General features: G+C 39.1%; 8 protein-coding genes and 2 long non-coding RNA genes across 17 annotated transcripts; 5 read left to right on the top strand and 5 right to left on the bottom strand.

Moving 5' to 3' along the window:
* Positions 1-9,907: 9,907 nt before the first annotated feature.
* Positions 9,908-23,631, bottom strand: LOC122996191 (sodium- and chloride-dependent GABA transporter 2-like). The gene is made up of 14 exons (XM_044371787.1): positions 23,186-23,631; positions 22,883-23,017; positions 22,322-22,462; positions 21,839-21,926; positions 21,418-21,550; positions 17,248-17,382; positions 17,054-17,157; positions 16,628-16,752; positions 15,723-15,835; positions 15,480-15,617; positions 13,901-14,003; positions 13,637-13,737; positions 13,022-13,192; positions 9,908-11,060 (listed from the first exon to the last, which is right to left on the bottom strand). The coding sequence occupies exons 1-14, from the start codon at positions 23,373-23,375 to the stop codon at positions 10,926-10,928; spliced, it is 1,812 nt and encodes a 603-aa protein (XP_044227722.1). The 5' UTR covers positions 23,376-23,631; the 3' UTR covers positions 9,908-10,925.
* Positions 23,632-26,623: 2,992 nt separating this feature from the next.
* Positions 26,624-55,254, top strand: jakmip2 (janus kinase and microtubule interacting protein 2). The gene is given in 24 exon segments (XM_044371558.1): positions 26,624-26,892; positions 38,889-39,136; positions 39,972-40,226; positions 40,362-40,604; positions 41,380-41,589; positions 41,895-41,993; positions 42,170-42,316; positions 42,418-42,558; positions 43,510-43,566; positions 44,074-44,196; positions 44,436-44,564; positions 45,547-45,630; positions 45,938-46,000; positions 46,094-46,192; positions 48,006-48,107; positions 48,466-48,519; positions 48,608-48,673; positions 48,782-48,850; positions 49,613-49,690; positions 50,040-50,090; positions 50,490-50,642; positions 50,793-50,858; positions 52,887-52,931; positions 52,934-55,254. Coding segments are annotated over 23 exon segments (2,613 nt in total). The 5' UTR covers positions 26,624-26,892; positions 38,889-39,007; the 3' UTR covers positions 53,084-55,254.
* Positions 55,255-60,503: 5,249 nt separating this feature from the next.
* dpysl3 (dihydropyrimidinase like 3) lies at positions 60,504-102,037 on the top strand. 3 transcript variants are annotated; one of them, XM_044370183.1, is made up of 15 exons: positions 60,504-60,520; positions 60,866-61,219; positions 80,170-80,258; positions 81,864-82,048; positions 83,607-83,771; positions 84,390-84,451; positions 85,152-85,232; positions 86,623-86,691; positions 87,900-88,020; positions 90,277-90,433; positions 91,435-91,576; positions 92,431-92,601; positions 96,053-96,232; positions 97,262-97,433; positions 100,187-102,037. In XM_044370183.1, the coding sequence occupies exons 2-15, from the start codon at positions 60,875-60,877 to the stop codon at positions 100,279-100,281; spliced, it is 2,034 nt and encodes a 677-aa protein (XP_044226118.1). In that variant the 5' UTR covers positions 60,504-60,520; positions 60,866-60,874; the 3' UTR covers positions 100,282-102,037. The 3 variants fall into 3 exon arrangements, with proteins under 3 accessions (XP_044226118.1, XP_044226120.1, XP_044226121.1); XM_044370185.1 differs by lacking the exon at positions 60,504-60,520 and having other exon boundaries at positions 60,809-61,219; positions 97,262-97,415; XM_044370186.1 differs by lacking the exons at positions 60,504-60,520; positions 60,866-61,219 and adding an exon at positions 68,569-68,762.
* On the bottom strand, positions 97,923-100,231 carry LOC122995164. Its single transcript, XR_006406743.1, has 2 exons — positions 100,022-100,231; positions 97,923-99,977 (listed from the first exon to the last, which is right to left on the bottom strand). It is a non-coding gene; the product is annotated as an uncharacterized LOC122995164 (long non-coding RNA).
* A 2,093-nt stretch (positions 102,038-104,130) lies between the features above and the next one.
* On the top strand, positions 104,131-166,748 carry LOC122995035. The gene is made up of 3 exons (XR_006406706.1): positions 104,131-104,168; positions 104,821-104,920; positions 163,903-166,748. It is a non-coding gene; the product is annotated as an uncharacterized LOC122995035 (long non-coding RNA).
* Positions 106,054-184,105, bottom strand: stk32a (serine/threonine kinase 32A). 3 transcript variants are annotated; one of them, XM_044369958.1, is made up of 15 exons: positions 183,988-184,105; positions 181,049-181,120; positions 176,303-176,409; positions 173,248-173,775; positions 166,894-166,949; positions 163,340-163,491; positions 149,281-149,454; positions 134,287-134,324; positions 127,718-127,807; positions 126,429-126,532; positions 123,976-124,092; positions 121,825-121,950; positions 119,641-119,769; positions 111,469-111,533; positions 106,054-108,722 (listed from the first exon to the last, which is right to left on the bottom strand). In XM_044369958.1, exons 4-15 carry the CDS (start codon positions 173,297-173,299, stop codon positions 108,605-108,607), a joined length of 1,221 nt encoding a protein of 406 aa, XP_044225893.1. In that variant the 5' UTR covers positions 173,300-173,775; positions 176,303-176,409; positions 181,049-181,120; positions 183,988-184,105; the 3' UTR covers positions 106,054-108,604. The 3 variants fall into 3 exon arrangements, with proteins under 3 accessions (XP_044225893.1, XP_044225894.1, XP_044225895.1); XM_044369960.1 differs by lacking the exons at positions 106,054-108,722; positions 111,469-111,533 and adding an exon at positions 113,361-113,744; XM_044369959.1 differs by lacking the exons at positions 176,303-176,409; positions 181,049-181,120; positions 183,988-184,105 and adding an exon at positions 174,922-176,289.
* Positions 177,456-181,150, top strand: zmp:0000001268 (CYTL1 domain-containing protein). Its single transcript, XM_044369962.1, has 4 exons — positions 177,456-178,519; positions 178,863-178,907; positions 179,178-179,324; positions 181,065-181,150. The coding sequence occupies exons 1-4, from the start codon at positions 178,286-178,288 to the stop codon at positions 181,107-181,109; spliced, it is 471 nt and encodes a 156-aa protein (XP_044225897.1). The 5' UTR covers positions 177,456-178,285; the 3' UTR covers positions 181,110-181,150.
* Positions 184,106-184,211: 106 nt separating the features above from the next.
* stk10 (serine/threonine kinase 10) lies at positions 184,212-227,898 on the top strand. The gene is made up of 20 exons (XM_044369957.1): positions 184,212-184,703; positions 198,232-198,396; positions 204,594-204,642; positions 205,399-205,548; positions 209,130-209,202; positions 210,471-210,665; positions 211,303-211,384; positions 216,143-216,277; positions 218,578-218,916; positions 219,155-219,583; positions 221,959-222,083; positions 223,480-223,603; positions 223,955-224,134; positions 224,252-224,344; positions 224,565-224,694; positions 224,875-224,999; positions 225,113-225,301; positions 225,385-225,510; positions 225,635-225,748; positions 226,028-227,898. Exons 1-20 carry the CDS (start codon positions 184,545-184,547, stop codon positions 226,166-226,168), a joined length of 3,123 nt encoding a protein of 1,040 aa, XP_044225892.1. The 5' UTR covers positions 184,212-184,544; the 3' UTR covers positions 226,169-227,898.
* A 669-nt stretch (positions 227,899-228,567) lies between these two features.
* sh3pxd2b (SH3 and PX domains 2B) lies at positions 228,568-271,870 on the bottom strand. Of its 4 annotated transcripts, XM_044370269.1 has the most exons (15): positions 270,541-271,870; positions 267,437-267,517; positions 255,052-255,127; positions 249,215-249,291; positions 244,041-244,132; positions 238,476-238,501; positions 237,977-238,012; positions 236,381-236,512; positions 235,983-236,084; positions 234,588-234,671; positions 233,632-233,749; positions 232,727-232,935; positions 232,401-232,447; positions 232,130-232,255; positions 228,568-231,957 (listed from the first exon to the last, which is right to left on the bottom strand). In XM_044370269.1, the coding sequence occupies exons 1-15, from the start codon at positions 270,610-270,612 to the stop codon at positions 230,428-230,430; spliced, it is 2,808 nt and encodes a 935-aa protein (XP_044226204.1). In that variant the 5' UTR covers positions 270,613-271,870; the 3' UTR covers positions 228,568-230,427. The 4 variants fall into 4 exon arrangements, with proteins under 4 accessions (XP_044226204.1, XP_044226206.1, XP_044226205.1 ...); XM_044370271.1 differs by lacking the exon at positions 234,588-234,671; XM_044370270.1 differs by lacking the exon at positions 237,977-238,012.
* A 1,412-nt stretch (positions 271,871-273,282) lies between these two features.
* LOC122995937 (leukocyte cell-derived chemotaxin-2-like) lies at positions 273,283-280,935 on the bottom strand. The gene is made up of 6 exons (XM_044371357.1): positions 280,659-280,935; positions 280,316-280,394; positions 277,471-277,788; positions 276,912-277,002; positions 275,815-275,960; positions 273,283-273,998 (listed from the first exon to the last, which is right to left on the bottom strand). Exons 2-6 carry the CDS (start codon positions 280,362-280,364, stop codon positions 273,832-273,834), a joined length of 771 nt encoding a protein of 256 aa, XP_044227292.1. The 5' UTR covers positions 280,365-280,394; positions 280,659-280,935; the 3' UTR covers positions 273,283-273,831.
* Between the last annotated feature and the right edge of the window lie 7,423 nt (positions 280,936-288,358).

Below are 288,358 nucleotides of genomic sequence, written 5' to 3'. Positions count from 1 at the left end.
TCTCAGGTGTACACAATAACAAGTCTTGTTCCCTGAGATCTGATGTGAATTGGGAGTCAGCACTCACTGCTTTTTCACCGAGAAAATCATGACAATCATCTACAATAAACAGTAACACTTTATAATACAGCCCGTGTTTTACAGTGTATTTTCCCATCACTTACCATGTAATTTCCCGGAACTTACGGTGTAACTTCCTTGTATGAATCCGTACATATAAAATACTTTCCAGTTCTTACTGGTACTTAAATGTAGGTACAGCAGAAGAAAACGAAACAACGAGAAACAAGGGAGTAACAATTGGGGTTTTAAAGTGTAACTTCCCAACATTTGTGTAACTTCCTGGAACTTATGGTGTAATTTTCTCGTATGAATCAGTACGTTACATGTGTATATGTGTAATAAAATTAAACGTTTTTGCTCGTGGCAGTTATGACAATCATTTTTTATGCCTGTGTGTTTGACAGGCAAGCTTCACCCACACTCAAGAGATTTATTATGCTTATGTCTTCTACTTCATTGTATGAATTTCAATAGAACAAGTCGAGAAATGGGTCTATACTTTTGAAAATTGGCTCCTAGCAGCCCTGTTGGTCCAGCACTGCAGCAGCTCATAACAGGCAATCTTACCTCTCTCCAGTGCAAAGCTATGAAAGGCTTGTACTGTCATCCGAGGATGAAAAAATAACAATACAGTAATGTAATAATATACATACAATAATAAGGTACGCAGGAAGTTATGATAAATGATTTTATTCTTTAATTACACATAGACCACAACATATGTGCTGTATTCCCAGTCTTACTCTGTAGGTACAGACTAGTTACCCTATAAGTACATGGTAACAACAGGGAGCGGTCTGTATTATTAAGTTCACACTGTTCCCCAGTCCTTATTCTGTAGGTACAGACTAGTTACCTTATAAGTACATGGTAACAACAGGGAGCGGTCTGTATTATTAAGTTCACACTGTTCCCCAGTCCTTATTCTGTAGGTACAGACTAGTTACCCTATAAGTACATGGTAACAACAGGGAGCAGGCTGTATTATTAAGTTAACACTGTTCCCCAGTCCTTACTCTGTAGGTACAGGCTAGTTACCCTATACGTACATGGTAACAACAGGGAGCAGGCTGGATTATGTTCTCCTGTCCTTACTTAGCTGTTTGGTTCTGTTACCTTTCATGTCACAATCTAACAATATGCAACGTGTCATTAACAACACACCTGACCAACATTTTGAGCAGACAATGAGAAAACATTATTGAACATGATTAAATAGAACATGTTTCATTTATAACTTCTTAACTATATAAACTACTATTGTACAATATAAATATTCTATATAAATTGTACAATATATAACTTAACAAAAACTATATATAAAACTATATACAAAACTTAAACAACAAAATAACTCTTAACTAATCTATCTATCTTAACTAATCTATCAAAAAGTAGTTATAAAATGATTAATTTTAGTTTAAAAAAAAACAAGAACAAAACAGGAAAGTCTGTTTAAATTGTAAATGTAACAGACCAACAACAACAACAAAAACAATTTTCATGTACTTTGTTCTTATGTTTATAGGATTTGTGGATTCCTGCCCTGAGCTGAAGAACAAAATAAAAAAGACTGCAAAGAAATGATGAACTCCTCCCACTAAAGTGGCGATGTAGAATATAAGAACAAAGTACCTGAAAATTGTTTTTGTTGTTGGTGTTGGTCAACAACGAAGTCCGGTGTGTTGTTAATGAAACAATGACATATACTATGTATATTATTACATTACTGTATTGTTATTTTTTCATCCTCAGATGACAATACAAGCCTTTCATAGCTGTGCACTGGAGAGAGGTAAGATTGCCTGTTATGAGCTGCTGCAGTGCTGGACCAACATGGCTGCTAGGAGCCAATTTTCAAAAGTATAGACCCATTTCTCGACTTGTTCTATTGAAATTCATACAATGAAGTAGAAGACATAAGCATAATAAATCTCTTGAGTGTGGGTGAAGCTTGCCTGTCAAACACACAGGCATAAAAAATGATTGTCATAACTGCCACAAGCAAAAACATTTGATTTTAGTACACATATACACATGTAACGTACTGATTCATACAAGAAAATTACACCATAAGTTTCGGGAAGTTACATGGTAAATGTTGGGAAGTTACACTTTAAAACCCCAATTGTTACTCCCTTGTTTCTCATTGTTTCGTTTTCTTCTGCTGTACCTACATTTAAGTACCAGTAAGAACTGGAAAGTATTTTATATGTACGGATTCATACGAGGAAATTGCACCGAAATTACATGGTAAGTGATGGGAAGTTACACTGTAAAACGCGGGCTGTATTATAAAATGTTACCCAATAAACCTACAGTTAATTTTGATGCACACTTTTCAATGACATATTGCCCCAGAGCCACATCAGGAATAAAGCTTAATGTCTTTAATTGATCATTTAGAGCTCAGTTGTCTGATAATTTTTTATTGCATTTATCTCATAAACATAAACATTATATAGGTGCAGCAAGGTAGTATATATATATATATATATATATATATATATATATATATATATATATATATATATATATATATATATATATATATATATATATATATATGACATATGCAGTCCACACAGTAAGAATTTGGAGAATTACACATTATTTTTCCTTTAGGCTCAGTGCTGCAGAACATTCAATTTGAAATACAGTAATGGATACTGCATTAAAGTACCATGTCTCAGCTTTAATTTGAGTAGGTTTACGTCAGTATTGAAAGAACTGTGTGGGAGATATCACCCTTTTAACACATAGGGTTTCAAATGTAATGGGATAATGGGAATGTTTCTTGGGCAGCTGTGTGTTGTTTTAACGTTAGTTCATGCACAAGAGAGCTCACACGTAGCTAAGAGCTAATTGAGAGTTGCCATTTAGATTGATGTGGAGTTTTCTGCCAATAGGAGGTGTAAAGAGGTGACTATGCAAGTGAAAAAGATAACGATAAAAATGAGTCAGATTGCCAAAATCAATTAAAAAAGCAGGTGTGCACAGGAAAACTAGAAAAAGGCAAACAAGCTGGTAGACAGAGGAGCACAAGTTTTGTGGATGACCGGAAATTAATTTGCATGGTGAAGAAACCCCCTTTGTGACTGCACAGCAAGACAAGAATGCTCTCCAGGATGTAGGTGCACGTTTCCTTGTCAAGAGAAGACTTCATGACCATAACCTCAGGGGATTCACCGCAAGATGCAGCCCCACACCCCAAAGATTGTAAAACAGACTCAAAGTAAATGGAGATTAACTAGATTTTCACTATATTAACTACAGAAGTCAACATGTTGGAAGCATTTTGCTTTGTCCCATACATTCCTCTTGTTGATATTTCCATACAAAATATATCAAGAAAAGTATAGAGCCATCAGATATGGTCACGAGAATGATCAGTTTTTTTGAGCAGTCAAACCAGCAAATGAAATACATTGTTATTGGGTTGATAAAGACAAAGAAGAACCATCATTCAATAGTCGTAGTTTGGGGGTGCAATGTATTTATTATTATTGTTGTTGCCTTGGTGCTTGTGAAGTTGGAATTTAAACCACTGGGCTGTTGTCATAAAATCTCTAGGTCTTCAATGGGCTGAAGTTGTTAAGGTCACATGGCAGCCCAATATTTAGAACATGTGCCAAGTCATGAAACTCCAGTTGGTTGTACAGATATCAAAGGATAAAGGAGATGAAATCAAAACTGACTTTTGCACTGACTCTCGAATTAGTGCAATAGCCCGACAAGATTAAGAATAGCTCCAGGGGATAATCAAGAGAGATTGTATGAGACAACAGGGGGAAAAGGGTGTGTGTGGGGACTAAAAGTAAAAGGGGCCTGAAACATACCTGGGATTTTCTGACAGAGCTGTTGTTAGGAGGCCTAATGTTCCAAGAGTAATGGACATTTCCATCAGATTGTTCCATTTTAATTCCCATTGTACGATCAGGATTAATTAACACTATGCTTATACGCTATGTGAGGTTGAGTTAAAAAAAGACTGTCTGTATCTTGTGATGGGTTAGGGTATAATGTAAAAATAAATGTTTGTATAATAAAACTTTGTGCACTTAAAATTCACATATTTTGTTAAATCTTCTATTTTCTGTGTGGCTTTTTGGCTAAAGATTTGCATTAAAATGACAATTAATCAATGTGCTCAGCTCCACTCTGGTGCTGAATCCTCAAAAACCCAAGATCCACAAGACAACTCGTTGACAGTTTGCCTGCTGAGGAACAACATTTGCCCAAAACATCTGTGCAATAACAAATCATGTAATGAGAGTGCTATTCTGCTCATGAGTTTTACAAATCAGCATCACAAAAGCAAGAATGTAATCTGTTGTGGAGCTTATAAACATGTTGGAGCCCTACCTCTGCATCTCGTGACATGAATAAAACATTTCACTAGCCAAGACCATGCCTAGAAAAATATGGATTTTGATAGTTTAATTGAGATAATGAAAGAGAGCTGAGATGTTGATGGATCGGTTTGAGAATCCTGATGAAGGGATTAGGGATGGAGGGATGAAGTCATGGGGGGAGGAAAGGATGAGGGTCGAGGGATGAGGGGTGAGAGTCAAGGAACATGGGATGGAGGGTTGAGGAGATGAGGGTCAAGGGTTGACGATGGATGTATGGTATTTTGTCAACTAGATGATGATGGCTGATGGTGGGAAGGTAGGAGGGAACAAGGGGAAAGGTTGAGATTGAGTGGGGGAGCTGTTTTGTCAGTCCATCAGCTGGACAGAGCCCCCAAAAGAACTTCATGCGCAGAGGCGTTCATGGACATTTCTCATGTTGTCCGGGTTGTGGCAGGTGTAGGTTAGGTAAGCAGGGAAAGACCAGCGGTCTAGAATTTTTACGGGTGATCGGAGATTCCTAGTCTTGAAGTGGTTGAAGTGGCTCTGATGCGGAATGAGTGGCTGGAGTATGGTTCGGGAGAAATGGCTGACTGACCAGGAATGCGTAGCAACTCTGCCTGATTCCGCGGTGAAGAGCGGGTCTTGTGGAGATGCGTGATGGGCTAGTTTCTGGTTTATGTAGGTTTGAATGGTTCTGAAGGCTCAGATACGAGTTTAAGTGAAGAGAAATGCAGGGCAAGAAAGGCCAAGCTGGTCAGTTTGCTTTGCTTAAGGTTAAATATGGGGGTGTCTGGGAGTGGCGTCTTTGTCTCAGAAGAATGAATGGAAATATCAGACATTGTTGCATATCGCGATGGATTGTGGTTGGGAGAAGAGGCAGTGAATTTTGAGCAGCGCAGAAGGTTGTAGAATGTCTGTAGAAACATAGATTCTAAGACTTTGTCAGTGTTGGGACGCAGGTAGCCTGTGCGGAGAATTCCGATGTAGCGGCTTAAGACAGGGTTCAGCCTTACTGACCTTTGGATAACATACTGAAGTGTGGAGCAAGGCTAGATGCGGTGCCCTTGGGGATTTCTTGTTTATTATGGTCAATGACGATGTAGTTGTATGAACAAGGATGTTTTAGACCTCTCATGCCCCCAAAGAAGGGCTTCGATGATGACATGGTATGGTTCAGGGGAGGGAGGGTGGGGACAGTTGAGGTGGCCGAATGGAGGTGAACCACCTACGACTGCTGTAACCCTGAAAACAGAAGGAGGAGCTGAGTTGGAGTGCAGCTGTACGTCACGAGATCGGGCAATGCAGTTGTCTCAGCTCTTGGGAGCGTCCAAACAGGTACAAGAAAATGGATGATTTGGCAGTCTGGATGGTTCTTCAGGGCTAATAGTAATTGGCGCTTTGGGATGTAGTGATGTCATGAACCATGCTTGGTGGAGTTGTGAGGGCCACTGCGCCTGACATGGGCACCACTGCAGGAGAGATACAATGGCCATTGGAAGTGAGAAGAGAAGTGCATAGCCTGCAATAGACTTTAGTAGCCTGTGATAAAGACTTGAGACCGTCGAAGATCTAAGAAGCCTGTGGTATGAAGGGAGTCAAAGAAAGGGAGAACAAAGGGGGAAGGAGTTGAGTGTGAGGACTGAGTGCGAACTGTGGGATGACCATGTATGAGAAAACAGATGGTCTGGCTGGTTCTTCGGAGCTAACTGAAATGGAGTGGGTCAGAAGGAGGAAATTCCGTGGCTTGCTGATGGTATGAAAGTAGTGATGGGGTAAACAAAGCTGACTGAAACGCTGAATCGATAAAGAATGATTGCATTGAAGATGGTTGGTTGACAGCGATGAAAAATGATGCCTCAAGATTCAAATAAAGGTTGAATGGATGAAAAAGAAGCAGACGGAGTTGAGTGAGCCATATCAGCTGTGGCTGGAGGAAGCGAAGACAAAGGGATGCTGTTTTAATGGATAATATGGGAGGATAAAAGCCGGGATGATATAGGAGGAAACGGTTGAGGGTCCGGAGGGAGGCATGGGGGATGAAGGGATGAGGGTAGAAAGGATGATGGATGCAGGATGAAAGGGTGAGGGTTGAGGGATGAAAGGGGTGAGGGTCGAGGGATGAAGGGGTGAGGGCCGAGTGTGTGAATGTGGGCGGGAGGTATGCATTTGTAATGCAAGTCTGTCACAGGTCGCTCGCAAACTGAGACAAGAGGGGAGAGGAACGGATAAGGTGTGCCTAAATACTCTGTTGTGTGGAAGTGGGATGTGTACAAGGCGTGGTCTTTGTTCCCGAACTTTGTTTATAAATCTATAAACTTCATTTGTAATGGAGGTGATGGAGGTTGGGAGTTTGGAGTGTAAAGTGGGAGGTATGGGATGCTGAATTCATGAATCAAGGCTGCAGAGGTAAAGATCAGCCCTTTAAGATTAACACAATACAATAAATCCACTACACCTGTGTCTTTACTCACAGCTGTGTGCATCTGTGCCAGTGATTCAGTGTGTACATGTGGACTTGTGCATACTTACCACTGAGTGTGTTACAGTCATGTTCCTCCTTTTCTCTGCTCTTATTAACCTGAAAATTACATACTATAAATATTGAATGGAAACAGACACACAAGAGAGATAATGATACATGTGGAAGAAAGAAACAAGTCACATATCAGTGACTGAACCTGTAGAAACAGATGAAGGGAATAATGCAACGCAATAATTTGTTGTTAGGTATGGTGTGCCTGTGTTGTTGCCTACAGCAATATCAAGGCCAGTTCTGGGTCAGTTATACTTGAGATAAATTGTTTTACCTCTTCAACATGTACAGATTAAGATTAAGAGATTAGTTTTCTCTGGTGATGTAGATTGATAGAAGATTTTACAAGTTCAGTATCAATTTAATTCCTTAACATGGTTCTAGTTTGAGCCTCTGTTTAATATGCTTGCAAATTAGTTTCAGACATAATTAGATATAAGATGAATATTGGGGGAAGACTACTATTGTGTGGTTTGTGCAGAGCAGTTAAAAACAAAATCAGTACACACTACTGAAACATCTATAATGACAGCATTAGAGAAAAGATGATTTGACTTGACTGATTTTTATGTGTTAGCGATAAAGATATGAAATAAGATACTGAAGAAGTGAAGGAGACACACTTCAAGTTGTGAACAGCCTTGCTAGGAACTCTGTCTTTATTTCCCCTGAGTTGATTCCCCTGAGAGCTCTGATTTGAAACACCTGTCCTAGTCACTATAAACTTCAGTCAGGTGACTGTTGGGTTTTATGCTGAAGAAGCCAGTGAAACTTCAATCTTTGATCTGTGAACTTATCAAATAAGATAGTGACATGATCATGTGCCAGTTGGGATTTTTCACATATATTATTAAAAAAAACAATTATAATATTAGTAAAAATACAGGGCTGAATGAGATTTGCTCATAGTAGTTTAAAATGTATCTAGAGGCATTGCTGATTGTTGACTGAAATGTGAATTGTTATCCCATATGGATCCGCAATCCTGCTCAAGACTGGGGTTAATTATCAACACTGCTTGGCTTTTGAAAGGGTGAACTCAACCATGATGCAATCTTTTCACATGTGAGCTGTTACCTGTACCTTTTACGTGACATAATAACACGATTACATTAACTTACACCTAATGATTTCCCCCCAAAATCAAATCAAGAATGTACAGCCATACTAAGAGCTCTGCAAGGTTGTAATCATGCACAGCAGTGCTTTCAGCTAAGTACAAATGTCAGCATGCTAACATGCTCATAATGGCAATACTAACCTTCTAATGTTTAGCAGGTATAATGTTTACCATGTTCACCATTTTAGTTCTAGTTTGGAAAGAGATCCTAGTTTAAGTCCCCCTCCCCTCAAAAGTGTGTTTTTCTTCTTGTTCCTTCAGTTGGATGTTTGACTTTCACTGTGCAGAGTTTGACACTAGAAGGCTGTTTTCATGTTCATCTGTTGAAAGTTTCTCTGTGCTCACTGAAAATCTGGGTGAAATTATGAGCATGATTTGTGACATCACGACTACTCTGGAATATATGTGCAAATTTTCATCTTAGTCCATCCAAAGGTTGTTGAGATATTTCAGTGTGGATCAAAGAGGTGGACTAATGACCGCCAGAGCAACACCACTAGCATGGCTAAAATCTGCAGTGACCAAGATGACATTGAAACACTAATCTTATTGGTGTACCCACAGATTGCATACAGGGGGTAGACAAAACACAAAATGCTAAATAACATTTGAGAAACACATGACAGAGTATCAAAGTCTTGCGTAAATGGTGATGAAACATATTTATTCTTGACCAATATTCCATCATGAATGACTAAGCATGGGCTGTACCCATGGTCAATATCCTATGCTGCAGTTGCACAAACACACCTCTTCAATCAACACTCCAACTACCGTAGTGATTGTTGATTGATGTTGTAGTAAGGCACTTACCATAGTTTAAGAGGTACATTATATAAAGAGGTACAGTATATAGCACTATACAGGGTGTACAAATTCCAAACATGATATTTAATTACAAATATACTGCATCACTACACAGGGCAGTGAATGTTTAAAAAACATAGCCAGTGAATGCTTTGAAATACAAAATGAGCTAATGTATCATGCACAATGAAACAACATAACATTTTTATCAACAGTTTGCTTGAGTTACAAAAACAGGAGAGAAATGATTAAAAAAACACACACACACACACATACAGAATGCAACATGTCAGATAGTGATCAACAAACTGACATTTTTGATCTTAGCATGTGTAAGCTTTAAATGTTCATATACTGTGTCTCAGAATAGATTTAGAATCCTTACACAAGCCTGGAGCAACAAATAAAATCCATATTTACCAAATGAGACGATTTCATTGTCCCTGCAAAATAATAATATTATAAAATATTATTTTGCAGTAAAAGTTGAAGCTATGATATGTAACTATTCCGTATTAAAATGTCGACAACTAGACCTATGTTAGATATTTTGGTGGGTTGTGATAATCATCTTGTGCGCATGCGTCTGCATTGTGGTTGTCCGCCACAATGGCATCTACCAAAGTGTATACGCATACAAGATAATATGTTGGCGTTGTGATTGTCTGCCAGAAACTGTCATAAATTGACTTTGATTCAGTTTTTAGCCACATTTTTTACAATAAACTTTTTAGGTCTTGGTCGTTTTTATGTATATCTTTTAAACGGATGAAGGATTTTAGTCATTGGACGTCTGGATCTTAAGTTATCAGAGAAACAAGCGGAGCAAACGTTAGCAGCAGCTCGGCTAGCAGCCCCTCCGGACGTCCTGTGTCAGCCGAACAGCGTTGGAGAAGAACTGATTTTTTACGTGAAACTGCATTATTCAGTGTTTTTACCATTTTTAATTGCCATGTACGTTTGTTCTGGAGAGGAGGAGGCCTCTACAGATAATTTGGCTCCCAGTAAAAACCTCCTGAACGTCTGGATCTTAAGTTGTCAGAGACACAAGCTAAACAAACGTTAGCAGCAGCTCAGCTAGCAGCCCAGCTAGCAGCCCCTCTGGACATCCTGTGTCCGCCGAACAGCATCGGAGAAACGCTGATTTTTAACGTGAAACTGTTTTATTTACTGTTTTTACCGGTTTTAATCACCAGGTTTGTTTGTTCTGTAGAGGAGGAGAACTCTCATTTACGCTCCTTGTAAAACCTCCTGAACGATGAACACTGAAGGAATCCTAACCAGATGAAGCTGGTTCTTTAACAATGAAGACAACAACTCCCATGATCCCATACTACTTCGCAATGTCATCAAACTCCATCTTTTGTTATTGTTTTGATTGAGAGATCCCTAGCAGCAGAAATTACATATTGTGTGTTTAAATATTATTTTGCTGTAAAAGTTAAACCAACAACTGTGTAACGGTGACGAGGACGGGCCCCATATTTGTCAGACTAAGAGTGAAATTTTGGGCTTAGATGGAAGATAAAAGTAAAATTTCTCCACTTTTATTCCTACTCATAAACTAAAGCTGTTTATCACATTTCTAGAGAACTCCAGCGGTCTCAGAAGTAGGTTCAGAGTAGCCTGTCAGGGTTTCAGATGTAGTACAGAGACAGAGGTGGGAATGAACCCTCTGAGACATGTTTTGGAATGATTTTACAATATAGAATTGTTCATGATAAATAATATTTTATTTGAAGCAATATGAGTATTTGAGAATAGGGTAGTTAGCGGCAGCTTCTTTCTTGTCAATTGTTATCTTCAAATGCACATTTTATATAGTAGGTTCAGTTGCCCCTTCATGTACTAGATGACCCTTGTTGTTTGTTTTCTCTTATGAACCTCCTCTACCAACAGCAGACTTTCCTCCCTGCCTCAATTTGATTTTCAACTGGCTCTTCAGAGCATTCTTATGACTCTTATGACATTTGATAAATACAGGCCCAGAGTACCACAGACTAATTTATAGTACACCTCTCAGCTGGACAACTCACTCAGTTTATGTTCACTGAGTGAGTTCCCCAGTGTGGGACAGAGGTTTGAGCTCTGTGTTTGGTGGGGTGCCATTGGCTCCAAGTGCAGGAAGATATTTTTGATCCAAGAGGAGGTCGTCCACAGGCTGGCAGAGTAAAATGAAACGCTGAGGAAAAAAGAGATACAAGAGTGAGCTGAAATTCACCAAGTGGGAGAAGATAAGCAGTCTTAATTACTTTGTGCATACCAGAAGTAAATTGTCTTTATTTGCAACTATTTCCCTGCATGTCTGTATGGACGACTGTATGCTGACAGTGTACAGTAACATTATCATGTTTTTTCAAACAGTTTAGCATGTGATAGTTTTTTTGCTTTTGATATGTAACTTTAGTTATTACAATTGTCTTCCGTTTTCTTTTTTTAGTAAGTTGCACTGGACTGACATGGCTATGTTCACAAACATGATGACAGTACAAGTTAATTGAATTGAAGTGAATTCTACCTTGAATCAGAAAAATGTTCTTTGTGTAAAACAGGAGAGAAATTTTTTACCAACAATGAAATAAATGTAAAAAAACTATACAACCAACCAGCAATAATCTGATTACCGTTTTTATATGTCTGCCTTGTGTGTGTATGTGTGCAGTCATTTTCTTTAGCGTCTTTTTTTTTTCATGTCAAGTAGTCTCCAGTCTCCTAGGCTCCTCTCCATTTCCCGGTCGGTCTTAGCGGTGCAGTGGCCCCTGTTGTGTGTTGATATCTCTTGTGAGACTTGTACGAAGCGCCCGCTGTTTAAATGTGCTTCTCGTTGATGTAGACGTCAGTTGTTGTGAAACTAGTATGAGGTACCTGCTTGTTTCTTGGGGACTGGGCCAGGTGTAGTTCTATGTGCCACTGATTACTCACACTTTCCTTAGTTGTTTCTTTGCTAGCCTCACCAGGAGCAGGGGTGCTGTTCTTATTGTGTTTATGTTTTCTAAACCACTGAAGACTAGGGCTAGAGAGTGAGGTATTATTTTTATTGTTTTCTTTGTGTTATTTAGTTTTAGCTCTGATTTAGGAGTCCTCTTTTGGTTATATTGATTTTTTTTTATTTGAACAGCATCCACAGGCCCCTCTTCCTCGGTCAGTTGTTTGCCTCTTGTGTATGTGTTTTCTTTAAATTACCTGCCTTCCCAGTAATAAGTAACTGTTTAACCAAAAACATATGGTTTTATATTGCTTCTCTTTCAGCTAGTGAGCTGGGTTGTAACAATGTGGATTAAAGGATAAGGCTGGCAATGTTTTATATTTTTGTTACTGTCAACAAATCCCTTGATAAGACCCAAACCAGCAATGAATCAGTGCATCTCTCAAAACCTTCTACAACCTTTCTGTGACATTCTGCCCCAAACCCACTGATACCCACTAAATACATAAATCTTTAAAAACAGCACACAGAAATATAATTTGGTTTTGATCTTTTCATGGAATTTGCTGACAAACCTATCACCAGACTTATCCTTTAAGCAAGGAATACTTCCTACATTACAGAAATATAATTTGGTTTTGGTCTTTTCATGGAATTTGCTGACAAATCTAACATATCACCAGACTTATCCTTTAAGCAAGGAATACTTCCTACATTCAAAAGTGAAAAGTTCAAATGTCCCTCTAGTAATATCATCCTAGGGGTGTTTTTTGCAAACGGGAAGATATTCTGAGAAATCCTGCTGAGAAATCTTGGATAAAGGCCAGGAATCTTATTGTATACAAGGCCAAGCCAGACTGTAGAACAAGCCCTACACATACCCAGAATCAAACAGTCTTCTGTCCAGTTGTGACAGCCAAGATTTGAATGAAGCCAACACAAATACCTTCAGCTGTGTCATTCATCCAGCCCACAGAACTCTTTATGAATGGTGGAGAACTTACCCAAATGCCATCTTAACAAATCTAAACATGATTTACAAAAATCCGGTTTACTCAGTGAATGTACGATTTCTCACATCAGCACAGAGTATGATTTGAACTGCAAACAAGCACAAAATGATCTACTTCAGCAAGTCATTGGCTAAATGCTGAGCTTTCTAGTTTACCAATCTAACTCTCTCCTTTTTTCAATACAGGGAGAAACAACACGCTCACCTGTCGAAGAGTGCCTTTTCCCTGCATCATTTTATATAACACAAACAGCGGGATGAGGGAGAGGGAGACAGTGGCAATGAACCAGCCCATGATGTTGGCCCAGAGTGGATAAACATAAGTGTTGCTGAACTTCAACGGGGAGTATTTGACCAAAGAGAAGATGAAGGTGCCCTGTGATGAGAGGAGACAAAGTGGATGTTTAATGTTACAGTCTGCAGATACAGAACCACTGGAAGGGAATATAAATAGAATATAAATATAACTTGAATATTAACTTGTGATGGCAGCAGTTGAGGTTGGGAGTTTGGGTTGTAATTTTGTGGGATTGCAAGTTAACTTCAAGAGTCAAAGGGGGTAGAGGTGAAGATGAGTGCTATACTGTTATCACAACACAGTAAATCCACTATCTATGTGTTTGTTTACAGCTGTGTACATCTGTGCCTGTGATTCATCTGCACATACAGTAATCCTCACTGGGTTGGTCCACCTTTTCTCTTATGAATGTACACATTAGATATTAATACATCAGGCAGAAACAGACCCCAGAGAGATAGTGACACATGTGAAAGAGATGAATAAGTCACATGACAGTGAATTAAATTACTGGATCCTTACAAAACAGATGAAGGGAGTGATGTAACGCCAGCAGTACATCATCAACGGGTGTGGACGATAACCGATCATGTCTGTGATGTTGCCACAGAAACGGTCAGCACCTTTAAGGAAAAGGAAAGATATTAAAAATTTGAGATGAAGTGTTTTCAAGTTTTTTGAGAATATTTGTAACTCAAGTGTCTCATTGTCTGAAAAAAGAGCTGTGTCTGTTTTGTTAACAGGGACGTAGTCTTTACTTGGTTAGTGTTATTGTCTGTGACTTACCATACACCCAGGCAATGCTGACAGACTCGCAGAGGGAGAGCAAGAGTACGGTGGTGCCGCTGCAGACATGATGGTCCAACAGCTGGAGCAGGTACATCCCTCCCTAACAAGGAGAGTAATAACAATTATTACAATTATAAGACCAAGACTTTGTTTTTTGGATCAATTCCCCCCCAATAAACAGCCATGATCATATTACCCTTTTTATGTAGTAATGGCATTAATCAGCAATAGCACATTATGTACAAAGGTTTGATTACAAAAGATAGCAGCTAATCCTCTAATCTAATCCTCCATTTAAAATGGTGCATTTAGCAATGGCGTCAATCCAGACTAAGTTGGATCAATGTGTATTTTTATTGTTTAATGTGAGCAGAAAATACCTGTTACACTTGTCTGAGATGACAGCTCTGCAACTTGTTTTTGTTAATGATTCATGTAGTTTAATTATGCCTTTGGCTTTTGTACTAAAGATTCAGATTTCTAAAGTGTGAGAATGTAATTTGTGTTACACTTTAATGGAAAACTGGCATGAATCCTGCTTGAGGATTAGGTAGGCTCTCCTTCATGCCCTCTAGGAGAACAACAGAAGAAGGTTGGAATGTATCTGAGGCCAATTTTTTTTTCTGGTGTGCATTAGCTTGTGTGCTTCTGCTGGCAGAAACATGTTTTCCTGTTCTTAATGTCTTAAGACTTACCGCTACTGAAAGTACACTATTCATTGTGTTTGGCCAAGAAACTGATGTCTGATGTTGACTCACCTCAGTGAACAAAAAGAGCTTAACATGTAAAACATGCTTGTCTTCATGTGATTGAATGAGGCCAGGAACCTGTCAATTAGGCAGTACTGCAATTTGTTTTGGTCAATATCCCAGTCTAATAAAATCGATCAATAAAGCCTTTAATTTCACAGTTGTCTTGTGGACTGTGACTGTGCATTCAGACTGCAACTGAAATAGAGTCATTAAAAGTTTTATGGGTCTCTACAATTTTTATTCAAAAGATCCAGGATCCAAAATCTCTTCAAAATGTTTAAACTTGTTTAAGTTTAAACTTAAGTTCAAACTAATTTAAACTTAAAATGAAATTAAGAGAAATGTATTATTTAAATATACTTTGTAATATTGTAGCTACAGAACACTGGAGTCATGCTAGCAGAAACAGCTGCTGTTTTCACAATGAGAGAAATTGCAGCATTTAGCAGTTTAAATTTTCTATTCAACTTGAGCTGGATACTTAAAGGAATCAAGAAATGAAAATATTTAGGAAAAAAAATACAGATTTATAGGAACATCTCAGCATTTCAGCATTTAATTTTTAGGTCAGCACAGAAGATTGATACCTGTTTTATAAACTGTTTCCCTCCTTTTACAGTCATTGTGTTAAAATAAGCTAACCAGCTGCTTGTCCAGCTTGAAATTGAATGGACAGTCTTTAGAGTGGGATAGTGAATTAAACATATTTCCCCAAATGCTGAACAATTCCTTTTACAATAATACAGTACAATAATAAAATAATACATCCCTATAATTATTCCAAGAAGGGATTTTGCTAACTGCTCAGTGTGTACTGTACGAACCTCGGTGACCAGGGAGAGTCCCAGCACACAGCAGGTGCAACAGATAACCAGTAGAACCAGCTCACGTCTGAAGCCTTGACGCAGGTAAATTGGAAACAGATCAACCAGTGACGTCATCAGACACTCCAGACCAACAAACTGGAAGAAGCAAGTAGGAGGAAGGTGAGTCGGGACAGTAAAATATTTTGTGCCATTTATACATTCAATCATTAATTTATTCATTCAGAGGGGGTTTACTGGTACCTGACTGTCCAAGCCAAGCAGAATGATCATGATGAAAAAACACACCGACCACACCTGAGGCATGGGCATCATGGCTACAGCACGTGGGTAAACAATGAATGCTAAACCTGGACCTAAAAAACAAACAAGTAGAGTAGTGGAGTAAAATGTACAGTGTGGTAAAACATACCACACTGTACACAGTATAGGCAACAAACAAAGATGTCACTTGTGTGTCCATAAAACTGATTGATTGTCAGTTTTCTGTCACAGTCATATGAAAAGAGGCAATGATTGAAATGTTTGAACACAATCACCATTATATACTGTATCTGCAGGGATTTTACAGTGTTGTTGGTCAATTACTTCCTCTAGTGCTGATGGCCTTAAAAATTCACTTAATGGCTAGTTGTAGACATTTGAAGCTTTTGGTTTTTGGGGGGTTATTTCTGCTGCTGCATGTTAGAGGCACCTGAGACTTGTTGAGGCACTAGCTCTGATTGCTAAAAAAAAAGTCAATGCAACTCAGAAATTACTTAATGATTTCTAAAATGTAGATCGTGATTGATGTCAACCGTGACTTTTTTTTTGTCTTCAGATCTGTATTCCTACTGCTTGCTGGTTAGCAGTAATCATGCTCACGTGAACTGAGCTGCATGCTTCAAGTAAAATATCAAAAGAAAACAAGTGACAGAAGAAGGTATCAGGTCTGCCAGAAAGCCTCTTAGGCTGGAAAGATGAAGGGATAAGGATGAAGAAACATCACATGATTTGGCACAGTTTCCACAAAGAGTGCAGCATTATGGTCTGTGCAGGGTGCTGGATCTTACTATTATACCATAAACTCTCCCAACAAGCCTCACAGGAAGTGTAAGTTTGTCACTCTAATGCTCACTAAAGTTGAACTTAACAGGATCAGTACTTGCCTGATTGGGCAACCTCAGAAATATCCACTCCTTGTTCGTAGGTCATGAAACCCAAAACAGAGAAAATGGCGAAGCCTGCCACAATGCTGGTGGCACTGTTCAGCAAACACAAGTAGAAACAGTCCCTGAAAGAAAAATGAATCCAATTCTAGAAATGTGTAAGCAGTTTAGGAGAGGATGGAGAGGATACAAAGTGTTGTAGAAGTGAATGCTCATTATATTTGCTAGGAGAAGAATTTGCATTATACAGAAACATAATAGAAGTATTAACTCCATGGGTTAACCGCATTGTGTCCACACACAGCAACAATCTAAGGCTGCAGAGATATTGTGTAAAAAACAAAAAAACATTTTCCTTTAAGTATCCAGCTCAAGTTAAAATTAATATCCAGCAGGATAGCTTTGACAGATTAGTACTGCGCTTACTTGTAACAATCATTGTTGTAAGTGTTGTAACTCCCAAGGGAGGTTAGGAACCCAAGAGAAATGGCATAAGAGAAGAAGATCTGAGTGCCAGCATCCATCCACACCTGAAAATGTCAAAGAAATACATGCATGTGTATGTTCATGTGTAGAGAAAATAATGTAGAGGTTCAAGTGTAGAGACTTTGTGTTTTTACCTGAGGATCTGAAAGGCGAGAGAGGTCAGGGTAGAGGTAGTAAATGATCCCCTTCATTGCCCCTGGTAGGGTGACACCACGCACGAGCAAAACCAACAGCATGATGAAGGGGAAGGTCGCTGTAAAGAAGGCTGCCTGAAATCAAAGAGGAAACAGAGAAAGTCAGAGGAATTTTACAGATTACTGTGGACCATCGGTTAATTTTCAAAAATCAAATCTACTCTTTTGCTCATTTTTATGCCAAGTTCCAATTTTCATCCATTTAATCTTCCTGGAAAGCATTCTACAGTGATTACATGAAGAAAGGACCTTTTTTACTCGTGAGGACACTTAATGACGTAATGCAGAGGGAGCCGAAGGAAACCTCCATCTTACAATCACAAATAAAACAACTGTGACTATTGCCAATACTAACTTTCGGTCTGGGACTGAAACACTTTTAGTTACACTATAACTAGAGCAAATAGGTGAATATAACAGCCATTGGATGATAATAAAAATCAGAATCAGAATCTGTTAATTAGCCAAGTATGCAAGCATATAAAGAATGTGTCTTGGCGTTTGCTCCCCAAAACAGTTCTGCTGCAGGTTCAACAGACCCCTCTGCCCCATTCCACCTCCACTCCTTCCCATACCTCCTTTGGTCCCCTACCCCCTCCGAAAGACTCATCCTGTCCCATCTAAATTCAATGACTTTAGCTTTTAACACAATTTAACACAATTGTGCCAGATGTCCTCCACACCAAACTCTCCCAGCTGACTGCGTGAGCCTCTCTTGTCTGTGGATCACTGTCTTCCTGACAGACAGGAACCAATGTGTGAGGGTGGGAAAGCACATGTCCACCCTTCTGACCATCAGCACTGGAGCAACACAGGGTTGCGTGCTCTCCCCTGTCCTCTACTGTCTGTATACAAATGACTGCGCCTCCACAAGCTCTTCCATAAAGCTCCTCAAGTTCACAGATGACACAACCATCATTGGTCTGATCCAGGATGGGAACGTGGCATGGCTAACATCCTGGTGCAGCTATAACAGCCTGGAGCTAAAAATGCTCAAGACCTTACCATCAACAACAAAACAGTAGCAGCCGTGGAGTCATTTAAGTTGCTTTGCACCACTATATACAAGGATCTTAAATGGGACACCAACATAAGCTGCATAACCAAGAAGGTCCAACAGAGGATGTTCTTCCTGAGGCAGCTGAAGAAGCTCAACCTGCCACAGGCAGTGTTGATCCAGTTCTACACTGCCATTGTCGAGTCCATCCTCACATCATCCATCACTGTTTGGTACAGTGCAGCAACCAAACAGGACATTCAGGCTGCAGCGCATTATTCACTCAGTCGAGAAGATCCTCGGCTTCAAACTGCCCCCCATTGATCAGCTGTACTCCACCAGGGCCAGGTGGTGTGGAAGCAAGATCATCTCCGACCCATCCCACCCTCAACACAGACTCTTTGAACTTCTACCCTCAGGAAAAAGACTGAGATCCATAAAAACCTCCACCAGCAGAAACAGGAACAACTTCTTTCCAGAAGCTACTATTATCAAACTGGACTTTACATTTCACATCCCTCATTTAATCCCTACACTTGTCATCTTCATATATTTCATCAAACTGGACTTAACATTGTTCATTGCATTCAACCTACATTGTTACAAAATTAAATTATTTATTGCACATGTCAAATTTTTGCACTTGTCACCTGCATATATTTCATACACTTAATTTCTTTGTTTTATAACCCATTTGAAAACTATTTTATTCCATTCTGTAAATAGATTTACATTTTTTAAATTTAATTCTAAATTTACTTTATTAATTTATTATTACCCTACTTTTGCTTTGCTTTACTTTTATTCTTCTATGTTGCGTTTGTCGGAGCCAAGAAGTACTCTTTCTATTGTTTTGTATTGTTGTATGTTTGGCTAAAAACAGGTTCTGATTCTGATTCTGATCAGCACTCTAGACGGCTGCTGTCTTGAGTGGCTGTTTTGCAACTCAAAATATCAGATCTGATCTAAATACCTGCAGCTTAAAGGTTCTATATGTAGAATTGTGAAGCAATTCATATGTATTAGTTGTTTTTTATTGCTAACGAGTTAACAGGTAGTAATGTAACATAAAAATTTTCTAGGCAAATCCAGTGGAAGTGACGTTTTTGAGCGCTCCTGAGTGCCTTGCCTCTCTCCCACTAACGTCAACAAACGACCGGCATAATGACACAACAACACAACAAAAACGGTGCTATCCTACTAGAAACACCCTGCAGATATTAGCTCTCCAGCTAATGAAACAGCTAGCTGCCTCCGTCAACCACAACACATTTAACAATTAAACATCCTCGCAATGACAAGTCACCCACTCCTGAGCACACACACAGCTAAAGCAACATTATTTCCTCAACAAAGGAGCAGAAAACAAGCTCCAGAGTGATAGCAGAACATAGCTTACCCCTTTTGTTTTTCCTGTTAGTAGTCCAAAGGTCGTAATAAGCAAATATTTCACGACAAAACCACAGCATGTTGCTGCCTGGCCACAGCATGTTGCTCCCTGATCACAGCATGTTGCTCCCTGACCACAGCGCATTGCTGCCTAGCTCACTGAGCCACAAACTGGCGGTTTGTGGGTCAGGTCAGGTTTGAGTGGTTGATTAACGCATATTTGTGCAAGTTGGGTGTTGCAGATTGGCTCTCACCAGCCAGCAGCCACAGCACAGCAGGAGCCTCTGTGTGTTTGTGTGTGAGCGTGTGAGGCAAGCACAAGTAGGGGGATGGGGGCTGACTGACTGGGAGTGAGAGATGCTTTGCTGAAACATGGTATAAAACACAAAGTTCGAGATCTTTTATGTAATTATGAGAAGTGTAAACGAGGAAAAAGACATCACCTGCAATAGTCTTGTGCCGCTAGCATGCACGAGCACCAGGATGTTGACTGCAGCTCATTTAACAGCCACAGATGTCACTAATGAGAAGGAATTTCTGATTCCTACAGATAGGACCTATAAGACCAAAACCTAGCTGATATGGTACCATTCGTCATATGGTTCTTATCCAAGGAATATGGTTAGCAAGCAATTCTGATGATCATATCTGACAATTTCTTAACTGTGTTCTGAGGTACATGCTATTTTAGGATTACCTGCAATCTTTGAATGCTATTTTGGCTAAATATATTCAGTTTGACAATTTTCTTTATTGGTTGTAACTCTTATATTAACTGCAGAGCCAAAATATGATATGATCAACCACAAACCATGAATTGCAGAATCTCTCCCAAACAATGCCAGCCTTTATTCATTTTGTGGATCTATAATAACTTTGAAGTGTGGGCCCAGATGACATCAGCTCGAACTGGAAGTGTTTTGGAGTGAACCCTGAATGTGCATGGTAGGGTGTTGCTCCCAAAGCATTGGAGCCATGTAAATTTCTACAGTGATGAAATTTGAAATTAATGGAAAATACATTCATTCTTTCCAAGACACTTACGTCAAGGAACTAACTATTTATTTCAGATTGTCAGATCTAGCAGGAAAGACTCTTTAAAGGAACTCTCAAAAACAAACTATTCCTCTTCAGAGTTAAGACATACTGTATCTACAAATGTTCATTAAAATTTGATTTCAACCATGTGAAGAAGTGGATAATGTAATATATTTTTGCATATAATGTAATGCATTTGGGGTGCATTCTAAACATTTATTGGAGAAATGTTTTATACATTTTTCAACTTTGTGTACTACAACAATGACAAACATCCCAACAATTGTGGATTTTGTACACCAAAAGCTTTGGCAGTGTCCATATGGCCCACCACTGCAGAGACCTGGGTTTAGTTTCTGGGAGCAGGGTCTCAAACTTGGCCAGACATTGTAACCAACACAACTAGCATGGTAATTGGTAAGAAGCCAGTGAGGGATAATGCTCTGTTTTTTTTGCCCCAGGGACCCCAATTCTTTGGGGGAATTGTGAGCTAATGTTAAAAAGTTTCCTTTTTTCTAAATATATTTACAGTTGTATAAGCAGTTTGTATCTACAATAAATATCTTGTCTGGAACCGAATGCATAGATGTCCGACTTAATCAAAAAATTTTCATCAGCATTTTGGGAATATTTTTATACAACAGGTAAAACATTCATGAATTCCATTCAGTGTTAAATCAGCTAACCTTTCCTGTGGACTTGATACCCTTCCAAACACAAAAGTAGCAGATGACCCAGGTTAGGATGAGACACAAGACCAGTTCCCACCTCAAGCTGCCCACCTCCTCGATACCACCAGATATTTTCAGAACTCTGCGCCTGGACAGAGGAGGGGAGCAATGGTGGAGGGAGACCAAAATGAATTATGGGTGAAAGTGAAAAAAACTGACTTATAGTCAGAAAGGAATACAGGGAGTCAAAGAGTGACAGGGAGGGAGACACTAGCTAAAACAATGGGTGGGTGGGAGAGGAGGAGAGGAAGAGAGGATCTGGTGTGACACGAAGTGTTGTGAAAAGAAAAGGGAGTGGGAGAGAGAAAAAGAGAGGGCAGGGATTGAAAGAAAAATTAGCATTCAGTTTAACTTTTTAGAGTTGACTAGTGCTTACTGCCAGAACTCCACAACAGGAAGAGTAGTGTTCACTCTGGATGTTATGCTGTGGCTCATATTCGGATGGCTTAAGTCCAAGCATGAGTCTAATGCAAGAAGATAAAATACTGGGAATGAAAAAAAGCTCATTGTCAAAGTAAATGTTGTACTACGTGGATATCATATATTACAAGTATTAGAAACTATTTAAAACATATATTAACATGCAAATTATCAGCAAAAACAAAGACTAACTGATCTATATTCTATCTTTCTTTCTATTTCATATCATCTCAAGAGTTACACATAAAATCCCCAGCATTGGTCATAACACCCACAGGTTTTTCAACAATATTGCAGTGAAACTACAGTGATCAACTCCATACTTACTACATCTCAGCTAAAAGGGAAACTCGTCATGCTCACTTCTGGCTATTTTATTAACAACACTTTACATCTACAGGCTTCTGAAATCCTCACCAAAAGCTGCAGGACTGCCTACCTGTGTTCCAGTAGTTTCCACATGTGGCCCAAGGCAAATCCGCACTAAAGGATGAGAACAGGTAAAAGAATGCCCATGCAATGATGATAATATAGGAGGTGGCACTGAACGCAATGATTAAATGACTGGCATAGCCCAAGCCTGCAAAAGAAGAAGAAGAAGAAGAAGAAGAAGACAGACAGACAGACAGAGAGAGAGAGAGAGAGAGAGAGAGAGAGAGAGAGAGAGAGAGAGAGAGAATAAAAATACAAGATGAGTGAAGGCCATATTAGGCGAAGATATTATTTTGTTGATGCACTTGCAAGACTGTTTGTTGAGTAAAGAGTGTCCTGTGCAAAAGTGGGTTATTTGGAACATTATCATTATGCTGTGATTTTAAAAAGTACGAGATATCTGCTCCTAACCAATCGGATGACAAACGGCGATATGGTCAGAACGATAGATTCCGTGCGTAATTACGCACAAAGTGTCCGGTGAAACAGACAAGTATGACGACGCATTAAGTATGTTATCATTAATATTTTCAAAAGAAGTTAAAGGCAAATGAGCCATTTTATGTACCTTGAAAAAGAGGGCAAATCTTTCTCCAGCACGTAATTCCTCCCTGGCTGGTGTACTGTCCTAAAGCAGTTTCAAGGAAAAATAAGGGGATCCCGCAGGTAAACATAAACAAGATGTATGGGATGAAGAACACACCTGCAAGAAAAAGAGGAGTTTACTTCTAAATGCTCCAAAAAAAACCGATATTGTACAGATAAAAAAAAAAAATTAAAAATCCCTGTAATTGTCTTAGAGGATCATTTCAGAAACATGCGCTTGACAAACTGAAAACAACAATTTCAATTTTTGTGGAAAGTCACTGACCTCCGCCGTTTCTGTAGCACAGGTAGGGGAACCTCCATACGTTCCCAGGTCCGATGATCGCACCCATCACTGTCAGGATGAATTCGGCTTTGGTCCCCCAGTATCCCCGTCCCTCCATCTCTTTAGGCTTCTGAGGGTATCCGTTTGGCACAGAAACTGTGTAGGTGCCATTCTTTCCGTTCACAACCATTTCCTCTCTTCAAATCACTTAAACCTACAGTTTCAGAAAAACACTTTTTTTATATAAATGCAACTGTAATCTGCATCCACATAAGATTGAGTGCGCACTGATCACGACCTCAAACACTTGTGTTTCAATCCTCAAGTTGAGGATGTGTTGAGAATTGCCGTAAGCAAAGTGTAGATGATAGCAGCAGTGATAGCAGCTCTGATAGTCTTGTTACTGAGAATGATGTTGGTAACTATTTAAATTGTGGATGCGTGTGATGGAGGGGCTGGGGGAGTGTGTCATTGAGTTAAAGAGGCTTGGAGACAGAGCATGAGGGGCGGTACAGATCGTCTGTTCCACCTTAATTCATCAGACACCTAAGCGAAACAATAATGTCTGGTGGAATCAAGGACTTAATTGTGCAAAATAACCCAGTGTTTTGTTATGTGTTTGCATGTGTGTACACATATGGACACAAAGGAAGTCATATGTTTCATTCTCACGAGTGGCAGCACGCGTCACTCACTGGAGGAACGCGCACACAAAACGTGATCTGCAGCCTTAAACCAGAAAAGGCAACATCTGTAACAGATTAAACAGTAGGTCGGCTCCCGTCACTTGTGAATGGAAACACACAACTTGTTTCTCAACTTCCAAAGTTAAACAAGGAGAAAATGCAAAACTATCTTTCCAGCGGCAGCATTTCCATTCCAATGTGTTGCCAGGATTTAACTAAATAAAATAAATACCACACATGTGCCTTTTCAGCAACAGTTAGGTGGAGATTGGCCACATCCGATACTGAATCGAATACATTTACATTGTGTTTCTATGAAGAGTCTACTTTTCCTCCAACTTCGTTCTCGTGTGTCACACCCTGAGGAAGGCTGTTTGTACTGCTACGTTTTAACATGCACAAGTATTGTCCATGTTTTTAAGAATTTCACCATGAAATAGCCATCTGAATAAAGGCTTATAAACTTTATGCCAGAAGAGTACCTTGGACCTTTCTTTCTTTCTTTCTTTCTTTTAACTTTTGTGTTTCCTACCAAAGAGCATCTTCATCACATTTGTTTGAACTTCTGAGCACTCCGGAGCTTTTCTTTTTGTTCATCCGTGTGTGGTCTGAAGTGTTGCAGTTAGTCAGAGTTTGAACTCTACAGGCTGACTGGAATCCACGACTCCTGCATCTGTAAGTATCAGGTGAACATCCTATTAAAGTTTATTATAGTATTCATACATTCATTTCCTCTCCTCCTGCATCCAGAGAAAACTGAGGTAATCCACCAAATGGGTCTGGCAATTACGCACAGTTCTGGGAGCGACCTTTGGGTGGCACTACCTCTCAGTCAATTTTTACTGCATCATCCATGCAGCTCACAGAGGGATTTTTTCCCCCAGACTAGCCTTTAAAATAAAAGACATATTTTGTTCATTTTGATTCATCTAAACGTTTTGCAGTGATACAAATCATGAGTATCAGAGGTTTTTGAAATGGTGGTTGATGTTGATTCTGAAATGGATTCATTAAACCTGTTGGCTATAAAGGTTATAGAGTCTGTTTAAGAGTTCAAGGCAAAGCTGCATCAGTTTAACTTTGCCGTTCTGTATTTACCACAGTTTGCTCTTTTACACAGACAGCAAACATCAGATATATCATGTACAGTAACTGAATATACAAAGTTGCATAATCCTGTCCCATACTGTATCATTACCCTCTGCTTCAGTAACTGTGCAAACTATGTTGCAGCTCTTATCACTTAGGTAATCTTGTTAGTGTTGCTACATGTGTTTGCAAATACATGTTGAATTGAATTTAGGTTTCTTAAACACTGAAAACACATAAAAACCAGTTTCAAACACTGATCAATCACACAAACTGACAGGCTAAATTGTTTGCTCTTCTTACTCTTCACTCCAAATTCTCACCTTTTCCTAACCTGATTTTTGACACAACACAACATGAGGGGAGCTGTAAAAATATGCACTAAATGACTTTTTAAGGATACATAACAAAGGTTGCGAGAATCATCAATCAGTTTGTTAATGTTCAGTATAAGTTGTAGTTCTCCAAGGAAGTGGATGTGACCCGTCCTGAAAACATTTTCAGACTGTTGCATTGTAAATGTTCGCCTGGTGTTAACACATTCTTTACTGGCATGGCAAAATATTAGCAAAGCAGGTACAATGGACAATGTAAGTATAATAATTCAAAAAGTAAATGCACCAAATGGTCTGTAGTTTACACATACACTATACAGCATAAATTATACAACATTATATTCTGTAACTATACTGTCAATTTAGAGATGTGCCTCCTGCTGTTGCAGAGTGGATTCATTACAGTAATGATGGTGGTGTTATCCCCATTGTTGATGAGTGGATTACTCCATTTGGACAAATATGATTTAAAATTAGAGATGCAACTATATTGATACTGATATTGGATATTGGTCCAATACTGACTCAAATAGCTGGATCGGTATAGGTGACAATGGGCCAATCTGGTATTGGATACCATTATTTTGATAAATAACAATTCAGTAAATTTATATCTATATCACATATTAGGACGCCTATATCATTTATATGTATTTATTTGTTACATTTTATTTTACAAAGTTAGGAAAGCAATGTTTAAATCAAGCCTGATTCTGCGTTACACATAAAGGAATGATCCCAGTCTCTTCCACACAGTTTATTAATTAAACACTGGTATTGGATCGGTACTCGGTGTCAGCCGATACCTAAAGCCTAGGTTATTGTGCTACATGGCAAAAATGAGAATTGTTATCTAAAGGGGCTCATTAATGGTAACCAATTTGATCCAAGAGTATCCTTCTTTTATTATGTTTTTTATTAGAAATTTTTTTTTAAATCCCTTTTTTATTAGATCTTTTTTTAGAAATCCTTTTTATTAGAAATCTGTTTATTTAAATTAGAAAATTTTACTTTCTAATTTGTGCATAAAATAAAATACACAGCTCAACATAATGTTGTATGGACGTCTTCCAAAGAACAATGTGCTATCCGTCCTGTTGACTACAGTCAGGAGGAACCATATATAGCCTACTGTGTGATATTGCAGGGACATTATTTATTTATTTATTTATTTATTATAATTCGAAACGTTACAATTGAAACGTTTCCCCTTAACATTTTGGGTACTTGTATGAAACCTTATGAGGACAGTTACAAGACCATCAAGGCCGGTTAAACGACCCGTTTCCTGCGGTGTAGGGGATGGAAGTAGGTCTGTGCTGTTCGCTGGTGGACTGCGGCGGCACTGGAGGCGTCTGAGCTGGAAACCAGTGAGCTCATTCTGGCTGCATGGAGAGGAGGGCGGGGCTCCCAGCATCATCATCACCACCGGCCATCACTGCTTCATTGTACGGGGCTGCTGCTGATGCTGAGATCATAGCGGAGGGGGGCGATTTTTTTTTTTTAAATTTGTTGATTTTCACAAAAACAAAAGGAGCATGCCATGGACACGGTTTCACACATATTAGGACGCCACACGGTGAGAATGGATCACGAGGTAAGGCGATGTTGTGAGGTTGAACAACGTCTAAACTGGGAGTCAGTGGGACTAGCGGGCCTGCTGGTTGGTTGGAGTCAGGTTGATCATCTCAGCAGCGGTGCGAGATGCATATCGGATTCGTTTTTATTCCACTGCTGCTGATCCAAAACGGCAACATTAAAACAATAAATGTCATTATCGTGTACAATGACATACAATCGGGCAACTTGTCTTATTTGGGCGTGTAGCATTGGCATAGCCTGCCTGTCGGAAGTGGCACAGCCTGGCCTACACTAGCAAGCCCCTTCATAGATGACGGGGATAGAGCTTGTGTGGGATTTTCATCGGCTTACAGGGCCGTTTTACACGACGGATACTCATGCTGCATCGTCTGTCTGTGTATTCCCACGGCTGGTAGATCTTTGGTTGCTGGTTGGTTGCTTGTTGTGCAGTGAAGCTTCCAGCTGTTGATGCATGAGCCTCAGGTAAAGCCAGATGCGCATTGTGGCTTCTATCCCCCATGTATTGTGGTGTGTAGTATGTGCATTTTTCTGCTTGACAGGTCATCACACATTACTGTCCTCAAAGGATGGTGCAGTGATGTTGCAAGAGGATGCTAGTCCACAGTGGGCTGGCAGGGCCTCCAGACTGAGGCACAGGGTCTGGTTAGCGTGCATCTGCCTTAGGGTGTTACACTACACTGGCCTGATTTAACACACATCACCCCTGCTGGGAGGGCATTTGTCACTATTGTTTTAGGGTCAGCACAGATGTAGGGTAACGACTGCCCACAAGTTAATAGTTTATAGATTAAATTGCAAAGGAAGAGCAAGTCAATAGCACATATTGATGGAGCAAGTGGATAAAAGTTAGATAAATCAGTTTAAAAATGATTGGAATTTGAGCCTAGATCAGAACTGATACAATCAGGCAGTATGATTAACCTGTGGCAGTGATGTTTTTCTGCTTTTATGTTGGCTTGGTCATATTAATGAACACATTTGTTAAAGTTTGATTATATTTAGGAACATGAGATTTATCTTGAAGTGTTTATCTGTGATATTCAGCCAGCTGAGCAGAGGTGACAATGATATTCATTTCCGTATCTAACTGCCATCAAGTTGCATTATATTGTCATATTACTTAATAGATAAAGCCTCCACATGTTACTGTTAATCTAACATCATTGGAAAATCTCACTCATGTAATCAGTTGTCACATGAAGCATTAAGTTGGATTGCAGCTGTACTACCCAACAACTTAATACGTAAATTTGACTTTTAATGAAGGTCAAAATGTGAAACTTACTGTACAGGACTAAAAGATCACAACACTGGATTGGCATCGGATAGTCAGGTTACATAAACAGTGATGTAAACACAACACTGATGAACAGTATTTGGTAATAGCAACTAATGCTGTGAATTTTCATTATATTTTATGTTTACTTTACAAACACCAATTAAATTAATAATCTGAGACATGCAAACCATGGAGCAGATGTGAACCATTTTGATGCACAGAGCTCTACTAATGCTTCACTATTTCCAGCATTAGTGGAGCTCTGTTCATACACTGGGTTGGTATTTTGACCTTAGCCAGATAGATTAGAAGTCATTTTTTGGCCTGAACTAAGAAGCAGACAAAATGCAATCCAAAAAACAAACAGGAGAGTGGTGCTTGACTCCATTGAACCAACTTACATCATAACCACATCCCACCCCGATTGAACTTAAGTTGCTCATTGACATTGGGGCCACGCTGGCATCAGTCTGACTAACTTTTGCTGACTTGATTGCATAACCCGGATTAGCAAAAAGAAAATAGCCTAGAAATGTAAGAGACAGAAATGTAAGATAGATTAAGCCAAAAGTGCCTGTTGGTTGAGTGGATACAAATACATGGACATGAAATCACTAAAGAGATCTGTCTGTCTGTGTCTGGTGTTGGGCTAAGTTCGGATCCCTAAACACGAGAACGGGCAATTGTAGATGGCACCCTCTTTGTATTTTATCATTACATTGTACACTTTTTGGTAAAACTTTATTTCAATAGTTGGTTTAGATATTCTTGATTTTGACACTTTGCAATTTGCAACAGTGATGGGTGATCTGTGAGATTGTATCAGAAACTAAACAAGCAACAATATTGATGTAAATTATAATTTCCTTGTGGGCCTACTACAGTATGATACAGTATAATTCGTCATTAAATATAGCTCTATATGCATGCATCACATAGAGTCTTGCAAATACAGTGGGTTTCATTATCCAAATACAATATGCAATATCTATACAAAATTTAATATCTAAAATGCATCAGTCACAACCAGATTACATATTTGGAGATGTTCAGCCTTTGGGCATGTAATTCTTATTTAATTTGACCCGGCAAAATCAAACCCTCACTTTTGTAAACAGTTTTCGCAGCCAAATTTACTGTACATTCATTGTGAATAGTCTTTTGTAACCTAGTTCACAATGAGGCAAGGGACTTATTGTTAAGTGTTAGTGTATTTGTGTGCTTGAACACGATCTTGTCAGCATTTGCTGTCAATGTACTGTATGGAAGATATGTATGTGTCCTTAAGATTTACCAGCCGCTGTATTTTTTAATTGTTTTTTTTCCTGCCAAATAATTTTCAACAAAATATGATCTACTGCTTCGCTACAGAGCTGCGTGCACAGTCCTGGAGGGCTAATAGAAACTCCAAATATGAACCCTCAAAAGCAGCCAAATCTTATTTTATTCCCTAAATGTATGGTTTGTATAGTAGTTTGACTGGATAGTGGATGACAGATGTTTGGTACTGATATAGAAAATGTTGGCTCCATATTGAAATATTTATTTTGGAAATGGGAAAAACTACAGAAATCAATAGCCTCCTTAGCTCCACCTCCTGTTTATGAGCAGAGATAAAGATGGCCACTTCCAGTATGTCTAATGTCAGCTCTTTTGTGAGCCCACATTTTTGTACCATGAATGACACAGTAGCTGGCTTTTCATTTCTTTTATGGCATATGAAATTGAATGGCACATTTGGCTAAACTGATGTGAAATATTGTTAAATGCAGCCTTGGCATTTATCACATCTTATCATTAAATAGATTGAAAATCTTATAAAAAAGAGCAAAAATATGTCCTGAAAACTCATCAACCACTGATAATTTCTACATAGCTTTTACCATAAGGACAGTACTGTCAGACTAAAGCAGCAGTAAGGCTTTTGTTTCTGTTGGTATCCTGGTGGACTGTCTGGAAAATCCAGCGCTAACACCCAAATTTGATGTCTGAGGAGCCAAAAGTGGGTCATGGTGCCAATGTGCTTCATGTTGTAGTATTCAATGCACACAAGCTCACATCGATACACGAACACTGTGGTACACGTACACACGCTCACAGTCAAAGTACAGAGAGAAAATGGGCCATTCTGCTCACCGGAGTCTGTCTGCTTTATCTCTTTCCTCACTGTTTGTTGAGCCTCTCTCCCAGTCTGTTCAGACATAGGCAGATATACTATATACCTTTTTCTCCTAACAGATTCTCTGAGCATGCATGGTCTCTTTTTCACCACCTACCATCAGTACCTCCTATCATACAGATACTCACATTCACCCTGAGTGGGTGCCCTCATTCTGTGCAACTATAGTGTTCTGCTGTTCGATGCTAAGCATCTCTACTTGAACATTTTGTTTTCTAATGCTTTGAATGTCCTGACAGTGTAATGGGAAAAGTGCAGCTCACAGTCAATAAAACCAAGAGAATTATCGCCTGACTCTGCAGCTCCACAGTGGCTTCAAAATCCAGTGTTTCCCCTATAATTGTACAGGCCTGGCGGGCCTCCAGGACAAGAGAACCCCCGCCAGGCCAAAAAAAATCTTTTTTTTAATGCCAAAAATAACGCCAAATATCCATTCATTTGGAAATCAATAGCATTTGGGAGCCTCTGTGCAGTGCCGTTCAGCAATGTGAGTCAACCTCTGTGTTGTTGCCTGGGAAACTCTTGGTAGCGTAACTCCTTTAAGGAATAAAGCAGTGTGTAATGTGTGTGTGTAGTGAGTGAGTGGTTGAGCAAGCTGCAGAAAAGTGACGGTGAACGTGAGCGGAGCAAAGAAAAAGGTTAGCAGTAAGTTGTCAGTATGGCAGTAAATGTACAGTGTTTCAATTAATTAAAGCTGCAGCTTCTCAAGACAAAGAAAAGTCTCGTCTTTTGTTTCCCTAACTGATGGAAAAGTGAAGGGGGTTAGCCCCAAAGTTAGCCACAATGGGTTAGCCTAACCTGACCAGGCTCACTTAAGGTGGATTGACCTTTAAGGTGGACCAGCTGTTCTCATTTTAGTGTCAGTCTCAGCCACCCCTAAACAGAGAATGGAGAAATGTGTTGCTGCTGAGTCTCTCCCAAGTTTTGCTCAGCGCACAACCCCCACCCATCCCCCCACCCCAGGCAACCACCGCTACCACCACCCCAAAGTAGTCGACCCAGGGGAAGCACTGATATCAATGTTTTGGTTTTAAATTTATTGTACAGTTCGGTTTCAGTGCTCTAATCAAGCTTGTCTACAGGTGTAGTAGGCAGCTGTTTTATTGAAAAAGCCAATACCTGCCCAGCACCAAATGGCAGATAACGTAGAAGGAAAGTCGAACATGTTGCAGAGAAGACCTAAATGTTTTTGGTCAGGAGTAATGTAGACTAAATCAGTGCTAAAAGGTGAATATTGGACTTATATTTGTCAGGTGGCTACAAACATGACTCCAAATGGATACTAAAGTTGCTCAGCAACTAGCTGGTGAACATTTATCTGCTAAAGAGACAGATATTTTTCTCAAGAGTGGGTGTAAACCAAAACAGAGCTAAAAGGTGAATGAATGTTGGACTTACATTTGTCAGGCGGACAGAAACACAACTTCAAATGAATGCTAACGTTGTCCTTCGTTTGCTGGATGTGAAAGTAGGCTGTTTGCCTTGCATCTTTCAATATATCAGCTTTGTAAGGGGATATGTCAATGTTGTGTTTACAGCTTGTCCCCCTGCCCCTAAGTCAAACAATGAATGTAGAAACCGTGGTTGTATAACTGCAGGTATATGTCGTTGGCCACCATAGCTTTGCTCACATCATGCACACATTGTAGAGGTTATGACAGAACAAATCCTGTGTTTAGATCTTAATAGTTATAACACCTTTGACTGAGTGAAGGAATCACTTGCAAGGTAATGAATGCATTTTGTGGCACAACTCTCCACTTTATGGTAATTTAAATAATAATTTATGGCATGACAGTGTGATGGATCTGTGAACTGCTTGACCTACTTGCTAGTTCTTAAAGGAATACCATAAACAGCTTTTATAAGATCCAGTCCTTTAAACCCTTTCTGGCATGACAGTAGCAATTTCATTAACTTGTTTGAGTCTCTTGAGATTTCCTGGGAGTCCCTATAAAATGGTTCTCAGTTTTGTCAGATGGTGACATTTCATGTCGGAGGAGGTACCACACACTGTAACAGCAGCTACCAGGAGTGTTGTGTAAGGTGCTGATACATTTTTATTCTATTTTATAGTTTTTTAGGCTCCCATTGAGGTTGTTTTGCTTAAGAGAGATGTCGGTGGTTAGTGTTGTTTTAACTAGCTCTAAAATGCCATTGTGTTTTCACGCTTCAAGTTAGGATTATAGCATTTTTCTCAAACAAATTTGCATCTTTGCAATCAGTAATTCACACTCATGTTTGATACACTCAGAGTTTATGTTTTGCTGTTAAGGGATTGAAATCAGTCTGCAAAGTTGATAAGGAGTTCTTAGTTTTTCTTCTTGTCTTCTGCAAGCATTGAATTCGTCATTGTTTTCCTCACATTATATGAGGATTTCCTCACTTCTATTTACAGCAGTACATGGAACAGCTTGCAACCAATATTTCAAAACTATATAAGAAGATGCTATATGTATGTTTTATGCATAAGGACCATGCTGTCTGTGGGATGAGTTTGCAGTGTCATGAAGATGCCTCTAAGGTTGATCGCCCTCAGTTTGAGGTTGGTTAAATAGTGTGTTACCTGCTGTGTAATGAACTAGTTGCCTTGAAGGAGCAGTTGCTGAGAAAACTCTTCAAACAAGAGAAATTTGCTGCTATAACTTCCTGTGTTCAAATATTAAAGCTGTTCCCATGCCGTGTGAAAAGAGGAGAGTGCTGAGTAAGAATATTGCGTGGATACTCCAAGAGGAAATAGAAATCACAGGAGATGTGAGAGTCAAGAGGGATTCCTGCTATTTGTTCATCTCAGCAGCAAGGCTACAACACGGTAAAATTAACCTTAATCCTAACCCTGAAATCATTTATGTTTCCACAGATGCATTTAAAAATAGAAATGGAAGTCAAAATAGGTTAGACAGTTGAGCCTACATCCGGTGCATGGCCCAGTATTACCCATCATGCATGCCTGTGGGTGTGTTGTGCTCATTCGACTAGCCAGTGGATTATTTCCTAGTAGAGTCTGAAAATGGAATATGACAGTAATCAGATTGCTTTGGACACACAGCAAACTCATATTTAGTCTAACCCTTCAGAGCAGTATCTGGCTGCTGTGGATGGTTTGTAGGTTAATACAGTATTAACAGCCACGGTGAGTTGTGGTCGGCTTTGCATGAAGGTGGTTCATTCAGCTGGGCCAAGATGTTGATGAATCATCATGATGGCCACTGTAATGTTTTTGTTTTTTCCTTGTCAGTACTGCTTTTTGTACATATTGTTGCTTATCTTGACCAAAAATGAAAATACAATAATAACCGAATATAATGTACCACTCTCTAATATGGGACCTTTAATAATGGGTTTATAAGCTGTAACTAATGGCTTTATCAATGGTAAATAAATCATTCATCAAAGCTTTTTAGATGTTGATGATACATTTACTGTATAAGCCATTAATAAGAACAAATTTTGGGTTGTCAGGTTGTGAAAAAATCCCTTTGTTTGACCATTTACGACCAACAACCAGTTGTTAATCGATTACCAACCAATTTATAACAGCATTATTATCATATAGAAAGTATAAACACCAGCCAAAGGGATTTCTCACAACCTGACAACCTAAAATATATGTTTATTAAGGGTTTATAACTGATGTGTAAAGCATTTGTAGATTATTTATTAACCATTTAAAAAAGTTACAACTTTTAAACTCTTTATAAATGGTGCCCTGTTAGAACATGGTACCAATATAATGATTAATAACAATAATCAATGTATTTTTAAAAAAGTTCAAGTTATAAGATCTAAAACATTGTCTAAACTGAATCATGGTACTACATCACACTGCACAAATGACTGGGACAGTAGCTGACATAACCAGCCTGTATGAGAGAGAGTTGGGAAGTATGTAGTGTTACAAACCTCAACAAGGCCTGTTGAGGTCTGCTAAAATGTTTTGGGTAGGACGAAAAAGCTCCGTTCTCCGTCCATCATCTGCTAAGAATAGCACACTAAAAAGGCAGTTATTAGGTAAACCTACCCTTTATGCAGAGGAATCTGCTGCTGTAGCTGTGTCTGTTAAAATATTAAACCAACTCTACATGCACAGCCTGTCAGGTAAAGAAGGGAGTGCTGAGTAAGGATAACAGCCTGTCTGGGAGGAGATATCCCGGTCCAGTATCCTGCGACCAAGAGTGGTGTAATGTTACGGTGCAAAACAAAGTACAAATAAATTATGCCATGATTTTTCCCTTTGCAAGTGGAGATAGATACCCCTTTCCTGAGACTTGAGTATCCTTCCTAGAGTTTCCTGTATTCCCTTACCCCAATTACAGATCAGATCTACTGCAGCATCGGGAAAAATATTAAGCGTAAAGTTTCAGGCAATCTAATGCAGGCAACCGTGTCATTGATTATTTTTATGAGGGCGATTCAAACTAATTCTTGAGCTGAATTTCATTATATTTCTGTCCCACCATACTGTATAATCCTATAATATCTAATCATTTCCTTGCACTAGATAGATTTTCTACTCAGTTTGATCATGATTTTGACTTCAGGCTCACTGTGAGTTCAGAGAAAAGTCTCAGAGCAGTGTGGTGCCATTAACAGTATACCAAGATTGTAAATCTCACATCAAGGCACAAATTTATATTGGGAAAGTTAGTTCAACATGTTCTTGCAAACATGTTTGATAAGGCTCCCTTAATTTTGTTTTTGTGATTAGAAATGTACTGAGTCAGGACATACCATCCTATTCTTGTCATTACTCTCTTGTGGACAAACTGTAGAATGGTGACACTGTTTCAAAACATGTATTACATAACATGTACTTCAATTTCTTGTCATTTATTGGCTGACATATACACCGATACCAGTATATCTGCAATAAGCTAATATTGGCTGATCAATGGGTCGGGCTTTAGTGTGCACAGTCGGTGATTGATTGACGTCTCCCTCACTTTCCTGTTAACTTGGTTGTACCTGTTCAAGTCGGACAATAACAGTTACGCATTTATCCTAATTATTAGAACACAAAGTACGTCAGTGTCCCGTAATTCCCAGTGTAGCTCCGCTCACCTTCAACCTGAGCGGAGGTCCAATCAGACACAATAATTGTGTGGGTGTTCAGGACCTTTTACATGGCAAACATCCAAAAACTAACCTACTCTACTCTACTTTGTCTGACTTCTGGATTTGTTAACATTCTCTATACTTACATAAGCTGTGTAAATGTACATTTTGTACAGATACTTTATCTGCTCCTCCACTAGCCCTACATAGATAGATACACTGGAGTAAACAGGACCTAAAAATGTAGGTCAAGAGACCCAGGCAAGGTTAGGGTTAGATGGGAAAACAACTTTTTTCCTTTTACAAAATATGCCTTTTTCACAGCTGCCATTTTAACTTATTAGGAAAAGCACAGGTGTTACTAGTAACAGTAACGATGGCTCTGTTCTATACAAGTGTCACGAGCCAGCATGCACAATACAATGTAGCCATCATTAATTTTAATATTTACACATGATTTTCATTCTATGACATGTCAAAATGTCTTAAGCGAAAAAGGCTTATGTGATATATGTTAGGTCTGAAACAGCTGGTTAATAAATCTATTGGTCAACAGAAAATAAATGAATGACAATTTTATAGACTGTAATTGTTTATGAAGGACAAATGCCAAAACATTTGCTGGCAGCAACTGCTTGAGCTGCAAAAATTTCTGTTTTAACATTGTACATTTAATATCTTTTGAGTTTTTTGAGAAAATATTCAAAAACATATATCCCTCCCCTTCTAAATTAATCATGTTTTTGTATGAAAATGGAAAAAGACATAAAAACGGGGACTACTGGGTGCCCTTTACACAGTGACATTAGGTAACAAACACAAAGTCAAAGAAACTGAAGTTCCCTCTGCAAAACATCTCATATTCATCATTAATTATTGATTACAAGTTAACTCTGGGCGAGCCCTGGTAACCTACTGGTTAAGACGCACGCCACATAATTGCAACATCCACGGTCAAACTCCAGCAGCAGACCTTTGTCACATGTCAACTCCATCTCTCTCCTCTTCGTTTCCTGTCAACTCTCTTCACTGTCTATGATAAAGGCATAAAAATGCCCTAAAAATATATATTAAAAAAAATTTAAAAAGAAAATGTCACTTAGCCCTTTTTTCAGTGCGATGTGCTGACTACACAGTACTTCATGTACAGCTACTGATCTAGGCAGTGGTTTTCATGAGTGTTTCCTTGGACAACATCCATAAGTGATACTTAAAAAGAGCAGCAGCACTTTTAAAAGGCCCCATAACACTGCAGAGTGAAAATCCCACGTGGACTAAACGTGATAATGACAACTGCTTCATCTCTAATCTGCATCTCAAAATCTTTTAAGCGATGTTATGTCATCGCTCCTCAGATTATGACGGACACCATGCAACTCATCCTGAGTCATCATGGTGTGTGCACATGCACTGACATGCATTTTCACTTTTGCGGGTACACTAGTTACTCAAAAGTGTACAATAATGAAAATAAACATACATGAGACACTGCTAAAAGATCCCTTAAAAGAAGCAATTTAGCAACCTTTTGGAAAAACACTATATATTATAATAGATTAGCATGCACATAATTTCTGTATCATTTCATAACATCAGATTTTCAATATAGCAATAACATAAAAATAACTTTTAGATTTAGAGTTAATAAATCTAAATAACATAATTTTCAAATTGAAATATAGGACACATTATGCAGACAATCAAATAAGCATCTGCAATTAATAAGCACACAATGTGTTTGTCTGTAGATTCTTCAAATACTCCTAAAAAAGTGTTTCAAGTGGTTGAATGTAGACAGTTGTACCACAGGTTAAGTCAAGATATGACCTTTAGACAGTCTGCCAGCACTTCACAGCATCACAGTCATTATGTGAATTTAATCAATTGACTGACCCTAATCACAGCTTAATACATAATGTGTCATGAGCAAAAAGTGCGGTGTGCAAGTGTCATATTCACAGTCTTACAGTGATTTTTTTAAGTGGTATGATGTGTAGTAATTATTTTTTTACGTGTTCCATAATTTATTAGTAGTTTCTCAGGACATTTCTTGGAAAGACCTATGCAATTTGGTAGGGAAAATGTGATGTTTGAGACAGTACACTTAGTAAGTAGCCACATATTTATTTGACTTTTCAAGAAATAATCAGGAATTCATTATATCATATAGTTTCATAGCTGGGTAGAGTTTATAAGCAGTTTTTGATTTCCAAAGGATTTTCTTTGAAAGAAATCATAATCACCAGATCCTATGCACCCCCCAAATAGGTACTACAGGGTATTATTTTTTAATTATTTTTTTTAGGAAATTAGAAAACTATGGGACATGTAAAATAAAGAGTTACTGTGACCAGATTTTTATTGTTTATAAGTTGAAAATTGTTCCATAATATTTGTTCTGTAAATCTGTTAACAGATCAGGAGAGGAGCCACAACTTATAATCGATAGATGATTAGAATCTATGTCGATAATATGTGCTGATTGGTACCATCGGAAGTGGTAAAACCTAATTTTGATGTCAAGTGTCAGTAGAGATTGACTTGTCATTTTGTAACTAATCAATACTGCATAGTCACATTGTGTCTAACCACATTAGGTTAGCCAACCAGTAACCAAAGGATTTCTGGTCTGATCCATAACACTGATAACAAAGTGTTCCAACTGCAGGCTGGCTAATTGTTAATCTGTAGTGACATCCATTTCACTGCAAAGTGCCCTTGAGCGAGGCACTAACTAAAGCCTTGTTTGCAGCCAATTCACCAATTGTACATTAGCTGTAAGCTAGCTAGCAACAGACACAGCGACTGTGCCAGTGTGTTTGTGTTCAGCTCAGCCTCTGACTGAACTCTGGTTCTTTATGTTTTTTCCTCGAGTCTCTCTCCTGTATCCTCTAGTCTCTGTACATTTCTGAAGCAGATTCATAAAGTCCCGGCATTGACAGATTTTTCACTCAAGTTGAAACATGTTCAATTCGCAAACGCTTTTGTGTCTGATCACCTCTTTCCATTAACTTTGTATGCTAAAATTCACTTTTGCGTTCAGTCTGAGCACAAAGTTATAACCCACTATGACAGATCCTGCAGTCTTGACATCACAAAAGAAAAACATACACTGCATATAGGGACTGCTGTATTTGTAGGTAAGGAGGGATATGGAAAACAGACAAACTTCAGTTGCCTGTGAGACAACAACAAAATGTATGTTATATGAATTCCCGTGGCACACATACCACAGAAACCTTTCCTTTTCTGCCCGTATTGCAGTTTAAACTCAGCTTTGACCTTCTTTATAACTGTTGAAGTATATAAGAGTTGCCACTTCTCAAGTCATCCTGCTCACACACACATACACATCGAAGCGCAAGCTAGTCTGCACATAAATCAAGTCTTAATTATGTCACCTCTGAACTGCTCTCTCTGTACTATGTCTACTATGTCTCAAACTGTTTGTTTTTTCTCTTCTCCTTGACCCCCCAAGCCCCTTTGTCTAATAGGAGAATGAGGAAGAGGAGGAACTGGAAACGTTGGGAGCGCCTTGGAAAGTTTCTGTGAAGTCTCAATGAAAGCATTAGAAGAGCCTCTCTAGTATTTGACTAAATGGCGAAGAAAGGGCGTCCGAAGGGCGAGAAGCCCGAAGCGCTCATCTCTGCCCTGCAGGCAGCCAACGAAGATCTCAGGTCCAAGCTGACTGACATTCAGATAGAGCTACACCAAGAAAAATGCAAGGTACAATATCCAAAGGCAGAAGTTTTTGAGATCATATTATTGCTCATTTTCAATGTATACTTAGTAGATTTAAACCTTACTTTCATAAAGTATTAAGTCATTTTGGCTTCTTAATTTTTTGAATGCCAGTCTGTAAGTTAAGGTCCCAAAACTATGAAATTTTAAATGGAAGCTTTACAGCAACCTTTGGACTCAACCAGTTGCACACATCTAAACAACGTCTCAAAGGTACAAGTGCATCTTGTGACATGATACCCTAAATAACACATTTACCTAGATTTTCTGCTTGTGTTCAGTTAATGGTAAAGCGCTGTACATGCTACTGGTGAAAAATTGTACTCTGTGTATTTCTACACTATAACATATTACCACATGGGTTAATGCACAGCTTACATCATAAGGCCTTGTAATGAAGCCATTGTAATGATGCCTTGTTGCAATGCACTTGTTAATATACATCTTTATGCCCTCTGCAGTTGGCTGATCAGGTTAAATATTAATGTTGACAGTACATGTTGTACAGAACAGCATGTTTTACTTAAGTAAGCTTTGTCTTACATGTACACATTTTCACACTTCTTCCATGCATTTTCAACTCTCTTTCAATCTTCTTACATGAGATCATCATAATTGTGATTTTATTAATGAACGATACAATGTGGGAGAAATGTCATTCCGATCCCCAAGGGAAACCCAACTAAAGTAAAAATAGAGGTAAACCAGAGTCAATTGAAAATTACTGACTGACATCTCCTTGGAGTACAGTAATAGGTATGTTAGATGTGTAAAATAACCTCATTCCTCTCTCCTCTCTCCTCTTTCTCTGTTGAACAAGGTGAGCAAGCTGGAACGGGACAAGGTGCAGGAGGTAAAGCGAGTGCGAGAGCAGGAGCAGCACCGTCACACTGCCATGTTAACAGAGCAGCGGGCCAAGTGGCACGAGGAAAAGCAAAAGGAGCTCCAGGCTCTCAGGGAAAACCTGACACGGCAGCATGAGCAGGAGCTGGCTCGCCATGCCAAAATCAAAGACCAGGAGAACCAGAGGCTCAAGGCCGCTTTGAACGCCATGCGTGATGGCAGTGGGGAGAAGGTGAGGTTAAGCCAGGAGAGTGAAGCCTGTGTTTAATTTGAGACAGGGACAGAAGAGCTTGGCACAGGACAGGTTATTTTACAATTCTGCCAAGCAACATTAACACCCTTCCTGTTTCTCACCCTGATTCTTCAGGTGCGCACAGCACTGACCCTGGAAGCCAAGGAGGAGGCACGTCGCTTCTTTGACCAAGAGAGAGTGAAGCTCCTGCAGGAGATAGTAGAGCTGAAGTCCTCTAAGAAGCAGACCGATGAGGCTCTCAGTAACATGATCCAGGCTGACAAGATGAAAGCTGGCGACCTGCGAGTGGAGCACCAGCAGCACCAGGAGCAGATCTCCAAGATCAAGTGGGACTGTGAGAGGGACATCCGCAGACTGGTACACACGAAATACTTAACAAATGATTTATACTGGATATGATGAGTTGCCTCTGTTAATGGTACATCGGATACGTACACAGCGTGGGAATTGGGATGGAGCACAGTGTGGTAGATTTTATACCACCTACATTTCTGTTACATATAAACTGTGTGCAAGTTTGTTGTAGAGCTACAGGGCAACCTGGCCAACCTTTTTGTGGCTTTTGAAGTATAATTTCAAAGCTTGGGTTTCTATGTAAAAGGTTTTAAAAAAATAAGGATGCAAATACCCATATAAAAGTAGGGGTCTGCTGCACAGAGATTTATGAGGTGTAGGTGGCTACATGTGTGGAATTTAGGGCTACAACTATTGATTAATTTTTTTTCTTGCAGTCAAATTAATTCATTGAATACTTTTTACAATAAAAATCAATTAATCTTTAAGTCCATAACATGTATAAAAATAACATTTCAATTGCTTATTTTGACTGGCAAACAGTAAAAATGACCAACAATCAAAAAAAATCCCAAAGGTATTTGATTTACAATAATGTAAAGTCAAGAAAGGAGGCAAATTGTCACATTTGAGAAGCTGGAAACAGAGAATATTCGATATTTTTTATGTCAGTTTATTCTCAAAACAATAACTGTCCTTGTCTTTGTACTTTTGATGGTTACTTTTGAAAGTCCGCTACAGCAGAGTGGCATTGGCAATAAAAGTACCACACCTGGAATAAAGGCAAGTGATGTATCAGCAATTTCTTTACTATGTCTATTTCCTTCTCCTTCACTAGGTGGATGAAATCAAATCTAAAGACCGCACCATCTTTGCTCTGGAGAAGGAACTGGAGTCAACAGCAGGTTTCCTACAGAAGTTGCAGCTTCAGAAAGACGCTCTGGATGAGCAACTATTCCTTGTCAAGGAGGCCGAGTGCGGCCTGGGAAGCCCGAAAAGAGAGATTCCAGGCCGAGCTGGAGATGGAGCAGAGCACTGTGGCAGCCCGGTAAGTGATATGGATAGCAAGGAGAAGTTTTATGCTCTGGTCATTCATATCAAACACTAATATCAACCTATTCACATGAGAGAAACTTCCTCTTTGATTTGGGCCTTGTATACCACTACATAATTAAAGTGCCAATATGCCAGGTTTGGTTTCAAGGACAAGATGTTTCTTCTCACAGACAAGGCTTATATTTAGAAAATCATCATGCTATGTACATTCTGGCATTACAGTCAAATAATCTAAAGTTCTGTTTTCTATGACATTCTTTAAATAATAATTTATTGTTTTTTGTTTGTGTGTGTCAGGACCTGAGGAGAAACCAGAGGCGCATTGCTGAACTCAACTCAACTATACGTAAATTGGAGGACCGCAATTCGCTGCTGGTCGATGAGAGGAATGAATTGGTATGATCAAATACTTAATTTAAAAGTGAAAGTCCTCCTTCTCTCTCTTCCTTCTGTCACTTACCTTCATCTTTCTACCTTTCCTTCTTCAGATCTTCCAGTTTCTGTCTCTTGCTGTCCACCTTCCTCATGTCAGTCGCAATTTAATGTATCCTTGTGTCCCTTTCTCCCACCAGCTGAAGCGAGTTCGAGAGTCGGAGAAGCAGTGCAAGCCCCTGCTGGACAAGAACAAGCTGCTGAGTAAGAGGAATGATGATTTGACCCAGACTATCCAGAAGCTGGAAGATAAACTCAAGAGCCTGGCCAAGGAGAACCTTGAGATGGTCAGCATCATATGTACAGTACATTTAGTATTTTTTAGGTAAGAGGGTAAGCAGGTGCTTTGATCTTAAAGGACTTTTGTCTCTCTGTTATGTGGCTGCAGAGGGAGAAAATCAGTTCCCATCCTCCACTAAAGAAGCTGAAGTCTCTGAATGACTTGGACCAAGCCCATGATGACCAGGAAATAGCCTTTCTCAAGCTTCAAGTCCTGGAACAACAAAGCATGATTGACGAACTGACAAGAGTATGTTTTTTTTTCTACATCCCAAGGATGAAAATTTGCATCTGTGTTTGAGGTTTCTTTTGATGTTTTCAGTATTTTGCAGAGTAGGCAGTTGAGGGTCATTAGGGTCAATCCTCAGCTCATGTGGACACCAGATGTCCTTTTACCCTTATTATGAAGAGGCAGCAAACATACACAGTATACAGTGTATGAGACACCTCCTTTTTACATGTTTTGTATAAGATTTTCAGATCATTAACGTCAAATTGTTCATCACTTATAAAATCATTGCTTATCTGGGTTATATTTAAATAGCAGCTATAATGCTGTGGTCACCTGTATACTGTTGTCTTTTAAGAACAACCTGACATATAGATTACCATCAGTATTGCTGCATAAATTAAATGTTCTCATAACCAGGTCATCTGTGCAGCTTATTTTACAAATATAATAAAGTAATAATCTTAATGATCAGACCACAGATCCTGAGCTGAGGTTTGCTAACCACATTATCACCATTCAACTACTTTATTCTCTGGCTGCTGTGATAACCAGAGAATACATTTGTGATCACTGGAAAGGAATGAAAACATGCAAGGATGGAGCAGGATGAAGAAATAACGCATCATACTGCATGTCACACTTTTCAAATAAAAGTGACCACAAGTCAGGATCAGTGAATCATGTGCTTGATAAATAATCATTCAATATGATGTATTCAAGTAGATATCCCATGTTAAACTCTTAACTTAAACATAAAAATACTCTGTTCCTAAAATAACTTAATTCCATCAACATGATAACTGCTGTCTTCTTGTTAGAATCATAGCTTGTTTCAGTGTTATGAATAAATTGATTCCTTGGTTTGTTTTTTTTCTTCAAATTTAATTTTAAAAGAGAAAAAAAGTAGGATATGTGTAATAGTACAGTGGTGTGTTAACTATTTTTCTTTCCGTTTGTCTGTTTTTCCAGGACCGAGAGAAACTACTAAGAAAGAAAAGGCATAAAAGAAGTTCCAGGCCAATTAAGGTAGAAAGAATCGAATTTGTGGCTATTTATGTTTAAGTTCACATAGTTTTGTTTCCAGTATATAAAAGCAATAGGCAGATGGAGTATTCTTTGAAAACAAGACAAAATCTTGCAACACTTGCAAAGTGGTACTTAGTGTTTATTAAAAAAATCCAATATTTATCAAAAAGGCTAACCATTTCTACATTAATGGCTTTGTACGTAGTTAAGCAAGTCACTGAGTCTTGAGGAAGTAGAATCCCTTGAAAGTCTAAAAAACTTAACTCTTTACAGTTTAAACCAATTTCAAACTAGCACTCACATGTTGCCGATGGTAATGATAATGCCACAAAAGGTGTATTCTGCTATGTACAACAATATAAAAATAAAATTATCTGGGAAACCCAACATTGCAGACCAAAAGTTGTCACTTTAAACTGAGATGTTATCAGCCAGGCATAAAAATCCTTGGACACTGACCATCAGTGGTTGTTAGATCTGTACATCTTTCAACTTTTTTCTCTGCAGAGGCACATCGTAGTAGACACCTTCTTTGGGTATGATGAAGAATCTATGGACTCCGAAACGTCCTCAGTGGCTTCATTCCGGATGGACAGGACCCCTGCTACTCCTGATGAAGACCTGGATGAGGTGAGAAGTTGCCTTGTAATCATCGTATCACGAAGAACGTTTACCTTCCATTCTTTAGTGTATCACTGTCACCACATTTACATTCACATCAATATCCTGAAATTATTCTATGTCAGACTATCTGTTTTAACTCCTCGACTTCCAGCATTGCCACCAAATCCATTCAGTTGCATCTAAATAGGGATATCAGTCCAATGCAACCACAGACTTTAACCTCTAATATGTTTGTGTCAAACAAGGGTCTAGCCAATGAGGAGTCTGAGCTGCGTTTCCGTCAGCTGACCAGGGAGTATCAGGCCTTACAGCGAGCCTATGCCCTGCTGCAGGAACAGAAAGGAGGCATACTGGACGCTGAGATGGAAGCCAAGGTACATATACACAGTGAGAAAATCACTTTCATTTTGGGTTTAAATAAATATAAATAATAATAAATAAAATACCCTTGTCAATAAGGCGTTTTGATCACCATCCAGTGAAAACAAACATCCAAATAGTCCTGTAATTTCCCTCATTAGTTATGTCTGAGGTAGGTTGAAGTAGGGTACAGACATTTGAGACTTCGTGTCAAATGGTTGTGGGAATTGAGTTACACATAATTTGATTATCTCTAGATTGAAATTATATCCTAACACATGATTTTGAAAACAGCTTTATTATATAAGACTGGTCATTTCAGGACCATGTTTCATCTGTACTGCTCAGTATAACATTAAAGAGTAAGCAATAGACAAAAAACAAAAGCCAGCTTGGATTTCAATACAGTAGGTTGCCCTCTAGTGTAGTGGTCCTTAACATCTTTTGAGTACTGGACCACTTGTAATGAGCTGACATGCTTCAAGAACCCTTTCCTGAGAGAAACTATTGGCAACTCCCCCAGCTGCACACTTGTGACTCTTACAAAGCCACATTCAGATGAAGCCAGTTGTGGTTCTTCAGTTTTCCTGCTCAGAGATGAATTACAACTATTCCCTTGATAATTTGCTCATTTATAAAATATTTTAAGCGGTTTTCTTTCTAGGTGTGAATATTTAATTCTAATGTGACATAGAGAAAGAAAGAAGTGGTTCAGTAACAGGGATATTTGCAGCCCAAATGCAAATACGTAATGTAGGCCAGGTAATGGACCATGTTTTACAAGGACACAAAGCTTCATTTAAGGCTTCAGGGTTTTTTTTTCTTTTGACTTTTGGACATAACTATATTGTGTATTGGGCTGAGAGTACTGACACCACTTTTGATGGTGCATAGCAGTTGCACCAGTGTTACAGTGACAAAAGAATGAAGCTGACGTGCTTTCGTGACACAGTGACAGATCAAAAATGACTGAATCGCTGTTTTGCTATGTTTCAGGCGCAGGAGCAGCTCCAAGCAGACATTCTCAGGTATAAGGCCAAAATAGAGGACTTGGAGAAGGAACTGACCCTGAAGGGACAGGTAGGACATACGCACACACATAAATGAAGCCACATGCATGTATGCATGGGTGTGGATTGGACATGAAATATGCTGTATATGCTGTTTTTCATTTTAAGAAGCCTATCGATTACACACAAAAATACAACAAAAAATAAATTAAAAGATATCCAGTGAATATCTTAATTCTTGAACCAATAACTTAACTCTATCTACATCTTAGGATCTTAACAGGGGATATCTCTTGAGACAAGATAAAGCAAATTATATTTTGTCTTTGTTAAAATAGCTGTGATTTAAAGCATCAACTGCCTCTTTTCTCCATCAGGACTCCAAATGGGTGGAGGAGAAGCAACTCTTCTTACGAAGGAATCAGGAGCTATTAGAGAAGGTTGCGCTTTTAAAACTTTCATCCAAGGTATCTGAATAAATTTGTGATCAAGTACTTCTTCCTATCTTCTTATTAATTCTTTCTGATGTCCAGGTGGAAAAGATGGACTCAGAGTGCAGTCGGCTGCAGCAAGAACTCCAAGACTCCAAAGACCAGAATGAGCTGTTAGAGTTCAGGATACTGGAGTTAGAGGTGAGGCACAAAGATAAACAAGCTTGACAAATGTTCCTGTGAGATGAGTCCAAAGCTCTTCCAAAATGTTTGTAATCTAATAAATGTGTCTTGTGAGGCAAACTGATCAGGCTGTAAGATCAAATATCATTTTACTAGCCAGGTTACTGGTCCAACAGTGTGAACCATTTTATTGGTGTTTTACTGAAATCCAGAAAAACATTTTAGTATGCTGAGAACACATCCTGACATCATTTTACAGGGACTCTGTTAGGTTACAAAACCAATGTTAGTCTTTCCAAAAGCTCCTGTCCGCATATCCATCACAGAAATAACCCCTTGATGATTAAAGGGAAGTCTCACATTTTACCGGTGTTTATTGCCATCCAAATTGTTTTTCATGCTATTATTTATGTCTGTTATGTAATAACAAAGTACAGTATAAAATAAATTAAGCCAAGATTTGATATTCCGTTGCAAATCAGATCTTGGCCACTTTTTGACGGAAAAAAAACAGCTGTTGTTGCAGTTTTGACAGAGCTATTCCCTGGCTACAGTGATCTCATAGTCTGGTTTCCTGGAGATCAGTCTCTCAGAAATAATATATTTTTGTAAAGGTACAGATGCTGAGCCATGACATAAAGTTGGAAGATGTAAAGACTATTGAGATTTAAAAAACTATACAGTGTGGCACTTGTTTTGCTGTTTTAATAAATCAATTTCCACTTCAAATGAAGGTCAGAGGAACTAAACTAAACTCAGTGTGCTAACTGATGAATCACTAAAGGACAGATTTCTATGTTAATCTTGCCTGTCAAGTCATCCACTCAGCTGTAAAGACAGGCAGCCCACTAGCCTGTCAGTCATGATGATAACTAGCTGACAGTGGTCTTTGTGTTCTGGCTGTGCTGCAGTGCAGATACTAACACATGCTTGTGAGGGCCAAAGCTGCCACCTAGTGAGTACAAAGGAGAAGGCATCACTTTACTGTCGATGTACTCATCAAAGTACTAAGGTGTACTTTTAAAACATTACAGTGATTTAACCTTAATTTAAATTATTTTATTTCTCACATAGAAATCAAATACATTCCCTAAATGACAGTAGTGAAATGTTTTCTGTTGCATACAAGCTTGAGGTTTTTTAAAGTGGACACAGATCAAGGTGCATGTATTTGTGCAAATACTGTTAAAAAAGAGTCTGTGCAATTGTACAGAGGTATAATTATCCTCATTCAGTACTCTTCAGGCTGCTTGGGGGAAAAAAAAAATCAGTGTCTGACCTCAGTGGTAAAAGGCTGTGACCAGGGTGGTATCTGTACTTGGTGATGCCATTTGTCTAGAATAGTGGTTGGCATTTTCGTGGCTAAACAAAGCAAAGAGCACCAATGACTGACACTAAATCATCATCAATGAAAAAAATAAAAAAGTGACATCAGTGGAAACAATGATGGACTGAATCAGAGAATTTTGGGACTAGTTTAACAGCAGTAATGTGAAGGATTATCAGCAGTTAGTGGTTGTTGAAAAAGAGTCGAAGGGTCAATACAGCAAGAGCTAAATGAGGTTAATGTCAGAAGAAGAGAATCTCAGGTTGATATTTCATTTCATTTCATCAGCGCTAAAGTAGTTTTTTTGGTAACCTATAAGAGTGTCATGAAAAATCTGAATATAAATATTCATTTATGCAGTTTGATAAAAAAAAAATGTAATTTTTCTGCAGATAACAGTCTAAAACAAGTACAGTTTCATCCAGGTCTGATTTGAATACAGAAGCAAAACAGACAGTTACACATGTTTTTGGCATAATGAAATGTGTATTTCTGTTGTTGTAGGAGCGTGAGAGGAAGTCTCCTCCATTCAACCACCTGAGGATACATCCCTTCTCCGAGGGAGTCAGTGCACTGCAGATTTACTGTATGAAGGAGGGTGTCAAGGTATGCAGAAGAATAAAGTCTCTGTTTTATCATTTTATTAAAAAATTACTCATAAAGTATCTTTTCTGGCCAGGTATCCCAGTACAGTGCAGTACATGTGCCATAAATTGAGATGTTGCATGTTTCTATATCCCTTTTACACGTTTTTCATTTTAACGACCTTTATCTTTATATCACTCTTAAAAGAATAACACCACCTGCCATCTTCGTATGAGATGACTGCATGTGGAGTTCCAATCACAAGATTGCAAACTCATAACATGTAATAAGTGGAAAAGAATATTGATTAAAAGTAAAAGCAGAAGGTAAATGGTTTATGTGATGCTCCTGACAGGTTTTTATTCTGTTTTCTTGACAGGATGTGTGCATACCAGATCTCATCAAACTTCTAGATATCCTGGGAGACAACGGGGTAACTCATGTGTAATTCGACATATCAACATATGATGCTTAATACAGGAACATTATTCATGAAAGTATTTTTTTTTCCTTTTGTATAGAACTTAAGGAATGAGGAGCAAGTGGCCATTATTCAGGCTAGCACTGTTTTGTCACTAGCAGAAAAGGTAAGTTTGGAGACTACATCATGGTTCCTTGGATAACAGTCATATCAACTGACATACAGACTTGTTTGTGCTGCACAGATTCATGTTTTGCTGTTTGTTGCCCTCTAGTGGATTCAACAGATTGAAGGGACAGAGGCAGCTCTTCACCAGAAGATGATGGATCTTGAAATAGAGATGGTGAGTGACATCAGTCTTTCACAGGAAAAAACATGTTTTAAAGGTTGTGAAACGGTAAATGTTAGCTTAGGTCAGGGGAGACATTATGTGATAGGACAAAAGAGCTACAGATTATGCTGGAAATCAGGCACACTACCATAGAGTGTTTCATCCAGTTTTAAGTTTACGATGTAATAAAAAAGGCCACATTGCACAAACAAAAACAAAAAGGTCCTTGTTGGTAACTCACTTTTTATAGTTATTACCTGTATAATACTTAGTCCTAAATAGTGAATCATCATAATAAATTAATCTCTCTAAATACAAGAACAATAAAATAGAATAAAAAACATTCCATTCAGTATTTTTGTCATTGGTGGTTAAAGGATAAGGTTGGCGATATTCTCTTGATGTCCCATGAAAAGCACTAAGCAACAACGTGTTAGTCCAACTCACAAACTTTTCTGTCCTGAGCCCATTGATTCCTACTGAAGACATAAAACTTTAAAATGGGTCACAAATGTATACTTTTTTAAAAGGCTAAATGATATCCTAAAACAGCTGGCCACTGTAGTTTTTAGAAAATGTTGCTGAAATCGGAGTTAATAGTGCATTTACAGGGTCATGGATTATCTATATTATTTAAATAAATCCATATCTATACTGTAGGCTTAATCACATGGGCTTAAATGTTGGTTTGAATTAAGTATTATGTTGTAACTGAGTAGCTAAAAAAACCTTTTTCTTCCTCCTCATGGACCCTGCCCTATACAATCTGTACAGGAAATGTTCTGTAAACAAAAAGGATATCTAGAAGAGGAGCTGGACTACAGAAAACAAGCCCTGGACCAGGCCTACATGGTAAGTGTGTGTTTGTTTGCCATGTATACATCGAGTTGTGGAGCCAAAATCTGTTCACCATCACAATGTTGAGAGTCGTCTCCCATCTGGAGACAAATATGTGGGTCCACACAAGGTTTATCATTAACTTTCAGGTTAAAACTTGGTTTTAGGGTTGTGGTTAGAATCATGAAAAGATTAGGCTAAGAGTTGGGTTTAGGTATGCAGTAGTTATAGATAGGGTTATGTTTAAGCCTTCAGGGGATGAAGGTAAGTCAATACAGAGTCCTCATAAGTATAGTACAGTAGTACTGTGTGTGTTTGTATGACATTAAAAGTAATAACAACTCCTCTTTTCTCCCCTCGACAGCAAATCCAGGAGTTGGAAGCAACGTTATACAACGCCCTGCAGCAGGACAAGGTTCTTACATATTATAGCCATAATATTATCATTATTATTATTATTCATAAAAAATGATTATGAATTTGCTTTCAAAATGAATTCTCATGATCGTGCAAATCCCACTAATCTGAAACATCTGCACTATCTACACGGAGTCTTAATGACCTGTTTACATGATTTCTGGCAAATTAAATGTTATGACTGTGGCGTCTTTAAAATTATGAACATGAATTAAGAAAAGACAGGCCTCTAGGAAACAGAAGATTTCTAGAAGGCTTCAATGAATCTTATTCCAAGAAAGCTCTACAGATAGAAAAAGAATTTGCGTTAGAACAATAAGACAAGAAATATTACCATGGGTTTTAAAAAAAACCTTCATGGTATCTACTCTGTCTGGTGCCTGTCTCCTTCCTGCAGGTGATAAAGTATGGTGAGCCTCTAGATGAGCTTCAGAAGGACGAGCTGCGGACGGCAGTGGAGAAGCTGAGGAGGCAGATGCTGAGGAAGAGTCGAGAGTACGACTGCCAGATCCTCCAGGAGAGGATGGAACTGCTGCACCAGGCGCACCAGGTCCGTCCATGTCTGTGAATCTGATAATAGAACTTTGTGTGAAAATAGGTTTGCATGTGAGAAACCTCTGTTGGCTGGAGATTTAACCCCTCTCTTTCAAAAGTAAATGGCATTTGTCCTAATCACCATTTTCTCTCTGAATGTTTGCAGAGAATTCGAGACCTTGAAGACAAGACAGAAATCCAGAGGAGGCAAATTAAAGACCTGGAGGAAAAGGTAGGCCATGTTTAATGTCTTTCTGTCGTGACCACATCCGTCAATTACATGAAACTCATGATGAAATGATACCAAGTTTATAAGACTTTAAGGCTGTTGCTGACAGGCAGCCGTAATTAAGAGGATTTTTTCAGCTGAAAGCCTATGAACACATAAGTAATATTCCGTATGGTTTCATTATTGATACTGTATGTGTTTCCTTGTACGGTGAACCTGTGTGTTTCTGCTGTTACTAACACGCTGTATGTCAAGTGTTCCTCTAATTCTCTCACTTTCTTTGTCCCTTCTTCATGTCTTTCTTTCTTTCCAGTTTTTGTTTCTGTTCTTGTTCTTTTCTCTCGCCTTTATCCTTTGGCCTTGAAGTCTTTGGCGTGTCCCGTAGCAGAGGTGAGTCCTGCGGGCTTTGAGTAGAACGCTCAAACCAGCACCCTCTCTCTTGTCGACCTCGGTCAAATATGTTCCTAGTAAAACAGAAACTGCACACTAAGTGTTTTGGCGTAGTGCAGCAGCCAAAGTAAAAACTGGGAATACTCTGGGAACATAGCCTGGATTGGCCTTGACAAGCGCTCAGTCAAGATGCATTTCTCTAGTAACATTAATACTATCTGATAAGGGTTTCTGGCCTTTAAAATAAAAGTTTAGATTTTTTAATCATTTTAAATTAATGTAATTTCATTCATCATACCCGTTAAATGAAAACAAATAAGAACAGATAGAAAATAAACTGTCGTAATTGAACTGTAGAAGCTGCATTGATATAAAATGAAAAAGACACTCTGCAATTCGTCTTTATGGTTAATACACAAAATATACTGTATGTCCAAATACTACTGTACTTAATGCTCACTTGACATTACTACAGCTGGTAAAAAACTACAGACCCTCAACTGTACAATGGTGACATTTTGAGATGTTTCTCTACCTTTTGACCACAAGGGGGCTCAGTCCTTTCTAGAAGCAACAGTTATTTGACCCTGGTCTGCTCACCCTCTCTCCTACACATTTACTGGCTTCACCTTGCCTTCACTTAGAAATATTCAACTGTCATTCCTTCTTTCTCTTTACACTCTCAAAATCTTTCTACTTAATCATCCTTCAACATTTTCTTCAATATCACATAACTATATCATTTGTGCTTATTGAAAGGTTTCCAGGTACAGTAGCTGATATCTCAGGAAGCAAACAGTGCCGTCAACATCACCACCTCTTCCCCTTCTTGTATATGTTGTTTGTTGTCACCTCTGAGCTCATAACCCATGTTTCTATGTGTCTCTGTTTTTTAAATCATGAAAACAGTAAACAGTCTTGCAGGAAAATTAAAATGTTGTTACAACTTAGGTGTTATATCAGCAATGACCTTTAAACCTGCATTGATAGATTTTAGATTTTTTAGCAACTTGGGGGCAGCACAACAAGCTGCAAAAACAACATTGACATATTATCACCTAATAAAGTTGTTATGGCTAAACTGTTAGCAGGAGGCACAGAGCAACATTGCCATTTATTTGATGTCATATTTCTGGCCCCTGGAGAATGCAAGTCCAGTATTCACTCTCCTTTTAACTCTCCACCAACTCCTAATATCTGGCTCTTTAGCTGCTGTTTGGTGCAGAGTAAGTAGCGTGCAGAGCTTTTTCCCACTGAAAACAGCTGTCTGCCTCGGCAGGAAGTGACGTCGATCAGAGAGTTGAACTCAGACTGTAAAGATCTTGGCTGTAAAACCAAAGCGACAAGACCCTGAAATACCCCACAAATCTGAGAGGAAGTGCAGAGTTGGGTGATAATTCTCTGTGGGGATTACACATAAGCAACAAAAAAGAGAAATAAAAAAGGATTAGGTCACGTCAACATTTAGGGGGAATGCACTGTAATGATAGACTTGCTGAAACACTGCTAAATACAAACATAAAGATAAAAAAGATGATATCTTAAGATTAAGATATAAAAAAGATATAACAAAATGTTCAGTGCATGTCGAATTTTGTTCTAATTCTCTATGACTCCTGTCTCTCTGTGTTTCTCTCTCAGGTGGTGTGTCAGCTTGGAGATCTTGTTTGTGACTGCAGTGTTATTTATTTTCTGGACAAGTGTGGAACAATGTGCATAGCAGTGGCTGCAAATGTCATAACATCAGTGACTGCTGTCAGTATAGATGGACGTGTCGTTTGTTGGTCATGGACGTTCACACTTCAGATCTTATTCTTTTTGTTTTTGTGTTTTTTTAAATGGGGGTAGGGTTCTCAGGATGCTGCCCAGGATGATATTTTTTAGAGCGGTGTTGGACATTAAACGTCTCTCCAAACAGCTGCAACAACGACACACATTTAGAAAGACGCTCACAATAGACGCAGACACACACACCTATACAGTATGTACTTACATACAGTTTACCGACACGCATGCATACACAGATGCTTTGACAAATCCAAACCAAAGCCTGGGAAATGTTCTCTCTGCCATGCAGGGTAATAATATGTCATTCACCACCATTTAGCCACAGTGGGAATATAAACAGACAGAAAAACACATAGACAAAGAGGCAAACAAACCGCCAGACCACAGCTTCTCTTCTTTTTCTCTTCTTTCCTTTCCAAACCTGAAAGGACGTTCTTTGCGAATGCAACCTCTCGGTGAATAGAAGCGAGCCAACTCAGGACCCATGAGAGCGGAGGCCATTTGAACAGACTGGTCTCAGGTCAGATTATAATAAGGAACACTCAGGACATGGTGTCTTACAGGCTGGCCTGCCCTCGCTGTTCCCAGAATGGTGCTTACACAGACTGCTAGGACTCTCCTGGAAAAAAGACCTGAACTACACTGCAGAGACTAGTGTGTACAGACACTATAGCTGAACCGGGGATACAGGACGCAACTTCACCGGACACTGATAACAGACTTGAGTGAAGAGAGATAAAAAGAAGAAGAAAAGATCAAGTGTGAAATGAAGCTCTCTGATCCAGCTCCACTCAGTCTGGATCTCCACAGAAAAACCTACGGATTTTCAAACCGCTTCTTAATTTTTCTCAAAAGCCAGCAGACTGTAAGAGCTTTACTCTCTGGTTTTCTTGGTTTTTTTTTCTTCCTTTGTTTCTTTTTTACAGCTCCCACCACTCAGATACTGTGTCCCAAGATTTCCACTGAGAAAACATCCTAATTCTGTACTGTAATATATACACATTTGTTGATATGTACATGTGTCTGAATTATTTCATGTAGTCTCCCCCTTATATTTCTGTGAATAGTTGCCGTTTTCTTTTAACTCTCTGAAGCAGCTCGAACAGTTGATGTACTTGGCAGTTTATGGATGACTCAAATGGGGTATAAATTGCTCTGATATATTGTAGTGACAGCTGCAAAGATGAACTTTATTTCCTTGGAAATTATAACTGAAAAATCATTGGAATATGAATGTGGAATAACAGAATATTTGCCTCCCCTTCCTCTGTCTGCCCTCCTTATCACCTACAGTATGTTCCTTATTCTTTCTGTTGAAAATGTATTGCTCTGGTTGACCAGCAGGGGGTGCTGGTTTCACCTGAACAAGTTTCGACTACTCACCCTTTAAAGTTACATGAACTTTTAACAAAACTGTAAATATTTTCAGACTACCTTGCAAAGTCTACCTGGTTGGTTTCAATTCAGATCTAACAGTTATGTCATCAGTAATTTCTTATCACACAAAAAATGGGCAAAAGCTAAATTCATATGACTGAAAAGACAGAAAAAAAACAACTTCCCCCATTTCTCTCTCAAGAATACTGTAGGTTCTCTCTCTACCCTTCTTTTGTACTAACCAAAACTTCTTTGATACTAACGGCCCTCTTTTACTAAACACTATTTAGGCTATTACTTCCACCAAATGAAACAGGAGAAAGTTAATGGAACACTACACCTACTCTACGTCTCTCCTGTCAAGCTAACTCTGCCCAGCCCCTGCAATATTTACTAGCTGACCGTGCTTGTTCCCTGTGTACCTGAGCTAATGTATCTGCCATCAGACCATCCCTCTGGCTCCATTCACAGGTCTAGCCTCTCTCCAGCGTCACATTACATAGCCAACAGTAACTACGACCCACTTCATTCACTTTAACTTACCGAGGGGAATGACTGAGACTATTTTTGTGCAAACTCAGCTAACTAGCAGTTGCCTTAAATGCACTTTCCCCCTTTTTTCGCTTGTATGTTCCTTTTTAACAATTATTTTTTCAGGCGGTTGATATTATCATGTAATGTAATGTATATTTTTTTTGTTTTTATTTCACAGAGGATCTTTTTTTTTATCTTTACCCCCGTCTGTCTTCCAACGAGAATTTAACCCCTCCTACTTTCGTCTAGATTATTAAATAAACAGAAAAACGAGTAATGCTGTAAAAAATAAAAATTTCATGGCCTTTGACCTTGAAGGATAAATTGTCTTCTTTTCACATCTTTTGATAAGGGGTTTTTATGTTGAAGGTGAGCATTTTAAAGCGTCTGATAGTTTCTTCAATGTTAATTTTCTTCCAAATCTCCCACTCCTTTCTACATCCCAACTCCACAGTAAGTTCACACAGTTTTCAATTCCATAATTCCAAATTCAATAAATTTCAGTCTTCTCTGCATTCAAAGTTAAAGAGTAATGGCTGCCTCAAGACATTTTCAGAGATTTTTTTCTGATATCTTTCTTTGTCATATGTACAATTTACTCTTTAAAGAATTATATTTCAGAGAATTATATTTCAAAATATCCATTTTGACTGACTTTAAAACATTTTGTTTAAAATTAGTAAGATACAATATGAAGAAATTTCGTTTATACTTATTACTTGAGTCCTATTTGTTATCTTTTTGTTTTGACAAACAACTCACCACACAATCCGTTTAGTAGTTGTTCTGGAGCTCTCAGTCAATATAAAGTGCTCAGAGAAATGGATTTGTTTTGTCAGCTGCTGTTTCCATCATTCTTATGGTTTCTTTGACAGTTGACAACATATTCATTTTCCTGGAGCTTTCAGTTGATTTACAGTGCTGCTGAAGAAGATCATGTGATACAATTAAAATATGCAGGATAGCTACTCAATGGACATTGTGGTGAGATTATTTTGTCTACCACTGTTTTCAAGGTCAAGAATGATCTTTCATTCATTCACCACTGTTATTTAATCTGGCTTTTTTCTCTGTGTATCTAGTTTAATGCTGACTTTAGTCAGCAGCTGTCATGAGTTGTCCTGCCTGATGCAGTTCTAATCGAGCATGTTAACTTATTGCTCTGCTTGCTGTTCATGTCACAGAGAGGGAAATAGGCTTTGAGCTGTGGCTGGTGTTGCTCTGCACATGTTTCACTCCATAATCAATGGACAAATATATCAGGGGTAGCTAGTGTACACCCTGTGCTGTTACAGGTCAATAATATTCTTCAAGAACCACATACAGTATGTTTATTGCAAAAGACATTATTTATCTGTGATATTTAACCGTTTTTCATAAATTTGCTTGGTGTTATGAACCAGTTTTAAGACTTGTAGTATATTACCAGAATGATACTATAAAACTTCTCTGCACTGAAGCAATGAAAGTTACAGTTGTCTCATAAGCTTGTTAAACACTGGGCTTTCCCACAGTTTTTTTTTTTTTTACCAGCTGTAAAGAACACAGAACAGAGTCAGTCCAGGATAACAGTCTGTCTTTTCACTTAAGTTGTGACTGTCCCTGCCAAGCCAGACAAGAACAGGAGTTCAAGCCAGGTTTTGCTTCATTTTAGACCAGCTCTGCCAAAGGATGTCTGTCATAAACGCACTCTTATCTGTTCTCCTCTCACCACTTACATAGAGGTCACTGTCAAAGGTTAGTGCACTGCCTTCTAAAACTGATCATTTATAGGGGAAATAAAGTTTTAAATGGAACAAAAGCTGCATGAAAGGAGTTAGTATATGTTATTTTTTCTTTCTTGACAATCTACAGTTAATTCTGCATATTTCTTGATTCCTGAACACATAATCCTTGATGACATACAGTATTTCTTGTGTGGAAACAGAAACAGCTTACTCTGCAGAAAATGTACTGGTGAGGCTTTTCCAGCAAAAAACTATTTGAACTCAGAAAAGAGTGGACGGTTGAAAGCCCATATTTTAATTATGGGCCATTCTGGATGACTTGAAGCCCCCTCTAAGAGATACAAGATTGAAATGCCTGACAGTACATCCTCTTAGGCTCTTTAACCTTATTTCAGCAGCAGCTGGTCAGCAGGCAAACCAGCTCAGGCGGATGCAGCTGCCCAGTCTGCTGTGTTCAGCTGCTTAGCAACACTGACTTCATGGCTCATACTCCTATTAAACAGAGACTGGTAATTGATTTGTTGGTTTTCATCTCCAGTGAAAGTGAAGATTCACTTTGACAACTAGTCAGCAAAGGATTCAAGGAATTTACAAAATTGCCAAATTGCAATGCACAGTGTTCAAGTCCTTTTAAAAGAGCAAAACTGATTCAATGACTTATTAAGAATTAAATCTATGACTAGTAAGAAAGTGCATTACATAGGGCATTGTGAGGTATAGTGCAAAGCTGAGGTGTGTTAGCATTGTAGCTTTGTCCTCAGTTTGTCATTCCTTGCTTATGTAGCTACATCAGGCAGATGGGCATTCACATAAGTATCCAAATGTAGGTCTTACACATAAACCTTTGTCTTTTTTTTTTTCTGCTGATCATCCTTTGCATGTTGCCAAAAAGTCGACTGCTGCTGGTGACTGTGGGCTACCGCTCTGTTGCGCCATGTTGCTGTAATGAAGGGAGTTTGTAGTTGGCAAATTCTAGAAATATACAATAAAAGTACATTTTTTTACAGGTGGCAGTGTAGAGAGAAAAATTTAAAAAGGTGAGAGATAAAGGGGCATGACATGCAACAAAGTCTCTTGGTCACAATCAAACCTGTCATGTTGCAGTTTTTTATGTATTTAGTTTCTTGAATCAAGGTGAGCCAATGCAGAACCCACTTGTCAGACCTCATGTGGTTATAGTTTGCTGTTTGAATTAACTCCTATTGACTTGCCTGTGGAACGGTGGCCCACTTACCCACTTCTTTAAAGTGCCTCATTTGCTGTAAGGCCTTTTGTGCCAAATCCATGAAGACCACTGGGCATGAATTTGCCAAACTCTGTCCTACCAACCAAACATCCCTCCATCATGCCTGAATGAACATGCAATTACAGTAAGCCAGTGGCAACGTGAGAGCTATTGTTTTAAGGGGGACATACATTTTACTAGCTGGCCTACCTTACATCCATTTTAATACTAAGATGGAGGATAGTCTCCTGCTTTGTTCCAGTATTACTGTTGTCATTGCTTTAAAAACCTCATTACGTCAGAGCAATATCCTGTTAGTCATCTTCTTGACCAAGTGCCAGGCTGGGATTTGTGCTTATCACTGAATTGAGTACGTTATTCAAAAACTGAAATGCCAAGTTTTATGTTACTGTGTGGTGTATTTGTTGGAAAATATTATCGATTTAAATAAAAATTTATGTCATCAGAGAGTTTTCACTTTGACACTGAAGCATGGAAAAATAGTGCTGCACCCAAATGGAATAAACAACTTGTTTTGTTATTTTGGTTTGCAGCTATCCTGACATTACTGACATTGCAAGCCAGACAGTGTGAGCTGATGGCTACACTGCCTCCCAGTCAGTCTGCTCTGTCTCGACCACAGTAAAACAGGGTACAGTTTAAGACAAACATCTCCGCCTTTGAGCACTGTCCTTGTTTGCTTACATAATATTTAATTCTTTTCAGGTCATCAGAACCGGTTGGTGTCAGCATGTAAACGTGTGGTCAGCCAAAACACAAAGCCATTGCATGGCTGAAAATCTAAAGAATGCTGTCAGTTTTATTTAGTTTTGTCCCCCTTCTCTCAGCATTATTTACAGTCTAAAGAAGTAACATACTGGAGAGACAGAAAATAGGGCAGGACAGACAGAGACACTCGGAGTAAGCCACCATAGAATTACTGAAGCAAGAAATATTAGTTGGCTCCTGGCATCTCCACAAACCTTGATGCTTTAATCACATTCATGTGAGGGGAAATTTCTGCTGGCCTGACAAGTTGCTGTGCTCCATGCCAACAGAGCCACAGGAACTGCGACAGTGGTATTCAGCCAGGAATGTGTGGAAATAGAGCTACTTATCATATTTTACTTAGCTTCAGTCCCCTGAAAAAATCTCCACTAAGCCATCTTTTTAGAATATAGTGCTTGACCATTCTTTCCCCCTCCCATACATGTTAACTTATGGCTTTCTCCAAGTGCCAGTGAAAAAGGTTCTGCAAATATAGGTGATGTCAGCTGTTGTTAAAGAAAAAAACACATGTACGGTTAGATACAGCTGTCTGATTTTCAGTTTTGTAATCTGCACAATACTACATTTATTTCTAGCATTACAATTTCCATCATGCTTGCACATATTGTATGTATTTGCAGTTTAAAAGGGATGTTCAAATGTTGCATGTTGCTGGTTACATTTTCTATTCTGCAGGCTTATAAATATATTTTTAAATCTTCATCATCAGGCTCAATCATTTACAAATTTAAGTTTGGTTGCAAAACTTCCGCAAGAGTGTGCACTGTAGGAAAACACTGGAAGCTGACATGAGTGCAGTGCCCCCATGAAGTGGCTTGACAACCAGCCAAGGTGTCATTTCAGTGATGACAACCTGTCAGATGAGACCTGAACATGTGCCCTGTTTGATTTCACTGTAGCCTACAGTGTAACTGACCTTGGGGGCTCTGTCTCAGTCTCTGTATGCTCTTCCTCTTTCTTTCTCATATGCTTAGCACTTCAATGGGATTTTTGAGGCAGCCGTGTTATTTCTAATCCAGTTGATGAAGCCTTTCACCTCACAGTGATATCAAAGCCATCCTTACACAGTACCAGTGCCAGTACCAGTACTGTTACAGGACTGAACTGTCATTATTCTTTCCACTTTTAATGAATATCAATAGTGGATAAAACAGGCGATGAATAAGAATTTAATTCTGAATTTTGAGACTCATTTGTGGATATTCTGGTTGATTTAAACAGGGGTGAAATTAAGTGCCATGCCACATTTCTTCCCTTGCTTTTAGTTTTGTCAGTGCTGTCTGAAAAGTTAGTATAGTAACTTTTTGGAGGAAAAAAGAAGAGGACAAGGCCTACAAAACCGATTTTGACCTGACCCCTACTTTAACTTTTGAAACAAGCTGATATATGTGGACGTTACATAATTGCATTCCTGCCATCTCGACTCAGCATTCTCTCAGTTTGAGGACCTGCTGCCTGAAAGCTGCTTTGCTGCTGACACGATCCTGTCTCATTTGTGCTGGCGCAAGTAATCACCCCGGGGTGTCGGCGGTTGAAGGCAAAGCAGACAGGCACTTGAGGCAACATCAGCTTTAGACTATACTTTGAGTCCGAATGTTTCAGCCTAGCCAAGGGGTATGAATGGAGAGCGCAGGTGTACATACATTATCAAGTGTCTTAAGTGGTGCTGAAAGGACAGCGACAGAGTGGACAGCTCCTGCCTCCTGCTGAAAGCACACCTGTGGCCAAAATATTAGTGCGCCGACTACTGAAACTGCTGAATATCGACATCTTCAAGTGTCAACATACCTATTTTGAGTCTTAGCTCATTTAAAAATTCAGCTTCAGAAAGAAAGGTAGGTAAACAGCGAAAATATGTAAGTTTACATAAATAGAGACTGGTACCCTTTAACCAAATATTTCCAAATGAAATTTACGGGTTCATTGATCCCTCTACTGCAGTGGATTTTTGTTTTCAATGACTAATTAAAACCACAAACTCAAGCACTCATGATCTGTGTGTAAATTATATGCTACCTGGCCGTGTATCAGGCACCACTACAGTGCCACCTCTGGCTTTAACTGAACTCTTGCCTGCCTGTCTGCTCTGGCAGCCCCACAGTGCCACACACTCACACACACACAAACAGGCACACACCACTTCAGCACTAGTTTCACTTCTTCCTCGGTCACTCTTGCAGGGCTCCACCATGGCAGAGCGCAGGGGAAACTGGGACATGGCAGAAGACGACTTGCCGGTTTATCTCGCCCGACCCGGCACAGCCGACCAGGTGCCCAGGCAGAAATACGGCGGCTTGTTTTGCAACGTGGAGGGCGCATTTGAAAGTAAAACCATAGACTTTGATGCCCTGAGCGTCGGGCAGAGGGGCTCCCGCACCCCGAGGACAGCCAAACGGGAGACCGGTTTTGATGCGAGGAACCCGGCGTATGACAACAAGAGCTGCTCCGGAGAGAAAAGAGGTCTAGACTCACCTCAGCTGGAGATCAGAGCCAGCGGCGGTAAAGAAGTGTTGCAAAACATGCGAGACGTGAAGGTAAGGTAACTTTTGTGTGACTGACAATGTGAGCTGCAGCATGTGTGAATGACAGGAGTGTTTCCCACGATGTGTGTCACTACTTTCACCTTTTTTTTACTTCTTGTATCCACTTTGTTTTTTGAAGGAGCTAAATATTCAATTATTATTGTAAGACAACAATATTTGATCATGAAATAAGCTTTGTGAGATGTAGAGGCAAACTATACAGGCTTATAACCTTTTGAAATTGTAAACAATGAGTACAGTCAACTGACTCCTGAATGCCCACATTGACAATGGTGCTGTCAAGCTGTGGGCCACACCTGAATAAAATTTAAAAGCTGCCCTTCATCTACCCATTCAAAGCTCAGAGAGGCTGGATTTATGCCAAGTGCATTTGGGAGCTGAAAATGTGGATGAGACTCTAAATTGCTGATTTTATGCGTCATTCTGTTACATTCCTATATAAAATAACTGGAAGAAATCAACTAAAGAAATTGCAGAGAGAATTTAAAAGCATTGCAGAATAGATACTTTAACTTAACATATATTCAGTATATTGTGCAGTCATAGAACCCCAAAGCAAATAATGAGTAGCCATGAATGGAGTTAGGATTTTATTGGCAAATTTGATTTTGCAACAAATAAAATTAGTCTTAAAAGCATATGTGGAGAAAATACACCAACAGAGTACCTGTTAAAAAAGCCGGGGAAATGAGGCGGACTTACCATACACAGCAAACATTTACGAACATTTGTTTGGCTAGTATAATTCTTAAACCTTTGAGGAATACTGCAGGAAAACAAGACAATGTGTCAAGACAATAAAATTTGAAAAAAGGCACAAGCAAACATGGCCACAGGGCATGTCTTAAGACTGGACAAATGAAAAGTTCTTTCATTGCTTCAGGTCTGGGCGACTGAAGACCTGACTCCTGATTAAATGAAACCACAGACCATGCCCACACATTTAGTAACAAATTGATCTGCTATTTTTTGTGTATAGTTCATCAAAACAAGCCAAAATACAAGTCAGTGATATACTGTATATTAGTCAGAAAGTACTGAGAGGTATTATAATAGTATGACAAGGTTAGTGATATTATCTTAAACCACAGAGATTAGAAATGGAATACACATCAAATGAAACTCAGAAAAAAAACTGCAGTATATTTACACCAAAAAGTAAACGTCTATATGTGCTCTTCTGTTGCAGAACTCCTCTTTTTCTTGTTTCCTAGTATAGCACACTTAGTTTTAATGGCATAAAAGTTTGTAGAAGACTCAGCTTGATGGATGAATAAGAGGTTGCTACCATATTCAGGGTGGTTGCTAGGGTGCTCTGAGTGGTTGCTATGGAAGTACTAGGTGGTTGATAGAGTGCTCTGGATTTGCGCATTACTGAGTGGTTGTGTAGTGGTTTCTATGGTGTACTGAGTGAGTGTTTTTGATAGTTTCTAGAGATTTTGTATGGTTGCTACCTAGTTACCATTGCGCATGAGCTCATTGTTATAGTGGTTGTGGCTGTACAGAGGGAACAGCATGGTTGCTAGGGTGTGCTACTTATAGTGCAAACAGTGGAAGCAACACTAGTTTTAGTAGTATCAGAGGCCCATTATCTAAACCAACAAAGTTCATTGTGGTCCATTAAAGTGTGGTGACCTGTTCAAGACTTTGAGAGTAGGGGTTTCTGGCACAACTTCACCTTCTTCCAAGGTGCATGGAGAAGGGAAGAAGTTTGAAGGGGTCAAAACTCCAGCAAAACTTTATTACACTTATGACTTCAAAAAAGAAAGGGTTTGAGCATTCCTCCCAAACCTTTTTTCATTATTCTCAATGTGCACAGCAAACATCAGGAAAGCTTTGTTGTCATAGGTGTCCTCAAAGAGCAACATGTGGCACCATTTAGACAGAGAGAAACAGAGAGAATGGGTTTGAAAGTTTCTGCACCATGGAAACAGAGCAAAATGAAACACATGTTTAGTCTATGTCATCTTCCAACAACCAAATGCTGACATTAGAACAGCAATGACAAAGGCAAAAACTGTATGATTTATCCTGAATTCTATTTCCTTATTCCTGGAAAAGACATGTTTTTCAGTCTTTTATAAATAAAATCAAGAGTGATTTTGATTTTTTGGATATGGAACAGGAAGAATAATATGCAAGGAAGATACTATTTCCATGTCTTACCAATAAGGCACACTAACTAAAATTTTTATGGTACCTACCTTATGTCTGAGTACAAAGAACTTTAAGTTTCTCACATACCTGCTGCAAAATTGTAGTGTAGACTGTATTGCATTATTGTTTTTTAATCTGAATTATAACCTGCTCCATGTTCCCATGTTTTTTCTTTATCAGTAATATGATTATTATTATTATTATTATTTGCTACATCCACTGTTAAATGACTCTTTTTTTTCAGCAGTAAAACTTGGTTCTTGTAATGCCAGACTGAGATCACTCTCTGGGCAACAAAAACGATGATTCATATCCCTCCCTCTCTCTGGATCACACACACACACACACACACACACACACACAGACACAATTTTGGCTCAGAGAAGAAAGAAGCCATTAGACAAAGGGAGGATGATTACTAGTTAACCATTTCAGGACTGATGATGTATTTGCATACACAGACATACTCACACAATGCAGGAATGGAGCAAATTGATTTTTATGAGTAGCAGGAAGGGGTTAAGCATTATTTAATGATATGATGTAATACAATATGTCATAGATTACAGTCAAATAGAATCCAATAAAATTTAATTGCCTACTTAAAGGCATAAAACTTCATCAACCTGACGTCAACTCTGGTTTAGATTCAGCAGCATCAGTGATTGTGTTGCTGTAGTCAAGTTTAGAATGTTACAAAATGGATTGTTCTCTTTTAGAGGATACTACACTGTCTAGTAACTAGGGTCATATATTTAATGGGGTAATCATCAAAATTGGATTGTTGGATCACTTTTATTAGGATTTTATTAGGAAACAACAACATCGTCTTTGGAAAGCAACACTTACTTTGTACTACTCTTGAGAAACCTGCTCAGCACTGCCATGGATATGAGCTTTTATGATTTTGGCAGCAAAATCTACTGTCTCCAACTGACAGAAGTCATATATTTGTGTGAGGTGAGGGAAGTCATATACTTTATTAAATTCTTGTCTAAACTCGTGTGCACCCCTAAAAACAAGCACACAGAGAGGGCCAGTAAAAACGGATATGTTTCGATGGTCCACCGGCCCAAAAACATATTTTTTGACAGCCCACTGGCCCACCGGGATTTGTCCCAGAACGTCAGATGGCCAGTGGCCATAACCTACTGCTGCGGCTGTAAAACAGTGGATAAACTTTTTGGAGTTTCATACAACCTCTGTGAAATGACTCGTTTCACCATCAGAATTTGATCCATTTAGTCCTATAACATTTTGAAAGTTTAGAAGAGCCGCACAATTAATGGCCAAACGGCCATTGTGGGAATGTCGTGCCAGACATGAGTTTTAAAAACTCTCTATACTGTGAAATACAGAGTTATCTGCTGGTGATAGGTTTAATCAGCATTGTGTGACCTTGTTTGGCACGGGCTTGAATGTAATGGACGTTCATTTATAAATAAAAGTTCCGCACTGCAGGTTTATTTTTTTTCCAAATATTGCGTGATCTAAGTCCACTCACATGGCTAAAACCTAAGACTGTCTGTTCCTGCTGGGGGGGCAAATTGTCTTTCTCCCTTGTCTCCCATCATTAATTCATTGGAGACTCAGCAGCAGCAGAAGGGTGACAGACCTGATGTCAGAATAATGCTACTGGACTGGACTGACTGAAACCATAAAGTGCTGTTTTGTTTTTTGGGGTTTTTTTTGTCCTTATCACTAACACCTCAGTAATCCCTGTGCTGTTATTGATTCACAGTCTGACTGCTGCACGCACTAACTAACCTATCTGTATTTGAATCCATACAGTACACATCATTCCAATAATATATTTAACTTATCTCTTCTGAATTCTAAATGTTAATTGTAATACTTTTACCATCACAGTGTTGTATACAATAAAGTGTTTCCTCTATGCATGTACATATGTGGACAATGTGGGCATCTTCAGTACAGCAGACAGCCAGTTTTCCCCCTTTTGGCCTGAGACTGAACTGCAACACTGCACCTCCTGAATGACCAGATGATTCAGCAGAAATCAAGGGAGTAGGCTGTGTGTGTGTGTGTGTGTGTGTGTGTGTGTGTGTGTGTGTGTATGTGTGTGTGTGTGTGTGTGTGTGTGTGTGTGTGTGTGTGTGTGTGTGTGTGTGTGTGTGTGTGTGCGTATGTGTGTGTGTGTATGTGTTTGCTTTGTTTGTAAGCTGTTTGAAGAAATCAGACTGACAGCACAGACAGAACATACTTACTCTTCCGACATTGTCTAGTACATTGCGGATGCTAGTGTAGCCTAACATGAACCTTCTTATGCAAGCAGATGATAAATGTTAAAGTTAAAATCATTGTCATAATCCTTTCATTATCATGATTATGGTAAAATAATCACAATATTCAATAAGAAAAAACATGGTATTTTTGCACTGAGATGCCCTCAACCCTTCAGGTTGTGTTGATGTTGTAGTAATAAAAACAATATTGATCATAATTATAGGTTTGATTGGTTCTCTCCTGTCTGGTGAAAATTAGTGCAATCAGATGCTGTAGTGGAGTGAAGAATGGGGAGTGGTTAACCAGATGTCCAGGGGAGCTGGTTTGGGAAGGACCACCCTCTTTGTTATCCTGCAGGGTGGCAGTCAGACTGGGAGAAGCACTTTATACACTTACCCACACATACATTATATGCCCACATATACATCATCACATTTACTCTTGTCCATATGCACATATCTATGTGAAGTGTATGCATGTAGGCCACAAGTATACGTAAATTGTTTTTTTTTATATAATTCAGATTCATAGAATGACACTCAAAGAGAAAAAAAAGCACCAATGCCTGGAAATTAAAGGGGTATTTCACCAACTGTACACATAAAGGTCAGTTTACTTGTTGTGGTTAGTACTACTCAGCACATGAAATCAGTTGTATATCTATTTATTCAGATAAAACGAAAAACTAAATATATAATGTCAAATAAATAAATATATATGGGCTGAGAAAAACATTCTCAGCTTGGTCTTGGAGACTGCCAAACATGGGCTGTCCAAAGGCTTGCATTATGGGATATGGTAGATCCAGTGTTTTTGGTGCTAAAAGTCAGGATATCTCGGCCTCTGCGGCTTTGATTTTTACTGTTCTTTTTCAAATCTGTCTCTTGCAAGTCACCCAACTTTACCAAAGTGCTCTCCAGTTCTTGTGTCAGGTGTGTGTGTTCCATTTTTCACCCAAAGAAATTGAATTAAATCCCTTAAGTACATATTTTTGCAGTTACCCCTCTTTGTCATTTGGGGACCACCAAGGTGCCAAGTCTGCTGGTGCAGCTTTGATGGCGTGACAGAGTCCTTTCTGCATCCTTGATCTGTCTTCCCCTGGTTTGTCTGTCAGTGTCGGCTGGTTAATGTGGACTGCAGAGGTTGCAGGCCTGCAATCTTGAAGTGTGTTGTTGATGCATTCTCTAAGGCCGGGGAATGCTGAGGTAATGCCTTCCTGCCTCACTGCCATGAAAGGACATGTCAGCATGCAGACGCTGTGTCCTCTAGATGCCAAAAGCAGGAGAAAAACAATCAGTAGTTACTAATTTATACCCAAAATATGAATCATTAAAGTGTGTGCCCTCCTGATATATACAATTTATGACTGCAGATTAAAACACCAAGCAAAATACTACATTTCTTTTTGTTTTATGGGGCTTAAAAGATCTAAACAAAATCTACATATTGCATGATGAGATATTCCTCAAATTATATTAATCACAATTATTTTTTTTGTTAAATATACAGTAACTTACAAATATTCTAAAACTAAACTAATAAGAGAGATAGGGTACCACCATTTTGTCATAAAACCTTTAAACATTACACTTCACATCTTGCATGCGATAAATCAATATCTTCCTTGAAAACTATGAAAAATATGTACCGAATGAAAGTACAATTTTACAGTTTATAATAGTAGTATAGACGCACATAAACAGGCACACCCTCAGTCACGTGCCTGCTCTCACATGCATGTCATTCTCAAAGCCTCATTATGGGTGCATTAGTGCTGAGGAGGGAGTGGTGGAGGAAAACGACTAGTGGAGTGGAGGGGGATCCACTTTAGGTCCGAACAATAGAGACACATGGCTGGGTGGGGACATGCAGAGAGAGGGAGAGGGTCTCTCTGCATGTGTGTGTATGTGTGTGTGTGTGTGTGGGATGAGTAGACATGTGGGGTGTGTAATGTGGTGGACAGGCTCTGTGACAGCTGCTACTCCATTTTGCCCCCCTCCTCTGTGCTCAGAAAAACAAAATATCAAATCTGTAGGTAATCATTAGTGAAGATTTACACTTGGATGTAATGTTTCGACATAATGTTTTAATTTAAACCAAATATTTGATCCTGAATTTATCCAGGATCACATGTATGTACATTTTATCTAGTTAGATTTACTTGCACTTAGAAAATAAGCCATTTGAAGGTGTTTAAAATGGCTGAAATTACTTATTTTTTCATTCAACACTTGAAATTTTGAAGAAACTTGCAAATGACATGATTATAGAAAATGTAACCCATAGGCCTACTTTGGTGTTTCATTGTGTATTACAGTGTTTTTGAAAATTAAACTTTACAACTTCACACTAGTTTGCCAGTAAGTTAATTTTGTAATTAGGCAAAATGTTCAAAGTCAGTATGTACCTGAGAATTAGGATTTTAGCAGAGAGAATTCCATCTCCTCTGAATAAATGTCAGTACCTAATTGTAATAATAATAATGACAATAATGAGTTTAATGATGGTGATTTCTATCCTGTAGGGATTAAAGGGAGTGTTATATCTTCTCTTTCAATAAATATATCAATCAGTCAGTCATTGCTGGCCCTCTACTTTCACCAATTAATCTCCTATGTGACTTTGTGATACTCTGTAATAGAATAAACTACAGACAGGTGAATTTTAAGACAGCTAGTTTAGAGTAAGTTGTTATATATATGAGGCAATACAATCTGATCTGAGGTCAACAGTGACGACTGTACATCTGATATATGTTGTTTATGTGCAAGAAAAAATGTCTGACAGCTCAGTAATGCAGACAACTGGATGATAACTGGGGGGCTGCAGTCTGCTCCCCAGCTGCTCCACTGCGCCCTCCGGTGGAAAGATTGCGACACTGTTTCTTTCCAATTGAGCCTATTGAGGGAGGGGCCGGTCGGGTGACTGGACCATTGACGCTCCTATAACAGTCTGCGAGGCACTATACATCGCACTGACAGAGGGGCGACCATTCCCTGAAGCTCCCATCCAGGCGAGGGCCGCTGCAGCATCCAGTAAAGAGGGAATACCGTTTCTTAAATCGTGATTTAAAGGTGGAATCGAACGAAAAATGTCTTATCAAGGAAAAAAGAATATCCCAAAGATCACAGTGAGTAAAAGAGTTATTTACGCTTCATTGGATGTGGGAACTCTTGATGCCTGCTTTTGCGAAATCACTGCTTTATTAGTGTTTTTTTTGCGCTGACTCGGCTGTGGATCCTCAACGAGCACCAGTAGGGATTATAATTCTTATGTCTATTTTCAGACTTCATCCTGCAGGAAGCCGCTGGAAAAAATACGCACGATGAAATGGCATGACACAGTGACAGTCAGACAGGGAGATAAGGCGTTTTCTTAAAGGTGTCCCGCATCTTCTTTGTTGAGGGGATCCATGCGTGTGACGAGCCGGCTCGCCCATATAATAATCACTGTAATGTTTCTGCTGTCTGATGTGCATATCTTTTAGTTTATGGTTTAAGATCGTACTTAAAGATTCATTTTTAATTCTTTTTGATAGCAAATCGTTATATTATTGCATGAATGTGCATTACAGGCCATTAATTGCCCGTGCATTTTCCCTGTATTTGAAAAAAAAGAATTTTTCCAATTCATTTGAAGCCATTAAAATCATGTTTTAGCCATTTTGACAGGAATCTTCTCAACCCTTTCTCTCTCATGGAGATTATTTCGGGCCTAATTGATCACTCAAATGGCAGGCTATTGAAAACCGATGTTAATCCCCTACTCAGTGAGCTTTTTGTGCCATTTTGATGCACAGTGTTTTAGTGACATTACTATACTATATCCTTATCACATTGTCCTGAGACTCTTCTTTGGCAAATAATTGCACAAAAGTAAGTATGGCGTAAAATAATTCACTATTCTTGCACATAAGCTAATTTTTTCCACAAAAGGGTTTATTCATTTTACTGTTAAAAATGAAAGCTGTCCCCTGCAGACATGGGCCACTGCACTGTTCATGTTGCAGGCTGGTGCAGAGGAGAGTGAGAGGAGGAAAGGAGAGGGGGGGGGGAATACACGCCCATTTGTGATGAGCTGTGATAAACCGGCCTTGTGAAGGGGTGCCTCTTTTTCTGCATCACAAGAAGGAGAAAGATTCAGACTCCGTTAGAGGTTGAATTCAGGGCAGGCTGGTGTTACACAGTGAGCCAGCTGGGTGCTGGTGTGTGTTACAACTGCAGATAAAACTAGCAGCCCACTCCCTCTCCCTCTCTCCCCCTCTCTCGCTCTCTGTCTGTATGTGTGTGTGAGTCTGAAATGCCTGCCAGTTTTCATTGTTGCAGCTCGGGCTGCAGTCAGGGGTGTGTTGCTCGGCTGTGGGAGACACAGCCTTTGTCTCGTCTCCTCAGTTGCTATTACAACCACAGGGGTGAAGACTGTGGTAGCTTTGGCCTGTAAAGATCTTGTATTCTGCATCCATAATTTTGGTCTCTTAATGTCATTACTCTTTAAAGTAGGGCATGTTTCTATAATATGCTAAAGTAGGCCATGATTTTCCAATGCATATTTCGCAGTCATTATAGGGATGGAAATTTTAATTTAACGATCCCCTTTTTCCTTTTTTGGTCTGCTTTTATATGAGATTTTTGGGGTGTTAGATCTTCAGAAGGCATGATTTTATGTGTCTAATAACGCCCATCTCCTCAGGCCAAATTAGTGGGTGATGCTACAACTGAGAGCATTAGACTCACCAAGATACAATCTTTCACCTTCTAGTAGTTTGACACGGAGGCAAGATATCTCCCTGGAAAGATTGGTAACACGAGTGACAAACTCATTAATCATTAAGATTTCATCCTTGGTTAATGTCGTGACACCTTTGCCTACTCGTGGTTGTGGCAAGTGTGTTTTAGGGCGTTTTCAAACCTATGTTAAATTAGCGGTTAAGTTGGTAAACTTTTTACGTTTTCTACATGGTTTGGTTTCTTTTCACACAGGTATAAATTCAAGCTAACCAAAATGTATTACTAAAAGCCATGTGAGCACGTTCACTCTACTCATTGGTTAGATGTGTCTTGGGCAGGAGTGAAAACGTAAATACAGTAAGAAGGTCCTGAAGCAGGTCCTATATGCCCAAATATCAATCAAGGCAACACACTTTGTTGCTAGTCCAGGTCAGGCCAAGATTCATTCTCCGGCTAGTTGCTAGAAAGTGATGATTATCGCTCATCTGCATCAAAGTATGCAAAGCGTTCCTGGCTACGGGAGCCATTTAGCTCAAACTTGCAGAGTACGCTTTGTAGTTGGGTCAGATTAAGGTCGTTTTCTCTTCAGGGTCTCACACCTGAGTATGATTGCTGGGTTCAGATATGCTCAAACAAATCGTAACAAGGGGGAAACCGAACCACAGTCTGATTCAACTAGATAGACCAATGCAGGTTTGAAAATGCCCTTAATTATAAAGGTCTGTGTTCCGTTTGAAATTATGCTTGTATCAACCACTGGGGGCAGCAAACACACCTTTAATGGCTACTCAGAAATACAACAGAGGAACACACGCATCTGTTAATAGTGCAACCAAACAAACTGAGAAAATTCAACATGTCACGTTGTTTTAAAGAACACAGTCAACAGTGTCATTAGTAATACAGAACTTATGATTCAATTACAAAAACACAGGATATCGACTTCCTTATCATGTCCAGTCAGCATGAATTGTTCCATGTAAATGTCGTCAAAACACAATTTGAATCCAACGCGGGAGAGGTGGACTCTGCCAGTAATAATGAAAACTACTATATACAGAGGTAATTGCAGAATACAGATCTTAAGGATTATAAATTAACAGAATGGAAACTCTATTTCTGTATTTCTACACACCATCATTAGTCATATAATGGTGATGGAAATGGCCTCATGCTATCATCAATATATCATCAATTTTTTTTCTTCTGAGCATCAAATGCTCACTGCCTGTTGGTTTAAAAAGTGTTCTTCAACAAGTTTTTACTTTGAGAACACTCATATGGCAAGGTGCAGACCAGTGCAAATCCGTCCAGATTAAAACACGTCGCCCATTTCTTCTCCAGTTCCACCATGCTTTATTCACCAAATGTTTCTGGCTATTTTGCTTTCATCAGGGTGGAAGTTTAAAAGAGGATTCAAAAGCGGTTTTTGACAAATAACTCTCCATGAAGTGCTGCGGCCATAAAATCTTGTGTTAAGACACATACTGACACACAAGGACCTTAAATACTGTATTTATAACAATCCTCTCCTTCCCAGACTTTCCTACTGTATTTCCATGCATGTCCACTCTATTCCAGCTGTTTCCTTACATCTGCTCTCTGCCAGAGTGGCTCTGTCAGATTTTTAGGTGTGGTTCTTCCCTTCCCTCATACTCGTTCACAGCAGCCTCAGTGTTCTTCCAGGCTGGTACATGTCATCAGTAATCCCCTCCAGCTGGAATGAACATCTGTGGGCATGAAACAGGGCCGGCAGACAGCGGCTCTGCCCGGGAAATTAAACCCGTTCCCCCTGTTGACACACCACAAAACAGGGCTCCGCCACACCAGACTGTACCATCGCCACGCAGGCTGCAGCGTAGCGGGCTTGAGTGCAAACAAAACACCCTGTGGCCACCCAGACGTTGCCGTGCAACTCACCATGGCGACCAGCATACAGTTGTGATGGCAGGAAAATACAACTCCTGTTTGCTTTCTTATGTGGGGATACGATCTGACACACTTAAATGAGCAGTCATACTCACTTACAAACCCTTCTCAAACTCCAGATTGTTTCTTTTTTTTTTTTTTTTGTCACCATGGTTTTAAATGGTTATGCTACTCCAGCCTATCACAAGATCCACATTCCAGACAAGCAGGATCTCTCTGTGATCTCAGTTGGCAGGACTCTCCACAATTAATTTAGATTGATAAGTCTCATTGTTTTCATTTTCCAGAATGTGAAAAAAAACCCAGTGCAGTTTTGGGTGAAGAGTAAATATTTTTGCTCGCTAGGCAACAAGGCTGAAGCAGAGGCACTGGTGCACATTCAGGATGACTTCCCTCTTCCATTGGTCCCTGCCTGCCTCCCTGCTGCTCTCTCCACCCACACAAAGGTCTCTGTCACATCAAATGGAGGTCTCCACTAATATCCTCACAGCCCCTTTGGCCTGTTTTGTAGCTGTGGTGTTTTCCAGGACTATTCCCACTTAAGCACCGAGGAGTGGCTATTAGAAATTTTCGGCCCAGTTTATGAGCACTTCCCCCCTCCAGTCTGGTGGAAGTGGAAAAAAGTTGTCACTGGATATCAGCGTAGTAGTACAAGAGCAACATCCTGCCGTCTATTTTTGATTACTGCTGGCTTGTGTAACAGAAAATGACAGTTTCCTGCGCTGTGAGAGGTGCTTTATTTTCGGTGCTTTGTTTTTTTTTTTCAGAGTTGAATGACAAGATATTTTTCCAACCTGGACTTTACTTGACTTCGCTGTCAGAAATGTATCAAACGAACTTGTCAGAACTAGAAGTAAGATGCAGTTGAGGCAGGTAAAAAAGTTTTAATGATTTTTTCTTGTAAGACTTCCAACCTTTAAATGCATGAAAAGAGCCAGAACACACAGTTTTATAAGCCCTGCTGATTTCTTATGTTTCAAATCGGGACAGACTTTTGACAGAGCTTTGTAGTTGATCTCAGGCAGTTGTGATCCTGCGTGATGTTTGTGTTAAAGCTAATCCTCCTTCAACTGTTTTAATTTGTCGACTCCAGGACTGTTGATAAAATCCTGCCCTCTGTGACTTACAGTAGATAAACACCAAATCCTCTACTCTTTAACCAGCGCCAAAATTTCACCCGCACACACGTAAGCAAGTACACATATGGAAGTAAAGATGAGTAAGAAACATTTGTCACACTGGGAATCATAAACACCCCCACTAACAATTAAATGTTGGCATTGTTTCCAGCTAAACACAGTCACAGTCACAGTCAAAGCGTTGTATCTGTTATCCACAAAACAATCCAAGAAGCTCACAAAAAAAAACATTGATGACCTTTCAAGCTGTCAGTGCTGCAATTATTTTCCATGTTTCCATCATTCCATGTTTCCATCATTTAGACCAACTGAAAAAAGTTTGACTGGACTTCATTGGATCTTTTATAGAGATGCGCAGTGTGTTTTGTTTTTATAGGCTAGTAACAGCTAAGCCTACTGCCTACTAATCTTAGCATTAATTTAACAGGGCATTAACACGTTCCGTTAACATTCTGTGAGCATGCTACAGTTCATTATTGTTAGTGACTACTGACTGGGTGCAGCTCATCCAGTGAGACTTTTTCCCCTTCCAAAAACTGGATGCATTAACAGTGACATGATTGACAAACGAGGACATGGTTAGTGACCCTGGAAGGTCAGAACAAATCAGGATCAACATCATCATTGATGTCTGTGTCTGTGAATGTTCTAACCCGCCATCAAATCATGCACTTAAACAGGAATAGTATTTTTTTCTAGCATTTTAAACTAATATAAATCTCTAAACATAAATGTTTTACCTAATTTAAATTAAAGAAAAAAAAAATCTCCAAAATAAATATGTTACCAAGTCACTTTCTGGATATGAGCAAATGACAACGGATGTGATTCAGACACCTGTGACGTGTCATGGTTTTATATTGTTGCATTTTGATATGAGATTAACAGAATCTAAGCATAGAACAAACAAATTGTAGCAAATACTTCACTTTGTTGTATTTTCTTGAACATTTGGGCGGGACTTTTAGACAGATAGGATGTTCAGCATGGTTGTACATGCTGTCCCTCACCACTGTACAGTAGCTGCTTATTCTGGGAAACCAAAAGAATCACAGTTTTCAGTCTGTCTGGTCAGTTAGTTGGCTCTTCCAGTCCAAATCTGAATGATTGAAACTCTGATTGGATCAAGAATTTTTTTGCAGTCCCCTGCATGGGTGTAGGGCAGAGTTGTGTAAAATTTGGGGATTCTTTTACTTTGATTACTTCAAAATCCATGAACAGAGATGCATTGTTCCCTAAAGTTCCATGAAAATCCAGTGACTGGCATAATATTATATGATATACAGACAAACTTTCTAGTCCCAAACTGCAGCCAGTCAGTACATTTTCAAAATGCTAGAATGAAAGGACCACATGCATCATTCCGGGAAACTTTATGAAATTCTGACCAGTGGCATCTGAGATACTTGTGTCTTGAACAGTGTTTGTATATCCCCTTTCCTGGTTTTTATTGTGGGGGGCAGACACCAAGAAAAACACTGAGGCTTTAAAACAAGGTAGGGAATATGAGCTAGTTTGTCCAACAAGGATTCCAGGGGAAGTGTGGGCAAGAATCGACTGATATTGATGCCTGGTATCTGTGGTCAGATCATATGTTCACCACAACATGTGTGAAAACAGACACCTTTCCCAAACAAAGTCACTACAAAGAGGTGATTGCAATGTAATAACAGCACAATAAGGCTTTATATGCAGCCCTTGCTCTTGTTTCTCTTCAAGGCCTGTCAGATAAAAGCCTGTCATTGGTTGCACATCACTAATACGTTCACTATGATATTGTATTTACCTGAATCCACCATCTTGAAGCAGTGGTGATTATACAGTCCCATCTCAGAGTCAGGATTTGGTCATGTGAATACCAGTAGAGCCACATCATGCCATTAAATCATCCAAATACCACAGAACATTGGTATGTTCTGTGGTATTTGTTCATTATGTGGATGGTGCTGTTTCGTTAATGTTTGAACAAATGGTTAGATTTGTTCCCATAACCAAATCGTAGCACAGACAGTTTAACTCTAGCAGTATCACTATGGCACTGTCACAAGAGTTTGTGTTTTGTTATATTGAGAAGAAAAGTGTTGTAATGTGACATTGCAAAAACTTTGGTGGCATGATTGACCAAGGTACCCGTACACGATATCCCCACCTACTGTACAATAAAATCAAATTTTGCCCCACGTTGTATCCCTCTTTTTTTTTTTAAATAGTCAAAAAAGGCAGATATGCTTACAAATCCCTTCAATTTCTCCAAATTGATGGAAACCCTGAATAAATTCTGAAACATAAACAGTCTTTTGGCACACATTAACTACATAACTGTGGCAACATTGGGAAACATCATGCTGTCACTTGTTATATTTTCTATGAAACGTTGAATTGTAACATATTGCTGCTTGTGGTCAGATGACATGAGCGCTGGCAAACGTGACAATTCAAGCTGTTTGTCATAGATTCCAGTAAAAGCCACAAAGGATGTTGTGTCTGCATTTCGATTTATGAAATGCAGTCTATGAGTGTTAATGACAAAACTCCTGTGTCAGATAATGTGTCTTTGAAAAGTCTTGACAGTTCGGTCTGCATTGCCTTGCCAAACGCTACTTAGATTTAAGTTTCTCTATGTGTCCCTGAAATTCTGTGACAGTTTGGACATGCTTGTTGCCATTCAAATGATCTGTACTGTTATATTTTTGAAAAATGATTTAAGTTGTTGACGTTATGCATTTTAACACATTTTATGTCACTGGCAAATGCACCAATGAGGAAATCGCCAGACTGAGAGTTGCTGGGTTGTAATGGAAATGGAGAGCCATTGATTTTTAAATGATTTTGGTCTCTTGCATGCTTTTATAGACTAGTGGGGAGAGTGGGCAGAAATTGCCCGAGACAAATATGTGTGTGTGCGAGAGAGCAAGAGAGACTGTTAAAGCACTGCAGTGTTGTAAATCACATTAAAAGTCTACTTGTCTGGTGCAGCTGATGACAGCAGGTCTGTATTGCTGAGTGGAACTCCATTATTATTGTATAAGGGCTGGAACTGCTGATTATTTTCATTTTCATCAATTCTTTTTTTATTAATGAAGAAATTGTTAAGGAAAAAAATAAATGGTTGTGTCTTTAAATTGCTTGTTTTGTCTTACCAACTATCCAAAACCCAGTGCTATTGAGTTTACAATGATACCAAACAGCAGAATTTCACACTTTCGATTTAATCAATGACTTAAACAATTAATTGATAATCATAATAATAAATGTTATGCATGGAAACTACTGTTTGATTGTGCAGTATTCTCATTTTAAACTTCCAGTGAATGCTAGAAGTTTGCAATTCATTTCCTTCCATCCATGTGTTTATTCAAAAGGACAATGCACTTTAATTAACATTTCTGTAAATGTGCCAGTGTTAGCCAGCTGGCTAATTTTTAACTGCAATCCTTTGGCAAGATGTTCTGAAACCAATGAAGTGGTTAGAAATTACAGACAGAAGACAACTGGTTTGAAATTACAGACAGAAGACAACAAGATGTCGTCAAGACAATAGCAAGAAAATAAGCATTCTCAAGACAGTCTACAAACCATGCAGAGCAATTGGAAACATTAGTACAACAATACAGCAACAATATCCACTATTTGGTACATGTAGCCATGCAAATTTGTCAATTGTTTTTTTTGTTTTGTTGTTGCATATTTCCTACAGCCTGCAAAGATATTCAATTTACAATGATAGAAACTGAGAAAAGCAGCGAATCTGAGAGGCTGGAACCAGCGAATGTTTTTGCTTGATAAAAAACTGAAACAATGAATCACATGTCAGAATAGCTGTCAATTCACTTTTTGCTGATTAACTAATGAAGTAATCCATGAATTGTGTCATGTTATATACTCTTCTATTCAGTTTTGGGTCATTTCTACTATGGAACAAGTAATTGTCACAGTTAATGGATTTAAAGGGTCTGAGTTTGATTATATCCAAAGTATCTTTTTATTCACATCAGACCTGGAATCATATTACAGTACTCCTGTTAAAGAGGTTAAGGAAGCTATGAGTATATGAACACTGTCTTCAAGTTCATAATAAGATACTGCAGGGCGGTGAAGCAGTGGAAGAGTGTTCTGCTTTGGAAGGATCTCTGAGCTAATGAGCGATAGTTTTAGGGCAGCGTGCTCTACAGTATGATGTATGCTGGTGCTGTTCCAGTCACTGATGACTGTGTGTAATGTGTTCAGGGTGTGGTTGCCTGGGAAGGATCTGGGCTCTGCTTCACACTACTCCATCACATCAAACGCAAAGACACAAGAATATACACATTGTGTGTGTTCGGAGCACAGCAGGTATTGGGCTTGTGCTATTTGAGCTATATACAAAACTGTATTATGTTTTTTTTTCTTTCCTTTTTATCTGAGGTGTGAAGGAGTAGCTGCAGTTCATCCCAGTGATGAAACACTGGGTCCACAGCCAGGGGTGTTAAATCACTGCGCACATGTGCTGATGAGAGATTATGGAAGTCTGTCTTTCTTTGCATGGCTGGGAACTGAGCCCTGTCATTTTACAGAGTGTGAATTTACAACCAAGAATATGTTTGTTTAGGGTACAATCTAATATTATATTTATTCCATAAAAGTAGCTATGTCATAAACGTGGACCTAAATATAATATAAAGACATTTGTTGTACCAGAATGATGCATGGTTTACTTTGGTTACCATTTAATTTATCTGTCATTTAATATATGCAATGTCACAAAAAAAACAGAACAATGTACTGCACAAATTCCCAGAGCCAAAGGTGACATCATGAAATGGCTTGATTTGTTCCAAAAACAGCCTGAATCCCAAAAGCATTTTCCTTATAATGCCATAATATAACAGAGAATTGAAACAAATCTTGATTACCAGAATTGTGGTTGAATAAAATTGATAAATTTCAGTCAGGGACACACATTTCAAGGAACTGACCTTTTATAGCAGATGGTTATACGGTTAGAATTGGCAGAAAAAAAGGCTCTACTCTTTGAAGAAGCTTCAAAGAATCTCATCCAATCCTACGCTGCACACCAGCATGTTTTTTGGACGTTACTAGGGCTGCAACCAACAATTATTTTCATTATTGATAAATCTGCTTAATCACATGGTCTATAAAATAAAATTAAAAAAAAAATACAAAGCCCAAGGTGAAAAACAGTCCAAAACCCAAAGAAAGTCAATCATATAAGACAAAGAAAAACATTCTCATTTAAGAAGTTGTAACTAAAATCTTTTTTAGCATTCATCATATCGCCAGTCAATTAACCAGCATCTTAAACAGTTTGTCCATATATCACCCAGTCAACCCACCAACAACTCCCCTTTATCCATGCAGCCCTCCACCCTGTTCGACAGCCAGTTGCTCACTCATCCAGCTCTCCAACAAGTCAGCAAAACCAGGCGCCCAGTCTCCTCTCCAGTCTCTCTCCCTGCAGTCAGCCCGTTGCCATGGCAACGGCCTGCCAGAGTCAGTCCGTGGTGCAGTGGCAGCAGCAGATTTCATGTCTGACTGTGTGGCGTCATGGCAACGCCCAGATCAGACCACATTACGGGATGTGAAGTTGAAGGCTCCTCAGATGCGCTTCATTTTCCTGCACCAAAGCAGGATGCATGCATTACATTCAGTGATAAGGATCGTTATTTTCTCATGTAGAATACAGAAATCCTGCCTCATGAAATGGTCGATAATCAATATTTTTGCAATTGCAGAAGGTCTGGATAATTGCATTCTACTGAGAAAATAACATCCACAGTTAGTTTTGTTGCATAACAAAATCTGGATGTACATGGTTAAGATGTTAATCCAAGATCAGGCCTTAAAAGCTGCTTCCAACAGCAAACTTGTCAACCACCCAAATGTTATCAGCATGACTGGTTCAGGTCATTTTAAAGGACACCATGCTGAGTACAGGCTTCAGCGAATTCTGTATTCTTATCTACCTTTAGGATTATTTTATTATCCTTGTATTTTATGATTCCATTTCTAGTTTTTACTTGCATTTGTGTGCTTTTTCCTTTTCCTTTGTAAAGAGAAGGGCTACACAAATAGAGTTTTATTATGATTATTATTAATGAATAGCTTTTCCTTAACCTATATTTACAGTAATATTCATAATTTTGTGATTTAACTGCTACATACTGAGGACTCTGTGAGCCTCATTTCTGTATTCAATTAACTTAATCTTATAAAGCCTATGTTTACATAACAGAAATTTAATCCTGAATAATTTTGTGCTAGTCAAAGGGCAGAATGAGCATCAGAGCAGTGCGGGTAACTTAACTTATACTATTTGATGGACACATTTGTCCAAGAAATTGAGAAAATGTCCCGACAAAAGCCAGGCAAAAACATTGAGACCTGGGCAGACAGACCAACAGGGTGGTCCATAGGTAAACTGTGTCTGGTGTATTTACATAGGACAAGAGTTACAAACATGCCTCGTCTCTTCCCTGCTGTGAATGAATGACTGAATGAAGGAGACATTGTTCATCTTTTCTGGGTGGAAAAAGATGGATATAATCTAACTACAGTACAGAGATATAGAGAAGCTTTGGGGCAGTTCTAAATATAGAACAGATTGGCTCTGGCATAGTAGATATTCATCCAATTGGGCTTTTCTCGACAGTATTTCAAGCCAAACTGGGTCTTTGTTAAACAAATCATAACATTTTTCCTTCTCTGTCCTGTCCCTCCATCCCCCCATCTTTTTTCTCTACAGAGCGACAGGCTTCTGATCAAAGGTGGGCGGATTGTGAACGATGACCAGTCCTTCCATGCCGATATCTACATGGAGGATGGCCTCATTAAGTAAGTCCTCCACTGTCCCCCTTTCTGCTCTGCTCTTATCCATTCCCTTTTGCTTTCATTCCTCCACTCGCAGGCTCATCATCCATTTACTATCTTTTAGTCCAGTTTATTCATCTGTTCTCTTTCCTTTCTCATATTTAACAGCATCTTTCTGCAGATTGCTGTTACAGAAATGTAAAGTGCAAAATGCTCAGAGAGATATTCTGACCTTCCATTGCATGAATTTATGTAAAGGTTAAAGGAAAATATTGGTTCCCCTTGTTATATTTTTGATGTTTTTTTAAAGAAAACTTTTGAGAACTTTTTGGCCTTCACTTCAAGTCCAAATATTGCCCTCGATATCAACCCTAACTAAATATAACAGCATATTAACTCTTCCTCCAGAATCAAGTTTAAGGAGACTAAATAGAAACGATCGATCGATCATGTACATTGTGTCCTATTTGTCCAAATGAACCAAAAATGGGCCTTCTTTCTGGTGATCACTTACACCATATCTGGGTAATGGTTAGGGTGATAACAACCACTCTAGTCCCAATGTTATGTGCTACTAAGAGCATGTCCCCAACCCAATCAGATGAGGCCAGGGTAGTTCGGGTGAATTCCCCTGTCTGTCCTCTCTCTCACTCGTCCCCCCCTGTCCTGCTCACTTGATTTTCTAGTGGAGGCCTTTTGTCCCCTCTGCCCTTCAGTGAGGCAGCACAGAGAGAGGTACCCTGGCCTGGAGTTGCATAATAAACGCCTAAATGCCTGGTGGACCATTAGGCTGTTGGCAAACTCACAGAGACATTGGCTTCTGCCTGCCTGTGTGTCTGTCTGGCTTGTCTCCTTTATAAAATCTGGCCAGCAGTGTTTTTTGTTTTTTTTTAACAGGGGTGAAACGTTGATGTGTTGACATGGGGGCAATGTGCTGCTTCAAACTCGGCTGACTTTGTTTTGCTGTGACTTTAAAGTCAAGAACTTTATTTTGGTCGTTTGGTTTGTATTATGCTGGAAATAGTGTCAAAATAAAAGCTAGGACACAAACACAAATATGAATTTTTGTCAAACCTCTTATTTTCATGATTCATTAATCTTAATTATTTTCTTGTAATCAAAAAATACCCAACACAATATCCCAGAAGTCAAAGTGACATATTCAAATAGCTTGTTTTATCTGATCAATAGTTCAAAACCCAAAGCCATTCAATATACAATTCTACAAAAAGAGAAATTTGACAAATACTCACAGTTGCTGAAAGAGAAGCTGAAACAAGGTACTGTTTGGTATTTGTGCTTGAAAAATGATGATTAATCAGTTATCACAGTAGGTGCTGAGTAATTTCCTGTGAATGGACTTTAAACTAATCAAATAATCAATAATTGTTTCCACTCAAATCATTCCAATATCGTATTCATCAAATAATATGCTTATTAGGGTTGACAGAGAAATTGACCACATCCTGGACAATTTTTACTCAATTGAAAATACATCAAGGTCATTTGAATATATGGATCATCTCAGTACATTGTAGAAGTCCTATTATGCCTAGGAATTGCTGTCAAAATATCTTCAGTAGTAATATTTCATACTGTGTGTCTGACGGCATCATCTGCACTTGACAGGCAGATCGGCGACAACCTGATCGTGCCCGGTGGGGTGAAGACCATCGAGGCCAATGGGAAGATGGTGATCCCCGGTGGCATTGACATCCACACCCACTTCCAGATGCCGTACCGTGGAACAACAACCGTGGATGACTTTGCTCAGGGATCAAAGGCTGCTCTTGCCGGGGGCACAACCATGATCGGTAAGGGCCGAAAAGAAAAAGTTCACACAGTGAGGCTGAGTGAGGGCAAAGCTTGTTTCAGATAGAGGAGGGAAAAAAAGCGAAAAAGATGGGATAAAAAGAAGAGGAGGGATGGACAAGACCCCAACAAAGGAAAAGAGAAAGGAGGGAGAAGCGATTTTGGTCTATTATGGGCAGCTCTCCAAAATAGGACCATACAAAAGACTCAGTGTAGGGGGGGGGTGGGATTGGGGAAAGGGGGCCAAAGAGTGAAAGATTGCTCCCACGGAAATAGAGCAGCAGTGTGTCTGTGTACAGTAAAGGTTTATAAGTGTGTGTTTGTGTGGTTAATGCCGCTCAGAGACCAGACGCTATCACAGCCAACAGCTGGTAGATACCAAAGTCTCATTAATACCATTAACTTCTTTTGAGCTGGCTGCTACTTTGCTGCTTGTGTGCCAGTGTGGCTCTGTGTTCAAGCACACACATTCACTAACAGGCGTGCTACTGTAGTGAGCCCTATTCATCGGCTCCATTCATAGAGGGATTATATTCCAGTGGGTGATGTGTGAGTGAGAAAGTGAAAACATGTACTGTGGGTTGTATCTGCCTGTGTGTATTGTATACTGTATATGTCTTTCTACGCTAACAGATGATGTTGTGTTTGTGTCACGGCAAAAAAAAAAGTAGTTTAGACGGTTGGCGTTGTAAACAAAAGTGTCTTTTTATGTGATTGCCGTTGCCAGCTCTATCCCATTAACATGCAAAGAACAGCATAAGCAGATTGGGTCGTCTTTAATGAGATAAAGAAGCTAGTCAGGTGGCAAGCCAGCAGGCGGCCTTATTTTGTTAGAGCTGAGTAAGATGGGGCAGGATATTCTGTGTATGGTGATACTGTTGTGTACAATGAGGATTTACTTTGTCCATGAATAATTTCAGTGAAAAGAGAGTCTTCACCTTACAGGCATGCACACAGAAAAACATGTACTCTTTGTTCTCAAATATACACAGTAAATTATGCAAATGAATATGTCAGAACCCATGTCTATATTATATTTGTAATTTTAGTGTGCATGTATTGTTGAAAGATATGTTTCAGCAGAGAGGCTTGATTTTACTGCCAATATTTCCAATATTATGTTTCTTTACTCTTTCCAAATTCCATTATGAAAAATCCATTGCTCTTTAGTGCTGGACTCAAAGCTATGAGATTGATTGTGGTGACATAACAAAAACCAAAAGTCTGACATCCACTGCTGAAGTGGCCCCAAATTTTTCAAAGACACCCATACCCCAGACAAAGTCGTACAAATTCACTGTGACATCTGACAAAGTTGGTCCCCACTGGCTGAGCAGAAACACAGACAGACAGCTGATTATGCAAGATAAAGTACACAGGGAGAAAGTAGAAACACCAGCAGACAAATCCTGTCATCACCCTGTCTTCATCTCCCCATGTGTGACTGTCCCCGCCCGGCTCTGTCTCCTCTCCTAAAACCCTTTTCTCCCTCCAAACTTTCATCCTCCCCTCATCCCTTCATCCCTCTCTGCTCTCTCTTCTACCATTCATCTCCTCCAGTGGACCATGTGATCCCGGAGGCAGGCAGCAGCCTGATGGAGGCCTATGACCAGTGGAGGCAGTGGGCTGATGAAAAGACCTGCTGCGACTACTCCCTCCATGTGGATATCACCCACTGGAACGATAGCGTAAAGCAGGAGGTGGATAACCTCATCAAGGATAAAGGTAGGCTGTGATGGCGTCACATTACAACTACTTAAGGGAGTGATTGTCTGTAGTTCTTTTAATTTGAGAATGAAATATATATATATATAGTACTTTTTAAAAAAAAAAAAAAAAAGTATTTTTAAAGTTGTTTTGGTTTTTATGTTTGTTGAAAGATAAAGACAGAGTGTAGTTAGTGTTTTTAGGATACAGAAAAATGGTGAATCAAAGATTAGAGGGAGCAATACATGAAATTAAAGTGATATACAACAACAAAAATGATTCCTTTTTTATTGTTGTTCAAGATGTTAGTATTGTATTTGCAGTAGTTAAAAATAAGTAGCTCAAGATCACAGGTGATGATAACCTACAACAGTAAAAGGTCATGACAAATTTGAATGTAGTTTCCTTGGTGCTGTAAAATGTAACCACAGGAGCATTTACTGTATAACTAATTAATAAAAGTCATGTGTTCTGGCAGGAAAATAAGCAAACCTCCTTCCCAAAAAATCTGATAATGTTGCAAGATTAGACTCAAATTATACCTTATAATGACTACATTCTGGTTATTTGCCCTTTTAGGGGGACATAAGTAGCATTTTTTTTACATACTTTCTTCCTAATGTTGTTTTTTTACAGGAGTGAACTCTTTCCAGGTCTACATGGCTTACAAGGACTACTACCAGATGAGCAACAGTGAGGTACAATAACTTTAATGTGGTGCACACTAGAAAAATCCCAAACATGTAGCTACAGAGGTGGAATTATCTTGATTTCACTGAATTAGTCACTGCTGACCTGCTGTTAAACTGGATCTTTAATAAGCACAAACATTTGGCAATAGCTTAGCAGTGATTCAGTGTTTAAAAAAGTGATTAAATTATGACCTTCAGTTGGTGTTCACCATAATATGTAAGAACCCTAGCTTTAAGTATAGTTTCAGAAAAACATTCATCTATTTTTATCTCCCTTTAAATACCTTGTCCTTATGTAACTTGTAGCCTGTGATGTATAGCAAGAGTTCATAAGTCCTAGCAGAAAAAGTGTAAGTCCAGACGGTGTAAGGCAGGACTCTCCGTGTTTCTCATGCAGCTGTAACTAATTCGTTTGGTCAAAGGAACACATGAGGCAACTGAAATAGTGCAGCTTGAAAAACTGATGTCATGCAGCTCGCTGAGGAACTGTGGTGCAGCAAACTAACAACTACTGCGGCTCATCCCACATGAGTTTAACTGTTTCTGGAGACCACACACAATAATTGCAGTGTGTGTGTCGTAGTAGACATCATGTAAATTGTGGGCTTCTTTTAAATTGTGGCTCAAGGGTGACCCCTAGGATAAAAACGAGAGTCTGATTCTTGAAGACTAAAAATGTAATTTCACTGTCTTTTTCTTTATCCAGCTCTATGAAGTCTTTACCTTCTTGGCAGAGAGGGGAGGCATCGCTCAGGTCCATGCTGAGAATGGCGAGATCATCGCTGAGGTAAAAATTACCATAAATAAACCGACAGATACCACTCTTAAACATTTTTTTCTTCCTCCTCTTCTCTTGTCTCCTCCTTCTGTCCTAGTCTGTCTTTAATTACTTGTCTCATGTCCAAGTGTGTGATCTCTTTTAGCTTTAGTGTGATTTATCTCAGTTTAGTTCACCTTTATAGTAGGGCCCTATCGCAGTGCATCTCTACTACCTACAGACTAAACACACTGTCACTGATGAGAGGGAGAATATGTTTCCTGTAGGACACTAATGCGTGGGTGTAGTTTATACAGGGCTGTGACGTATTGTGGACAAATGAAAGTGAATGGACCGTAATAGTTGGTGGATTAAGAGGGTTGGTATTAGTCAGAGCTCTAGACCATGCCTGGATCCTGTCACTGAGTGTTGGACTTTGAAGGAGTCTGATTTCCATCATCTTTTAAACCAAAAATGTCTAAATTCCTAGATTATGTCATGGCTTGAATTTACTTAAAAGCTGCTGAGACAGAGAGGCCTTAGATTTGTTTGTGATAAATGCTGTTAGTGCTGGTACAGAGGACATGTTGTAACAGGCCACATGTTGTGACAACCACCATGGATAAGTGCTGAAACCGCTGCAACTAAGTGCCTTAAGCTGCAGTTCCTCTAATGGCCACCAGATGCTTACTTAAGGAAACCTCAGACTTCCAACTTCATTTTCTCCCCAGAAATACAATACATTGCATTTCCCCACAAAGGTCGGGCCTTAGTAGTGATTTTGTGTGTCTTAACAGCAGTTTTGAAAGATATTTTCCTATCAAGGATACATAGGGTTAGGAAGATTTGAGTATTTTACCCATCACCTCTGCTGTAGAGATTCAGGCAAATGACATATATGGGAGCAAGCAACACGAGCCTCCTAAAGCTTATGATCTCAAATGCTTGTCTCTGAGTCCAACTTAAAAATAATCATTAGCCCAGTGCATTAGCTTTTGTAGCAAATTGCATAGGGATCTACTACCAGAGCAACTTTCTAGCTAACCAAACTGTCAGAAATTTTGAGAGGTGAGTCTACCTGTGTTCAGAGACCCTCGAAATCCTTTAGATTCCCACGATCCTCTGTGTGTGGCCTGACCCAGATGATAAAGCTGCTGCTCACGTCCTTACACACTCCTCACACAGGCAGAAAGAAACAGAAGCAGAACATCATTTCAGAGTGTGACTAAAACCTCACATCAGCCTGAGCATTCACACCTGGTCAACTTTCCAGTTTAATTTAAAAAAAAAAAAAAAAAAAATGACTTCACTGTTGGGAATTATGTCTTTGGTTGTGTGTGTATGCATATACTATAGGTCTGCATGTATCTATGAACTAAGCAGCTGCTAACAGGGTACTTGCTGTATGTTTGTTCAACAGGAGCAGGCCCGTATGCTGCAGATGGGTATCACTGGACCAGAGGGACATGTGCTGAGCAGGCCAGAAGAGGTAAAACACACATACTGCACCTATACACTAATTATTTTGTTTGTGTAAAGACTGATGTGTGCAAGTATGATTATTTTTTGTACACGCCTTTAGTTTTTTTATTGAGATATTGTGTTTTAAAGTCTTTTAGATATCTGTCCTCTGTATGATCTTCCTACTTCAGTGAATGTCAACTCTGTGTTGGCATGTGTAGCATAAATGTGCTGCCAGTTTTGTTAGGAGAATTCAATCTCAAGAGACAATAAGTAAAATAAATAAAATGTACAAGCAGCTTTTTGCAGTGTAAACATGGCCACATATAAGCAGGGTCAAATTGTTGTGATGACGTTCCTGAACTTGTCTTCACACACAGATTGTTCCTGTTACACACATGTGGTTTCAGACACATTAGAGGCGTTGGGTGAAAACTCTCTGGTTTCCCCCAATTGTTGCTGCTATTGTTTTCTCAACAAACAACAAAATGAAAGCCATGCTCTCAACTCAGCAACTTGTCTGCCTTTAGCCTGACAGGGATTTTCCGCTCTCTGGTGCAGTTAGAGTGAAGCTGTCTCACACAGTCTCATAGTGTCATGCAGTTAAGCAGAGTCTTAAGAATCAAAAGCTTGGTAACATGATTTAATTGATCAGAGGCCAAGTTGGATTAGTGTTTTATCAATGTCCGGTGTCCTTTATGGTTTTAATTTATTGCTTATTGGAGCCAGGTTGAGCTTGTGGACTAGAACACAATAATTGTCTGAAGTGTTTACATCACCTTGCAAACCACAAAACACATGTAGGAGACAGTCGTCACATCTGGAGTTATGCTTGGCCTTCTTCTCGCAACGTTATTTTTTACCATTTCTTCGTGGAAGTTGATTGTTTGTTTGCTCACTGACTCTTATGAATTGACTTTCACAACTGACTTTCAGAAATGTAACTGTAATCACAATTAAATGACAGGTGCCAGCATTTTTTTTTTCTTGCCTCATTAAAATTACTTTTAACTACCTTATGAACTAAATGTAATATAATAAATCCCTAACCTCACCGGTTTATGATGTTAAAATTATAAGCTTCCACTTCTCGTTTTGGTTAAAAATGAATTATTCAAATAATACATTCCAAAAATACATAATTTTGCTGTGGTTAAGATATTTGAAGTTTATTTGAGAAGCTCCTAATGGGAAAAACATTTCCAAGTCAGCCACAATGTCCTGTCCCTTCTCTAGCTGGAGGCAGAGGCGGTGTTTCGTGCCATCACCATTGCCAGCCAAACCAACTGTCCTCTCTACGTGACCAGGGTCATGAGCAAGAGTGCTGCTGACATCATCTCACTGGCTAGGAAGAAAGGTAAAGAGCAGCATTTAGACTTCACTGCTAAATGTAGAAGATTGTAAACTATGTGTGTGATGAGTAGTGGGTTCAGTTTAGTGTAATTTAATGCTATGTTGTACACTCCAGCAGCAATCACAGGTTGTAAGGGAAAGCCGGCATGAAAGTAACACGGGATGAAAGTAACAAAACATGAAAGTAAAGGATATAATATGTCTGCAATTACATATTAATAAGGACATTGTCACAGCAAAGCCTCTGTATGGTAAAAGTGAGAATCTGAGGATAGTATGGCAAAAGGACATGGACATTGAGCTTGAACAAGAGGTTTAGGAGAATACTGTCCATCACATGGGTTGGTCAGTAAGGGATAGTAAGAGCAAATTTGTACATTATAAAATAATAGATATTATTGGACTCCAGTCAGACTTAAAAAGCTTGGTCTTATTCAAAGCGATGAATGCTGGAAATAAGAGTTCCATGGGTACCTTTCTACACCTCATTTGGGACTGTCCACTGGTTTCCCCATTTTGAGCATGAGTGGTTGGGGAAATTGAGGAGTGGTTGGACCAGCCCTTGCCAAGCTCGCCATGTCTTTGCCTTCTTGGAGACAAATCTGTTTTACCAGCTGGACTTACAAAGGCATAGTTTAGGTTAGTCCTTGCAGGCTTCCTCAATGCAGCCTGAAAGAACTGGAAAAATACAAGCAAACCGTGTTATAAGGACTTGATTGAACTCATGACGGTCACAGCCTTCTGTTCAAAGTCAAATTATACCAAAGTCATTCCACATTTGAACAAAATAGCACCTAGTATTGATAGATCACACATGTGAATTGTTGATCACAATGAAAATTAGTTTTTGTCTGTAACGTCATCTTTTAAAATGACCTGTATCTGAAAAGTGTTACTTACATCCCGGTTTTCCACTATTGTACATGATATTTACATGAAGATTGTGTGAAACTTCTCTCCCACCAATGAATAACAGCATCACCAACAGCAGATTCTACAACACAAAAAAGGAACTTAGATTAAAAGGAGTGCATTTTATCTTTGAAAGAAATGCTAAAAGCACTTTGAATTGCCTTGTTGTTGAAATGTGCTATACAAATAAACTTGCCTTGCCTTGCTATTAGTTCAGATACGCTACATTGCTTGAGATTAGAAGATTTATCTAATTTCAGAGTAAAGCATGCAGTGATTTAGATATTGCGTATAATGAGTAGAGTACAAGCAATCTTTGACATGATGTTTATTCCACTTTAAAGTATTTTTTACGGCATTTCCATGTATTTCTCATTGACATGTTGGTACTCAAATCAGTATAAACCATCAAGACTTTAAAATAATGTATAATCTGGCAAAAGAGCACCACATTTGAATTGAGAAATTACTGCTTTAGAAATTTGCTTCAGTTTTGTCCTCTCTAAATATTTCTTTGGTTATTCAGCTCTGTTCATTGGTTGACGTGTTTCTGTCTGATTTCTGAGACGTTAGGAATGCACACACCAGTATCACTGCACCTACACATATGCCCTTATAAGATCATTGTACTCTCTTCCCTGAACCTGCATATGTTCACAGACTTTGGATATTGTCAGAGGAATCTTCAGCTTTGTCATATGGATCTTTTCTGTGGTTCAGCTTTCACACAGACGATTCCTCACAACCCCAGGAAAGAGCGGAGGTGGGGGCTCCCTGGCTGTGATGGACTGTAAAATATACAATTTTTGAGAATAGAAGGGGAAAACGGGGGAGGGCAGAGAAGAAGAATGTGTGTTTGGATGTCTTTGGTTGAAGCGCCAAGTGAGGTTTGAACAGGCAGACCTCAGATGGCCTTCTTCTTGCAGTCACACACACACCCATTAAGAGCCTTTATGGACTTGACACCTTTGCTTGGAGCTATTCCCAAACCCTTAAACTAGGAAACACATGAGACAGTGAGGTGTGAGAGCAGAGCAGCATGAAGAGACACAAGAGCAGGCAAGTGTTAGTGACATGAATCAAACCCCGGCCCATCATGCATGGAAGAACAGGCTAAACGACAGTTGAGCCAAAGTGAAATTTGCACATTGCCAAGGGTGGTGTTTGGATTTTCAGAGATTAGTCATGGTTCCTCTCCTGCAAACACTTGAATTACCAAGGCTTTTAGTGAGATTAAACTGTTGATAAAATAATCAGGCTTGATTAATGCAACTAATGATTTTGAGAATGCCAAGAATCACTCAAATAAATCGGTTTGATGCATTTTTTACAAATATTTCTTCCTCAGGAAATGTTGTGTTTGGGGAGCCAATCACAGCCAGCCTGGGGACTGATGGGACACATTATTGGAGCAAGAATTGGGCCAAGGCTGCTTCTTTTGTAACATCACCTCCTCTCAGCCCTGATCCTACCACTCCAGACTACCTGAACACACTGCTGTCCAGGTACTTATCACAGTGCCTCTTTCTAGTTAGGTTGTTGGCATGTTTTATCTTTTTTATGTTTGGCTGAGACGTGATGTAACACATCATGCATTTATATCACGTATGTCACATCATGTTGTATCATCTTATATTACTGTTGTGTGCAAAGATGACATAATACAAGGCAAAACACAATAGAGTACATTTAAGCGGGGTAGTCACTTGTCTCACACTATTTCAAACATACATTTCTATCCAAACTACACTCAGCCTGTCAGTGAACGACATTTAAAGACCCAACTTGAATGTGCACTAGTTAGTTTCTGCAAGTACTATAGACACACAGAAATTACAAGATTAGACTAACAAGATCCATGGTTAACATACTGTATGTAGTGGCACAGTGGCAAATAAAGCATGACTGATTTAATCACAATGCTTTGCTGAAATACTAGTCTTCACATTCTTGAGGGCATTCACCAGGCCATTATTAGGAGGCAAGAAGAAAAATAAGTCAAAAATTAGCTCCCACACACAGGCACAATTCCTAATGAATGTCCTTGGATAGAAATGCGTGTTGACAGCTATTTATTGATTTTGGCATTGTTTAAGTGTCCTTTAATACATCTTTTGTCTGTGTGGACGTGTCCAAAGCTTATCTCTGAAAAATCCACCCTGCTGTATTAAGTAAGAGTTAAATTAATGCATTCAACTGAAACTCTGAGTTTCTCTCCTTTCTTATGATAAAAAAAGTTCAGCAGTTGTTACACAACTGCTGAACTTTGTCTGGTAAGTGAGTTAGAACGTCATATGGAAACAGGAAACATTAGTAACGGTTTGCACTGGGAGAACAAACTCTGGCATGAGGCATATTTCAATTGCTCCCATTCCTTGTTCTGTTTTGTTGTGCCTTTCCTGCTTAAGTAAATAAACATATTTCCTTGTGATTGCAATACACAGAGTGTGCCGTGTTGGTGTAATTCCATCTTAACCCTGTATTTCCATGTCTCTTCATCTCCCAGTGGAGACCTGAGTGTGACTGGCAGTGCTCACTGTACCTTCAGCGTGGCTCAGAAGGCCATTGGCAAGGATGACTTCACTCAGATCCCGGAGGGTGTCAACGGGGTGGAGGAGAGGATGTCCCTCATCTGGGATAAAGCTGTGGTGAGGACTATGTTTTTCTTCCTCCATTTTTAAACTTTGGAAGACAGACAGGGACAAAATTCACTTTCTGTTCACAGATTCATTTTCTACCCTTTTCTTTTAAGGCAAATCATAATTTTCTAAGCTTTAGCTTTGTTTTAAACCTCTCACCTTCAGTATCTCTTCTATTTTGTGAGTTTTAGTCTGTGCTGTTTGCTCTGTAGTCAAATCTGCATCTTTCTCATCTTTCTGTGGTTTCTATTTTTTGTTTGTTTTATAAGGATGCTCTTGTTCTCTGTCTCTGTTCTTTCATCTGGCTTTTGCTAGTTTGCCTACATTGCTCAGCTATTGGTCTATCTCCCTCCCTCTCTCCAGCTTTATTTTACCATCTTGTTGTCTCTGTCTTGCTTTATACTTGCCTTTTCTATCTCCACGTCTGTCCTCTCCTTCACCCTTGGATGCAGCACTCTGCCCTCATTTTTTTCCTCTTTGTTGTTATCGCTGCATCAGAGTATGGCTAACAGACACAGAACCTTGCAGCTTCAGACAGCTGTGGAGCGCCGTGCTGCCTGTAAAATGGACAAGAAAACTGAATATAAGTCCCTAGGGCAGTAACTTAAAATCCAAGCTCACACCAAACTTGGACTGAATGCAGCTTTAGAGGTGCTGACTACTGTTATCTAAATGTAATCCAGCTAGAGCTACATACAGTGCCAGTCAAAAGTTTGGACACACTTTCCTTTTCACTTGAATGAGAAAGTGAAGGATGTCAGAAAGTGAAAAGGTTATCATTGTGGCATCTAGTGACCAGTCATCCTTTTTGACAAATACTAATTATGCCACCCTGGTTTTTCTTGGCTTATTTTCCGTTCCAGACTACAGGTAAGATGGATGAGAACATGTTTGTGGCGGTCACCAGCACCAATTCAGCTAAGATCCTGAACCTGTACCCTCGTAAGGGTCGGATCGCCGTGGGCTCTGATGCTGACCTGGTCATCTGGGATACAGACTCTATCCGCACCATCACTGCAAAGACGCAACAATCGGTACGTACAGTGTGCACAGGTCAAAGTTTGTATTTGTGTTTGTTTCAAGTTTCAGTGAAATTCCAGCTCACAACTCATGGCATTTTTTGCAGTTTTACTTTTGTCCTCTCCTTTCACTCAGCTTTTAAGTAGAGCTGAAAAGATTTTAGCAAAAATTTCAGTGTTTAAACTACTGAAACTGTAGAAGCTATATTGTTTCACAGCTTCTCAAACAATGTAACTTGCGTGCTAGTGGCATTATCAATCCATTTTTTGTGCAGATGATCTATTGTTGGCTAAATATAAGAGCTGTGTTGAAAAAAAAAAGCATTGTGAGACAGAGGAAATAAGGGAGAAATAAAAGCATGCTTTTAAAAGAGGTCAGATTTTTTAGGGAAAGAGTTAAGCAGAATGTAGGATATGAGATAAGAACAGTGTCTGCGTCTGTGTGTGTATGTGTGCAAGAGATAGAGAGAAAAAAAAGATATAGAGCGAGGGTTAGAGAGAGAGGGAGCGCATTTTTGATCAGCTTCCAGAGAGCTCTCAGTTCCTCTGAACGGAAATGAGGTCTCAGTGGATGTTAACTACTAATACGACTCGCACCGTACTCACCACATGAGCGGCTCTCAATGTAAATTTCAGGCTCACTAAATCCAAAAACCCTCAGCAATTACGAAAATACTGATTTGGTTCAAATACACAGGATTATCCAAATACAAAAAACATTCTGTATATGTCAATGACATATACATCATTTTCCAAAATGCCCTGTACAGTCCAACTACAGCTAACCAACAATCAAGTGGTATCTCCGTCCTCTATATCCTCTATATCCACTATATCCTCTATATCACATTCACTTATCATCCAAAATATTCTTGTGATTAGTGGGTTTAAATTATGTCATTCATTGCATAGGATTAAGCTACAGTAAGTACTGATATTTCAAATACTTTCACAAACCCCAGAGATTTGGGACATCTGTACACATTTCTTGTTGGAAAACAACTGATCTCATAACTGGAAAACAGTTTTAGTCAAAGACATTTGATTTCACGGGAAACATCTGACTTAACATGCAATCTGAATCAGAATTGGTAGTGCTGTGTGACAATTACGCCATCCTCCTCCTCTGCAATCCACTTTCTTTAACTCAAAACGTGTGCATTGATTTTTAATCATTGTATTCTATTATGTATTTAAGTTGGAAGATTATACATTGTTTGGGAAAATCTATTAACTAAACTAAGTTAGCAGCAATTTAACAACATCATAAACATATAAGCTACATATTGCCTGCTGGTGCTGATCTCCTCATAGTGAAATTATATGAATCCTTTTGAAGTGTTACTTTTTCCTGTGTTTATCCAGCTGTGTTATATATGTGATAAGATAGATTTTCATTAATGATAGTTTGGACCATTAATTGCAACAAAACACCAGGGTTTGAAGTTATTTATAGAAAATGTTGTCACTTGTTTCATATAAAATATGTGTAAAATTGTCAGTAACTGTCAGTGATTCAATGACTCATGATGACAGTACATTGTGAAATCAAGAGAATTTTTTTTGTCATGTATTCAAAATTAAAAAAATAAATATTGAAACAAATGAAACTGTACAGTCCAACTACAGCTAACATTTGAATCTTTATAATGTGAGACTCTCATTAAGCCAGCAAAAAATGTCCTCATTTTCTATAAATATCCGCACTCTCAAGGCCTAAGACTAGAGCTTCACAAAGATAGAAGTACATGAGCACACACACACACACACACACACACACACACACACACACACACACACACACACACACACACTTCTTGTGCACACTGTGTGCAGTATGTGTCCTTATGTCCTTACCACTACACTGACATTAGAGGAGCCCAAACAGGCCACTAGGCAGCAGAGGAAGTGTCTTCACAGGAAATGAAGGCTTTACCAGCCTACTGCATTTCATGCTTTTACAGAAATACACCAGTGAGGAAGAATACATTAAACTTGGGATTGCAGCTGCTAGAGCATGTCACTGCTTCCATCGTGAACATGCACCGTGTATTCGTCAACTTACTGCTAGCTAACAATTTATGTAGGTTGGTGAAGCTTGTGCATTTTAATTTGCCTTGCTCACCGACGATCAAGTTATGGCTTTTGTTTAGTAGAAGAGAAAGAACGCTGCTCTGTCTCCAGATGGAAGAACGGAAAGAGAGAACTGGACTAATAATATGCCTTCTCCAAATGTGGAGTACATCCACTGAGGATCCATGGGTTCTTACATAATGATGTCACCCTTTCATTTCCTGCTGGTCGTCCTTCCAGATAAAATAACAGAAGAGAGCAGAAGACCAGAGCACGGCAGCTCCCAGCTTCAATAAATCTACCTTAATGGATAGTCTGATGCCAGGCCAAACAGGAGCGGTCCTGTTTACCAGCACACTGAGCAGGGGAAAGCCTTCCTCTGTAGATAAATATGACTTACACTGTGCTGTGCCCTAGTTTGTTATCAGTAAGCCCACATCTGGTCTGGATTGCTTGTTGCTGTCAACATAAACATACATAGATGAATGTAAGGATATTCTGACACATAGACAAAACTGAGCAGCAACATACTCTGAGACACACACAGCTTAGTCATGACATCATGTTGGCATGCAGTAAGTCTTAGTTATGTCCTGTTCTGGCCTGAATTTGGACGGCAGCAGAAAACAGGGCCGTGTGCAAAGGAAGTAAGCAACAATGGAATGAGGGGAGGGGACCATCACAGATCACAAACATGTCGAGAAAAGAAAGTTGGCTGAAGGGAAATTGGAAGAGGATGAATAGTGAACAAGGTTGGAAAAAAAAATGCAAGGGATTTAGTAAATCAAGCAAGAACGGGTTAGGGAGAGAAAGGCATAGGTTGAGAAAAGAGAGGTAGAAAGAGAGATAAATGAACAACTGGAAAGCTAGCAATGTGAAGAGAGCGAGAGATCGAGACAGAGAGCGAGTAGAACTATCAGACACCAGCTGGATGATGGCAGCTGTTTGTACATGCTGAACAGAAGAAACAAGGTGATGAATGATAAAGAATGTGAGAAAGATAGAGTGAGGGATTAAAATAGAGTAAAATGAGGAAGAGAGTTTATGTTTCCACTTCTAGTCTCTACACCCATCCTCCCACAACTCCCTCTGTTGTTGTCTTCTTCATTTCATCCATCCCTTATTTAATCTGGAAGATTTGGGAAGTTTTTCTCAGTTGTTTTTGTTCTTTCTCTAATCAAATTTTATTTAATTTTCAAAACCATGATCAGAAAGAACTTTTATCATAAAACCACATGACAAATTGAAAACATCCCTCTGCCAATTCTTACTTTTAGTGGAATTATTTGTTCAAAGGTTTGCGTCAGTGTGGCATTTATTGAGCACCACGATTGTGTATTTACAATTATGTTACTTTGGCTGTATCTGTTGTAATTTAATATTTGTGCTTTAGGCTGCTGAGTACAATGTCTTTGAGGGCATGGAGCTGCGCGGAGCCCCACTAGTGGTGATTTGCCAGGGGAAGATTGTCCTGGAAGATGGGAACCTGCACGTCACCCCCGGCGTGGGCCGCTTCATTCCCTGCTCACCCTTCCCTGACTTTGCCTACAAGCGTGTTAAAGCCAGGAAGCAGGTAAATGAAGGTTTACCACTGTCCAGCGTGCTACTTACACTAAGCAGATATCATTTTGGTGAGGCAGCTATCGAATCCTCAAACAGTATGTAGTATCCTATTGGAAAAATGAGCTCTGATTGTACAGTACAAAGCTACCATTACTATTTTTAAATACAATATTTAGTTTGAAATCAAAATGAGCTGCTGAGCAGATGAAGATAAAATGACAAACAGACATTTAATGCAAAAAGCCATCACAGGATCCACCACACTGTTGGATTGCGAATGATCTCTTAGTACCAAAGATGTAAGGCTGTTGTATTAATTGAAAAGCTAGCATCAAACCTTAAAGAATTAAAATTTATAGATGACTGGATAAAACATTTTATATTGCACTCAGATATTCATGTTAATTGCACTCTTAAAAATCCTTTTGAGAGTACTTACCGGTGGCATCCACACACAGAGCTAGGTTTACTGTCAAAAAAAATGAATGCAAAAGCACTTTCCTATCTCCTCCAAAGCATTAAGAGTTAATTGAAAATGTATAAAAACATCCCATTTAACCATTTACAATGGCTTAAACTGAAAGCAGACCCTGCTTTCTGCTCTCTTGCCGCCTTTCTTATGTGCCAAAAATCTCATTGTTCAACAATTTCCTAATTCGCAGCTGGCTGATGATGAGAAAATGGAGCTGTAGTAACAGTGCACTGTTTATCTTGGTAGCAGTCACTATTATGCTTTCTTCATTCACAGATGTCTCTTTTTAACTCTTGACAGAGATTTGAAGATTCCACTGAGTCACGCCACTGACAGACAGATAGACAATGGCTTTTTCACTGACAACGTAGAGTTTCAACTTGTATGTGGTGCCTTCATATGAGTGTGTGCGTGTGGATGTGTAAATCTGAAATTGGTTCTCAGCAGGAAAAATGCATAAATAATTCGGGCACAAGGAGTTACACAACCATATAAAGCTTAATCACTATAATGTCTCTCTTTGTTCTTACCCATCTTCTCCTCTTCTACCTCTTGTCCATCCTGTAGCTGGCGGTCCTGAGGGCAGTACCCAGGGGAATGTATGACGGACCTGTGTCTGAATTCTCAATGTCCCGTGGCGGTACCCCCTCGGCCTCGGCACGCACCTCTCCCACCAAACAGCCCGTCAGAAACCTGCACCAGTCTGGATTTAGTCTAGCAGGTAACCCTGCACCATGTGGTGAGCTCATTTTCTTAATACAACATCAACCCCTCTATCACCCTGTCCTTCCTTTCGTCTGTTTTTGGTCTACATTGATTTACACTGTACAGTATGTAGATACATCAAAGAAGCATGTGCATCTGTCTATCTCCCATCATGCCCCTGTTTTATCTCAACTCAACTTCATGCTGTGAAGTACAACAGTCATGTGATCTTGGCATGTAGTTGCTCTCCATGAATGATGCATTCAGACATCATAAGCCTGTAGAAAAAAAACCTAATAATCTCTCATTATCCTGTTTCATACTTTATGATGTGCACCGTATGGTATGCATTTGTCTGCAGTGCATCATGGGTCTATACAGTGTTTATATGACAATTTGGGTGTTTATGCATGTCGCTAACTTAGCCGCATAGCTCCTTTGAGTTTGAGCCACAATGCAGACAACATCAAGTTAAATGTATCTACACAGTTAGAGATGGCTGTTTGTTGTTTTTGCCTCAGTGTGGTTTGACATGACGTCAGCATTACCTCAAAATGAAACCTCATGAACTGTACTTTTGCCCCACACTCATCTCTGATGTAAACTATATTTTAGCATTCAAGTTTGGAGCTTAGTATTTAAGTCTGTTTCTCTATTATACATGTTGCACTAAGCAAATGATGGTTTATATTATCCTGCATTCTTGCTCATAAATTTTATCATACTTTTTCTAACGAACTCAGATGGGTCATTCTCACATTGTGATTCATCTGTAAAAAATGCATCTTGAATCCCTCTCTCCTGCTGAATGATAAGCTCTCTTACAGTATTCCACACCTCTCAAATAAAATATTTTGGAGGGCTTTTTAGGACATTGCGCTACAACTACAACCTCCCTGTAACATTAAGCTACAGTAGGGAATGAAGTTTTCTCCACAGTTACACTTATTGTAAGTCATGCTGGATGAGTGTTGGCTCAAGGCCTGAAACATACAGTGTACAAGATTTCAGTCCAGGCATCTGGACATGGTCTGTTAAAAAAAAGCCTATCTAATGTGAGAGATTATAACACGATGTCTTCACATTAGACATCTGTTCTATTATGCAGAGCTGCTGAGTGACAGTCTGATTGTGCCTATTTGTAATGTCAGCAATGGATTAACTTTGATTTAGAAAAAACAAACACAAGAAATTGTCTTTTTCAGGCTACCAAACAATGAAATCACAAACCAGAGAGTCAGCGTTTCCACTGTTTTATAATCAAACAGAGCAACCGTATAGCTATTAGCTAGTCACTCTGTCCTCCCTGACAGACTAAATGTGTCCATATGTAACCTTAAATCCAAGAGAGCAACGCCTTTCAATCTGGACAGAGCACAGCTGTACTCAACATGATCCTTGTGACTACATGTACTATTTTTAATGGTTGATATGTGATTTTGAAAAAAAAAAGTCTACAGAATGGTGGTTAGCCTTTGGCAGTATTAAGCAACCTGCCTTTACAAGCATAGCTGATGTGTGATACCTCATTGATGAAAAAAGAAGGTGACCTCCGCTGGAAAGAATTTCCACATTTGAGTACATGCATTTAGAAGAGAGTTTGGCTGCTCCTGGTTTCCCAGGCTTTGTAATGGTTATGTGTGTTTAAGATGGTGTGTATTCTTGTATGTGTGCATATGTGTGTGTACTCTCAGGGTGAGTCAGTCTCATGTCTATTTAAGTTTTTCCAGGTCCACCACCTGCAGAGTTGATTTATTTGTCTGGAGGGAGATGGGAAAAATTGTTTGCTTAGATGCAGTGTATCATAGTCTGACATCATTCTACTTTCCATTTAGTCTATATATACTTGCCGATAATTTGTTGCAGCAGAAACCCTGGCTCATCTTTTGGAAACACTGCGCGTTATGTCAAACTGTAGCCTCTTTTGTTAGTGCTCATACAGCACATGGTCCGCTGAAATTTGCATTCCCCTGTCATCTCAGTGACACATACCATATATCATAGACAATAATAATATGTCTTGCAAAACCTCTAGTGCCTGGAAAGTAATAATGTTACTGTATGACAACAATTATTTGTGTGCTATGACAGCATAAAAGCTGTTCTGTGTAGAGTAAGTCTTAAAGGACTGACAAAAGAAGCTTTAGATTTTGGATTTGAAGTATAGAGAGAAGAGCAGAGAAAGTAAATCTCATCATCTGTATCTGTTTAATCCAATAGGTCTTATATAGGCTTTACAAAATCTGTTTTGTGCTGACGTTCCATAGCAAATGTCCCTCCTTTGTTCCAGGAAGTGACAGTATACCACAATCTTGTTTCATTAGAAATTCAGCTGAGTTCATGTAAAATGTAACATTTACTCTACTACTGTATATGTTTTCTGTAATATAATATTTGAAAACATTTGTTTAGGGCTCACACGTGAGTGTTCTGCATTGCACCACTAGCTAATTAGCATGTGGGTAGGGATGTCAATACATAATCAAAGACTGGTGTTTTGACAAAATAGTTTATATGGAAATGTAGTGCAAAGAAAAATTATTCCAGTTTCTAACATTTACTTGAATTTCAAATCATCCTGTTACAGTTTTGACATTTCTCAGTGTTTATTTCTCCTCAGACCAGCATGACAACAGTCTTTAAAATGCATGTCTTTATATTTTTCTTTGCCCTTTATTTTGATTTTGGTGTTCTTTTTCTTTCCCTCACGTGTCCTCCGTACTGCCTTGTGTTATCTTGTTTTTTTCTATGTAATCCTTATCTTTATCTCCATCTCTCTCCCTTTAGGTCCCCCCACCCCAGATGACATCCCCATCAGGCCTGCTGGCCGGCGTATTGTAGTGCCCCCTGGTGGTCGTTCCAACATCACTTCCCTCAGTTAAATGGCAGGAGGACAGAAAATGACAACAGAGTGCAGGAGTGAGAGTGTGTAGGGAGGGGGGAACGGGGCGGGAGGGAAAGAGGGAGGGAGGGAGGAGGAGATGCAGAGGACCATGATTAGTTAAAAAAAAAATAAAAGAGCAAAACACTGAATCCTCATGCCTTACCTGTCACAATGCTACGTTGCTCAGACGAGAACAGCATCCCTTTTCCTTGGGAATTTGGACACGAATGGATAAACTTAGCACCAAATCACAATACACATGACCAGTTGTAGCCTCACTTCTTCTCAGTAAAGAATCCACTACAAATACAGTGAAAACATGTTCACTTTGTGCTCTGGTAATGGGAAACTATATATGTAAACCTTCACATTCAACCAAGAAAGAAACACAAACTGTGTTCTCAAAGGAAAATGGATACCGCTTTTCTCAGAATGATGCTATGGTTCTTTCATCCTGTTTGGCTTTCAATGTCACCCTCTTTTCAGTAGCCTGCTCGCTCCATAGTCCGCAAAACATAACACTAGATCCCACATTAGCCATGTAATATCATGCAGTACCATTGATTAGCTCTAGGTGGCATTGTATATACAGTAGATGTAATGTAGCTTTGTGAATGATGTTGTTGCAGCCTGTTTGGGTTTATTGGACCAAGTAAAAGGTATTCATCAAATCTGAGAGCAGGAGTGCTGTTGGACGTGGAGCTGCATGGGCCACATTGACATTGGTGACGTGATTCATGATCCTTTTGCCCTCCTCTTCTGAGGTACTTGATGAATACCATCCCCATGATGTATTGATTGCGTGACTATTAATGTTAAAAAAGGAAGATTGACACATTTGCTAAAGAAACGATTTTGTGAAGGCAATGGAGTGGAAAAAAATAAATATAAGAAAGGGTTTTACTATTCTTTATCCCCAAAAGGTTAATGTCTGTTTATTTCCTGCACTTCATCATGGCTGTATAAAAAGAGAACATTGTAAGAAACCGTCCTTTGCATTTGCTTCTAGCATATTGCCTATTCCTGTCATCATCTTGAGAAGGAGAACAGAGCAAAAAAAGATAAAAAACCTGTTCACAAGAAGTATGAATAAACTCAACTGTCCCTCGTAGCTTCACCATAACTTGTATTGAGCTTTGCAATTGAGGGCGATTACAGAAAAAAAACAAAAACAGAAAAACAGATGCAATAAAATGATTAAGTGACAAAAACCTGCTTTCAGATAATAGCACTTCAACTCTGGCTTTACTTTTTCATTCCTGACAAACTGGGCTCTCATTTAAAGGTAAAAGAAAGACCATTACCTCTCCATCCCAACGGCCCTCTAATTAAATCCTGACCAATTCTTGACTAATTCAACATCAGCCTGACAAACTGTGGGTCCAACACAGTTTATCTTAAATACTCTGATTGTGTCGGGGGGCTTTAGAGCTCTTTTTATGTCTCTGCTATTTTCTGATAAGGCAGAGGATTGCGGTGCAGTAAGGGAAGATTTTATTTTGTCGCTGTTCCACTGTGGGGGAGGGAGAAGGAAGGAGGTGGTGTTTTTTTTTTTTTTTTGGCAGTGGTCTGGCAGACTCTGAGGCAGGCACAAGTGGTGGTTTGTTGTATTTATGTTAGTTTGACGACCTTTGTTATTGTTTTTATGTTGTTTCTTTTTTACTGTTGTATCAAAACCCAGAGATGGCAGGTCAAAAATAAGGTGTGTTGTGGAGGTATGATTTGTTTCCTGAATAAACATGAGTTGCAACTGACTGACTGAGAGTTCTTTTTTATATTGTTATTCAGCTTAACAAGACATATGCACCAAAGATTATTTATCATTTGTTTTTAGAGTCTAAGAGTAGGATACAAATGTTTTTTCTGATATGACAATAAGCATGATAAATGGCTTCTTAGGAATTAACTTTGCATAACACACACCATGTTTTCTTGACACCATTCTGGCAGATGAAGTTTACATGTCATCACATCTCTCCTACAAGTTGAATAAAACCTCATTACTTTAGCAAACCAGAACTACTTGAAACATTGCAGCACTACATCTCTGTGTCAACATGTTTTATGGATGTACGTGTTTAAAACACCTAGTTTCCACTTTATTGGGTGGCCTGTCTCTCTGTTTATATATTATACAAACAGCTTGTTTCTCTAGACAGTGAGTCATATGGCTGTGGCTGACTGTGTGAAACACTCTAACAGACTTTAGAGGTCTAAGTGATGAGCAACGCTGGATGAGGGTGGATTGTTGACATCAAAGTGAAGCATCAGTCCAGCACCTCTGACAAACTAACCTCTGCAGAGATTACCAATGGTGATAAGTCCGCCAGACATATCAGATGTTAGAACTGTACCAAATCTAAAAAGAAAAAAAAATCAAGATAAATGAACATACTTTCCCACAACTCGATCAACAACTCAAGTCAACAGTGGAAACAGTCTATGGAACTATTTTGATGCAATATATTTTGCGGCCACCAGAGGCAGCGGAGTAGTGCATCAGAGTTGGTGGAAGAAGTACGTTGATCCTTTACTTATGTAAAAGTACCAATACAGCAAAATACTCCATGACAAGTAAAAGTCCTGCATGAAAAATCCTACTTAAATAAAAGCACATAAGTATTAGCAGCAAAATTTACTCAAACTATTAAAGTAAAATGCTCATTCTGCAATAACTGATATATTGTTATACTGTATATGAGATTATTACATCATTGATACCGAAGCATCAGTGTGTAAGCAGCATGTTACTGTTGTAGCTGCTGGAGGTGGAGCTAGTTTGATCTGCTTTATATACAGTTAACTAGTTTAGTCCAGTGGTTCCCAAACCTAGGGGTCGGGCCCCATCCAAAGGATCACCTGATAAAACTGATTAATGGGAGAGGAAAGAAGAAAAACAAAGTTCTGATACACAAATCTGTTTTCAATTTTTGGACTCTTTCTGTAATCTTTGATATTAGGTGAAATATTCAATCATATGAACATATAAACCATGTGAGAAGTTTAGAGCGAAAAATCACTATTTGGTGGAGCTGTTAACAACTCAGACATCTAAATGTGACCCCGACTGCACATTGCTTTCTGTAAGATGTCAAAAGCCAAAATGGTTGGAAACCACTGGTTTCATCCTTAACAATGTGTTGTATTTTAAAAGCTTGTAATATCATCCATTGTGCCAAATCTTCACTTGAAAAGTAACTAGAGCTGTCAAATAAATGTAGTGGAGTAGAGAGTACAATATTTCCCTCTGAAGCGTAGTGTAGTGGAAGTACAAAGTGGCATAAAATGTAAACAAGTACAAGTACCTCAAAATTGTACTTAAGTACAGTACTTAGTATAGTACTTAGTTACTTTCCACCACTGATGAGAGTAAGCATTTATACCAAGCGGGAAGCTCCTATGGATGTATTATAAGTTCCGGGTCTGAAAAATGAAGCCAATGCGGAAGTGCCTTAAACCTGCTTTATTTCTAATGGCCAGCAGGGGGCGACCCCACTGGTTGCAAAAAGAAGTGCGATTGTATGGAAGTCTATGAGAAAATGACCCTACTTCTCATTTGATTTATTACCTCAGTAAATGTTTTACTGAGTTTATGGTCTCAATCGCTAGTTTCAAGTCTTCTTCAATACAGCATAATGTTAATTTTGTAAATGATGGTGTAAGTGATTGACAAATCGCTCCCACGGCAACAACGTCGATGACGTAACGTAACCTTGGCTGAACCCCAGATTCACAGAGTACAGGCGTATGCGTAACGGCCACCATTTCACAGCATGTTTTCAGTTTATAAAAGTTAACTGTAACATTTTGGTCGCCTAAAAAGTCTTGTTCAGCGTTTGGTTGCAGTAGAAGACTCTCTGAGGAGTCGGCTGTTCAGTTTTTGTGGTAAGTACATTTTGTTTAAATGGTTTTAGGCCTGTTTTCACAAGCGACAATTAGCATTAGCATGAGCATTATCACAGTGAACCACAGACTAAATGCACCGTGCTAACCAAGCTAACAGCTAGCGCCAGCAAAGAACTTAGACAAATGCTGCTGCTTGGTGATGACAACTACTTGACTACTGATGATAGTGGTTCTATACTCTTTGGCGCAAGGGTCAACTCCACCCTCTCACCAAGGAGTCAAAAGTCAAAATGGCTCCAAAAGTCAAAGACGGCAACGGTCAAATTCAAGATGGCGATGGTCAACTTGCTGAACTTGAGGCTGTCCACAAACCCATCTATGCGCAAACCAATGGGTGATGTCAGGGTGACTATGTCCATATTTTTTTTTAAGTCTATGGTTACACCCATGTTTACTCCACACATACATAACTTCAAAGTTCCAACATTCATTCAGTAAGCAACTTTATTAATGCCAAAGACCTGTCATGGGGGTTTCATTTAACCCTCCAGGATTGTGACGACAATCCTGAAAAAAAGCTAGCTATTTTGCTAATGTTTGCCAACCTTTCAGGGTGCAGTGTGTAGGATTGAGTTGCAGTGAGGTTGCTGCAAAAATGTGTGAAGTTGAAAACCTTTTGTCAATATTGCAGGGAGGAATGGTAAGAGAAGAAATAAGAAGAGAACATATTAGATGAAGCAGTGCCTGTAGCAGACTCTTATTGCACTTTAGGTGAACATCAAAACTCCAAGGTAAGTCTGACCTTTCCTTAGTCCTATGGAAAATCATTAGCGCTGCTGCTATATCGCTAACTCTGATCATATTTCTCTTGTGCCTTACTGGTTGGGGTTACACACACTCACACTCATTGTGAGGTCCAGCAGTAAAACTGTTGCAAGGTCCCATGTGTATTGTTTAATGGTGAGTAAATGTCTCATGACATCACAGTAATGTCAGGCGGCAGAGATGATGATTGTAAAGTTCAGTGTAGGCCTGGACAGAGAGATGAGTCAGCAGCCCCAACACTAACAGTGGTGTGGTGGTTTAGCTCAAATCTTTCTGTGTGTGCACAGTGAGCAAGTAAGTTAACAGTAAAAGTGACATTTCTGGTATAAACAGAAGTTTGCTTTTTTAAATCTGTGGTGATTCAACAGGCTCAAATCTGAAAGCTGTGTTTGCGAGACAGAGAATACAAAAAACATAGATGCATTTCAGGTGCTTATGATGCATTATTAGGGCTACGCAAAAGAGAGTAAAACACAGGCATGTGAAGATATAAGTTTATGTAACTTTCACCATGTCAGCAACACCCAATGTACTGATTGTGTATGGTTGTTTGGACTGTTTAGTTGGTCTGCTCCTTGCAATTCCATTTTATTTAGGGGTACAAACACTTAAAAAAAACAAAAAAACATGGCCCCTGAAGTTGAGGAATTGTTTTTGTTTTCACTTCTCCTTTTGTTTGACTCATATTTAAATTGACTCATATTGACTGATATTTTTGCATGTTCACCTGTAGGTATTCATACTGTACCAAATGTCTCCATCCCTCTGCAGGTCACTGACTGTACTACTAGTCTTTTAACACTGGGGGGCAGCATTGTATTTAGAGTAGTGGAGAGCAATCAGCTGCTCCTTAGATACAGTAGATACTGTATGTCCAAGTTTAGTAAAGGGAAAAGATGCAGTTCCAATTTTTTAGCATGATAAACACACTTCCTCCTTTTTAGTTCCTTTCACTATTCTTGATTTTTATATAAAAAAAAAGCTATTACTGGTACCATTCGTTGTCCCATTTTACTTATAATCTTATAATATTATTTAATAAAGTACATTAATTCAGAGAAAACATTAAAAATGAAATGAAGGACAAGACATAGTCAGATTGGTTCAGAAAAAGAAAGTCATTATTTAAGGCACACCTTTATAGTTTGCAACTCCATCACAGTTGAATACAATAAACACACAGTGACAACTGAAGGACAACAAAACCTTAATAGGGATGAAAATTCACAGGTGTGGAACAAGTCTGTTCCCAGACTAAATATATATTTTTTTAGACAGACGTTTGCTGAAAACTATATTACTTTTCAAATACTATTTGTCAATGATTATTTTATACCTTCACTTTTTGGAGGAGTTGAGACTACCACATCAGATGAATACCAACCTGATACAGTAAACCTCACCCATCTGGTATTCCTATTATATTTTAAGACATAAAGATAATCATTCACAAATATTATATACTCCAGGTATACGCAGGATCAGTCCATCTGTTTAACTATCCCACATTATCTTACAACTTATACAGGAAACCACCTTTGGATCTGTAAAATTACATCAATAACAACAACAACACAAAGATAAGTCAAAACATTGTACCAATTTTCAATAGAAAAGTGCCAACAGTAATGAATTTAATAGAGTGAAATATGTTTTAAATATACTTACAAGTATCATAGACTTGAAAGGATTGAGTTGTATTGCAGGAAGATAAGATCAAGGTCAATAGAATGACTAGGTAGAAATCACATTTACTTACTGATGGTGAAAAAGCTCAGGTTTTTACTACCCACATATATAATAGGGAACCATCTGTGTGCCATCTCTATGGTATAAGGCATCCCTCTGCAAACTTCAGAGGCAGGTATAGTTTCTGAAACATGTTTTTTGTCAAGTCTTACAGTATGAATGAGGGTTTGTCTGGTTTTCTTTATTGTTTACTTGATAACAAATTTGTACCAGAAGGAAAGTGAAAATCAATATAAGGAAGGTTTTTTTCCACTGTTATCCAGCTGGTGCTGAATTTTAGAGTACTGTTTAATACAATCTGCACAAGAATGTTGTTGCAGAGGCAGATTGCAAATGTGTTCCTTCTTGTTTTGGAGCAATTAATTGAAAATACAAATTTACAGACTTATCTGGTGTTACATATGTAATTGGTTGTATCCAACACAAAAGAGGAAGGACAATAATTTGACAAAAAACAAATTTCAATGCAGACAGATACTGAAAATGAATCTTATCTAGGACTAAGCTTAATCCTTGTCTATAAAACCATCCCTCCTATGGGAGTAAAGTATTCACTCACAGCTTTAGAATTTTTTTGTCTCTCTGTGAATAAATGCTACAGTTGATGAAGAAGCATGTGCAAAGCAAGGTTCAGTGCAGAACATATAACATCTACCATCTGACTTTCTCATAGCTATAAACCTTTATTTTAAGTCCCAACTGGTCATGTATAGATTGAGGCAAAGGTTACTTTCAAGGTCCAATAATTTCTGAAGCTTTGAGCCACATCTCATGGCTTTCATCAGCAGATGGAGTTGGTCAGTTAACTAACTGAGCAAGTCCATATAAACTGTCTTTTCTGAGATCAAGAGTTTTGAGAATTTTAAGAATTTTAAGCTATTTTTTCTTATTATATTTCAAACTACTGTATTGCCACAACAGTAACTTAAAGCATACACAGTAGAAGAAAACTTTCAGCATGTTTTGCCTGTTTCTGCAGCTGATGGAGCTGGGACGTTGAACCAAATGATGTAATCCTACCATCTTTGTCAGCTTGACTAGTAAAGCTAAGCATAATGACCACTACAACCATGTATCTGCTGCTATGATAAAGTGAGCCATTCACACTCAAGCTTATGGTTCAGCTATTAATATTCTATCTTAGTAGAGGAATCTGTGGTTGCTGTCTTAAAAACAAAGGCCTCATTTTCCCTTATTAACCTCTTCATGTGAATGTTTTATACTCTTATTGTCATGCTCAAATCTCAAGTCAAGTCAATCCATCCAGTTGTAAGCATCACATTGGGCAAAGCCATCCACCTAAGTGTTTGGTTTTCAATATAAGCTGCCAACCCAACTCTCTATACCAAGCATTGTTGTTTTTAAATAATTGTATGTAACCAGTTAATGGCTCACAGAGATTACAAATCGGAGAGTCCCGGCCAAGACAGCAGCAGCAGCAGCAGTATTTCACCACATCAGGCTTCATTTCCTGTAACAGCCGAGCAGATGTGGCATTGTCAGGGGAGTGACTCCCTTTTCACTTCAGCACACTGCCCAGAGGAGAGGTTGAGCAGATATGAGAGCACCTGAGTGATGTTAGGGAGCATGATATGAGTTACACTCTACTAAGAGTCATTCTTCTGGGTGACAGGAAAGCGAAAAGCCTGCTCTGGCATTGGTTGCTGCTTGAGAAGTTCATTTCACTCAGTCTCTTGATAATGTGGTCTTTGTGATTGAACAGTGATGCACATGTGCATACAGTGCTGAGTCTGTGTTTTTATAGGCAATGTAGTGGTGCAGGAACATCGAGGATATGAGTGCTTGTGCTGACAGAACGATAGGTGTCTGGGTGTAAGTTGCTGATCTACAAGCTGTGGGCGGGTGCAAGTGATAAGGGAGGAAGTGGGGAGTCATAAGATCTATCCTGATAAGTAGGAGGCTGGCTCAACATTGTTATTCTGTCCATCCTCTATTGCTTTATTCTTCTCACTCATGGACAGCTCAGAGGACTCTGAATCCACCTCTGCTTTCTTTGACCTGTTGAGTAAAGAACATCTATTATTAATACAGAATAGATGCCAGTACGTAAAGAAACATAACAGAACTGCTCTATAAGAAACAGAAGAGAAGTAAAAATCAAAGAAAAATTCAGACTGTATACATTTGTATTTTCCCATTTATTTGACTACTTGCATAGTCTCTAGACATATGATGTCCAAAATGATGGCTTTTATCATTTTGTCTTTGCCTTAGTCTTGTAACGCCAACTTCTACTGATATTTTATCATTTTATGTTAATGATCACCCTGTGGTGGCCAAAGTTAGCAGCTAATGTTACTCATAATTTATTATTCAACTTAATCTTGTGACGGTGTAGCTAATGTTACTTTATCATTTGTACATTACATTGATTTGTCTAATGATTTTTAACCTGATTTTTTTTAAGCATTTAACCTTTACCATAACCTTGTAGTGGTTAAAGTTAGCAGCTATTTTATCATTTACCTTTTACCACATCCATGTGATAGCCAAATTTAACAGTTTTTACTGATATTTTACATTTAAAGCCTCTATAAGATGGCATTTAACTCTTTGAAGATGATGTATTACATCTTAAAACATGTACTGCTTTGCACTGATGATTTTGATAAGTTGTTAACATTTTTCTACTTTGGGTTTCCTGTTCATTGGTTTGTTAGTTTAGCTAGCTAGTTAGGTTAGGCTTTCTTATCTCTGTGACCTATTCTTTAGTGTGTTGATCATCATACCTTTTTCACTCAAAAGGTTTTTAAATCACATTGTATATTAAAAGTTCTGATTTCAATTGTATTGATTCTTCTGAAGGCGATAGGGGTGTAAAGATGAACCGATAAGTATCAGAAAACCGATACAAGAGTCAGATATTCAGCCCATGACACAGAGGCTGAGGTAAACAATACAGTCAGCAGCATTTTAGTAAAAAAAATGCCTTGGCTACAAAGTTATCCAGTGTATCTCTTCCCATGTTTACTACTGTTCATGTGGCAGAGGACATACTTTTCTGGAGTGTATATGATTTAGTGTTTGACATAAGAGATAAAGAAGTAATTATGTGTTTATTTGTAATGTTTATTTTAATCACACTTATTATTCAAAAAGTAAAAATATAAATTCCTAATCACAGCTGAATCAAATCGTATCATATTTGTATGGCATTGTATCATTGGAATTTATCTGTATCGTGTTTGTATTGGATGGTGGACGATGTATCTAGATACATTTCAAATCAGAGGAGGAGAGATACACACCCCTAGAAGGCAACTATGCTCAGTACTGTACTTTTAAATTTCCAAAGCTCCAGAAAGTCTGATCTTTAAGACATTTATCATCTCTGTAGCCTTTTAGAAGAAGAGGTCCCATCTCAAACTTGTTTCCTCAAAATCTTAAGCTTCCTCAAAGCGTTTTATAAGTAATGTCTGTTTGGTTTCTCTTTGTGAATTCTCCGGGGAAGGCAAAGATTGATGAATGATTTAGACAGATTACGAGAGACTACAACTGACCTCATTGTGGTAGCATCTTAGCAGCATTTTCTGTTCTTATAAAATTGTATTCTGTCTCATTATTTAGTTCTGCCAGTCTTGGCTCTCCCTTGCATGAATCAACATGGCACCTGTTTAAACACTGACTTATGCAAATCAGTGGTGAATATTTTTTCTTGACTTGCCTTTAAATTAGTCAGTTTAGCATTTACTTCCAGAAACATCTAATTTTCATATATATATAGTCAAAATGGGGGGGACTTTCCTTGCCAGTTTAAGTGTTTCTGCCTTAATCACACACCCACATATTTGGACCAGATCTTCTGCCACAAATAGCCACATTACTGTCCCTTCACACCATCCTACATGCTTTCACCAGCCAGCAAGGAAAACAGTTTTTTTTTCACTTGTCTGGCTCCAGTCATCAAACTACAGAGTTAACCATACATACAGTCAACCTACTGTAACAGAGCATTCATTGAAACTGTGTATACTACAGTATCAGACATTATTTGTTTTACTGAAAACAACTTTAAATATCTTATTATCTTTGGTGACTTATTAGTTTTGAAAAAGAGGTGTTATTTCTCAAACATTATTAGTTTCACAATGCTGACAGCTATGGTGTTTCTACCATGCCAATTACTCCACAACAAGATGCACTGTATTTGTAGTGGATAGGGGTGCAACGGATCACAAAACTCGCAATTCGGATTGCATTATGGATTTGAGTCACGGACCGGATCGTTTTTTGGATCAGCAAAAAAATTAATAATAAGGGGGAGACAAATAAAACTTTGTTTTCTATATATTCTGTAAAACACAGCAAGGAACTTTTGCCCATGGTCTTAAATGAAAACAACATTCAAGATGTCCAATGTTTAAATAAAATCTTAAAATATATATCTTAAATATAAAATACTCAATGCTCAATTGTTAAATTAAATTGCAATATAGGGCATGATCAGCTGCAGCACATTAAACAGCTTGTAAATATACCTGCAGATGTCACTTCGGACCTGTTAGATGCTGGATTGGTCGTTTCTCTTCAAAATCCCTGTTAGCAACGCATTGTCTGTCCATGACTTGTACTTACAACAGTTTGTTTACTTTGTCTTAAATGAGACATTAAATTTTGCAATTAATCCACAGTTCACATGCGCGCTGAATCGTGGGGGGCGATCCGTACGGATCATGGATCAACTACGATCCGTTACACCCCTAGTAGAGGAGAATGTGTAGGACAGGTATTGGAGGTTTCTTACTTTTCTCTGTTGAAGACAATGAAGTCTCTCTGGACGTTATCCAAACGCTGCTGCAACTGACCATTCTGGAGGAGAGACAAACACAGAACAACATCAGCAACTCAATCAAAGCAACAACAAAACCAGGGCAAATCATTTGGTATATTTTGCACATACAACCTCACAAATTGTTCCACACACAGTAGACAGCTTTACTGTTATCAGTTTCTTCTCCTTTAGTAAGATGCCAGTAGAGGAAATTCACCTAACTTTAGAGGACACTTATGCTCTGATGCCTCCAACTGCTCCATGTACTCATACATATTTGGCCCACTTAATCATGTGAGAACATCCGGCTCTGTCATGCCAGGCTGTCCTCACACTCCTGTAGTGCCAAGACAAGTAGACAGGTGCTTTCTCACTCTCCCAAGGAGGCAGTCAGGAGAGAGATCATAGAGATAAATCATCATCATGACACTGTACTCTGTGTGTGTTTTTCTCTGTGTGTGTGCGTGTGTGTGTGTGTGTGCGAGACACAAACTAGCAGATAGAGACCCAAGAACACAAGATAGAGAAGATGTAAAAACTTGAGATGTGTGTGTTCATTTGCTTGTGCAGATTGTGTAACATATGAGAATCATAAATCCAAATGTCAAAATTAACCCCCAATTAAAGAATTCAGTCCAAGCTGGCCCCTTGGGACCTCCACAAAGTCCTCACCTTAGATGATTTTCCTTAACCTTTTAATGTCAGGGCATGCAAGGGCACGCAGTCCACAATCTCAACAGAAAAAAGGATGACTCATGATGACAAACACACACAAGCATGTACTACTTCCCCTCACACCCCTCCAGTCATATTTGCCCTCAAAGCTCCAAACTGAGGGTCCAGGAAGCCTCTTTACTGCTCCCAGCCCAGACCTGTTAGTCACACAGACCAGCAGATAGACCCTGAACAGGTGCTGTCACAGTGGGAGAGCAGCCACTTGCAGAACAAAAGCCATCAACCAAATTAGGGCAGTGTTTGAGTACCCAGATTACTTTTTTGTTGTAATGAGTAACGAGTAACGAAATGCGTTACTAGTTAGTTTTGCAATTCAAGTAATCAGTTACCTAGTTTTTTTCAAATAAACATCCATTAATTATGTTACATTATTGTAGCAAATAACACTTATTTGACATACAACACAAGGAACAGGAACTCAGAAACACAGTAGCAAAATACAGCTGTGGTCAAGAAATGAAACAGCCACCTCCTTTACAAAGCATGTCTCTGTTTGCTCTTGTCACTCTTTTTAATCTTGATTCAAAGAACCAGAACAAGACTTTGTTATCTACAGCACTGGCATTGGTCATCAGTTGCAGGAAGAAGGGACTGTAAATACAAACCTCACTGCTGAAATGCTTGCAATGGAGCCTCTCCCTTTTGCGGTCCGGGTACTCCACAGGGAACCTTTTAATACACTTTCATTTACACTTAGCCACAAATATGCGTCATTGGCCAGTTCACAAATCTGATGGCATCTGTCTTGGTTACTGCAAGGTACATGCAACTCAAGTTAGACCCCACCAGAGGGTGCACCTGAAACTGTTTGGTAACTGCCAAAAACAATAACAGTTTAGCTAGGTTGCTAAGAACTATGGATGACTGGCATGGATTTAATACGCGTGAGACACAGCTTTTATCACCCTCATGGGCTTTCCACTCACGCCTACAGTGGTTTCACTGACGCTTTAATGAAACAGGGAAATGTGGCTGATTTCAGTGTTACTTCAGCTGCCTGATGGGACGGATTCTGTCTTGAGGTTAATTCCACAGTTCAACTGATGTACTTCCTCTTGGGGGGAGTAAAGCTTATGCATATGTCTCTCCAAGACACATAAACTTGCCTAAAATGCATCTCAAAACACCTGTGGACCACCTCACCACGTTGGTTCAAGCAATTCAATTTCAATCTGTCTCTAAATCTTCTTGGTTGTATTTACATTTGCCTTTTTTTATACCTGATTGCTCTGCTAACTGCCCAAGACACATTAAGTGGCTAAGTGTAAATATGGTCTAATCTAAAATCTGTAGATCTGTCAAATTGTCACTTTGCTCTTATCTCTGCTACCTTAGCAAAGTTGTTCAGTCATGCCAGATTCTTAATTAGGTTTATGTAATCACAATTTGGCTTTCTCCAGGCTTTGGCATCTGTAGTCACTGAATTTATGCGTTGTGCATCTCCTTGCTGCTCTCTGTCTTTGTAATGGAGGATCTGGAGTCTGTAATTAATTTCTCTCCATCTCTGTCTTGCTCTGGAAGAAAGCAATTACTGTTGGTTTCTATTAATTTACAGTATGAATCAAGTGTCTAGAAAAATAACGGGAAATAAACTGTAGATTTTGCTGAAGGATTTCTAATCATCTTTGTCTAAAAACACAAACTAGTCCGTTACATCATGTTTGTGAACGGGTGATTTTAGGTGGAGCTTGTCGATTCCCCCCCCTTAGGATCTTAGTAAGGGATGTATGGATGATTGAGATAGGAACTGAAGGTTGGAAAGGAAGCTTGCTGGAAACTGCATCCATGTATGATGCCAAAAGAAGCCTCTGGCCTTGCCAAAGATGGACAACAATAATGCTTTAACTGTAGACAGTTCAGCAGTTGTTTCTCTCTCTCCGTCTCTCCCACTCTCTCTTTACTTGATGTCTTTAAAAAGACAGTTCAGAGGCTAATTGTTCCAACTGCAAGATTAAACTTTCCATTTAATGAAACATATCGACAGGGAGTGCTCTGCTGGACAAGAGCCCAACAGGGACATTTCTCAACGTCCTTGTCTGGGCTTACTGTGTTTCCGTCTGAAGATGGGGCCAGCTTTTGTTTGTAATGTGACTGTTGATGTATACAGTGATTGAAATAGTAATTACATGACATTAAAATGATGTATGATAGAATAAATAATACCCCAGTAACTGAAATTAATCCCAATTACCACCACACACATACTGTATATGACATCAAACCTGTGCTATGGACTTTAGAAGAGCAAACTGGAATATATTTTTCACAAAAATATGTGAAAAGTGCAACTTTTTTCGTATCTTTCTCATTGAGAATAATGAATCATTTAGGAGGAAAATGCTCAGACCATAATTTGAACAGTACAGACACATATTTTATTCCAACATTTTCAGCTGAGCCTGCTGTTGTTCCATTTAAAAATCTATGAAACAAGTTCTAGTTTTTGAACTACAAACTGATTCTGATGATATTCCTGCATTCAGAACTAAACTGAAGACAAGATATAACTGCACTTTTAATTACTACTGTAGCTGTATCCCCAGATATACATGCAGCTCTGTGTCTCTTTCCACTGACTACTTTATCGCTAATGCTGATTTTCCATTACTTCTATTAGCAGCAAGCATGCATTTTCATCAAATTTAATTTTTTCTTGAAGAGAATGATGGGAAAAAAATGGGAATAATGCTGAGCTACAAACTTAATTCAGTCTTTTAATATTTCCCCTCACTTTGAATGTTACTACTCTTTTTATTTATTTTATTGAGTTTTCCTCTTTTCAGTTTGGAAAAACAAAAACAAACATAACATTTATATATATATATATATTTTTTTTTATCACATCCTCTGTGGACTACTTAACGTCACTTACTTGCAGGTGCAATAAAACAGAGAGGCTTGATATAACCATAATTACTCCTCTAATGCATTTTGCCACTGGATGGTGTGAGAGAAAATATTCAAACTCTTTGTGTCTCTTTCCATGGAACCAAAACATTTAAACCCAGTTTCTCTCTATATCTCTCTCTCCACTGTGCAAATCTACAACACACACAGTTCATCATAACAATCATGCAGCACTCTGCAGCACTCATGCAGAACAGACACCCAAACACCCTAGAAATCACCTAGCAATATCCTGGCAACCACATAAAACATTCAGCATGATAATGCCCCTAAGCAACCCCATTTTAGCTATTATGTGGAACACCCTGGCTGCAACCTATGTACCACGTGGAAACACAGTAACAATGAAAGTCTAGCAACCATCTAACCACACCCTACCGAAATGCACCATAGCAACAACCTAAGGTGACACTATAGCAACCTTTCCAAACACTGAGAAAGTGTTGAGCAACACTCTAGCAGCTATGAAGCAACCCCTGAGCAGACGACACCCTACCAAACATTTAGCAACATTCTAGCAAAAACCTTGTCTAAGCAAGTTTTGCTTGTGCTGCAAATGATAAGAGTTGAAAAAGCTCATGCTAATTGGAAATGATAATTGTAATACAGTTTACTGTTGTTGTACTACTTAATTTTACTATTCTAAACTGGTTTTAAATTAAATTCTGTATACCAATGAAAAGTTTGCTGCTAACTTAATTCAAATAGCACAAATTCTGTGATTAAAACACTCCATCATCCACATCATCTTCACTCTGGCATTACAATGATTACAGATGTGTCCTTAAAATGGCTATAATGTATTCTGAATTCCATCCAGACACCCATGTACATGCACACGTACACACATATGCACAGTAACCCTTCTGCACTTTCTTGCACTGTACTGTTTTTATTTTGAATGGACCCCGGTGTAAATTTTGTAAGACGGTGTATATACATATTCAGTTAATAATAATCTTGAATGAAATCTCTGATTAGAGAGAGATGTGGGTGTGTGTGTGACGAGAGTGTGCCAATTTATTTTGTTCTCACAGCATGCGTCCAGATTTCTGCTGTATATTATCAGTAATTTAATTGAGCTAATTTTGTGCTACATTATGAGCGTGGCAGCGACAGGGAGGGAGAGGCAGAGAGATAAAAGAGGAGTTAGAAAAATGAATGAGGAAGGGGACTTATACTGTATCGGAGAGTGAGGGTGACATGTAGACAGCATTGTGGTAGGGGTCTGAGGACAAGGGATGGCAAAGAAGGTTGGAAAGGAGAGCAGGGAAAGATGAGTAGAGGAGGAATATGCAAATAGAATTCAGAGCAGTCAAGTAATGAAAAGGAAGCTGTCTGGAACAGGCATTAGGGCAGCTAACTGTCTTAATTCAATATTGATCTGCTGTGCTTCAGAAACTCTGCACAAACTCCCTCTCTCCTTCTCATACACACGCCAAACACTCACTTTCTTTCTTAGTCTCTCTCTCATATGCATTCATGACAAGTGGCCCCACAGGGCCTTTGTAAATGGATATGGTAAAGCATTGCACTAATACAAACTGATATTTATAGACAGTTAAGCAAGCATTCTCCTTTGCAGACAGACAGATCAGCACATGCTGCAAAATATGACTACTTGAAATGAATAATAGATAACACAGCAAACTAATCATTTTGAAATAAAGGTGAAAAGTTTTAATATTGTTCTTTACAGTGTATATTTGACTTTGACAATTTGATAATTCCTCTTAAAAGCATTTTTGGACCCAAAGACTTCTTTGGCTGCGAGGAGTGAAGGAGTGGTATTAAGGTGATTAGCTGGATGCCATTCACTTTTGAAAATATTGGATACACTTCCAAGGTTTCACCTACACCTTGGCCAGAGTCATTTAAACATACAAACCAGTATGTAAAAAAAAAAAATCTTTACAAAACAGCAGAGTACAAAAAGGACAAAAAGCTCAGAGATAAACCCAGAAGCAGCACCATCAATAGAAGGAAGGAAGGATATTGAAGTCAGTTCAATAACAAGCCAGGAACTAATGCAAATATGCCAGCACATGATCAGCATGCTGAACAAGCTACAGACAAAGGCAAGTTTGTGCAAGACTAATAGATCATCTCCAAATAAGTTGGGGAGATCTGAAGTTGGGCATTCATTATTGTATATTACTCTACATAACCACCTACTATATAGTAACATGTCACTTATTTATCTCAGCACTCCTTGCACTCTTCACTTCTTTGCACTATTTGTATCATGTTTATAGTTCACAGAAACCGTTTCACCTGTTTATAGACATTCCTTGTATATCTTTCTGAAGATTGTTGTGTTGTGTGTGTCAATACATAAAGAGCCACTAAACTGGAGTCAAACTCCTTGTATGCGTTAACATACTTGGCCAATAAAGATGATTCTGATTCTGATTTTGAATGTCTCTCTCCAGGTTGACCAGGCAAAAAAAGACTATTCTTTATCGAGAGCTGGATTATTTTTTGAACAAACTAATAAATGAAAAACACCTTTACAGTGCCACTGAGGTATTTGATAAGTTGTTTAAAAGAGGATGACAAATGCCCCAGACTCTGCTTGCTGATGTTACTGTATTGCGCTAAAATGTTAATGCTTTAGAAAGGGACTTAAACAAGGCTTTAAATTTCTTCCTATAATGTTCTGCTTTTGATCTCCTCAAGAAAGTTCAGCAAATCTTAACCACTGTTACTATTTACCACTAATAAACCTCACTGATATGCATAAAAACTCTCACATACTGAGGGAGACTAAATCATCCAAGAATTCACAACAACCTCAGTTTTTCTTTTAATACATGATACTAATAGTCAAATGTTGAAGATATTTTTAGAAAGCTTTGGAGTGGCCTTCTTCCTGTTCATGTAAAATACCTGTCAAGCAAATATGTCAATTTTTAATAACCGTGTGTGCACTATGAACTTTTGTCTTAGGCTGAACATTATTAGTTCTGTTCTTAGACTTTAGGCCTTTCTGGCTTTTCACCTAGTCTTAACTTAAACTCAACTAGACATCTTGGATTCAACTTGGACTGAACAGAAAGAATTTGATTACAGTCCTACATTTTGAATGAGGTGATTTAATAAGGAAATCTATGCCACAAGAGTACAAATCCATTTCATTCACTTAATGTCAGTTTCCCCTATTCTAACCGCACACTGTTTGTTCATCTATCTCCATAAAATAAAACATGTTTTCCTGGAAGTCTGCTATTTAATTAGAATCGGGGACCTTCTCTTTGTCTGAATAGTACAAGGGATGACAAATATTGCCTGGCTGCATAGTGAGATATCACTGCAGGCAGGTCTCCACAAGCAGCCGTCAGCTTACATAAAACATGGCACACTTTGGGCCAGCGTTGACTTCTCATTGCAAGCTGGCAGGGTATGTGCTCTAAAGTCCTGACCACACAAACTGCTTCACTTCTATTAGACTAGAGTCCCATAAACTGTTCTAATGTGCCAAAGATTTGGAGAAGGTCCAAACGTATTCACTGTCTAATAGCTTGTGTGTGTGCGCACTGCATGTGTAAAGGCAGTTTTTTATGGTGTGGTGCAATGTTGTAGGATAGCAACCTGACCCAACACACACTATTGCATTATTGCTGGTAAAAGTATACAAACTAAAATCATGCTTTAGGGTTGGACGTAAGATGCAAGTAAACGCAAATGACTTGAGGTACTTTTGAGCTACAGTTAGTCTTGAAAAAATTAAGACAGCACTGATCAGCTCGCAATGCTGCCTATCTACTTTCACCATTAGTGTTTTCAGGTGTGTGGTGTGTTTATATGTGTGTGTTCCTCCAATGTTTCACTTGACCGGACGATCCAATTAACCTTTCGGTGCTTCCCTCTCTGTTTTGTATAAACACCCAGAGGACAACAGCTGATTTATGAGGACGGAGTGAAAGACTGGAAATAAAATTTAAAAAAGAGCTAGGTGATTGCATTCTTTGCCTTCCCCATACACACGGCAGGCAGTCGGCCCATTTATTCTGATGAAGGTGAAGGAGGACAGAGCTCTGAAATGCGTCCTTGACATTCATAATAGCACTCCAGACATATTTAAAAGACAAACTAAAGAGCAAGTTATCACCTGTAACTGGGCCAAATGGAACCACCAGTCAGATTTCTTTAATGAATAATGATGAGCACTGAGGGGGAGAGATACCTATTAAGAGGTATATGTGATCCATTGAAACAGGAGAAACCAACCTAAAATTGAGTTTGAATTCATATTTAAACATAGTTGGGGTTTTTTCGTTTTTTTTAAACACTGGTAGTAAAAAAAACATCTGAAGTGCATAGTGCCTAAATTATAAATGATCTGGTCTGTAAAAGTGATTTGAGCAAATCAAACCTCAGTTAAGTTTTCCACTGTCTCTTGAACAATATTCGTTTGCTACTGCTTTTATTGGATAGGTGTCTCATTTTGGAACAAAACCTTTTCATGTATAATTACTGTATTTAATGTTTCTAATGCCTCACCTGTGGAGACCCATCAGATCCCTGGTCCTTGGTCTTTCTAGCAAGCCTTTTCTTCTTCTTATGAAGCGGTTTGGACTCCAGGATCATTTCCTCCAACTCAAATGTAGGATCACAGTTTAGTCTCCGCCTCTGTGAAGTCACATACACATACAGGCATTCATGTAAAAAAAAAAACAGGGTTAAATATTGAATCAAGTCGATGAAAAATTTAGAGACCTGCCACAACATATAAGTACACTGAATGCCAAGTCTACACTTGAAGTAGTAATCTCTGAGATTCTCATGGTTTTGATTTTGGCAACACTTTTGATCATAGTCAATTATTGTTGAGATGTTTCTTCACTACACTAAGTCAGTATAGACTATTCTAAAGCTAAAATACAATACAAAGTTGAAAATACAAAGTTTTTAACATTTGTATGTGCCACATAACTTTTTGTTGGAAGGGCCTTTGACAGAAGCATGTAAGGGCAGTAAGGGCTTCATGAACTGTGTATCAGTTATGTGTTATAGTGGTGCATACAAAACATGATGATGTATGTGTCAATGTTGGAATTATTACTTAAAGATAAAACATGAAGAGCAACAATTAGCATCTAGCATCACTGAACAACTGGCATTTGCATCCCATAAAAGGATGTGCAATGATTAAACTTGAAGTTTTATACAGTATGATATGATACAATACAGGATTACATAATTTACGTCTTTATACTACAGGAAGGATCAAGACTCAAATGAGAGCAAATCATTAAATACACTGAGTGCTTGGAAGTTAGGAAACAAAACATAAGGGCTGAGTTCTCCCTTCATGTTCAAACATTAATAGTCTGTAGGGGACTAAAGAAAGGAAAGGCCTGTAATTAGATAGAGAGACACTGTCAATTCCCCATCGATCCTCTGTGTTTTTCCTCTGCTGTGCCAGCCTTGCCGCTGGGGACACCCGCTGCTCTGCAGTCGCTGTGGACTTTTACTGGAATTAGATAAAGTCATTTAGTCATCTATTCACTTAGAGCAGTCATTATTCTGCATTCATTCAGCTCTGGTACAAAGCAGTGACTGTTACTGTCAGCTTGCCACTAAAACAATACAGGATAGTTTTTGTATTGCTTAATCGTTGCATCGTTGTGAGTGACAAGTCAAGAGACAGCTATGGTTATTATATCTGTCATTACTGTACCTCAATCAATCTATCATGCCTGTAAAAGCTAACAGATTAACTCCATTGTTACAGTATTTTCAGAAGAATTATAGATCCAGTTTGATTAAAATACTCCAATGACAGCTCCTTGCAGTTGTACGGGACTGAGTCAAGTTAACTGTTAGGAAGCATGTAGACTCTTGAGCGTGGTAGGTTCTCTTTTCTCCTGTAGAGTTTCCATATTTGAAACTTGGGACAGTACATCAGTGCAGCTTCTGTAACAACCTGACACCACAGAGAGAGCACAGTTCACCAGCTTGCCAACCAAAAAGCTGGAATTGCTGCCTAATATTATTACATGCAACCACTCTCTCCATTCAACTCATCATAATCATCCAGAGACCACCTGTAGAGCTGCAGGTAGACATGCAGAGGCTTTCTTTGCCTTTGTCTACATGTAAGAGGCATGCACAAGTGTGTGCTACTTTGTCCTACTCTACATCTGTACAGTCTGACTGGGTGTCCACACACTCAGTGGGAGATCCAGCTCAGCCCAGCAGGGGGCGATGTCTACAGCTTTACAAGAAAGGATTAGATGAAGAGTGGGTTGTTCTGGCTACATCTTTTCCCTTGAATGTTTTCCCCATAGGGGAAATACTGGTGTGGGAAAAGGTATGGGGAAGCGACAGAGGGAAGAAGAGGTTTCAGGGATGGACAGTTTTTTTTATTCTGGAGTGTTTAAAAGGACCAAATTCATGTTATTATACTCTCTTACCATACTCATGGTAATGCTGTAAGGTAGTTTGGATTAAAGCATCCACAGATGGCTTTATCATCATATGGCATACTTTCTTTTTTTTTATTAACTATCATTTTGTTTATAAAACATTAGACATTGTGGTGGATCACAGAAAGTGTGGTGGATCTGATTAGCGACACAATAAAACAGGACAATGTCAGGAAAAACATTTTCTTCTATTCAGATATGAACATTTTGTTGGTTAGTATACTGAGGCAGTGCTCAGTTTATTTCTGATACTCACATTGGGAATAAAGCCTGGAGGAAGCTGTTTGCTGAGCACAGCATCCCAGTTGACGTCTGACATGTAGTCCAGATCCTGTAGTTCTGCTAGACAGGAAATGCGCTTCTGGACATCTATGCACAGCAACTGAAGGGGACAAAATGATTAGAGTAAGAAAAATTGTCCATTTGGAGGCATGGTTGAAAAGTTGGAAGCAGAGTCCTACTGAGAGACGAGCACATTTACTTTTAAAGGTCTGTCTATAAATGAGGATATAGGGACAAAGTAGTTGGAGTTAGGAGATATTGAGGAAAGGGTCAGGAGAGGATGGAGGGAGAAGGAGATAAAGAGTGACAGAAAGAGGGGACAGAAGGAGAGGTAAAGAAAATGAGATGCATATAGGTGATGAGGAGAATTCAGCGGGTTGTGAAGTGTGAAGGATAAAGGACGAATATATTGAGCTTGGATTTCTCCCCTAACATTCTCTTTACATCTTTCACTCTCTCTTGCTCACACACACACGCCACACACACACTCCCTTTCACTCCCTCACACATACAGATTTACACATGCGACTGGAATGCCAATGAGGTACAAAGAGTCTGAGCACGAAGCAATGCAACAGTTTGACTGCAGTGGATCGCTGCCAAGACAAAACCCAAATGCTACAGCAACAGTGTATCTATTGGCTTTGCAAGAGGCTTAATAGCACATAGAGGAATAGACTTCTTGTGACAGTTAATTATGGATTGACTTTTGAGATTAAAGAATATGCCAGTTACATTAAATGTCAAAAATGTACATCTTAATTATAGTAATTGAGAAATGTTATGAGTAGTCTTAATTTTTCAATACCAAGCTCTTTGTTCTTGCACTTTGTGAGATCCTGTTGACTTTGTACCTTACATATTTTTATGTAGCAGTGTAACAGTTAATGATTCACTGTTCTTCACTAACAACACAAGTTTCTGTTTTTGAATATTGATTGTACGTGAATATGATTATAATTCTAAAGCTGCACTACATGCTACAAGATTTTCAGGTACAAATAAACTCCTTGTATACAAATTAGGGCTGTAAGAATGAAAGTCACCCCCTAATTAAGATTCTTTAGATGCACCCTATTTAGCCAAATGAAGTGCTGGTGTCAATCATGAATAATTGTCTGCCCACAGGAAATATTGAATTCAAACCTAACAGAACAATGCAAACTATCTCCTACAAAATAGCAAGTGGTCCATCAAGAAAAGCTAGCCTTGCCAACATTAGATCTTTTGCCTGCCTTGTCTGATATATATTAATAACATTTCATATTACATTGGAGAATTGGGGTTTTGAAGTTAAATTTTGCCATCAGGCAGTTGGCAAGTGCAGGTGGAAATAAATGACTTCTACAGTACATTCGGGAGGTGTGGTGGACCTAATTCAAAAAAAAAAAAAAAACATCTGTTGTACAAGGTGACACTCAACCACCCACATTTGAGAAAGGTTTGGCATGCATTCAAATCTCGCAGCAGAGTTACTTCAGATCCTTAGCACTGGTAAGTGCTACTGTTAGATGGAATGCACATTATGCCACTGTACATGAATGATACCATGCTCACTACACAGCAGCCTATATGAAACAGTGTGCTTCTGCCACTGAGCATTCACATGAGGCAAAACATCCAAAACACTGCCAAGATTTCTAAACAAAGAGTAGCTGGTGAAATTAATTGCCAAAATAGAACAAGAGACAATTAAAGCACAAGTCTCCTTTTACAGACCCTTGAAAGATAAAGAGAAGAGAAGCAACATGAAGCAATACTTTTTGGGGACTGTGTAACATTAACTAACCAAGCACACAGAAGCATGTAATGAAATGAAAATAAAAAATTCAAATCTGTGCAAGAAATGAGGGCAGATGTACCGTTTTTATGTTACCCCCTCAGGCTTAGTTCAGAGTAGCGTTAACATCCTAGATGTCAAGCTATACACATATACGTGTCTCAGGAACCTCTGTTTTGGCACATAATGTAATTCAAAGACCAGTAGTTGTATGGATCTTGGTTTCTGATGACAGTATTTCATCATTACCTGTTTATGGTGGGCATGGTTCGTTTTGCCACTCAGTAGTGTTGTACCATGTGAAAAAGGTGACATAAATGCATTATGCCTGTGCATCTCCTTTACCTTTCTGAGAAGAGACTTCATTTCCAAAGACCAGGCTGCTGGGTAGCTTGGATGGACCTTGTGAAACGTCTGAAGGATCTCATTAGCCGGAGTACTGGATCTCATCACATATGGTCTCTGAAACAGGGAGATGAGAAGAGTGTTACAGGAAATTTGTATTCACAGTCATGCACTGCCTGGAGGAGTTTTTTTGATAAAGTATGTGTCTTAAAGTATGTTCCGCAATTGGCCTTCTCCACTGTCTCTCTTCCTCTTGTGCTTACCTTCTGTGACCCCATTATCTGCACTGATGGGGACCAATGATAGAGGAAACAAAGAATAAGGGACTATTCTCAAAACACAACTTCGACTCTCTGAGACACACACTGAGAGGGCTTTCTCTGGGTCAGAAAACAAAGCAAAGCCTGTTGAGAGTTCTTCACACCTGTCTGTCTCCATCCTCTGGGGTGGAGAAACTTCTTTCATTTCAGATGGAGACTGGCACAGCGACAAGACACAGACAGATCAGGGTGGTTGGACGTGGACAGTCCTTGTTTGCCCTGTTTCTCCCAGATCATTTGTTTATGGAAGGCATAAATGGGCAAATATTCTCTTTTTGACTAATACTTTCAATGTCATTTTTGCTTTGTCTGCTGGTTTGCAGCGAAAAGAAATGGGTAAAATGAAAGAGAAATGGGAGCGACATGCAACCTAGATGGATGCCTCGCCATTCTTCATTTTAGTCTCTCTCAGATGCATGATAGCAATTATATTCCAATTCTGCAGATGTTACCCATACAGGGCGCTCACAAGGTGTCAGATAACCACTGATATATTGTTTTGGAGTCAGATGTTCAAAAGTCAGATGGTGGGTAAGGCAGAAATTGGCTCGTTTATTGCAATATGTTTACATTATTTTGTAGATTTGCCATGAAGTCTCTGTTTGCCTTCTCCAGGGTTGTTTCCTTTAATTTAGAAAAATGGAGGCTAGAGGAACAGAAACTAAGTTAGAGTGATTGATTTGTGATTCTGGAGAGATGCTGAGTTGCCTGGACCTGCATCTGCAACCAGTGGTTAGGCCCAGCAGGAAAGCATGGCTAGTGAGAAAGGAGTTTAACAGTCTGAGAGTAAAGCATGAATGAAATAAGATGTGGTCGGAGCCTAAGAGGGCGATACGATTAAGTAAAAGCTGAGAAGGGATCGAAAGGTGCCTGGAGCTGGATAATAGTGAGCTAGCTCTCCATTTTCAACAGCAAAATAATTCTGCACACCCAACAGGCCAGTTTTCAATGCCCTGAGACTGGTTTATGCTTTATAGATGGTCTTGAAATGTGGCTGTCACAGAATAGTGTAGGAGAAAGCCCCCGGGAGACAGAGGGATGAAGTGAAAATGAATTGTCTGGGAGAAGGTGAGGGTGGTGTGCAGAGAGACGGGTGAAAGAAAGTCTTGGAGAGGGTTTACATACTGTCAATGACAGGGATTATAGAGGAATTTCCAAAAAAGAGAGAAATGGGGCTAACTTCTTTGTCACTTACACACCAATTTCTTGGTGTGTAAATGTGTGCTCAGCAATCTTCTCCTGAATGAGTGAAGGTTAAGGAGTACTTGAAAAGCACAGGGCACACTTTTGAGGTAAGAGAGAAGATTTAAGGCATTTTGGTACAGGTAAGATGTCGATTTGATGTCAGAAAGATGACAAAACATTTCAGGTTTTGAGGGGAAAATAAAGCTTGAGAGTGGACTTAAGATATTTCAGTTTGCGTAAGTTGGGTCAGAAAAAGGACAAAATGCATTTAAATGCATTTAAATAATGATGTCACAGTTTATGGAGAAGTGTGAGAGGGAGTGCATGGAAATGTCTAAAAAGAGGAAAGGATTTCAGGAACAAATTATGACAGCTCCAGATCAGTTTCAGGTGTTCTGGGTCCTTGTCAGTATAGACAGTTATTGTAGTTTGTGTATTCATCATCCTGAAATATGAGAGGAAATTCTACAGCTGCAGCCAAGAGGCTGCTGTCAGCTCAGACACAGCCAGATATATTAAGGAGATTGAGTGAAAACATTACGTCCTGTGTTTATTTCCATGACATCAGAAATAAACTCCTCCAGATGGGACCAGCAAAAAATTAAATAAATAATATTTTAGAAAATCTATTTCAATTATATGGCTCTCGAAATAACTGAATTATATTTTCTTATTCTCCTCCAGCGATTTGTCTCACACCGTGACTAAACATTTAAACATCTTCCCCAGTAAGGTCATCTTAAATGTAAAATTCAATTATAGCTTCAGCCTCCTTTTGTTTTTTGGAGGCTGAGGACTTGCTGTATTTCTGCTTTCCTACTGACAGTAGTTCTAGCACACTCTTGTTGGTGTCATATGTATTATTCACTGCAATAAAGTGTGCCAGGCCATGCTAAAGCGAGCTGAGATGTGGACATGGTGATGGTGCTCTGTGTGTGCCTACATTACCTGTCCTCTTAGTAGCTCGTAGGCTGTGATACCCAGCGACCACCAGTCAACAGAGAAGGAGTAGCCAGGGTGGGACCCCTCGAAGATCTGAAAAAGCTCAGGAGCTGACAGACAGAAAAATAAGTACAACAAAATTAAAAGTGTGGTGCCTAGGTTAGAAACAGACTTTTTTTTGGTGTGTTAGTATATTTTCATCTCTTGAATTCATGGTTCTCATCTTTTTTGTTTTGGGGACAGTTTCTCTCAAGTATAACCCTTTTCAGACATGGAAAATATAGCTTGCTTCATCCAACTGTTAAAGGAGACTGCACCCTCTTCTTACAGTGAAACCCTTTATAAGTTTTCTCATTTATTAGATGGCAAATTCTGCTGCCTATTTCCATTCATTCAGCATGGATAAAACTGAAATTGTAGGGAAAGAGACTAGATGTTGGAAGTGTCACAGAAATGTTACAAGGTCCCACTCAGTCAGATTGCTGTTGCAACTTTACGTTAAAGGTTATTCAGGTATGAGAACAACATGTAAAATCTCACAAAAGGGGCTTGTGAAACACTGTACGAGCTGCTTATACATTTCAAATTTGTTGTTACGTCTTCCGAATTGTGAGAAACTGGCAATAGGCTTTACTGAAAAGGATTGTATCATTTTCCACATTGAGCCCATAACCAGCCCAGTTTCACACTTAACTGCCAAGTTTTTGTTGTTGCTTCTGTGATGAAAAGCATTTCACACACATACACACACACACACTCACACACACGCACTCCTCTCCTTTGTGGCAGGTTTGCGCTGCCTTTTCACTAAGGAAGAAAAGTGCAGTTTATCTACTGAAGCTTCTGAGAGAGGGTTTTTTTTCTTTTTCCCAGAAGACCAATGAGTTTCTGTTACACCACAGAGTATTTGCCAGAAAACTTGTCACACATGAACATGATCGCGCATCTTATAATGACAGAAACAGGCACACACACACACACACACACAAACACAGGCTGCCTTGTCATTCATATTCCCCAGAAATCCTGTTAGTTCCTATCAGATCTCTAAGGAACTGAATCTACATGGATCTGTACTGGATCGCTACTGTAATAATGAGTCATGAGGAGGACACTTGCAGCTGTGCTGAAAAGGATAAATGTTGGTTTCTAAATGCAGTATTACTGTAAGTTATGTCACAAAATTTCTGTGAATTAAAGCTCCTAGTTTCAAAATGGTTTTCTCTAGATGCTATTTGAGATCCCCAGCATTAAAGTTGCCTTGTGAAATACTGGTCAAAAATGTATTTTCTTACCCATGTATGGCTTGGTCCCAGCAATGGACGTTGCTTTTAGGTCTTCCTTTACAATGGCTGCGATGTTGAAGTCCGTTAGATGAACGTGTCCTGTAGAATAGAGATTATTTTGTTTATAATACACGTTTACTGTGTATCACTTGTGTGAAACCTAAGCTCTGTTTAAAACATCAGTCTTAACTGTTTCCCCTTAAAGTTTAAGCTTTTGGAATTAAATTAAATCAGCCTACAGATAGCAGATATCCTACTTTGTATGCTGCTTAAAGTATGTAAATGTTGGATATGCAAATATGAGGGATTTAAATATACAGTGTAACTGAAACACTGAAATAATGCTCTCTAATAATGTAATCATAATGCTCTTACATTTCAATTATTAAAAGGTATCAAAAGCTAATTAACTGAGGCTTCATTGATTGAATTTTATGTTATTAAATTGTGATTGAGCTAGAAGAGCTTCCTGGGTATTTTAGCGGCAATCTCGCTGGTTTCCAATGTCAAACCATTGACCTGTTTCTCACTGTGCCGCAAGATGGCCGAGAGTCTTTGCCATGCACACTGAGCACACGCTAATGAGCTGATGGTACAGTATATGTGTGTGCCTGTGTGTGACATACAGACAGACAGAGCAAGACAGAGCAAGAGAGTATTTGTCGCATGAATGAATGTCCCCTGTAAACCTAGAAGCGCATACAGTAAGATCACACATGCACAAACGCACATAGCCATACTGTACAGACATAAAATAAAAAGGTAGAATATTTTATCACACACAGAGATAACTGTGTGAATATAAAGGAGGCAGGAGCTGGCCAGTCAAAGACAATTTATTTACACAAAGACATTGGTCCTTAAAGATAAGAGAACTGCCAGAAATAATCTGTCCATGTAAGAAAAAAAAACAAACTACCATCTCGCTTGTTCTCCTTTTACTGGTTTTTCTTTACCTTCTCTATCGCTGCAGTACTCTCCTCTTTCAGTTTTTTTTATTCTGTCTGCCTTTTTATTATCCCCCTCTCTTCTCTTTTGCTTTTTGCCTCTTGTATCTTCCTCTATCCTCTTCTCATTATTCAAGTTTTACTTTTCTTCTTCCTCAAAAAAAGCCCCCATCTTTTTACTATTTTATGCTCTGGCTTCTCTAGCTCTCTATGTCCTTTGCTGTTTGAAATGTGCTCACATACTATGTTCAAAGCCGTGGTGCATGAGTGTAGATGTGTAGTGATGCAGAGGGGGGAGATCGGGCGGTGCTTTGCCCATATACAAGGACCGATTGTTAATGCAGTCTGATGACTGTGACAGAGGTGCAGCAGGACTGACTCAGACTTTAAGTGGAGCTTGAGTAAGAGTGGAGCTCCTTTCATTGTTTTTTTTTTTTCATATTTAATGATGCCTCCTGCCTCTGTCACATACTTATCTCTCTTCTATCTTTTCTGTCTTCATCTCTCTTAGCTTTGCAGAAGACAGATTTAGGACAGGAGTTTTATGGTAGCCAGCGGGAAGAAACAGACAGCCATTATCAAAATGTTGGGCTGCTGGGCCAATAGTCCCTAGAAGCAAAAAATAGATCTTGAATAGACATGCTTTGAACACTCAGATTGAAACCTCTTTGGTGTACTGAGTGTAAGGAGTAGTGCAGCCTCTTGGGGCAAATAGCAAAGGCTTTTACACTGATGGGTTTGCTTCAGTATTAGTAATTGTTCATTTTTCAATTTGAAATATTCAGAGTTGACAAGTGTTGTTGGGACATTTGTTTGTTCAGTCGCAGAGCAGATATGCCACTGAGTCAGCTGTCAAAAGACACAAACATGAGTTGAGTCTTAGTCAGAGAGAGATTAATTTAAAATCAATGTTTTTTTCCGAAAATGTACATACGTTGCTTTTGGGTAACAAAGTTTTTTCACCACACTGGTGTCTTTTATTTTAAAGTAGCATTTCCTGGTGTAGACGATAAGCAGGAGTCTGCTGTGGCAGAATATAATAAAATGTCTGAACATTAGCTAGCTGATGCACCTTTTAAGTATTTTTTTTTCCTTTTCAGCAAAGTCATTTTTAATGCCCTGTTCCTGTTCCTTGCTTAGCATGTTGACATGTTACGCTGTAGATAAAAGAAGTTTTTTTAAGCCCAAATATGCCTGAATTAACTCTGTTGCAATGCTTTTAATATAATTGTTTTTTTTAAAGCTTTAATTATGGTTTCTCGTAGCATGTTCTTGTTTCGGGTTAAGCTGCTATTGCACTGTTTTTGAAATGGCCACTTCGCCCACTCTGATCATGTGTTTGCACTCATTGAAGGGAAAATTACAGTTTGTTAAAATAATACATGTAGTTCAGAGTGATACCATTCCTTTAAATTCAAATAAAATCTCTTGATCTAAAATCTGTAGTCAGTCAGTGAAATTAACCCCCATTTGTCTCCAGTCAAACTATTCCCTACCTGTGTGAGTGTTAAAATCTGCAGTGGCTGAACAATGGTTCAGCAGGTGGCTTAGTTATCTAATGTGTTTTGTTTGGATTAGCTGCACAACTGTTGAGATTTGATCCTTACGTTATATCACGCTGCTGCATATCTCTTCTATTTTTAATTTCTCTTTGCTTGCTGCGGCCTCAAAACAACCCCACCACCGATGAGAACTACATAACACATACAGTACTGTACAGACAGAAATGAATTTGCCAGTGGTCCCCTTATGGATTTCTGTGGGCCACTTTAAGTATCCACATTTAGGCTTTTGAGCACTTCTACATGAACTTTATGTATAATATTTATGTAATATCACTCAAACTAAACTGGCCTGTTTCACAAAGCAAGAGTAATGTAACCACAGATGTTCTCCTTGACACAATTTACAAACTCCTGTTAAGAGTCAGAATTAATGCATAATTCCATATCCAATCAATTGTTTTCTCTGGGTTCCCTCTCTGTTTCTCCATGGTAACCCCATCCTTTAACCAGAGGTCTACCAATAAATTTGATTTGATAGAACATCATGTGAATGTGACAGCGTTCTTTGTAATTGTTAGTTGACAATTAAGATGTGTATGAAATTGAAATGTTTACAGCTGCTCATCATCATATCATAATACATTTTCAGTATATCTCAACACTTCTCCTTCTCTGTAGCACTACCAGCATCCAGGACCTCATCTGTCTCAGCAATGGTGGTCACAACCTATTTTCAATATATAAACTCACTTATAACATTAAAAAATGTTTGAGCCACGGCAGGGCTTTACGCTAGATTATCATATATTAGAAATAATAAAGTAATTAATATGTATCATCTCATTGTTGAATTAATCCCCATGAAAACTGGAACATGAACATTAGTAACAAGAGCCAATTTGACATAGTGGACAAACCGTGGAATTACAATGTCACGTCAATGTGACGTCTGTAAATCAGCAGATACGTTTTTTTGAGCGTTACAACCCCCACGAAATGACTTATTTCGCTATCAGAATTTAATCCATTTGGTCCAATCACATTTCTAAAGTCTAGTAGAGCCATGCAGTTGAATTGTTTTATCCCCATTCAAGTTAGCCAGAGGGCTAAACCGTAAGTTAGCAGTCTCGGCTGGCAGAAGTCTCTAGTGAGCATGCTCCATGGGCACATTGGGCCCATAGAGTGTGCACCATGGATGTATAAAGAAAACTGGATACAGCATCGAAGGCGGGGCCCCGTTCATTCCTATGAAAGTTGCTCAGTGGCGCATGAAGCCAAAAAAGTTTGACTTCTGTATATAAAATTACCCGGGATTATTGGGCCCATAGAGCAAGCGCACTAGTGACTTTCGCCAGCCAAGCCGGCTACTTCTGGTTTAGCCCTCCGGCTAACTTGGATGGGGATAAAACAATTCAATCGTGCGGCTCTTTTAGGCTTTCGAAATGTGATTGGACTGAATGGATCAAATTCTGATAGTGAGACGAGTCATTTTGCGGGTGTTGTGATGCTCAAAAAAATGTATTTTTGGGCCCAATAGCGTCACGTGACGTTGTAATTACACGGTTTGGCCGCTATGTCAAATTGGCTTCACAGCCCGGCGCTGTTCCTGGGGGCTTGGTGTGCACAGTATGTTTTCAAGAAGTGGCTTTTTTGGCTTCATGCGCCACTGAGCAACTTTCATAGGAATTAACAGGGCGTCACCCCTGATGCTGTATCCAGTTCTCTTTATACATCCACGGCCTAAACACTATTTTATTTGATTTAAAACCCATAATACCATAATGAACAAGAGGCACTTGACAAATCATAATGATGAATTAAGCATCATAAAAGTTTAAGTATTTCCAATCATGCCAATTTGATCATCAATTAAGTTAATGAATACTGTACTTAGCCAATTTTTCTATGGGGTCATGCTTGTCTACACACAACACATCAATTGATATCATTTCTGCATCTCAAAACTGTAAGCACTTAACGTAGCTACACTCACATCCGTTTCCCTCATTAAGGAGAATGAATGATGCAAACTTGTGCAACAAGATACACCAAAACCAAAATCTGTTGTGTAAACTTTAAGCTTCTATAATTGTGATATCTTCTCTTTTTTTTAAGGCAAGATTGCTTGTTGGCACAGACAGAAAGACAAACAGACACACAGACACCAACATGACAACATAATGACATGTACAACAGGACAGGAAATAACATTTAATGCACTGTCAATACCATTAGCTTGCATGTGTATATTGACTTTATAAGTTTTTAATATGAACTTAATGATTCTGTTTCCCTGAAAACTCAAACTGGTTTAACTTATCAAGAAAGTACCTACTTAAAGTCCCATGAGTATTGATGTGGCATGTATATGCTCCAGTGCTTTTTTGTGTTTGGGAGAGGAGGAGAGACCTGTGGTTTCTCTCACACTATGCCTTTAATGTACTGTCTGCTTTCATTGCATGTTTGCGTCTTCACAATAATATAGGCAACAGCCTTCTTAGAGCTCCTCTCAATATCCTGAGGCTATGCTGTTTAACAAAGTGACAGCACACATGCATGAGTAAATTGTTTTTCTCTATATGAAGCAGCTCCCAGAGGAACACAGGAGAAACAGGTCGGTTCCAGCTTGCAAAATTGACGTGGTGTGCAAAAATCAAACAGCCCTCTGCCCCCTTCTGATACCTCATGTTGTGTTAGACTTCAGTGGAGAGTTAAACTACCGGTCTGCACTGAAAAACAGTGTGAGTAGAATGCATGAGGGAGAGAGAAGATGGGAGGGAGAGAGATTGAATTTGAAAGGACACACACGCTGCTGCCTCTTTCTTTCTCCTCCCTCAATCTCTCCTTTTATCCCTCTCATTTTTATCTCTCTTCTTCCCATGTCATCTTCTCTCTTTGCCTACCCAATTTTTCTGCCTCTGACAAATCTTTCTTTTCCAGAAATGTTTGCTCATCACTTTCCTCCTTTATGTCTTATCCTCGTAGCTCTCCCTGTTTGTCTCTTTCGTCCTCTTGATTGTCTCTCTCTTAACTCTTTCTCTCTCTCTTTCTCTCTCTCTCTTTGTCTGCTTCCAGTGTGTAGCGACAGCAGGGCTGCCATCCCACATATCCCCTTAGCTCCCTTGAGCAGCTGCCCGGTGCCCTCTGAGATCTCAGTTTTGTGGTTTTGTGTGCGTTTATGTATGTGTGCACATTATATGGCCAAAAGTATGTGGACATTTTTAAGCTCATTTGAGTTGTGCTCAAGCTTTACTCGGATCTTGTGAGCCTGACGAAATCTGTATTATGTCTACTGTTTGTACAGCAGATGAACAGTTAAATCAGGGTGCAGGTCACAATTTGAGGTTGCATATGTACCATACTGCAGCATCATGTTTATTTGAGAATGTTTGTGTGTCTCTGTGTATCATGAAGTACATTAATATTCCTCTTGATTAACATATTGATGAAAACATTACAGTCTTGTGTCTACTTGATTTATAATTCTCCTCCTCCCTCTGACATATACACACACAATGCTCTCTCTCCCTCTTTCCTCTTCGTATGTGTGTACATGTGTGTATGCCAATTTGTGTGAAACTGAAACTGACACTAAAGCCTATAATGAGACTTAATCAGTCATTCCGAAGAGGATTTTCCTGTACAGCATCAGATCCCTCTGTTTTATTTCATCCCATAGTTCAGAGAAGAAAAACAAAGAAACACATCATGTACATATCACAGTGCTTCAACTGACTCTGGCGATGTGGACTGAAAATAAAATGCACTTGTGCACTCACTCTCTATGCTGCATTTGTTAAAATAAATTAAGGTATGAGGTATTTTTCTTCTTTTTGCTCTAAAGCCTATCTAGGCAACAACTGTGAAACCTGCCTCTCGGTACTGCAACTCCTTTGATCTGTGCAGAAGTGATCCCAGAGGTTGGAGGTTTGGTTAAACCCCAAGTCAGAAGCAATTAACGTCTTGAATTTGGCACATTATGTCAAGTCAGGTCAACATGTGAGTCAACTGTCATGAACATACAGTATGTAAACAAAAGGGACTTTGAATTCCACCGCCACCTCGCTTCAATATAAATCAATTCTATATGAATGGATTAAAAATCTAATCAGAAAATGGATCTTACCATGTTCATCCAGTAGTATGTTGTCAGGTTTGATGTCTCTGGAAGGGGAAACACAAACACAGTACAGTGAGATTAGTATGTGTTGTTGTGTGTATGTGTTTGCGTGTATAGTGATTGGGGGGGAGGAGTGGGTCAAATCAGGATCAGATAGTATTTGAATGTAATTTCTGTCCAAATATTAAAAATTCTAATTCACAGCATTGTTTGCAGGACAAGGAGAAGTGGGATTTGCAAAATCTGGCAGAGATTTTTGATGGTCATAGTAAAACAAAATCTGTAAAGTAAGAATGTAAAAAAGCCAGTTTAGTATAATTTGTTATTACCTTAAACTACCTGTGTCCCTGATATTGTGAGCTTAAACATTTGGTAATCCAATCCCCAAGAAGCCCAGTGTAGTCATGGTTTGTGTGTGTGCAGCTGAGTGTGACAGAACAGACAGTGAACAGACAGAATCTGGGCTGCTGTACTGACCTTCACTCTGCTTGCTTCTGATCAGCTCTACTCATTTTTATGAAGACATTTTCTCATGACTCCAAACAGATTTTTACTAACTAATTAGTATGAGACTACATCACAGTGTTGTGTCTGCGGTGTGAAATAACAGGATTGGTAATTTGTTGAACAACTAGTTTATAAAATGTTTGCAGTCCATATGGTCAAAGTAGGAGGTAGGAGATGAGAGGTTTCAGTTGCCTAAAGTTAACTATAAGTTAGTTCATTTGGAATGATGTAACATTTTGTATCATACCTCCAACTTTTATCCAAATTAGACTGGTTGTGTAAAAAGCACAAACATTTATCAAAATCAGACCAGTCAGTGTCAGACTGAGATGACATGATGTCACATTCAGAACAAACATTTGCATAAGTTTTTGCCATAGGACAGAGTCCTTTAAAAATATGCTTCAAAGTAATAATCTACAAGTTACTTGATTTAAGTTGGTTGTTCTGATTTTGAAAACTTCTTTAGTAATGAGCACAAATGGCTTTGCTGTCTGTGCATTGCACTTCCCACAGTTCACCTGTAAATAAAACAGTGTGGGTAGTATTCCGATGTCTTATTTACTGCTGATGACGTTTGCGTTTCTGTAGGTGGCACTCTCCTCTTTGTCTGTTCTGCCATTGAGGTTACATTGCTCATATTAATTACCCAGTTCTCCTTCTACTTATTCTAAACAAACCACAGAGCATTTGTTTCAGGAAATGACCTACGCAAGACTAGATGAATAGATAAAAGATTTCTGAAACTGATTATAGGTCGACTTACTATTGTGTTCAACAATTTCGCCTCAGTGAAGGACAAAAATGGACATACAACACCTCCGACTGAAACTTTAAAATGGCACTCTGTCACACCAGTGTATGCCAGGTGTGTGATGAAAACAAATGAATGTCAAATACATTTGAGGGGGAGGAAGGGACAGCAGGTTAAGCTGTGGGAGTAGCTGAGACACCTGAGAAGAGGAACAGGTGTAGACTGAGGCTCTTCCCAAACTCACTGCTCCTGCTTGTTAGTCATCTTCCTTTGCATTTTCTGTTTTACTACAATTTTCAAGCAGATGTTTATTCCGCTGCACCTATTTTTCTATTTTTTATGCCATGTAAATCCAAATGACACATTGTTTTGGAAGACGCATCTGTTGTTGGAAGCAGTAAACTACCTGTACACTAAAAGATGTGTTGGATCGGGTCTTAAGACTTCAAAGATTTAAAAGATTTTATGAGGAAATGTAGTACAAAATTATAAAATGATTCCTATATATTACATTTTATTGAATACAGTGAAAACTGGCCATATTTTTTCTGTAAATGCAATTTTACACTTTCATGGAAATTTCTGTAATTTATTTTTTCTTTTTGGTAGAAAACAGTACTCAACAAAGTTAACTACTGAAGTATTTTGATGTTGATGAAAATGAGCCACATTCAGCCACTCATGCCTTCTTTGTTGTTGCGATTACACACATGATAAATGCACACTTCCAAATCACTTCACTTCTCATGAGTGTAAAGAACTCGGGATGAATAAATACTCATCACCATAGAAAGTGAATGTTATGGAGAGGAGAATGGACTTTAACAACAGATTTCAGTCTATACAATCCCAAATTGTTACACAGTGACATAAAGGCACCAGTAAAAATACCAAGGTCCCTGATGACAGTCAGATACTTCAAAGAACAGTTCAGTGACCGATGATGTCCCTCCTGGCCATTTTTTTAAATTCAAAGCCAAATTATTCTCTTCTCTTCTTTCATTTTCACTGATCTTTATCTGTCCTTGAAACTGTCACCTCTCTTTCTTTCATAACACAACATTATCAGACCTCCAAATATCATATGTGCTTATACATTTTTTGCATTTGACCTTTTTGGTCCCTACCACTGCCTACCAATACACACAGAAACATAGCCTCTCTACACACAGACAAGGCATGCGCAACCACACAAACTTGCAGTCTTTGACGGTGTCAGATTTAGATAATTACCATTCTCTCTTAAGATGTGCAAGTTCTTTTTTTTTCATCTCAACAGTCCATTTTCTTTATGCATGTGTGTGGCTGCAGACCTAAAGAGTGGAAGGGTACAGTGTGTTCTCAGCATCTCTCTGTTCTCGTCTCTGGAACGGCAAGACGATATTCAATATTCAGTGCCCTTCTCAAATGTTCCAGCACTTCATTTTCAGGGTTACCACATCCTCAAATTGACATAAACATTACAGAATGAAGACATTTAAGAAGTACCTATTGTGTGTACGTTAGCGGGGATGGCGAAATCAAGATGCTATTCTTAAGTGGACTCAAATGTGTGTTTTTGATTGCAGAGGTTACAATGAATGACTCCAATTACACCTACAACATTTGACCAGGGGTCCAGGAGCGAGGGATTGTTGCATTTTCAATGACCTGTTGTTAGAGACTTCTGTTGGAACAAAATCACACACCCATACAGGTTTTCAGTGAACAAAATGGACAATTGTAGCAGCACGTGAAACTTTCATGGCAGGACATTAATGTATTTTGGTGAATTACACCAAAATTGAGACTGTAACACACATATCATGTTTGCAGCAGTCTCAGCTGACAGTCAGCTCATTGTGCATCCGACAGCGAGCGTCTCCTCTAATTAAGTCTACTGCCCTGTAGGAACCCAGCATGTTTAGCATATCAAAGGCAAAGTTGACTTGTATTTTGTGTGTGCGTATGTGCATGTGTGTGTGCTCCTGTGGCACATTCAACCTGTAGCATGAAGCGTGGCTCTTTGGTGCTCTGGCAGACCGCCAGGTGCGGGTGAGAAAGGTCGACCATGTTACCCTTAATTAGCTGACATTTGCCTCAAAGGCTGGCATTAGGGGAGAGAGGAGGGGCATGTGTTGCAGCTAAAAAAGCAGTCTGTAAGTGAGAACAAGGAAGCTTCTTTTATGGCTAAAGGCCACGCTGCCATTGTGAAGCCACAGGACAAGGAGGGGCCGAGACAACTGGCTCAAGAGATAAAGCAAAGCAGTAAGGCTCATTAGGAGGTTGCACGTGGTAAAAGCCAAGCTGTAGAGGTGGTGGTGATGATGAGGGCCAAGACCGAACTGTTCCTCTGACAGTGTACATCCAAGAGCAACTTGACACCCTTTTTAGCTTGAACATGCCCCTGTCACATTTTTCAGCCTGGAGCTGTAAAGAAGTGAATTAATTGTGATATTGAATTAAGGTAATATCACCTAGTCCTGGCTAAAATTACCAAGTGACAGGATAGCTGATGTATCTTGAGTGCAAGCATGCAGATTTTTCCAAAATTTTTCCCAAAACAACACTATAGGTTGTAAATTCAGTTATCAAAAACAACCTATAGTTACGTTTGAGTGACAGACACCATCTAGTGGCCATAGTAATTATGACCCGGGGAAGTGACGCTGTTCAGATGATGCCAATATGAGGTGACTTCCTTGGGGAAGTGGGTTGGGTCGATGTCTAAATAGTTAGTTAGATGGCAAAAAGTGGCAAAAGATGCTGAAGACCACTGTTCGCTTCCCGTTTCCAACTGTGAGTGTCATGTTTTCAACTGCGAGTTGGGACATTTAAAAAAAAAAATTGTAACGTGTTGTTTACTGTTGCCAAGACAACGACTGTTGCCACGTTTAACCACGTTTCAAATGATCATTTTAGCCAAAACCATGATCTTTCCCTAACCCTAACCAAAGGGTTAGGGTCAACGTTGCCACACCACAGAACATAATTATTTTTTATCAGTGATTTGTAACGGTTTTGGAAAGCAGCATATTACGCTCCTATTTTGTTAAGCGACATAATATGGTTGTTAAATTTGGAGGACTTGTTGGTTGTTACATGACGCTGCCATGTACTTTGGAGCATGGAGTACAGTGCTATGTCACAGACATCTCACTTTTTTTTTCTTTTTAATTGCAACAGCATATAATTTCCATGTTAATAGATTTAATTAATAGTATAATGAAGTAAATATATGGTAATACTAACTCAAAAAGTGTATTTAGTGTTACATTGCTAAGTAAATAAATGAATAAATAAGCATCATGTTACAGGATGCAAAATAATGAGATTTATTTAAAACAAATGTAACAAATAGAAGAATAGATTCAGACACCGTCAATGGGCTCCGGCCTATATAAATAGGAGTTTTGCACTACAATAGTCAATAATTTATAAACCTCAGAGACTTATGAAGCCTATTCTAACAGTCACAATCAATACTCACAGTTTCTCAGTTACATTTAGATTAACAATCCATGAATTAAATTATATTTTCCTTTTATGGATGCTGACATAAAAGAATTACCAGGCAACTACTAACTAAAGTCTCTCTATCACAAATAAAGTCTTAATGGAAGTAGGTCAGACAGTTCTGTAATGATGATGTCTGGGGAAAAAGCAGTGTTAATATTCACAGGATCTTTTTTTTTTCTTGAGTCGGCATTGAAAACAAACTTCAGTGTTTTTCACCTATGGCTGTTTTTTTAATGACCTCATCGTTGCAACTACAGGAAGGTTCTGATTATGTATTTTAAAAACATCAGAAAACTGTTAAAGTTTTTTTAAACAATGTTTCACTTTTGTCCATGTTATGTATATTAGGATGTAGTGAGTTTTTGGTGGTGCTGTTTTGTCTGTTTGTCTTTTTTATTTGTATCTGTGTTGTTTCTATTACACTGCGGCCAAAAGAATCAAGTGAATTAACCCGCATAACAGTATCATCTATTTCTACAAAACAGTAAGAGAGAACACTTGAGTAAGCACGCTTACTTGACACCCACTTATTGCAACTGGTAGTCTGTCTCCTGTGTATTAGCCTTGATAACTGCTATGCAGCATCTATTAGTGCTGAGAAACAGATGGGTCTGTTGCAGCCCCGGTCACACCAATGCTGTGAAGATGGGACTGTTTGGCTAGGTGACATGTCAACCATCTGTAAGCGTTTACCACTTTGAACGGGATGCTTTCAGGGGTGACACAACAAATAGGCGTATGAGATGACACGGTTACACTGTTCTGTCATTTGGTTCAGATAAAATGTGGCCACAAAAAAAAAAAAAGTTAGGAAACAGTGTTTCCCTTAGGTTGAGTGGTTTGGCCTGGCTGGGGCGGGGGGGGGGGGCTGTTCTCTATTCTCTGTTTAGCGTCGTCAGGTTAGGCTAACTCATTGTTGCTAATTCGGAGCTAACCCCCTTCAGTTTCCAGCAGTTGGGGAAACAACAGACAAGACTTTTCTTGGTCTTGACAAGCTGCAGCATTTATTAACTGACACACTGTAGTCTGCATATTTACTGTCAGATTGACAACTTACTAACTAACAACAACTAATGTTGAAAGTAAAGTTAGGCTTTGCTGTCCGCTTCCTGACTCATTTTTAAAGAGAGAGAGAGCACCAGTGAGAGAGAGAAAGTGAGAGCAAGAGCAGCAGTGGTCGAGCGAGCTAGAGAGTGAATGAAGAGAGGGAGTGCTGGTAGAGAATGCCGGTGAATCAGATCAATAAAACGTTATTTTCTGATTGTTTCACAGAGGTTACGTTCCGGAGGACAAATAAACACACCCACACCCCCACACACCTCCGCTCAACCCTGCCACTGAACGCTGCGCCGCCTGATTTAGTCTGAATACGGCCTTACTGCTGACCTTTTCCTCTGCTCTGCTCACATTCACTGTCACTTTTCTGACACTCGCTCTCTTGCTTAACCACTCACTCGCTTACATACTGCCCTATTCCTTAAAAGGAGTTACGCTACCTGGAGTTTCCCAGGCAACGACACATATGTTGACTCGTGTTTCGAAACAGCACTGCTCAGAGGCTCCCAGGCGCTATTGATTTCCGAATGAATGGATATTTGGCATTATTTTTGGCATTTAAAAAATTTTTTTGGCCTGGCGGGGGTTTTTGTTGGCCTGGTGGCCTGACAGGCCTGTACAATTATAGGAGAAACACTGAAACACTTAAATCAGTAAACCTCATTAGTAGTATCTGTCATTCTCATTGTCTTGTCACTGCAGTAGTAAATGAAATTGTAGCTCTTTTAGCTGCACGTTTTCCAGTCTGATTCTCAGATTTTCTGATTTATTTTTTTCCTCACCTTTTTCACGTAAGAGTAAAAAGTGAAGAAAACATGATAATCCACAGCAATTTAAACATTAATTGACAACTCTGCATGAATCATTTTGCCAAAAAAAGAAGAGAGGCAGAGAGACAGGGAAGGGGGGAGATATAAAGTTGATGTATAAAATTTATAAAGATAAACTTAGAGGGAGAGAGGAGAAAGGGTAAAAGGGATGATGTGAGGCAGAAAGGAGGAGAGGAGACAGCTTTGTCTAAGCAGAAACTGGAGGGAAGGCAGACAGCAGCTGGGATGAATTGGGAGAAACCGTTTGATACAGGACTGAGAGGGAGGAGGTAAAACTAAGCTAGTGAGCAAGACAGCTATTCATTTATTGAGTGAGAGAGATAAAGAGCTATATGAATACACTGGGGGGGGCGGTTGAAAGAAGAAAGAATATACAATGCTATACTGTACTGTAGGGACACTTTGAGAAAATGAAGTTGAGAGACGATGAGATGGCTTGGGCCAGAAAAGGGAGATTTAGAGAGCTAAGGCTAAATTAAAGGTAGAGAGTACAAAGTAGGGTAAAAAGGGATGACGTGATCAAAAGAAAAAGGAGGTAAAAAAATTGGGGATCTTTTGAGTAAGGAGTGAGAGGAAGGGCTGGGAGAGCTCAGTGCAAGCTGATCCCCTCAGCTTTTCTCTCGGTTGACTTGCCCTACAAGCTATTAGCAGGATCTAATGGCCTCATTACAGCCTGCTATCAAAGGTAGAGGGGTAACTGAAACCTGTACCTGGTCATAGGATACTGCGCTGATACTAGAGTGGGCCAACACACCTGAGAACGAAGGCTTATACACACACACAGGTCACGCAACCACACTTAGATAATTCAAATAGCTCATGAAAGCATACAGGCTCACGGGCATCCACCACAGAGGCCAATACGAACACACACACAACAAAGTAAGACACAGTTCCCTTCCATTAGATGTGAACTGCGAGGCAGTAAGAACACTCAGGGGATTTTCTGATAATACTGCCAGATATTCAATCACCATATGAGGATAAAAACACCAAGACACATTCTGTCTGTCTACAAATCAGTGTCCCAGTTGTCGTCTGTGAAGCGAATCCAGATATCTTTTTACTTAGGATTTTATTTTCTGCAAAACAGCCATAGTTGTCAAATTTTGTCTAAACATAAACAGCTGAATAAAATCCATCCTATCTAAGAATATTTAAACAAGATTACAAATCTTACCATATTTGATGCCAGCTTTTGAGGCTTGATAGTTTTCAATACTCTTTCAGATAGGACTGAGATTTGATACCCAGCCCTTGTTTATTCTTTGTCTGGCTTTTGTGTTTTCTAGCTTTGGGCAAAAATGAAAAATGGATGGATCTTTAATTTAGAGGTTTTCCACTCTAATTCCATTAAAAAAAATCCATAGCTGCCACAGTGAAAATGGTGTTATTGGTTTTCTGGGCGTAGATTGCAGGCAGTTTAATCAGAGGCTTTTTCATGGCTCTACTTGCTTTAGTAGCTCTCTTCTCTACTCCAGAATAAAAGCAGAGAGAGCTGTTACAGAGGAGAGTAGAGGAGCTCTGGAAGCCCCAGAAAGCCCACAGCTCAGCTGCACCACACACTCAAAACAAGCAGCACACACATAAACACACATGAACACAGATATGCGGTCGCACAGTGCATAGAAATATGCATGCACAGTGGAGATGCACACAGTGTCAGAATCCCTCAGTTCTAAGTGCCCACGCCCACCAGCCATCCAAGAGCAAGTCAGACAGCCGCTTCCTTTGAACGTGAATTGAAAGCCCAACTAGACCCACAGAGGCTAACAGCTCCACTCCACAAAAACTGCTGCATCTCTCCTCACCCTTTCTTCTTTCTGTTGACGAAAAGCATCTCTGACCAGTGTGAGAATGGCACAGGTGTACACGTGTTTGTCGCTGTGTTGTGTCGCATATGGGTAAACACTCTGTGTGTCTATTAGTGTGTGCAGTAGGACAGTAGCAACTCTTTGAGCTGAGAGATGTTCATTACTTATTCTTTAACACATATTGAGTGTAGCTGGTTGATCAAGTCGGGTTTGACAAGTCTGAAGTCTCATTTGGAGACGGCTTTTGGGAGACAGAGTGCGCCGAGCACACGCTGAAAGCAGCCAGTCGGCACTAAAAATCCAAGGCCAAAACTCACATCACAATTACAAGTGATGAATAATTCACTGAGTCAGAAACATTCAAGGAGTGTTACAAAAAATGTCAGCTCTCTCCACCCTCTTTGCCTGCCTCTTTGACTCTGTATCTCTACCTTTATCTCTTTCTTTCTGTCTCTTAGTTTTCCTTTCAGACTGCCAAAGTCTCTCTTTCTATCTTCTACAGGCAGACACGTGAGTTAGATACACAAGTAGGCAATTAGTGGCCTTTTTGGAGCAGACTTGCTGGTAAACACTCTATCATGTTCAGAGCACAAACCTCCTCCCATTGGCTAATCTGCTGTTGTGAGCTGGGTTGAGCTGAGGGAGATTTTCGTCAACGATAATGCTCAATTCACCATTTTGTGGTTGAAATCAGAAAGCTGGCAGCAGCTGGCACCTTAATCTGCATTTATGAAATATGAGCGTATAATTTCCCCCTCCCTCCTTCCTGGTTCTTCTTTTTCTTCTTCTGCTGAAATAAAACATTAACACACTCCATGAATAAAGAATACTTCACTTGAAGTCATGACAGATGCTCCCCATTTCCAGCAGCTGATGGAAAGTAAGAGTAACGACTTAGTCTTACTCCATATATGCAATTTGCAGTACTGTATGCTATCTTTTCATTTTAAGAGCTATCCATGATAAGATCCACTAAGACAGTTTTTGTGTTTTCATTCACCTTCAATTAAGAATGGTGAATCAAGACCACATTCCCTTTTGGCAGCTTGGCTAAAGGCCTCTGGAGAAGAAGGGCAAAAAGGAGCAAATAAATTATTTGAAGCCCAGCTATGCTTTGTGCCACTCCCTCAGAGAAAAAGACAGACGGAAAAAACCTTGCACAACCGAGACCAAGAAATGAGGATAAGGGAAAGAAGAGCATGGGAAAGAAATTCAAGTACAGTAGGTAGAGAAAATAGCACAAGATAGGAATAAGGGGGAGCAATAATGAGAGGGATTATGAGAGAAAAGTACTGTACACACTCTGCGTATGTGTGTGTGTGTGAGAGAGAGAGAGAGAGAGGAAGGGAGACCAGATGTGGAGTAGAGATCAGAGCTTGCAAAAGAGACTCCTTGGCTGAGATGCTTCACTTCATTTGATATGAAATAGGAATTTGAATAAACAGACCTGAACGTTAAAAAAAGCATTATTTGTGTGCTGTTTTCAATTATAAATTAATCAAAGAATAAGGCTGGTGTTATCCTATATCGTTCTAATGGTTAACAAATTTTATAGGAAGACCAGAACACTCAATGCGTTAGTCAGTCTCTCAGGACTTTCCCCAGCCAGTTTGTGGCAGTCAGCCCCAAGCCCATTTGTTCCCACTGAATGCGAAAATCTTTAAAAATGGGTCACAAATATATAGTTTTATATTTGACTAGTGCTAAGTAGATTGAGCTGGGGACTGTAGTTTTTAGCAAAATGTTACTCAAACAGGAGGAAAATAGTGCATTTGTTGAGGATTATTTTCAGCTGTGGATTAATACACATTTTCTGCTCATTTACAGCAGGACAGATATGTGGGATTGACGCAAATTACACTACACTGGCCATGTTCAAGGTTATGAAGGAAAAATGTTACCCAGTGCAAAGACTAGATCACTGGAGCATTTTCAGTAGTTTTTGGACAACAATGGAGCATTATGGTACTGAGAAATAAGCAACACAGACAATACTTTTTAGTAGGATCAGTTTATTATTGGCTTTGGTCTTTTCATTGACCATCGAAAAAGTTTGAACTTTTCCAGCCTTATGTTTTTTTATTAAACTGCTACTGTACTTGAAACCGTCAACACATTATGAAAAATAACAATTGTTCATTGCTTAAATTACTGCTTTTCAAATTTGTGTAGATACAAAATAAAAATAGAAATTGCATAGCACAGGAAAAGCTACTATACTTTCTATAAAAACTCATAAAAGCCCACACATTGCAATAGCAACAAAGTATTATACTATCTTCTTAAAGTATCTTATAAATGATTAGTTTTATTCAATTAGTGTCCATTTTCAATGGATTGTTTAACTGTTTTAAAGACTGTCTGAACTTTGTGCAACACATTGATGCTTCAAACCAGTGTACTACTACATGAACGTTTGGAGTGTACATGCTTCTCTGTGAGATTCCTCACCACAGTTAGGATTCGCAAAATGAACTTCCACTTTAACTGGAAAGTGAGGTCCGTCCGCAGGATCTCTATCCATCTCTGTCAATATGATAAGAGCTAACCAATTGGTCCCTTAACGACTTTCATGGGCAGCATGTTTGATAAATGAAACTGAGGCATATTAACTTGTTAAGAGCATCTGCTCGCTGGCAACATGCAAGTCGTCTGAGGATCCCAAGAGGCACCCAGATGCATCGGAGGATTCATCCAGATTTAAGTGTTGTTGATGTCATAGAGGCTGCGCACAATCCTTACAACTCAGACACAAAAACACACATATACATATGCCTTTCCATGTCACACACACCTGCCATTTATCTTTCCACTTGTTTGGAGAGACTCATCAAGTCTCTGAAGATGCCATCTAACTGACACTCAGTCTGTTGTTAATAATTCAAACTCCTCAGAGGCTTTAGTGTTAAAAACACTCACTAACCAACTCTAAATTACAGTAAGTTGAAGCAGATATATGACACCTCTTAGGTTGATCATGTTCTGAGCCTGATGTGTCAAAATGCAAATACATGTTTAAGTTGAGAAAATATTTTTTCCCACCACAAAAGAATTATATAGAGGAGACGAGACTAGCAGTAGTATAACAGTAGTAGTATTACATATCATATATGGTGGAATGTAATGTAATAAATGTATATGTGACTATGAAAACATGGGTTAAATTTTCATGGTGGTATGGTAGGAAGTTTTACACTGTGAGTGAAGATTATTCATTTCTGGTTTTAGCATGATGAAAACAAGAAGGCATAATTGTAGTTATTATAGCATGGACCTAATATATAGTTTTGGACATAACTTCAATGGTTAATAATAATATTGTACTCACTAGGTTAATTGCTGAGATCTTGGAACAGAGCAGAATGCCTTAAAAGAAATCTATGAAGGCATAAAACATTGGCTGTCAAACAATTGCACAGCATTTCTAGATTTCAACAATTACTTGGAAGAGTGCAATATATCATAACCAATTCAGAAGATGGACACAAGCATGAAAATAAGACCCAAATTGTAATAAACCAAAATTATAAATAATATTTGTGTATCTCTAACATTAAGCATCAAATGACAAATGCAAACACATAGTATTGTTTAAAGATGAATATAATCACTTCTAAGACATTTTCCCACGTTTTAGTTTTCAAATAAAATCCATTTCCACTTAATAACACAGTAGAATTAAATTAAATTCCACCTTGCATCATACTTCATGCTCAGAGGCTTCTCTATGTCCCATGATGACGCTACCCTATCTTTTATTTTCCATCCAGGCTCTGTCAAGATGAGCCAAACTGCTGTTGTTAACCTCATTGCTGCTCTGTCTCTACTCTCCTGAGATTGTTCATACTTGCCATACAGTGGCATACAGTGCAAGAGCTCATTATTGAAAATAATTAGCAATACTAAAAACAGAGATGTCTGTTGTCATCACTGCTGTTGTTGTGTTATTATGGATTCCAATATAGACACAGATTTCTCTCCAAGATCTTTACCTTTTTCTCAACTACACCAATCGTCATATCTGAACTTAATGATTTCCAAGCTAATAAAGTGACATACCTAAAATGAACCTATGTGTTTATCAAAAATCCCAGTGTTTCTGCCCAGAACCCAGGTGGGATCCACAGACTCTAGCCATGTAATTTTTTATGCTGATGATACCAAATAATTTAAAGCTTGTTCTATACTCTACTCTACTATACTAAAAGACAACATAACAGCACAAACCTTTGGTGTTCCTACTCTGATTCATTAAAGTTCCACTTACTAATAATTTTAATAACATTTGTGATGGTTTAAACTTTAAAGAAACATTCCAATTTAGTACTTGTAAATATGTAATTTGTTCTCAGGCATGTCTCTCAAAGACTTTTTTTTAATCTTAGTGAGACTATTTGAATAATTAAAGCTACTGTTGCCATTTAGCCATAATGCTGAACCAAACTACTTAGTCATGATCAAACTCGTAACTAACATAATTACTGTATCATCTTGTTGCATGCAATTAATGTCATTATCATCATTGCTAACCTCATTATCATCAAGATCATCAAAGACCAACGGAAGGAGAGTGCATACATCCTGCATATACACACGTATACACAGGTGCATACTTACACAAACATAAATGCTTTCTGAAGGCGTTAAGTGCATTCACTTGCCCTACCGAAGTCTGCACGTCCACATCTGAGGGAGGAAATTATATATTCAATTTCCATAGAGATGAGCTGAGAGTTACTTTCAGCCTCTCTTCCTATTTGAAGCTAATGAATGCAGATTGAAAAGATGTTGATTCTGTCTAAACAAACGCCCCCAACACCTGCACATCAACTGGCAAGTCTGTCCTCTCCAGCACTAAAATAGAAAACATAATTTAAATATTCATATCCCTCAATGGACTGAATGAATAAGCAAATTAATAATCCATTCCATTTATTTCCCCCTCTCTGTCCTACGGAGGTTTAAATGCGTGGACAAGAGCAAGTAGTCTGCTTTACGTTAAATGGCGTAATTTGTTATCTGGGGGTGTGATGAATTAGTGTTCTCTATTGCAGTGATGTTTCTTATTAGTCATGATCTGGAACGGCCTCTCTCTATGGTTATCTCTTTGCTCAGTCACCAGAGTGGAGGAGTAAGTTAAAGCAGTGGCTGGAACATGGCCACCACAGTGCCTCAGATATTGGAGCAAAGCACTATTTATATCAGCGTGACATGTTTGATTCCCACTGAGGTCGTGCATAATAAAAATGTATGCACTAACAGTTCTTTAAGGGTCATTAAAAGACAGAAAGTATACAGTATGTTGTGTGATGGTACTGGTTTATGCATATATCTGTTAATGTTAAGTAACCTTTGTGTCATAAAAATTACACTCTCACTAGGAAATGTAATCCTGCCCAGATTCAATTTTTTATTGACATCAGCAAATGTTGATTTTGAGTGAATTTTCAAAATGCTCATGAATGTAGAGTCAGGAAGTGTAACCATTTGAAATATTTAATCAAAACCACAGTCATTCCCTAACCATAACAGAGTAGTTCAGTAGCCCAAAACTACTGTGTATTTTCATATAAAAGCCAGTGTTCAAATAATAGCTGTGGCCAGCACATACAAATAAGAACCAGTTGCTAAGAAAAGCCAGACAAAAAAACAAACACTGAGAGGGGTAGAATTACCAGTAGCCTACTTCAGTGGCTCAAATGGTAAATTTAGCATAATGTACATTTCCACAGCACTAATTCCATTGATACAAGTCATGTTACAAAGTTCAGGAACTGAAGATGTTTTCCTACAAAATGTATTTGGCAAATCAAATTAGATGAATAAACTTAAAAATACTTCTAAATCTGCATTATGAGAGATAATATGAATAAGATTTGTTGCAAGTAAGGAAGTCTCACCTCGTTAGGGCCTCCGGAAAAGCGAACAGTTTTTAATTTTTTGCTCACTCATAGTATTTTGGCAGTATAATTGGATATCACATGCTCATTTCAACAACTTAAAATAATAACATTGGGTTGTAGCCATATCTTTCTTGGCCACGCACGTCTGTTTCTTTGCAGTAGCAGCAGATATTTCTGCCTAAAAAGCACTTAACCTGCATTTTACAAATTAAATAAGGCATCGACACAGCAGCATAGACAGAACTGGTGCATTTTATGATGGCCATAGTCTGCAGCTCAGGGTAAACTGTTGTGTCAGGTGTGACCTTCATGTCAAGACAGGTTGACCTTTCTGCCCAGTGATGGAGCAGTTGTATTAGAAAATAATATGAAAATAGACAGCCAAGGAGAAAAGAACACCAGGATACTTGATGCTCAAACTCTATGATGGTGAAAAGTAAGGGAGGGACAGACAGAGGGAGGACATTTACTGTGGCGGGAATAGAAATAATGGGACAATGAGACAAAGACTATTTGTATAGAAAGAAGTGGCAGCAAACCTTTTTCTGCATTATTAAAGGTTATTAAATAACCTACTATATATTAAACCACAGAAAAATGGGTTTAGAGGAAGGAACTCATGAGAAAAAACATCTCACCTGTGTATGATGCGCTTGGTGCAGAGGTATCCCAGAGCCAAGGCCAATTCACAGACGTAGAGTTTGACAGTACTCTCCGAGAAGTGGACGTTCTGCTGGAGGTGATAGCGCAGGTCTCCTCCCAGGAGCAAGTCCACTACCATAAACATGTCCTCCTCATCCTGGAAGGAGTACCTGTAGGGGAAGATGGACAGGAGTGAAGATTGACAATGCCAGATGGATGGCAAGTAGTGGTGAGGAACATATGGTGCAGATAAAAGAGATTTGGCAAAGAGAATGAAGAGGAGTGGCGAAGATATGGACATACAAGGGAGGAAGAGGGAAGAGAGAGACATTTAATCAGAACAGAGGGGGAGAAGAAATCAGAAATGGATATGAAAATGACAGTGGTGACAGAAAGAATGAGAAATGAGGAAAAACAAAGTCAAGCAGCGGAGGGGGAGGTTTGAAGGGAAAGTAAATATGGAGATGTGGATGTTGCAGGAGAAGAAGAGGAGGAGGAGGGAAGTAAGAGGAAGCAGAAGATTGTGATGAGAGGAGAGGAAGAAGCAGAATGACAATGAAAGTTAGAAGATGGTCACAAATAAGAATCAAATATTCAACAGTAAACAGTCCAGAAAAGGGTTTTGAGTTGTGGGAACCCATGCTAGGGGAATGTGAACTGTCTAACTCAGTAGAAGGTTGTTTTTCTAAATTTTTTCCATCCTAACTTTTTGGATAGCTGCAACGTTGAAGATACAACAGTTTTACTGAACAGAAATGAAAGAGGATGACAAGTGCAAATTGAACTCATGTCAGCCTTGTGCTCCTCAGGCAAATCAACCTTATAAAACAGCATGCAAGACCTCAGTACAAAAGATTTGACAAGAACAAATGGTTCAACAAAATTACCCATCAGTGTTTCAACCCCATGATCTCAGAAAACACAACCTCAGGAGCCTCCCAGGGTCTCCGAGGGTTGATGCTGCTCTGCTTTGTATGACTTACAAGCAGAAGAAAAACACTCATCACACTCTTTCACATTGCAGAGGGAGCACATATATATTGGCTGAGTCATGCCTCAGGCAATGCTCATTATTCTGTCTTCAAGGCTAACAAGTTAAGAAAATCCTTTATCACTTTGTACTGAAGTGGCTGTGGTCGTTAGGAGACAGATGAGACAGGCAACACAGTGTTACAATTTGAACATGTTTTTGACAGCTTAAAAAGACACCTGCATTTTGACAGGATGGAGACTTTGTAAACTATGTAAAAACCTATTTATTCTACATCATCTTCTGTCTCTTCATCTTTATCTGGATTGTTTGGATTGGATTTATTAATGCAAATTATGAAGGGAAGAAAAAAAGCTGTACACTCAAATATTCCATGATGCTAACGAGCTTGATGTAGGAAAACAAAAGTCAATATATCATCTGCAAATTTTAAAATACCAAAGATAATCATCACAGCTGGTTTCCACGACAAAAAACAAGGACAGTCAAAACAGAGAAAATATCATCTGTTGTGATTACATTAGTGATCAACAGATTATCCACGTTTATTTATTTATTTTTTTACATTACATGAAGTGATGTGCACTGTGTTATTCAGCATTTATATGTCCTCTATCCCTCCAGCATTGCTGGAGGGATAGAGGACGATTCTAGCTTGATAACTGAGCACAGTTCTGCATCTACTCAGCAACATTGTCTGCTCAGATGGCTCCCTGCCCTGATTCTATCTCTCTTTAGGGTAAGCGGGTTTTCCATCAGTCTGGCAAGTGTCTTGCCATTTCATTAAAGCAGACCAGTACATCTATTAAATATTCTTTGTGCCAGTGTGTGGTCCAAAAATCTGGCAAGGAAAACTTAACTGCCTCCTTAGGTGTCTCCAACAGGGAAAGTGGCAGAAAATGTCACTACTTTTTTCATGAATTAAATAACATCTGTATTAATTAACTTTAAAAAAATTTTCAGTGCTGAATATTGAATTTTGTATTAGGTTGATTTCAGTGCATACTGTATTGTAGCCTGTATTTGCGTGTGTGTGCCTCAATCCCCAATCCCCTATTAGTGTGTGAGGGAATGTCTGGGTGGCAACGCTACTTGTGTTCATCCATCAATCAGGCACTGGCATGCACAGCAAGCCTGTATCAGCATGCAGCCCACTACTTCCCCATTTGAGAAGCTATTGCACAAACCGCCATTGATTTTACATACCAAGTTTTCCACCGGGGCCAAACTCCCCCCTCCCAACCAAAGGATGAGCCAATTAGTCTTTCCCACAAGAAACAAATTTATGCAAAAAATAATATTTAAAAAATTGCACCAGCCAACATTTCGTGGCTTGCCTAAAGTGTTGCTCTGTGAATTATAGTCTGCAACACAACGTCCTACATCTGCAAGTTCTGATCTTCTCTAAAATTGGAGAACACTACCGACACACTTCCAATATAGGTTTCTATGTTGACTAGTGCATTTTTCTTTCTGCACAGGATCCTCAGGGGTTTCTACTGGCAAATATGTCTCTGTGCAGACTATCATCTTGGCTCAAACTCAATGCTCAATGACCAAGGGAGGTTTTTTGCCACACTGGTGAACTCTCTTCCTGGAGGCCCTTGTCCACTAAATTGTAGGTGGTGCTTTTCAGCACTGGATGGATGGGGATTGATTTAGCTGACTCCAAACTGTCTGCTAAGGCTCAGATAATGCTGAGACCACTTAACATCTGATTGCCACTGGCCTCAGAGTGTGGAAAGACTATCTATGAGATGTCCATCCTGAAGACGCATACACATTCACAATGAGGAGCATTATAGGGAAAATGTCAGTATTTTTCAACCTGGACCGTATTTTCCCATCTTATTGTGTCTAAGTGACTAATGGGGACAACAATTTTTGAAACTGGTCCAGTATTGAGCGAGAGTGCTGCAGCCAGCAGCTGCGAAACAGGTTGCAATGTAATCCAATGGGGTAATTGCGCACCGTTAATGTACGTCCACTAAAAGTGCTTGTTTTTGCCACTGACAGGCTCAGATTGTTATTATAAATGTCTGATAACATTATGGAGAGGACCGTACAGAGAAGTAAAACTTTTTTCTTTACCTTTCGCTTGATCCAGTTTGTTTGTTATTGTGTCTCACCAAGTCTCGCTCAAGGAAAAGTCTCACTCTGAAATCTTGCAAGAGTTGTTGTAGAAATCAGCTAAATATTCAGCCATGACTTTGAAAATCTTTTGGATAACATTAAGCTACACTTTCTGTTCTCCAACATGACAAACTCCTCCTGGTACTCCTCTCCAGCTCTGTCATGGCTGAATATTTAGCTGGTTTTGACAACAACTCAATTCTCGCAAGATTTCAGAACTGAACTTCTCCTTGAGCGAGCCGGCTGCAGTGCTCTCGCTCAGTACTGGACCAGTTTCAAAAACTTTTGTCCCCTTTAGTCACATGGACACAAAAAGATGGGAAAATAAAATCCAGGTTGAAAAAGACCAAGATTTCCCTTTAAGATACACAAGAGCATACACACACATATGGTACAGTTTTCCTTCCTTCTAAACTCCATGTTAAAATTATAACATGCATGCATTATTAAACATTATTATGAAATAACTTAAACCAGAGGGAATACATGACATCTTAAATTTGAATGAGTTACTCTATCTGAATCACACAGATGCACAGGCATACACAAGCACAAACAGCACATAAACAAGCTATTCTATACCTAAGAATATCAGTTTTAAGGACAAAAGAAATGAAGAGGGTGGCCCTGTCCACTTAAAAGTGCACTATACTATAGAGCTGAATGGATGGGACCAGCTGCAATATTATCAATCATACAAGCAGCAATGCCTATGCCACACCTAACCTCAGGTTCTCAGTTATTCTATGTGGGTGTGCCACAAGAAAGGGACAGTGTAACGGGATGATACAAATGGTTTTTAATGTTCTGGAAAGAATTTAAATAGCATTCTGAATATAGTTACTGTACAAAGCTAAGCTAAGATCTGTTAAATCAGAATGTGTTGTATCTTCAATTATTATTCTATATAGAGGCTTAAGGAAAATGCATATAAAACCCATACAAACCCAGTTTTCATATTACAGAGAACCATATTAATTATCACCAAATTCCATGATAAAATTGATAACGTTAAAATGTAATGATCTGATTGATTATAGCATTGCATGATACAAGCCATGTATAAAGCATATAAAAATATACTACCACCAAATAAGTGAGAGAAATAAGTATTATCTTAAAGGAATTTCAAAACAATGTCAACAATAAGCTTCAATCTGTGCTGTTTGCTTTTGAGATGTTGTGCTTCAAAGTCTTTGGCTCCTGCATGGCAAGAATAATATCCTGTCGAGGGACAATTTTCTCTTTTTGGACAAAATGACTGACATCTATTAAAATCTTATCAAATTTTTAAAAGTTTTTTTTTTTTTTCTAGAACTTTGATTGCCAATACACCCTTGTAATGCTTCTAATACCATCTAAAAGTCAATACATACATGGAACTGCAAGGTTACATGTTCCTTTCACTTCATTTCATCATATTAAATTTGCATAGTCATCGTTAAAATTGAATATTAAAAATTATACCATCATCAGTTTTGAAATGTATAAAAATTCTGAAATGATCTGCTGTTTCATCATATGCTCAGCTCATCCACCCGGCAATGAACAGTGAATTGAAACAGTAAACGAGCAGTTCTTGATTGGTACTCCTGTGTTTATTCTAAGCACTAATTGGATCACAAGTGGAACCTTATGGAACAGTCAGACAGTAAGATTTGGAGACTGAACCTATTCTTTTATTTTCAATTGTGCCTTTAACATGTAAGATTAATAATAACTCCTCAGAAAATGTTAATACATTTTAAATGACTAGTAATGTGGTGATATGGGAATTATTGCATGTTGTATTTTTAGCGAAAATGACAAAATTGCTTAAAAGCCTCATATTCTGAGAAGAGGGGACATGAATCTGAAAAAATAAAAAAAATCAAAGTTACAGCTGCTACCATTAGATGTAAGGGAGAGATAACAGAAGCGATAGAGTGGATTAATGTGTGTGTTTGTGTGTTTGTGTGTGTGCATGCATATGAGAGAGAGGGAAAGTGCTGGAAAATGATGTGACACTTTAGTCTGGCATAGAGAGACGAAACACAGATCAAATAGGCATCATATTAACATCACATTCTCTTAAATATCAAAGCAATGCTTCACTTTGATGCAGGATTTGTAGTTTCTGAGACCAACATGTCTCTGACTGAGTTCACAGAAGGTCAAAACATCCCTCCCAAATTACCCACAATGCTCCCACTCTGTATTCTGTGTGCGTGCATGGATATGTGAAGGACGAAACAAGCACAAATTCTGAAATGCTGGAATTTCTCTGAAGAGTTTGGGAGACTCGTTATTAGTTTGAAGCTTTCATTTTAAAACAGAAATAACATTGACTGTAAAATCGACGTGCTTTTACGGCCATTAGAGAGAATATTCTGGGGGAGAAAAAAAAATCAAAGCTTTGAGAGAAATCCATGACCTAAAATTTGATAGCCAAGGCTAAAAACAAGACTAGCAGAAAACTGTAAACCAAGACAGGAAAAACAAGCTTTCATGTGATTTAAACTGTGAGCTAGGCAGCAGTCTGTGTTTGCTGGATGGACTCCATTTTACTCTCTATGAATCACCTGATTAACTCTCTTTATCGCTCTCTTTCTCCTTCTCTTTCCCGGCCTGTTTCTCTCCCGCCTTCAGTCTACCTCAGTGTCTCTCTACCTCACACACGCACACACATATAGAGAGTGTAAATACCTTCAACCGAGCAGAGTTAGTTAAGGTGAAAATTAATATAAGAGGCTGCTGTCACAAGTATTTAGGAGACACAAATGAGACTCTTAATTGCTCTTTTCTTGGCAGAGGAACACTGGCTTCTACCAGTAAAACTGTTTATTTATTTATGTGCTATAGTATATACACTGTACAGTGAGAGATGATCTTCTACTGTCGTAATCTTCAATTTTATCAGCTGTAATTTAATCCTTAAATATGATTTAACCTTTACACTTTAACGCTTTGGAAATCCCATCTGTTACTGATGTTTAAGAGAAGAAAATCTGATATAACAGTTTCCATCAACTGGTTATAATATCAGTTGACAGAAAAATCCAAAACAAATATCAATATGTGGTATTTTAACATATGTAATTTCTGGATGAATATTCACAATTGGTGAGGAGGTTGGGTTTGTGTTAAGGACAGACAGCAAGTCCATCAAGGCGATCGATAGTACGCTTGAATCCTCTTTGAAACCAGTTTAATCGAGTAGAAAACCAGCTCTCATGCTTGGCTGAGGTTTCCATGTTTTCTGTCCCACAGGTCCTTCTATCAGAAAGCCAAGGTGGTAAAAAGTGAAAGGACTTGGACATTCTCGTTGGGGGGAAGTTGTTCTGACTTTTAAGCAAACAAGACTGACTGACTCACTGCAATCGCTTACATGGTTGCTCAGAAAAAAAGCCACCATTAAGAAGTTTGACAGCCTGGCACAGTAATACACATAGTGAAACACCTACAGTACACATACAAATGTATACCTAGAAATAGCTAGTTACAGCCACCCAGCAGCCTGCTGTGTGAGCCAGCTATTTATTTAAGATCCAGTGAAAGCAACTGAAAGTTTGTTTTTGAAATTCCTCAATAGATCCTATACACCCACAGACAAAGGCCTAGGCAAGCAGACATGTAAACAAATAAAAACACACACACACATACAGTACATACTTGAAATTTGTATTCTGTAGACACATACACAAAGTCATCAACTAAGTTCTTTTTCTCAGTTTCAGCAGTTCACTATCTGAGCGTAAGTGTCACATTAGTGCACTTATTAAAAATTTCTTGTGCTATACATACAGTATGTTAGTGTTTGGTATTATGGGTGCAAATCAACAACCTCCCTTTGGGACTGGCTGACCAGGTGCTAACTGAGCTTTCTATTTTATGCTTTTTCAGCAACATCTCCACTCTACTTAGAGTGTAAATTGGTCTCCTTTGACAATAAAAGGCCGATATCTGATAAAATATGAGTCTGCTCTCTTGCTCTCCCTCTCTGACATGCGGACACAGTATTTAAAAGGTGTCTGAATATGAATGAAGTCTCCAGTGGCCTGCTGCCACCGCTGTCAAAGTGAATTACAAATGGTACTCATTAAGCTGTTCATCACAAGTAAGCACTGGGTTACAAAAGTTAGCCGTTACCGTTAATATGACAACATATATGACTACAGTTAGAGGAGCCCGCTCGATGTTGATGATGTTCATAGGTGGTTCTTAGTTCTATGTAGAAAATACAAAAAGCAATCTTTTGCAGTAGTTAAGAACTAACCTCTCCCCTGCTACTGTTGAATCTGATGCTCTGTAACAAGTTGATGTGAGAGAGGTGATGTAGAAAAATAGTGCCATCACAGTCACCAAGTATTCCAATTTACACTTCTATCCATGTTATTCACTTTTCTTTTAACACATATCATAACTGTTAAGTATTATCCAATTAAAAATTGACACCCAGATTAATAACATATGATAGCATGTAATTTGCACAACTAAACTAAACTAAATAAAACATGAAAGTGTATGAGGTTACATTTCTTAGTGTTCAGAATTCACTTGTGAGGTTTTGTGAGGATTTTATGGGCTGTTTTACAATGATAGTAGCATTGTAAAACACTCATTTCCATGAACCTTATAACTAACATAACAAACAATATAACATGCAAAAAATAATGATCATAAAAAATAAGAAAGAACGAAAGACATGGCAACAGATGTACACGTTCGGAGTGGAAAATAATCATCCTGCTATTGAGGTTTTTTTTTCTTCTTTTTTCACTTTGACAATAGTCTCATTTTTATTTTTCAGATGCAAGGGGCCGTGAAGAGACATACAGCAACAGAACAGAAAGAACAAGTTCTTGAGCATCCATTAGCAGCTGTTGCTTGATGCCTCAACCAGCATTTTGGGTAGAGAGTAGGGAACACCAGTCAGACTGTAGATTAGCACCTGTACATTTTGTTGAAATGGTGTAGACTTTTCATTAGCCTCCCTGACATCAAGCCTGATTTTTCTGTAGCTTGCTTGTTCTCTTTTGTCCTTTCTCTCAGTTCTTCTTGTCCTCTAGCTGTCCCCCTTGCTCTGTTTCATTATGTCTCTCTTTCAGTATCTGTCCCTGCTCTGCTACACATGCATTTCAATGTGACCTCTTTGTGGCCTCCAGGCAGTCAGTCTGGTGGGAGAGCATCCTGCATGGAGCTTTTAGAGGCAGAAGCCCCCAGGCCACTTTCAGTAATGGAAGTCTCCAGGACCCACAGGGGCTCAGAAGCTAATGGCTAACATGTCCTTACAAAAAGACTTCTCTCCTCACTGTCAAAAGTAATAGATATGATATATAAGGCCCTGCGGTCCATCAAAATAATACTACAGCTGCTGCAATTTCCAAATTGCAATAAGTTTCTGTTTCTTACAGAAATAAAATATTTCAGACACAAAAATTATTCCTGTTTTAAGAAGCTATTTAAAGAAGCAAGACAGATGTTATTGCAATATTCTGCAAAAAATGTACACATTTTCACTACATTATAGTACAGTACGTGCTTAAATAAAGACTTGTTTCTCTGTGTAAAGGCAGTGACAATATTGGCAATATTCCTAGACTTATCCCCTCTCAGGAAAAAGAATATCACTTGAGCCCATTCACTAAATGAAATAATGTCAGACTCCTTATATGAAGGACTTGTTTATCCCTCACAGTAACCCATCATTCATAACCTGAACACCTTTTGTGATGTCAGTCTAAACTGTAGATGTCACACCCTGCCTGGACTTTGTGTGTTTTTTGGTCTCTTTGTGTTTTTGTGTTCTTTGGGGTTTCCTGGTTTGCACTTCTGTTTAGTCCCTCTGGTCATGTGGGTTTTCTTGTTGTATTTGGGTGGTGGGTTTGGACTGACTTTTGTTGTTTGGCCTGGCGTGTTGTGTACTTGGGTTTGGGTTCATGGTGGTTGGTGTGGGTTGTATTTGAAGTTTTGTGTTTTCTGGGTTTTGGTTTTGTTACTGTGTTTCCCTTGTGTGTTCATGTGCTCCTCCTCATCTGCCCTGCATCACCCTCGTTAGCCTTGCTCTGTGTCTTCCCCACACCTGCCCTGTATCAGTCTCCTCAGCCTTGCCCTGCTTCCTGTGTTTCCCTCAGCCAATCACTCCCAGCCTGCCCTTGTGTCTCATCACCTGTTCTCATTCCCTGATTACTTTAGTCTATATTTAAGGTCTGGTTGTGAGTTGAGCCTTTGTTGGATCGTTTGTTTTGTTCAGCTTGTTCTGTTTTGCCCTGTCCTGTCCTGTCCACCTCAATATTAAAGGTTTTCGTCTATCCTGCAATCTCTGCATGCTGGTCTCTGCAATTGCGTCCTGCTGCTCAACCTGACAGTAGAATGATTTCTGTTCATTTACATCAATCTATGTAATGTCCAGAGCAGAAAATCCACATTAGTGAATCCTGGTATTTAATGGCTAATCAAGACTTCATTGTTCAGCACAAGGTAATGCAGTCTCAGTGATTTATCATACATACTACCCACACATACACACACACACACTCACATTTCCACACATATCCACCAACTGACCACAGCCTCTTGCTGAAACCGACATGGCTGGCCAACCACTCAGACTGTGACATGTTGGATCGATGCCAACAGCCCTCCGACCTTCCTTGTACCCCATCTCCCAACACCCTCTTTGAATGACAGCTCCCATCAGTGGGTGTCTGACGCTTCCTGAGCACACATACATGGAAGCAAACACGTGCAAAAATGCATTCACTCATCCCTTACGAAACAGCTTACGAGAAATTAATAATCTTACATGTAGAATACAGTAAAACTCCATATATCTAAGTCTTATTTCTGTACTTTAGAGTAGGTCTTTCCACTTACATTTTCACTTCTACCAAAGTAACATTTAGACTTTATAGCAGTACTTGATCATGTTGTTTTCTTGTTCTTATTTCACCATTTCACCTTGACACAATGTCAAATGCTTCACATGCTGACATGCTGCTTTCTAGTGTTTGGCTATGCCTGCAGTGTTAAAGGTAAAATGAAGTTGTAATCTGCACATTTTGCAGATACAGTTTGTACCTTCGGCACAAGCAGATCCTACTATTGCTTACTTGTAATATTGGAGTCAGGCATTAAGCTTATCTTAGCTTATTCCATTCATTCAGAATGTATCCTGAACCCACGCAGACTGTCACTAAGGCTGATCAGTGTCTGTATGATACATTGTACTGTATCTGGTGTATTCAACCTTTTATTTCTGGATGCTTGGAGGAATACTTCTCTTGGATTCTTTTTTATTTTTTTAATTTTAGAATGGCATTGCTTTTGTGGGACGTTATGTCATTTGTTTGGTTTTCTGAAGAAAAATGCACTTGAAAGGGGAATAACACTGAATGATGTCTTGCTCTGCATAGAAATGCAAAGCATTAGTAAGATTACATAATAACAGAGCAAGAGGGACTCCCTCAAGCAAATGATGCTTTTACTCCACAATGTATCAGACTTTTGTTACTGTACTTCTTGTCCTTGATAGTTACGCAATTACTTACAATAGCATATTACATCATAGCAGTATTTGTCATATGTGATGTCATGTAATGCAGTGTGCTATAAACTTTGTCAAAAGCAGGTTTATTTGTGAAGTCAATATATACCTTGTACTGTTCCTTCATACTCCCATACATTACCTGCTGTGTGGAAGTGTGGGGTAACACATACAAAACAAACACAGATCCAATCTTCATCCTTCAAAAAAGAGCCATAAGATTCATAAAGAAAACCACTTACAGAGAACCAACAAACCCACTCTTCATCAAACTAAATGCACTAAAATTTAAGGACCTGGTTGACTTCAAAACTATTCAGATCATGTACAGAGTAAAAAATCAGCAGTTACCAAACAGTATCCAAAGTTTGTTTCAAATGAGAGAAGGTAAATATGTTTTCAGAGGAATATGTATGTTAAAAAAACAATTATTGAGGACAAATGCAAAACTTCATTGTATCACTACAAAGGGAGTTAATCTGTGGAACAACTGTAGGGAAGAAATGAAAATATGTAGAACATTAAGTAAGTTTAAACAAATCTTTAAAAATTAGTTAGTTAAATAAGTTCTTTACTTCATCCTTTCCCTTTTTGAACATTGAGAGGTTATTTGTGTTGCTCACTGAAAGTTTGCTGTTATTTTTGTTTTTTGTTTTGTTTTATTTTGTTATTTTAACATGTTTGAAATAAATAAGAGAGTAACAGGAAACAATAGGTCTGGGGTACTCACAACATTCGACATATAATTGCAATTTCACAATTTATCTGTTAACATGGAAATGCATGAAAATATAGTTGTTTCCCTCAAAACAGTTCTTTCTTAGATGCCATTCTAATAACAGTTCTGGAATATAAAAATTAGTCAACAACTCAAGAGTGCAGTGTGGTAAAATAATACTGCACTACTGTTAGCTCTCTGCTTGACACACTAGACAAATGTGTTGCTCACAGAGAACGCATTACACATCCTGTGCTCAACATTCGTCACACCAAACAACCAGCAGAGTTTCAAGGAGTTCTTCCTCTGTGACATTTCCTCCATCAACAAACAAATCAACTGCAGAATCCACAGTTAAAGAGGCAGCAAGACTGAAAGCTGATTTCAGCTGCATCTGATACTGGTTGCCATCTCTCCCTCCATCTGTCTGATACAGTATGAGTGTATCTCCGGCCTTTGTGTCAAAGCAGTGCAGTGCCAATAAGGGCTCCAGTTACACAGTGGAACTTGGTGCAACGCAGGCACAATGGGCTGCCCCTCTGGTGCTGGCACATCAATAAACTGACCATACCATATATTTAATGCCAGAGGTTATGAGTTTTCAAAATCTATGTTCTGTAATAAGACTATGCATGGAGGGAATATGACTTGTTTAGAAGTATAAAAGCTGAGATACTTTTTTTCTTCGCTCCTGTCTTCTAAGTGTATTATTGCTTGGCTGCATGCGGTGCACAGACACCTGAGGTCATGCCCACTCGTAAGTGCAGTGACAGCGAGAGGAGAAAAAAAGGGAGTGAAGCAGGTGGTGGAGAGGAGGGGTTGAAAAAATTGGAATGCGAGAGAAGATGCGGAGGAGGTGAATAAAACGAGGACAAAGGATGATAATGAGAGGACAGGCCAGGGGACAGAGAAAAATAAAGCCTACTTTTCTGCATGTGGCTGGCTCAGTGCAGTTCATATGCCTGCAGATAATCTCTCTCCGTCCCCGACCTTGAGCGCTAACCTCAGGACAATCATAACTTGCGCCAACTCAACACAGCAAGAGAGACAGAGCAGGAGAGAGAGTGGGCGAGTGGGCACAGCGCTGACCCAAGCACATCTCTAGAGGAAATCACCCCCACCCGGGGGGGTTTAAGCTGCCAAAAGCATTAACTTCCAACCTTTTTTCTTTGTCCAACACAGCATGCAATCAAGCAAGAAAGCAAGCACTGGCATTGATTGTCTGATGAGTCTGTACACTGCACTTCTCTCTGTTCCTGTTCCTACCTCCTCTGTTGTTTTACTTCTCTTCCTCCTCCCTCTCTCTACTCTGTGGCTATTCTCCCTTCTCCCTTCTCCCTGCACCTTACTTACTGTCCTTTCCTCTCTTGTACTGCGCTGTAGTCCCTTCTCATTCATTCCCACCATGGGAGGACTTACGCTTTGTTTCTGTCAAATTAGTAATTAAAAGACAGCTATTCATTCTGCCAAGTAGTGGGGTGCTTTCGAAAAGATGTGGAATTGAAATGGGAGAAAAGGGAAGGGGGTGAAGAAAGGAAAAGTGGGACAGAGAACAAAAGGTGAAAGGAAAAAAAGCTACCTGGAGAGCGATGGTGACACAATACTCAAATTATGTACTTAAAGTGTTCAGAATATCACTTCAAACTGAGTTTAAATATTGTGTGTTTTAGATGGAACTGCCTAAGTACTAAACCTGTAAATCAGGAGTAATAAATAATAATAGAAATAAAGTTCCTTGATTTTGAAAACTGGACTGCAGGGACTGTGGCAGTTATTGCCTTTGGTCAGATATGCCAGTCCTCCCCTCTTCTCTGCATTTCTGCATGACAGAAATCAGGGTGGCTTCCTCTCAAAAATCGCAGAGTGGGAGTGCTTATCAAGAATTAATGATGCCTTTCAGACAGAAACTTAACAAGCCAAGCAACTCAAAGTATAATTCCTGGTGCTCAATAAGCTCCGACTTTCAAATTATGATGAATGAGTTGCTTAAAAGTACCTGACGAGTCATCTTAGATTAGCACTCACAGTTGGAATGGGCTTATACAGTGTTGAGGGAAAGACTTCCTCAACCCCATATGCGATGAGCCAAAGGAGATGCTGCCAAGAGAGTCATACCCATAAAAGTTGAGCATGGATCAGTGAGCAAACTACATTTTCCTTTTAGCAACTTCACTGGGTGAGACAACATGATTGGAGGCTTGTGAGTGTTCTTCAGTGGTCAACACCTTTCTGCATAAGCCTGCAGACTCAGTTGAGGACTGTTCGGAAGGCTTTTTTAATGGGTGATGCTCTCTCTCTGTGTCCATGCATTCGCTGATTTAATGGATAGGATACAATCACTGTAAAAATCAACTGGGTGACACAGAATGCACTACAAAATCATTCAAATGGTTCTTATGGCTGATGGTAATGACGAGTATGAAAGACAAGCCTTTGTGGAGATGACTTGCTGAAGTCAAATCAATGGAATCATTCATCATGTACTCAAGAAGATTTCACACAGTAGCGTGTTGTACATGCATTACTCAACATTTAATTTAACATTGAGTACATTCAAAATCAAAAAGTATTCAGAAGCATTTTCTAAAAACTCTACAATAAGTAACCCAAGGTTATTCAAATGAAACTTTACAGATGTAACTGATACAACTACACATGCAAATACTTCTCTAAAGACTGTTGGCTTACCAGAAGTTGACCAGGAAAGGATGCTCAAGGTTCTGCATGATCTGCAGCTCTTTCAAGACATTCCTTACTTCGTTCCGCTCCACGCATTTTAGCTTGTTCATGTACTTCATGGCATACATCTTCTTAGTGTCCTTCTTCTGCACAATGCAGACCTGAGAAGATCACAGAAGGGTAAATTCATTCACTGCTATGGTCAAAACAATCTGAATGTATTTGTTGGTGTGTATGTTATAGTACTTGCAAGGCTTTACAAAAATGACTCTGCAAAGTTTAAACAGGTAACTTATCGTCCATACAAATTAAGTAATTCTCAGTGCCAATATCATAAAGAGCATGATATTGTCATCCCTCTTGGGCAGCATCCTGTAATTTTGAATCATCATTCATAATGTTTTGTTCAATATGGTTATTGGTTAGTTATGTTGCATGACATATGGCAAAAACTGTGTAGTGTCCCCTTATCAGATGCTAATCATTTAACTTTTAAAAATGCCTCAACAAAGTTGTGAGATGTATCGTTTCACCATATTTAAAAAAAAAACATCTGTATCTGTTTGACACAGTGAAACACTGAGGTCTCCCAGGCTGGCATTGAGGTGAGGACTGGAAGGAAGTGAAGGGTACGTGAGGTAGTGGACCAGGCAAATCTCGGCTGTATCACAGAGTGCTGGTGGGATCTGTGGCAGTTGGCCAAGCAGGTTTAGGCAGCATTCCAACAACCAACTACAACAAAGCCAAGGGCAAAGAGAGGTGGGATTTGGTCCAGAAGGAAGTGAGAGCCAGGTTTGTGGAGCTGTGTGCAAGCCAGATGGTGGGGATGCGGCAGTAGGGTGCATGGACAAGATGGGAACAGGCGATGGACTGCAAGATCTCATGGTCTTGGTTGTGGAAGGCTGAACCTTCCACATCAATTCTCTCATCCAGTCTGTGTACAATGGTCTGCCCAGCAGCACCATCAATACATAACATAAAGCATCTCCAACTACCAAGACACCGAATCACATTTGTGAGAACAGGAGAACTCTCAAATCCCCAATCAAAAGCCCAGGCAGGCCTCCTTGGAATAGCACATGACTAGCAGATGAGGGTGGACCTGGGAAAGCAACTCAGCGGCATCTTTAGGAAGAAACGTATGACTCTCTGTGGAGCAGAGTGGCACAAGAAGCAGACTAAAGAGAGAACCAGGAAACACACTGCTTTCCAAGCAAATCCCTTTGGGTTTACTAAACAAGTGTTTGGCCAGAAGTGTAGAAGCCACCTTGCATGCTCAAAAGAGGATATAGACAACCATCAGAAGGGGACCTGGCAGTACAATGGCTGGACCAATGCATATGGTTCCATACCCCATAAACTAGTGGATGGTATTGGAATGGTATCATGTCCCAAGTAACATCAAGGACCTCATCTTGGATTACTATGATAACATTAATCTTAGGTTCACTTCTGGGCCAATCACATGTGAGTGGCACTGACTGGAGAAAGAGATCATCACTGGATGCACCTGACAGTAACAACAATGTTAGTCCCAGGAAGCAGATAGATCCTTTCAGGCTTGAAGAGGCTAATTACTTGGGCTCAGATGTGTTTCAAGCCAGCAAAATCCAGGTCCTTAGTACTGAAGAGAGGGAAGGTGATTGACCGGTTCCACTTCTCTCTTGAAGGTAGCCGAATCCCATTGGTTACAAAGAAACCCATAAAGAGTCTCAGAAAAACCTTCTACCACACTCTACAGGATGCTGCTTTTATGTGACAAACCAAGAACTGGAGGAATGGTTAACAGCTGTCAACAAATTAGGACTAACGGGCAAATTCAATCAACAGCCTGGAATACAAGGAGTCCAACATTTTGTACACTATGTACAAGATAACCATTTTGTACATATGTACAAGATGTTGCAATACAGTAGTGCATGTTCCACCATTCGTACATATTTCCCTAAAGCTTTATTATGTGTGACACATGGACACATGGTGTATTAGCAGCTTCACTGCAATAGCCAAAAATGTTGTCTATCTCAGAAGGTTGGAAAGGAAACTAGGGCTTCTCTTTAATCACTGTGATCATGAATTTAATCCTCTCTTAAGACGTTAGACTTTTCACACCAGTATGTTTTGCAGTTTAGAGATGGGAAACATTGTGTTAGCATTCATTAGAATTGTGGGTACGTCAGCAGGGAATGTAGATGTTTCCTTCAAAATTGAATGAAAATGCTTCCAAACTGCATTGTCTGTGTACTTAGATCAGTGGGAATAAATAGCTTTATTTGATGCAGCGAAATGCAGAATATAACACCTGGTGCAGTCTGGGTAGCTGTCATTTCATGTATATATCAAACTGTGTGTGATTACCACCTTTTTGACAATGTGTCAAAGTATAGACAATATTTTCAATATGCATCGGTGTAATACCCCATATTTATTTGTAGTTGTGCTTGTCTGTGCTACAAGCACAGTGATTACTGCTATCTAAGAGAGTGATCTGTAGACCAGCTGGCACAGTTAATCAGCCAAACCCTGATCGCATCACTCCTCCCATTGAACAGCTTGCCATCTACTGTGATTAGACTGCTTATCTGTTGTTGGACAGAATGTTGATGCTGTGTGCTCACGTGTTGTGTGTATACATGTGCACATAAGTTTCTCTATATGTGTTTGCATGTACTGTAAATGCTGATGTGAATTACTTTGCACTGTATGACTTAAAAGCAAGAGGGAGCATGACTGCTACCACCGCTGATTTGTTTCTGGAGAGCTGCTGGTTGATCTTGAGCAAATTAAACAGGAAGGCTTTAGTAGACTGCAGATCATAATACTCTACTGACAGAGAGAGAGGAGAGGTGGGATGTTATTTATATTGATGTGTTGTGCCTAATGTTAACAGCCCTATTCAAGGAAATAAAGGGGGATCACATAGAGCTGAAACGATTGTTCAATTCATGAATTTGTCGATCGATAGAAAAATAATCTGCAGCTAAGTTATTTTTCAAGCAGAATTGCCAAATTTTCCCTAGATCCATCTTTTACATTGTAAGGATTTACTGCTTTTTATTGTATAATGTGATAGAAAACTGAATATCTTTAGGTTTTGGAGAGTTGGTCAGACAAAGCAAACAATGTGAAGATAATACCTTGGGCTTTTAAAGGTTTTGTTTAATATATATTTCCTATTTTTAATGGTCTAATTTTTAGGTGCTTCTCTAATAATTTAACTTTTATTAGTGGATCAATTGTACACACATTTTTTGTCCTTTAACTTACTAGCTACTGTTGGCGTCCTCCTGATCGACACTACTCTTGGAGTATGTGTTAGTGTGTCAGTGCTAGTATTGTAGTGTTAGTATGTCTTTTATATGTCTCCTTTGTTGTGACTGTTTGACTTTCTTTGTTATATATTTGTTTGTGTGGGAAAATAAACTTGCTTCCCCTCTTGGGATTAATAAAGTTATCTATCATGAAGCTGAAATATACTGGAACATTATTCCAATTTAGCATGGGTACATCTTTTTTTCCTCCAATCTGAATACACACAAACACTCTGGGAAACATGGACTTACTTTTCCAAAGCTTCCTTTTCCTATTGCCCTCAGGATCTGGAAGTGGTCAAAATTGACTGTGGGAAAGAAGAGAAGAAAATCTCAGTAAAATTATATGAGATACAAAACAGAAATTAAAACCCAAAATCCATTTTTTAAAAATTAGATTGTTGTTATTATAATAAAATACCAAGATACTAGATGCTCTGTCACATAATCTGTCGTAGAAAAGTTATTGGTTTCAGCTTTGAACTTCATGAACTGTATGTGCTTGCTACTATAGAGGGAAACATACACCTTATGAAAATACATTACAAGTAGATACACACTTATATTGAAATCAAATTACATTTGTTTTTAAAATGGTGAAACTACATCAAACTACAAACCGACACACATTCATCATTAGAGATGGAAAGAGATGAATGTTCAGTGTCAGTGCAGCTACAGTAGCTTTACTGTGACGATTGTTTTGAGCTCATTTGAACAATGTGACTGTCAAGCTGAAGCAGATGGAGGTCTCCAGGGCAACCAGTGGTCACTGACATTATATGGCGGAGAACTGAAATAAGCTTTCGCACTAAGATGTACTTTTTGAACGTTGCATGTTTTTCCACTAAAAATAGGACACACTGTATTTTTTGTTTTGAGTCTCAGTATCCTCCCAACCTTTCTATCATCCTCCCCTCTGCACACCACTTACTGAATATGGTCTCACTCAACACACACATGACCTGAACCAGAGCTTAACTCCCTATCTCACTCTCATCCATTTACCAGCAACATTTATCGCCAATTGGAACCGGATGGGGCTGTTTGTTTCTTGCTGCCATGACAACCAGGGTAGAAGGTTTCCCCTCTCTGCTGTTTCCCAGAGGATGGAACAGCTGCTGCCCACTCTCCCACCTCATCTGACCACACACACACACACACACACACACACACACACACATATATTCCCAATACATTTACCATCTTTTTCAAACATACACACGTATATCTGACATATAGTGCTGACTTAAAAGATTACCTGCTTGTCTTGCAACAGCACAGCATGTGCGTGCACACACACACGCACACACTCTCTGCCTTCAGTCTCTGGATGTATTGGATGTGACAGTTAATGTTATGCTCTGTTAGTCACGTATCACTGCCACTTCCTCCTCACACACTATCTGTGTTGGAGTGTTTACACAATCTACTTTGATAGGGACCATATGAGGCCCACATTTACACAAACATACAGTCGCTTCTGTGTAAAGATCCCCCCCAGACATACAAAGATGACAATACAATACAAAAATACTCTGCTTGAAACAATAATGTGTGTCTGATATGTTTTTTTCTATAAAAAAAAGTATAACTACCACAATTAAATCCATAAAAGGACTTCTACTCCTTTTTCCTCATTAAAAATTCCAGATCTATAAATATGTAAATATATTTAATCTCAGAAGTTTAACAGCTGGACACAAAATGTCTCTTTGTTCACTGAAAAGTCCATTCTCAGTGTGCACTGGAGGCTTCAAGTTTCCACATCACATTTGTGTGAATTGAATACTGGACTAAGATTGACTTCAAAACTAGTTGTGATGTCACAAATCATACTCGTAGACCTACCCCTTAAAATCGGACTTTCAATGAGCACAAAGAAATTTCCGCTTTCAGCAGCTGAATGTAAAAACAGCCTTCTAGTGTCAAACTCTGCACATACATCATTCAGCACAGTAAAGCTCAAACATTCAACTGCAGGAACAAGAAGAAAAACATATTTTTGGAGTGGAGGGGGACTTCAACATACACACAGACACACACTGCAGATAAACATAGTCATTTTCCTGCTAAGCCACTTGGAGATTCTACTCTGATGGGTTTTTCAGAGAGACAGCTGTGGTCGTGGGTGGGAGGGGCCGAGCTCTGTAATCGCAGGGAGAGAGTCATACAAAGGGAGAGAGAGTGGGAAAGAGAGAGACATAACAGCTCCGAATGAGAGAATTGCATGGAGATGGAGACTGTCATATTACACCAGCAGAACTTTGAATGGTTTAATGTGCTGCTGTGTTAAATGATGGACACATAAGTAACAGAGCGTGTAATGATTGAAATCTGTACATGAGGGGAATTGACACATTCATAGCCCTTTCCACAGCTTAAACTCACTGAGAAAATCATCTGACTGAGCAACTCGTCTGCTCTATTTGAATTTGACTGGCGCATGTTAATCAGTTTGGATTGAAGTAATCACACTTGTTCAGTTTTGAGTCTCTCATGCTCTCTGTGTCACTGTACTATACCGTCTGTTTGCCTTTTTTTTCTGTCTGCCACAAGTTGTCTGTCTGAGTATGTCCAAACTAAGCCGGCTAAATTTTAATAATGCATATTTTTCTCTTTGTTCCAGCCCACTGTTCACACTGAAGGCCTTCATATACTGGTTCCATTTGTACTACATTAGTGGACGTCTTCACACGTGTGTTTGTGTGGCAGTAAAGTTAAGAAGACAACTTTCTGTTGCCTCTAATCCTCTTATTTTAAATGTCAATAAAGCCGATCACACAGTGGAGATGTTATCATTAACCTGTATTTATGCTGATTTTGACATACAACCTCATGATCATAAAATAGTGATTTGATTGATGTCTGAAGGCGCCTTTATAATGTGTAACAACAATCGTTTATTGCATGACACATTGTGCAAGATGCTTATGCAATCTGTGTCAAACTGCACAATACTAATATGAGGCATGTCATCAGCTCACATCATCCATCTGCGCTGCTCTGAAGTTTTTTTCATTTTACCTCCATCGTTTTTTGCTTTTGTGTGCTATGAATGTATTATGAAGAACAAATATGTTATGCCCCTAAACTTCATTCAAAAACTACACTTACAAAATGTCATGCCGGCCAGTGTATTCTGTGTCATTTAATGTCGTATTCTGATTGGTTTTGTTTGTAGACGTGGGTCGTAGCGGCAGTCACATTGTGAGACTTTGGTCTTAAATTTCTTACACTGTCAGAATTTTGCCTCAGGGTATCTTTGGTCACCAAAGCGCCACAGCAGTCGTTGGTGCACGTGTCTCACAGTGCAATCTAGGACCGCTGTTTTGGATTGCTGACCAAAGAAATTACCGCGTTTCTCTCGTGAATGCCAACTTTCGTCTCAAGCAGTCCAAAACAGCCCAGTGTAAAGGGGCCTTTACTTGATGGAGCAATGTGTTTGCCTGGTTAACAAGTAGCATTTATGATTCACAGTCAAATCACTGTTTATAGTGATTCCATTGTCTGCCAATAGAAGAAAAAAAATGTGTAAATGAGAACAACAAAATCATAAGCTTGGCTGTATCAAAATGTAGCGTAGGTGATAACTGAGAGCAGGAGGGAACTAAACCGAGTTGAGAGGTTGTCTTTCTCACTCTGATTAAGAGTTTTGTGTGTAGAATGAAGAAGAGGAGATTTAACTGTTTTACTGTTATTTAGGTTTTCAGTGTGAAAAAACATAAATGGTGCTTTCAAATTTTGCAGAGACACAGTCTCTCACTCTGGCTCGCACTCTGACTCTCTTCCTCTCACTCCTGCCTCTCACACGGAAGCCTGTAAATTACTTAAATACCCACCGACGAACATCAGCGCTCACGCTGTTGCTCTGACAACTGAAACAGAACCCATGGGTCCATGTGCCACTGTGATGTGAATAAAGCATGATCAGCAGTAAACAGGGCCTGTCCATTAAGCAGACTCTCCTGGTTACACAAAGTGGAAAACGTATGTGGCACATAAGGGACGCTTTTGTTATACACATCATTCTCAGAGGAGATAAACATGTCTTGACAGGGTTCACCTTCATTAACACAACTCTAAGTAAATCAACTAATATGGCTTCAGGGTGAAATGTAAAATATGCATCTGTATAAGCACTGATGCCAGCAAGGAAAACATTCTGTAAGTTTATTCTTCAAATAAATTGAGATTCTCAGTATTAATTTTAAACAAAATTATAATTTGTTGTCTTTATTTCGACAACTTTTGACAGGTATTTTATGTCTTGGTTGGTTTGTATCTATAGGTTAAGTTGCTATTATTTTATTGTACATACATTGATTGTAAAGACTATAAAAATGGATTGTAATATATATCAAAATGTAGCTGTAACTATATAAGAGGAGCTCTTTGCCAGAGCAGATAATAAAATATGGGAGAGAGACATTTTTTTTCAAGCCTGGCCTGATTGTGGTGCTATGGTGTGTAACCACAATCTAAATTGGAAATAACTTAAAAGGCTCAAAGACATCCAAATTTATGAACAAGTGAAATGTTCTTCAGAGCTTTACTACCAACTATATTTAAAGCTATCAGGTAGTTTCTAGCAGCACAGGAACTATATGAAAATGAATTGGCTAACCTCAGAGCACTTACATACATTGATGGTATATTTTTTGAAATAGTCACTATTAAATAAAAACATAAAATCCACCTCCATGGCCATCATCACCTTGAAGCAACCTTTTGCACTTCAGCTTCCTAAGCGTAAAGAGAAAACTCAAAACTCAATTTGCATCTTTATTGCTATTCAAAGTGAGTGCATGATGCATACTCAACATGCGGTGACCACTGACCCATGTCACAAGATTAAAATCGGAGATGCTCGGTCTATCAGGAGATGCTGTAACATCAGGAGCAACCGTTTCCATATCAATGATCCATGTTAAAAATAACAATAGAACGGTTTGAGCTCCTCTTTTCGATTTCATCTAATTTTTTTTTCATTTCTTCGCTTGCAGTCGGGTTTTTTCTTAAGATGGTTGTAACCATGTGAAGTGCAAATCAGCACTCTTCTGCTTTTTCACTTTTGTGTCCATAGCTCCAATTAGTTCTCCTCATCCTCCCTCCTTTTTCCCTCTCTCTATGCTCCAATCATGCACTGTGATTCCTGTGTATCTTAGGAGTGTGTATGGGGTAGTGAGGGAATATAATGGCCACGCTGCAGTGTTAAGCAATAACAAAAAAGTCAAGGAGCACCCGTCTGCTTACTTCAACCTCAAAGGGAGAACCCTGCCTGTCTCTGACATGAGTTTCATCAGCGAGGGGATTACCTTATTTCCAGTGAGCAGGGCTTCTTCTAATTCAAAACAATGTGTGTCTGTGTTTATTATTCCCCTGCTCTTGGTGAAACACCCACGCTGTTTTGTGAGAGAAGTCAGAGATGGAGCACTGTTGCATTAACTCGGGGTTCAAAGAAGCCCTGTTATGAGTGACATTTCCAGAACAGCACGCTAGATGACTAAGCAGCAAGGTTAGCTATGAATAATGATTTCCTCTTTGATAGAGGTTGCCTCTAGTGAAAAAGAGAAAGCCACAGATTTGGATTTCATTAGAGGGTGTGATACCGTAATTTGACACAGTCATGGTGAAAATAAATCATGGTTTGTCGCACAAAAATAAAATTTCTATCTCAGCAAACAAATTAAGGAAATTCTGATGATAATTAATGGAATATTATTTCTCATGATATATTTTAACCTGTTTAGTTAAACTGAAAAGAAATGTTACATCCTTAGTTTGCAACTTCATGCGGAGAAACAAATGCATGAGATCATCTATGACACCAGATACAGAGAAAATAAACAATTTACTCGACAGTCAGGAAAAACATGGGAGAGCCTCTTCACTTCTAACTAAATCACTGACTCATGTAAAACTGATTTATTTGAAGTCCTTAGGGTATAGCCAGAGTGGAATTAATTTCAGAGACTGACTTAGATCAATAAATTCACATTGTACTATCTTACTCAGGCCACAGAGAAAAAGGGAAATAAATTCCAACTAAGATGTTTTCCAATCAAAGTAATAACTTATTTTGATGCTGACCTTGATGGTATTTACTTTTGGAGATTTTAAGGTAATAGCCTGGCAAAATTCAAGCACTTTTCAATAATCATAAAAATCCCCATCAAAGCTAAAAATGAGAAAAAAAAAAGGTCCAGAAGAGCTCTCCTGTTATTTTTATTGCATCTGAGCATGGATATGCATTGCTGTGGCCATATTCAAAGGCAAACTCAAACTGTGAGGGGGTATCCCTCTTTCCTGTTGCTGTGGAAGACTAAGGGCAGACCTAATCATCACTACATCCGTCTAACCACTTAATGTAAGTGCACTTGATTTCGTTAGGTAGTAATAACAACACACGGATAAGGCTGCAGAAAAAAAAAAGTGTGCACCTTGGGATAAAGATTGGATTTCGCTGGATTGGATTTTGCTCTACTTTTGTGGCTCAAGATTTGAGCCACAAAAGTAGAGCGACAACATCAACAACAACAACAACAACACAAAAAAAAGAGAAGAAAAGTCTTAAAAGATCTTAAAAGCGTCACTGGTACTCACCCTCATCTGTGTCATCGGTGACCGGAGCCTTGCTGGACTGTCCGAGCCCCATGGCTGCTCCTCTCTTTCAGATTCTCCTCTTCTGCTCCCTTAGCTCAACTCAGCATTGAACGGCTCTCCCTCTGAGACGCACTCATAGCCTGGCCAATATTAGCCCCTCACACACACACACACAAACACACTTTCACGTGCTGGACTGCTCAACCCTGACACACACATACACAGCAGCTGCCTCAGTTTTGCTGACTTGAAGAGGTCCCGTCTTCCTCTTATCTCTCCACCTTGACAGAATCACATATCATTACACACACACACACACACACAAAAGAGGGCTTGGGGGAACACTAAAGGCACTGAAGCGCTGACACACACACACAGGCAGCACCACTACAGCGTAAGTTTCCTGTCAGTCTTCACTGCTGTTCAGATGAATGCAGGCAGACGGATGACTCTTCCAAGCCAGGAGGAGGACGAGGATGGTGAGTGATGTGTCTGTGGCTGTGACCCTCTGTTGACTGAGAGTCTAACCTGTGAGGGGAGGCAGGAAAACATGACACCGCCAGCAGAGTGAAGGAAGGAGGGACAGAGGGAGGGAGGGAAAAAGAAGAGAGGTAGAGCTTCTGAGACATGAACAGCATCCAATGATCAACAGAATTTTCTTAGATGTTAAGAATTTAAGATAAAACGCTTACAAACTTAAATAACCTGCAACAACTGCAGGACAGCAGTACCATTCATGTTAACTTGATTAAAAATCAATTTGGCTAATGAAGAGAGGAGGAAAAAATGACTTTCATCACTAATATATAACCACATTTCCTTCCTTCCTTTGCTTTCTTCCTTCCTTCCTTCGTCAGTCATTTCTCAATAATTGAATTCATTTTAATCAGATCATCATCCCACAGAAGCACAGTCTTGAGTATACTCTATGTGATTAATGGTGTGATCTGTTTTCCTATTAAGAGCACAAAATTGGAGGCTTCTGATTTATAGTTTGCTGATGTTATGTACTATAAATGGAATCCCTCAGGCTGCCCTCTTCCGGACGTGTGATTTCATGAGTTACTACATGTTGTAGTAGACAACAAAAGAAGACAAAAAAAAAGACAAACCGCTGCCTGGTGAAACATGTAAGCTTGGGATGTGAACTAATTAAATAACATGTTAGTTTATCATGTGTGCATGTTACAAGATATTCCTGCAATGACTTCATCCTATAAGGAGTTTGAGCATTAAAAACTAAGTTTATTTTAAGTTATTTAGTATCATATGATGGTTTGCTATGGTGTCCTTTTAAAATGACTAATAGCCTGTCCCATAATACCTTAAAAGGAGACTGAATGACAGAGCTGAGTTACTGTATAAGATGCATTCGTGGGATAAATAGGCAAACTTGAAGTCACCGTGGCAACATTCAATCCACTAGGGGAAACCCTTCTCATGAATGTCATTCCCAGGCTGCATGATAAGGTCACCACAGCACATCTGAATATCCCTTTTGGCTTCAATGAAATATTCAAAAACTAGTGCGGGAAGCCGCATTGCTGAGCTCCCCGTAGAGGACATTGTGCTCGGAGCCCGTATCTGATCATGAGAGGGGGGTTGGGGGGGCATGCGCTGAATAGAAAGTAACCCCCCTCTCTGCATCCATGCAGGGCAGCTGTGGGCACCTACCTCTGAATGCCGCCGGCTTGTGGAGCATCGGACCATTTCCAGCCCGGTTTACTGCAGAGAAGAGGAGCGACTGGAGAGCAACAGTGCGGCTCAAAGGCATCACTTGTCCGGTGTTCGGACGCGACGACGCACCGGGACACCTGCCGCCCGAAAAACGGAACCGCACAGCGAGACGTGACTTGCGGGATGCGCCGACGGAGTGCAATGCGAAATCCCTCGTTTCGTTTCTGGAGGATAGAGGACACTGGGAGCAAAACTCAAGAATGAAACTGCTGCTCGGCACGCTGCGCTGATGAGCGACTGACCTCCACATCGCCGCCTGTGTATAATGGGCTCGCCAACACCGTGCGTCTGGAGAGGCACGTCTCATACGCTGCCAGGCTGATCTGCTGTAGCTGAGGGGATGAGGTCTCCCCCCGTTGTTCATGCACTCATTAAAAAAAAATAATAATAAAAGTTGTGTCCCATAATGCATTTTAGCAAGATAAACAGATCACATCTTAAAATCTTTACTGAAGTATTTAGAAATATGAGAGAGAGGCTGTTGTGCAATCATCACAATCACGGTTAAGCACCACAGAATCCTTTTATAACCTCTGTAGTTTTTCCTTTTCTGTCTTTTTAAGGGTTTTTATCTTAAATGATGAGGTTGTTGTCATCTTATCAATGGCCTGATTACTACATATTAGTTGCCTATTAGTTGCTTGCCTCTAGGATTAAAAATGCTGATCTTTTCATTTAAAGTGTCACCATAAAACTGCCTCATCATACTGTATTCAATGTTTGTCTGCGGGGAGCGCATATTTATCTCTCTTGTAACCACCGTGGAGTCAGAGTTCATGTATAGAATAGCGCCCCCCAGAACTGATATTGGTTTGCTACCTTGCTTAAAGGTACTTCAGCAATGCATAATGTCGACAATGCTGTTTCAGCCTGGAGACCCCCAGGTGAGGAACAGTCTCTTTATAGACTAGCTGAGCCTGCTACCTCATAATAGCCTTTAATGTTATATGGAAATAGTAATTATACACCGAGAACAATAGATAGTAATGTCTCTCTGGTGGTCAATTGTGAGTCTGTAATGAGCTTATTGTGCTTTATTGCATTTCTTTTTTTTTTTATCTCCTTGGGTTTAGTGTAATACTTTGTAATCCTTACGATAGAATGTCATGATATTATCCAGACTATCTCACAAAGATTTGGATAATATCATTATAATGTCAATTTCTATAAAGTTGTTATTAAAATAATGTAGTAACCCTCAAATACAAGATTAGTCATACATGTGATGATAAACTTACACAGCAAGTGGTTCAAATGTCTGGAAAAGCTGAAAAAATATGGGTTGGGGAAGTGAATGAATGGCACTTTCCTCACTTACCTCAACAACTACTGTTACTGTTGGGGTCCTGTTGAGCAAGGCACTTCACTCTCAACAGCTCCAGCATAGTTGCTCATGGGCTTGCGATAATGGTTGTACTGGACATCCTGCAAAAAGCTGAATGTGAGGTGAGCAAGATTCAGTTGTTCCCTAGACAATTATATTTTAAAGAGACGTGCCTCCACATTATTTATAGCGGTTCTATGATTCATGTGATGGATATCTGGGCTTTTAAACCAGAATGTGCTTGCTGTATTTGAATTTGCCTTTTGGGCAGATTGTCCAATCTCTCATCATACATCAACTTCTGCAGCCATTAACTACTAACTGTAAAACACGTCTATCCATTACAAGGAGTGCGTGGTCACCACTGTCCCCTGTTAATTGAGCAAGCCAAGGTCGAGAGGAGAATGGCTGAGTGGGGGGACTAGGGGATGTGAGATATGCTTACAGTGCACACTGCACATTTTCTTCCTCTTTATGCCTCTCCGTCATGCCAAGATACACTCAGTGTGGGCCATCCATCTTCATATGGAAACTAGGGACAGATCTCCAACTCTCAACGCACCCTCTGAGAGGTGACGAGCATCAGTCAAAACCAGGCCAGTCTCTTACCGCATCAGGAAGAAGGCTGCTCTTTTAGATGAGATGAGTGATGACATTGTCACATCACACCTGGCTGGACAGGTGAGTAAAGCTACTTAGGGTGCAGGTGGCCTCAGCAGGTGCCACCATTGTCCCAGTTTTGTAAGTGTAAATATTTTTTTCCCTGTAATGAGAATCAGTCATATTAGGTCATATTAGGAGTTTTTGTAAAATGTCAACATGATGCATATAAGGAAGCTGGACTTTGAGAATGAAGGTGTGAGAAAATGTAAATCTGTTAAATTAGCCCCATCTAGTGGATAGAAAAACATAACATAATATGGGATGGTGACAACCAGTATAATACTGTATCAGCACTGACAGGGTCTTATGGGAATATTATCTTGTAAATCTCACATTAATGATAAGTATTCCAGTTGAAGTATTAGTTCTACTCCTCAATGTAAAAACACTTCATTATGCGAAACATATATTAATATACAGGCTTTAAAAGTTTTGGTTTTTTTTTAATTCAAAATGTTCAAATTTTTTGAGCATAATGTTGCTACAGAAAATGTAAAGCTACAACAAAAAAAAAATCATGAAAATATTTAGGGTTACTTGCTGAAATGTTCTTGGATTCGTAAACCCAACTGTATCCAACTGGCTGGTAACATTAAGATAAGCAGGACAAACATAATGTTCAAATTTGAAATATTGCTCTGGTAGCCCGCATCAATTCTTTGCTGTAATTGATGGGTGTGTTTTGCTTTCATATCTTTTTCATTGCTTCTTAGATTGATGTAATAACAATACACAATGGCAAGATACTTGCACCAATGCAATAAAGCTCCAAATACCTTCTATGTCATATTAAAGTCAAATACTGAATTCATCTCGTTCCTTCTCGGTCTCTTGACTGTCTAGATTAGTCAAAGCAAGGCAGTTTTATTAATATAGCACATTTCATTTCCTCAACAAGTAACATGTATGATATAATATAATATACTAAAAACATGCATCAATTTCATTTCAAAGGTGCTATATATTGAGTTGGGATCTTTGGACAGAGTGCAGGCTATTGGAGTAAAGAAAGTTACTTTCATGTTGTGTAAATCATCCACTGATGATCATGCTGAATGTATGTAGGCTATCAGAAAATACTCAATTGATACTAAGAGATGAAATGTATGGAAAGAAATCTGATTTAAGAAGAACAGTACTGAATTCCCTCCTGACTAACTCAGCAGTATACTAATTTTCTGACAATAAATCTAATCTCTTGATGCTGTTTTGATTCTTCTGTAAAGACTTGACACAATGGGTTATTTCCTGTCATTCTTCTGCAATTGCATAATTATTATGGAGTAAACAAAGGGTGTGTTATGGTCCATCCACATGCATACGTGGCTGCATGTGTGCATTGGCGACACAAACAAACAGAGGCTCTGTCAGTACAATAGGTGTCAGAGAGTCATGGCGATCTTTAACCACTTGTTGCTTGTTTCGTTGCTGCTGTCGCCGCTGGTGCTGAGCTACCCTTTTTACCCACCGACATGCTACACCAAGGTGCTGAGCATGGCACGAGAGCTCACCCAGTGGGCAGCGGATTTAAAGAGGGACCCTGAAACTGTGAGTCAACTGCTGTGCTCCTCACTCATACTCTCTTTTACCTTTTTACTTGTTTGTGCTCATTTGCTATTCTCATGTTTTACTAAGGACCACAGTAGAAATATTAGTTATTTTTTAAGTTCAGTATTTATCTGTATATAATCATGCATGTTAACTTTAGTTCAATCACATTAGATCCAAGTATTGTAGGATTGTAGGATATATATAAATTAAATAATTGGGTGTAATTTTGTAATGCGAGAAAAATGCAATTTTTCTCAGAGAAGGTGGTGGGATGTTTAAAGGTGCATGAGATGCTCCTGCCAATGTTATATTTTATAATGCTCATATTCTTTCCATCCAGGGCTTCTGCATGGCACACATGCCAGATCTCTACCTTGATGTCCATGTAAGTATAACTGCTGCCAAATTTGCCATGATAGTAACCAAATCTATTTATTTTGCATCAGAATGTTACTAAATGGCATCAATTTTTGTGTCTAATTGGCATAATCTGAAAGTTAACCAAAGTTGAAATATGTACTGTTGTTTTTATCTCTGACACTGAGAAATCTGGCTGTCCGGGAATTTTCTACACTAACTTCTGTGGTATTTTGACTAAAACCTTCAGCTGCTGTAAATCATGCACAGGGACACTAATTGCTACTCATGCCTTCAGAATGCTTGTGTGATGTACAAAATGAGGACCTACATCTCCCTGGTGGAAGGCCTGCGACAGCGCCGCTGCGCTTACACTAGAGACGTGAGGAAGCTGGGTGTCACTCTGAGACAGCTCTTCATCATCATGGCAGAGAAATGTCACGGGGTAAGACCAGACAAATGGTCTAAATTAGTGACTAAACACAATGAGTGTCTGTAGAGGTTACAAGTTCATATGTACTGCCTCATTTTAATTTGAGACATTCTACCAATGTCTCAAAAAACACATGTTAAAGGTTGATCAGTGTAAAAAAAAAACTACCTGTAACTCAAGTTACTTTGCACAGAAAACAATACTGATATTATCAATACCTTTCTGTATCTTAAAGATCCCCTACAGACTTGTTTTTAAGACATAACAAGTTATAGTTTGTATCTGATATGGTTTCCCCCCAAAATAGTTAAAATGCCTTTTTAGAAAGTCTTAAAAGCTCATCTACTCACTCTCCCTCATTTGAAAAACCTTAAAAACATGGTGTCTTCATCTCTACCTTCAAAGCAGTCTAGAAGTCCAACAGTGTAACAAATCCTCATAATCTTTAGGTCTAGATTTATTAGGTGGCTTTTTAGGTGGATCACAAAACAGTGATTGACAAAAACTCACTAGTACTTTTAATAAAACAAAGTGCACTTTTACTGTCTCCTTTGTGAATAAAAAAAAGTCAAGATGTGCTTACAAAACAGTCCTGCAGTAATTAATTGTCCTGCACAATAACATTATTCCTAGAGACTCCTTCACAACTGTAATATATTCCCAAGGGACTTTTCTGTGATGCTGTGATGTAAAATCTTCATTATCACTACCTTTATGCTTTTCCTGTGTCACAGCAGCTTTGTGATTGGCAGATAATAAGATGTGTTAACTATTAAAGCCCGCTCTTATGACAAAGGCCAATGACAGTACACCTGTTGTTGGGTGACAACTACAAACAATTTTTCATTGAGATATGTAAATAACGTTTCATAGATCACTTCTCCTGTTTTGCAGTAAATTAATCTCATCTATGATTCAACACTGTTATCAACTGTCTTGAGGATCATTCTCAGTTGTTTTCATTCTCAAATATTTGAACTACAGATCATTTATTGGCACATTTACATGAAAAATACAGCTGTTGTCCAGCACTGAATTAGGGTTCCCTCACTCTGTCTGAGTCTGCAACTCAATTTCCATTATGGATTCTGAGATAAACTAAAGAACTGTTCATTTAATGTTAATTTCTATTTGAAGTCACCTATAACCAAACACATTTCTACAGTATATCCATTGAGCCAAACTCTGAGTCACTGTTGTGCAGCCCAACATGAAACAGAAAAGGGAAAACAGACTAAAACTGATGAAATGCATTCAAACTGACTGCCGTTTAATGGGTCACTCAGTGGGTCAATTCACAGGATTAAACAGGGTTTATGATGCAGATTATGAAAAACGCTGAGTGCTCTGTGCATGTTTGATCCTCCTCACCTGAATTGTGAGTCAGACACATTTGGATGTGCGGTTGGTTTCAGTATGCCAACAGACTGACATGACCTGTCTGTGCAGACCAGAACACCATGTCCGGGCAAAGGTTTAGAGTTAAATCACTTTCATTACGGTCATTTCATTTAGCTTCAGTTACAGGAAAAGGGGGAGATCTAATTAAGGTCAGTTTTTGACTGGAAATTTGGGTGTGAGCATACAGGTGTCATTAGTCACCTTCTTCTGAGGGTTTTTATTTATATTTAATGTATTAATATGAAGGCAGGTGGAATTACAACATATCTTGTCATGATTCCCGAATAACGAACTTATCCAACCCCACACATTTCACCCAAAGACTTTTATTTTACCTTTCTGTTTTTATAGGACTTGGTGTTCACGATCTATGACTGTGCTGCACTGGAGCGCTAACACACTGGATCCTGAAATGACAATATCACTGTCAAAGAAAGGAGGAGAGACAGCAAAACAGTGCTTGTGTTTACATTGTTCAAGCCTCTGCAATGATAAAAAAAATGGAAGACAAAAGACTTATTTTTTTGGTTAAACTGTATGGTTGTGTTACTTAAACATGTACCTTAAATCATCTGTTTTCTGACTATAATGGCAACATATAATTTTTAAACTATAGAAGAAACATTTAAGACAACACACTTCATTAAAATGTCTTTTGTTATTGTCAATTAACATAATTTGGAGGAACACTGCAATATGTTGCAGTCTGGGTTAAATTCTCCTCCACTTTGTGTCAGAATTGACATATTCAACATTTAAGATCATTGCTCCTCATTAAAATATTTCCACCAGTTATATATCTTAATTTCTCTAATAGTTTTTATTCACTTGTTCTAATTACTACACCGGTTATATAAGATGCAGTGATTAGGGTCAGTGAGTTCACACACCTGGTACAAAAAAAAAATGAATACATGTTATATATGAGGTGAATCAAGTTAAAATCTATTTTCTGTTAAAGATTGTTTGGCCTTGAGGCATTTCAACCACAGAATGTGCACAAAGATTTTGCCATCAATATGTGAAAATAAAAGCTGAACTGTCCGCTCTTCTCCTTCAAGGTGCCTCCTCAGTAGTTCCAGCACAGTGTGTTTGATAATTTCTATCTTTCATGGACCTTACACTGATAATGAGATGTTGAAATCATCCACTTTGAACTTCAAGGTTTTTGGAGGTAGATAAAAATGCATCAAGTTAACTAACATGCTGGATCTTTCTAAATGAGTTGGACAATTTTGTTGTCATAGGAACTCCAGTAAGTACACACATGCAATGGTGACATGACTTTAGCGTGATGGGATTAGCAGAAACCTCTGTAGGCTTGCATTGACTTGCATCAGCTTGTCTCTTTACTGTAGGCTATTGTTCTTTAGGGATTTACTGAAGCTGAGACTCTCACAATGTATAGAGAATGCAAAGTGATATCAGAGAAAGCTTATCAAAGCGGTTGGTTTGTATGAAGTTTGAACCAATATGCTCCTAAAATGGAGAAAACATGAGGTAAAGCCACATCTCATAAAAGTGAAAAACAGTGTGAAACAGTAGAGCTGCTGTTGTAACCAAAGACCAAATGATGTTTTCCAACCCATTTAAACAGGCCAGTGCCTAACTGATGAGCAAGCAAAGCATTGCATCACCCCACTGCCTGCAATCCTCCTGTCCATAATTGGTAATTCAGCAGTTAATTGTTTGGCTAATCTTTCCACAGAATTCAGGGAGAAAATGAGTTGTGCATATGAGATAGTAAATGAAGGTCAGTGAGTTTGATTCTGGATTGCTCTATGTGCTCTGAAGGGAAATGTAAACTGAAGTTCATTGCCTAATATTTCAAAATTACCAGTGCTTACATCTCCCATAAATGTTAGTATTGTGTTAAGTCATAAATCAGACCTGAGTTTTTTATGTTAATGGGAACAGTCTTTTTTTTTTTTTTTTACAGAGAACAAATCTCTCATTTTAAAATTGTCAGACATAACCTTACTCTTTCTATTAACACTTACATTTTCAACCAAGGCCAGTTTCTATCTATGAATCCACCTGAAGTAACACAGTGTTTGATAGATGTGTTGTTCAAAAATCTCTGTCTGTGTCTTATTTCATAACTTTTGATGATGTTTGGAAAGTTCCTGAGATTCTCAGCTTGAAGGCCAAAAGATAAAAATCAGACATGCAGTTCCTCTGCATAAAGTCACAGAATAGGTAACAATTTTGATATTTAGTGCTAAGGGAAAGAAGATAAATCATCCAACAATAGTCATATTTTTCACCTAGCACTTTGTGTTCATCTTTTATTTAAACAGGGAAAAAAATATTGTATAAAAGCATTAGACAGACAAACACACAATTATTTGTCAGTAAGCTGATGTCATAATATACAGATATTCAATTGCAGTGAACTCACAACTAAATAGCTGAAAACAGAGAATGTTTGGCATTTTTAGTTGATAAATGACTGAAATTTATTCAGCTATCAAACTTTCTGTCAGATATTTTTCAGCCAATCAACTGATTGATTAATGACAAATTATTTCAACACTAATAATATATGTTGTTGCACTTCTTTATGCTTTGGTCCATTTCATGCTCGACAGGTACAAGTTCATTGAGCTGAAAGTGCCGCTAGAGGGCACTACAGCGCTGCCAAGTTGGTTCAGCCAGTCTGCAGCTGTTTTCAAGTCTGTCTTAAAACAATATTCACATGCTCATATATATATATATTATAGAAAGAGTTATTGGTCACTGTAATTGTTCCTCTTGTCCACACTGGCCGTGAAGAAATCATATATATACATACATACATACATGCATACATATATATATGTGAGGCTTCAGCAGTCTGAGTCAGACAAAATAAATGGATATCTAACTATGTTACTTTAGTAGAAATTTCCTCTTTGAAACACTGTCATCAGGAACAAAATTGGAAAATATGTACTTTATTTGACTAACTCAGACTCATATTAGCTTCAGCTGCACATCAGAGTACATTTTTGCATATGAGGACTGAGGATTTTGTCTCTCATCTCTTACATTAGAGTCACATTTGGAAGGATTCAGTATGAAAAGAAGGACTGATTCCAGCAAGTAGTGACTTGCTGAGATGTTTAGGCCTACAATGTGCACAAAAAAGGACAATGCAGACATTTTCAATAAACTAAACTGTACCTCTGTGTCTCACTTGTGTTGTTCTTTAACATAAAGAAAACCTATATAAAGCTACAGTATTGCACACCAAAGTAATGCATCAAGACATATGAGAAGAATAAATTCACACCTGCACTTCATTGAGCTCCTACAGCGCTTCAGTCGTTAGGTTTTGTTAATGTCACAGCTGTTTGGGACACGCCCAGCACCGACCCGGACATGAAGTCCTTTCACCTCATCGGCGCAATGATGACGACGACTTTTTCTTTCAAAGAAACTACATTTCCGTGAGGGCGGGCAGTGGGAGGGCTGTGGAGTAACAAGGTGGGGCTTTTTCGCAGAGTTTGAAGCAACAAGTTGCCCAAGCAGGCAGGCAGCTACTCCATCGTGTTTCTAACGGCAGGTGGTCACCGCGCGTCCGGCACCTCACCGCAGCTTGTGAATGGGAGTATGAGATGTTTTAACCTCAGAGCCTACAGAGCACAGGTTGAAATGGACGGAGTAGAATAAGTTCTTTGAAGCTTTGAAGTAGTTTGGCTTTTTCCAAAAGAAGCGGAAAGTGAAGCCTGTAAATTAGTAGATACTGTTTTTGACGGGCTGCGCGTTACCGCGTGCGTAATGCTCTCTGAGTAGAGATCCGAGCCTTTTGATAGTTATTTGAAGTTGAATGTTGTTGTATTGCAAATAATGGCGCTCGCAAGATTCAGCAAGATACTTCGTCTGCCCACTATTGAAATAAAGAAGAAAGCCAAGCAGTATGAGCACGTCCACCGAGACGTCAATCCTAACGACATATGGGAAATTATTGGCGAGCTGGGCGATGGCGCGTTTGGAAAAGTCTACAAGGTAAGTGTTATTTCAGAGACACGAGACAGTGCAGACTGACCAGATAAGTGTGGTGACAAACAATTTTTGTTCATTGTTTGTAGCAAATTTTAATTGATGAAATACCACTTTGTGTTGTCACCTGTTGTCTGTCATTTTAAATTTGGCACCAGTAACATTCTGTCATGTTAGAAAAGTTTCATCCTCAAATTTAAACTTATGTTCTGTCATCTCTCTCCAAACGCTAACTCTCCCTTAAAGACATGAAGTTTGTCTGTACTTCTTCATGATTTAAAGATGATCAATTACAATGCAGTACCCTCTTTCTTAGAATATAGCCTACATGCCAGGTTATGGGTGTGAACTACTTCTAATCACCTGCGAGTGCTTCACCATCCCCGCATTTGTTTGAGATTCCTGACTAATATCTCAACTATGTCGCTGGTCCAAGCTGAAATAGTCATCATACTGTAGCTCTGGGTGTCATGGAAAAGTTTTGCCACATCCAACATCTAATGGATGAAGGAGTGTACCTGTTCAAGAAAATAAGCATTTGTTGTGCTCTTACAATGCCAGTCTAAGATCCCTGCTGAGATATATATTCACCCTCAGTTTATTATTTGTTTGTTTTGTAACTTGTTTTGTCTTTCCTCAAGTTTGACAGTATTAAACCATCATAGTTTAACTGCAGCATGTGTAAAAGAGGCCACATTTTTTTCTGAAAACTGCAGTACAGAAGGTTTAGCGAATTCCTCAAACACCCATCCAACCTTCCGCCTCTCCCCCCCACTCCTTGCTGTGAAGCCAGCCACAGGGACAGTGAAAGCACTCTTCATTAGTTGTGTCCATTCCTCCCAAACCTCAGCAGCAGCAGCAGCAGCACTTTTGGCTCAGAGGAGCTATTTAATCTGGATCTGTTCGCTGGTCTGTCCCCTCTGTGAAGCATGGCACAAGCCCTCTGTGTGTGCACTGCCCAGTGGAGCACAGTGAAAGTCTTTGACACATCAGGGGCCTCAGTGGAAGAAGTGATGCCTTACCGGAGGCCTGCATTCAACACAAAATGCAGCCTTTATAGAGCGCTCCGCCTTATTTAGCTATTTTGTTTTTATTGGACAGTATAGATACGTTGGAGAAATTGAATAGGAGGAGAGGCAGTAGACAGGTATAACGCAGGGTGGGAATTGGATACATGACATGACTGGTAAATACATTTCCACCGGGGCATTCAGGCCTCCATGTCATCCCAAATCTTACCTCCATATCTAAGGTCCGAATTTCAGTGTAAGAGAGGCATTTGAGTAATGAAATGAAAAGAAAAGTGTTAAACTCTTGCTGTGTATTAAACATTACGTCAGTTGTCCTACCGTATAATGTATCTTTTGAGCAGAGCGAGCATGTGAGACATCCGGTGGATATAGTCTGTTGATAACACATAGTATAGTATACCATGGAAACAAACAATGCTTTTAGTTTGCTTCTGAGAAACTGAGGGACTGACTGAACACGAGGTGCATTAAGTTTGAAGAGGTCTTTAAAAGTTAGTAGAAATTCAACAAATTCCTGTGCGTTTACAATCTGATTGCTGAGGCACTCACGCAGTAAAATTCAGCTCCAAGTTTAGTAGAGTAAAGGCATAAAAGTACATAAATTGTGAACAAGTGCATCCTTCCATTTGAATAACTGGCCAGTCGTCTGAAATATAATGTGTCCCTTCTATGTTTGCTATTTCTAATACAAATATCAAGCTTTCCTGTCCTTGAGTGGGTTGGAGGAGGACAGCTCCACACCTGCAGCTGTCAGATTGAGGGGAGGGAGGCAGGCAGGCAGAGTGGGAGCAGATCATGGCCAAGAGAGGAAATCGTGGGACTGCATCAGGGGACGATTTCCTCTCACAGCTCCTAAACTTCCGAATAATCAGTTTGTCTGTGGGAGGGAAAGGCCTCAAGTGGTGAATCTCACATGTTTTTCCGTTGTTATAGTCGTTGATAGCAGGCGTGAGGGGAGGAGACCAAGTGTCTGTCACAAGTGAAATAAGCTGCTTATCAGCCTTGTTAGGGGCAGGAGTCAAATAAAAAAGCTGGAGTTGGACGTGTGACAGGCAAATTGTCTCTTCATGAAAAGACAGTTTTAATCCTCGTCATTTGCACATGGCAAGGACCCCTGCTTAGGAAGCTTCTTTTGTTGCCAACATCTGTCTTAAAGATTAAGCACAGACCTCTTCAATCATACAGCGTTGGTTGAGAGCACAGAGTGCTCCTGTCAAACTGACTCTCTAAAGGTTAATGACACCATTGGGGGAATAACAACTCACTTTGTTGCTTAAGGGGAGTGTTGAGGACAAATCGAGCTCTGTGTGTTTATATAGCGCAGGAACACTGTGAGAGAAGGATCTCATAAAATACAATGTACTCCCTGCGTTATCAAATATGTACTGCAGTCGTACGCTGTAGGTGCAACTGTGCTTTTCTTTTGTTGACAGCTGTTCCCAAAGTGAAGGACAGGAGTCGAAGAGGTCACATGATTTTTTTATTTGCATGAAGAGTGAAACAAATGCAAATTAAATTTTAAAAAAGTTTAATAAAAGTTTGTTGGGCATAATTTGGCACATAATTAAGTGCAGATTGTGGCTGAATATTGAATATTCACTGGGAATTCAAATGTAAAGTTTGTGTAATGCAATTGATGGTTGATATTAGTAACTTAATTTAAAAAAAGTATTGCTACAAATAATTTTAAGTAAGCGCCTGAGCTCACAGTTTGACAAAATGACCAAACCATGTGCATAGTATTCATTTTTTAAACATGGTTTCATAGTGTAACACCACATGTTACACTACATGACATGTATACAAACAAGCTGCTGTTGACATTCTCAGGTTTTCTGTGTCAGAGGGTTAGAGTATCTCTGTCTGCCATCAGTGTGACAGTGAAATACAGCAGTGAAACTGTCAAATATATACTGTAGAAACAGTATCCTCACCCTATAGGATCAAGTTTAATGAAAGTATTTAGCACTTTTACAAGTGATTTTGAGTTTTGACCAAACTTCACATTACAGGAGGCTACAGGAATCAGGCTACAAGTAAACATGTAAAGGATTTACAGTCTAATCAGTGTGTGTGCTACTTTCAGATTAAAAATGTAGTTTAGTTCAATCACATTTGTCGTATATGATAGGCGTTTTGGTGCTTGTAGGTCCTTGTCAAGCTGAAAATGTTGTGCACACCCCTCCAAATATGTAATTATACTAAAATACTGTGGTGATTCTTAAAATTCTCCCCACATACTTCTGTCTCCCTCATCCTCACCATAAACGCCTAAGTCCCATTCATGCTCCCAGTCATGACAGGATGATATCTCAGTTCCTGTCCGTCCAGTGTGTCATCCAATGCTTTCTTTGTTTTGCACGAGTCTATGCATGCTTGCACTTGTTGGAAAGAGTTTTTGTGCATGTACATGTGTGGAGGTGTGTGGCTGCAACTGAAGCATGAAACAGAGGAGTTGTATGGTTCCTCTCACTAATTAATGGGCCACGTGCCGCTGAGCACATTGCCCTGCTGCCGCTGCGGAAGTGTTTCCATAGACACGCGCAGGCTGTAACGTTCCACTCCGTCTAATTCCCATGGTGGGATGAAAAAAAAAGGCATCTTATCCCTGATGATCTGTAAAGACAGTGTGCTAAACCCGGACTTAAACTGTGCTGGGAGGAGTTGTTTGGTAGTTTGTAATTCTTGATCAAGATGGCTCTAAACGCAAGTGTTTAGAATACAGTTTCAGTTGAATCAGACACTTTCTTGGACAACAATGTGACTTGTGAACACAATGTCAAAAATGAGGATTTTAATCTTTAATTTATACAATGTCTTTTGGTTTTTGTGTTATTGGAGTCAAGAGTGTGAACTATGAATGGTGTGGCATTGTGAAAAGAGAAATTGGCAAGTGGAAACAGACTTTTGATACATTGTTGTGAAAGGAAAAGACAGTGGATTAGATGGCCAAGATATTGCGCAACAATGGGTCTAGGGTACAGTGTGTTTTTCTTTTTGTAGTATATTATTAAGTACAGCCTAATGGGTCTGATTGTTCTCCAGTCAAGGCCGGAACAGGTCTAATTGTCCCTGGGTCCAATTTGGAAAGGGTGTACTCCTCAGGTCCATTTTGGAAACAATATTTGTCCTATTTGAGAATGTATTTATGCAGATTAGAATAATGGGTTAATTTCAAAGCAAGTCCAGTGTCTTATGAAGATATCTTATGGAAGATGTTGCGGGAAACATGGAGCACAAAATAGGAAACGTGTTTAGTTCCACAGTGCCTTCAAACAGGATTATCCTCCTCAGTGAAGTGAAAGAGAAACATACTGGGTGTCATCAGTGAGGGTGAGGGTGCACAGGTTGCAACAACCTCTTTGCAAAAGAAAACCACAGACAACAGACAGCAGACAGTCAGGGTTGGCAACCACAGATTAAAATCCATCTCGGTGAGCACAGGTTCACCCCAGCGCTGCGTCCTGAGCCCGCTGCTGTTCACCCCGCTAACACATGACTGTACTGCCAGATTCAACAACAATCTCATCGTCAAGTTTGCCGATGATGCAGCGGTAGTGAGTGTCGTCAGCAATAATGATGAATCTGCATACAGGATGGAGGTTGAGCAGCTAATGGCCTGGTCCCACAATCTCTCCCTTAATGTCAACAAAACAAAGGTTATTGACTTCAGGAGGGACGGCAGGCAACATCATACGCTGCTGACCATTGATGGTGCAGCTGTGTAGAGGGTTAGTAACATCAAGCTCCTTGGAGTGCACCTGGCGGACGACCTGAACTCAACCAATAACACCTCGGCCATTGTGAAAAAAGCACAACAGCTGCTCTATCCCCTTCAGAGACTTAAAAAGGCAAGTCTCCTTCTACAGAGGCACCATTGAAAGCATTCTAACCTTCCGAACTCACTTCCTGGTTCAGAAACTGTAAAGTGTCCGAACAACATCATCTGAACAGGATAGTGAAGACAGCTAGCAAGATCATTGGTGCCCCACTCCCCTTCCTGTTGGAGATTTACCATCAACACTGTGTTCGCAGAGCCTCCAGCATCATCAAGGATCCCCACCACCCTTCTCATAGTCTGCTTTCCCTCCTGTTGTCTGGGAAGAGGTACAGGAGCATCTGTGCCAAATCTAGCAGAATGCTAAACAGCTTTTACCCACAAGCAGTCAGGATCATAAACAGACTGTGCCCCCTACAAACATGGCCCCGCCCCCCACCTACCCTCTAACCCCGTCATCAGTGCTGGTCCCTTGACATGCACCAGCTGTCAACATCGAACTGAGACATGCACTTTCTCTCCAAATGCACTTTAATGCACTGCGCTGCTAACTGTTCATTCTTCTTTTGTTTTTGTTTTTATTTTCTTTGGGATTTACATGTTGGTTTTTTTAAAATGGTTTATAAGGGAATTTTTAGATGTCTGTCTTTATCCTTTCTGTTGTTGCACTGCTGTGGGCCAGGAGGAACAGAATTTCTTTTTTTTGTGTATGCAAGTACACAAGAAAATGTCAATAAACTAAATCTTGACATCTTATGTAAGATGCTATACAGTAGTTTTATTCATAATACAGCAATGCCACTAAGATGTATGTTGAAGTGCCTTTAATGACACTGTCGTCAGTGCTGCTGGGTCTTTCTGTGTCTAATCTCGGGGGGCCAGCTGGAACCACAGTCACTGATAAGAGTCCTGCTAGGTGGGCGTGGGCTCAGCATGCTGGGAGTCCCCTCCAACCTCGTAATGACGTTGTTAATGGCACTTCAAGAAAGCGTCTTCTGTGTTTCTACACCCCATATACTGCTGGTCGTTATGGGGCTTTGACAAGCTGGATGCCGGGGGCTTTCATTAGAATTTACAATACTGATTTTCAGTCTTGTAAAGCCAGAGTCCATTCTGAGACGAGGATCGATAAAGGACTGATTAAAAGAAGCAGAATTACAAACATTCAGCAGCTGTTTTCTTTTGTTTGCTTTCAGACACTTGCATATACATTTTGGTTTTTGTCTTGACATCTTTGTTTTGCTTTTCTTTCTTGGATTTTCTCTCCCTTTTTAATTTACCATTGAAGCACATTGTCACTGTGCCATTCAAAGTTATTTCAGATGATTTCTAGATAGATACTTGGAATAATCTGGCATCTTGTAATACTTGTTTGAACTTGGTTTTAGCAGCACACTCTAAACATGAGTGAGTGAGCCCTCCGATCTGTTGTTTCTTGTATTGTGTAGGCCATAGTCAGGAAGTTTATCTCATCTGTCATGAGATTCATGCGTTTGTAATATTGTACAAGTCCTTGCAAGAATATGAATGATTTAAGAAAGACGTGTATGAGTTTCAAGGCTCTCTGTAGCTCATCATGATTTCCTGCCTCACTGACCTGCTTTGTACGTGTGACTTAAAGTTTTGAATGTGGGACATTTTGCCACCTCAATCAAAACTTTCACATCCTGAAAAGACTCCATCTTAGGGTGTCTAAGTTTAAGCTCTGCTCTGTTTTGTACTTCACGCCCAGTTACATTCTGTAAATGCATAAAATCTTGCTTTCAGTCAGTCAGCAGGTTATGCAAGAGAGGAACAATCTTGATGCTGAGAATAGGAAAAATAGAAAAAAATATGCCACGTTCTATTTTGAACGTCAGTTTCAACACCCTTCCTCTTGCAGAGCTATTTGCATTACGTTCAGTTTATAGAGTTCACATGTCTAATTAAGGTGTTAGCTGAAAGTAAGTTTCAGTTTTTCATTTTTGAAATGGCTACAACTTTTCAGTCACTTTCCTGTATAATAAGTTGTAAATAAATCAAGAACCCTCTCTCTTAAAATGACTAAACTCTTTAGTTTGGTTTGGTAGCAGTGACAAATTTAACCCTAACCCTTAAAATATAACAGACCACTGATCAAGCTTATGTTTGATTAATATATTGGTAGCATAACATAGTGACTGCACAGTCTAAACCAGTGGTTCTCAAACATTTTCATGTCAAGGAGCACTAAACTGACACAAATTAGACCATGGACCATGGCCCTCTGATAACATCTTTGCTTTTAGATATTTTATTACAGAAAGTGTATGAAACCCATGACCAAAATACTCATATATTCTGTCATTGTTACTTATGGATGGAAATATAGTGAAAATAAATGATTCACCCTTTTTGCTGGGACCCCCTGGAAACCCCTTAAGGAGCCCTGGAGGTCCCCGGACCCCACTTTGAGAACCACTGGTCTAAACAATATGGCCCTAATGTGGTTGTATCTTATTAACCAAATTAATGCTTGTTAGGTCAAGTTAATTTTGCCTCTGTCTTGCCCCACTCATATACAGTATTCTAGCTGGTGTCTCAGACTAGACAGAAAAATCAAAGCTTCTTTTACTCCCTGAAGAAATGTCAGCCTCCATGCTGCTGTGGTTTACATGAAAAAATAGTAGAGATGACAGGCATCGTACTCCAGCAATTTTCCTTGCTGCTGGTACTCTGCTTTTTCATGATAGACTTTACGTTGTATCATTGGTATTTTCCGAATCATGAGCAAAACAGTGGCATTCCATACAAAATGATTCGAGGCATAAGCACATGAAGTAAATTTGTCTTAGCTGTAGCTGTAGAAAACATGCTTATCTTTGTCTAATTAACAAGACTAGGTCAAAACCTAGTATATGGCTAGGGGTCTTTAAATTTGAAATGATTGATACAGGAAGTGGCATCACTTGGCTGACTGAGTTGACCAATGGTGTAACTTCAACACTCAGTTAGTCAAGGACAGACTTTTGCGTTTATAGGGCTGGCCCGCTGCGATCCAGCCAAAAAGTGTAGTCTTGATATAAAGAACTGAAACTTGACAAAGAATTTACCCCAAAAAGTCACAATATAAAATCATTTTTGCGATGGCTTTCAATATTGCCCAAATTCTGACAATGGCACCTATCTTACACAAATAAAAAAAGTTTTTAGATACCGTATCCAACTTGTGCTCTAAAACAAATCAAAAACTTATATGTAGCTTAGACTTGTTTTCCTTGTGCACCTTCTGAATCTGAATGAGAGATCCTCACTTCCACTGACGTCTGCTGTCAGAGGTGAGGTTTTACTGGCTGCTGTCATTATGTAGGAGCTGACAACTACATTCCTGTTCACGGACACATGGGGAGAGTCTACAGAGGAGGAGAGCGGGTTGTTTACAGATTTATGGTGGGGCAAAGGTCTAATATACATGCATTCTCTTGAAGGGAGTTGTGTGTGTGTGTGTGTGTGTGTGTGTGTGTGTGTTCAGTTGAGACTGTAACACAGCATACACGTCAGCATGTGGTATGTTCATTTAACCTGGAGGTGACTGACCCCAGGGAAAGTTCTCTCTTTCCAGTTGCATTAGGTCATCTGGCCCACTGACAAAATGATTAATTATTCTTTATTCTTTTCAGCCCGGCATTAATTGTGTTATGAAAGTAAAAAAAAAAAAAAGGATGTTAAGAGCTATTTCAGGTTATTTTTAGTTTGTTTTTGAGGGTGATTCAGTGCTTTGCTTTTAAAGCAACACACTCAAAGTAATCTTTGATAGTCAACACATGCAGTATTAAATGTTGTTATTATTATTATTATTATTATTTTTAGCTGGATGCATTTTGAAAAGACTGCGTCTGAATACTACATGTGACACACATGAGGCTGGGAGATTTTATGTTTGTGTTTACTTAGTCCACCAATATGTACAGTATGTTTTTTATGCTAACACGTGGTTAAGTAACATCTGCTTTTACAGCTCTACCCTCTCTAAAGCTTTTGTTGAACTGCAGTGTGGATGTGCTTCTCAGTCATGGACTGCGGCCTTCAGACGGACAGTTACTGAAGACAGATGGATAGATATACATGACAGATGGAGAGAGAGATAGATGGGCAGAGATGACAGACAAATTTGAAGAGGGAGAGATGGAGACAAAACACGGTACAGACGGCAGACAATGAATGAGGCCGGATGGTTGAGAGGCCATACATATGCTACAATAAGAGGATTTAAAACAGGAAAATAACATGTGAGATGTAAACAAAAGTGAGATGATACATGGGAAGACGGATAGATTGAAAGACAGAGAAAATGGGAAACAGATTTGCAAGTCACTCATGAGACTTTGTGCTCTCAAGGGATTTGGGAGGGGTTGCCTAGCACGAGAACTGTAATTATCCTTCCAGTTTTCCATTGTATCCTTTCAGTTTTCCTTTGTGTTTATTTAGATGTTAAGTATTTCCTCCTTTCACGCTGCAAGATGAAAAAATATCTCTATATGGTGGAAGTAAGGGACTCTCTAAAAACTTATATCTCCCAGGGCGGTGCCTTACATCCTGTGGTACACACAGTGTTGTGTGCCTGATGCGCATTCTCGTCGGCTCACATTGGGTCATTTTGTCACTTTTTGGATAAGCTAGCAAAACCGTAACCTAAAAAGTTGTTTATAAACCTAATCTTTGCCTTAACCCCAAGATTAGACCTACAGGAGACCCCATGCCTAATTGTAACTTCAAACAGAGATATTTTTTTATTTTTTGTGATCATTGATTTACGAAGATTGATCATTGATTTAACTAGATTTCCCCGCAAATTTTAACTGACTTTTACCTGACTGTTCATAAATTCTCTAATTTTTTTCACAGTCTCTAAAATTTTAATAGTCTGCAGGTCTTTAACTCAGTGAACTGTGCACAGTTTACATGCAGAGTAATTTGCTAAAGCCAAATTGAAAACAGACTTCTACAGATAACTGAAAAGCACAATGTCAATTTAACATTTTGGTCGTTTTAGGCAATTTGTTAAAACCCTAGAAGAGTGTAAATGCATCTCCTTTTCTGCCAGGTTGGGTCTCGTAGATAATCCTTTTGCACTTAGCCTACATGAAAGCTGAGTCACTAATGAACAGGAACAGCCAAGCAGAGATCTAGTGAGAAGAGCTGCAAGATGGAGCAGAAACAAGTTCCTCTGATCTCCATGGAAACCAGACCCCAAACAAAGCCACAGGAAGAGAGTTGGAGAGAGTGAAGAGTTAGTGGTTTAGAAACAGTGAAGTATTGTTTGAAGTGTTGGGATGGCTACAGCAGCTACAGTATGCAGTCAAGTGTATTCTTCCTCCTTCAGTCTTGTGCTTGTGCACTGTTATGATGTAATAATTCAGTGTTTTCTGTCTTACTTTGTTCAGAAGAGGAAGCCTTTGCTGTGACGCTCTGACATCCGGCATCTATATGTGCTTTTTTTTCTCGTTTTCTTGTCACTTGATTCTGTTAAATGACATCATTCTATTAACCACATAATTCCTCCCATCTATTATTAAAATATGACATCAAGCTTAAGTGTAAAAACTTTAAAGCCCCCTCCACTCAAAAATGTGTTTTTCCTCTTGTTCCTTCAGTTGGTTGTTTGAGCTTCAATGTGCAGAGTTTGACACTCAAAGGCTGTTTTTACAATTATGTGCTGAAAGAGGAACGTTTCTCTGTACTCACTGAAAATCTGAGTTTAAGGCCTCTACCTGCAAGCATGATTTGTGAGGTCACAACTGCTTTGGAGCTAATAACGGGCCAGTGTTCAACTTACAAAAGTGATGTGGGAACCTGAAGCCTCCAGTGCACAAACACTGAGAATGAACTTTCCAGTGAAGCAGGAGACATCTTGTGCCTAGCAGTTAAATGAGTGTCTGTAGGAATTAACACTACGTATCTTCAAGATGCAATAAGCGCATGAACGGTTGAGGTAGTATATCAGGATGTAAAGTAAGTAGAAGACATCGATCCTTGTTTCTCTCTTTGTGTGTTCCTACCAAATCATGCACAAACATCCACACACACACTTGTGCATTGATGTCATGCTAACTTGTAGGAAGCGAGAGGGTCCCATGTGAGACACAATGAGGCGTTGCAGTGTAATTTCCTCTCTGTGCAGTGTATACAGTTGGTAAGGTGCACATATAAACACGTTTGCATTCTTTACTTGTAAGGACCCTCATTGACGTAATACATTCCCACCGTCACACAAAAGGCACCACATAACTGCGTGATGCTCATTTCTCTCAGTCTACCCACTTCGCCCACTCCCCCAACCATCTGAAGGCACATTCCCCAGCCCTGTTCCCACTGAGATGTAAAGGTGTGTGTGTGTGTGAATGCCTTTGTGAAGCTGGGTAATGGAGCTTTTGAAAGGTCAACACTACACAACAGCAGAAAAAAAAACAGATTTGCAACTACCTTATGTCTTGGTTACTTGTCGGTGTATATCTGTGCGCAATTCATGTTGTTTTTTTTAGCATGACAAAAAGTTTGTAGCATTTTCCACCTCTGCACATAGTTGTGAAGAAACGATTTGACTAATTTTATCTTTTTGATGTGGTGGGAGCCACTCATATCTGCATTCTGTGAGACCACTGTTGCAGGGGAAAATATGGGCAGGTAATCCCCCTCATCAACTAAACGCTGCATCCTCCTACTGGTTCAGATACACATGAGGTCAGCCATCATTCTCATTCTCTCTTATCATGTTGCAGATTTACAGACCAAAAAAACAAGGAAATGGTGCTGAGTGTATTTGATTTAGGGAGGTGTAATGAATCAGTCTTGTTGCAGTAACTTGAATTCTTCCTTAATCAATATTTTTGCTTTTATCAGATGTGAGCTATGTGCTAAAATTAGAATGCATGTCCAGATAGGATGTCAGTCAATGCAATTGATTTGAAAAATGTCATTACATTACTAGGACTGCAACTAACCATTTACATTATTGATGTATCTATTAAAACCCATTTAATACTCATTTTGCTTATAAAACAGCAGAAAATAGTGTAAAATACTCATCACAATTTCCCAGAGCCCAAATTGATGTAATGAAATTGCTTATTTTGTCACACCAGTAGTCCAGAACACAAAGATATTCAATTTACACTCATATAAAACAAAAGAAAGGAGCAAATCCTCAGATTTTTAGAAGCTGTATGTGTGAGAATGTTTAGTGTTTTTTGCTCGATGATAGACTTAAACAATTTATCAGTAGTCAAATAGTTGATACATTTTCCGTTGATTCACTAATTGTTTCAACCATTTGTGTTTCAACACTTGGCATTACAATAAAGAAAAGAGGCAGCGTACAGACTAACACTGCCATTTCATGAACACAGATGCATATGTCAGTAGGTTTTTGAACTCAGAGCCCAGGCAGCGAGTTTGTCGAGGCTGATCGTTGGGGTGCAGGAGGGGAGCGAGTAGCAGAGAGCTGAGATGTTAGCAGAGAGGTGAAAGCGTCTGGTGTCTTAGTGTTTACTGTCAAGGCTTGTTAACAGACTGACTGATGGTTTGACGGCAAGAGGAGACGTCCTGTTGACTCACACTGTGGGTTACCCTGGTCGGGGTAGTTCGGCTTCTCTGGTTCTCTGTTTGACAAACACGTACTCGCACACACACACACACACAAACATGGTATACTGAGATGAGTTCAGGAGTGTGTGTGTTGCTGTGAGTCTGTTCTGTTTATTCAGATGTTTTCCCACAGCCTCTGTAAAGCGTGGAGGCATCAGACCCCACCAGGCTGTTTAGTCTGTTGAGTTGCAGGTCACCGGGTGGACGCAGAAATACACACATGAACAATGGTGTCTCCTCCATCATTAATGCACTGACTTTTACACTCTCACACAGTCTGTAGGCCTAACATTCCTCTAAATCACCAACACCATGATGATTTCCATCCTCTTATTACCTTAAGGCAGTGGTTCTTTACAATATTTAACTCTTTGTTTTTGACTCAGATTGTTTTGACTATAAATCTTTGCTCGTCTGCGGTTGGGCTCTTGTGATTCTCTTCGCACTGAACATGTGATTCTGACTGCCGGGGCACATTAATGTTGTGTTTACCCACAAAAGCCCATCAGTCAGCATTCACAACATTCATTCTGTTACATAAGGACGAACAACAAGTGTTTGGCGCCATATGCTTTACTCTGAGTCACTCCATGGTTTGGGTGTTTTTGATGTGTTCGCGCAGTATTCAGAGCTACCAGGAATACTATGTACATTGTATCTGTGTGTGTCTTAGTTTAGCCATACTGACACTTGATGGGTTTTGTGGTTCCTCTTTTTTTCACCAGTTGCTCAGTGAGGGTGTGGAGTTTTCTTTCCTGTTTTGTCTCTAAATGTTAGTTAGTCAACAGTTCAATGGCTGAGTTTCTTGACACTTCAGATTCCTTTTGGTTACAACAGGGGTAGAAGAGTCAGGCCAGCACAATAGCACGATAAACTGATCTTTGAAACAAAATATGCCTGTTGTATCGCACAGCCGCACCCTTTATTTCCCCTACTATTGATTTTCTGTGGAGGTTTAAGTGTTACAAATTGCTCTCTCTGGAGAAGTGAAATTCTGAGTTCATAGGATTAGTTACGTTGAAAAAAGTGTCTTTTATTTAATTTTGTGGTTAGAGAGGTTTCACCTAAAAGAGACGAAGTAAATTGCAAGAATCTAATGTTGATATATTTCTCTCACTTTCAGGCCCAGAACAAGGAGACAGGAGCTCTGGCTGCAGCCAAAGTGATTGAGACAAAATGTGAAGAGGAGCTGGAGGACTACATGGTTGAGATTGACATCCTGGCTAAATGTGACCACCGTTTCATTGTCAAGCTGCTCGATGCATTTTACCATGACAACAACTTGTGGGTAGGTAACACAAGCATCAAACAACTGGTCAAGTTAATCATCTTCAAGTGGAAACCACACACTTGTCACCCCACCTAGCTTCCTGTTTCATCTTCTTTGTGCTGAACACTCTTGAACAAGTGTGCCATCAAGATATTAAACGGTGATATCATTGTGTTTACATATTTTAGCTCTTATACTGAACAAGAAACAAAACCAGAGTAATGTAAAACTACATATTTTTTAGTTAAGCCAGAAATTGTACTACAACTGTAGTTGTCCAGCAATGAATATGACTAAAAAAGTTGAGAGCTGACACAGTTTATTTAAATGAACAGGCAGTCAGGGTGGCAGTTGTATAAGACTGGTGCATTATGTACCAAAGGGACCTTATCTGATGTCTACACTGTGAACTTCCTCACAAGATGTATTGTTTTTACTGTGCTGAGCAGTTTCTGTGTCCGTCCACCAAGTTTCCTTTGCAACATTTCCATACAGAGCCACAACACATGATCAGCTGGGAAGTGGAAAAACACTTTCACCGTTTATGAAAACATGTGTCATCTACAGTGTATTTCTCCAACATATGAAAGCTCTATTGAAAAAGAAAGTAGTAATAGTAAGAGGTGGATTGCCCTAAAGGGAATGACAGAAAATCCCTCGGGTGACATGATGCATCAGAAATGACCCAACCCTCACCCCAATGTTACTGCAAGAATGAAGATCAGTTTCAGTTTAGTGTATTCTGCTCTTGAGTTATTTTTCCTCTCCACACTCGCTCACTGGGTCAAATGTAAACTCCCTCTGTAATCTCTGAGTCTATCTGGCCAAGGAAAATAGTAGTGACCTCATGTTGGGCCACGACCTTGAATATCTAAGGAATTACAAGGCAGCATTAAGACTAAAGATAGTTGCGTTAGTCATTTTTTTTAACCCCTATAACTCTCATGCTATGTTAAACATAGCATTTAGAGTTCAGATTTAACTTGTGTGTGTTTTATACTGTACAGAAATGTGTGAGAGAAGAATTTGCAAATTCAGTCATTACTGAAAAGTGAATTAACAGTTATTTTACTTTTTTTTTTTAATGGTAAAATGGTAAAAAAGTATGGTCCAAGATCGTGAGCATAACACAAATGTCATATACCTCAAAGCTGAAAAACCACTCATCACTAGAAGACCTCTATCTGCCTCTACATACACACACACACAGCTGTGTCACAGCCCTGGAGCTAGTCACAGTTGTGTTGGCCATAGTTGGAATTCCTGAGCGTGGAAGGTGAACGTCCCCCCATTAGTCAAAGCTGGACTCTGCAAGACTGAGTTAGTTTGTGCTGATAAGTCAAATATACGGACATCCCTGTCTGAAGCTTTCAAACCACATGCTTCCTGTGGGCGTGTGTGTGTCTGTGTGTGTGTGTGCTTTTGCTTTTGCTCATTTCCAAGCTGTGTTCAAATACTAATGTATTCTCCACCTTTAGATCTCAATCTCTCCATAGTCTGTATTGTAAGTGCAACCACGCTTTTCTTTGTTGGTGTAAAAACTTGCAGACAAAATGGCCATACGAGCATGACAGGAAGTAGAAGAATTATATACAACATGACAAAGTGCAACAAGCATTGCACATCACTGTTGAGAGTGTGTGTGCAAGCCTCAGGATCTTAACAATTAGCCCAGTGGTTGGTGGTCAGGCCTCAGTAACCTCCGGTTGGGTGGACTGGGCAGGGGTGAGATGATGCATTCCAGTGCCGACCCACCCGTTCTGCTTTCTACCGAGTAAGAGGGGGAAAGAGGAAGAAAAAAAGACAGAGACAGTGAGAGAAGGGCTGTTTGTTCCCTTTTCAGGAACAATCTGGTCTTGAGGCTATAGCGAGGCAGCCAGGCCCACAGCGTGAGAAAAAGGGGGCCTTTAACATGGGGGTGGCACTGCTGACATCAGCACGCAGAGACGAACCAACAGAAAGAGAGAGGGAAAGAGAAGAGGATGTTTAAACAGACAGTAACGAAGAGAGAACTTAGTCACATCATTTAGAAGCATAGTTAAGGCTGCCTTTTTAAAACTCTGGTTCACCCACATGACAAAAAAACACATTTTCTGACTCGCCTGTAGTGGTATCTAATCATGCATGTTTTCTGTCACTGTTGACAGTGAAGTCTATTGATTGTCCAGAGTAATGGGGACATTGTTTCTAAGATACATTTAAGATACCACCACAGCTAAATGAGTAAAATGTTTTTCTTTTTTTTAAAGCCTTTTAGAGATTGTAAAGGCTGATGGAACTCTTTCTTAAGGGCACATTAAGCACCTTTATCAATCGCTGCCAGTGTGCAGCAGCAATTAAATCGACATCAGTAGAACTTGTTTTCAACTAAAGATGTGTCTAACACAGGCTTAAAACTCACACTGATTGTTGTGTTGTTATTTTGTGTAAGAACATTGAGAGCCACTAAACCAGAGCCAAATTCCTTGTTTGCATAAACATACTTGGCCAGTAAAGATGATTCAGATTCTCATACTGATATGGTGGCCTGTGAGTGACATCCAGTAACTGATACTAATGCCTATAGTTGGTAATTTGAGTAGAAATCCAGCAGAAATGTCAAAAGAAGAGGTAATGTACAGTATCACAAATGTTTGTAGGTTTTAGCAGCTAACATTTGTTTTGAAAGTCCACTTGTTCTGGTGTTTTTGCTCTAATTTAGAGTTCTGAAGAAAATCATCATCTGTCAAAAGCAGCCATTGAAACTGATCAACAGTCTCAGAACCCATCGGCTATCTGTGCGCCAGTCAGCCATAGATATATGCATATGAGTGTAGATAAATTTTTTTTAAAAAAAAGCTAATAAAAAGCCAAATCATTGTCAGACGATAGCCGATGGGTTCATTTTGGCCAATGCATTCTGCCTCTTGCTCTACACATGGACTGTTTACCTGCATGCAACCACAGCCAGCTCAAACATGATTGGTCAATACTACTTGGACTACAAATGTACTACAAATGGAAACCAGAAAGCTTCTGGTACCAAAATCTTGTCCTGTTGCCTACAGATTCTACATTCACATGCAGATATCTGTTTATAGAGATTATGTAAGTATTGACTAAAAGAAATAACAAGAATTTATCTACGTAAAAATTATGATTATAGACCGAATCTAGATTTAATATAAGATCTTGTGGTTTAACCCATTAAAGCACTGAGATCTTGCAGAGGAGACAACAAGTCAAAAGGTGACCTAAGCCCTCAGCTAGCTGGGTTCTCACTGTGATTTTAGGTACTGAAGTGCGAGGACAATAATCGTTTTTTTTGTTGTATATATTTACCATTATTTGCATACAGTTAGGGTCTATATAATGGCACCAGCTATGGTTGCAAGAAGACTTTAATGACACTGCAAAGTCTCAATAGAAGTCGGTATGTTATGTCCTTGTTGGCACTCCCTTATATACACCAGAGAGAAAATGCAGATCACTGAAGCATTAGTCATGTCCATAGAGTGAGAAGGTATAACAGTGTGTCTGTGTGATGGTTGTATTTCTTTCTTTATTTGGGATTGCAGCAGGTCTTTGTTGGCGAACAGCCTCTTACATTCTTTAGACACCCCTGACAAAATGAGGTGGGAAATCACTGTGAAAGTACAGAGCTGTGATTCGGAGGAACACTACAGCATCAGCGCAGCCTGCTCTGTTTATTTTAAGGCTCTTTAGATTTTAAGGACTGTGTCTAACTTGTTTCAGCTTGACTCAAAAGGAAAAAAGAAGAGGCACTCAAATATGGTGATGTTATTTATTATAAGCCTTTGCGCAACACCAGCTTTGCTATGTCTAGTGACACTGATATTAAATCAGATTAATCTCTTAAGTGAAAAATTAAATTAATCTGCATAAATAGAATTAGTAGATAATTCTAATACTGTCCATTAAAACAGAAACACTGGCATCTCTAAACAACAGGCTGTTTCTTTGGCTGAATTTTGAGCCCAAGTCGTCTTGTATGTGTGTGTGTGTGACAGAAACAGAGAGAAAAGCCTGTGTCTGTATGAGTGTTCAGCCCATAGCGGGTATGCTTTGCATGTAGCTTGACCAGTCGGGGCACATTCTTCACCGCAGCACAACATGTCATCCAGAATTCTTTCAGGCCGGGAGAACAAATCTGGCTGCAGAGACGCTGACAAAAACACTAACCAGTTGCCTCTGAAACTGGAGTGTGATGTACAGCTGTTTAGGTTGGGCAGTACAGTATGTTACCACTGAATCACACTTCATTTAATTTAAGAGGAAGGTTTTTTATAGCCTGGCCAATACTGATGTACTTGGGAGTATAAAAAAATCGGATGATATATCGGCCGATAGTTAGATTTTTTTTTTTTTTTTTAAATTGTGACCAAGCTACATACTAAACGGGGCATTTTACATTTGAAAAATTAACTTTTCAGCACTCTCTGGTCTCCAAGAGTGTCATCAAACCCCAACTTTAAAGCTAGTTTGGTCTTTCTGTGCAGCAATTTCTGTACACCTGTAATGATATACTATGTCTGAATTAAGCTAATACTGCCAGACATCAGTTTTTAATCAGAAGAGAATATCATAATGTTGGTTTGGTCAGAAGAGAGCAGGAATAGGGAAGTGGTTTGTACTGAAATAAATGTCACTTTGATTTTACATTATTTAGACACACATATTCAGTGTTACACAAATACTTAGGTTTCAGATTCTTTAACAGAACTTAAGTCATCATGTCTGTGTCTCCAGGAACAAAGATTATAAAGAGCGAGCAGATCTTTGTGATACAGTAAAGAGAGATACAAGTTGGAAGCAGTCGAGCGTGTAACACGCAGGCTAGACTGTCTCTCCGCTGTCTGTCACTTAGAATAAAGATAAGATGTGACACTTTCTTTTTTAAAAGAGATAATGACAAATCGAAATATCCTTGATAATACATGACAAAACCCAAACTGATTGGGTTTGTCAATCCAAATATTACAAAAGAACATTGTTCCACCTTGAGCTGCATGCCAAGATTGACATTCCTCATCATTTGGCTTTCCACAAAGTGTCTTCATGTGACTGTGTGCATGGAGGTATGCATACTTACTCATATTCATTGTTCCTTGTATGTGTCTGTGTGTGTGCACCTTTTGTACTTCTCTGCATGGCTTTGTCTGGACTGAAACTCCACGCCTTGTCCAGTACCAGGTTAATGCTTGGACAGTGTTGTCACGGCAAGCAGGACTCCATGATTAAATGTCAATGACATCACACAGCAAGTATGCTGCAAACCGCCTAGGGCTGATCTTTGATCATTTGGAAACAGGGGGCCATCACTGACTTCTTATGTGTGTGTCAGACAATTCTACATTTACACATTGTACACATGTAAACACACAGTTTTGCAAACACAACTTCTCTGCACAGGATTATCAAGAAATCCTATATCCTCTCTTTATTTTGTTTGGTACCACTTCATTTGAATAAAACATTTAGGGGTTTTTCTGACAGTTGTGTATGTGCTTGCTTATGTGTGAGACTGACTATGTAAGGCTAGGAAATGAAAGTTGTTGTTGGAAGTTGCTGTTGGCCAACAAGACACCATTTAGGGAGAGTGCTCTGTTTTTTTTTCCTCTCCTCTCTCTTTCTCTCTTCCTCTTTCTCTCTGTTTTTACTTTACTGCTGAACTGGTATTATATATTTGGCAACGAATCCCAGGGAGTGTGTAGAGTTAACGGCCTGACAGTCTATCACACACTTTAGTCTGAATCCAGCTGTCTACTTTGCAAAGTGTTTGTATTCTAGTACTTTCACCACAGATGTCAAAGAGTGTTTGACTGATGAAGGGCAGGCTGAGCTCTGCAGGTAGTGATGACATAACATTAACAGTCAACAGTGTTGCCTCATAACACATGAAGACAGAGATACTCAGTTACATTTATAGACCATCTGATGAAATCTTTTTTTTTTTTCCCACTTGCGTAAAAACTTGAATGCTAATGAAAGCTGTTAGTTGAGATACAGATATCGGTATATTAGAGAAGTACAAGAGAATCTGTTGATGATGTCCATTAAATAGTAGTTGTACATGTGCTGATGTAGGATAAAAGTGATGTCTTCTTCTTGTTGCTACATATCAATTCCTGAAAAACTAAATTGCAGCTGTCAATTGTATGTTTATACTGTCAAGTTGAATCTCACCCTTTTCTCTCCTCCCCTTCTTTCCCCAGATCATGATCGAGTTCTGCCCTGGAGGTGCTGTGGATGCCACGATGCTAGGTAGGGCCCTCTTTTTGCTCTCCTGTGTATTTTTACAAGCGCTCCACCTTCCTCCTCCCTGTCACGAGAATCGAGTTCCACACCTACGGCTATTCTGTGAAATTACACCTGTCTGTTCAGCAGTGGCTTTGAGGAAATGTAGAGACGTGATACGAGGCCAAAGATGTGCTGTCAAGCTATGATATCATTTGAAAGTTCAAGTTTATTTTCTCTTGGAAAAATCTCACTTTGCTCGGACGATCATCATGCACTGCAGCTTCACTAATCTGGCCTTGGATGCTCTAGAAAGCAGTCAGACATAGTGGAGTCCTCCGGTGTGGGAAATCCCCCTGGTCTGTTTTCACTGGATAATCCACATCCTCATAACTGTCTGTACCCCCACTGCAGCTAACCAAACACAGACACAGTAGAATAAAGTCTGCAGGGCAGGACTAGCTTCGATGTGTGAAAGCTTTTCTGATCTGGGATTACTTATCCAGCAACACTATCTGAGAGGCTTGATATCTCAGGTTTACCTTTAAATGTTTTCTCTCGAGGAGTTCACACACTACATCAGTCGTCAAGACTTTGTTTTGCTATGATTGTATGTGCACTAAATATGGAATGTGCAGGATGTGCATTTTTTTTTCTTTTGAACCTCCTCCAACCTCCGCTCTTCTCTCTCCTGACCCACCTTCAACCTCACCCCTCTCCCATACGCTGTATTTAATCTCTCCATCTCCTGTCTCCTTCCTCCGCCTCTCCCGCACTTATCAGAGTTGGATCGTGGACTGACAGAGCCGCAGATTAAGGTGGTTTGTCGGCAGATGCTGGAGGCTCTGGACTACCTCCACAGCATGAAGATCATTCACAGAGACCTGAAGGCTGGTAACATCCTCCTCATGCTGGATGGGGACATCAAACTAGGTGAGGCTTTAGATATTTATGCTTAAAAATATTGCTAGTTTTTGATGCCGTGGTATACAAAAGTGCCATTTTGTCCATGCACACACAAATAGATCTACAAAGTCAGAAACATGCTGTATGTGTAGGAGGTAATCTAATTGGAGTTTAGTTCAATAAACACCATATTTTCCTTATTGTATTTGTGCAGACTATACAGTCTAATGCAAAATCTTGTTTGTGCTTTAGTTGTTGGAAACACTTAGTGGTGTTATGTGTGCACAATCCCACATTTTTAGAAATCCTAACTGGTGGTTAACATTTTGAGGGTTTAAACAGTACCACTTTTCTTGGAAACATGGAAGTGATGCTTGTATAGTTGAAGAAATAAAAGATACCATATTATTCTTCAAGTGTTGTTGTTACGTAGTGTCAGGACATGCACTGAATGTAAAAAGAAGCAAAAACATTTGACCAAACCAAAGTAAACAGGAATACTTTCATGCATGCTGACACACATGTGAGCACACACACAGTTAGAGGCCCTGTACCCCTCCTGTGGCGCTGTAAGAGGGTCACAAGTGAGCATTATGTGGGAAAACTGCATTCTGGGAAGTTGAGCATATTTTCATTTATTGGCTTTTTGAAGAGTCCTCCACATTCTTCACATTGCACAGCTGAAGTTGTGGATCCAACCCAGTGGCCAGTATGTTTTGGATTAAAGCATAGCTTTCCAGAATAGGGGAAATGGTTTCTTACTGTTACCCCCTACTGTTATCATGTTTTATGTAAGTGTCAATTAAGAACGTGCTGGTTTTTCTAAGTAGCTGCCCAACATATGAATCCTCAGATGTAAAACTTTAAACTGCATTAAGCTATTTTTCCGACACAGCACTGGACCTTCATATACTATTGTCTGATTACCTAATGTAACTAACACATTCAGCATGAAACATTGGCATCATATTGGCAAAGAGAAATTAAAGATTTGCAAACTCCTGATTAAAAAATCTGGCTCTCTTTTCCTTGCATGACAATTCACTTCCTTTACTCTCTTTGGCTCTCTGTCATTTTGCATTGGGCTGGGCAGTGCCCATTTGGCTTGTGTGAGCTTGTGTGTTTGGAGTCGCTGCCAATGGTTGTGTATGGGGTGGCTGGTAAGAGCTGGAATGACTCAGTCATGACCTGCAAATTAAAAACAGTGAGTAATTCTAAGCTGCATAGAGCTTCATACTCAGGTGCTCAGTCTTTGGAACTGTCAGCTCAATCCTTTCCCATGACAATTTGATATGGTGTCATCATGTTTTATCACAAACATCACTTGATGGAGCCCCAAAATTAACTGAGCTAACCTATTAAGTCATAAGTCTATTATAGTTAGGTCACACTTTGTTTGGTGTAATTTTATCCTAAATGGTTTGTAAGTTCATCATTTTATCACTGTGGTTTCCTTTTTTCTTTTTATTCTAATGACAGTTTGTCAGCCACTTCATTCACTGAGCTGGACTTCTTGTTAGAGACCTTTTCCATTGCCTTACGTTCTTCCACAACATCGTTATATATAATCACTGGGAGTTTCCCCTTTTAAAATCATTAAGTCATGACACTGACTCATTTACAGTCTCCATCTTACTACATGCAAATTCAAACATTCAACATTCAAACGCAACATTTAACTGTCGTTCAGGGTCATCCAAATATTACATCCGCCTATGATACATGGCATGAGAAATTAATGCTGCACAGCCAGCAGTAAACTTCTTGGGATCATGTTTATAAATCTCTTTAGAGACTGTTGATCTCTAGGTATGCTCTGCAATGGGACCAATTTTGAGAGCACATCCTGCATACAAGCCTTATTAAGGTAATGATCATGCAACAAAGCTGTATTGTTATTAATGCTTATAATTTGTTAGATTATCTGTATTTTTCCACTTAAAGGGGACCTATTTTGCTTTTCCTTATTTTCAGTCATATATATATATAATGTAACTTAACTATGTCAGATGTTCATATTAAACATAGGCAAAGTTTCAAATAGTAAGGTAAATGTATGTAGAAGTAATCCCTGTTAGCTAAAAGCACCGGCTTCATACTGCTCTGAACCCTCAGTTTCCAACCGTTTTTTCTACTTTCAGCTCAAGCTGACGTCAGCTCGTTAAGCATTTCTATATATGGTCATCTGCTCCACACACAGTGCGCAAGTTCACTGCTCTTCTCCACTAACATTATAGCATTTTTCCATGGGTGTAGTCATGCCAAGCCATAACTTGAGTTCCATTACACAGCATGGCAAAGTAACATAAGCAGTTTACCTTTTGGAGGTGTGCTGGTCGTCTGCAGCTCTTCATCAAAAATCATCATCATTGTGTTTGTTTCTGCTCGTATTATTCCTCCCTGCATTATTGCTAACTGATCTGCTGAACAAAGAACTCCAATTGTCTCCATGTGTTGTTATGTAGAACTGTTTTTAGTGAAGAATAGCGGCCGTTAACGAAGCTCCACCAATGCAGTGATGAACACGTTTCATTTCCTATAAATTGTTCACAATAAAAGTCTCTCGTTATTTAGTCATTTAAAAGCTTTCAATATGACGCAATAAAAGCAAGAAATGTTGGGTTTTCATGAGCAGTAACCTAACACGACTCCGATATGTGCTCCCCCATGCAAGGCTTCCAGAAGCTGGCCAATCAGAACAGAGTGGGCTTATCAGGAAGGGGACCTTGAAGAGACAGGAGCTAAGACTGCCTGTTTCAGACAGAAGCTGAACTGAGGGGCTGCATAAAGGGCCAGTATAAGATAAATAAGGAGGTTTTTTTGGACTGTGAATCAATCTTGAGAAACGCACCCTTTTGTGATTCTTGTGATTCTTCCAGGGAACATGCAGTACTGTAGGTTAAACCCAGCAGATTTTAGAGAAGTACAGAAGCATACTCGACTTCTGCATTCGTTGGGTCAACCTGTATTGGCGTGCTTTTACCAGAATATCCTTTTAATATCCTTCAGGACATTGATGTGTAAACTCTCATGTGATGTACAATAAAAGCAGTAGTACTCTTTATTGTCTTCGTCGGAAGTAAAAATTCTTTCTGCAGAGGTTTAGACTGCAGCAGCCCAAATGATATGTTTGACTGGGAAGTTGAGGATTGTAGTCTACAAAACCAAGACAGTCACTTATATCCCTATAATAGAACATGCCAGTTTGTAATTGAAGCAGTTAGTCTGTTGCCTTGCGAGTAAAAATCCTACAGCCTTTGCCAAACACCTCTCAACCCTGGGCATGCCTCTTGAAATATTATTACTCACAGAGAAAAGCCTTCAGCCAAAATGAAAACAACACCCCTGTAATCTGAGGGTCACGTCAGGAAATGGGGGAGCTTGTTTGGGAAGCAGGACTGCTATAAATTCACAGATTCTGACTTTTTTGTCTCTGCCCATCACAATGTCGTGACATTTTTACAAGGTACAAACTATGTATCTACTTAAAGGGAAAAAAAGATGGAAGGTTTTGAACTGGGTTCACTCCTTTTTTTACTGAGAAATGCTGCTGGGGAATGTCTTCCAGCTGTTTAACGTCATCCTTTTGTCTCTCTTCATTTCTTTAGCTGATTTTGGTGTGTCGGCAAAAAACAACAAGACCCTACAAAGAAGAGATTCTTTCATTGGTACACCATACTGGTGAGTAAGACACGCACTCTATACTTGGTCAACTAATCGATCAATTGACTAATCGTTGCAGCTCTATTTGGACCATTTATTTAGTTTGGTATAAATTATATAGAAAAATTGATAGCTGTACACAGTTCAACCGCCCCTACATGTGCTATAAATACAAGCTTATTGCTTGTTGAAGACAGATTTCCTGCTACCCACAATAGTTCCATGATACTTGAAAGAGCATGATGTTGTGTACACACACACACACACACACACACACACACACACACACACACACACACACACACACACACAACTCAACTCAATACCTCAACTCAGTGCTTTATTCTTCCATTGTTGTCACAACAGTGCAGTTCTCTCCTCTATACCTGTAAAAATAGGATATCTTCTTGGTGAACCTTGTTCCATAGTGGTATCCCTTATGTGATTATGGTTGGACCCAGTTAACCATTGACTAGAACAGGTTAACATCCATCAGGCATTCCCCTCCAAGCTTAATGAAAACACGGCTGTGCCCTCATGTTGCACAATACTGATAAGTCCTCAAGAGAATATTACAGAAAGTGGTGTATACCTTTCCTTTGAACGTGCCGATTACCAAAGTCAACAGGAAACAGGGTGTAAACATAACTTTCTTTGCACTGTAAATCCAAGAGCTCAGATTTGCGTTTCAGGTTATGAGAGCCGTTTTGCAAATTGTCAGTAAACACAGGCCGACAGGAGAAGTGTGCTTGATGTTGACACATGCAAAAATGATGAGTAGCAGAGAAGAGAAACACTCTTTATCCCCTTGCAGTCACCATCAGTCAGTCGTCTGGCTGACGCTGATCAGAGATGATGTAGGTGTCTCTTTATTATATCAGATCAGATTTTTTTTTATTTTTTATCAGATCACAAGTTTTTATTCAGGGTCAGGCTATTATGACACTTTCACCTAAAATATGAAAATACTTGAAGGATTTTAAAAACTTGATCTCGGATTTAAGGTGCATTGGTTGTACAGTATGTGGCCAGAAACATGAGCTGCGTTTTACATTCAGTACATAATCCCAAATCGTCATTTTAGGATTATGATTCTACCACAGGATGGCCGTGATTTTAAAAACAGCTTTCTCTTTCTATTTATATCAAAGATCATATACTCTTATCTTCTCTCTCCTGAAAGTTAAATACTATGCTGCACATTCCATACATTCCAGCATTTACACAAAATAGTTAGTTATATACTAAATAGCAATTGTTTAACCTTTGTTTTATTTCACTCTCAGGATGGCTCCAGAGGTGGTAATGTGTGAAACAATGAAGGATGCTCCGTATGACTACAAGGCTGACATCTGGTCTCTGGGAATCACTCTGATTGAGCTCGCCCAGATTGAACCTCCACACCACGAGCTCAACCCCATGAGGGTGCTGCTGAAGATTGCCAAGTCAGAGCCCCCCAACCTGGAGCAGCCACACAAATGGTGAGAGCTACTTTGTGTTTAAAATAAACCAGAATTCAGCTGATGCTATTGGTCAATAAATGTATCAAGTAACGTGCAAATTGAGAGAGAAAGTGGAAAGTTTGAGTAAATGGAGATAAAAACCTGGTCCATCTTCATTTATTTTGTAGTATTAATGTAGATTCATTAGTTTTGGCACTGGATATGACAGGTGGAGTCAACAGGGGATTGTATCTTTCCATCTACATTGCATTAGGTCATTTAAATTTCGATTTCCAAATTTTTGCACACTCACTGTCCTGTAATCTACTGTAGACACTTCATGTATCTCATCGTCCTCCCCCCTCCACCTGAACACCATTTTGGCCCTTCTGAAACTACAGCAACAACTCAGCAGAGAGACACTTCAGCAAGTGCCAGACTATGACTGTTCCCAATCAAATGAGTCCAAATGTTTCATAGCAGCAAATTTAGTGCTGCAAAAACTGCATTTATCAGTTGTTGACAGGAGACTTGGGGATGTGGCGCATACTCACCATTCCTGTTGAAAGCTTTGTTTATGAAGCACAGCTGTGCACAAAGATGATCCACATGTACCAACATGCACCTTAATTTCTCTTCTTTTTGATTTAATGCTTTTTTCTACTTTTTCCCCAAGGTCACAGGGGTTTAAAGATTTCCTGAGGAAAGCTTTGGATAAAAACCCAGAGACCCGTCCGACTGCAGCACAGCTCATGGAGGTAGGCCCTGATGCAATGTGCAATTATAACCTAGCGAATAATATTATATTATACAGCACTGCACTTTGATATATGACGGAACATTGTCCTCACTCTGTCCTTATCTCGCACCAACACACATATATGGAGCCTTTTAATCTTCTATTTTAAGACCTGAAAGGAGTGATCTATTCCAAGGGAGTGAGTGGTGCCCATTGGAGGGCATGTGAGTCGGGGAGGAAAAGAAAAAGTACATGAGTGGGCAAGAAATGGAGCAGGCAGGAGTATAAAAAGTGAAAAATTTAAGTGACTTTTATTCACTTTTGAAACACATTCAAAAAATGTTCATCTTACGGACAACACAGTTTTGGGGGGGGTTTTTTGTCAAAAAATTTGAATCATCACTTTCAGTATCTCACAAATAGTTCTTGTTTCTTATTATTACAGTCCCATTTGTTCTCCAACAACAGTAAATACACAGAAATCCAGGTTGTTGGCTCTAGTAGGAAAGGACTCACTAATATCTGAGGATGAGCTTTGATAAATGTTTCACAAAATCCAGAATCTCAAGCAAGAAGAGGAGGAAAAGTGAACAGGGTGTGGATTAAAAGCACGAGAGCAGTGTCTATTAAAATTCAGAGCCACAGTTTCCTGTCTGTTTCCCACAGCTGAGGGAATGCCAGCTATTTACATTCCCACTCTCAGCCAATAGTATGTCTGGATCACCCTGAGCTCGCCACCTCTGGCCAATTAGAGAGAGGCAGAGATGAAAATCCTAGAACCGGGCCCGCTGGGAATTCTGCATGTGCTCTCCAGTGGGGGGAAAAGAGACGGGCGCGGTCCGGTTTTTGGTGCCGTGCTGGAGGTTTTAGATGTTTATCATGCCTGCTGATCCAAACGGCTGTCAGATAACATTTACTGGAGATAGTTGTGCAATGATGAGATGAATTCTGCTGTACATTAGATGATGGATGATGTCTGTTGGTGTATGTGGCAAGTTTTAAGGCAGATTTTGTAATGCAGTTATTCATTGGGAGCATATGGATGTAGAAAACAGATGTAGTGCAGTAAATTAACAGGGAGATAATGACGAATCATAGATAAGAGGGTCTGGAGTGTGGGTGCTGAACTGTATGAGATGTGTGTGACTGTATTAGTGTATATATATGTATATTTATAGATTTGGTGGAGATAACAAAAGCACAAAACTTCACAAAGCCATAGCTTTTCCAAGAGTAGAGTGAGGTGGTGTTAGTGTGGAACATCTTTAAACCTCTTTCTCTCTGTGCTTTGCCTTCTGTCTGCCCCACATGTGTGCTTGTAAGGAATGTATACAAAACAACATGACACAGTATCAGTCACTTTGGCTGTGTGGCTGGCGGGAGACTATCTGGAGGACTTGTATACTGAATATAGCTTCTCCTCCCACATAGTTTCTCATGGTCAGGATTTTTTTCGGTGTTTTTTTGGCGAAGCTCCCATTCATGTTTCTGCTTTTTCAGTTTTTGATCATAGCATGCTTGGTTGTTGAGTGATTTTGCCATGGGATTATTTGGCTAGCTTTTCTCGGAACCAGAGCTTTGTAGTTGATTTGCAACATTTACATGTACACACACACAACTCTGTATTCCCAAGTGAACCCTAACCTTAGTCATCATGACTAATGCCTAAATCCATCTCTCACCCAAGCCTTAATCTAAGCCTAATTATAGCATCAATGGGGAAATTCACCCAAATCACAAGAAAACATATTTTCTCATGTCTCTGGTGGTATCTAACCATGCATGATTGTTTTGGTATAAATGTCCCGGTTCTGAGATATTCATCTCTGAGATTTCTTCCATCATCTGAAGGAGGTTGAATTTTACCCATGGAGCTTACAGCACTGGAAAAAATACATAAAAAATTATGTAAAGGGCAACATCTCCTTCCAGAAACTGTATCCTAGTTATTCTGGATAAACCACAGAACAAGCTATTGACTATTTTTCAAGAAATAAAAGTTTCACTTGAATTATTTAAATGTAACTTCTCAATGCTGTGAGAAGTTTGAGGGAAGTAAATGGCAAAACTTGGACAAATAAAAGTCAAGTCAGTTTTATTTATGTAGCCAAAAATGACTACATGCTTAACCCTAACTCTTTCCCGAAACTTAACATAAACCTAATTACAACCTCAACCCTAAAAACAAGTCATAACCTCCAAACCACCCTTTTGAAGAAGTGAGGACTGACCAAAAAAAAACCCTCTAAAACTCAAATTAAGCTCTCACAAAGACACAAGGCACTGTCATTGCTACAAAGGTATCTCTGCCGTCATGCATCCCCTTGCTCTGGTTGCCTAATGGGCCATTCTGTTCACATTTAACCTTTTCACACCTGGCCATGAATGTAAGACGTGAAAATCTCCAGCCTCACTGAGTCTGAAGCAATTTGAAACCTAAAAGAAAGGACATAAGCTCCACTGATCCACATCTTGATCCATTATGGCAGTAAAACAACATGACCAGATTTAACAGGGCAGGAACTCTACACTGATTGCCCTTTTTTCCCTTTGATTTGCCTCAGAGAAACTGAATTCAGCTCGAGTATGGGAGGTCTGAGTTCACTTATAACAATAAATAGCTTGAGGTTAAAATTGCAGATGTTAACTACTGTGCTGTTGGTTTTTTAATTGTGCCTGAAGGGAAAGAAGAAGAGACACACAGATAATGTTTTGCTTCAAATCCAGTGTTTAATTTTACTTACTGTGTAGGCTTATATCTTAAGTGGTAAATGGACAAAATAATCCAGAGAACATATTACTATTCTAGATATTACTATTCTCACCTTATTTTGACTCTACCTAAATTTCTTCTTAATCTTTGTAACTCTTTTAATGGAGCTTTTCTCATCTGATGGTTCTGCTTGATTCAGTTTAAACTCCCTTTGGCTTTAATTTAAACCTTTCAAAATATTTCTAAAATTCAAATCCATTATTAAGTAAGAACGTCTATAAAGTAGCCATTTTCTTGTGGATCTAGTGGAAGAGTAGATGTGGTTATTTATTTACTGCCCACTACAACACTGGCACATGTGCCACACCCCCGTCTAAGCATCACAGACTCAGAAGGAATTTTTCAAGTATATCTGGAACATTCAACGTAGCTGCAAATCAAAGTCCAACTATTTGCTCATCGCAGTGAGCACCACATGTTTGTATGGTTTTTACAAGCTCATGGCTGATCTCTCAGCCTGTTAGTGTGTACTCAGGAAGTGGCAGTGTGGTTGTCAGAGCAATTTCAGTTACACTTGTGTGGCCTTCCTCTGCACCAGTTGCTGAGCTTGAGTTGAAATCATAAAACAATTGTGATGTATCAAAGTGAATAATAATAATATGCAAATTTTAGATTAGCCTATTAGAATAGGCTAATCTAAAATGTTTCATAAATCTTAAAAATCTGTTTCCGTGCTGTTTTTGTGGAGGAATCATTTTGTAACTGTGCCATGTTTTTCAGGACATTTTCACCGTAAGATACTATTAGATGGGACTGAATATGTAACAATGTCCCTATCTAGCCAATACATTACCAATACTAAGACTCTGCTATGATCAGCTGTGTGTGTGTGTGTGTGTGTGTGTGAGTGTGAGGCGTTTAAAAAAAAAAAAAAAAGCCTAATGTTTTTCATTCACTTATTCATCTTTTAAATGTGATGTTCAGTAATAAACGATTAGATGGTACTCAGCACATACACAACCAGACCCATTAGGCAATAGCTGACTGTCACTGGAGAAATTAAAATCTGAAGCCTAATGTAATCCTCAAGGACAAGACCATGCACACAAACAACTGTGATCACACGCAACAAATGTGCACACACACATACACACTGACTTATACACACTTCACGGTCCAGCCCCACTTGTAGCCTTTCCCTTTGTCAGCTGTTCCAATTAAATTACACAGCAGTGCAAAGCATCTGAATAATAGATGGTTGGTCTTTTACCCCCGCTGCACTCAACTTATAATTTAGCTTTTTATTCTCTTTGCACTCAGCTTATTAACGCCTTGTTTGCACTCTGGTAAAACACATTTTATCTTGGGAAAATGTAGAGCTAAAGATGACTTGCTATTTTAAGGGTATGATGTTATATTCAATGTTGTTACATCAGTGCGCCATTAACGGGGAGAGTTGTATTGTACTGTATCGAGCCACTTTTGTTGTAGCAGTTCAGGAACTGGCAGGTGGCAGATAGAGTTTCCTCAGCAGTGAAAGTCCCTCGTTGCCTTGCTGGTGTGCTTCTTGTCTCTCGCTGCCTCACAGGCAATCTAATGTACTTGACTGCAAATGAATGTTTTCCACCAGAATTTAATTTTATTATGTAGCCTGCCTTCATCTCACTGATGTCTCTATGTTTTGTATTGTCAGCTTTTAAGCCCAAAACCGCTAACATACCAAAACGTATCTCTTTGTCTTCATCCCCAGTCCAGTACTTGCAGCATCCCTCAAGCAACAGTGTCATGGTTGTTTCATGGTTGTCTAATGATACTCAGATTCATAGATAATGTGCTCTGTTTCCTTCCAGTAAATATTGTTTTTAGTTGTTATCCTGTGGTCACATAAAGTCTTTGTCCCTCTTTGTACAGGGTTAGGGTTACAGCCAATTTATTTTTAATGCTCAGGATATGATTTTTTTAAAATTAAAAACGGGGAAAAAAAGTTTCTCTTCTTTGTGAGATATGTGTCTTGCCTTAGTTAATCTCAACATCCATCTCTCTTCTTGTTTCTTGTGTCCACAGCACCCTTTTGTGAGCTCAGTGACGTCTAACCGTCCGCTACGGGAGCTGGTGGCCGAGGCCAAAGCTGAGGTCATGGAGGAAATAGAGGACAATAGAGAGGAAGGAGAGGAAGACGACGCCATGGAGCTCACTGTGGTACCAAACCTGGATCTTCTCTTTTCTGTCCTTTCATTTTCTTCTCTGTCTGAGTGGGCAGTCTTTGTTCTTCCAGTAGCTTTTCTGAAAGGTCTGGTGGCTGTAAGACGGTGGGTTGTAAGAGCTCACATTCAGAAGGTTCAGGACAGTAATGGGACCGTGATCGTAATCTACTTTGAAATGTAAAAGTAAAACCACTAGATTACATTTTTCGTCATACATGTGACATTTTACTGAAAAGTGAAAGCTGTATGTCATTTTCTGACCTCACTGTGCTGTTTGAAGCTGAATTGGGCAGGTTAAATTTGGAAATGAGCTTCTTTTGTATCACAAGATGATATAATTAAGTTGAAGCACACACACATAATAATACACAAGCATGTACTTACCATGTCCATGCTTGTTGATCCCTTTTGAACAGCATTTTTTGGTAAACACAGCCTTTCTGCTGAAGGATCGGAGGTCCATTATGCAGAAACCATTCATAAATCCATAGAGAGCATAAGATTAGAAAGTGACATAGCATGAAAGTGCAGTTTTCCACCCATAGCACAAACAAAGGAACAGAAACCGGAATACTGGCATTCACCCACACCCACACATGGTTAAATATAGGTGCTGCCTTCGGCCTCGATCCTGTAGAGAAACACCGTCGCCTCACAACCCCTGATGGAGTAAATTATTTAAGGTCGTACATTGTTCTGCTGCTATACTCTGACCCTTAAATAAACACAGACGGTTTACCATACGCCAGCGGCCCACAACTATAGAGGATCCTAGAAATACTCTTGCTAACAGGAAGCTGTGACGAGACAAACGTGTGGAGCTTGTGTGGATGTTTTTCTCTTTATGAAGATGGATGTTTGCCCACATTTTTCTTCCTCCTCTAACATCAACAAGTTAGTGTGATGACTTCCCAGTTTACTGAGGTGAATAACTTGGCTCCAGTGTAGTGACAATGTAGTTTGAAAGTTCATACATCCTTGAATTTTTTGTTAGCCTTTTAAGTCCACAGCCGTCATCGCTGTGGTGTTTTTTGCGCTGCCCTTTCCAGACATTTTATGAATCAAACATTATAGGTCTTTGGATTAAGTTTAAGTTTCTGTAAATTATGTTCTGTTCATTTTCTAGTTTGGCTTTATCCTGCTCTGTTAAGGAGACTGAGGTTTTTTATACCTGACACAGAAAATGCTCTCAGACAATGAGATTTTTAAACATAAAATATTAAATTTATGTCCTCAGTCCTTGGCTAACTATGAATCATTGCAGTTGTTTCCTTGTCTCTTTCAGCAAGGGCGCAGAGCAACATTTTGACACATACAGTACAGCTATAAGACCCTGGAGGCCGGCCAAGCAGTTACCCGACCGTTTATCTCTTCCTATATATCGTACACAGCCAGACAGAGATGTTTGCTGAGACATTAGAAAAGCTAGAAGCTGCACCTGATCATAAAGATGTTTGATGGTTTTGTTTACCTGTGGTGGGAGACAGAGGAGTATGTATTTCAAGAGGCAGAATTGCTCAGTTTGACAGATAGCTGTGCAAATAGTCCCGAAATGACATTTTCAGTGGTGTTTATAATTACAGACGAAAGAACTGTCATGTCTGGAACCTTCTGCAATTAGATTGAAGACTGAGAAAATGGGCTTTTTCTGTGAAGTTACAGTATATAATTGCTGCAGAGATTCTTTCTCTTCTGGTTTCTAATGTTTTACATTATTCAAATTGGCAGTTTTATCTAGAGTTTTAAAAATGCATTTTTGTTTAAATCTGACCTTGTGACATTATTTTGTGTTATCTGTTTTATGTTTGTATCTCACTGGACAAATCGCTTGTTTTCTTTTGTTTAATTAAGGTTAATGTAATAAATAAAATGCACATGATTTATTTTGCAAAACGCTTATCAAGAATCATATAAAATTATTGGTTATAATGCCAATAGAAACTCTCTGTCCTTGGTTGTCAGCCATGATTTACACAGACTTTTCACCTCTGTCATTATTAGTACACTTATTACTGATTAGATAGCCATCTTGGCCACAATGAAAATGTTTGTAGTGCGAGGAATGATTGCATTCCTGCTAAACCAAAGGTTAAGTTTACTTCACTGAAGGTGGAAAGCCTGAAGGACTTTGTCCATTAGCATTTGGGCTAAAACCAAATTTCAGGAAGGTTGAAAACATTAACATTTGGGAGAACACCAGTAACTTAAAACCTGAAAACCGCAAATGTTTTGTCACATCAGTGCATAACAATACTCTTCTCTCTCCTTCCTCCTTCATCTCCCTTATTCCTTTAGTCTCCCAGTAAGGAGCCATGCCAGACCAGTCAGACCAGTTTGGAAGGAGACCAGTCTGTGGACACCCCAAGCCCCACCACTCCCTCCCCGACCATACCAACACCTTCACCTAGGAAGAGTGCAGAGGCAGAGGAGCAGCCAGAACCTGTCATGGTGGTCCCTGTTCCCCTACCGCGACAGAATCTCCCTCCAAAAGACCAGGTGGAGCTGGGGGACAAACTGCCTGATGACGTCATTCTTGATTCAGAGAAATCTGATAGCGAGGCCTTAACCAAGACGTCCAGCTCAGACTCGGGCATTGAGGATGGGAAGAGTACCCCCACATCGGAGGAGGAAAAGGTATTTTGAATTTTTAGATTCTTTGTCTGTTGCGTAATAAACCTTTGTTCAGTGACCTTTGACCAGTTTGTATTTTCATTTATTAGGCTGACTGAGAGTTTCTTGTTGAGTTATTTAAGCTTTGAGAAAATGAAAACATTCTATCTGTTGGTGGATATTCCTAAAGTTTGATTGTGGTGTACCCAAAGATTTTATAATAATAATAATAATAATAATAGCACTAAAATGAATTTTTCAGGTTTCTATGGAGACCCCGGAGACAGAACAGCCACCATCTCTCCCCCAACCCGAGACATCTGAGGAAGGTATTGACATCATCATGGTCTCGACAGACCCAGAGGTGCCCAAGATCCAGATCGCTGAGGAGAAGAGCAGCGTTATGACTAACGGAGACCTACCTACTCCAAGCCAGAGTGATACTGTCACTCCTACACCCACTCCCGAGACATCTTCTGCTCCGACCCCAGTACCTACACCCCGTTCTGGGCTGAATGACAGCATGACCAAGGGTACCCCACAGCGGTCATCGACAGGAGGAACCGCTGAGACTGTCTCACCTTATATCAATGGAGGGATAATCAACAAACGGTACTCTTATTCAGGCAGCATGGCGTCAGAGAGCATGGACATGTCTAACAACAGGGAAAACATCTCAATGCCTTCAAGGGTGAGTCAACATGAAGCAAAACTTTCTCTTCCCAGTACTTTCTCTTCCTGTTACCTAGAAAGCACCCTGATCTGTCCTATATAAACATCCATTCAGTCTTCTTACTTAAATGCCAAGTAGAAGGTGGCTTTACATAATGGGATATTGATACAGGGAAGATGAATGAACTCAGAATATTGACATATTCCTCTTTCACTGAAATGTTTCAGCAGAACACGTCTATAAGGTGAAATAGAGCAGTACTGAAGTGTCAAAGAGGTACAGAGGCAGCTCTCTGCTCTGTAGGAAAACACCGCCTTAGAAAAACTATTTCTCGGCCCCCACAGAGGAACTGAAACTGCATTGTGTTGTGTTTTGGGGTGTGGGTGTTCACCATCTGAAATGGAGGATTCTGCTTTCCCCACGCATTACACTGAATGTAACGGTTTATTACTGTTTATGCTTTTAAGCGATATGAACATGTTGAGTTTATTTCCTTTTTAACTGGTTAGGATTGAAGCAGACCATCACACTGAGCATTGAAGGTATTTGAAAAGTAAAAGGTGGCAATTATTTATATCCAAGTTGTCTAATTGTGAAAGAAGAGCAGCATTGTTTGAAAGTTTTGGCAATGCAATTTACAGATAATTCAGTTGGTTTGAAAAGGAGCATTTAGCTCTCTGAAAAATCAGCAAATTTGTACTTTTTTTGACAATCCCAGTGAGGAAGAGGAGACACAAACCATTTAAATCATTAGACACCAAGCCTTTCTGAAGCAAAATATGTGACATTTTCCATTCATCAGGACCAATGTGGCCTTTGTGTGGGCACAGTTCAGTATTCACCACTGTGAATGGAAGTTTCTATGCAGCTCATTGTCACTCAGTTGCTTCTGGAGGCTTATGGACTGACCATGATTGAAATCCTATTGACTGTGTGTGGAGTGTTTGTGGTATGTTAAGTTTTTCCAGAACAGATTATTCAGCAAGCGACTGAGAGAGTGAGAGTGAATGGGCTATCTTTGTTTTTTATTTTGCGTTAGAGGACAGGCAGGCATATTAACAGTCTTTCACTCTCTCTGCATTTGTGAGTGTGTTTCTGCACAAGTGTATGATTAAGAGCATCTGTGTTTGTGTGTACAAGAGAGCTGTGTATGTGTGTGATTTTGTGAATGACAAGTGCTGAGCTACAGAATGACCCAAACGTCCCCTGAACACAGTGACAGAGCGTGCTTAATAACACACTAAAACACACAAGTACATTGATTTATTGCTACTGTAAACAATTTGGTCGGGCACAAAGGGAATCAACAGTGCACAACAGCGCAAAAGTAGCATCCAGCAGCTGTCATCCCTGGCGGTAGCCTCACACTGTCTCATATGGAGTCTGTTTGCTCAGCTGTAGTGGCTTCATAAGGAAGCTTTTTCGGAGTGGACAGCAGTTTGCACAAACTAAAGCCCTGCTCTGCCTTGAGAGGAGCTTACCTTTAGTCTTTACTAGTGTTTCTCCTCTCCTCCCCTCTCCTTTATAACGAAACTATTTATAAACCAGGAAATGACGACATCCAGGGTTTGAGCCACCCAGTGTTTGCCAAGTAAACCCTGCCCTATCAGTTTTGTAAATATTGTCAATGGAAGCTGATTTAGATAGGGGACATTGGAAATGGAAACAATTTTGTCATTCAACTATAAGGTGGGATAACGCACTGACTCATATTAAATATTTGATCTATTACATATATTATGAAGTCCCTAGACTCGGTTTGGCTGGTCCATGCTGTCTTCCTCATAACTCAGAAATAAAATTCAAATTAATTTAAAAAAAGGTCATGGGCCTGTTCTAGTCAGAAATAGACTGCTCTTGTTGTGACCATTTCAGGAACTGGCAACATGTGTCGTTGTTCGACAGGGTTACTTCCTGCACGGTGCTCCCCATTACAGTGACATAATGTCTTGCTGCTGGTTACAGTGAAACCAGATTGACAAGAATATTAATGCCTTTGTCAACATACACACACACACACACACACACACACACACACACATATACACACAGCTGCCTCTCCTTCTGCTAGATAATAAAGTTGACTTTGGGAATCTCACACGTATGTTAACTATAAAAAAAACTATAAAAAAAATATGTAAAACATAAATATAGGATATCTTTGTGACACAATTAACTGTCATGTTTCATTTCCCAGCTCCATTTTCATACTCTTAAGCCCCCAACATGTCTCTCTGACTACTTGAACAATTTCCTGGCAGAGTTTCAATGTTTACTCTCAAGCACAGACAATACTGTGACGCGTGTGCGCAAGTGCAATCATAGATTTTACTTGTGCCTAAGGTCTGAATTAATCTATCACCCTTTTTTGTCCCTCTCTGTCCTCCCCTCAGGACTTCTCAAGTAAGACTCTGAAGAGAACCAGGAAGTTTGTTATTGACGGCGTGCAGGTGAGCGTGACCACCTCCAAGATCATCAGGGATGACGAGAAGAAGGATGAGGAGATGAGATTCCTGAGGTATGTCTCTACAGAACACACATTCAGTGCACATACACATAAATATATATTCACCACACAGCATCTAGGTAAACAGAGTTTAGAGACGTGCACGCTCTCCATCTCTTGTTCCTTCTTTTCCAGGATAAATTTATCTGTTTTCCATTCTCTGTAAAGGAGGGCTATGAACTCAGGGGCCTGTTGCATGTTGATTTTACTTCAAATACTATTTAAGGCATCCTGCTCTTTTAGGCTTAAGCCTCTTGAGATTAGAGTCAAATATCCAAACTCTTATTGAAAAAGATGCCTTTGATTTATGGTTTGAAAGAAAAATAACATTTCAGACCAGGGTGAAAATTAGGTTAGCTGTATTTTTTTGGCATAGGAGGACCAGATGTTCTGGATCCCTACAGTATTATTTTTGTTGCCTGATGACAGAAATTACTTAATAGGCCTAATATGCTTTAAAATAAACAATTTGTATAGCTATGGCAGTATTACATACACTGCACTGCTGTTGAAGCTCAAGGGAATTCCTGGTGCATAACTCATGCCATCTAGTGGCAGAAGAAGACATTGCATCTATGACTAGACTTTGGTCTAATTTTTTACAAATAACTACAGTTATTTCAGTGTAGTAAGTCCAACTAAAATTCAATTTCACTGCATGATTTTTTTCTGCTATAGCTTACATATCTGCCATATTTTTTATTTTTTTTGTTTCATTATTTGGTTTCATTCTGCCATATTTGTTTGTTTCATTATTTGGTTTCATTCATTTGCATTAAACAGTCAGGATACTGTTAGTTCTCTAAGTAAAGTGAAGAACTTTTCCTACAGCCAATCAAATTGTTTTAAACTTAAAACTAAAAATGCAGTTGCATAAAGCAATAACGTCACACTGATGTTGAGACAGCAGCCTGCTACACAACTCAAGAGTCACAAACTTCAAATAAAACACATTAGTTTCCCCTCTAATGTCATCTGCCTACCTAACTTACAAACAAGGTCACATGTCTTGTCTTGCACCTTTAAACAAACATGCTGACCACCAAGGAATATTGCACTGCCAATGTCTGTTTGCTGGCTAAACATGTGTAAATGTCATTTTGGTCGGTTTAGATGCTGGTCTAGTTCCTATTCTTCAACAGCACTGCTACCAAAACACTGTTTACCCATAAGTTGTTTCTGTGTCCTCCTGCTGACTGAGAGGAAAAAGACCATTTCCCCAAATACCATTTTTCTTCCAAAATTGTGATTTCAGTTAGACTTGATGATTGAGTTAATACATAGTAACCGTATTAACTTTTTAGTATTAAATGTTAGTATAAACTATATAACTTTGTTTAAGAAGTTGTTAAACTAAAGTTGAATATATGTTAATACTAATGACGTACATGTTTGTGTGTGTGTTTAGACGTCAGGAGCTACGTGAGCTCCGTCTGCTGCAGAAGGAAGAGCACCGTGCTCAGGCTGTTCTAAACACCAAACTGGAGTCTCAGAGAGAACAAATGCAGAGACGTTTCGACCAGGAGATGAATGTGAGTCACAGCTGTTCACACAATGAGTTGCCACTCAATTTCGGTACATATAATGTGATGCAATACAACAGCTCTGTGATAAATTCTACAGTTATGAAGATATTGTCTTTGTTGAGAACAAAGTTGTTGCCTTCACTCTATGATCATTTTAAAACCTGCAGTATCTGATGCTGTTTTCTTTAGTTTATTGTATTTAATTTTTTGGTGACAGGAGACTTGTGATAATTTGTTTTTTTCTAACTTTTCTGATACACATTAAGTATTTTTTTCTCATGAAAAGAGTTGTGATCATATGGAAGTGTTTTGTTTATCACACCTCTGAAGCTCACAGCGTGTGTTGTTTCATCCTAGGCCAAGAAGAAGCACTACGATGTGGAGCTGGAAAACCTGGAGAAGCACCAGAAGCAGACTATTGAGAAGATGGAGACGGACCACAATATTAAACTCAAGGATGAGACAAAACGCATCAAAGCACAGCAGGAACGTGACCACCACAAGTTCCAGGATCAGATAAAACACAAGAAAAAGGAGGTACACTTGAGATAACATAGAAATGATAATAGGTCTTTGCTTGCTTACCTGTTTGTCTACTTTTTAAGTTGTGTGTCACTGATTATAGTTACAATGTGCCTTCTTATCTTTATTCAGGTAAAACAATCTGTTGATAAGCTGCCCAGAAGTCAGCGTAAAGAATCCTTGAAGCAAGGGATGTATAATTTCCAAGAAATGAAGATAAGAGAGGTAAGTTGTTTGGTCAACATCATGTGGGCTTACGGTATTTCAGCGCATACTTATGTTGAGCCGGGTAGAAAAACAACATATTTTCTTCTGCTTACTGTTAAGGCTCATTAACCATTATCGTGATATGAAAAAAAAAAAAAAAAAAAAGAGCTCATTTCTTCCCATCTTGCTTATGTTATCCTCCAGTAGCCTCCACGTCTTTCTCTTTTCCTTGTTTTAGGAGGAGAAATTCTTGGCAGCTCAGAAGAACTACCTTGACACCACGCTGCAGAGAATCACTTCCAACAACAAAAGAGAGATCGCAGAGATGGAGAGGAATTGTCTTGACAAGAAGCACCACTTAATCCGAGGTACATATATCAAACCAAACACAGAACGTGATCAAATGACCTCAAAGTCCTGTTGTTCTGAGCCCACCCTTGGTTTGGTGGGATGTTGAATTTGTACAGTGTTGACATATATTGTGTTTCAGACAAATCTTTTAATAACTCTTGATCATTTTTTGTCTGCACCCTCCTTTCTTTGATTAGAGCGTGAAGCTACAGTATGGGACATGGAGGAGAAAAACCTTTATGAGAGACACCAGTTATTGAAGCAGCAGCTGAAAGACCAGTACTTCCTCCAGAGGCATCAGCTTCTCAAGAAACACGACAAGGTAAATAAATCAGTGGATCACAATGCCCTGCACCCACCATTTAACTTTTATTCATATTCCTTGGCTAAATATGACATGAGTGTGACATTTTGTATATTTTCTCTGTTCTACAGGAGAAAGAACAGATGCAGTGCTACAACCAGCGGATGATTGAGATTCTGAAAGCCCGGCAGCAGCAGGAGAAGAACCGGCTGCCTAAGATCCAGCGCGGTGAGGCAAAGACCCGCATGGCCATGTTTAAGAAGAGCCTCCGCATCAACTCTTCAGGCAGCGCTTCAGAGGACAGAGAGAAGATAAAACAAGTAGGGGGGGGAGTTTTCTTTACGCCATATTTAAGCATTCAGTTCATTATTTAGTTATTAATTCCCTTTGTTTCTCTCTCCAGTTTTCTCAGCAGGAGGAGAAGAGGCAGAAGGCAGAGAGGCTGCATCAGCAGCAGAAACACGAGAACCAGATGAGAGAGATGATCGGTCAGTGTGAAAGCAATATCAGAGAACTGCAGCAGCTACAGGTGACTATCCTGCATGTCATTGTATATGTCTGTGTCTGTCATTTTTCCACTGGGATGTTTGTAGCCAATATGAGTAGAATAAATAGCCTGTAGTTGTTAAAAATGGCCGGATGTTGTGTTTCAGAATGAAAAGTGCCACCTGCTGGTTGAGAATGAGACCCAGAGGCTCAAGCAGTTGGATGAACAACACAACCAGCTGATGAAGGACTGGAGGGATCAGCTGAAACCCAGGAAGAAGGTACATGTTTCTTGTCGCAATGCTATTACAATTTGTTATACAATTTTCCTACTGTCTACTTACTAATCTCCCCCTTAATATTTTTAGATTTTCTATCAAATATGTACTAAAATAATTAAAATGCTGGTACCAGACTCTAAGTGACGAGAAAGGCTTGAGGTTTATGTGAAATAGCCGTACAAAAACCTGCCTACCAGTTTCCATACCTCTATGTAAGCTTGTAATCTTATACATATTTTGGTCCCGTTCCCCAACCCCCTTCTCCATTTACCCTCCTAGGCCCTTGAAGATGAGCTAAACATGAAGAAAAGGGAGCAGGAGGCTTTCTTCAGGATGACCGAGATCTCTGATTGCCCAAACCCCAGTTCTCCCAACAAACTCTCCAAGTTTGTGCCTTATCCAGACTCTTCTACCACATAAAAAAAAAAAAAAACTGCCGCTGTGATGTTGTACAATTTCACCAGGCCACTGTTAGCACCCAACACATAACCATATACACACTCACAAAAAAATAGGTGTTACAATTGCCTGCTGTCTCGGTTTTTAGTTGCATTGCCTGTAATGGAAGCATACCTTTCCCTCCATTAGATTCCTTTAATGTTTTAGTGAATATTTATGTTTTAACTTGTGTTCTAAGGATTTTTTCTTTGAAAAAAAATGTATTATTTGATGGATTTAAAACACATCATGTGCTTCACGTTACAAGTGCATAGTATCTGCTCCCATACAGTGTTTTAATTTCTTTTCTTTTCTGTTCAAGTCCACATTATATTGCTCTTACACCAAATTTATCTGTTGTTCAAAGCATCCAGCGAGGGAATTTCCTTTTGCATGCAGAGGAAGAACGATGGTTGTATGAATGCCAGTGAGCCAGTGACTAAGCACTTTTTGTTTACCCTAAATTTTTCAGTGCCGTCTTCCGAATATGACCAAAAGTGCATCCAAAATGTAGTAATTTACTGACCTTTTTCCCATTTCTGTATGCCTTGACTCATTGACCAGTTTTGTCCTTGAGTCAGACGCATGTCAGAGCTGCCAAAGTCTGTCGTTATTTATTTCTGCTGGGAAATAATAACCTAAAGTGAAAATCCAGATTCATCACTGTAAATGTTAATTTAATTTTAATTTTTTTTTTACCAAAACCAATGGTATGAAGGATGCTCTTATTATTTTGTATATTTGAAATGATGGGGGATGCGGCTAAATTACGTTACCAGAATTTAATAATTTCTTTTAAATAATTATTTAGAAATTAGATTTTAACAGACAAGGGAAGAGTAATTGTTAATCACATATTATGGCTTTTTTTTTTTTATTCTGTTGTATTTTTACTGTAAAATCAGTCACACTGGATGGGAACTGACAAAGCCAAAGCAAAATACTGTTGTGTTCTTTTGAAGGATGTTAGATAGGGGATTTAAATCTGAATTTAAAAAAAAAATGTACTAAGTGTATAATTGTTTTACTATGTGCAGTGAAGGGACTGCCTGCTAACCAAAGTGCAATATTACATGTATGTATTTGCTAAGCTTAAAGAGGTTTATTTTTTTCTTAAACTTTGCCTTCTTTTGCACTGAGAGGGGGAATAATATGAAGAGTTTAATTCCAGAGTGCCTGAAAGTTAGTTTCATACTTTGATTAAGCAAAGAACTTTGGAATATATGTTTTTTGTCAGCAATAATTTAGGCGTTTCATTTATAATTGATGATCTGATTTTGGAATACAACTCTTTATATCATTTTTAAGGGAGTGCAACAATTCAGTCTGCTGTAAGATGCCTCTAGATGTTTAATCTTCCTCTGAAACCTAAAGTTTGCAGCTGTGGAACGTGTTGCCTTGTTGAGTGAGAGAAAGATTTTTTGTTTTTTTTTTCTTTTATTATTTTAAACCAGTTTGGCCTGCAAATTATATTGAGTCAGGTCAGCAATCAGGTACAGCTTAATCTCTCTCTCCCTCTCACACACTATCTCAGAAGTATTTAAATTTATTGTAAAAATTCTCTTTTCTGTCAAGTTTAATGGCTCCCTCTAAGTCTTCCTCTGCCTCAGTTTACATGACATTATTTGTATGGAGGTGTTGTGAGTGTGAATGAAACTGTATCAGAAGGAACCACTGTTGTAAATAACTAATAAATGCAGATTTTCTAATTACTGGATTGTGGCAGCGGCTTTTTCCTAATAGTGGTAGCTAGTGGCACCATCAGAGCACATATCATGTTATGAAGACTGTAATATGTTAATTCTGATGCCACAAGATTCGGACAACAGAGGCTGGGGCAAAGTCATGAATTACATAGAGAAAAGCAGGACCTTGAAGAAAAGGCAAGATGACAGTCACCCGTACGTTAAGTTTCATCCAAGTACTTGCACCGACCATTTGTCATTTCCCAGCTACAGTATATCTTGCCATATTTAATCACGTGTTCGTTCTCATTATTCGCAGAATCAGAAGTCATGGCCCTCGACACCAGCAAAGGGGCACTGAAGTAAGAGTGCGATAAGAGGTGGGTCACCACCACAAATGGTTTAAACCCCTTCTGTAGCAACATTTATTTGTAGTTGTGAATTCTCTCCACCCAACGACTGAGGCTTTTTTATCGGCTAAATGCTCCACTATGTTCACCAGGTAGTTGCTAACTTTATCTGCCAATTGGTGGTGAGCAGGTAGTGTGCAGTGGGTTTACCCAAGCTTTTCCCCCCAAAAACAGCTGCCTGCTGCGCGTAAACAAGGGTGATGAAAGTGGAGGAAGATCCCCAAACCATGACCGTAGTAAACATTTTTTTAGTGATTTTAAAAAAAATATAATTTCAGACACAGTATGACAGCTGAACTGAAAAATCAGAAACTTTTATTGACTTAAGTAAAAGGAGACACAATGTAATGAAAAACACATAGCAAAAAAGTAAATAGATTACAATACTGAAATGATGACACCGTCAACCCATACAATTTTCCTTGAACTGTACTGTACCTTACTGTCTTTTAGCCACATAATATTCCTTAACAATACCATTTTCGGTGTATTTAGTCTTTCATTTACCGTCACTTCTGTATAAAACATGGGTACAAGGTGGTATAACATTATAGCGACTAGAAGCAGAACAGAATCAGTGTTACAGCTTGTAGCTTTGTCTGATTGTGTCCAGAACCATGAACATACATTTTTTTCAAATTTTGCTTATTTACTTTGATAACCTAACAATTTAAAAATGTATATTAAACAATTTCTGGACCAGCTGTTTAATACACTTTTGTGAAGTGACTTACTTTTAATTTAAGACCCTCTTTATTTCCTCTTATTAGCAAATCCCATAAATCAACCAACCAAATTCATTCTCCGCTCTTTCTCTTTCTAATCCCTTCATCAGTACAGCGTAAAAGACCTAACAGGTGGACCATCAAAGAAAAGTGACAACAGTTAAGATATGCCTCTCATTACTGTACAATAAAAAATACTTTGACATACTGACCATGCTTGAGACCAGTCAAGCATTAATGTAAAACATTTTTTATACATACTTTGCTGTTATGTGAGCACCAAACTTCGGTTATGAACAGACTGTACACTTACAATACTGTAAATCATTGCACAAATCACTGTAGATCTCCAATTTCTTATGCCGGGTCAGACGTCTGGTACAGATATGCAGATGTGTTCGACAAGTCACATTTCACAATTCTCTTTCGGGTGTGTGATACCATGATTAGGATTAAATACTTTTACAGAGAACTTCTTTTCACTCTTCTCACTTAAGCTTGTTCTAGCCTCATCTTTACACTTGTGGATATTTGTTACAGTGAGTATAAAAAAAACCATTGCCGATAAAATGACCAGTAAAGCTAAGAAATGAAATGCACTGTGGCATTCTTCCCCTTCCTTCAGCATGTGCAAACCTTAACCCTACCTCATCTGAAATGACTGAAAAAGTGCACATCTGTCACAATTCACTGCAACATTGATTATGCAGTCAAAGAAGAAAAGCATTACAATAGCACAAAAACTAATATGCATGTTTCTAGTATAACAAACAGCACTTCTACTTGGCAAAGACATCTCTTGTAGTAATGGCTACTAGCACTTAAAGCCCAGATGTAGTCATTGAACTCCCCCAGTGAGTTCATGTGCAGTCTTTGTCTACGAGATTTTTTCTTTTTTTTTGTCTACTGCTGCAAAAAGACTGGCAGGGTTTGAACATTTAGTGTATTCTCCTGTGACACAGATTTTTGATTTTTACATTGAGATTCCAACAGGGACTACGTCTACAGTTGCATATGGTATATTAAGCACTTTGCATATAATATTGAGGCACCGTATCATAGAAGGCATGGGTGGAGATACATTTACTGCTGTTCTACCATCTAGCCTATGTAATGGCAAGACTGACACAGGCTGCGACTAGCATGTAGCAACAAATCCACCTAAGATTTCATGTAATATTTAGATCAAAAACACAAACAAAGTAAACATCACAAGACCCAACAAGGTCATGTGTTATTGCTGGTTCAGTTTTGGAAGAATATCCTTATCAAAATGATACATAACAAAATGTGTCAATAAAAAAAAGGTACCTATAAATAAAAAATGCTAATAAGCTACAAAGTAGTGATATTTTGTTCATTTAAATCCCTAGTTTATTTATTTGTTCATATGGTGATGACTTTGAGAGAACATTCACTGCCTAAGGTTTCTTGCTCAAGTAATTCGAGGGGATCCAGCCCTCGACTTCTTGTCCTACATTTTTACAGAACCACCAGCCGCTGCTGTTTTTTTCCAGCACCTCAAACACTGTACCCACCTTGAAGCTGGATGTTGGGTCATCCCCTTCAAAGTCAGCCACAGCCAGATACAGCTCATCCTTACTGGTCTCCTTGAGTAAAGGTGGTAGCTTGTCCTTGGGCGGGCCGGGCTTCTCGCTCTTCAACTGGGGTTTGGGAGGAATCTGGAATTTATTAACCTTGGACTCTTCTTTTTCTTTGTTTGGAGGTGGCAGAGCGAGTCCTTTGGGTTTAGGGGGAGGGGGTCTGCTGAGTTGGGGTGGTCCAGATTTGGGAATGTCCTGGGCTTCTTTTAGAGCAGGCGGAGGTTTGAGCTCAGTTGGGCTGGATGGGTCGGTCTTCTTTGGAGGAGGTGGTCTCCTTGGAACCATGGAGGGGGGTCTCTGAGGGGGTTCCTTGTGGGGAGGCACTACTGGTTTTCCAGACGTTGATGAGCTCTCTTGGCTATGACCATTCATGTGTTTTGGGGGAAATTTTGGTTCATCACAGTATTTGCCATTATTGAGAGTAGGGATATGGATGGGGGGAGAGCTAGGGGGTGAACTGCGGTGGGAACTATTTACTGCTGTGTCGTTCTGATGGTTTACCTCTGCTGAAGCAGAGCCGAGATCGGCAGGTTTTGACGGCCTCAGCTTGCTTCTCAGGTTCGTGATGTCAAGTTTGTTCTCTGCTGGGGAATCTGGCTTGGCAGCTGGGACAGGTTTAGGTCGGATCACTGGCTTGGCCTTCATAAACGCTGCTGGGCCAGCTGCCTCTGGTTTCTCCTCTGATTTGTCTTCTGATTTTGGTTTTGGTGGCTGTTTAGGTACAGGTTTCAAATTAAACTTCTTCACCTCTTTGGCAGAGATCTTGTGACCACATTCAAGACCCATCTCATTCCGAAGGTGAAGAGCTTTGCTCTTGTCTTCTTTCTTGGGCTCTTGTGGTTTGTCCGATTTGAAGGGGGCAGCTGCCTTAGGTGAAACAAGCGGCACGATGACCCCAGGAGCTGGGGGTTTTGGGGGCAAAGGCTTGGAATGATCTGATCTTGGTTTCTCTGCTACCTCCAATTCAAAGCTTTTATTAATAGACTCCCTTCGAGGTGGCAGAGCTGGTTTCTCCTCGACTGGAGGGGCAGCTGGGGCTGGAGGTAATGGCCCAGAGAAGGCAGAGGGCCCCTTGGTGGCACTGGCCTTCCAATCTCTCAGCTTAGGCCGGGCACAGGACTCAGAGGCTGTGGTTGGCTCATCTGGTAAAGGCTTGGACCAGCTGTCATTTGAAGAACCACCATCTTCCAGTCTTAGCTTCTCCATCTCATTGGGCAGAGGAGCAAGGAAATTAGGTCGCAGGGCACTACTAGTCTTCTTGTACTTGTCAATAAAGGTGGCAGGGGCCCAGCCTTCTTTGTCATCTATCTGGATGTACCACCAACCACTTCCATTCTTCTCAATCACCTGGTAGGTTAAAAGAAAAAAAAGGTCATTTCATTTCACTATATCACTCCAAGATTAATCATCAAAATAATCAAATAGATTAAAATTACAAGCCTTTATTCAAGTCATATGTTGCCCAAAAGAATCTTTTCTCACATGTTTTTAATACAACTTTGGGAAGTGCTCGACTCACCTCGACTTTGATTCCAGCTTGGAAGCTGATTCCATCAGGGATGGTGGTCTGGAAGTCTGCTATGGTGTAAAACTCTTCCTCGACCTGAGGAGGAATGGGCGGCTTGGGGAGGTTTGTACCACGTGGCTGTGGGATGTGACAGAGACATGTAAAGGTTAAGTCAATTAAATAACTTTTTGTTGTCAAAAATGGAAAGCAATCCTCCAACATAATAGAATCCACTCCCATCCCCCCCACTGTGTCAAATGGAGATTTGAAAACGGTCTCTTACAATGGTAAGATCTCTGCGTGGAGGAGGTCTTTGTCTTAATCCCACTTCTGTGGAGAGAAAAAAAAAACATAAGTAATCAATAATTTTGTTGGGTTGTACATTTGCAAAGCAGAAGTGCACAACTTTTTATTGAGAAATAACATTTTACATTTAGGTTTGGTGTAAAATACTGTGTATGCTAGCTATTAAAGAAGCTTTGAAATATAAATGAAAAACATTAAATTTAAAAGATTAAGTGCTGCAGCAGCAAGATAGATATAGAAAGCGTGAAAGACAGCTTACTGTATTTGAATCACAAGTTGTGCCCTTTTGTTAAATTCACTTACTTTTGTTATCAGAGAACAGTGAAAGCCTGTTTTCTTTCTGGCCGTTGTCTCGGTTCTCTTTGGCTGTGTTGTTTTGCTGGTTCTGTTTGGAAAATCCATCTAGGTCATTTGTACTGGCATGTGCAGCACCGCCTGCTGACTGCTTCTGGCTCTGAATGTCAGTCTTCTTCAGGTAGGAAGCTGGGGCCCAGCCCTCGCGGCCTTGGTACCTGATTGGAGGAGAGATGTATACTCAGTGGCTTCAGCTAAGAGATACACAACATTGAAAAAGTCAATGTGTGCAATGAGATCAGTCAGTTTAAGGATTTGGTTGGCAATTTTCTATATTTTTCTTATTGTCAACAAATCTCATGTGCAGAGCCAAACCAACAACGGACTCATCCTACTAACAAGTATTCTGTGTGTATCCAAAGCCTGATATATTGTATTCATCTGTGTCATACACCACCATTATTGTCCAAAAACTATTAAAAACACATCAATGAGCCACACCGCTGCAATGGGTGAAATGTTCCTTCACCTGTGAAGATGGTGATTACCTTAACTTGTTCAGAAACAGCTCAAAAGAGTAAAAATAACAATAAGACAGTAACCTGCCACTGGGGTTATACTATCGCTACATTTACTCACACAGAGGAATAAGATATATATTGTTTCTAAACAAGTTACGGTAGTTGCCGTCTTCATGGATGAAGGACATGTCACCCAGTGCAGTGGTGTGGCTCATTGACGTGTTTTTAATAGTTTTTGGACAGCAACGGAGGTCTACAGCACAGACAAGTAAGATATATCAGGCTTTGGATACATGCACAATACTTGTAAGTTGGATGAGTTCATTGTTGGTTAGAAAATTGCCAGCCAAGTCCTCTTTAGTAAATGTAACTTAGTTAATGTCAGTGACTTACCTGATCTTCCACCAGCCCTCCAAGTTCTTCTGAATCACCTCCACAACCATGCCTCTCTCCAGGTCAATCTCGTCCTGGTCCCGGGCCGAGTATGGGTAAATCACTGAATACTTCTCTTCTGGAGTCAGAAAAAGACAATATTGTTTAATATAAGAACATAATGTCAGTTTTGAAGATTACTGTGTACACAGTAGGTTCACAAATAAGGGAGCACATAAAATACTAATGTAGGATAATAGTTTGGGAGACAAAGCACACAGTGGTTGAAGTTAGAACCTGAAGCTTTCCTCAAATTCAAACTGCAGCAAAGATGAAATGTTGAAACTATAACAAAAATCTGAATTCAAGATGGAAACCCAAAAATAAATAATGAAATAATTAAAATAATTAAATTCAGACTTATTGATTAAAAGCTTTTATGAAAAGGTTAAAAATCCTCTCTCCATCACGACCCTCTCCATGTGTGATTTAAGACCTTATGCTAAAGTGGTGTATTGGTTTTACATTAGCTAAGTGATTAAATGAGGCAAGGCTTGAGCAGCATCTTGTGGAGTGAGAAGATGTAAGATACATACATGTACAACACACAAAACACACATACATCCTCCACAAATACTGACCACATACAAGACAAACTTGTTACTGTACTACAAATGCAGTAAAACTATTTTATTATTTCTACTATTATTTAATATACATAGATATCATAAACTACTACTAATCTATCAAGTGCTTATTAATGCTGGTTAATTTTTGTAATTTTGATTTGTAACAGGTACAAATACACAATCCACTTTGCATGCAAGGATTTAATTTACATGCTTGGATCTCTCATGCATCATACATGACATGCATACACATGGACAAACATGCACACAGTTGTGTATGCATGTGTGTGAACATACACACACACACACACATTAAGAATAGGGGGAGAAGAAAGGCGTGCGCTCCACCTTGCCCAAAGCCTGTGCTGAATAGATCCCCTAAAGTTCTGCGACGACCCACGTGCCTTGGCAGTGACCAGAATCTCCGAGGCACTGACATCCCGGCACAGTAAGTGAGGCAAAATAGGAAGTGAACATTACATATGCCATCTGGACCATGTTTTCATCCTAAATTAAAGCATTTTCAGTATTGGTGGACCAGTAGAAATCAAAGTTCTTCTGGCAGGCTTGATGCTGTTTTACCCATTTACTGACAAATAATTCCTCTAACATTGTGCAAATTTTATGTCCTTAATAGTATGTTGGTGATACAAATGTACCATGCTACTACAGGAAAGGTAGCTTAACCAACAACCTCTTCTTTTAATAGTAGGTTATAGATTGTGGTTAATGGTTCATTAGGATCTGTGGGGTGACGTTGACCATGAGCTTTTTCTTAGGACTATTTCATTAAACCTTCGTCATTACTAGAAGACTTGCAAAACTGATGCTGACTAGCAAAAGAACAACTTGACCTTGTTTTATTATGTACTTGCTCAATTGCTAGTTGAGTGAGTGACTCTAATTCCAGGGCTCTGAGTAGTAATCTGTCCAACAAAGGACAACTAGCTCAATGTCCATACTTGTTAGGTTTGCCAAGACTTGAAATATGGTCTCTATTTTGCATATTGGATGTGTACCATGTTCTGCTTAGCATGTCCTTCCATATCATCACAATTTATTACAGTATCATTCTTTTAACATCTAAACTTTGCTTTTATATGGATTCCTACCCTGATTTATGCCACACATGGCAGATGTTTTTTTTTTCTCGTACATTTGTTAAGTAAGTTCAACCTTGTAATGTTTGGCTTATATATTGTCTTAATGAGTGCAATAATTTGAGTATTAAAATATATTTCTATTGCTGTTCTTAAGGGCAACACACACTGGCACAATATGGTGCATGCAAAAACAGCACCAAATGTTTTTTTGTTTACGCCCACCACCATTGGTGTCTTGGCCACATCAACTCTCCAGAAAAACAGCATTAAATCACAATCGCCCCCTGGATCAGTACATCCCAGCTACTGAACCTTGGCTGCTTTTTCTGTTTATATTGCATGTCTGGTGTTTAATACAGGAGTCAAATGGTGTGTGTCAAATGACACAATTCTACATGTGGTGTGTGTTGCACTTTAGATCGCAAAAGGAAGACTACAGCACAAAATATAAAATATTTGTCAATTGTATACAAGTACAGTTCCACTTCTACGTGAGTTCACATTATTCCATGGGTAAGAAATAACTTAAATGTACAGTAGAGTTTTCGAGTAACATTTGAATGGCCTCTTCTAAACTTTTCCTCAAAGGATTATGGAATTTAAACAATAACACCCAGATGTAGAGCATTACAGTATGTACCTTCTTCCCCTGGAAGACTGAAGTCATCAGGGTCATCCTGTGCCTCAAGGCATGTAGCAGGGACCCAGCCCTGGGCATCCTCTGAGCTCACAAACCACCACCCTGAGTGAAAAGATCATAAACACAGTGAAATATGAGATCTTTGGAAACTATTCAATATAATGGTAATTTACTATTGTAATGCCAGATGCATATTTGTAGTCTTTCAATTTCATATTTCATGTAATAGCTAAACTGAAACTAGCAATTATATAATCTCTAGCATGGCACCGCAGCTTTCAACTGAAGCCACCATTTAAAAAATCCTACATGGCTTTTCCATTTAAATCAGCAACCTTTGCTCAAACTAAATCTCAGAAAACAGTGAAAGAGTCCACTGGTTGTTGAACAGGACTCACCAGATTCATTTTTCTCAATGACCTCCACCACCTGACCCACATGCAGGCTGATCTCAGAGCTCTCCTGCTTCTCATAGTCTGTTACTGCCACATACTGGTCGAGGAGGAGAGGGTCTGCTGAGGTGGAATCTCCTGTTAGGGGAACAAACCAGAACAGAGGCTTGTTAAGTTTTTCCTTTTTTACTCCTTTTCCAGGCAGGTTAGGGATGAAATCTCAATAATGTAAAGAAGCCACAACTCATTAACTTGTTATTCACTGAGGATCTTTGGTAAAATTTGTTAATGTGATATCAAGGCCATAACCATTTACATCCATGATCTATGAGGCTTTGAGATTTTGACCTTTAAATTTTTATGCAGCTCTTAACCAAATGTAATATGACCTTTTTAAAATATCAGATTTTATACACACTTTACTAAGAATCCAATTTAAGTCTTGTCTTAAAACATCCAAAATGCATCTGTAGAACTTGAAATAAGTGAACAATTGATTTTGGGTGAAATGCTGACAATAATTCTAAGGTCAAAATCTGTGCAGTAGCTGCTGAGTACAAAGTTTAAATGAGAGGAGGCTTATCTAGAGTATGGAGATTCACCCAGACACAAACAAAGGAGGTAGCGGATGTGATTGGAGAGGATGGTGTGAGGGGAAACAACGAGCTGACAGAGGAAGAAAGGGAGATTTGGAGAATGGGAGTGAATGGAAGGGATTTTAAAAAATGTAGAGGGTTAAGTCAATCATCAACATGACTGTGACTTCCACACAGAAACAAACCAGCACTACTAAAACCCACCACCAATGTTAGCACCAAGCCAGGCTGAGGAAAATCAACTTTAAAACATGAAGGCTCACAATACAACCAGTGGTAAAAACTAATCACCATGGCTCTTTTCTCATTAAAACTTGTCATATAACCTTTATACCTTTGCATCAAGCTCAGGAATGGTGAAGGGACATTAAGGACATTTTCAGCCAACATGTGTTTATAACACATAAGTAGACAGAACACAGGTCTGATCAGCCATATTTTCCCCAATTAATCTACAACAGATACTCAATTCTGTTGTTTATACAAACATTTATCAGAAGCAGAACCAGAGAGAAACTAACATCAGGTTGAGTTCAATTCTGAGCAAAGAATCAAAGATAGTTAAATTAAAAGCGAAAAAATGAATGGCTTAATGAATTAACAATGAAAATGTATTCATGCTAATATTAGATGAGTTGGTAAACGTACTTTGAACCTGTACTATCAGCTAGTCTGACAAGCTAACTTAGGTTAGCTTTTAAATAAATAGTTTTATTATAAATATTAATTCTGTTTCTAGGGCTCTGCATTGAAATTGTTGATTTTGCCCGATGCTGAAAACACTACCCAACACTACATACTTGAATACACCCAAGAAATGAGCCACACAGATTCTGAAGATCACCAACTATTTTGTATGCTTCCTTTAAGGAACCAATGCAAGCCCCAAGCCTTCAACATAGCCACATCCCACCTGCCCAGGCCAGGGAAGGAGAGGGGAAACAGGCCACCAGCAACCTGTTGGGTCACACACACAGCACGACCAAGCATGACAGTGTGTTACTACCTCGCTTTAGGAAAGTAGTCGCTCTGTCCACAAGCCCTGATGGAAAGGAAAATGAACGGAGAAGAAAACTGAAAAAAATGACATGGATGCAACTTAAGAATATTAGATGAATGGAGACGATAGAAAGAATATAAAAAAAAGAAACAGTGAAACAATAGCAAAGGTGGTTTCTTTTCTATTTCCGGTACTGTAATAGTCAACTCCAGGAAAACATTCAAGCCATTTGAGAGAATATTTGAAACAAGAACAACTGGGATGGTGGACTCAATGCTGTTATGTAACCACTAGATGGAGATAATGTCATATTATACATTACAAATAAATAGCAGAGGAATTGTATTTATAATGAAAAAAGCTCAGAATAAGTGGGAGTCTCATAAAAGCAGCAAAACAATAATTAACAATCATAAAGTTCCTGATTTATTTCTGCTGTCCAATCATTCTTTTTTTTATAAATAGCAACCCATTTTTACTTCAAATAAATAAAGTTGTCTCTTACCTGATTTCTTCTTTCCGATTGGTTCCCTGGTAAAAAGAGGAAACCATTACATCACTACCATGGAATATCAAATCAGTTTGCAGAGATAAGGAGCAGGACTGCAACTAACGATCGTTTTCATTATCGATTCATCTGTTGATTATTTTCTTGATTAATCGATTAGTTGTTTGGTCTGTAAAATGTCAGAAAATGGTGAAACATGTCGATCACTATTTTCCAAAGCCCAAGATGATGTCCTCAAATGTCTCGTTTTATCCTGACCAACACTCCACAACCCAAAGATATACAGTTTATTCAGTTTACTGTCATAGAAGACTATAGAAAGCAGAAAATATTCACATTTGAGAAGCTTGAATCCGAGAATTTGGACATTGTTTTCTTTCAAAAAATGACACCAAATGATTATCAAAATAGTTTGTGATTAATTTAATAGTCGACAACTAATCAATTCATTGACTAACAGTTGCAGCTTTCGTAAAGAGACATTCCTGACCTTCAAATACTGTTGTCAATATAATTCACTCATCAACTCATGGATGTCACAGAATGTCTTAAAACCTGAGCAAAGATAAGGCAGATCCTTTTATTATTGGATCACACTTAATTTTTTTTTTTTTTGGAATATTTTATTATCTTTCAGTCTACATTTTGCATGGCCTTTTATTTGCTGTGATAATAATGTGAGTTATTGCCACTATATTTAGCTGAGAATAAACAATGGCAATGAGTGGTTGTTCTTTGATTCGTAAGAGGATACAGAGATTTGTTCTACAATAAATATGTACTTTACTATTTCACATCTAGAATAACAAGCAGTAATATCCATTACAATTTACTGTATGTGTTTGATATTAGATTCCTTCACCTTGTTCATCTTTGCATTGTTTCTATGTAAATCACGCACATGCCAATCTGGTAGTAACAGTGTCAGTTATATAAAGTTTGAATTGATTTGATGTGATCTGATTTGAAATTGATATCATTTGATTTTTGAATTTACCACAGTAATAATGATTATAAAGGACTTAACCACTGTATGATTATTATAACCAAGTACTACTTCTAATAATAATAATTGATAACACCAACACCAGCTTTATCTCACATGCTACTATCTGTTGTATGAGAAAAGGCTTTCTCTGCCTCATTCTCTGGTTCAGGCAGATGTGAATGAGGAGCCTCTAGATAGCTAATGCCTGAAATTTAGTCTGATGTTAAACTCAATATAGCATCTGCTGTGTCTGGTTTAGACATTAGCCTGATAAATAGACCATCACTCCACAGCAGCAGTCAGAAGCTGATTCAATGTCCAGATGCCACGGAAAGTTAATGGTTGCTAATGTTCAGCATTCTACTCTCTCTCTCACACACTGTTTTCCCCTCTTTGTTATCTAAATATTACTCCCTTACTTTACGGCCTTCCATCACCTTCCTTTTTCCACCTTACATCTTCCGTATCTACTTAACTCACTCCTTCATCTCCCTTGCTCATTTTTCTTGGCAGCTACTCCTTTTTTCATTTCCCTGCATCAACGTGAAGGCTCTCAGGCATATAAAGCACTGTTCGATTGGCAGAGCTGTTAATTGCAAAGGCTTAATAAGTCTCAATAAATCTTTACTCACAAGTGTACCCATTAATGCACTATAAAAAGAAATCCCTGTCTGGGACAACCTAAGCAATACTAATGATTGGGATTATTATAGAGCAGGAATGTGTGTGTAAGCTGTTTTTGCTTGTTTGTAGCTAAGGTGAAACCACGGTCAAATAATGCGCAGGACATAGCCACTGACCTGGATCCTTGGCCTGATATGATTACTTTAACTACAGAGTATCAAATCAAATTAATCCTCCTACTCATCATTTGTCATGTTACTCAGAAGCTGGTTATGAAAAAGAATATTATCAATAGGGCCAAATGCAACTTCAACTTTCATGGGAACATTCATATCAGGCGACCTTTGTTGAGTTATATGGTGACATGATGAATGGAAGGATAAACTATGACTACAGAGGAAGTGTGAGAACACTCCTAAAAGTCTACTAAAATATCTATCAAAGCTTCTATTATACGAGAGTATATGATACATTCGCTCTGGGCTCCCATTCTTGGAGACCTATTAAAATAAAAGTTTCTACACCTGGAGCCAAACCACACGGCAAACAGGTGCCGTACCACAGAGGACTCAGAATACTGATTTGAATGATTAATGAAATCACTTCTCATAATCTCTCTTCTTCTATTCCCACCCCTCCTTAGCGCAACCTGTTTCTTCATCTTGTATATGAGCTCCTCTTTATTCTCTCCATCCACCCTCTTCCTCCTCTGGCCCCTCTTCTCAGCTCTTATTACATCTTGATCCACCATCTAATTCTCACTCACCTTCCCCCTATGATCCTTCTCTACTTTCCCCTTGCCTTTCTTCCCCCCATGCTGCCTGTAACACTTCCTCTTTTCTACACTCCTTCTGTTTTACTTCTCAGACACTCTACTTCCTTGTTACAGTTAAGTACTCCTTTTGTACTCATCTTCAGCCTCTCCTCCCTTTCCCTCTCTTGTTACTTTGCTGCTCTGATGGAGAAAGTCTAAGGTGTCCCTCTCAGTGCTGTAGATTTATAGGCCGTGATAAATCTTCTCCAACAGTGGCTGCTGTGTCTGTACACCAGACCTGTTGTCAGTCAGCCAAACAACAGGCTGCACTAGCAGAAAGCATTAATCCAATTTCAGTAAAGACAAACCAAGGTCCTTCCTATATTCATCCGCCTGGAGTAAATGCTCCGTCTCCTTCCTGCCTCTTCCAACACATGCTTGGGGCTTTGTATGAGGAGTAAGGAGGTATGTGTCCTTGGCAACCACCTCCGAGGGAGGACAGAATATGAAATGCATGAGTGTCTGCAAGTGAGAGAGAGAGAGAGAGATGTCTCCCTGTCAGGAACTATACATAGAGAACAACAGTCCGCTGACAGGCTTTCGATTCTTGCAGACATATTGCCCATTTGCCATCAGACAATTACTGTTACCATTTTAGAGGTCTGTCTGTGTCTGATTTTAATCATAAAACTGGCAGACAACCACCAGAGAGTGAAAAGTTTCCCTACATTAAAGAGGACTCAAATATTGACTATTCTTGGCTGTGCATACTGAGTAGATGCACATCTAAACAACATTTTGTCTTGAGAATTGCTTTGCACAGCTTTATAATACCAATGGTGAAGTAGTCAGATCCTTCACTTAAGTGAAATAATAATACCACAATGTAAAACAATCCCAGTAAAATTTTGAATCCAGGAATTTTATTTATACTAAAGGTAAAATTATTATCAGAAAAATGGCAGCCCAGCCTTACGTTATTTATTATTACTTATGCATTCATGTTTAAGCATCATCTGAATGTCCATGTTGGTAGCAGTGGGGCTATATAGGCATTTTAATGTACTGTAAAATAATGTATCATAATTTAGAAGCTCATCAACTTAATCTGCTAAAAGCAGTTGATGAAATATAGTGGCATGTCCCTTTGACATGTAGTGCAATAAAAGTATATGGTAGCATGAAATACTTCAGTGAAGTGTCAGTACAACAGAATTGTAGTTAAGTATAGTACTTGAGTACATGTACACAGTGACTTCCGACTAGTCTAGTCTTCAATGGAAGACATCAGTCGCATGATTGCTACAATATAAGCATAAAGTTTATTTATGTAGCCTATTTATAGGATCTCTGCAAATAACCTGAGAACATTACACATTTTTCACAAGAAGCATTACTCATGCTCACAAATACTGAAGTAAGTACTGTCATATTAATCACAGTGTCGCAGATGTGAGGAAATTTCTATTTTTTACTGTCACGTAGGGTTACAGCTGCCACACTGATAAAACGCCAGAATGAGAGGAGCATCTCTTCTGGGGGACACATTCCCAAAATGCTGATTATATTATCACAGGCCTGAGCAGTACAGTAACCATAGTGATCTACCTGGTTGCAACAGACACATCACTTACACGTCACATTAAATCCATCCACACGACTAGTTATATATGACAATAAGGCAGGCTGGTTCGAGTACCCTTCTCATATTCAATCCCCATAACAGCTTTGTGTCCTGTTTAATTGTCCTTGAGAAAGAAACACCAGCTGCTCACTCAATGCAAGTCACTCCTTATTAGGCATAAGCTAAATACTGAGAATATGAATGTAAATACACTCAAATGCACCAGGAACAACCATATTATAAGAAAGGAGCAACATCTGGCAATTTCACTTGCTCCGCAGTTTTACTAAGTATAAATGTCAAGGTGACTGGCAGGACAATTAGTGTACAAAAAGACACACTCACACCTGCACTTGGTCGGTGCAAGACTGTGACTACTTGAACCAAAATGTCCTTGAAAAAGAGCCTTGCTTAACAGCATTACATCTAAAAAGTGGAAAATCATAAGCTGTATTCAAATTGGATGCTACACACTAGTTCCAACAATGTTCCTGAGTGTGTAGTTAATGAATGTGTATTGCCAGGATGCATACTGAAGTCACTCGGTTATCGAATGTGGTGTTGATGGACACTATTGTTCCACAATGCATTGCACAATTTAAATGGAGGAAAAAACATTTGGTTAGTTGAGTGCAAAATGATGACGTACATTATTTTCTTGCATAGTGACCGGCAAAATAGTGCACAGATAGATAGAGTGCAGTACATGTTATTAGTGTAGTAATAAAGTATTAGTGTGCAGTATGGAATTGGAACACATCCAGATTTTTACAATTACATCTTGCAGACTGAAAAACACCCTCTCCTCTTCACTGCTGGCCAGCATATATCAGAATTTATCAACCCAATTTCCTATCAACCGAGGCAACTTCTCAACGCTCGGTGCCACACATTAGTACGCGATGACAGAGAGGTTAAAACTAATGCCTCAGCTGACAGCTTTTGGTGTAAAAACCATCTGCAGGGTCAAAATGTGAGCCTTACATTGTGGTGTCTTTGAAAGCTGCCATTCGTAACCTTCACTGCCCTGAAGGTGCTCGTAACCTTAATAATAACAAAACATTTGCAACCGAGGCCTGTGTGTGAAGTTATATGTGTGTCAAGACGTGCATGTGTGTGTTAGACACTGGCATTAATTGCCTGCTGATGTCTTAGTTTTGGCACATAGTAACTGTCAGCAATGGATATGACGCCAGTGTGTTGAGTGAGATTTACAAGAGACAACACAACAGGTCTGTGTGCCTTCTCTGAGCGACTGTGCAGTCTCAGCTGTCTGGAGCCTGGTGGCTGAACTGAACTGCAGTAACATGTTTAAATGCAAACTCAGCATTTAAAAAAAAGGACCCATAAAGTGTGTTTGTGCTTGAGAAATCCATCAGGAAGTAGTGCAACAGTATGAAATCATATCCATTAGAGGGTGTAATGAATGCTCATTACTGGCAGGTTTGGGGTTAAGTACTGGCAGGACATGTCATGACATGAGACAGAAGAACAATGTCATATGTTTTCCATTGTGTTTGAGGGTTTCTAACAGTTGACGTGTGTGTGTGTGTGTCCATGCGTGGTACTTACTCCTTGGGTGGGTTGAGGTCTTCAGGTCTGGTCTCAAAAAACACTCTGACCTCCTCGCACTGGGAGATGTAGACCGGCAGCTGAATGAGGGCCTGCAGGAACACAAGATAGCAGGAAACTTAGGTAAACACACAAACTGGCGAGTACAATCACTCCACCACATACAGAAGTCAAACTAGAGGTTACATATAATGTGAATTGGGTGTTTGGCATCCATAAAGTCAAAGAGCAAGCAATTCAGTATTTTCAGGGCATTTTCAGACTAAATTTCAGCCTAAATTAACCATTTTCCCTTCTCTTTTTGCAGTGTTTTTTCAATCACACCAGCTGGTTCTGTTTTCTGTCTCTGGTCCATTGATCCGTCTCACCTACCTTCCTCCCTCATCTTATGCCTCTGTGGAGGATCACTAGCAGCAAATAGATGAGCCCTGACAACATGACTGGAGATGAAAGACAAACAGCCACATTCAGTTTTCTCTTTATTAGTGTGATCTCACTCTCACACACACGGCTGGTCATGTTATCGCAGTCTCTGTCTCCGGGCCTTTCTTTTGTTCTCTGTTGAGTCTGTGCCTTATCTGCTTCTCCTTCTCTGTCTTTCACTCCCTTTCAACCAAACCACTAAAGGGTAGCAGTGAAAAAGATACCCCCCCCACCAACAGCTTGATGCCCCAAACTAGAAAACAGAATAATTGCTGCCAACAACCCCATGGTGACTATCACTTTTACAGCTAAGGGAGCTAGACCACTCCTCCTTCTCCTTTTGCTGGCAGGCAAACCTCAATGCTATCCATCAAGCTTCCTCTGCTGGCCTCTACCTCTGATTTTAATACTCCTAAGTGTTTCAGTGGTGTCCTTTAAGGCAGCAGAGTCTCTGTCTCCCTCTCACACTCTCTGACACACACTGATATAACGTCAGGCCTGACGGATATGGAATAGAAGCCAAAGTCCCAACCAAGGTGTCCTTGTCCCATGTGGCACATTGCCTTGTCATACTTATGACCATAAGTCTATGTCAATAGCTTATGTGGAAGGAAAGGAGTGGGACCACTGCCATGGACAAAGCATAACTAGTGTTTTCCATTAGCCACAAAGTCATAGGGAGTGTGAGGATGCATGTGTACCCATGTACATGTGTGCTGACTCATGGTACATACAATATTGCTAGATTATTATGCTTTTATATGACCTTAAAATCCCCCTTTTATAGTACTTTTCTCCATATCTTGAGACACCGAAGCTAAGTAGCTGATTTAAGAGTATATTCTGGTGACCTTCAGAGGACTCTGAACATCTAGTCCTGCAGCCCAGAAAGCCGCACTGTGCCTGGGGTCAGAGTGCATCCTGAACTGGCTATCCTCTCCTTGGATTTATTCCTCTCCTCGTGTCAGCCTATGGCCTGTCCACTCATTACAATTCTCCCCAGGGAGGAGACAGGAGGGAGGCTCAGGGTACATTACTGCAAATGGACTTTATGGGTGTTCTTTACAGCAGGCAGCATTAAGGTAATTGTGTGTGCCTGTGCGTGTGTGAGTGTGTGTTTGTGTGTGTGTGTATGCATGTGTGTTTTCTCAAAGGACAAATAGGTAATGGAAATGAGAGATCTACTTGTGTATTCCCACAGTACATTGTGATTGTATGTCTGCACATTCTAAGTTTAAGCTTTCAGAAGATGATATATTTTTGCATATTACCATTAAAAAAAGGCATCATCTGCTAAAAAAAAGTGAGCCTATTTCCAAAAAAATAAAGGGCTGTCAGTGAATATATTATAAAAACGGAGCATTTTCTTTCAAAAGAGACTGCTGGAATGAGAACAGCAGCAACATTATGCATTCTGATGCTTTGCTTACAAAGATTATTATTTTCAAAACTTCTGTATACTGACAAAGGAATGTCAGGTGGAAATTGCATTATTACTTAATGGATAAAAAGCTTTTTGAAATAATGCATTTCATCAAGCTGTGTGACCCGGCTAGTCCTCCAAGCTCAGCAGTCTTGATTATGCAAACAATCCTTAATTCCATGTTTTTTATGCAACTGTGTTTCCTGACTTGAATAAAAACACAAGATTTCACAACCAGGGAATTCCATATGAGTCAAGTTAAAGCCTCAGCTGTACAACACAAGGGCTGACTCAGCTCTTCCCAAAGAAAAACATGAAATGAACCGAGTTTCACCTTGTAAGCCAGACTGTATATGGGGGTGGATGAAAATGCCATATTTGTGCCTGCAGTCAACTTCAGATTTGTTTCAGCAATTATTGCATAACCTTGTATTCACTGCCAAAGCTGAATTCTGAGATCCAATCTGCTATGCTGCTATCACTGGGATGAGTAATGTTTTAAATTGTTATCAACACGCACTGTTGATATGTGTGAAAGTATTTGGGGATTGCCTTGCGAGTTGTGACCTCCTTAAAAACAGTACGACTGGAATGTATCTATGTACACTCCACATAACGCACATAATGAGATATTCTGTCCTCAAATATTACTTTAAGTTCAATTAAAGTTCCCGCATTCCACAAAATCTGTCTGTCTGGTACATAGGACCAAAAATTCCTGCACACTGTTGCTCCCTTTATGTTGTTACAAGGTTTCACTCAGTAGAACTTCATCAGGTAAGATTCATGAGCTTGATTCATTGAATCTTACCTGGGGGAACATCATACATTAAATGGGTGACCAACACTGTGCAGGAATTCAGGTTCCCTCTTAGTCCTAAAATATTAAAAATCAATGATAGTTTGGCATCATGAAGAAGCCACCAGGGAATCAATGACAGTATGTTTATGGTTCATGGAGCTGTGATGTTAAATGTTAAGTAATTTTAGTGTTTCGTTTTTATAATTTACAACTTTTAAGACATTTCCACAACTTTGACTGCAGCATTGCCTCAGATGTAAAAGTGGCTCAACTACTTCAATAAACATCCACACCACAGACATGAACCAACAACTCTACCCATTCCTCCCCCAAAATTCTTATTTTTCACATAAGTGGTTAAAGATGTTGCCTACACCAGATGTACATTCCTTTAACCCCAGACGACACTTGTGGAGTAGAGCTGTACATTCACCAGCCTCCAGTCCTCAAAATTGTCTATCATAATGTGAAGCTTTATGAATTGTTGTTTTTATCAAGGAAGGAAGAAGTGGCAAAAGGTCTGTCCAGTCACCATATAATTTTATCAGGCACTCGTTTATACAGTGATGCTTTCATGAGGCCCTTTATGGAAAGGAGAAGTGAAATATAAATGAAATAATACAGTTGAAAATACAAGAGGGCGTGAGTAAGAGTCAAGTCAGAACTAGTAAAAACACCCTCAAATTTCCCCTCACATAGAGACAGTAGGAGGTGTGTATGGTTTAGAGGCCCGAAGGCAAACCTGTTAAATTTAACAAAAACACAGCCTTCGGGTTGTGGATGTGCTGACTAGAGCAAACTCAGCACCATTCAGCTCTTTGCCTTTGGCACGACTCTCTGCTGATATTTACCACCACAACATGAGATAAAACACCAGCTCATCCTCCCTGCTATTTTTGAATAACAGAGCAGTGTTTCACACCTATATCATGTGGCTTTGTGGCCAAGATATCTGTTTTGCAGCTATCTGATCATAAAAAGCAATGATCCTTGGTTGCAAAACAGACTTACTGCTTGGTTACTGCAGACAAACAGTTGGCAACCTAATTTGGAAAGATAGACATTTTTAAACAACTGCAGCTTTGAATTTAATTCAAGGGTACAAAATGTTGTCTTGTTGCTAGACATCATTCTTAATGTGTTCATTTAGGTTGCTGTGGCTACATTTCTGTCAAATTGTAGCAATTAGTTACTAGCTATTGGCAGTTTTATGGTTGCAGTTCTGCAACCCTGGAGCCGGAAAATGTACAGTTGCATTTTTTTTACTTCCTTGAGGCCTGGTGATTAATCTGTTTGGTAAAAAGCCCTGTAATGGGCTGGATAACGTACAGGTTTTACATGATCTCGGTTTTAACTGATGGAAAGAGCTGTGGTATTTACAATGGTAAAACAGGCACCACAAACACATTTCATCACATTTTTATACTCTACAAAACTGGAGTCCGCCCTTTCTTACTTCTATCACTAAGAACAACCTATAAATTCAATTATGCAGAGGGATCATGAGTGTTTACTGTACATTTGGCTGGTACAATGACATCCTACTCTCATATAGCCACATAGAAAGCTTGCTTTGCTTATACACTATTGATCCCTTGAGAGAAACTCTGCTTTAGTTTGTCTCTTTTTATAGTGAGGTCAGAGTCAGCTACAGAGCACCTGGGGAGCTTTTAGGACACCTCACTGGGGAGGATGCCTGCTGTCACAAAGGCTTGCTCTGGGGAGTTAAGCATGGTACTCACTACATAGTGCCAATTTATAAGGCAAAGGCAATGGCATTATTCAAAGAGCTGTTCTTGGAACAATATGATCCTATAAATCTGTTATGTGAACTTGCAGTGTAGCTATGAGGTTAATTTTAATCAATATAACTACGTTTGATTTCTTTAAGAACTACATTGTCTGTGTGTCTGTTTGGCAGCTGTTAATATCTGACAAATTAAGGTAATGGTTACAAATATGACAAATTGTGAAAAGAAATATCCACCAATAACACATAAATTATCCTGAGACCTGATGGTGTGGTCCCTCAGTGTAACCCAGAATGTGCTGGGGAAAACACTTACTCTTGTTGCTCATATGTACACAGAGGGCATGAAAAGATTATTTTCCATTTTCCTGTTTATGACTAAGTTGCTACAATGTGGGTGGGATACTTGTTTTTCTTTTCCTCTGGACACTGCAATTTCTACCATAATTTTGGTACTGTGTGCTCAGGATCCAAATGCTCACTGGTTAGTGTAGCTTTCATGAACTACAAGAAATGCGATGTATTTTCAGGTTAATGTTATTTTAGGTGGACGGAAATTTTCCATTTTTACTGACTCACACTGCTCTGTTTCTGAGTGTTTCTGACACTTTCACAAGAAACTTTAGGGGTTTTCTGGCAAGATCTCATCCATGTATATAGTCAGAGTGGTTCAAAAGCTACAGCCATTTTAATTTGGGTGTCATTTTAGGCATTTTTTCTCCAAAATAGGAGTGGAGTTGAAGAGGTTAAAGCCATGTACTGGTAAACATACTCACCCTGCAGTATTCATTGATGGGCCTTAGCCTTTTCATGGCCACATCTCTGATGTGGCTCCTTCTAAACAGGATCTTCCCTGGAACAAAGTAGGAAAAAGAGACTTAGGAGCCCATATTTTAGAAAAGCCAAATATATAATCACTTCAGTCATCTTAGTATGATAATCATCATACAAACTGTTAAAATGTGTGTGTGCATGATACCCAGCTTGTATTTTCAAAGAGTTATCACCCAAGGAACAGAAATAATCAGTGTCACTCAACTGCTTTTTCATTTCGTTGATGCTCTTATTATGAGAATCTTTTAAAAAGTTAGGGGTCCATTGAAGGACAATAAGGACATAGTGGCTTTTATAAAACATGGTCGGTGAATTAGCATGCAGACAGAATATAGTCGTCTCATCAATAACACTGACAGCACAATGAGGTGGGTAAGAAGCTAGGTGAATAGTTGGCCTTTCTAAGTCATGAATAAATGATTTTGGGAAAGCAAATTATATCTGCATGACAGCATAAATGCTACTTGCCTGTTCTTATCTCCAGGCACAAATAACCACAGGCACAGACGAGCTGGGTCGCCATAACAATAACAAGAAATGGCTACAAATAGGCCTCTTAAAACACTCTCCGAACTTAGCGGTATGCAGGAAATTTGAGAGCCAACATCTATTTTCTCCTTGTTTTAGCTGCTGAAGTTCCTCCAATAAACTCAGTGAGACAGCTCTAATGCAAACATACAAATTGGGCACGAAATCAAGGCTGTAACGAGATCTTGAGTGCATAAAGGGACATGTTTTGAGAAGTTACTGTATCACCTCGATCAAGGGGTTATGGTATTTGTTTAGAAAGAATTTAAAGGAGACTTGTTGAAACGTGAATCTATCTCACAGGAGATTACTACGGAGCAGTCAACCTTCCTACGGTGCCACCATTTCACCTGTGTTTCAAGAAATGGCTTTTCTGCTTTTTGTGTGTCAGACATACTGATGAAAAAAATAAATACAGACACATAAAGACCGTCTATGATCATCAAAGTTTATGCATATATTTATGTTCACATGTTACTGTTTGTCTTGTGAATCAAGGCTGAAGAAAATAAAGATAAATGAAGGTAAAGAAAAAACAAGATAATAAGTAGCTGTAAACTGCTGAGTGAATAGACGTGTGGTGACTACCTATAAATACCTCGGATGTCACACATTTTATATAATAACCACAACTGCCAACACTGAACTCTGTACTGTAGCCAACCATCTTACTCTGACTGTAATCTGTTACTTGACTCAGGTGGTCAACAAAACCAAGCAAAAATCAAAACTATCATGTAAATTTACACTTCCTCCTTATAGTATGTGTATAAAGAAAAGAGGTAGATACTGTAAAACATAAGAGAGTGTAGCCTTCTATAATATTAAAGAGACTACAAATGTCAGTGAATAAGGAAGCCTGATTGGTTTGGAGATTAATATAACCTCAAGCAAATGCAACAGTTGGCTGCTCATCTGAGCCAATATTATGAATTGGTGGGTCAACTTTGTTGGAAAAGTCAAATCTTCAAAATCGTGGGTGTTCCTGTAGTGCTGTTTTTGCTGTGTTTAATTAACTATGTATCCTCAAGACTTTGGTGAACGCCTGACTCTTTCGTCAAGTGCAACCCTTTTGATCTAAGTTACCAAATCACTACCCTGATAACACCCACTGGCTAATATTTACACTTTTACCCTTACATACCAAGGATCAAAAACAAACATCGGACCTCAACAGTGTACTATAGTTCTACGTGACGGAGACTATGAAAAAAGAGATTAAGTAGATAAAAATGAGATTAGACATTCCAGATCTCCAAGGTTTTGGTAACATCTTGCAAGAGCAGGAGAAAGGACGCACAGTCTGGACAGCTCACGATAACTAAAGAGATTTGAAAGTCAACCCCCGGATGCCTACTTCTCCTCCTCCTCTCTGTCTCTTCCTTCCTCTCCTCCCCTCATCACTCCTCAAACAGAGAGCTTTCTTGACGGTTTTCCAAAACTCTCTGGGGTCAGGAGAGAAGCACTGACTCAACACTGCCCACTCTGTATGCACGGCAACTCATGGGTGCAGCCGATGAAAAGGGCTTGTTTGGGGATGGAGGGTGGGTCCGGGGGGGGGAAGGAAAGCTGCTGTCTTGTTGCCAAGGCTCGGGCAGGGCAGACTTTATGGCAAATCTGAGAGCCAGCAGTGACCAAGGGTAAGAACTTTTCGAAGCAGAGTGAGGGAGGTAGTTGGAGACAAGAGATGGACAGAGACGGGAACACAGAGAGGGTTGTTTTTACACATTTCACACACAGAGAGCTGTTCTCAGCACTCACCTCTTAATGACTGGACTCACCACACATGAATTCCTCCTGTTTTTTCACCTTATGTTTTTTCTTCAGATGTATTTGAGTAGTCAAAACCTTTTCTGAACACTTGAACTCTAGTCAGACTAAAGACACAACACTCAGGATTTTTCATGACTTTGATTGACTGCTCTGAGACTTGACTTGATTTTACTTGGGACATGGAAGCAAACATATCCAAGTCTCCAGTTTTTACCATGTTAAATCCAAAAGAAGTAATTAATAATACAAGCAACAAACAGGCCTTGTGTAGGCACACCCTTTGAATATTTAAATTTAATGAGACCCATGCAGTGAAACAGACTTGTTCTCAGTTATTTAAAAAACAGCTTTGAAATGAAAATGCTCAAATGTTAAGCCACTTTAATTTTCAGCATTAAAGTATGATAATGTGACAGACTAGCAAATAAGTTGCGATTTGCCAATGATGACTTGCAATTTGTTATTACAAGACATGTGATTCCACTTGAGACTAGCTAAACAGGAGACTTGAGTCAGACTTGTCTCAAAAAACTTGAGAGTTGATGTGGACTCGCCCCAAAAGGCTCTACATAACCCTGCGAAAAGGGATGTGTGGCTTCTAAGTCTAAATGTGGAAAAATAAACTGTGTGTGTTTTGGAATTACTGTGTTCTTAGGTAGGTTGCTGACTAAGGGCAGACGCAACTTCATAAGCTGCCATAAAAGACAAGGTCTGCTACCGGTGCCCCACACTCACGACGACAAGAGCAGTGATTTCTTTCCCCCCCGCAGATGAACGTGATATGAATGAGGCATGAGCAGATATGAATTAGGTATGAGCAACAAGGTGATACTAACTGTTCAGCTATGTTGTGTTTTTTCTGGTAACTGGGGAATGCGAGTTATTCAGCTCTGTAGAAATGTACTTGACCTGCCCAACATACTGTGCCTCCTACTGTGGCAGGCAGAGAGATCCCCAGCCAAACAGAGTAGCTGGAAAAAGCAGGAACTGGAGATATATCATTATGAGGGGGGAAAAAAAAAAAAAAAGTCAAACCAAATTACAAATGCATAGTGTATTTCTGGGATTCAAGATCATGAAAGTAAATGTTCTCTCTTATCACGCAAGTGCCCTAAAGAAACAGAGAGACATTCCATCTTGAGTTTTGACATAGTTTTCTAAGAACCTCGGCTTTAGATAATTGCTCGAGAACATATCAGCCCTTTTTCAAAAACTGACCTGTTGACACAGCCATGTAAAGCATCGTTCAGGGCTCTAGGGTAAAAAGATTAAATGTATCACTTCTATCTAAAAGTCAAGTATGAACTCATCTAAGGAGCACAGAGACTTCAGAGCTATTCAGATGACAAACAGTAAAGATATTCTGCACATATATCATGCAATCTTCAGATAAAACAGTCTCCTCCTGTTTGAAAAAAAAAAAAAAGATGGACAATTTTTTGAATTTCCTCTTAAGAAGTCAGGGATTGACTCAGAACAAACAGCAGCAGCCAAGCTTTTGGTGTGGGCACCTGGCAAAAAACACAGCAGAAATTCTGCACTGTGCACATATGCAGACAAGCCACTTTGCTGATGTGGAGATACCAAAGAGTAAAAACAGCTTGGGGCCTTGAACAAACCAAACCATGAAGGGAAAACCACTTCCATGTCTTGTTAGTTCGGTCTCAGTCCACAGCCCAGACTTTTGCTCTGTAAGTGAAGGATTTTCTTGGCTGTCAGGAAAATTCTTCTGTAAATCAGACATTTGCGTGGAATCCTTCTCAAGATAAGGTGTCTGATCTGATCTGTGATCTGAGACTAGAAATGATCATTCTCTAAAACCTCACTACAATCTGGCACTGAGCATAAATCATGTTTTCAGCAACATCCTGCCACAAACGTTAACAGCTCCACAGCTGCATTCCTAGAATATAACATGAACAGTCCAATCAGCCCTTAACTTTTGGAGTTTTAGCAGCTCCACAGAAGCAGTTGGAGATTTAGTGCCTTCCTCAACGACCACTGAAGTGCCAATGGTTATTTTCTATCATAGAAAACAAGAGGAGGAACAGATTCTACCAACACACAGAGCTTCACTGCAAGACAGTAAAAAAGAAAGCTAAGATTTTTCATGGAAAAACAGAAAGAAAAAACTCCTCAATTTCAGACTCTAACAGTAAAAGCAGGAAGGAAGTAGACAGAGTTTAATGTAGATGAGAATGTGTAATAGTATCCGTGGTCAGTATGCTTTGTCTGGCTGTATTAGGGACTAGTAGGGGATACAGTATGAAAAGCAGTGTTTTTCTATCTCTCTTCCCTCTTCCCCTCCTCCTACTCACTCAGAGTTCATCAAACAGTCTGAGTGTGCGTGTGTTTTTGTGTGTGTATTCTCTCAATGAGTTCCAGACCTGCAGGGCCACAAAGAAATCTTATCCCCCACCCATCCCAAGCCTGGTAGGGGAGATGTGGGTGGGGTCTTTGGGTGAGGCCTTCTTCCAAAGTCTCATAAAGGATTACTTTCAACAGGATCTAAATCTCAGACTATTTCAAATGTTAGTCAAGCACACCCAAAGCCCTTATTCAAAAAAAAAAGTCCTTTGACATTTGTACTTGTAGGAACATAATGGCAAGCAAAGAGAAAAAAAAAAATTGGCAAGGTTGGTCAGGTTTTTCCCTAAAGATGATAATGAAAAGTAACCTTTTAGTACACGTATTCTTGCGTCAAAAGGGCAAATATTCATTGCTTTACCCTAATGCTCCAACCTTTATTTATACGCAATGTCAAATATGTCTATGGGCCATATGCTGAGAGATCAGCTGAGTCAGCAGAACGTTTAAAGTGTAGATGGAGAGACATGTTCTTGCTTGGTTCACAAAAACAGTGAGGTTATGACCAATTATGGTTGCAGCAGATTGGTCTGGTTGGTTCCTTTGTATGCAGTATGCAAACCCAACAAAATATTCTGCTTTCCTCCACAGCCTATCAGTGAGTCACTGTATTCCACATTTTAACCCAATGCGTGTTAAGCGGGCTAGTTTCTGACAGGGAAATCAAAGGGAGGGGGACTGACACAAGGACACGACAATACAGGGAGTGGGGAAGTACAGAGTGATTAAAGTGATAAACCATGAGCTCAGTGTTCTTTGTGTGTTGTTATGTGCATACTTTGGCAATATCTTATCATCAGTAGGGCTGCAACTAACGATTATTTTCATCATCATTTTTTTATGATGACGTCATCATTTTGCTTGTTTTGTCCTACCAACAGTCAAAAACCCTAAAGGTATTAATATATAATAGGAAAAAGCAGCAAATACTAAAAATTTCTCAAACTGGAACCAGCAAGTGTTTGGCATTTTTCTAGATATTATGAGATTAATTATCCAAATAATTCTTCCTCTGTTTATTCCAAATAAGTCACAGGTGTGTGTGTATGTGTGTGCTATGTATGTGTGTGTGTAAAGGGGCCTTTGGGGACACTGTGTGTTTAACTCTTACCTGGTAGAAACGGAATGATCCTGCGCTTAGGGTCTTTTTGGCCTCCTTCCACTGGGAATTTATCCAGCAGTTCCATCTGAAACACCACAATCAATTAAAACGTATTAGCACACAAAGTATTTACACTCACACACACACACACACACACACACACAAACACGCACTTCGCATTACACACAACAGAAAAGCTGAGGCTGGAGAGGAAGGTTCATGTTTTTACAAATCAGCAGTTCCTACAAGGAATTCGGCCAATAAAAGGAAGGCCTGCCGATGATTAGGAATGTACTGAGCAGATGGTATGGTTTTTCCTCTCTACCTCATATGCTGCTGCAGCTAAGAGGCTGTTAGCAGTAAAGCACCACTGACATAGTGGAACATTTCTGTTTCCATAATTTTCAAGTGGTGGAGAGCAGCAGTTCCTTATGTCTCAATCTCTTTCTCTTGGTTTCTCTTGATCGTTCTTTTTCTTTCTCTTTAAAACTCCTTATGTCCTCGTGTTTGTTTTCTACTTCAATATATGTTGCCTTTCTCACTTTATCACACTGATCTATAGATACGTATACAAAATATATATAAGTGTTTGCATGTGTTCTTTTGTGTGTGCATGTGTGTTCATCTGTGCTCGTCCTCCATTCACTATGCAACTGAGGGCAATTAAATGACACCTGGCCATATTGAACAATGAATTCTAAGTACACGCTCTCTTTCTAATGCACTTTTCTGACAATGGATTTGCACTTTGTCTTCTTTTATGGATCCTTACATGGTGCTTCAGTGAATAAAACATGAAACCTCTGACCAATAGATTTAGTATGAGAACAAAAATATTTGACTGGATTAAATGTTTTGAGAGAGGAGTGTTTAGAAATTTCTTTGATATTGCACCCAGAGTACAGAATTCAATACTTTAAAAACATTAAGAGAAGACTCACTTTCTATCTATATATATATATATATATATATCTATATTTATTTGACTACAGAAATATATTGTTATGGGGATTCAAGTAAGTGTTGCATGCCTCCGCAGAACCAGCCAAAGTTGAGCTGAATTTAGTGAAATCACAAGTGGAAAATAAAACCCTTGCTAACACTTCAGATGAGCAGCATTCTAGATACTAGTAACTCCGTAGGGTTATTTTTGTCTTCCTGTATGTGTTTTTACACAAAACTGCAAGACATAGTCTTACACACTTTAAATATACTCACTACTCAGCAGTGCAGGTACTACAAGTTCAAATGTTCTCACTTTTGAGGTAATGCCTCTTATCTAAAGCATTAGCATGGAGTACTGGATCGAATTAAAAACAGAAAACACTTTGGTTTCAGTATTGTCCTTGTTAGCAAATGATTGACTGAAGAGTAAATCTCCAAATTGTTCTCAGTTGAAGGTGCTTCAAAGTTAGTTAAGTTTTAACTGAAATCAGAGTGACATCAGATTGTATAAGTATCTGATCCCAGAAGAAAAACAACTTTAAAGCTTTACGAAGGTCTACAAATGCAGTTAGAAGTGGGCCATGTGTAGTTGAGAGAATAATACCATTTTTCTGAATGTGTTCTGTTCAATGTCAACCTGATAAAAAAAGATTTATCTATAAAGGCTGTGCTCCAGAGAGGCATGTGAGAAAGAAAGAAATGGCTCGCAAACAATCTGAACCAAGGATGATTTTCATTCCTTCCACCATTAAATATATCTAAACTTTGACCTTGGTATTTTTACCCTCAATGGCTAATATGTGTCTAGACTTCTGCATTGCATCTGTTCATCAAACATTAGTTTTAGTATGAATTTGATAATTGAGTCAAGTTTATAGTATATATAGGATATAGGATTTCTGTGGTACAATATTGCCCTGAAGCTGCTATTAATAGTTAAAATACTACGCTTTTTTCGGTGTAATCATATAGTTTTTACATCAAGTTTCTGAAAAATCAAAATGAAGTGTCTACTGGCAAATTTGAAAGAAACCATAAGTTGTATTGAGCCAAGACTATCAGACAAAGACAGGGAGAGGTGTAATATGAGGTGAGGTGATTGAGAGGTTGTGGGAAAGGCAGAGACCTGTGCCAAATAATATTTTCTAATGATTTTTATGCGCTGTCTCAGTCTACTCAGGAGCCAAAGAGGTGTTGTTGCCATAAAACAAAGAGTATCATAAAGTTAGGACAGTCATAAATTACCTTAACAGCTAGAGGATGACATCTTTTCAATTTTGTAGAAAACATAGATGGACTAACAAACATATAATACCACAGACATTTTGACAACTTGTCCTCTTGCCACTATGATCCAGACCAAGACAAATGGAAAGATGGATTGAATGATGAAATCTAATGCAAAACTGTATTTGATGTTACCCATAAACACCAATGATAGAAATAGGTACTGTATATTAGTACAAAAATGTCAGTAATCTAAAAGTAAGAGAAAAATAATACAACAAGAGTACCTGACTGGCATTACAGCTAGTAATTTACCATTCAACTACAGTGTGAAAGGACCACTCCTGGTTAGTTATAGACATCTGGATTTAAAAGCACCAGTCATGAGGAAGAGACATGATATATGTCTAAGCATACAAGAGGACATAAGTTTTACAGGTGAATAAAAGTCTACAAATCTTCAGAAAGACACCATTTTCCTTTATCTTCCCCACTACATTTTATTTCTTTATTAACTCTTTGTCTGCCTACTCCTACTTCTTAATGTCCATTTGTGTTAGTTTGTGCAGAAACTTAATTTCATATACAAGGGATGGAACCTCCCATGAGCCTCACAGGCTTCTGTGCGAGCCCGACAATGCATCAGGCTTGCCAAGAAATAAGACACTGGCTTTAAAATCTAAATCTAATTCTCCACCAGTGTTTGCTTAACTCGACCTACTCTCCCACCTCAAAAGGACCTTGGATTATTTTTCTTCTCTTTAAAAATGAGCAGAGCTGGCCAAACAACAACAAGCAATCCTTTGTGATAAATCCACATTAGCTAAATAAAGAGATGAGAGTATGATTTAACACAACAAATCATCCAATAACATTCTTGGCTTCCATACCTTGATGATGACAGTCAGATATGAGTTTTAGTGTTAATGGTATCTCAGAAAACTGGAAAGAAAAATCACAAATCTAGATTGGATTTGATTGAAAATACAAATAAATTCATGATGGGGGCTGAGGGGGGTCACTGTGTACTATAAACCCCCGAGATCAGCCTTCAGGCAAGAATATCAAGCCAGATATGGTTGCACTTAAATTACTTCTCATTGGTTCTGACTGTTTAAGCTCAGCATCATAAAGTTAAAGCCACAATTTCCTCTGTTAAACAAAAAACAATGAAAAGTTAAGGGAGCCACAAACCCTCTCTGTCTATAAAAGCAAGACAAGGGAATAGTTGAATCAGTCTGCTTTAGTCTTTAGTGTTGTAGTTTCTTACAACAAGGCAAAGAGTGGCGTAAGAGTGAGATGCCTCATCACTGACACAGTACCACCTTAAGAGAGGCAGCGTTAACACACGGACAGGCAGACGGAGAGAGAGACAGGCACAGAACAGCCAATGCCCCACACACTGTAATTGTTCCCATGTGTGTTACTGTGAGTGCAGACACACCCAGTCCCTATGTCTACTCTAACCCTTGCATCTACTCTGTAATCAGAACCACTCTGACAAGAAAAGGCATCTGAGGAGAGTAAAGATGTCTCTTCAAAATAACAGTTACATCATGCACCCAATATCAAATATTCATGCTTTACAAGAAAGAGCAGGACAGATGACGGCGGAGCACAGTCAAGCTCCACATGGCTTTCCAAGGCTATTCTGAAATATGTTATTGTAAATAATGGCGTTGAGTTTATTTTAGTTAGAAAGAAATGCAGGCCACATTGGTACTACAGTGTTTCCCCTAAGTTGCTGTGGGGCGGGGGCGGCGGCAGGGCAGGGTGGGGGTGGCTGAGCAAGAACTCGGAAGAGACTCAGCAACCAGACATTTCTCCGTCCTTTGTTTAAGAGCAGCTGAGATTGACACTAAAATGAGAATAGCTGGTCCACCTTATAGGTCAGTCCACCTTAAGTGTGCCTGATCAGGTTAGGCTAACCCATTGTCGCTAAGTTCGGGGCTACCAGCATTCACTTTTCCAGCAAGTTGAGGAAACAACAGATGAGACTTTTCTTGGTCTTAAAAAGCTGCGGCATTAATTAAATGACACATTGTAGCCTAGACTGTACATTTACTGCCATATTGACAACTTATTTCTGACATTTTCCTCTGCTCCGCTTGCTTTCACTGTTACTTTTTTGCCGCACACACATTATGCACTGCCCTATTCCTTAACGGAGCTACGCTACTCTTAAAACAATACCTTTCATGTAGATGTCCTTTGAAGAATGAGGAGAGGTAGGATCTGGGATTTGATGCACTAGTCAATGACTCAAAACAATTCCACGGTAACTAGGGTGTCATTAGTAGCCCATTGATAATGATAATCTTGTGAAATTTTGGCAGCGGCACTCGTAATTCTGCAGCAGTAGTGCACCACACTTTACAAGCACGTTAACAGCCTACATTATTGTTTAATTGTTTTGAGTCATCGACTGGTGCATCAAATCCCAGAATCCTCCCTCTCCTCATTCTTCAAAGGACATCTATGTGACAGGTACTGTTATGAGAGTAGCGTAGCTTTTTAAAGGGAATATTGCCATGTGTATTGTGTGTGTGTAGTGAGTGTGTGATTGAGTGAGTGCACAGAGTGAGCAGCAGAAAAGTGACTGAATTTACATAAGTAAATGTACAGTACAGGCTACAGCGTGTCAGTTAATAAACGCTGCAGCTTCTCTAGACAAAGAAAAGTCTCATCTGTTGCTTCCCCAACTGCTTGAAAAGTAAAAGGGGTTAGCCCCGAACTTAGTGACAATGGGTTAGCCTAACCTGGTCAGGCTCACTTAATGTGGAGTTATTCTCAGTAAAAACTGTAAGAATATCTAAACATTGGTAACGCAGTAAGTTTACTTATGGCAATGGAAACCCACTTTTTTAACATAAACTGTTTAGAATCTGTTAACAACACACAGTGTGTTAATGGTAAAATTGACACATCACAGCACAATCATTAATAAAAAAAATCTTTAAATTCACTTTTTAGTCTCTGGTTGAATAAATGTAGGCCAACAGAACTGGTATCAGGATGTAAGTAAATCTGTTTCCTGAGGTGAGACCTCAGTTGAACATCACAGGAAGAAGAACAAAGCTTTCCACTGTCAACATGTCACATTACCACCCTGTTAATGCGCAGAGTGATGCTGTAAAACTTTTAACACTGTTGTTTCATTTTATCAAATTCTTGCTGATTCAGAGACTAACGTAATCTTCCAAAGGGCTGTAATTTGTCTAGTTTATATCCGCTTTAACCAGATCATCAGCTTTCAAATAAAGATCTGAGAAGCATCACAGTCTGGTGAACACAAGTATAAAAGGCCTGAGAACAATGGCTGCTCTCTGTGCAGCTTGGTAGCAGTCTGATTCTTCCACACTTCCATTTTACATTCTTGTGTGAGGTCATTTTTAACCCATTGCAGACAACCATATTGTTATGACAACCACCCACATTATGGTAGGCTGAGCATTTGGCCCACTTATTAAGTAATGAGAATAACAATATATTACATTGTATGATGTCAAAGGTTTATATCAAGTATAGTATCTCTAGATACTACCAAGGACTGCTTCCCCTGTTCCCACAGGAAGTGAAAACAGAGGCTGACAGCCCAAGGTGAGCTGGGAAGGTCTCCAGACCCCCCAGGTATAACTAATGGATGGATAGATGAGTAAATTACATCTATTTATATTCAACATGTGTGAGTCTTCAGTGCTCAGGTTTTCTAACATACTCGATTAATACTACAGAAGTTGCCTAGTTAGCATTCTTTATGCTAATGTTAGCATATAGTAAACACTAAGCAAAATCTTTGGGGATATATGGATGATATTGAAACTATTATGCATAGCTTTTTTTATATGAACAAGTACATTCTTACATGCAGTATCAACCTGGAGCCATCCACAGTAAATCAATGGGATGCTAACACTGGAGGTGGACAGGGTCTAGGGTTTAAAGTGATACCTTTAGTTAGTCCCTGTAGGGCGATTGTCTTTTGCCGTATCCACCTCCAGGGAGATCAAAGCCAAGGGTCAGATGTACCCGAGGGTGTGGTTGTGGCTCAGTATTTCTCAAGTACACTTCAACAGGGTAGACTTTGCCAGTAAAGTGGCTTCATCCTGAATCCTTAATTTGAGGATCTTCTCCCTGATCACTATATTTCTATTTTCTATTCTACTGTTTTCCTGAGAATTCAATTGAGAAACCAATAAAATAATTTCTTGGGATAGGTACCACAGTAAATGGTATAGCAACATTTTTAACAAGTTTACACATTTTTATTGTCTCACCATATACTGTGTATCTCCCAACCATACCATGCTGCCAGAACCTGTTAAAAATACTGTATGAAGTATTCTATACTTAGTCATCTATTCTTGGAGCTTATTCCAGCATGCACTGCACAAGAAGCAGGGTACACCATGGACAGGTCGCCAGTCTATCACAAGACATGAAACACAATTTACCAATCTCAATTCTAGCTTCTTGCCACTTAAGGTAGAGACATTCATTAGATGGGAATACTAATTGTGTTCATTTCCCTGTAACATCACTAATCCCTATAAGGCTGGCCATTTGACAGGCAGTTGCAATTCATGCTAGCTAATCCTAACCATGACAGGTCAATGACACCAAATGGTTAAAGGGGTACAGAGATTTTGTATTGTACTTTCATAAAGTTGGCTCAGATTCAAGAGACAGATTAACAGAGGAATGCTAAAAATAGTAGCAAAAATCCTCAGTACAGTTCAAGCTCCAAAAATCCTGGATTCTGCATTTCCCATAATGTAACTCAATTAGGATTGCAACTAGCAATGTGTTTCATTATTGATTAATCTTCTATTTTTTTCTTGATTAATCTATTAATGGTTTTGTCCATAAAATGTCATACAATAGTGAAAAATGCTTGTTATAATTTCTTAGAGCTCATGGTGATGTCTTCAAATGTCTTGTTTTGTCTGATCAACAGTCCAATCCAAAGATATTGAGTTTACTATCATGCAGTAAACAGAAAAGTTTCAAATCCTCACAGTTTAGAGGCTGAATCAATTAGTCCATTATTTAAATAGTTGCAGATTCATTTTTTGTTTATCAACTAATCGATTAATCAACTAATCATTGCAGCTCTAAACTCATTTACATCTTTCATTAGCTCTCCTCTTCCTTCTAAATAATAATTTCTTTCAAACCCCACAGCTCCATCTTGTGATGCTGGTTTTCTGTTGAAATGTTATGTCTCAAGGCCAAGCCGGGATTATCTTGATGACATCATCTGGGTTGATTTTTCAAACTTTGGAAATCTCACTCCACAGCCACAAAACCTATTATGTAACTGTTTTCACAGAGCTCCTTATGACAAGTTAAGTGAACTTCATGTATAAAATCAGTGGAGTGCCCCCTCAAGAAGCCAGAGGGTGAAGAAACAAAACAGACCTCCTTTTTTTCTCATCTGACTTCCTGTGAGTTTGGCCCATGCTGCTTAGAAACCACTGCCATCCCCAAGTCATAATACAAATAATAAAAAAAATAAAATGTGATGTTTAACTTTGGCATGGTCTTTTGTATTTATTTCAATGAATCATGAAGAATAGAGTCTCAGCAATAGTTCATCTTCATCTATCAAAAACAATTTAAGTACATTGAATAGTTTTGGTATCTTTGATATGTTTTAACAAATGATTCGTCTCAGTGTTTTCAGTCTACAACATCACATAATATTAACAGTCCGTCTTTTAGCATTCTCTAAGTAAAGACACGTTTTGGGTTGTTGTTCCAGGAATTGAGATGCACCTCTTAATAGGGGGGTAACAGTATGTGTATTCGTCCCCAACTTTCACGGTACGGAAGTTACAGTTCGGTGCATACAGTTGTATGAAGAAAACGCTCCGTGACCGAAAAAATTACTGTCAAACCTACTCTGACGTGTAGAACAATAATTCAAGAGTGTGAATTCCACCTGAAACGTTTTGGCTGTGCACCACTTAGCTGTAGCATGCTTACGAATGTATGCTAGCCAGCTTAGCCAAGGTAGCCTGGTTACCTTGGTTACCCTTTTTACCCTGTAGTGTCGCTGCCGTCAGAATGTCAAACAAGAGACCCATAACATTAAAATGTAGAATATGAAAGTAAAAGTAGTGGTTTGGTCCCTCTGGCTGATATATTATTATGTATGACATCATTAGATTATTAATACTGAAGCATCAGTGTGTAAACAGCATGTTACTGTTGTAGCTGCTGGAGGTGGAGCTAGTTTGAACTACTTTACAGACCATAAATCAGCATAAAATAGCTGTCAGCAGGTGTCCTGATTCTTTACAAGAAACAACAAGAAATGGTTGTTTTCTTTTTCCACTGCAGCACAAATAAACTGTTTCAGTAAAAGTTTTGGCTGATAAGCCATTGTTGGAAATTAACATTTGTCAAAATAAAAAGACCAAAATATTATTTTCTACCCTTCTTTTTTTTCTGCTGTAATGAAATTGTACCTAACCATGACCCCAAAACCTATGTACATACCCTAACCCTAACCGCTTAAGGATACATACAGGACATTTTATTGCGAAAGTGGCCAAAGTTACTGTGAACATGGAGGAAAATAGCTTGCTTTGTGAAATGCACACAACAGGCAGTCCCAAAGCTCTAAGAAAAATCTACCCTACCCCCCTTTAAAAGGTTTTGTTACTTGATTACTGCAGATGGAAAATATGTGACAGCTGTGCAACTCTGAATAAGCAAGTAGAGATGCATTGGATTTTTCCTACAGCTTTAAAGTAAAAGTGTATCCTGTATCCAAAGCGAATGGGAATGCTGGAAGACTAAGCTTGTGAAGTTGACTGGACACGTGTGCAGCATGGAAACTGCTCTTTGTGACATGGAAATAAAACTGCAAAGCCAATAGGATGACCCACTGGCAGAAAAAAAACGCTGAAGTTTCCATCTTTCTGTAGCAATGTATCAGTCTATTTCTGCTCACAATTTAGACATCAAACACAGGTTTTATGTGCCAGTGCTCACTGTTAATTCCCTCCCTTTTATTGAACAGCTTTCAAGACTAAACTCATACTTTGTATTTTATACATTTACGCATAAGTGCCGGCAATAATTCTGTCTCACCATGGAGTACTTCACCCAGTATGCAGAAATAGATACCTAATGCCAGTTTGGTTGAGCAGCTACATAGACTGGCACAGATAGTGTATGCCAGCAGAGACACACAGTAGGGTTGGCTGTTGAGGGTTAAAGGTGGGTGAGAAGTAGCAGAAATATCTTGGGTGAGAAGAACATCTGGCTTTTGTTTGAGCATTCTCAGGAGGTGAGTGCAGTCAGGCATAAGACATCAGTAATCAGAAAGAAGTTTGAGCCATGATGCAGGCCTTGTTCCGATGTAGACTATGCATTTGATGTGGTGGAGTTAATTCTATGTTATTTTTGTTTGTCACCTCAACAACAGGTACATACTTTAATCTATGAAGACAAGACAATCATTACTAGGTGACTTAATGTAGCAGAACTACTTTTAAAAATGTGAAGGAATGTAAATTTGCATTAAGATTATAGTTATCTAATGACACATTGTGTGTTTTTCTCCTTGTTATCAAGACAACAGTATACTCAACAAAACTTGTTCTGGGAATAGAAGAAATTTATATGCCTCATTGAAATGCAAAACAGCATAAACAGATTACTAAGGAGCTGTGGAGAAATAAAAATTACTGGAATAAATGTAGAAAACATATTGCATAAGGAATAAACTTGTGTGAATACGCAGTCTGTGGTCAGTGATCACACGCACGATCAAAGCACATGGATCAGCTGTTTGGACCAGTTGTGTTGATGGGATGTGATGAATAACACTTCCTGTCTGGTAGTAGCGTGTTGTATTGACCACAAATACTTCATATGTTATTTTTACAGTATCATGTCATCTTTTTTCTTTTCATAATCAACCCCTTCTGAAACACAAAACTGTCACTTAGACAACATTATCCCGTCACAGAACGAGGACCAGGGCTGATGGGACAAAGGCAGGATAAGATGGAGGAAAGCCAAGGAGGGCAACGGGAAATGAAGAAAAGGCAATGAGGGGAGCTGAATGACTCAGCTCTATGTCAATATCCTGGCCAGACACCTGGGATGACGTCCGCTGATGTCAAAATCACTGCCTTGTGCCTTATCATAGTCTATACTGTAATAGGTTAAAGAAAAAAATAAGTTCTTCAAACTAAATTGCCACATAAAACATGTATAATCCTTTTATCATGGAAGAGTTGATGAGATTTAATGCATTCCAACCAGCCACTTTTCTGTGAGAAATACCTCAGCCTCAAGGTGGCCTAGTACATTAATGCCAAACCTAACAGGAGATAAGAGATTGGCTTGTAATCTCTCCAGCTGGGTTTATCTATATCTCCCTCACCAGTGAGAGCCCACCCACGGGCTGTCAACACAGCAGGAAGCAGCTGAATGGCATAGCAGGGGTGAACACCAGCGGGGAATGTCCCGGTTGAAAATATCTCATATATGCTCATCTGATTCAGTGCCATTGATCTAATACTGTACGTCTCAGTGATGTACTGGCAATTTGTGCTTGTAATAAGATAAAGTATGGATGAAATAAGCATGGAATTATACTGTTGAAAACGATCAGTCATAGTTAATTTTGTGTTTTATTAATATTCGTGGATGTTTGAAAGGGAAATTGATTCATCACTGGCTAAAATTCCTGGCTTTCAAAACTCACTTACTGGTAAAAAGCCTTCTTACTGATATTGGAAGGTCTCCCAATCTGCTCCTCTCACCTAGGCACACCACTCACTAAGTCCTCACCGATCTTAATTTACTTAAGTCACATTTGTCAATACATAATTAATCTGAATTACATTTGTGTAACTGAGAATAGCTACAGAAGCCAAAGACATTAGATCTCCAACCAAACAATCAATCAGTGAGGGGTACAGTCAGTTCGAAAGTCAGCCAGCACAAGACAGAACATGTCATGTAGTGATGTATTAAAAAACTTACTGTTACAATTATCAATATCAAGAAAAACATGACAATTTATTGATATAGATTTTAGATATAGATAGAGCCCTGAGCAGTGCCTTTGTATAATCTCCAGCACTAATATACATGATCTCTCTTATTAGATTCTTTTTTAGATTAGCCATCTTTCTTATATTTCTTTTCCTATATGAAAATGCAACTTTATTGCTTGAGTCAGTATAGACTTTAGTAATTAATGAGCAAGAGGGATGAGAGGGATGACGTCTGTGCTTGTTTAGGAGGAGACAAGTAGTTTAACTGTTGTTGCAGTTCCTATTGATTGCCAATGTTTCAACAGTGGACACAGATGACTTAATACCCCTTTAAATCAGTAAAGAGCAGAGAAGCAGCCCTTACTCAATGTGTTCATTACACAACTATTACTGTCAAGAGCTATACATGGAAATGGCAAGGCTACGGAAAGGTGCTATGATTTAAAAACAATTATGAGTGTGATATGAGCTGATCTATAAATAAGACTGTTGGCAGCTTTTGCAGGCTTAAATCACACTAATGAAATTAGTATTGAAATAGTTTACATTCCTCTAGTTAGCATTACGTTTGCAGCCTCAGAAAATCTAGGTGGAGCATTATAATTCTTTATTCAATTGCTCATGCGTTGACCATCCTAATCAATTAAAAGGAATTTAATCCAATTAAGGTTGACAGTGCACTGTACCTAAATTGAGTATGTGCTCATTAAAAGCGGTTGCCTTTCTGGATTTCCTGGAGTATCTGCTCTCTAAGCTCAGATATGGCCAGGGCCCCAGATCCATTACCTTCGAAAGAGGAAGGGAAACTAGTATACTAATGAGATTCCCTCCTCATGCAACACAGGCTGCCAACATGACGTTCGAGAATGATTCAGACATTTCTGTGGTCATCAGTGCGGTCATCACATTCATCACTGGCCTCTATTAACTTCATTGGGACATTTTCCGACTCCTCTCGCACAATATAATTACCAGTGTCATATGGGTGGGGCAGGGAGAGCTTGGCTGCAAGTACCAGTTCTCCGGGGGGACGTGTTGTATGATGGAGGCAGTACTTCCATTTCCTTCTTGACCTTCAGTATGCTAGTCTTCACCGGTCGAAAAGTTATAACCTGTCACATTCATTGTCCTCTAAAACATGCAACTGTACAAACACCTACAGTATAAAATCACAAAGACACACTAACACATGTACTCACCTGCAGGTCAAAAAACTTGCTGTAGCGTCTGTAAATGATTTCTGTGCTGCCATCGCTCCAGGACACTTTGATGATGTAAACCTGGAAAAACAAAAGAGAAACATGACTAGAACATTTGAACCAACAAACAATTATTACTATCAACCACATGATAATCCAACCCCCCCCTTGGGCATCACTCCTGACTCATACTGCCAGTAAATGACAGTGGCGTGATTCCAACTGAGGGTAGCATGAGGAAAAGCAAAGAACACACTTGTGAGGCAACATCAAGCGGTAGTCACTGTCATCATCCGTTCACATGAACGTCACAGGAATATCCGATTATTTCACTTCCCAATCCATTTGCATCACTTCCTGCCAAAAAGGAAGTCATGTCCTGTATGGATTCAGCAGATTTGACTAGTCTTTTCAAAAGTGCAGCTGTGTGAGAAACAGCGTGATGAGAAATACTGTCATAAAAAACCTGGGCAACAAAACCAGCTATAGACACATAATTCATGAGTTGGCTGTAATAAAGCATTACATCACATCCTAAATGTATGCAGAGTGCCTTGACATCATCAAATACAGGGCTATTGTTGTTACGTTTGTGTCATTTCTGCCACTAAGCTAAATTAAAAACCCTATTGTACGTATTAAAATGCCAATTCTCCTTAGAATAACAACTTTAACAGTTGAACGACATAGGGCATCTAATCCAAAGCATCTAGCTTAATGGTCAGAATCTGGAGTCTGAGCCCAATCTGAACAAACACAGTTCTTTATTTCCTTCCCTAAAGAAGAAGAAGAGGGGAGAGGCAGGGAGGTGATTGGAAACTCCCTGGTGGCTGGCTGTGTCTGGCTGAATGCGGTTGGCCCCACTCCCAGACCTTTTCTGGCCTCGCTCTCTCTTTCAGGGCACTGGAGTCAGATATGGCCATGGATGGACCAACTGCTGGAGCTATATAAGCCAACAGGGATGCCGTCCTCAGGAAATAAGAGTTTTATCTAAAAACAGTATATACCTTTTCAAAATTAATTTCATAAGAGTGTATGAGCATCAAGACTATTTTCAGGGTACTGTCTGATTGTTTAACTCTGCGGAGGAAAACAAAAGCTATAACTTTAACTAACCGAGCTCCTCAAGTCAATGAAATACTGGCAATAAAATGCTCTCATATCTTTAAAAGTCTCTCCCGGGGATATGATTTTTCTGTTGTTTTTCCTTTCTTTGGGATAGGTTAGGCTCAGATAAGTGGATAAGCGTTAAGCAGCTTTTTGTACTTCTAACCACACCTCAGGGTTCTGAAAGGTTTATGACGTCAGGGCCTGCGTGTGCGGAGAGAGTACCAGAGGCACCAAACAACACCGGGCTACACCAGAGAGCAAAGAGACAGATGGAGAAGACACAGGACCTCGAGAACTCTGTGTCCTTGACCGCTAACACTCGCAGCATGTAAGGTCTGTTTGTCCTTCAACCCAGGCATCATTTTCACACATACATGGATGCAAACATATGCATGAGAGCGCACACACGGGCACACACCATGTACACAAAACTAACATGAACACCTGCTAAGCCTTTGGCAATGACTCTCACTGTTGGCCCTGTGGATCAGATGATGTCATGATATGTGTAGCTTTAAAATGAGTGTGTGCACTTTTACAGACAAACTCAACCACGTGTACCCTCCAAACTCAGTCTCAGACGAAACTGATAAAAGCTCCATTGTTTATGAACTGCAGGAGAGTAAGAAATGAGTCTTTGTCTTTTTGACATTCTTGTCTCCCACACAAGATCTGCAGTACCAATGGGAAATGATTGCTAAACAGAAGAAAATATCCTCATATTCTGTCTATCCCTCCTTTTCACCTGCTCCACACACAGTATGCCAGCAGAGACACTGATAACAAGATAATAATAGCATTAGCCTATCACCCGTCATCTCTTATAGACATCAGGATAAGGATATTATCACTTTTAACGTCTCCATCAGCCAAACCACAACAGAAGTAGAGCTATTATGTGAAAGTAAAAACTTGGCTAAAAGCATACATGTTTGATCAAACTAAAGCACTAAAACTGGCAGAAATGAAAACTGTACTGAAGAACTCCAGTCATAAAACTACAAATGCCAGATGGCATATGGTAATGTTTAGGCCTTCCTCTTGTTAAAACATATTGTGTTCACTGTGATGACCCTTAGGAAGTCTGTCAGTTATACTTCCCAGTTACCAGTGTCTGCAAGTACGTTTTTCTAAATAAATTGGAGAGCCTGGAGGCGTGACAAAGCTGGGATGCTCAATTTGAGCTCTCTCATGATGAGGATTAGTCTGGATGGTTTGCGGACTGGACTGATTTGCCTATTAAGATGTTTTCTGGGACCTTCCTCTATGATGGCACACACGTGGCAGCAGGCATATGAGTAGCACTGGAGGAGATTTTGTTAGACTGCAAACAATGCCTTTATTCCCATATAAACACACAAGAGAAACTTAACTGCTGGTAGTCACTAAAGATATGCAGACTCAGGAAGGGGCCATAGGTCACATGAGCCAGAGCAACAACACTGACCTGAGTTCCTCTCAGGAGTTGGGAGACAAAAACTTTCAAGTTGTTGGTTAAATAGCAGGCCCAAACTAAGATCTGATAAAAAAAAACAAAAAAACAACAACAACACTAATCTATGTATTTTAACACAACAGTAAACCTGGATCATACGAAAAGAGCAACTTACATGACACCAATTAAATCTGCAAGTGTCAAACTGAGCCTAAATGTTTATGGTCTTCACTTTTTGGGAGTTGCTGGAACCAAAAAAGCCGGCTGCTACATTTCACTGTGTTAACAGCTTGACAATGTTAAAACATTGTTGATCTACTGTGTCTGAACTTAACCTGAACTTTTTTTTTTTTTTTTTTTTTTTAAATCCTAAAATCTCGTGAAACAAAGCCAGATTTTAAGCATCTGGCCATTTCGGCTGACTTCGTAAACTGTAATTTGATACTCTCTTTGTTTTTACTTTACCCAACAGGAGTGGGAGAAAAACTGCACAGTAACCTCGATCTGTTGCTCAATTTCAAGCAGAAAGCTGTTGTTGTGATAATTTAATCAAGCTTACATAGTGTTTGTTCGGATTCCTTCGCTTCTGGACATCTTGCACTGTTACTTCGTGCACGGTGCGCCGTGGCATGATGTTCTCTTCGGTACGTCTCCGTTAAAAAGAAATCAGAATCCCCTGCTGGGTTTAACGAGCGATCAAACCCCGGTTGAGAAAGTTTGCACCACGACGCTTCTTTGTCATCCGCGCCGCTCAAATCCGTGACCTCTGAATGCAACAAATGCTATTTTTCCGTCAAACCAGTCTACGTCAAATTTCCTGTCCAACATTCAGCCGCTCCGGAGCCAGAAGTTAATAGTCGGTCGGTTCTTCGTTTCCCCCCTTCTTGTCCCGTCCCGCTGACGGCTCCAACCAAACTCCCAGCCTATCCCAGCTCGCCCACTCCCATTTGAGTAACTGGTACGCTCCATTATGCTCCGTGGACCAACCCTCCAGGCAGCGTCAGAGCAAACCGCACAGGCTGCGCAGGAGCACTGCAAGGCTCAAATCCAAGCACTTAAAGCAGTATCATAGGGTGTGAAGTACATTGTGATGCATATGTAAACACCTTTAACATAAATAATCCAGAAAAGGAGAGTTGAGAGAGAAATCCATGCTAGAACTGAAAGGCATCATGATGCTCAAGGAAACTTTTGCTTCATTTATCTTTGCTCTTTATTTACCTGATATTGTCATTCTGTCTGCATACTGTAGCTTAATATCACTTTTATTTCTCTCTATTCCATGAGACATATCTTGCATGTTTAAGAGGCTATTTAGAAGAGCAGTGATTCCCAAACCCTTTAAGTCAGATGTAGCTACCCCACATCCTTATCAGAATTAATAAAACACCCACTTTTCATGTAACGTTAGCTAAATTAGCTAAATGTCAAAGTCGGTTTTGAGTTTGCATAAGTGGACGTTTCAACCATGTAGCGCCATCCATTACTTTTAGCTAACGATTTCAACCATTTATCCATTACGTTACTTTTAGCTTGGTTGTAAAGGTTTTTTTTTTTTCCAACGATTGATGCATTACCTTACTTTTCGCAACCATAGCATTATTTTTCTAGCTATCCATTTTGTTACCACATAATAATTAAGCTAGCTATCCATAACTTTTAGCTATCTAAAGTTATTTTAACAATTTATCCATTACTTTTAGCCAACTAAGTTATTTCAATCACATAATCCAGATAAATGGGTGAAACGGCTAATTTAACAGCTAACATTACTTCAACCATTTATCCATGACTTTTAGCCAATGTTAACTCTTTCAACCATGTCCACCAAATGTTTTGGCCATTTAGCTGTTATTTTTAGCCAACCATTTAACAATTAACTTACTCAACTTACTCAACTAAATGGTTGAAACTTACTGTTTCAACCATTTAGCCATTTGTTAACTGTTTGAACTTGCATGCTTGCTCGCTCCCACTTAATTAACACATGGTTTGTCAGTCTGTACTGGATATGGTTAGTAACTATGTCATCATAATTTCTATCTTTTTTTTTTTTTTTTTTCAAGTTAGCTGGAAAACTCCCAATCTTATATGCTGCTGACAACTGCAGAAGTCACCTTGCAAAAATGTATCTCTGGTTGGGAATCACAACTGCACAAACTGTAAAGACTGTCGATTCTAATGGGTCTGAATTTGAGAACCCAGATTAAAGTGTCCTATTTTGATTTTTGTTTCACCCATTGTTAGTCAGTGTGAAAGTATCTAGACAGAAATAGAGTTCTAGGTTTTATGATTGCTAGATTTTGTAACCAGGATCACATGTACAGCAGTGGTGGCGCTGTTCCTTGAGCATATGGAGACCACATCCCTGCTGGATAAATCTCTGTTTCCAGTAATGGTGGAAAATTGTCACTGATCATTATAAAAAGTTGAGGTTAAAGAAAACAGTCAGGCCTGACTCACTGGGCTGCATCACATGATAGGCTATCCTCATGTCTGTGTGTGGTAAATGTTTCAGTCATAAGATCATTAAAGCAGTAATGGAGTATGATGGAAATTGGCAAATTTTGTTTCAGAAAAGTGCTTCATAAGTATAAAATTGTCATTGTTTTCAGCCTATTTATATCACAGGCTGTTATGCTGTAGTTTATTGTTTTAGATTTAGGTGTAAAGCTTTTATAAGTGAATTACAAAGTTGATACATTTGTAAATTGTCCCTTATTTGCTGATTTTATAAAAAGACTAATGATAAAGCTTGAGATTTGACTAACAATTTTGTTGCAAAACAGCTCCATCTTTTGGTATGTTATACTCATTACATTGATATTTGTACATGTGGCACTTTTCCCCTCTCTGCATGGGTACACCCCCTTACTGTAGAGTTGCAGCTGATGAAATGATCAAATGATGGCTGCAAGAGGAAAAAAGTGCAAGGAGTCAGCATTGTCATAGGAAGTTAAAATTTTAGAATAAAGTACTGAGAAAATTTAACAATTTGTTTTATGTCAAGTGATGAAAATATGTGACTCTGTATTAAGTTCCTAATTTTAACTTGCCACATCATACATTTTTACTTTCAACTGGGTTATAGGAAATAGAAACCATGTCAATCAAAAGCAGAAATGAAAGTAAGACTTTACTGCATCATTCAAACACAAAGACAAAAAACGGGATATACTGTATGAGTCAATGTTGAGGGATGGAACATTTGTCATACACAAGAAGGAGAAATGTGTGTAAAAATAAATGTAAGTTATGATAAATATGATAAATTTAGTTTTTCCAGTTAACTTTAAAAAAAACATGACATTCAGTGGAAAAATGGTAATATGAAAATACAAAGGCTAAAATATGAACAAAAAAATGAGATAAAGGATCATCAGTCACACAAACGCTGGCCATCATGAGCTTTTAAGAATTATGTACTTCAGAGAAACAGTTGTCCTTTGTTGGTGAAAAAATATAAATATAATAATAATTCTCAAAATGTGAGATATTGGTTTTAAAATGCTGGAGAGGCCAAAGTTGTGTAGGCTACATACAGTAGAGGATGAAAATATGATACTGTTGCATCACAAGCCAGATTTTAAATGTGATATGAAAAGTGAAGTGTCAGAGCTGTTGAACAAAACAACTGCAAATGTTTAGGGAATGGAAAAGGTAGAAGTAACATTAAGTGTCATAATCATATTTAAGCATTCGGTATTAGGGATTATCTGCAGGGTCACGGGTCAAAGGTTACATGACATATAAAAGTTAAAAGTCATATTAAAAATGAAGGGAAAATTGGATACAGAAATGTCACAAAGGTAAAAACTCTGAGGTCATAGAAAAGACCGTGTGTCAGGGCTCATATCAAAGGTGAAGGGTCAGTGCCGTCACACATCTGCAGCTCCAGGTGTGAGGTGATGCCAGAGAAGCGTTCCTGCAGTGGCAACACATAACCCAAAGGTTCTCCCTGAGCCGCTGGGCCAATGTAACGGTAAGGACGGATGTTGAAGATCTTCACACAGTGCACTGAATGAGACAGAAACAAATATGGAACAATGCATTTGTGCATATTAATGCCTTGATCTCTCCTGGTTTTTGATGAATTGATGCGTAGAACAGGTGTCAATAGCTGATCAATTTAAATAGAAAATTATTGTTGGTTGTGGAGAAGTGAAGGAATTAAACAACTCTAGTATTCCCTTCACCTTCATCAAGCTGCTTCATAACAGCTACAATCCAAGTTAATATGCTATATACAATTTGTACAAATGCACAGTACACCTGTGTCAATGAAAATGCTCTTAAGCCTTACAGATAATATGAAATGTGGAGATAAACAGCTTATAATTGCTCATTTATAATCCTAAATGGATCAACGATGGCTAAAGACTCTAAATAATAATAGTCTTACCCTCTCCTTTTCACCTTTCAGCAGACAAAAACAAGGAAGATGCTGACTTAGAAACAAACAACCCAAAAGTGGGCTAGGCCACAGCAAACTCAACACGGTCATTAAATCCTATGAGCTCCTAATGATTAGTGTCTCAGCATTAGTGTGGGTATCATGGCGAGGTAATGTGCCTCTGTGATGTCTAATCATGTCTCTGCTTTACCCGGAGATGAAAGGAGCTGACAGTACATGTGTTCTTCTGATAATACAGTTCAATTAGGGGTTGAGGCAGAATGAGGACTAATGATGTTTACTTATCATTCCAGTGCCTTATCAACTCAGGATGCTTTCAAAATACACTCACGCACACGAGCGCATATACAGACAAAAATATATATTGCCAAGGCATGTGCGTGTTGTTTTGGCTGGCTCCATCGACACAAACACGTAAAAGCTGATGCATTGCTTTGTACTGTAATGATGGCCCTTAGTGGGGGTCATCATTCATGAACAGCCTTTGATGGGGTTTCACATGCAGCTGGATCCTGGTGTTAAAGGCAACCAGGAGTTCAGTGGAATCTCAGCCTCCCTCTCCAGCACCTTGACTTATCCATCTAAATCACTCATTCTTTTCATCCCGCCTCCACCATAATAACCTAGCATTGCCTTTGCCCCAACCATGGTCCTATACACTATAGATCACAGGAATTTACTTGTAGAGGTAGCACTACAAGGCTGCAGTGGCTTTAATAAAGCATGCTTTTTCATTATTTTTCATTGTAGCAAAAAACAGATGACTTTTAGGTGGAACCTACCTGAAAACCTTATGATTGACTGCCATGAAAATCTGTGCAGACATTCATGGTGCCCAGAAGATGAATCCTAATGTCTTTGGTGATCCCCCAATTACATGGTGGAATATCTCAACATCTACTAAATGGATTGGCGCAACATTCTGTATAGACACTCATGGTTCCCAGATGATGAATCCTAATGATTTGATTAATCCAATGACTTTTTTCTCTGATGCCACCAACATGGGGACGATTGTAGCTGAGAGTGAAATGTCTTGACAACATCATCATAAGGTCAAACTGTCAATTTATCCAATTCTTTGGTTTATCAATGATAGTTTGGTTAACAGTTTGGTTGTCTTTACAATTAGCATGCTGGCTGCCTCACAGAGCCACTAGCATAGCTGTAGACTCTTATTATTATACAGTTATCATTAGTATCAAAGTAAGAATGAACTCTTTACTTTTCCTTTTTTCACTGAACAGATGCTCTCAAAAATCTTGATTCTAACAGTGACCTCTATAGTATGTCAAGATTAGTTGATTAAGCATTTTCAGAGTGGATCCTCAAATTTTAAATTGCTGTTGAGGATCCTCAGAATTTTATCTCTCCTCTCACTCATTCTCAAGTACTGTATCAACATCTTATCCTTCTTACCATCGTTGAGAAGTTTGACCCCATCATACTGAATTCCAGCATGGTCTTTTTGACTCACTGGACCCGCCAGAGAGCCTGAGAATGGAGCGTTGACAATACCATAGTCATCACACACCAAGTCCACTGCTTTATGGAAGCCTTTACCACTGTAAGAGGAGCAACAGAAAAGACTGGCATTAAGCCATCACAAACGGCCCATTTCACTTGGTCAGATGTAGCTAATCTAAAGTTTTAGTTGTAAACAATACATGCCTGTTAAAACTGGAAATACCTTTTTTCAGTTTTAGTGCTCATATTCACAGAAGACCCAACCATATGAAATGTCAGATATGTAAAATATGGTAGATTGGACAAAAAATGTTTAAAAAAAAAAAGAAAAACTCCAAGAGTAACTTAACACCTCGCTGAAAAGCAGTATTTCACTGCCCTCTCAGGTTGAAAATCAGTTCACCTCTGCCCACACCCAGCATCACTTCTGAGTTTGGTTGGAATAGGTCAAAGTTAAAACATTGGAAGTTGGAAAAAAACAAGATTTTCAGGGGGTGTTATTTTTCTTCCTAAAATGCACTCTGTATGAACTTTTGGCATAGTGTGTTTTTTCAAAAGGATAAATCACAACATAGGGAGCATAACACAGAGGAACACTTAAACCATACTGATAGAGACCCTGGAGATTTCCCCCTAGCTGCCAAACATTCTTTGCCCACAGAAAGCCAGCCCTCCTCTCAGAGAAAGCTGGACTGGTCATCAATAAAACTTTGACCTCTCCTGTCCCTTTAGTATAGACCCATCACAGATTGGGTTGGTATGTGCTATGCCATGAAATGAAATGACTATAAATGATTACTAGTTGTTAAAATTCTTTAGCCTCTCAATTTCTTTGTTTTGCGGAGCTCAATTTGTCATGCCAAACTACCTCATAACTCTCTCAGCTCACACAGAAAGATGCTTCAGAAGCCACAGAGGGAACCGTTTTGGAGAGTATGCAACACTGGAAATACTGCATTATTGACTGATTTGCATCTACTCTGTCTCATGTTGCAGCGTGGATTTATCTTCTGAAGCTTAAGCATAAAAATCAGATCAGAAAGAGTCACCCTCTGGAGTTGAAAGCTCCACAGCCATGCACATCGCACGCCCTCACTCTGTTGTTGTGGTGGCCAGCACAAAGGACGCTCCAGGCTCCAACTACAGAGACAGGAAAAAAATGAACTGTTAGAACATTTAAAAAGTCCAATATGTTTCTTCCCAAAATACACCATTAAAAAAAAAACGTTAAATTGCATTCCAAAAGGCCAAGCGTAAAAATTATATTTAAAAAAAAAGCTTTTAAAATCCACTGAGTCTGAGTCACCCTATGTTCTATTCATTTTGAAATAAGGCCAATTACAGCAGAAACACACTATTCAAATGTCATTTATTGATGTCTTTAATATCAGTGGTGTGTCAGATAGTGATACAGCCTCGCATCCTCATTTTCATGACTCAAACAGAAAAGAACAGTCCGTGACCCTTTTAATCCCTATTTTGCGAAGAGCAGCGGTGTGTTTGTGTAACTGTGTATGAAAGACGTATCTAAAGTAGTGAAGTGCTGGGGATTTCTCATCTAAAGTTAGCGTCTGTTATATTTGCATGCAGCCGTGTCACTATACCTACCTGGCATACAACACTGCCGGTTTTGTGTTTTAGCCCTTGAACATTTGTCTTTCAGGTATTGGCCTTGGCAGATGAATCGTTTAGGCTGGCAGATGCCTCCCAATTTGGTGCAGCCGGTGTCACTTCTTGGTTCCATGGAAATGTTCTTACTTCCTGTCTTCTTGACCGTCTTCCTGCGAGTCACAACCTTAGGTCTCCTGTCATGCGCTCTTGTGTAATTTCTCTTCACCTGGATGGTGCTGTCAGTGTTCTTGTCAGAGCTTTGAAATTCTTCACCTTTCCTCTTTTTATGCTCTGAAGCACAACTTAACAGGACATCTTATGGAGAGATGAAAGTTATTGAGAGTTAGAATTAAGAGAGTTGAGGAGGGAGGATTAAAAACGAGAATGTGACTTGAAACAACTTTCTTGGTTTAAGGATTATATCAAATTTGTGTGAGACTGATACGTGGGATTACTTTCAATATTAGAATTTGAAGCCACCGATTTTAATATTGTTGACATAATGCCACATACAAATTATCATACAAAATTGTGTATGCTAAACAATTATCTGAGAATCTGAGCAAAAAATCTAAGGGATACAGAGATGACTTTACTGACTGTCCTCAAATTACCAATATATTTATCTATTATACATTTTACATATTATATATAGGGAATTCACTTCTCTATAAGCTTAAGGCCTCAAAAACCACCAATCACAAGACATTACATAATAAAAAAAGAAAGAAAACTACATTACTATTTCCTAGAACAAATGATGATAAAGCAATTGATCTTTCTAAGTCACACATAACTGCTGATTGCTTTTAAATGCCATGAAAACCCTGTAATATTTCAAAGAAAGCTGAATTGCATGCTTTCTAGACGCATTAACGGCTGATGGATGTTAATGGGAAAACTTAAATGAGTTCATGGAACGTGCTTTTGGTTGTTTCTATGGAATACATTTGTTAGTCATGGTTAATCATAACATTTTCTTTATATCTGAACAAAGTCTCTAGGTACACCTTAGCTCACCGCCTGGGCCCACTTGTTGATAACTGTGTTACTTGTCTATATAGATAGACAGAGTCATAGTTCATGTATTCATGGAGCGTTTTCATTCTGACAGCATACTAATTATCCTGCCCAGACATGAGTCTTTGATCTTCATTAACTCTATTAACCTCAGAGGCACAGAAAATATTTCAATCACGCTGCCCTGGCACAGGAACACACACTGGGCTCCGTGATTGAAAGAAGCTGCTTATCACTGGAATGCCTTAATGGCTGTGAGACAGTCGGGCAGGATAGCTGACTGTGGCATGGAAAAGCAATTTTCCCCAGTATGTGAACTAAAATTAGAAAAGGCAAAAATTTGTGAAGAAAGTGTGTGCCTATTGCCTGAACAAAATTCGCTTGGACTAGGGGTTTATTTGTGTTTGCTAAATGGTTGTTAGCATTGCTAGGTGGTTGCTGCATTATGTTGCCTCTAGGATGTTGGTAGATGCTTTATCATTGTTTAGGTAGATTGTTAGAGTGTCATTATTTTATTGCAATGTAGTGAATTTCATGTCATGGGATTTGGCTAGATGGTTGCCAGGGTGTTTGGCGTGGTTGTTAGGGTATTCAGAGGCACGTTCACTGAGTTCAAACCGGTCTCACTTGTCGCTATCCAAGGGGCTGAAACGTCCAAGCCCAACCCCTTTGTCTGTCTCTCTCCATGGTGCTGAAACCTCTAATCCAGGACACAAATCAAATGCAATGTAATGCTCATCAAATAATACATTTTCACGTTATGTTACCTGCAGTAGCTGTTCATTCACCAGACATAGCCAAGACCACATCTAATAATTTTTAAAATATTGTAGGAATAGTTGTCGTGCTTGCTGGGCAGTGAACACTTCTATTATGTCTTAGCCAGCTACAGCCAAATTTTCCATTTGCATATTTATTGTTGTTCCATTTTCTTAATTTGACTGGCTTCTCACATGTCACCTTCTCATGTTTGTGGCACCAAAGCTGATACAACTACACATGCAGATCATTAAGGACACCTTTGTTTTTTGTTAGACTGTTATAATTACATTGACCTTTTTCTCTAAAGCGTCTGAAAGGTGTGGATCATAGCATTCTTTGAGTGTCAAAGAGTACCAACAGTAAACCTGAACGGATTAATGCAAACAGTACTCCTCTGATTTCTGATTGGCTGGCATGTGTTCTTCAACTCCACTTGACATACAGTATTAGTGGGCACCTCTCAGCAGAGTGAGAATTGTGTCCACTGTGTGGCATGAATCATTTTAGTACTGTAACAAGATGGCTGTCTCATTTTCATGTCGCTCAACAGTCCCTCAGAGTCAGTGTGCCTTAAGCTTTGCAGTCAGATGCAATGATGTAATGTTGCATTAAGCATTCAATCATGCTTTAAATGTCTCATCCACTTGTGCCAACACACAATCAGGCCCAAACCCCTCAAGGCTTGTGTTTACAGGAGTTTACAGTCTCCTAATAGAGCTCAGTTCATGGTAATCTCCAGGGGCAGACAGATATTTACACACCATTTATTGTTCCTATAATAGGAATGTTATTAGTGTAGACTGCTGAATGGTAAAATGAAGTGTGCGTGTACTGTATGTGAGTGTCCCTAAGCATGCGTGACCATGGTGAGTGGTGGTAAGTAGACATTTCGTGCATATGCATGTGTGCACATACCTCTGGGTTTGTGTTTGTGTGGTCAACTTGATACAATTATATAAACACTCCAGGCCTGGTATATGTTGCACTGTGCAGTATATGTTATGGTGCATGTTAAAAGCGGCTGGTATAGTGTACACTTTGCGTAAAATAGGCTACTTACAGCATACTAGCAGAGCTGCAATGAGACAGACCCTCAGCAGCATTCTCATTGTCAGAAGATCAGGTCAGAACTCAAAAATCTGTGAAATAAGGATAGAAAACTTATTTAATCTAGTCAGATAAGTGTCCCACATGGCTTCATTCTCATGTAAAGCTGCAAGCTAATATGTATATCAGGGTTATTTCTCATAATTATTTCACACTATAAATCAAATCTGAGGTGTATTCTTGAACAGTGACTCGGTTAATACAGTAGAAAAAAAGACCAAACAGAATCAGACCAAACCCATTCTGAGAGAATACTGCTCGGATTTTCTAGTGAGAGAAAATTGAACTATACGTACCGGTCTTATGGAGAAGTCGTAGTGTGGCTGCAGGCACAGTGGGTAGAAACACAAAGCAGGGACTGTTGGAAGACCAGCCTGCTGTGAAAGCTGCAGGCTCAGACCACAGGACGTTCCCCCACTGTCAATATTGATATTGGCCTTTAGAAAACACAGCCATTTACTTGCTGGAAAAGGCTCACTTTATTGACTTTTTGTTGCTATACTGGAAGTTATACAGAGCCAGTTATTGGCCTCTGAGAAAAAGCAGCTGGAAGACTTGAACCAACTGTGCTGACATTTGAATCTCCTTTTTCTTTATTTTGCAATGTTTTGTAAATCATCAACTGAAATATTATGTGCTATCTCGTGTGACATATTATTGATTTTCTTTTCTTCAGTAAAGTCTCTTTTGACAGTAAAGATAACTTAGTCTTATTATTACAATGCACTGACTTATTTTTTCAGCATATTGTTCTATCATCAATATACCTTTAGTTCAGTGGAAATTCTTCAGAAGAATCATGAGGTAGTGAAGCTTTAAAAATATACTATATATAATATAATACTGGGACATTTTAAATTCTTTTGAAATTGTATTACAATTTCTCATGACATTATATTGCAGCTGTGTCTTCTAGAAATTATGTTTATATAGTACTAATTTTAGTTTTCCCAATTAAATTGTGGAGGGAGCAATAATTGCCAACTGGATTATGTTCACAGACTTGTCAGGCCGTGAGTACAATGTCAACTGCGAGGCTACAAAACTTTAACACAAAATCTGTTTTTTTTATCATTCTTTGTCAGTCCAAAAAGGCAGTATGAGACAAAATGTTGCCATGTTTACTTGAGACAGTGCAGCAAACATGCCCTAAAGTCCTACCGGGACTTTCTTTTTATGGCTCCAGTTATACCCCCATATGAATCCATTGGTACATACAGTATGTGCAGTGCAGTCAGCAGGCATAGTACTGTTATATTAAATCTCTCAGTGGTAAGGGTCAGTGTTTCTCTTCATCTGTATGTCAGTCTATCTTCCTCTACTGATGTATTGTGGTGCAGATGAGGTCACTGTAGAATTTGAATGCTTTCATTCTAATTCAGCGCTGGTTACTCTCTCTGAATTACAATGTACTGAGGGTAGGAGAGTGGGCTCAATAACGGCCAGTAGTGAGTTGAGTATTTTGCAGCCAGAAAGCTTTGATAATCAAATATGTGGGCAGAGGATTACGCTGATGGACCATATGGCTTGGAATTTGAAAAGGAGAGAGGGAATTAGGGAGTGAGGGGAGAGCCATAAAATACATAGAGTGAGGGGAGAATAATGAGAGTACAGAGTATTAACTCTGCACTGAGAGTGAGTGAGTGAGTGAGTGAGTGAGTGAGTGAGTGAGTGATTGGAGGAAGGAGGTAGAGGAAGAGGAAGTGAAAAAAGGAGCAGAAACATCTTGACAGACAGAATACAAGGAAAAAATCAAAGATGAAGAAAAGAATACAGCCAGCCAGACAAACAGAGGATGAGACAGAAGCAGTCGAATCTCCAGCCAGCCTTCCTGCATCCTAAACACTCTCTGCTCCAGCAGAAGAAAGGCTTATTTTGACTCTTTGTGAACCCTTTGATAAACATGGCTACTTAAATAGAAACACGTGCCACATTCTTCAAACTCCTGGGAGGATAGGACTGACATTTCACTCCGGCTTCTCTGTCAGTTAGTTCTGGCATTTCAAGGAGAGGGAGAAGAGATGCCACAAGTGTTTCCTAGCAACAGTTCGCTGCAAAAGCCTCCCCCTCCCTCTCCTCTCCTCTATACCCCCCTTTAAACTCCCTCCTTCCCTGATACGAGTTGCAGCAATGCACCACTTGCTTCAGACCTGAAATACATTCTAATTCTCCTGACTCTCCCTCCCTCTCCCTCCTGTTCCCCTCAGCAAACTGCCAGGCCTGCATCAAATAACATTCAGGCCCCTGTCATCTGTAAAGAAAAAGCACACAGTGAGGCTATTCTCTGTGAAGGTTGAAGGCACTGCAACTGAGAACTGTTGGCTGACAAAATATCAAAAGAACGCAGCGATATATCACCCTTTTTACAAGCTGTGCGATTGCTGGGCATGAGCATGACTTTTACTCTTTCATTCTGTTTTTTTTTTCTCTGCACCCCTTTCTGCTGCTCAGGTAAAAGGAACATCTCACAAAAACAGGCTCGTGAAAGGGCTCTGTGGTCTGTTGATGGATCGACTACTCCATGGGTCTAAATCAGCTTTCTCAACACAGCGGCCCAGTCACACCCACTTGGCTCTGTCGATTTGTAAACATATTCATGGGGCTTAGGGAGCAGGTGTTTAGCCAGCCTGAGCAGACAAAAGAGTGCCTTCGGGCAGGAGAAGAACTCTGCGATGCTGGTGGCAGAAGACAGGGGGCACCAATGTCTGAATAATGGGTTCTACTAAAAGCATTTCCATGTCTGTCAAGGGAGGGCTTTCAAAGGGCGTTGGATGGACAGAAGTCTGGTCACACGTCACTGTCTCTCTCACTTGGTCTGCAGGGAACAAAACAACAACATTTAGGCAAAACATATTCTTTAAGATATACAAATGTCAATCCATGTCCTTCATCCCTCTTGTGAATTCCCATGAACCTACAGTACAAGTTAAAAGCTGACCTGAGCAACAAGCAGAAAAGACAACAAAGCAGAGGACTGAATGTGACTGGAATCTTAAGGCCCAACATCCTCAAAGGCATGGGCTTGCATCAAATGAAAGAGACCGGGTGCAGTGTTATTCCATAGCATTAAATAACATCTGATACAATGGATGTCTGTATTCAGCACAGCTTGAGGTCCACTATACTTAGTGCTCTTCCCACTAGTGTAAACATGATATAAAAAGTATAGAGGAAGAAGTCATATGATCTTTAAAAACTAAATGTCTATATTTATTCAGAGCTTCATCTTATAATAATGCTGTTTGCTGTAAAAAAAAAAAAAAAAAAGTTGCCATTTGGAATAGTTTGAGTAACTTAGCCTATGTGTATCTTATCTTCTTTGTTCAAACAAATGGCTCAATTCGACACTTTAACCTGTAACATTTCCTTCATGTTACTTCACAGCCTTCATTCTGAGAGAATTAATAGGGCCTCTGACACAACAAATACAAGGGTGAAGGGGAGAAATCATGAAGTCACAGCAGGCAAAGTAAAACTAGTTAGTTGGAAAGAGAGAGGGAGAGCCTAAACTTTAAAGAGCGAAGCCTTTGAACTGTGCAGGGGTGGACATAACGTCAGCGGTGAATGTGACAGGTCAAGACGATGAATGTCACACATGTCAGGGCCAATCATGTATGGATCAAAGCGCAGTTCTGTGATTGATGGATCAGTGCGGAGGAGAAGTGAGAATATCAAACACAGCAGGGAGGGTGGCTAAATCACATCCCTTTGCTTTGATGAGGAAGAAGGCAGAGGTGTGCGGCGAAAGATGAGGTGTAGCAGGGGAATAGATGACTTAAGAGAGGATGAAGTCACTTTCTGAAAAACATGGCAGTCAGCTGTGTCACCCTTACAAGTATCTGAGGGAGAGAAAGAGAGAAGAGGGTGTTTTTAAAATGCTGCTTTCTTAAAAGAACAAGTTTTATTCAGGTTATTTCCTTCCACGGAGTCTTTATAAGCTAAAGATTCATACTCCAGTTTCTCAGGCTGCAAATAGCCATACAGGAACACATAACACAAAACCCTCATATACATATATATATGTTTGGCACATAGCTTATTTATGGATGGACTTGGTAATGTTCAGGATTTACCTGCAGTAGGGAAAATGAGACCAAGCTAATTTTGCTCATAATGAAGTTGATCCCAGGTGTTAAATGTGGTGAGCACGGACACAGCAGTCGTTGGATCTTGTATGATTTCTTCCCATTGAAGGGGAGTTTTTCCTTGCCGCTGTTGCCAAGTGCTTGCTCATGGGAGAATGTTGGATCTCTGCAAATCAAAGAGTATGGTCTACATCTGCTATATGTGAAAAGTTCCCTGAGATAACTTCTGTTGTGTTTGGCGCAATATAAATAAAATTGACTTGACTTGGATTGATTAGCCCGCACTGTGAGGTCGCATCGATGACAGAACAACACGGAGGCCCTCCATTTTCACATCAAAGATTGTTCGTGCAAGCTCATATAGGAGAAATAGACCTCTGTAAATGAGTACAATAACTCAAAAAATCTCTCTGTCCTATCTAGCTCCTGCCCCCATCCAAGCAACATCTCATTTAAAGTCTGTTCATTAAGAAGTACCTAATTACACCCACATTATCTATAATTACAGTGTTTTTACATCACGCTTCCAAGATAAAACCCCTTCAATGCAGCTTCAATGTATAATTAGCCTTAGTAAGCACATACTACACACATTATTAGAGAGAAATTGATACTAATACACCTGTCTACCAAGTAGAGAAAAAAAGTAATACCTACAAAGAAACAAAATAAACCATATGATTGTTTAACGGAATGCTACAAGTTGAAATCCTGCTGGGATAAAACACTGCTGACTAGAGAGATGTAGGAAAAGGAGTAAGTCCTCACCATCTATCAGTGAAATACAAACAGCCACAGAAAGAGGTACATATGTGAATGTACCCCCCTCCCCCTCCACCCTGCACCCCTTCATTTTCTAAATGAAGGAATATTTACAGATGTATACAAAAATGTGGGCACCCCTTGACAAATATCATATTTTGGTGATTGTTTAATTGAAAACAATATATAATATATTTATGTAATATATAAACACACACACATTTTCAGCACACATTAATGCATAGTTACTATTTATGTCATAAAGTGAACAAAAATAAAATAACAAATAAAAACATCATTGAGACATGTTCAAAAGTTTGGGCAGCTTAAGAGTTCCAAAGTTGCAGATTCTTTTTACAAGATCTCAGCTCGTTAGGCCTGAGGTTTATCAACAATTGTCATTAGGAAATGTCAGCTGGTGCCAATGTACAGTGTAATTACTCTGGAATTGTGGTAGAATCTTTTGTAATAATGGTGTACCAGTACAGTACGTTCCAATACATATACGTAGGTACAGGGGGGCAAGATGTGAAGTTATGGAATAAGGGGGTAACAATTTGGAAACTTAGTAAAAACATACTGTAGTTATTTTTTAACTACTGGGTACTTATTCTGTGTTATGTCATGACTATAACACTGAGCAAAAATCTGGACCTTTCAGGGAAGATGGAGTGGTGACTTCTGCAGCACTTAATTAATCCAATGTGATTTTATTTAAAAATGACCTTATTACCAACAAGCAGGCAAACTACATTGTTCCTTTATAATTTTGGGGTAGCCTACTTAGATAACTATGGGGTACATCTGTACATTTACTTCTGATCAAAGGTCCAGGGGCCAGCGGATTGTCATGAATGCTACCGCCCTCTGAGGACTGTCTCAGCTGTCGTTTACCTCACCAGCAAACTTCTTTACTGGATGCTCATTTATGGCTTCGTGGCTCAGCCTGCCATCAGCAGACAAAATCACCCAATCTAGATGTCACTGACTTGTGTTTCGGTATAAACACATGTTGACAAATTTGAACTCATTATAATGTTGAAAGTCTTCTCTCTGGAAATCGTGTTTGACTGGCATTATGGCTACTCAAGTTGCAAGCTTACCCTTTTTTAAGTTACAGAGTAAGATATATATATATATATATATATATATATATATATATATATATATATATATATGTATATGTGTGTGTGTGTGTGGTGATAGTTCCCCCCTTATCTATTTATATTATATTTATAATATTTATTATTATATTATATCTATAAATGTATAATAATTATTTATAAATTTATAAATAAATAAATATTTATATATATTATTATTTAATTACAGGGTAACTACAGGATATGCAGGCTGTAATATAAAGCACTGTTAATTTCCCCCTTGTTACATTTAATTACAGGGTAATTATAGGATATGCCGGCTGTAATCTTCAGTGTAGCCTACATTGTAAGCCTTATATCATATTAATAACAAAATCTTACATCCTTAACTTAAAACCTTTAGTTGACATTTCAAAATAAATTATAAACCTTCGAGGAACAAATAGCATTGAATTCTCTATTTCTTTTTTTTCTTGCATTACTTCCTCATTTTGTTCTTCTTTTTAATCTTCCTTTAAAGTCCTGATGAAGATGACACAGTTGAAGTTGAGATGAGGGGAAAGAAGCTGGTGTACCTTGGCCATATGTTGACCCTATGGAGAAAACCTGTTAATGTCAGTCTCTTGACTGTAATTTATAGTCTGAGATATCTGGATTTCTGACAACTATGATGTCTCCCACTTGGTAAGAAGCCAGAAGAATCAAACTGTTGGTCACACAGCCACAAAGCCATCATCGCTGGCATTCAAGATTTGAATGAATACAATATCAATGGGCTACGTAAGGCTACACAAGAAATATAGCTTAATAAAATTGTTTCTAGTTTGTCAACAAACCATTACAACTTTGTGATACAATAATAATGGAAAAGTTGAGGTTACTCTCCAATTAACCTCTCCAAGAGGGTAGCTCTGATAAAGCAGCCCATGCTTTAGGGCATGGCTACCTTGTGATTGACAAGTCACTACCACAGCGATGTTGTAACGTTAGTTACCATACGTTATGTAACATAACACCATATTAGAAATAGTATAGATGTAGCTGTCTTTATTTTAGTGTGTTCATGAAAGTTAATGGTAACATTTTGGTTGCCTAAAAAGTCTTGTTCAGCATTTGGTTGTACTAAAACATCCTCTAAGGAGTCAGCTGTTTATTTTTTCCGGTAAGTACATGTTGTTTTTAGCCTTTTTTTCACTAGCCAAAATTAGCATTAGCATTAGCAATATCACAGTTAACCATGGATTGTAAATGCACCGTGCTGACCAAGCTACCAGCTTACGTTAGTATTAGGGTCAGCTCGAAACATGGTAACTTCTGGCTCCAAAAAACCAAGATGGCGACGATCAAAATGCCAGGCTTCAAAATGGGAGTCCATAAACTAATGGGTATGGTGGCTATGTCCATTGATTTTTTTTACAGTCTATGGGTGGGACAAGCTTGCAACAACAGTAGTCATCTAGCAATAAGGCATGGAGTCAGAAGCATGGACAATTTTCCCTTTTATTTTATTTACTGACAAAGCCTAAATACAGTATAGGACATGTTTGGTATTTTGCTAATTGCAAGCAAAGTAATCATGAGTTAATAAATATAAGTTGCAATGAGGATGTGTTGGAAGTTTAGCCAGTGCAGTAGCAGATTACCTTATTGTAGGTTGCTATATGAATAAAATCACCAGAACATGTTTTAGCTTCTGTAAGACCCGAACCTACAAGTGTTATACTGTATTACATTGAATGAAATGACATAGTGTTGTAAATTCTATTAGAGCAATCATTAGTGTTAGCTTGGAAAAACTGCAGGGTAACGCTTTGCTCTTTCAGCTGGGCATACAGTATTAGCTAGGACATGAACATCCAGTAACTTAGCTAAGAAATGATTATCAAACTAACTATATTTTGATTATTACCCACTGTATGTTTGCTGTAAAGTAGGTTAGCAGGGATGAAATTGGGTGTGTTCTTTCATCTCACCAGCGTATGCCTGACAGGTGGGCGAGTGGACAGCCTTTTCCATTTCTTTATAGAAAACACTCCATCACCACCT

Source organism: Thunnus albacares, chromosome 13, assembly GCF_914725855.1.
Source record: "Thunnus albacares chromosome 13, fThuAlb1.1, whole genome shotgun sequence".
NCBI classification, from domain to species: domain Eukaryota; kingdom Metazoa; phylum Chordata; class Actinopteri; order Scombriformes; family Scombridae; genus Thunnus; species Thunnus albacares.
Note: the sequence above shows the minus strand (reverse complement) of the source record. Positions and strands in the feature narration are given on the sequence as shown.

Bases quoted from the DNA above. Each gene is read 5' to 3' on its own strand.
- LOC122996191 (XM_044371787.1), bottom strand. From the start codon at position 23,375: ATGGTTGTGAACGGAAAGAATGGCACCTACACAGTTTCTGTGCCAAAC. The intron at 21,927-22,321 runs GTAGGCAGTCCT...TTCTTGCATTAG, and splicing joins TGGAAACTACTGGAACACAG to ACTCATGCTTGGACTTAAGC. The intron at 13,738-13,900 runs GTAAGTCACAGA...TTTTCCTTAAAG, and splicing joins CAGCATTGCCTGGGTGTATG to GTGCTGACCGTTTCTGTGGC.
- dpysl3 (XM_044370183.1), top strand. From the start codon at position 60,875: ATGGCAGAGCGCAGGGGAAACTGGGACATGGCAGAAGACGACTTGCCG. The intron at 84,452-85,151 runs GTACAATAACTT...TTCTTTATCCAG, and splicing joins ACCAGATGAGCAACAGTGAG to CTCTATGAAGTCTTTACCTT. The intron at 88,021-90,276 runs GTAAAGAGCAGC...TTTCTTCCTCAG, and splicing joins CTCACTGGCTAGGAAGAAAG to GAAATGTTGTGTTTGGGGAG.
- stk32a (XM_044369958.1), bottom strand. From the start codon at position 173,299: ATGGGGCTCGGACAGTCCAGCAAGGCTCCGGTCACCGATGACACAGAT. The intron at 127,808-134,286 runs GTAAGATCCATT...TCTATTCTACAG, and splicing joins CATACTACTGGATGAACATG to GACACGTTCATCTAACGGAC. The intron at 111,534-119,640 runs GTGAGGCATTAG...TCTCTCCTCCAG, and splicing joins GATCTGATGGGTCTCCACAG to AATGGTCAGTTGCAGCAGCG.
- zmp:0000001268 (XM_044369962.1), top strand. From the start codon at position 178,286: ATGCATACGTGGCTGCATGTGTGCATTGGCGACACAAACAAACAGAGG. The intron at 178,520-178,862 runs GTGAGTCAACTG...CTTTCCATCCAG, and splicing joins TAAAGAGGGACCCTGAAACT to GGCTTCTGCATGGCACACAT. The intron at 179,325-181,064 runs GTAAGACCAGAC...CTGTTTTTATAG, and splicing joins TGGCAGAGAAATGTCACGGG to GACTTGGTGTTCACGATCTA.
- stk10 (XM_044369957.1), top strand. From the start codon at position 184,545: ATGGCGCTCGCAAGATTCAGCAAGATACTTCGTCTGCCCACTATTGAA. The intron at 198,397-204,593 runs GTAGGTAACACA...TTCTTTCCCCAG, and splicing joins ACCATGACAACAACTTGTGG to ATCATGATCGAGTTCTGCCC. The intron at 225,749-226,027 runs GTACATGTTTCT...TTACCCTCCTAG, and splicing joins AGCTGAAACCCAGGAAGAAG to GCCCTTGAAGATGAGCTAAA.
- sh3pxd2b (XM_044370269.1), bottom strand. From the start codon at position 270,612: ATGCCACGGCGCACCGTGCACGAAGTAACAGTGCAAGATGTCCAGAAG. The intron at 249,292-255,051 runs GTAAGAGTTAAA...ACTTTGTTCCAG, and splicing joins GATCATTCCGTTTCTACCAG to GGAAGATCCTGTTTAGAAGG. The intron at 238,013-238,475 runs GTAAGAGACAAC...CCTTTCCATCAG, and splicing joins AATCGGAAAGAAGAAATCAG to GGCTTGTGGACAGAGCGACT.
- LOC122995937 (XM_044371357.1), bottom strand. From the start codon at position 280,364: ATGAGAATGCTGCTGAGGGTCTGTCTCATTGCAGCTCTGCTAGTATGC. The intron at 277,003-277,470 runs GTAGGTATAGTG...CTGTCTCTGTAG, and splicing joins CCGGCAGTGTTGTATGCCAG to TTGGAGCCTGGAGCGTCCTT. The intron at 275,961-276,911 runs GTGACTCTTTCT...CTCCTCTTACAG, and splicing joins GGAGCTTTCAACTCCAGAGG to TGGTAAAGGCTTCCATAAAG.